This window comes from Suncus etruscus, chromosome 17 (genome assembly GCF_024139225.1).
Source record: "Suncus etruscus isolate mSunEtr1 chromosome 17, mSunEtr1.pri.cur, whole genome shotgun sequence".
In the NCBI taxonomy this organism is placed as follows: domain Eukaryota; kingdom Metazoa; phylum Chordata; class Mammalia; order Eulipotyphla; family Soricidae; genus Suncus; species Suncus etruscus.
The window spans coordinates 477501-717500 of NC_064864.1; the positions used below are offsets into that span (position 1 = coordinate 477501).

The following is a 240000-nucleotide window of genomic DNA, read 5'->3' on the forward strand; positions in this document are numbered from 1 at the left end:
CCAGTGTACTATCATTCAGGACCCCTTCATTTAATATTAAACATTTAACTCATTAACCCTCCCTCCCAAAAAAGTGAACGCAGATAATACCATCTAGTTCGAATAGTCAACATGATTCTAAATTCATTAAGTAATTTGAGTTCTGTGATGGTCCCAACTCCATGAGCCTTGTCCACAGTAAAGAAGAAATAATGGTAATAAGAAAAAAAAAAGTAATCCTTTCTTTTGCTTGCTGTGTGCACTATACCTGTGTCCAAATGCCGTTAATTCTCACCATTCTATGGGATGGGCACCATTTTCTCATTTTCACAGATAAAAAAGTAGATGAGAAACTGGCCTCCAGTTATGGAGTTAGGGGGTAGCGGGTCCATTCACTTTCTCATGGCTGGCTGTGGGATGTATATTTGCTTATGGTGTTCACATGGTTGGATATCTTTTGGATCCTTCCTAGCACCTTCCTCCAGGAATCCCTGCAAAGCCTAATTGCAAAGGGTTGGTTGATTACCATTGCCCTGAATATATTTTCTTTTCTTTTATTGGTGTGGGGGGGCATACCTGGCAATGCTCAGGGTTTACTCCTGACTCTGTGCTCAGAAATGACTCCTGGTGGGCTGGAGGGGACTATTATGGGATACCAGGGATTGAACCTGGGTCAGCTGCATGCAATGTGAATGCCCTCCGTTGTGCTATCACAGCCCCACTGAACATATTCTCTTAACCTTTCACCTATCTGTGCAATGTGACATTATGAATAAATGTATTGATTGTGGATCGACTCTATTTGCGACAAAGATGTCTAGCAAATATTTTATCGAGAGCTAAGACGGTGTGCTTTTTCATCTAAAGGCAGGTATAGTAAGTAGGGTTTAAGGATGAAAGAAAAAATCAGGGGCCGGGTAGGTGGCGCTGGAGGTAAGGTGCCTGCCTTGCGAGCGCTAGCCAAGGAAGGACCGCGGTTCGATCCCCCGGCGTCCCATAGGGTCCCCCCAAGCCAGGGGCGATTTCTGAGCACATAGCCAGGAGTAACCCCTGAGCGTCAAGCGGGTGTGGCCCAAAAACCAAAAAAAAATAAAAAAAAAAAAAAATCATTCACGCTATCCTACCAAATGAGCCTTTTAGTCGTTCATTCACAAATCACCTACTTAAAAAATAACCTCATTGATTTTACCCCGAAAACCTTCCACAGATTTACGGTGTTGTGGTAATAGAGTGGATTTTTATTTTCCATGATCAGTTCTAATTTAGATTATGACCATCGCGCCCCTCTGAGATCCTGTTGCCCAATTATATTATCAATTTCCTGGCTTGCTTTGTCCAGAAGGACTGCAGTAGCTATTTATGTCTGACATATTTATGTCTGACATATTTATGTCTGACATATGGGCGTATATGTGCGCAGGCTTATGTGCCCAGATTAGTTTTATTTGAGAATTTCTGATGTCCTTTGAAGTAACCTGAGATTTTCTGGGAGTGTCATAGAGACAGATGGAAATAATTGGTTCAAGCTCCCCATTGAATGTAAGTTGGGCAATTCTAGACGTATTAATTCTATCAAGGCACCAACTGGCAGAACTCTAAATAGCAACCTGGGGACTTGAGGTTCTGAAGGCCAACAAATCACCAAGCTAGTGGTCACCCCACTGTGTCAAGAAATAGGCACAGCTTCTAAACAGACATCAGAGTCTGGAAAACACAAGACAACAGGACCTAAAAGTTTTCCTCCCTAGCAAGTATGCAAAGTGTCTCATTTCTTTAGAATAGTGGGCATAATTAAAATTTTTCTTAATCAGACCTGGTGATTTTTGTACCTTAGTCACATGGAAAACACCATAGCCAGTCAATCCTCTATAAGACAGGGTTAATTGTGAGTATCTCTGGTTAAAATTATTATCTTTGACTTCTTATTCAAGAAATATGAACTACTTCTGTTTTTTGTTTGGCTTTGGTACTTTCGGAGCTGGGGGTTGAATTTAGGGAGGGATGTACTTGAAGCTTGCACTAAGCTACATCCCACCTGACTGCTAGTCCTGATTCTTTTTTTTTTAATGATTTTTATTGAGACCAATGTGAATTACAAGTCTTTAATAGTTATATTTAAGGTACATAGTGACAGTGAATTAGGACCACTCCCACTGCCAGTGTTGACCTCCCTCCACCACTGTTCCCAGCATGCATCCCATACTTCCACCCTTAGCCTCCTGGACTGCTAGTGTAACAAGCCCTTTTATGTGTAGCTTGTGGTAGTTTGGGTCTCTTGATTCTATTGTCGTTGCTAGTCCTGATTCTAAAAAACAATATAATATGCCATTTAAATTATTTAAATTGAAGTAGCAGAGTTCATGACTTCGAGCCTTTGGCATTATCAATCAATATCTGTATATAGTATATTATATTCCCATTGAAGATAGTATATTATATTTCCATTGAAGTTCAGTTTTTATTGCTCACCATCAATGACTCCGTCTATCTGTCTGTCTGTCTGTCTCTCTCACTCACACACACACACACACACACTACCAAGAACAATCACTCCTTCCCTTCTGGAAACTGACAACTTGTCCTCTTAAATGTTAAGTCCTGTCTCTAGTTCAGGGTATCTATCTCTGGGTGAATAAATCTTAGAAGTGTGCCTCCCATGTGTACCGTCCCAGAAGGGATTGCAGTCGACTCAGCGTTAGTACTGACTTGGTTGGAAAGGCATCTAGCAAATGTTCAGTATTTAGCCAATGAACTATATAGTAAAGGAAATGTTAGGGGTTTCTTAAGGGAAATGCATTGTCAGCTCCAATTACGCAAAGCTGTGGTTGGGCTAATAAGGCCCCTGGTGTCCTCCATTGATGGGGAAAACAGCCAAAGGGAGCTTGACTGGTGGTACCTTGCTCTGTTCGGTGCCAGGTGCTGGCGCTGATACCTTCTGGGGAAAGATCCATAAGTCCTGGGCAGAGAGCACTTGGTGACCATAGTGATGGGAAGCAGCAAATGTCTCTGAAGAGCTGGGACCTGTGTTGGGGAAACTGCAGCGTGGCCTCCTCCCGCCACACAACTGCTCTTTCCAGTGGAGCTCGTTCTCAAGAATGGGGGCATTGATTCCCCCAATCCACAGAAACGCAATACCATAGTAAGACTCTAATTTATTTATACAAATGGTGTGTTTTCACAAAGGCCATCTGTCAGTTGACTCTCTGATCTAAAACAAATCTGTTTGTTCCCCCAGAAGAAATAACATGTCTGTTGAAAGGGATTTATGGACTCCGGGCTGCCCAATCCACCAGCCATTGGGATAACAGTAACTATTTATGATCTATTTACTTCTCAGTGAGTGCCGGGAGTGCAAACTATTACTTGTAAAGTATGATAATTAATTTTTAATTACCTCTAAGCCAAGAATCACAAACCAGTCATATTTATGAAGATGGATCCATGAGAATCATGTGTCTTTCTGGAACAAATATCTAAACAGAGGCTGAGGAGTTACAGTGCTTGCATGCTCCCGGTCAGATTCAATCCCGATTGTCACATGGTCCCACACTTTGGTGGAGGCAGCCTGGAAAGCATCACTGCCCATTGCCCTAGGGCCTCAAAACACAGATGGGGGTCACAAAAAACTTGAGGCCTTTATGGCACTGCATCTTTTGGGCCGTCAGTCATGCTGGACCAGCATGACTGAGTACCACCAGAAGTGGCCCTTCAGTTTTCTGAGCAGTGGTTGGGAACCACCCCTTGATTCTCTAGAAAAGGGGAGACAAAGCCTTGAATATGATACATAAATCAAAAGGTACAGGGGCTGGAGCAGTGGTGCAGCAGTAGGGCGTTTGCCTTGCACAAAGCCAACCCAGGAAGGACCCTGGTTTGATTCTTGGCATCCCATATGGTCCTCTGAGCTTGCCAGGGTGATTCTTTTCTTTTCTTTCCATTTTTCTTTTGGGTCATGCCTGGCAGTGCTCAGGGGTTACTCCTGGCTCTATGCTCAGAAATCACTCCTGGGATATGGGATATGGGATATGGGATATCCCATCACATATGGGATGCCGGGATTTGAACCACCATCTTTTTGCATGCAAGACAAACACCTTACCTTCATACTATCTCTTCAGCCCCCGATTTCTGAGCACAGAGCCAGGAGTAACCCCTGAGTGCAGCCAGGTGTGACCCAATCCCCTCCCCAAAAGAGATGACCTCCTTGGGGCAAGAGAGATAGGACAGTGAGTAAGGTGCTTGCTTTGCATTTGTCTGACCTTGGTTTGACCCGTGGCATCCCATATGGTTTCCTAAGCACTGCCGAGAGTGATTCCTAAGTGTAAAGCCATGAGTAACCAATGAGCATCCCTCAGTGTGGTCCCAACCTCCACTCCCTCCCAAAAAGGGGTGACCTCCTTGCCAAATTTAGATAGACAGCCAGGATAGAGGTCACACTCCCCATCTTCTCTGTAGCTAGATACAGTGGTCATTACATTCCGGCAAATTCCACACACATTATATGTTCCAGGTCAGGCTTTTGGAGGTGAGATACAGGTCCTTCTCCATCTCCATCTCCATCCTGTTTCCTGGACCACGGTCACAGTGCTAAGCTATCCTGCACTTTGGAGAAGAGGGTAATTCTCTGGGGAGGCTGAGCTAAGAGAAAGAATATGAACCTCCCATATGCTGGGATTCTTAGCAGCATTGGCCTTCAAATGGGCCCTGTTACACGGGAGAGAATTACACCTCTCTCTTGTGCAAGTTATTCTTAGTAGAGTTTGCCATCCTGACTAAGCCACATCATGTGCGCAATCTGCCATGTTTAACTGGAGTTCCTTAAATAGAGATCAAGCGTTTCTCCTTTTTCACCTCAGGAAGAGAAAAGATTCAGAAATGGAAAGTGGTGGAGAAATTAACCTCTCAATTGGGCAAGTAGATAAAGGACCTGTTGGCTTACTACCATACTTCCAATTTATTTTATTTGACTCCAATGATTCATGAAAGAAGGCATGACCTTAGATATTGAACAGTCTATTCTAGTCCAAATTTCTCCACTCTGTGATCTGAGGCATGCCATAGACTCTCTGTGAGTCTTCGTTTCCTCATTTGGTAAAGGGTTAATAATGGGGAGAAGTGGGCCCGGAGAGATAGCACAGCGGCTTTTGCCTTGCAAGCAGCTGATCCAGGACCTACGGTGGTTGGTTCGAATCCTGGTCTCCCATATGGTCCCCCGTGCCTGCCAGGAGCTATTTCTGAGTAGACAGCCAGGAGTCACCCCTGAGCACTGCCGGGTGTGGCCCAAAAACCAAAAAAAAAAAAAAAAAAAAAAAAAAAGAATGGGGAGAAGCCAAGTTGTCAAGTCGTTGTTGTTGTTGTTGTTGTTGTTGTTCTTCTTCTTCTTCTTCTTCTTCTTCTTCCTCTTCTTCTTCTTCTTCTTCTTCTTCTTCTTCTTCTTCTTCCTCCTCTTCTTCTTCTTCTTCTTCTTCTTCTTATTCCTCCTTCCATTTCTTCTTTCTTCTTCTTCTTCCTCCTCCTCCTCCTCCTTCTCCTCCTCCTCCTCCTCCTCCTCCTCCTCCTCCTCCTCCTCCTCTCTCTTCTTCTTCTTCTTCTTCTTCTTCTTCTTCTTCTTCTTCTTCTTCTTCTTCTTCTTCTTCTCCTCCTCCTCCTCCTCCTCCTCCTCCTCCTCCTTCTTCTTGGTTTTTGGGTCACACCCGGCAGCACTCGGGGGTTACTCCTGGCTCTATGCTCAGAAATCGCCCCTGGCAGGCAGAGGGGACCATATGGTATGCTGGGATTCGAACCACCATCCTTCTTGATGAAAGGCAAATGCCTTTCCTCCATGATATCTCTCCGGCCCCAAGTTCTTCTTTTCTAATAACGTCTTTAAACATTTGTTTTAAAATGAATCTGAAATGATCTTGAAAATATATGGTATGGGAGCTGGAAGAGACAGTACAGTGGGTAGGACACTTGCCTTGAACACAGTTGGCTGGGTTAATTCCTGACATCCCCTCTGGTCCCCTGAGCACCACCAGAAATAATTTCTGTGCAGAGCCAGGAGTAACCTCTAAGTTGTGCTGAATTGATAGTACATTGATAAGGTACATACTTTGCATGCAGCCAACTGGGATTCAGTGTTGCATTCTGTGACACTTCAATCCTCAAATGACCCCCGGAGCACCACTAGGGAGGATTCCTGAGAATAGAATCAGGAATAAACCCTGAGAATAGAGAGATGAACCCCAACTCTTCCCAATAAAATAAAATGTCTGTTATTTATGATATATGCATGAAACATTATAACAATAATGTTACACTCCGCTCTAGCAGTTCCCATAAATCTGAGACAACAAAACAATTTAACTAACTAATTAATTAATTAATTTGTTTTTTGGGTCACACCCGGCCACACAGGGGCTACTCCTGGCTCTATGTTCAGAAATCGCTCCTGCCAGGCTCGGGGACCATATGGGATTCCGGGATTCTAACTGCCGCCCTTCTGCATGCAAGCCAAATGCCCTGCCTCCATGCTATCTCTCGGGCCCAAGCAAAGCATTTTAATAAATATGATGATGCTAATATCAATAAGTCAGGGGGGGGAGTGCTCAAAGGGCTAGAGATTATACTTTGTATGCTGGAGGCTTGAACCCCTGAGCTGGCAGTGAAACCTGAGCACTGAATTGGGGCAGCTCCTGAGTACTGCCAGGATTTAGTCTTAAACAAATAAACAACAACAAGCCCAATTGCAAGCTGCATATGGTAGTTGTACGGTCAGCCTGTTTCACAGATGTGGAAAATGAGGCTCACCAACTACTTCCCAAGGCAAAGATTCTTACCCACATCCTAAGTCAATGGCACAGTCTTTGCTTTTGGCTGCTTTGGATTCTTTAGTTTTCTCCACCTTTTCACAAAATAGGTTGCCTGCTTGTTGGGTTGACTTTTGTTTTGGGGGCCACACCTGGCAGTGCTCATGGCTTATTCTTGGATCTGTCCTCAGGGATAACTCCTAGTGGTGCTCAGAGTTCAGGGGACCATATGGGGTGCCAGGAATGGAATCTAAGTTGACCGCGTGCAAGGTAAGCACCTTACTCCCCGTCCTCTCTCTTCAGTTCAAAAATCTGATTTGTCATGAACTTTCTGCTTACAACTTTTTTTTTTAGCCCTGCAAATGCAAGGCCTCAAAAAATTAATAAGAACTCAGAATTGTTCCTCTCCACGGAAATCTTTAGTAAAAGGCGAAAGATTTATATGATCTGAAGAGAAACCAGAATATACAACTTTTTTTTTTTAATCTACAAAAATTGCATTTTATAAAAATCTACCTCAATCCTAGAAGGAATGTAAGATGCTGAACCCATTTTGCCTTTTAATTCAGACTGGGGGGTTTAGTCATCCTCTTGAACCAGACTTGATTAATTGCTTCACCACATCCACCCAGTTCCAGCCTTGGGGAAGTTCTCCTTTATGGGCTATTTTACCCACCATCTTGCATATATGGGCTTTGGAAAGTGGCTCTTTTTATTTCTTTCTTCTTACATGGCGAGGCTGAATTTATAGTTCGCCGAGATGATACTGCTTATGGATGTCATGGCATGGATGGGATAGTGGTTCTCCATGAACTGGTCCTTGTCCTTGGCAAACTCAAAGAGCATGTAGGTCATAGTCAATCCCAGGTTAATGTCCATGGCTTTCTGTAACCTGGCAAATAAGCTCTGCTTCATGGTGGTTCATAGGGTGTTATTGAAAAAGGTGTTCATAGAAATAATGGGTGGCCTATGTGATTAGTAAATCAGTAAATCTCCACCAAGAAGGCTTTGACATTACTATTTAAAAAATAGTAAAGAAGACAATTTCCTATTTATGCAGAGATTAACCATCTCTGTTGTTCTTTATTCCTACCTATATTTTCAGATTTTTTTTATCTTAGAATTTCCCATTTCCTACAGGACTTCCTGTAACACTTCCTGAAGTGCTGGTCTGTGACTAATCAGGATTTCAATTTCTTGGAGTTCTAAATAGTCTTCATTTCACTTTTGGTATAGGAAGATATTTTTTCTAGGTGGAAATAATGGAATCAAAGGCTTTTGGAGCTGTTGAGCACTTGAAACTCGTGCCTTTGGGCTTATCTTATTTCCAGCCAGAAATCAGTTGTATTTGTAATCTTTATTCTTCTGGCTGTTAATCAGATTTCTGACCAGTTTTGGGTAAGTTGGTAGAGTTTAGTTCTTGTGGTTTGGGTTTTGTGAGCTTCTTGGCTATATGGATTTAACTATTCTGAGAAAATTTGGGAAATTTTCTTTTTTTTTTTATTTTTTTAATTTTTGGGCCACACCCGGCAGTGCTCAGGGGTTACTCCTGGCTGGCTGCTCAGAAATAGCTCCTGGCAGGCACGGGGGACCATATGGGACACCGGGATTTGAACCAACCACCTTTGGTCCTGGATCGGTTGCTTGCAAGGCAAATACCACTCTGCTATCTCTCCGGGCCCAGGGAAATTTTCATCTCACTTTTATTTGATGTCAGTTTTGACCCTCCTCCATTCAGATTCCACTGGAGATTCCAATCTACATGTTCAGGTTGCTGAAAATGATTTTATTTCTCTCAAAAGTACTGTTGTTGTTTTTCCTCTCAAAAATTATATTCTAAGTGTTTACAGCAGGTACTTGCATGTGGCCAACTCAGGTTCAATCCCCAGTATTCCAGATGGCCTCTTGAGCACTCCCAAGTACTACACTCTACTTGATCGTAGAACCAGGAGTAAACCCAAAGCACAGCTAGATGTGGTCTCCAAACAAAACGAAACAGAAGTGCTCATACCTGCCTGCTTAGCTATCATGGAGGCTTGGTGGTGACCTTGGTGGTGACTGGGTGTCCAGATGGTGCCAAGGATCTGATTCAAAGCCTCACATATATGAGGTATGTGCTTTGTCATTGGAACTAGCATCTTGTCCAGTCAAGATGTGTTCATTTCAGTCTTTTACAAATGAATTTCATATCTCAACAAAACTAGGATTTCCTCTAGTTATTAATATATAGACTAGACTCATAATAGTTTTATATCCTATTGACTAAATCTGTTTGCATCATGTCTGGACAGTTTTCATGGTGGAAAATATTCTTGAGTTTGCCTCTGGGATTCAGTCAGATTACTTGTAAGCAGCTGGATGACTTTGAAGTTTGCTCTGAAGTTTTGTTAGGTGTGATCAGAGCAGCTTCTGTCCTAGGACTGATTTTTTGCCTCACCTCAATGCCTAGTTTTCCCTTGTGGCCAGTGAGACCACGGTCTTTTCCTGGTTCTATGCAAGCTCCTGATAAGACCCCCTGAATCCTTTTGAACATCCCCCAGATTTTGGGGAGCTGTCTGCATATCTGGAATGCTCTGTGGGCTCCCAACCTTTCCAGTCTTTCATCTTGTGCGATACAGTCACTTTGGCCTCCTAGGACCTTCCCAGCTGTCCTCTTTGCTCACAAAAGTGGGTTTTCTTCTCTCTCTTCTGCACACGAGAGTAGAACCATTTTAGAACTCACTTCAGTTGCTTCCCTTTTCTCTGGGATCAGATTCTGTGCAACCAGAGAAAAGTAGCCAAAGGCAATTTTTTTTCATCTGTCATGTCTAGTATTTGAGTTATTTTCGTTAGATTCCTGAAATGCTGGCCCTGCTACTTGTGCTTGATCAGAAGCAGAAGTCCCTAAGTGGATATTTTTTTTTACAGTGATCCCTTCTTTCGACTACTTTGTGGTTTTATTGCACACATGTCCATTCTAGAAACCATTGTTCAGTCTTGTCCATTAAAAAATCATTACCTATTGCTTAAGTGTCTTTTAATATACAAAATCCATCTTCTTTTCTTTCTTTTGATCGAAGAAGTGGACTGTTTGATGTGAAGTTTCACAAACTCGAGGCTTTGCTGACATGGACTTCTGATGCAGCTGAACACATGTCTCTAGTCTTTCATATTTTCTGCAAATGGGCAGTCAGATCCAGGGCTGATGGATTCAGGCTCACTACCTTTGGCAAGGCTGTGCTGGGGGCTCTTTCACCAGGGTGCCAACACAAGGTCCGGCTCTCTCTCTCTCTCTCTCTCTCTCTCTCTCTCTCTCTCTCTCTCTCTCTCTCTCTCTCTCTCTCTCTCTCCCTCCCTCCCCTCGGTGATGGTGGTATAAATGTTTAATGCCTGGATTTATTAATTTGCCAAGAACTGTAGAATGGTGCTATTCTAGTTCTTTAATTCTCTTTTCATTTATTAAATGGAGTGCCTTTATAAAGAGATGCCTCTCCTCATTATTATTTGATGACCCCTGGTACAGTTTATATGGGAAGACAGACTGCAAGATTCACTTAAGATAATAAATTGATTTCACATCGGTGTCTTAAAAATCATTTGAAAAATAGTTTCTTTTTTATTTTTGGCTTTTGGGTGACAACCAGCAGTGCTGAAGGCCTACTTCTGGCTCTATGCTCTGGGATCACTCTTGGCGGGACTTGAGGAACTATAGAGGATGCCAAGGATTGAACCCAGGTTGGCCACCTGCAAGGCAACTTGTAGGGACCACCAGAGACTAAGAGAGACTGAGAAAGACTGAGAGCTAAAGGTGGGGGAGAGGGAGAGAGAGAGAGAATTGGGAGAAGGAGAGAGGGAGAGAGAGAGGAATAGATACAAAGCAGGCAGCATTCCATCCATGCTTTATCTCTGGCCCCTCTGCAAGGACAGGCAGGCACTGCTCCTGTTACTATCCTGTCCAAGTTTTTTTTTTTTTTTTTTTTTTATAGCCGGTGTGACAGGGGCGTCTCCAGGGTATATGTCGGGGGTGATGTCCAGGTCCAACGGTCATTACAGTGGCTGTATTGGAGGGGCATGTCCTTGTCCAACTGCCACTACATCCACATTTCCACCTTTTATGGTTTTTTTTTTTTTTTTAATGATATGCAGAGCTATTCTCAGGGGTCGTTGGAGTTCAGTCAGATGATGGTTTTCTGTTAAAGTCATGGTGGCTGTCAGCTGCCTTTCTCTTCTTGACAGTTCATTCGAAAGCTCCAAAGGGGACAGTTGTAGGGAAGAAATGGAATAATGTTCAAGGAGTAAACAGGAACTTTGTAACTTTTTATTCAAACCAAAGCCAAGCTCAAGATAGTGGAAAACTCTGGTCTTTTTGGATAATGGGGCAATGAATTGTTTTTAGCTGCTTCCTGCTGATAGGAGACAGTTGTGGGGTTATCAGAGTTTTTCACTTTCTATTTCTATCTATCTAAGGGGTAAATATTCTCTACTTTAAATTTTTCTTTGTCTTTTCTCTATCTAAACCCCCTTTTTATCTTTATAATAAACCTTGTTTGCTTATTTATTTTTTGTTTTGATTTTGGGCCACACTTGACTGCACTCGGGTTACTCCTGGCTCTGTGCTCAGAAAAAGTTCCTTGCAGACTCTGGGGACTATATGGGATGTGGGGAATCGAACCCAGGTCTCTTGGATAGGCCACGTGCAAGACAAAAATCTTACCACTGTGCTATCTCTCTGGCCCTATATAATAAATTTTGTTTGTGCATTTTCTTTGTCTTTTCCTCTGTATAAATCTTTTTTTTTTACATAATAAATTTCTTGTTCATTTTCTGACATTTTTCTCTTTTGCTCATACATTTTATCTCTGAATTTCTTTTTTCTCTATATAATACATTGCTTTTTCTCAATCTCTCTTTTAATCATTTCTCTGTTACATTAATTTCTCTCTATTCATTCAATTTTTTTCTTTTCAACATTCATCTTTTTATTTACATTTTTTTTCCTTTTTTCTTTATTGAGATCCTTGAGAATCCAGGGTTCACTTGACCTAAGAGATTTTTTTTTTGGGGGGCCACATCCGGCAGTGCTCAGGGGTTACTCCTGGCTGTCTGCTCAGAAATAGCTCCTGGCAGGCACGGGGGACCATATGGGACACCGGGATTCGAGCCAACCACCTTAGGTCCTGGATCGGCTGCTTGCAAGGCAAACACCGCTGTGGTATCTCTCTGGGCCCGACCTGAAGATTTTTATTTCTTTATTTTTATTTATTTTTTTGAAGATTTTTATTATTATTCTCCATATTATTCTCCTCACTCTATTCATTTAAAAATAATAACTATCGGGGCCGGAGAGATAGCATGGAGGTAAGGCATTTGCCTTTCATGCAGGAGGTCATCGGTTCGAATCCCGGCATCCCATATGGTCCCCCGTGCCTGCCAGGAGCAATTTCTGAGCCTGGAGCCAGGAATAACCCCTGAGCACTGCCGGGTGTGACCCAAAAACCACAAAAAAAAAAAAAATAACTATCGATTAGAAATTCAGCCAAAGCATAATATATGTAAGTCTCTTCCATTTATCCCTCATTTGGTGATTATTTTGTCACTAAATATTTATTACTTATTTATTACTTTATTACTACAAGTGTCTCTGTTAAATGTTAAATTGCTTAAGATGAATTCACAGAAGCAATTTCCCCCTTAAGTTTTTGTATATTGTTAAGTTTTTGCCCTCTTTGTACTGAATGCCATTTTTACTATCTAAAATATTCCTGGTTCATATTTATTTCTTTGGGTATCTTTTAAAAATGATTCTGGAGGAATGTTAATATAGAAAACTTCCATGATAATTAATTTTCTTCCTCATGACTCATCTTTGAGAGTAGATGAATTAAGACTTGGAGACTTCTATTACCAATACATTGAATCCTTAATATTTGTTATTCTCTCTCTAGTATTTCATCACTTCTGAAATCTTTCTTTAAAATATGATTGTGGGGCCGGAGAGATAGCATCTAGGTAAGGCGTTTGCCTTGCATGCAGAAGGACAGCAGTTCGAATCCCAGCATTCCATATGATCCCCTGAGCCTGCCAGGAGTGATTTCTGAGCATAGAGCCAGGAGTGACCCCTGAGCGCCGCCGGGTGTGACCCAAAAACCAATATATTTATATATGATTGTTGGGAAAGAGAGAGAGTGCAGAGGCACAATGGCACATACCGCTGACCCAGATTTAATCTCTGACACAGATGTGGTTTCCCAAACCCCACCAGAAGTGACCCACTGAGCACAGAACCAGAAGTAAGCCATAAGAACACCAAGTGTGGCCCATTCCCCTCCAAAGGTAATTTTTAGGATACTTGAAGGTTCATCTCAAAATTATCTGGGTTCACTAACTTAACTTTAAAGGTCCATGCTAAATCTTACTTAAGACATTCAAGTAAAGGCACCTTAAGTATTTTTTTTTTTTGCACCTTAAGTTTTTAAAGATAATTTTTTGGTATATAATTCTTTTTCTTCAAATTTATTTATTTATTTTGTTTTTGGGTCACACCTGGCAGCGCTCAGGAGTTATTCTTGGCTCTGTGCTCAGAAATTGTTTCTGGCAGGCACGGGGGACCATCTGGGATGTTGGAATTTGACACTGTCGAATCCTGGGTCAGCTGGGTGCAAGGCAAGTGCCCTACAGCTGTGCTATCTCTCTGGCCCCTGGTATATAATTCTTTTTTTTTGTTTGTTTTTTTGTTTGTTGTTGTTTTTGGGTCACACCCGGCGGTGCTCAGGGGTTACTCCTGGCTGTCTGCTCAGAAATAGCTCCTGGCAGGCACGGGGGACCATATGGGACACTGGGATTCGAACCAACCACCTTTGGTCCTGGATCAGCTGCTTGCAAGGCAAATGCTGCGGTGCTGTCTCTCCGGGCCCATGTGCACTCCTTTCTACTTTTGTTTTTTGTTTGTTTGTTTGTCCTCTCCCCCTTGGGGGGGGCCACACCTGGTGACACTTGGGATTACTCCTGGCTATGTGCTCAGAAATCTCTCCTGGCTTGGGGGACCATATAGGATTCCGGGGATCTAACTGAGGTCTGTCTTGGTCAGCCGCTTGGAAGGCAAATGCCCTATAACTGCGCTATTGCTCCAGCCCCTTTCTCTCCCATTTTTTGATGGCGTTTTTAAGATATGTGGAGTTAACCTTTGCTAGTACTTTGTGTATCGTAGATATCAAACCTTTATCTGAGTGCAAAAATTTTTTCCCATTCAGTTCTTTTCTAATGTTAGCCCATGTTATTTTGCCATACAGAAATTAGGTTTGATGTAGTCCCTTTTATTCAGGTTTGATGCTCTAGCTCTTCCTTAAGGTCTCAGTCTGGGAGTGTTGTTTCTATGTTTTCCTCAGTGAACTTTATGGATTCAGGACAAATCTGAAATCTCATTTTTAGACTACTTTGAATTGACATTTGTTTAAGGTGTGAGAGATGGATCAATCTGATTTTTTTTTGGGGGGGCCATACCCGGTGGTGCTCAGGAGTTACTCCTGGCTGTCTGCTCAGAAACAGCTCCTGGCAGGCACAGGGGACCATATGGGACACCGGGATTCGAACCAACTACCTTTGGTCCTGGATCGGCTGCTTGCAAGGCAAACGCCACTGTGCTATATCTCCGGGCCCTGGTATATAATTCTTGATTGGCAGATTTTTCATTCATTACCAGACAATTTGCCAACCAATATTAGAAATTTGTTTTTGAGGAGTCAGCTTTTAATCTCCTGAGTGTTCCCTTAAATGCAGTGAGTAACAGACAACAGATAATTAGTTACATTACTACAGTTCTTCAGGCTATAAGACACAATCATGTCAAGGATCTCATATAGCTTCCTTCTTGCTCTGTCCTAGCTACATTCTATATTGTGAGAGGGAGGAAAAAATAGATAGATGGAGACCACATTGAAGTGTTCAGTGAGTCTGAGGGAGATAAAACTCAAAGCATTGAGATTATTGGATATTATTATTAATAGTTATTTAAAACCTGAAAATATTTGTCAATGTAAAAACACATTTTTTCTGTACCATGTTCCTTTCTTTTCTTTCTTGAACTTACACAACTCATATATTGATATAAATGATGTCTTTTCCTGAGATTTTGTTCATTTTTATCTGTTCTTTATCAGATGCTTCTATTCATTTTATCACTCTACTTTAATAGTCTCTTATTCTTTTATTTTCCTGGGTTGCTACACCCAGTGATGCTCAGGCATTGCTCCTGGCTCTGCGCTTGGGAATCACTCCTAGCAGTGCTCAGGTGACCATATGGTATGCTGGGGGATGAAACCCGAGTCTGCCACGAGCAAAGCAAGCTCTTTACCAGCTGTACTATCTCACTGGCTCATATTCTTTTTGTTTCTTTTTCTTTTTTCTTAGGGGTTCAGGGGGGCATACGTGGTGCCAGGAATTGAATCCATCCAGGTAAGTTGCAAGCAAGGCAAATACCCTACTTAAAGCCAAGGGGGTGGGGAGAAAGGGGCCATAGACTGGCAGATAAGAGAGAGAGGAGAGGAGAGGAGAGGAGAGGGAAGGGAGAGGGAGAGGGAGAAGGAGAGGGAGAGGGCTCATATTCTTTTTAAAATTAGCTTATGGTGATGCTCAGGGGTTCCTCCTGGCTATGCACTCAGAAATTGCTCCTGGCTTGGGAGACCATATGGGATGCAGGGGATTGAACTGTGGTCCGTCCTAGGTTAGCGCATGCAAGGCAAATGCTGTACTGCTTGTGCCACTGCTCTGGCCCTTCTGTTTTCTTTTTTTCTTTTGTCTTATAAGTTTTAATACCAAAATATTCCTTCAAGAATAATACTATGGTGTATATTTGCCTGTTCTTCTTGATGGGATGATAATATTTTCATGCCTTCCTTTACTTTTCTAAGCCTGGCTTCCTTTAGCCTTTGGGCAAATGAATGATGTCTGCACATTGAATGAAGTCTTTGTTGATGTGACATTTGAGCCCTCTCACAGGCAGTCTGTGTCCTGATTTTTCCTATGTATATCCAGTCTCTCTGAATTTTCACAAATGACAGTGTTTCACTCAAGAGTAGGCCTGTGGAGTCGTTCCTCATGTGGCTCATCGGTTTTTTTTAAAAGATGTCAATCTGGAGTTTCAGTTGTCTAAAAATTTGAGTCCAATCATTCAACTACCTAATTTCCTGTTGATTAGTTCTATTTTTGTCTTGGTTTTCAGGTAATGTCTTTTTCTCTGCCGGGTTAATTTGGACTGAAAGTCACATGTTCCACATAACAAATTCAGAGGCAATTTGTATTGTGATGTGATTTTACTTTCTGCTAGAGATGATTCATTTTTGTGCCTGCAAGACAGCCTAGAAGTCTTGGTCCTGTTGGAAGGAACTATGGATGATCAACTGCTCTCTCTAAAGGCCAGTCTTGTTTCCTCTTCTTTTTTTCATTGTGCTCAGGGATCTCTCCTTGCTGGGTTTGAGGGACCCTAGGTGGTGCCGGAGTTCAAACCTAGGTGGGCTGCATGCAAGGCAAGCATCTTACCCGTTGTGCTATCTCTCTGGCCCCCACTTCAATTAAACCTGTCAAGATCTCCTTGGAGGAGCTGGATATATAACACAATGAGTAGGGTGCTTGCCTTGCATGTGGCCAGCTTGATTTAAGTCCCCAGCCTTAGTCCCCTGAGCACCACCAGGAGTGATTTCTGAGTATAGAGCCAGGAGTACCCCTAAACATCACCAGGTGTGGCAAAAAAACAAAAACAAAAACAAAACAAAACAAAAAATCCGAAAGTAAGTAAATAAAATAAAATAAATCCCCTTAGATATGTCTTTCTGTTCAGTAAGTTTAGACTTTTGTCTCTGCTTAGCTTTAGAATCAGTGAGTATACTGAAAATTTTGCTTCACTCCTCAACTATTGTGTTCAAATTGGCAGAAATTGGTCCTGGCAATGCTCAGGGGACCATATGAGGTGTTGGGGATTGAACCCAGGCTAGCTGCATGCAAGGAAAGCTCCCTACCTGCTATACTGTTTGTTGCTCCTTATCATGACCTCTTATCACAGAGTTCTTATGCTCTCCACTACTTTAAAATAGAAAGAATATTGAGATTTTTTTTTTTATAGCTGCTCTCATTAGAATAAAACAAGGTAGGGTATTGTTTTCAGGACAAAAACCCGCTGTGCTGACTTTGAACATTAATACAATTTAACTTATTTTCAAGGATTTTGATGTTCATTTCTCTTTTGCTCTCAACTGTTACAGAATATTTTTGGTCATCCAGTGTAGTTTCTGTTCTTAAAAATACTCTAAACCTTTTAAGTAGCATGTATATGTGTGAGGTGTTTTTTTTTTTAATGTTTTTAGAGTGTTCTTTTATTATTTGGATATTACTTTTTTTGGGGGGGGCTTTGTAACTCCTGAATTCTGTAACTTACTTTTAATTATTTTTTACTGTAGCCTACTTTTATAGAAGTCATTTCTGCTAGAATTTGGATATCACTTAGAGACATTTTCTAGCAGAAGTTTGATTTGTTTGTGTTAATGTGGCTGAGGCCTCATTAGCTCCAGTCAGTTTTTGGTATTTTGTGGTGACAATAAAAAGGTTCTGGAATTAAATATGATGGTGCTCACATAACTCCGTGAATAAACTGGAGCCACTGACTTATCTTTTTTTAAGTTCTTCATTTTTATTGTATATAATAAAGTAAAAAAATTATTATTTTTGTTTTAGGACCATACCCAGCGGCACTCAGGGGTTACTCCTGGTTCTCCACTCAGAAATTACTCCTGGCAGGCGAGGGGGGCCATATGGAATGCTGGGGATCAAACCTGGGTTGATGGTGTGCCAGGCCAGCAGCTTACCTAATGTGTTATCATTACTCTGGGCCTGAAAAAAATATTTAAGCCTCTATTATATCAGACTGCACATCTCCATAGAGGCCCAGAACAGAATTTTTTTTTAGGTTATACCTGGTTGTACTCCTGGCTCTGAGCACAGGGATTATTCTTGATGGGTTCAGGGAACATGTGGGGTGCCAGGGATCAAACAAGAGTTGGCCTCATCATGATAAGCACCTTGCTCACTCTGTTCTATTATGTGCTCCCCTCACCCCCTTAATATAATTTGAACAGCATTATTTTTTTGCTGTATCTTTGGGCAGTGTTGGGGATTAAATTTGTAGGCTCAAGTCTGTGAGGCAGGTGCAATGGAGCTATTCCAGCTTTCCTTAGAACCTAGAGGAAGTTCCAGAGAGTTTCCGAAAATGGCTCGTCACATCGACTTCACACCAGCAGTGCACGAGTTCCTTTCTCTCCACACTTTCTCCAAGACATGTTGTTGCTACTTTTGGCATAAACCATTCTCACCAATGTGAGGGGTTCTCTTTCTGTGGTCTTAATTTTCATTTCCCTGATATGCACTAATGAACATTTTTTCATATGGTTATTGGCCATCACTGTGTCTTCTCTAGAGGCGTGCCTATTGTAATCTGCCCTTTAAAACTCTAAAACTACCATTATTGGGTTACTGTTGGCTTTTTTTGGGCTGACAATGGATTGAAGTCAATGATTCAGACATGTGAAGTATATGCTCTACTACTGAACCATATCCCAAACAATGTGTGTTTATTTTGGATTGTATTTTTGCTCATATCTAATGGTACCCAGGGCTTACTCTTGGCTCTGTCCTCAGGGATAACTCCTAGAAGTGCTCGGTGTACCAAATGGGTGCCAGGGCTATAATCTGGGTAGGCTGCATGCAAGGCTAGTGTGTTTTAACACCTGTTTATGTTTTTAGCTTTTATGAAGTTGTATGTTTTTTCTATATATCATGCATTAAGCCCTTGTAGATAGATATTTTGCAAATGACTTCTCTCATTCAGTATACTATCTTTTCATTCTGTGTGTATATAGATATTTGTGTGATTAAACTTCAATTTACTATAGTCCTCGTTGTTTACCTTTAATTTATTTCCTTTGTTGTTGAAATCCCTAAAACATCTCTAATATTAATACCATAAAACATTTTACCTGTTACCTTCCATGTTTTTTACATTGAATTATTTAATCCAAATTTGAATTATTTTTGTGTATAAAGTTAGAGATCACCCAGCTCATTTCCTTTGCATATGGCTGTTCAGCACTATATGTTTGAGACTTGTCTTTCTCCATTGTTTAAATGGAGAAATATGCATTAAATATTGATAAATGTGTGGTTTTACTTCTGGGCTTTCAATTCTGTTCCATTCATCTTTGTGTCTAGTATTTGCACAAATAACATACAGCTTTTAATTACTGTCACATTATAGTATGAAGTCAGGTAACATATAATTTGCACATAATGATAGTTTTATTTATTTTCTAGCCTGGATTCCTGTTATTTCTAGATCTTGTATAATTGCTCCAGCTAAGACCTCTAATGCTAAATAGAAATCAGGTTAGTAAAACGCCTTTTTTTACTCCTGAATATAGAAAAGAATTTTTAGGGTTTTTTTTGTTTGTTTTCGTTTTTGTTTTTGGGCCACATCCAGCGGTGCTCAGGGGTTCCTCCTGGCTGTCTGCTCAGAAATAGCTCCTGGCAGGCACGGGGGACCATATGGGACACCGGGATTCGAACCAACCACCTTTGGTCCTGGATCGGCTGCTTGCGAGGCAAACGCCGCTGTGCTATCTCTCCAGGCCCTAGTATTTTTTTTTATTATTGAGTATATTGACTGTAGATATATATTCCTTATTATGTTAAGTTCTTTTTCTTTTTTTTTGGTTTTTGAGCTACACCTGGCAGTACTCAGGGATTTCTTCTGGCTCTGTGCTCAGAAATCACTCCTGGCAGGCTCTGGGGATCATACAGGATGCTGGAGATTGAACCAGGTTGGCCACATGCTATCATTCTGGCCCCCAGTTATGTTCCTTATGTCCCCCCATTTAATAGCATAATTTTATTGTAAATGACTTGAATTTTTTCAGATGCTTTTTTCATAACTATTGATCTATGCTTTTGCCTTTCATTGAGACAGCATCTGATATAATTCTCATTTATAGAACTATATATCTCAGGATATATAGTTCTTTTCATGTATTGCTGCATTTGATTTGCTGTTATTTTATTCATAATGTTTGTATCATGTACAGTAGCAATATTGATCCATAATTTTACTTTTTGGTTTTGGTGTTTGGTCACACCTGGCAGCGTTCAAGGGTTACTCCTGGCTCTATGCTCAGAAATCGTCCCTGGCAGGCACAGGGGATCATTTTGGATGCTGGGATTCGAACCACCGTCCTTCTGCATGAAAGGCAAATGCCTTACCTCCATGCTATCTCTCCGGCCCCCATAATTTTTTTTGTTTGTTTTTGGGTCACACCCGGCGATGCTCAGGGGTTACTCCTGGCTGTCTACTCAGAAATAGCTCCTGGCAGGCACGGGGGACCATATGGGACACCGGGATTCGAACCAACCACCTTTGGTCCTGGATTGGCTGCTTGCAAGGCAAACGCCACTGTGCTATCTCTCCGGGCCCCATAATTTTTTTTTTAATTTGTGATATTCTCATTTGATTTTGGTTCAAGTAATAATTGGCTTCATAAAGCCTTTTTGGAGATTTTCCTTTTCCATTTATTTTAGAGTCTGTTGGAAGCATACCTGGTGATGTTCAGGGTTACTCCCAGCCTGATTTGTGGGGTGCTGGGAAGGCACGAGGCACTGGGATAAAACCTGAGGCTCCTGCATGCAAAACGTGTGCTCCAGCCCTCTGAACCATCTCCCTGATCCTTGCCTTAACGCTTGGTTAAATTTACTGACAAAGCCATCTGGTCATGGAATTTTGTTTTTGGGAATTGTTTATTTTATTTTAAGCACTCTTTCAGTTTTCATACTTGTGACTACTAAAATCAAATTTGTTTTTGCTTTTGCTTTTTATGTTTATCCTTAGTATGGGTTGGTTAAATTTAAATAAAAACAATCAATTTCTTCTAGAATTTCCAACTTGTTTTCATGTTAACCTCTTACAATCCTCCTATTTCTGTGAAATCTGTTGGCAGTTTGCCCCTTTCATTTCTAATTCTGTTCAATAACATTTTCTCTTTTTTCTTTAGAAGCCAAGCTAGGCCAGAGATGTGTCTCAGTGGTAGAGTGTAAGCTTTGCATGTGTGAGGCCTTGGTTTAATCTCAGCCTTGCTAATATTGGTTACATAAATGTCCCTACATTTATTTATAAAAGTTATTAAGGTTCAGGGCCAGAGAGATAGCATAAAGGTAGGGCATTTGCCTTGCATATAGAAGGATGGTGGTTCAAATTCCAGCATCCCATATGGTCCCCCGAGCCTGCCAGGAACAATTTCTGAGTGTAGAGTCAGGGGTAACCCCTGAGTGCTGCTGGGTGTGACCCAAAAACCAAAAAAAAAAAAAAAAAGTTACCAAATTTATCATTTATTACTTTTATTTAATTTTTAAACACTAGTTTTTGGTTTAATTCTTTTGTATTATATACATATAGTTATAAAATGGTTTCTATTTTATTTCTGCTCAGATTTTGATTACTTACTTTTTACTACCATTGGATTTATTTGTGGTTCTTTAACCATTTTTATTATCTATAAGATTAAAATGCTTTTGATTTCTTTATAAAGGCCTATATACTGCTTAACTTAAGTTTTTTAATTTTGGTTTGGTTTTGAGGCCACACACGGCAAGTGCTCAAGGGTTACCTCTAGCTCTGTTTTCAGAAATTACTCCTGTCAGGCAGGGGATCGAAAATGGGTAAGCCACATGCAAAGCAACTCCCTCCTACTGTATTATTGCTTCAACCCTGAGATTTCCTTAACTCTTAACATTGCTTTGCTCTATCCCATAAATTATAGTAACTTCTGTTTTTAATTTTCATTTGTCTTTAGGTTTTGTTGTTGTATTTATTTACTTGTTTTATGGCCATACCTGGTGGTGCTCAGGGCTTATTCCTCACTCTACACTCGGGGATCTCTCCCACTAGTGTTCAGGGGACCTTATATGGCACTAAGGATGGAATCTGAAGTGACTGCAAGCAATTGAAGGCAAGCACTCCAACCTCTTAACTGTTCTTTTAAGTTCTTCTCTAGGCAGATGACTCAATTCTGCTACATTTGAACATTTCTCTGTTGTTGTTTTTTTTTTTTTTTTTTGGTTTTCGGGTCACACCCGGCAGCGCTCAGGGGTCAGTCCTGGCTCTACATTCAGGAATCACCCCTGGCAGGCTCAGGGGACCATATGAGAGGCCGGGAATCAAACCACCATCCTTCTGGACGCAAGGCAAATGCCTTACCTCCATGCTATCTCTCCGGCCCATTCCTCTGGATTTTTTATTTACTTCTCTGTTGTGGAAAATTTCTCTGTACCTTTATTTTAATTTACTATTGTATACTAATTGCTTCATATTATATCAAGCAAATATCTTTTGATTTTCTAGCATGTTGTTTTAGAACTTTTGTTCTATGTTCTTCAGAAATATCTTGGTCTATAGGGGTGTGTGTGTGTGTGTGTGTGTGTGTGTGTGTGTGTGATTCTTTCTAGATTTATAGATTGTATTGTTTTATCTGCCCTGATTATCTTCATACTTATGTCTGTACATGCTTTGTACCTAGATTGATTTAAGCATACATCCCTCTAGGTGACATTGGATGGCTCACTTTGGGATGTTTCTCAAATAAAATACAGGCAGGGAAGATGATGTCTGTGTCTGTATCTATGTCTGTATCTACATCTATGTCAATATCTGTGTCTGTGTCTATGTCTATATCTATGTATGTGTCAGTGTGCAAGTCTGTGTCTATACCTGTTTCTATGTCTGTGTCTGTGTCTATGCCTACATTTGTGTCTGTGTCTTTCTGTGTCTGTGTCTCTATCTCTGTCCATTTGTGTTTGTGTCTGTGTCTGTGTCTATTTATTGGTTTGGTGTTTTCATACCATTCTCTTTCCAAATCCCAACTTCCCCATCTAGTCTCTGAGTAGTTGTCCGTTGTCCATCTTCTACCTCCTGTACAGCTGCAATAGCAACTAGAATCCCACCCACCATATTACAAACCCCTGGCCACAAGCTAGTTCCAGTTAGCGTGATGGAATCTAAAGAGACGTCAGTCTTTTTTTTTTTTTTTTTTTTTTGGTTTTTTTGGGTCACACCCGGCAGTGCTCAGGGGTTATTCCTGGCTCCAGACTCAGAAATTGCTCCTGGCAGGCACGGGGGACCATATGGGACGCCGGGATTCAAACCGATGACCTCCTGCATGAAAGGCAAACACCTTACCTCCATGCTATCTCTCCGGCCCCGAGACGTCAGTCTTAATAACTTGACTTATGAAGAAGTCGAGGCTTTGTGAAATGAGACACTGATGAAGCCACCTAACTCGTGCTGCGGCTACATCTGAAGTAATATTCTGATTTATTCTTGAAACTTGAAATGATCCAGAGAGGAAAATACAGTTGAGCAAGAAAGAAGGCAATGACCACATTAATGAGATGAATCCCTGGGAAGAAAGGGAATGCAGAGATGACACAGTTCATTCTGCAGAAATGGATGCTCTGAATTCACCAGCCTCATCATCAAGGCCAGATGGGGGGTGAGGTAAAGCCTCATAGGATGCAGGTTTAGGAGGTTGAAGTAAAACACTCTGATTCATTATTCTAAAAGCATTGAAACTGTCAGAAAATTGGGCGAAGGGACCAGTAGCAAAGAGTTACCCACAAATGTGAAGGGTCAGGGTCTTTCATTCAGAGGAAAGATTTAGCCATAGGAACATAAAGATTTACTGTTCTCCTGTGACGAGTGCTCTGAGATCCGAGGCCAACACCCTTCACTACATATGTTTTTGATAAGCTCTGCTACATTTGTTATTTATGTCTAGATTTCTTAGCCCTAAGCAAAATTGGGATGAGGACGGGGGTGGAGATAAAGTGGACAAGGAGAGGGATGGGGACGGGTTGGGAGATCAATACTCAAATATGACTTCAGTATTTGCTCAAGGGTTTCTGGGTCACTTATAGGTTAGTATCTGTGTGAGTTGAAAGTAAGGCAGGTTTGATGTCTGGAAAATAGCCTGGGAATAAGTTAATAAAGAGAATCCTGGGTTTAGAGCGGGAGAAACTCATGTTTCTGGAGGAAACTAGGCTTCGTCTATATTCTTCTGGGTTATATAGAAGACACTAGATCTTGTTCATCGTTTTGTCTCCCTATCTAACCTGTACATAAAGTCTAAATTCTGTCTGATCTGATAGTGATGGTGTATTTGGTTTCCATTAGCAGCTCACCTCAGAGCTCCTTCACTCCACACAAACTCTGCTCTTAATATTTCTTCTCAAATTTTTCGAAGAATAATTTTTTAATTGAATCATCATGAGCTACACAATTACAAAGTTGTTCATGATTGAGTTTCAGCAATACGAAATCTAACACCCTTCACCAGGGAACATTTCTCGACACCAGTGTCCTCAGTTTCCCTCCTGCCCTCCCCCTGCCTACCTCTATGTCTATTTCTTTTTAATGTTTCCACTCTCCTAATCATGAATTAAAACATCTTTAATATGTTTGTGTTTATGTTGATGAAAGAGTCCTGATTTTTGTCTTAAACTGACCTTCTGCATGCAAGGCAACCGCCTTACCTCCATGCTATCTCTCTGGCCCCAAAACATTATCTTTTAACACAAAATCCTGCATGGCCATGTTTCTCTTCGTTGTTTTTCTGAGAACATTAGCTCCCTGGGAGCTTTTCCTTGGCAACCTTTTTTTATTTTGTTTTGTTTTTGGGCCACACCGGTGATGCTCAGGGATACTCCTGGCTAGGCACTCAGAAATTGCTCCTGGTTTAGGGAATCATATGGGAAACTGGGGGATCAAACCACAGTCTGTGCTAGATCAGCGCGTGCAAGGCAAATGCCCTACCGCTTGCACCACCACTCCGGCCCCTCTTGGCAACTTTTAAATCTTTCATTGTGTGTGTGTGTGTGTGTGTGTGTGTGTGTGTGTGTGTGTGTTGGGGGGGTAGCACACATGGCAATGCTTATGGCTTACTTCTGATTCTGCACTCAGAAATCACTCCTGGTGGTGTTTGGGGGACCATAGAGGCTGCCGGGAATCAAACCTTAATCAACCATGTGCATGACAAGCACTGTACTCCTCCGAACTTTTTCTTTTTTTGGTTTTTGGATCCCACTCGGTGGTACTCAGGGATTCCTCCTGGCTCAGAAATCACTCCTGGCAGGCTCGGGGACCATATGGGATGCCGGGATTCGAACCACCGTCCTTCTGCATGCAAGGCAAATGCCCTACCTCCATGCTATCTTTCCGGCCCCCCTCTGAACTTTTACTCTGGCCTTTAGACATCTTTCATTTAAAACAAAAGTTTTTTTTTTTTTTTAATTTTTCTTTCTGTGTCCCCCATTTTGTTGGCAGGGAGGGAGGTCAAAAGTTGAACTTACTAACTGGATATTACAGGACAGCATAGTGAAGGCATTTACCTATTTTAGCGATTTTGCTGCCAGAAGCTAATGAAAGCTGCTGCTGCAGTGGTGGTAGTGCTATACTGGCTAATGGGACATGGAGGAGGCTCTGTCACTTGTATCACTCCATGCCAACATGTCAGAGCAGGAAATGTTTACGGGGTACAGTCTTCCACAGACTCAGCCCAGGGCCCACAGCCTTGAGGTCGGGCTCTGTTCTGCTTTTATGGAAAGGAGGAGAGGTAGAAGCCTCTACTCTTAGATACCTCCCACCTCGACCTCTGGACTGTACAAGGCACTCACTGCTTTTCTGATACCCTAAGCCAAAAGAGAGGGCTGGGGATGACTGCACAGCCAACACCAGTCTGCTCCCTGTGTCCCCTAAAACGGCTCAAGAGAAGCTGTTGCTTCCAGCTAGGGGGAAGAAGACGTTGGAGGACCTGGGTAAGTTGCAATGACCAGTTGTTTGCGAGACATCACAGGTGGACTCGAAGACTTGCTTGTGCTCTGGCATCGTTGGAGTCCAGAGTCAAGCCTGTGAGTCAACTGAGGTGGCGGTGACCTGCTGACATCCTGGATTTCTGATGGCTTCACTGATGCTTCCACCTTTAAGAATGAGAAGCAACTTACCTTGGTGAGAGATTTCTGGGGGTCCTCGGTCAAGTTAGAATGAGCTTGTCCTTGGAATTCCTGATCTTTTGGAATGGCTTGTCCATTCCAAGTCTTTTAATTCTGCCACTCTTTCAGGAAAAGTCTAATGAAATTTTAGTCAATTCCCCGGGCATATTCAAATCTTTTTGTTTTATTTTGTTTTGTTTTGGTTTTTGGGTCACACTCGGCAGCGCTCAGGGGTTCCTCCTGGCTCTATGCTCAGAAATCACTTCTGGCAGGCTCGGAGGACCAAATGGGGTGCCGGGATTCGAACCACCGTTCTTCTGCATGCAAGGCAAACGCCCTATCTCCATGCTATCTCTCTGGCCCCAGCATATTCAAATCTTAAGTGTTTTGTTGACAATTGTTGAATTTATCACTTCCCCATATACATTTTACATTAATTTTTTATTTCACTTTAAACTTTAAACCATTGTGATTTACAAGGTTAATCATAGTTGGATTTTAGACACTCAATATTTCAGGACCAATCCCGACACTCATGTTCCCAGAGTCCATCCCATGCCACCTCCCACCCGGCTTTTGTTTTGGGCCACACATGGCAGCGTACAGGGGTTACTCCTGTCTCTGTGCTCAGAAATTGGGGGACCATATGGAATGCTGGGGATCAAACTCAGGTAGTCCAAGTGCAAGGCAAGTGCCTTACCCACTGTGTTATCACTCTGACCCCCAGCTTCACTCAATTTCTTTCCATCTTATTATATTCTGAGACCAAAAATGTTCTCAACAACCCCCGTTTAAACCATTACATTTTTCATGCAGTTATTCTAAATACCACATATAAATGCTGGATATGTCTTAAAAGTAATGAAGCAGTTATGGCCTTAATCATGGATCTTCAGATGTACCCACAGAAAAAGTCACTTGACACTCAATGTCTTTTGGATTTTCTCTCCAATTAGAATTCAAGTGAAATGAAATCTTAAACAGAAGTCTTCCTAAATCTTGCCCATACTCTGATGGGTTGATCGGAGTAATGAGTACATAATGAAAAATGAGTACATAATGACCTAATAAAAACATAGTCCTAACAATTCCATGAGCTTTTGAATTTTAAAGAAATGGTGGCAGCTGTTTTCATTTTGAAATGAAGCTCTAAGACATTAAGTGACTTGGCTGTCCACATGTGATCATAAAAGAGTCAGAGCTCAAACCCACCTTTCTGACCCCTAATCTTTCCTTTTCATCAGGCACCATTACTTAGAGAGGATCCCTTTCATCATGAAGCTCCCTTTAACCTTCTGAAAGATATTAAGGAACAGACATATAATCTCTAAAGAAAAAAGATACAAGACATACACGATTTGCAATTTTATTAACTTATGTCAACTTCCATTTTAGAAAAATCAGAGACAAAATATAGACCTTATATTTACATTTTTACAATGGAAATATTTACATCAGAGATATAAAGTGCAAAATAGTGTATAAAAACTCGAGACAACACAGACGGGAAGGACCATGCTTCCAGCAGGAAATTTTATGGCTGTTTTTTCCCTTTTATGAGTTGAACTGTAGAAGAACTTCACTGCTGCCTTATAATTTCACTGGTTCAGCTAGGGTCTCTCTCATCTTTTTAACTTGATTGCCTCTCAAAAAAATCAATCTTGTTTTGTATGGCTAATACAAAACAATCTTGGGTTCGCCACACGATCTTTTGGATTCACCTTTGATTCTATTCCAGCCATGTGGCTCAGGTCTTTTGAGTCTTACGGCTTGCAAACAGGCAGGGCCTTTGACTTAAGAGCAATTATTTTGGGGGCTGAAGCAATAGCACAGTGGATAAGGCATTTGCCTTGCATGCGGCCAACCCCGGTTCAATCCCTGGCAGTCCATAAGATTTCCTAAGCACCACCAGGAGTAATTCCTGAGTAACCAGGAGTAATCCTTAAGCATCACCAGTAAGGTTCCCCCCAAAGAAGCAGTTATTCTCCTTTACTAGATGTCTCTATCTCTAGACAGTAGTAGCAAAGTTTATTTGGTGGGGACTGATTTGCATTATCTAAGTCTTGCCTTAAATCCAGACCATGCAATTGTTAAAGTCTAACCCTGCACTTTACAGGGATGTAACCCAGAAAAGACTGTGAGTGAGTGGTCAGGGTCTCAGACGTTTTGCCCCTCATGGCACTCTTTTCTAAGTCCCTTTGGTTGGGATGAAGTTGTTCAGAATTCCAGGTTGTGGCTGACTAAGCAGCAGTGGCATAGGAGGACTTTCAAATGCTGTTAATGCAGGGATCTGGCCTCTACCTCAAAAATAACCAAAGAAGTCACCGAGCTACAGGTCCTTAAGCAAATGTGGTTCATTATTAGACTAGAAGTCACTGAAATGGAGGAAAGACAATTACCAAGGACAAAAACTTCCTTCCACCTGGCTATGTCCTGTTTACTCACTGGCTATTAAAAATTAAAGTAGAAGTTAAAAGTACTGAATAATCACACTACCACCCCTGCCCCGCAGGGAAACAAATTCTATTGAAATAGCACCAGATTGTGGAAAACAAACCTAAATAGGTAATATTTAAAAGGCCGATCTTTTAATATCAATATCTCTTCACCAGAGAGCTTTAGCTACATGTTCTCCTGTGCCTACTTACAAAAGTGTCTAGCATATGTCCATTATCAAGGTGATCCAAAAAGTAAATTGAGTCTATTAGAATAAGAGATCCAAAATTAAGAACTAAACTAAAATAATAGTGACAGTGATCACAAAAAAAAGAGATAGTACTTGAAACATTAAGATAGGCCAAAAGGTATTTATATATAGAAAGTTAGCAATAGCACATCAGATAGAAAACGATATGGAAGGTTGAAAACATTTTTTGCTTTGCTTTGCTTTGCTTTGCGCGCGCGCGCGCGCGCGTGTGTGTGTGTGTGTGTGTGTGTGTGTGTGTGTGTGTGTGTGTGTGACACATCCAGTGGTGCACAGAGCTTATTCCTGAATCTACATGCAAGAATTACTCCTGTCAGGCTGAGGGGACTGTATGGAGCGCCAGGTACCAAACTTAGGTTGGCTGAGTGCTGCGTTATCTCTATAGCTGGACTTTAAAACACTTCTGAAATTTTCTGAAGGCATTGGGAAACAAGAGCAACTGTTTCATTATCAAGCTCATTCATCAGTGAAATAAAGTTGTGTACATTTAAATATTGTACATCAAAATATACCAAAGAAAAAAGGGAAGGAAAAAAAGGAAGAAAAAGTGGCTTAGAAGAAAGTGTGACACAACAAATGTGACAATTTCTATAAAAAGCTTCCAATAAAAAGCCATAAAAATCAGCCAGGGGTTGCTAAGAAAGCTTGCAGTGTCCAGTAGGGCATGATGGATGTGCTGGGTTTGGGCGTTTTTGCTCCATTACTAAAATGTAATCAAACTTTTCTTATTAAAGAAGCACTCAAATACATGATACAATTCAAATCCTTTGGAGGTAATTTTCCTGCTCGTTCATGGAAGAGGCCATGATGGCGTCTCAGATGTTACTTGGTTGTTGTGTTTTCTTCCACAAGTTGGTTCTTACGTTATGAGACTCAGAAATGTAAGAGATGCTTATGTTTCTTAGACTAGAGACCCAGATTAGAGCTGTGTTTTCCCTCCTATGAAAAGCAGAGATCATTGAGTGCTTCTAAAAGAGAGGCTGTTCAAGTCTGCTGAAGGGGCTAGGTGGAAGGTCAGGATGCAGAGGGCCTCAGGACCATCCTCTTAGCTCAGGGGAGGACCTGAGAAAAACCTCAGAGAAAGTGAGCAGGAGATGTGCAAGAGATGAAGCAAGGCAGAGTGGGGAGCTGAAGGTGAATGGGGGGAGAGCTGGAGAACACAAGAAAAGGAGGGGCTTGCAAGACAAATGCCCTACCCCTGTGCTGCCGCTTTGGACCCAGGGGAGGCATTTGGTAAAGTGCCTAGAGTGTTTTAGACTCTTCCCATTGGCCAATTTCGAGAAAGAGGCTGTGGGGTACCTATGGCTGTGAAAATGGACCCCCAAAGTCCCCTCAGACTGATTTTGACCCGGCAAAGATGCTGCTTTTTGAACATCTTATCCTATTTTTAGTTTTGGTTGTTTGTTTGTTTTGTCTGCACCCAGTGGTGCTCAGGGCTTACTCCTGGCTTTGTGCTCGGATCACCTACTGCACCTGGCAGAGCATGGCCTAGCAGACCTTAGGTGGTGCTGGGGATAGAGCCTGGCTCAGCTGCATGCAAGACCAACGCCTTCCCCACTGGACTATCTCTCCAGCTCCACCCTCTTTTTGGTAAACAAAGGAGTGAAGTGAGAGGCAGGTTCCAGCAGGGGGTGGGATGGGAAGCCTTGGGGGACTCTGGGTCAGTGGGTGGTTGCCTCAGACCAAGGGGGCTTAGCACCAAGTTGCCTTCACAGGAGGCACTTTTGACCCAAAGGAAAATTGAGTGGGGGAGAAGTGACTTTTTAAAAGTCATAAGAAAAACACAATAGCTTGTGAAAACAAGACACCTTGCCTGACATCACAACAGGAGTGATAGGAAAACTTAAACCAAGAGCAAACTATATACAGGGAGATGTTTTCTCCTATCATAAAATAAGACCCACAGAAAAGTCCACAAAAAAGTGTGGACAGGCCTTTTGCAAATAATGGCCACAAGAAAACCAAGGTCAGCCTTCGTGCTTTGTTCATCTTGAAGTTATTCTGGAAACCCACGTTGCCCACTTCCTAATCCACAGTCACTCATTCAGGCTGCTGCTGGCTCTCCTGACACCATCATAAAAATTAGGTTCTAACTTCCTTAAAAGCATGGAACACACCCATTCCATGCATTAAAGTTTCCTGAGCAACACAAATAAGATAAAATAAAATAAAATAAAGCTTAAAAAAGTAAAACCTGAAATACTGAGGTAATGGTGATGAAATGTAAGACGTCTTACGCCCCCGTGTGTTTGAGGGCATCAGTGGGGATGGGTGCTGTAGGGGAGGAAAGAAGGTGCTGCTGGGGATGGAAAAGGGGCCAGTATGGTTGAATCAAATCCTCCTAGACTGAGGCCCCGCAGGGGAGATCCCCAATCAGCCAGGAAATAAATTTTAAAGTAAAAAAGCTTAAAAAATAAATGCCCTTTTGCTTTTAGGAAAAAGCAAAAGCAAACCCTGCCAAGCGGTGAAACGGATTTCCAAGCAATGTCCTAGGGGTGGGCCCACACCTGTTGGCAAATCCCCCCAGTGGCCACTGCTTCTTCATCTCTTCCCAGCATCCTCCTGACTTGCAGCCCAGGCCCTCTGTGAAGACAGGCAGGCCTTTCTGGAAACAAGTTGCACCAGAAATTTGAATAATGCGTATTTCCAGTCACTCCAATTAATTGCAGTTTGACCACAAAATCCACTTTGTTGGTTCCTTCTGGACGGTGATCATTTTTCCACTGACCACAGCGCCCCATAATCTGAATCTTCCCTGCTTACCACCATGGCCTGTCCTTCCTTCCCTGCAGTAACTGCCCAGGCCAAAGGGAGCGGAGTGGAGCACAGGGTGGCCTATGGGCCGAGCTTGCTTCTTTCTCCCAGGCCCGTGTATTTCAGTAGAGGTTAGTGATAAAAAAAAAAAAAAAAAACAAAACAAAAACAAAAAAACACTAGTTTTGGAATGGGCGAGTGCAAGGAAAGAGTGTTAGTCATCGAGGCCAGGGACCAAGCCAGCAGTTCCTTCTCAGTCTGTGTGAGATATATCTGTCTTCCTTGGTTGCTGCTGGCTCTGAGAGAAGGATTTGGCGGCTGTTGGGAAGGCCACTCGGCTGTCCCTGAGGCCCAGGATCCTGGCTCCATCAGCCATGAATTCACATATCTTTGACCCCCAAACAGACATGGAAGGGCCCTTGGCATGTGTCTGGCCCAGCCCAGCTCTCCCTTTTCAGGTCCAGAGAATTGACGACTGTTCCTAACATGCCCAAAAACATCCAAAGTGGAAATGAAGCAGAGTTGCCACTGTGGTCAGGGCTGGTCTGCAACACTGTGAGTAGGAGAAGCAATAAGCTGGGTCAAGTGCTTTTAACACTTCACTGAGAGAGACGTGATGCATTTAAAGCCAGGATGTGTGTTCTGGTGATTTATCTGCTCTGTCCTGGAACATTCTGGAAAGGGAGGCAGATGTTCCTTCAGGATGGGCTCATTGACGAGACCCTTTCTTTGCTGTGACTACCCGTGTGCTCCGTGCCGGGTCCATCTCAGCCTACCTTCCCCTTGGATGCAGCCAATGACGATCTGACATGATCTTCCACCCTGAGGCAAGTAGAGTTGAGAACAAGAGGCGTTTCAGTGCCAACCTTCCTGGCAGGCACAGAGAGCGCCCACGTAGTGTGGCAGAAAGAGGTCACAGGCCTTTCCACCACCGTCTCTCCTATATTCAGAAAGGCTTGGTCCAGAAGTCCTAGAACAGTGGCCTGCAGCTTCTCTCTGCCATTAGCTTAGTGCCAGCTGGGCACAGGCTCTGAGGCCTTTGGCAGCCTCCCTCCTTCCTCCTGCATCTACACGCCTTCTGTTCTAGCTTGCTACACTTAGGACCTTCGAAAGAACTCTAGGGAGGAATGGGAATCCTCCAGGCTGCACCACAAGAGATGAAAGGAAATCGATGGCTGGAGAAGGTGCTGGAAAGGTGCTGACGATGCCTCTAGGAGAGGCAGGGCTGGGTCAGAGAGACGCAGAGTGGAGCCCTTCAGTGGAGAACCACTGCCCAAGCAGCAGCATCAAGTCCCGCAGAGAATGCAAGGCCCGGACCAGTTCTGCTCCTCCAGCTGGGTTCCAGCCCTGAGAGAAGGCAGATGCCTCACTATTGCTCACCCCCCAAGCAGGTTCCCCTGGAGACATTGGGCTCGAGACCCTCCGTCCAGGGCAGCCGAGTGTCTCCCATCTCATGCCCAGTCTCTGGGCCGCTGGTTTCACTTCTTGGCAGCTAGCCAATCACTCTGGCCCTTGGGGAAGCGTAGAGAAGGGGTGTTGAGAAGGAGCACAGGGGGTTCTCCGTGGGTGGGGTCAGGGGTCCCCAGTTTGGATCTTCCCCCCTCCTCCATTTCCCTTTGATAACCCCTGGATTTGAGAAATGAGTGTGGCTGAGGCTCGTAGGAAGGTCCTATTGAGGGAGGGAGAAGGAAGGGTGCTCTGTGACCCCAGCCAGCTGCTGTAGCCCTGCTGCCCTGCCTGCCCCCACATCACACCCAACCCAGGCTGGCACTATTGGGCATCTCCGCTGCACCCTTCACAGTCAGGGCTCAGCTTAGTCCTTAGGGCCCCAGACAGGCACCTAACTGGTGCTTGATCCATTGCCTCTCTCACTTGCTCAGTGGGGCCGAGATATTTAGGGGTCCCCACCATGGGAGAGAATCAAGTTAAGTCCTGTGGGGACTCCCCTCTAAGAGTCACCTTTGAACGATAAAGTGAGCTGGAAGAGCAATGTTCTGGATTATTCCACGATAGTTGTTTCCACCCAGGAAAGCTTTGGCAGGCTCATGAGTCTGAGCCAGGCACCTGGGAGGGGGGCATGACTCCCCCACGTGGAGGGAGCCCATGTGCAGGGTCACTTCTCAGGTGCTTGTCTCCTCCAGTGCCCCAGAAGGTTTCTTCTAGAAGGAGCTGTTCCCTGGGTCTGCCCTGCCTTTCTACCCTGCTTTTCTCTTTAAGGGTGTGGCGTCTTAGGGGCTGGGGACCTAGAGTTATCTGAAAGGGTGTGAACGCCCAGAGCTAGGCCAGAGACCAGGCCTGAATGTGGTGGAGAGGAGAACACTCAGAGCCAGAGAATGGGCTGGTGACAGGTCCCTGAACCCCCGTCCCTGTGCTGTGTGGCCTTGGATGTGAGAAACTAATCTATGGGAGTCCTGAGCTGAGACTGTTCCCAGAACACTCCTCTGCTCGTCTGTGTTCATGGTTCGGAAGCAAAAAACATGCCACACACCTGTTTACACAGCACAATCCCATGCATGGCACAGTCCCAGAGCCTCAGGGGTGAGGCGGCCAGGAGGAGCAGTGACATTTGGGGAAACTGAGGCTGAAGTAGGTGGCTCCACTCCAGACGACTAAGGCTAGGGCAAGAAGCCGACTTGCTGTTGGCCAGGGCTCTCCCCTTTCGTGGGTACCACGTTCTGCCAGGTGAAAGGAGACGGGTGGACATCCCCCGGCCCGGTGGGGTACAGTGCGGGGTGAGGCTGAAATGGGCACGTGGGGCCACCCCTTCCTTAGAGACACCCAGCTCCACAGAGACACTGGCCACCCATCCTACAGTGAATGAGGATTTGAGTCTCCCAGTTCCTTGTCCCAGCTACTCCTGTTCGTTCATCCTCCTTCTTGTCCCTCTGGGCCCTGCACTGGGCTGAGTCAAGGCCTACAGGGAGGCTGGTGGGCCCAGGGTTCACAGCCCTCCATGAAAGAGGTACCAGCTGGTGGTGGAGACATAAGGTGCCAAACTGGAATTGTGTCAGGGAGGAGTGGACATGGGATCCAAACCTGTGGAGCTTCTGCTCAGGCATGAGGGAGAGCAGACTTTGGCTGCCAGACAGCTTGATGGGGCACAGGACCTTTCCTCCCTCTGGGGCTCTCCTGACACCTCCTCTGGTCCTGTTTCCTGCAACCGGTGTTTCTCTGGGTGGTGCTTGGGAAACTATAGGGTGTGTCGGGGATCAAGCTTGGGTCACTGCATGTACCCTGCTGTATTATCAATCCAGCCCCACCTTGACTTTTAAACTTAAAAACATCAAAAAATTCAAACCTTTTGGGGGTGCTACATCTGGAGGTGTTCAGGCTTGCTACTGGCTCTGTGCTCAGGGATCTCACCTGATGTTACTCAGGGGTCCATATATGGTACCAGGGATTGAACATGGATCAGTTGTGTGCAGGGCAACTATCATTCCAGAACTTGGCATTTAAAAAATTTTGGTTTCGCTTTGGGGGCACACCTGACAGTGCTCAGGAATCACTCCTGGTGGAGCCCAGTCGATCATGAAGTGCTAGGGATCAGAGGTGGGTCAGCAGTGTGCAAAGCAAGGACCTTATCTCACGCTGTATATTTCTCTGGCCCCAGAACTTGGCTTTGTTGCTGTTATTATTATTATTATTTATTATTATTTATTATTAATTATTATTATTATTTTTGAGCCACATCTCTCCAGGTACTCGGCTCTATGTTCAGGGCTGACTCCTGGCGGTGCTCATGGGACTTTTTTTGTGGTGCCAGGGCTTGGACTGAGCTGGCTGCATGCAAGGCAAATGTCCTGCCCTTTGAGCTCCTTCTTGGGTCCCAGCATTTGGCCTTTGAATAAGGCAGGAGCTCAGAGGAGGAACTGTCTGATTTTCAAAATGGGCGAACTGGGAAGGAGAATGTGACGGGGGACCTTCTGTGTGGATAACAGGGGTCCCACTTACACAAGTGTTTGGAAGGAACCCACAGTCCATAGTGGGGTTTCATAAATGGAAAGTCTCTGCTCTTCAGAGTGTGAGGAGCAAGGGTTCAAGTTTCTTTTGTACTTATTACTCCCAGAAAGGCCATTTAGAGGTCACTGAAAAGGTCTTCGGAAAGAGGGGGGTTTGCGGGCCCGGAGATAGCACAGCGGCGTTTGCCTTGCAAGCAGCCGATCCAGGACCAAAGGTGGTTGGTTCGAATCCCGGTGTCCCCTATGGTCCCCCGTGCCTGCCAGGAGCTATTTCTGAGCAGACAGCCAGGAGTAACCCCTGAGCACCGCCGGGTGTGGCCCAAAAACCAAAAACCAAAAAAAAAAAAAAAAAAGAGGGGGGTTTGCCCGCCCCACGCAGCCACCGTTTTAAGTCCTCAGAAGTAGCTTACAACAATGTGTGTGCAGCACTGACCTTGTGAAATGGGGTTTCCAGGGGCTAGAGAGATGTACTCCAGGAGTGACCCCTGAGCACAGAGTCAGGAGTAAGCCCTGAATAGAGCTGAGTGTGGCCCAAAAACTGAAAAAGGAGTTCCCCAAGAACTTTTCTAAGCAGAGAATGGAGGTCCCTGAACAATACTGTCTGATTATAACATTGATAGAGAAAAAGAAATTCCAGCAGACCCATGCCAGCTAGTGTTTTCTGAGGACCCGTTTTTCTTACACTTCATCTCACTTAGTCATAGTTTCCAAAAATGCATTTACATTGTTAAGTGGGGATGTTCTGTATAATGACCAGGAAGCAGCAAAACTCTTCTTTTTCTTGAAAAAAGGTTTGTGACATTAAATTTAAAATAATGTTATTTCATTTTTATTTATTTTGTCTTTAAAAAACGGACTTCTTGGAGCCAGAGTAGGTGGGGCCCATGCCGTGCATGTTGCAGACCCAAGTTCAATCCCTGGCACCCCATATGGTTCATCAGGAGTGATTCCTGAGTGCAGAGATAGGAGTAAGATCTAAGCACTGCCCGGTGTCCCCCTAAAAATCTCTGACTTCTCACTAGTTTATACCATTAGATAATTCAGCCCCGAGCCTCAGAGGTCCCAGGGCCTCCCCTATCGAGTGCTCCATCTCTTAAACAGCTGCAGATCTGAGCTGTCTCTGTCAGAGCAAACGACCAAGTGGTGAACTGTGATTGGCAGTTCTGGGTGGACAATGCACCAGTCGATGGCACCAGCAGCCCCCAGAGACAGGGCTGGTGACTCCAGTCGCACAGAAAAAAAGCCCTAGCTCAGAGCTGTAGGAACAAGCCCCCTGGTGCCCCAGGAAAGGGGGATTTCCTGCACACCTGAACTCTAAAAGGGTCCCACAACATTCTGAACCGCAGACATGGGTCTGAGAGACAGAACTGCTCCTAGCTGCCAGACTTAATGTGTCCAAATTGCCCCCCTCGGCCTCCTGGGACTTGCTACCTCACGAGAAAGCATGCAACTGTGTAGGGATGCAGCGGGAGTGTGCGTTGCTGGGTTTCATTTTCCCTTTAATAACCAAAACCCATCCATTTCAGTGTTCCTAGTCACACCTCGCTCGGCCAATCGCTGTGCCTCCTCCACATTTCTGTGAACTCACACACGGGGGAAGGCAGCCTGCACCCCAGCGTCTGTGGGGTCCCCCTTTTGGCACCAGAACTCAATTTATTCAGCACCCATCCTTAATTAGTGCACACAAACACCATGCAAACATACGGCATGCTCACAAAGAGTGTATTAGCGCCGGGGACTTATACGTCTTGCAAACAAACAAAAGGTTAAGAGGTTGGCATTTTCTGTACAAAATATGTAGGGCTTTCTTTTTCTTTCTTTCTTTTTTTTTTAATAATCTGTAAGATGCATCATCCGTCTGGCATTTTCAAAGAGTGAAAACTGTATAAAAATAAATACTCTATGTACAAACACACACTCAGGCCAATCCCAGGTTAGAGGCGTCACTGCAAAACAAACACAAAACAACATTGTTAGTGTCTGTAGTGCTTGTTTCTGGCGGGGCTGGGGGGAAGAAAGGAAGGAAGTCCTTGATCCTGGCTTCGAACTGGCGGGACATGAACTTCTGCAGGTATGGACCCCAACTGTCCCACACTCCAGGGCAGACCATCAGAAACTCTCTATTCGGCCACCAGAGGGCACCTGCTCTCCATGCTACCTGCGCTGGTTTCACAGCACAGGGGCCATTGTGGGGTGAACCAACCTGAGGACCTTGGCTTCTCAGAGACATTGAGGTAGGTGGCAGTGATGGGGCTGTTCTTCCTGACCAGCTCCATAGTACCCACCTCCTAACCAGCATCTGCCACCCTAGAAGCTGCTTCTGGGAATAAGGTAGGGACTAGCCCCACATGCCTCTCATATCTTTTTGAGGAACTAGTCAATGAACAAGGTTCTGGGCCTTCTGCAGAGGGGGTTGATTCACCTCCTTCGAAGCTCAGTCTGGCTACCTGACTTCTCACTAGTTTATACTATTAGATAATTCATAATGAGGTTTGCTATAAGCACAGTTGGGGACCCCTGCCCTGGGGTGGGATGATCCGGCTCCCTGGAGCACTGTGTTGAGCGGCTGGGGAAGTCCTTGCAGGGAGGCAGGTCAGGCCTGGGCCAGTTTACAGTTGCCGCCTTCCCTTGGATCAGCAGAGAGCTGGTCCCACTCTGGGCTCTGGGATCCTGGCGGAGGGAGATGCGAACAGGCTTGGGGGTACCAGGGCAAGTGTGGTTGACAGAAACTACAGGCTCAGAAGCAGAGTCCTGGAAGAGGAAGGGTGCCGGGCTCACTCCTGAAAACTGGAAACTCTAACTTTGGGGTAGGGAAAAACAGGGCCCTAGAGCCCCCAGAGGAAGGATCTGAGGTCATGAGTGAGTGTACGGGCCTCTTGCAGCTGGAGAAACGTCACCAAAGGCCCAAGTGACCTGATAAGCCCAAAGCTGAGGCCCTGTTGCCTTTGGCATGTGTAAGGCCTTGAACTGAATCCCTCAGTGTGGAAATAAAGCTAACACCCAAGGTCTGATACTGGCTGGGTGCTACCATCAAACCCAGGACCACAAAGAGCACAAGGGGGCCTCTGTGTGGCCACATGGAAACTGCCTGGGGTGGGCTGAAGCCTCAGGAAGGAGCCTTGAACATTCTCCCAGTGCGTGTGGGCCTGGGTGGCCCCTTCCCCAGGGGCTCCCTTCCACTTGGTGCCAGAGACAGGCCAGCAGGGTGCTTACCTTGTTCCAGCAGCCCTGGATGGGTAAGCCATCTTCGCCCTGCGGGAGGAAGGCAGGCCAGGAGTCAGAGTCTCTGTGAAGACTCCCAGCAGACAGCCAGGGACAGGGGATGAAGGAACAAACTTGCTGTAGTGTCTGTCCCCTGCCTTTCTTTCTTTCTTATTTTTCCTTTTCGATTTTCGGACCATACCCGGAAGTGCTGAGGTTACTCCTGGCTCTGTGCTCAGGAATCATTACTGGCAGACTCAGGAATCATATGAAGTGCCAGGGATCGAACCTGGGTCAGTTGCATGCAAAGCAAATGCTCTCCTCATTATGCTATCATGCAGGCCCCTCTTCCTTTCATTTTTCGGATTTGGTCCACAGCCAGTTGTGCTCTGGACTGCCTTCTGTCTCTGCACTCAAGGATCCCTTCACATGGGGCTTTGGGGGAGAACCTTAGGTGTTGCCTAGGACTGAACCCAGGTCAGGTGCATGCACAGTAAGTGCCCTCCCTGCTGTGCTATCTTTCCAGTCCCTGTTGGCTCTTTCTTCTCTCTCCACAGAAGCCTTGAAGAATGCTGGGTGATGACGGGCACTCAGGTGCCTCAGTTTCCCCTCTGTCAAACCCAGGGAAGACAAAATCAAAAGGCCAGGAGGGTGACCCCAGCCAGGCCCTCCCATTCTCTGATTTTTCTCAGAATCTCCCCAGTTCCCATGTGCTGGCCATTCAACGAGGACAGGAGACTTTCTGGGTATTGCAACCTGGCCCTGGTGCCTGCACAAAGTAACAAGGATTTTGGGCATAGCTTGGGCCCCACCAGACATGCAGGGAGAAATGGATAAGCAGGGTGGGGTCAGCTGTGCACCCCAGGTCCTCCATGCTGGAGACACCCCCAGAGCACCTGGTGCCTGGAGACCTGCCAAGTTTCCTCAGCCCCTGACCCCCGAGCCTGGGAATTTTGGAGAAGCAGGTGGGGACCGGGTGAAGGACCTGGCCCCAGCTCTTTAGATGGCAGCTCAGATACTGTTAGTCCCAGCTCCCATTCAAAGAAAAAGGGAAGAGAGTTTTCAGGGGCCAAGAACCTCTTTCGGGGCCCTTCACAGGCAGCTGGTCCCAGAGCCAATTTAGGTTACTGAAATTCAGCAGTATACCCGGAGTGCCCCCGCAGTCCCTATGCATAATGCCGAAGTTGAGGAAGTGGGGAACTGTAGCGGAAACCAGACAAGAGCCCAGTGGGCACGAGGGTTAGGATGAGCTTCTCCCTCTCCCTTTTTCCATCCACCACACAGTGACACATCCGATTCCAGGAGCGAGAGGTGTGTCTCGGGCCATGCCTACATGCCCATTGGCACAGGGCGATGGCCAGGCATGGGGGAAGCAATTGGGCAAAAGAGCATGGCGGGGGCAGGAAGGACAGCAGATGAGAGCAGAGCAGGATGTGGCTGATGCTGAGTCCCTGCGTGAGTTAGGAGTGCACAGGTGGCATGCTGGGGTGTGGGGTGGAGTGCTGGGCAGGTACATACTCCCCAACTGGCTGGGTCTGGGTTCATTGCAGATTCCGAAATCAAGGTGCCATATAGTCACCCTATCTTTGCTCAAAACCCTCCTACTTCTGGTCAAAACTTACGTCTGCATGTTCATGTGACCTGAGGGCCACATAGGGGCTGGACAATCCTGCTACTGCAGAAATGTGGATCCATGAGCCCCAAGCTCCCTGAAGCATTGAGTGTAGTGGAGACCTTGCAAATCAAATGCCTTGAAAGGGGTCCTCACCAGCCCCCCTCTTCATGGGGGTTGGTGGGGAGAGAGCCAGAGGACTGGTGCATCAGGGACACTTGGGACCATGTCCCCTTGAACCTGTCCCTCCCTTCTCGTCCCGAGCTCCAATCCCTACTTCCCCAACCTCTTCACAAAGAGGGGAACTCTGAACTCTTCAAAGGGGGAACTGGCTCAAGTCAGGTCTCTTGGGGAGTGTTTTGTGATGGATTCTGGGAATAAAGCATCTAGAGTTGAGTTTTTAGGGTCTCAGATACAGGTCTGAGCAGCCTCCAAACTTGGGCATGTCAAGGGCTATTTACTATCTCAGGTCTGGCTTGAAAGATGTACCAAGGATGTACAAGACGTACCAAGGCCCCTGTATCAAGCTGTCTAGGGCTCCTGTCATATCCCACATTTACAGGGTGCCAAATAGTAACAATGGGTTGACTGACCGTGTCCCCTCACCAAAACACTTTGTCAAGTGCCCAGTGTTTATGCCTCCAAGCGCCGTGGGAAGAGGAGAAAGAGCCATAGTTCTAAAACCTGTTGGGGGAACCCTGCTTTCCTGGGCCCTTCAGCTGCCAGATTTGTTCAGAGGGTTTGTTCAGATTTGTTCTATTGTTAGAGGAGCCGAAGCAGCCAGAGCTAGCCTGGAAGGGTGGTTGGGGGATGGGGTGCAGCGGATGAATTTTGGAAGGAGGAAGCTGAGAGAATATCCAGAGATGCACACAATATACAGGCAAGGAGCATGGCAGTAGACCCCAAGGACTAGCCAGAGCTGGGCCAGAGCTGGGGACCCCTGGTGGTCTGCAGCGAAGCCATGGGTGGCAGAAACGGGTGGGCAGGAACAGGCAAGGCAGGGAGGGCAGGAAGCACCGCAGGCTCAAACCACACATAGGGCGGCCGAGCAGGTCATGCGGGCGAGGAGGGCACACGCCATACCAATGGGCACGGGGCGTCCAGTCCGTCCAGCCCCGGCAGACCCGGCTCCCCTTTCTCTCCTTTAAAACCTCGGTGTCCCTGTTCACAAAACCAGCCACGATGGTTATTGACGTCGAGGCAGGCCACTCCTGCAGTGGAGAGGCGCACCCCACCCCGGCCAGGATGCAGGACTTCAGGGTGCTTGGGAGGGGACCCCCCTCCCCAGCTGACTCTAAGCCTGGTATCCCAGCGGATGCTCTTTGGCTCTGGGGAAGGTGCACAGAATCGCTCTTGAAGGAGACATGAGTTAGCTGGCTGCACTCTAACTACAAGCCTTCCCAGCCTGACACGTGCCTTGAGCACTGGCGATAGGGAAGGCTCCCGGGTACCTGGGTGGCAGCTGCGTAGATCTGACTGGGTGGTGGACAGCCGGCAGACATCACCCATGAACAGGGCCCTTTTCTGTGCTGTTGAATGAATCTGAGTGTGTGTGTGTGGGGGGGGGGGGAGCCCCCAGGACGCGCTAACCCCAATGTCCTGCATCTTGACCGAGGGAGGATTGAGCGGCTGCCACAGCCGCCCAAAGATGGGCCACAAACCAAGAAGGTGGAGGAGAGACGCAGGGGGCTGTGCTGGCTCCAGCAAGGGCAGCAGAGAAGGAACCTTCTTTTAAATCCCTTCCCCACTGATCCTTCCGAGCAAAGGATCCTCTTCAAAGGAAAGAGATTGGGGAAAATTGCTTGCAGCTGTGCCCTAGGGCAGTGCCCACAGCAGGCAGTGCCTACCCCTCACCGGGCTGGCAGAAACTTAGGGTCTGGGCAGCAGCTTTATCTTTGCTTCTAGTCTCCCTCTATTTCCCTTCTTGATTTCTGACGCACAAACCCCATGAAAATAAAACCCAAACGAAGCAAACGATAACGGCAAACATACCAACGGGCAGGGGGCGTCCAATCCAGGTGCTCCTTGGTCTCCCTTATCCCCTTTAGGCCCCCGGGAGCCTTTCTTCCCCCTCTCCCCCTGTAAATGATGGGTTAGTCCAAGAAAAACACAACAACAACAACAACAACAACAACAACAACAGCAGCAGCAGCAACAGCAATACTTTAGTATTAGTTTCATGTTAAAGTTAGAGACAGAAAGAGAAGTGAAATAAAAGAGGGAGTAGCGTCTCTCCCTGAGAGATTCTCCCTCAGGGGAGATGGTTAGGGGTCAATGACGACCCTCTCCCCACTAGGAGCCTCGCAAATTGGCCAGGGCAGTGGGCAGGGGGTGGAAGCGAGGCCAGGACAGAGAAGAGAATGGAGGTCTTGGCATTGCAGGGGGAGGCAGGGATGGTGGGAGATAATGGGGGGCTGGTTTTGCTCACACTGAGCCCTGACACACCTGTGGGATCTGGATATCCCCATCTGTCTCTCACGCTGGAAAGGCCCCCGCTGGCGACCTTTGGCTCTGCTGCTTTTTACCCCCTTGCTATTCTACTGGGAGGTCGGGGGAATGATTTTTGAGTTCATGCATGCGTGTGTGTGTGTGTGTGTGTGTGTGTGTGTGTGTGTGTGTGGATGATTTTTGAATTCATGCATGCATGCACGTGTGTGTGTGTGTGTGTGTGTCTGTGTCTGTGTCTGTGTACATACCAGTAGTGCATGCCGAGTGCCTGTGTCTGTATGTGTGGGCATGTGGGCATACGCCTGCCCAGGGCTCCTGGTGTTCTGTGCCCCTCCTGAGAACTGCTGCTCAGTCCTGGCCCATCGTGGGGAAGGAGGGAATGGGCTGCAGTCAGGCCTTTCCTTCCTGGTGGTCCTGGGGCTCTTTTGGGAAAGTTTTCTAGAGCCCATAGCAGAGTGACTCTTGGTGTCTGCCACGGGGCCTGGAATGAGGACAGCAGGCGGGTGGGAGAGGCTTTAGGCAGAGCCGGTCTTGCCACTCCTCGTGGCCTGCTGAGGTGACGGAACTTCTCTTCTCGGAGCCCGATCCTTCACTGGTGACCCACGGAGGGAGATGGGGTCGGAAACAGGCCCTTGTGAGGTCTGTGTGCAAGGGATGGCCTGGGCCTCTGTAACTGAGCTACTTTCTGACCAGAATGGGAAATGGGAGCATTTACATGGTACGAGAGCCAGCAGAGCTGCTGCTGGAGGCACGATCTCACGCCTACCATTTTCCCTTGGGAGGGAGGAAGAACACCAGGATGTTTGGGGGGCACTGGACAACCGCTCCTGGTGGTATTTGGCTCACTTTGCAGGCAGGTAGCTTAATGCCCGGTCAGTGGGTCTAGGGCCACCTAATGGTGCTCTGGGGACTTTGTGGCGCTGAGCATCGAACATGCCAGACACGTGCTCCAGCCCTTTGAACACCCCCCCCCCCAAGCACTAAGAATCAGTCCTGACCTTGTCCTGAATCTTTAGGACCCTACGTGACCTGTGTCTCCTCATGATTCCAGGGTGGCTGCCACTGCTCGTTGCATTGCTCTTGCTCCCTGTGAGTTTTCGAAGTGCAAATGCTACTTTGGAGATCAACATGCACATGGGCACCTGTCTCACTTACGAGCACAGTGCCAGGAATGATCCCCAAGAGTGTGGCCACCAGCAGCCTGTGTGGAGAGGCCCAGAATAGAACTCCCCAGATCCCCTTGGGTCAGGCCACTGTAAGAGTGGGCACGCCCTATGAGGCCAGATGGGGACGACCACAATTTGCCTCTGGGGAAGAGCCTTGGGAGCCACTGCCCTGACCTTCAGGAGGGGGAGATGACACAAGGGGACAGCATAGGGGATGGCCTCCACCTGGGGTTCTTGGCGACCATTGTTGGCACCATTTTAGCCACAGCCCTGTGTCCCCGACCCAAAAAAACACAGGGAGAGCCTCTGGCCTGCCAGAGGGGCTGCAAAGGCCAGGGACATGGGGACAGAGCGTTCTCCAAGCAGGGAGTGGAAGGTGATCTGGGGAGAGAGAGGTCTAACAGGGAGTTGCAAATGTGGGCGATCACATCTGGAGGAGGGAAGCTGCTGAGAGTAAAGAAAGGAAGAGGCAGACCAGAGCTTAGAGAGAGTAAGAGGAAGAGAGGAAAGGCAGTCTGGGGCAGCAACACCTACAGATAGTACAGCTAGGCTTACCCCCCTAACCCCCTGCCCCCACACAATGTGAAGGTTTGGAGTCTCCCCCATGCTATCTTAGCCCACAGTTGGCTTGTATGACTGCACCATGGCACCCATTTTCCTGAGCCCCAAACAACTAAAACCACCCCCTATTATCTTTTGAAGGAGTCTCATTCTATAAGTTTCTATAAGCTGCTCAGAGGGAAGGCGGTGGCCCAAGTAACAGGCACGGAACCTTCTTCCCTCTCACATGTGTGTCCCTTCAGTGTCCCCCACCCCACCATCTAGGACTCTGGGTTATTGCTGAGGGGAACTTCCTCTTCATGCCAGGAAAGTGGGGGACCAACCCCTTCCCAGTGGGACCTAGAAAGGCATATGGGTCAGAGGAACAGACCGCAGGTTTTGGTGCAGGCTCCAGACCTGACATGGGGCCAAGTCTGTGAGCAGCCTGCAGGGAATCCATGACCCATATGTAGTGAGGTGGGGTGGTGAGTAGATTTTGTACACTTCCAGCCTCACCTTCATGCCTGGTCCTTTCCCTTGACTAAAATGTCAATATTTTGGGTTTCCAGGCATCATCCCCCAACCCCCCTCCCCCCGTTAAGATAACTAGGTCTCAGGGGAGCTGAGGTGGAGAGCATGTTCTTCTGGGATATCCTGGCATCCTTAAGAAGAAACGGTCTTTTTTTTTTTTTTTTTTTTTGGTTTTTGGGCCACACCCGGTGACGCTCAGGGGTTACTCCTGGCTATGCGCTCAGAAGTCGCTCCTGGCTTGGGGGACCATATGGGACGCCGGGGGATCGAACCGCGGTCCGTCTCCTAGGCTAGCGCAGGTAAGGCAGGCACCTTACCTCCAGCGCCACCGCCCGGCCCCAGAAGAAACGGTCTTGAATGAGAAAAGTAGAAGTAGCTGGTTCTTGCTGGGTATATACCTGGCACTACTTGGGGCTAACTCCTGGTTCTGTGCTCAGGAACCACTCCTGGCGGGGCTGGGGGACCATCAAGGATCAAACCTAGGTTGGCAGCATGTAAGACAAGTGCCTATCCTGCTGGACTATAGCTCCGGCCCAAGAGCGGATTGCTTCTTAACCCAGAAGCCTGCTCTTAGCAGTCAACCAAATGGGCTCCATGGTGGTCTCCAAAGAAGGGTCATGCTACTGGACTGTTCCAGGCTGGGCACTGCTACCTTCTGATGGCCAGATGGTGAGTAAACCTTATCTAGAGGGAGCAGAGAAGGGATATTTTCCAACCAATCCTAGATGCCACTCGCTAACTCAGTGCCCTGTGAGCTTTCAGCAGAAGAACCTGCTCTCATGCCTATCTGTCTCTGATCAGGTCAAGGGCATTCACCTGCCCTGCCTGTACCTGTGAAGCAGCCCAATCCTGCAGCTGCAGGAACACAGCTGGTGCCTGGTTTGGTGCCACAAGCCAACTGAAAAGGCCTTAAGAAACAGGGGTTAGTGCTGAACACTTCAGAAAGTCAGAGTGCTTTAGAAATAACCAGGAAGGATGTTAGTAGGCCACTACAGAGGTGGAATGATCGCATTCTCAAGTGGCTTCAATTCTTGGATGCCACATAAGGGACAGTTCCAGTCTTTCCTGACAGGCTGCTGAGTTTCTGCCAGTCATTTTTTTTTTTTATATACCAGTGGTTTCTAGATGGGGTTTTCCCATGAACAGTCTGGTAGGGCTAGTATTTCCAGACCAGGTAGGACAGAAGCAATTGCTCTGAACCAAAGCCAATAAATTTAGGGGACACGGAATAGCCAATGAGTACATCTTACAGAATGGCATTATTCGATGCTAGTGCCCATTTCTACGCATGGACCAGGTCAAGCAAGGTTCAAAGATGAGCAGAGACAGGTTCTAGAAGCTCTGCCTGTACTCTAAGAACCCAGAACCTTTTATGAGCATTCGGGTCTGCCTTTTCCCTCTGTTTTCCTAGACTTCCTAGCCTCTCCTCAGACCTCTAGTTCTTGTGACTCAGAAGATGCTCTGGACATGCATCATCCTCTGAGGACCATTTTAGGAGTTCCAGAAAGGAACCTGAGCCCACCCCCTTAGAGATAATTCAGTTATTCCTGTACGACCCACGACTCTGACCACTGCTGTCTACTTGAATTCATTTTCTTGATCACTGGAGGCCTGAGATGCCCCATGAAGCTAAGTTTCCAGAGGTCAGGCCCAGGGTCCACCGGGCGGAAAAACATCCGCCAGGGGTGATCAGGACTTCCCAAGGGTGAGCGGGCCAGATGACCCATGTCTGGAGCCAATGCTAATTCCGCAGGCGCCCTGGTTTGGGCGCATTGCAGACAAAGCCAAGCTTCAATTTCAGGATTAGGCCCCAGGCTCCCTGTCGGCCACGATTAAGCTCCAGACTATTAGGGCTTTTAATTGAGGCTGGTTTATCGGTAAAAACAAAACAAAAAACAAGACCAAAAAGACCCACCCAAACCGGCAGTTACCAGTGGGGTCAGGGATCATTCCACCACATCAGGAAGACATTAGTGACAAGAGCGCCCAAGTGCACGGCTCAGACTCACCCGGTTTCCTTTGACCCCGGGTAGTCCGTGTAAACCCTGTAAGAGATCAGAGGAGTAAAGATGGGCTCAGGACCAGACCCAGGCCAATACTTCCTTCCAGGTGCCGAGGCTCTGTGCTGAGACCCAAGTGGGCCCAAGACAAAACTGCTCAAGGAACCTGTCCTAGAAGCCAGCGGGTGAGGGACTTTGGGACCAGCCCACCACAGGTCCAGGTTCCTCGCTGGCCTGGGGCTCATTTTCATGATCAGTAGGAGGAGGAATCCGAGAGCACAGTGGAGGCCCAGGACACTCCTGTGGGGTGAGGGTGTTCATCCGCCCTCCTGCCTGGCCTGGGGCAGTCTCAGACCCTCTTTCTAATTTGTTGGGAGACCATGATCTTGATTCTTTTATTTAGACTATCAAATAAGTAGTTTTTGTTTTTACAGCACACCCAGAGGTGCTCAGCATTTATTCCTGGGTCTATGCTCAGGGATCACTCCTGGTGGGGCTCAGGGCACCCAAAGTTATGGAACTGGTCCCATGCAAGGCAAACACCTTACACCCTGTACTAACTAACACTCCAGCCCCAAGCATTCTACAATCGCTGTAGAATCTACTCCCAACTGTGCTAAGGGCTCCTCTGGGTGCTGGGGATGGAAGCAAGGTGTCTCGGACTTCTGGCCCCAAGAGGTGAAAGGGCCACCTTGGCCAAGAGGGTCTCTAGGGAAGCTGCATCCCTCATCTCATCTCTCTTGGACATTTGAGGAGGCCTGGATTTGAGGTGGCCCCGCTCCAAGGATAGAGCTAGGGTGCTTACTTCTGCCCATGGGGCCATGCATGTGGGAATTTGTCTTGAGTTCTGCCTAGTAGGAGACTATGAGCCTGGGGGTTGCTTGGCCACCAGATGAGAATCTCCATTGGGTCCCTCAGTTATGTGTAGGCTCTGTGCTTCTGGGGTACTGTGCTTCTGGGGGTGGGCAGGGTGGAGGAGAGAACCAGGTGCCCAGGGAACTTACTGGAAGTCCAGTTGCTCCCTTTGGTCCTGTCAGCCCGGAGTCACCTTTATTGCCCTAAAACGGGAGAAGGAAGTCGTGAGGTCTCCCTGATCCATGATAGCCTCTGGCCTGTGTGTCGCTGGCAAGGGAACCAGAGAGACCTCTCCAGTCTCCCCGAGGAGCTGCATGGAGCTTAAGAGGGATTGGCTGGGCTTGAAGCCCACCCCTCTCCCCAGGGTTGGGTTCCCCCTCTGGAAGGAATGGGCCTTGGACCCTGGCCAGCCCAAGGCTGAGGCTGGGAAGGGGAAGGAGGAACAGGAAATGGGCCTGGGGTGGGAAGACTGCAGGGAGTCCCTGCGCTACAGTTCTGGGATTTCTTCTCCGAGAGCTCAGATTGGCCGTCCTGACTGACCCCCAGGGGCTGGGGTCTCAGGGCAGCCTCAGCTGCTTGTGTCCTCCCTACTCAGATGTGTCCTGGAGCTAGGCAGAAAGGACTCAGCCAAATGGCTCTTGGGGTGCCTGCGCCCGCATTTGGGCCATAATGGGGTATGAAATGGGCAATGGGGCTACTGGGAGGACCCTGTGTCTAGGACAGGCCTCCTGCATCCACTCTCACCTGGTCCACCCTCCCACTGTGGGATGGAGCCCCACGGACTCCTTTTCTAACATCTCTTTAAGTGGCTTCAGGCTCCCCCGCAAAGTGAGTGGATTTTCAGGGTGCCAGAGCCAGCAGTTCCAGGTGACTTGCCTGACAGCTTGGCTCTGGGGCCAGAGAACCAGAAGCAGAGCAGGGGGCGCTTTGGGGGTCTTGGTCCCCTCCTAACTACACCACCACACTTGTCTGGTAGGATCCCAGAGAAGATGAAGGATTGGGGTGCCGCTGACAGCTATGAAGGAGGGACGAGGACGACTGGAGGTAATGGGGTGATTCTGTAATGGGGTAATGGGGGGCAGTGCCAGGCCCGTCCTCCTGCGGGGAGCTTGCTGGGCACCCACTGGGCACTCACCCTCTCACCCTTTGGTCCTGCTGGGCCTGGAATGCCAATTGGTCCCGGAATACCCTGGGTGGGGTGAAAGGAAGCAGAGGTGATGGTGCTGGCATGGGGGCCCGGGGAGCCCTCCCCACAGTGAGCAAGCCCAGGGTTGGCAGCCAAACTCTCAGAGGGCCTCATCTGGAAGGCGCCTTCGGAGCTCGGGGGCTGGACTCAGGAGAAAACCTTTTTGCTCCCCAGCCAAGCTTGCCAAGGCTGAAGACAAGATGCTGCCATCCCTGGGGTGGGGGGGTCAGGGGCTCCACATGCAGCGGCAGGTCTTCATGCCACAGACCTAGGCGGGCGCAGCACACAGGCAGGCATGGGGGTCAGCCAGCCGCCCCCTCCCCACCACGCCCCTTCATTCCCCAGTCCCAGCTGCACCGAGAGTGTGAGTGAGAAGATCTGGGGTGCCTGAAACACTGGCCTGGCAGGGAGGGTGAGGGGTGCTGGGGCCCGAGTGGGGCTCATGAAGGCACATGAAACACACCCATGCACCCTCCTGTTGAGCTTCCCTGGGTCTGTACACGCAACTGTGCTCTGCACCAATGGGGGTGGGGGTAAGAAGGTGACTGAAAAGTGGGGGCCATCTACTTCATACAGAGAGAGAAGGGGGGGAGAGAGAGAAGGAGAGAGGGAGAGGGAGAGAGAGGAGAGAGAGGAGAGAGAGAGGGAGAGAGGGAGAGAGGGAGAGAGAGAAAGAGAAGGAGGGAAGCCGCAGAAGATGGAGTGGAAGGACCCTGGATGAGGGAGGGATGTGGTGTCTCTGAACAGGGCAGGTCCCTCACAGTATGGTGGGCTCTGTGTCCCTCCTCAAAGCCTTCCTCAAAGACGGGGGCTTCTGCCCTACTTGGGGATACCTGGGCCTCTCTGTTGGATTAAGTGATGGACTATGTCCCCATTCATACCCTGATCGATCGGATACGTCAGAAGCTGTGTTTGATTAAAGTGCTCCTGGGCCCAGGCAGCTTATTCCCACCTTTAAATCTGTGATAGTTTGGATTTTTTTTTTTTTTTTTTTTTTGGCTACACCTGGCAGTGTGCAGGGGATACTTCTCAGGAATCACTCCTGGCAGGCTTGGGAGACCATATGGGTTGCTGGGGACTGAACCTGGGTGGGCGGCGTGCAAAGCTAAAAGCCCTCCCTGCTGTGGTATAGCTCTGGCCCCCTTGTGATAGTTTTTATAAGAAAAAGAAATCCAAAGCACTGAATCTTTGGGTCCCGCACTATTCCCTGCTGTCAACCCAAATGGACTGAGTGTTTGAGAGGGAGGATGTGGGGTTGCCCCTTTGCGGGGGTGTGGGGCATGCGAGGGCAGCAGGGGACTCAGTTGCTGGAAGAGAAAAAACCGCAACTTCATGTGCTGAGGTCAAATCCTTCAGTGAACGGCCAGGAGGGGTTCTGGGACCAGACAGGACTCAGCCTTGTCGCCGCACGCAAGCAGCCTGCAGTGGAGTGAGATGCTGCAAAGATTCTCTTAGGCCCCCCAGCTAAGCTCTACGTTCCGGTGGGCATCTGTCTGAGCCCTTGGCTTCCACTCAGGTCTGAGGGAAGGTTTGCTGAGGTGGCCTCACCCCACAAATCCCCCTCAGGTTCCTTCTCCCACCACCCAGAGTCATTCCTGCCAGCCCATGGGGGCCTTATCAGCCGATGGCAGACCTAGGATCTGACAGCTGACAGGGCCTGTCAGTGCACTCTGGGAATACTCCCAGCCTCTGACCTGCAAAGCCCTGGGATTTGAGCCCTGAGGGGAGGTGCAGTGGGCAGAGAGGGGAGAGGCGGTTTATGAGATGCCACTGTGCTGGACACAGAAGAGCTTTCTAGAAAGACAGGAGCGACCTATTTCCTGCGTCAGGGAGCTCTGCGTCAAGCAGCCAGGTGAATCTTGTTTTCGCTGCAGGAAGGCCCTAGCTGGGTTGCGCGGCCTGACTGGAAGTTAACGGTCCACCATCACTGAGCTGAGGGAGAGGGGTAGCCTGTGTGCCACTCGGTACCACACCGGCCTTGACCCGTCAACTCTGCTCCCCTCCACGTCCTCACACTCAGGGCTGGAGGCTCCTGGGAGAAGACAGGCCCTGAAGCAGACAGCGGAGACACACAGCTCACAGCACAGAGACAACACAGCAGGAGGAGCAGACATGGGGGGCTGGTGAGAAGGACCAAGGCCCGGCTCCCAGGCTCAGGAATTCTGGGGTAGCTGCCTTGGGTCCAGAGGCCTGAGCAGGCACAAAAGGTACCATCTGGGTGTTGGTGGAGGGAGAAGGCCTGACTTCCGGGGAAAACAAGGCCACAGGGCACAGACAGGAAGGATGACGGGCTGGGGAAGGGGTCATGGCGTGACACTCACCGGCGGCCCAGGCTTGCCGTCCAAACCTGAAGCTCCCTGGACGAAGGGACAATTTGACCAAAAGAAGGGGAAGGGAGAAACGGGAGGGAGAGAAAGGGGCCGGGAGGGAAGAGGTGAGTGAAGCAGTGACTCCGGACAGACACAAACGCTGGTCGTCAAACAACACGGGACGCGTAAGCTCGGGAGGACAGGGGGTGGTGTTGGCGTGGAGAGAGATGCTGACTGTAATGTGGACGGCTGTGCTTGCACCCGCTTCCCGGAGAGTGGGGACCCCAAGGGGCTGGCACCCGACAGCTTGCGAAGCTAAGCACGAGTCTCGGGGGTCCAGGCAGGGTCTTTCCTGGATGGAGGCGAGGGGAAGTGGGCAGGGCCAGAGGCAGGAGACTACATGTTTCATGGAGCAAAGTTGTCGGCAGGAGAGATGGGACATGCTTGGAGCACAGCAGCACCACCTCATAGTGGTGGGACATGGGATATGGGAAGTGGAAAGGCGGATGTGGGGCATGGGGCGTGAGATGTGGGACATAGGATGGAGGCGTGTTCTCATACAGATGGTGGGAATGGGGAGCCCTGGCTCTACCACTGGGCTGTGGGGCACCCCGACTACCCCTTCAAACTACAGGAAGAGACCTCCTTCCTCCTGGTGGCAGGTCATAGAGAAGACGGGGAGCTGCCTTTCCTATCTGCCCTGACCCATACAGACCAGGTTGAGGAAACAGCCCAAATCCCAGAAAGGGGTCTCAGGATTCTCCAGTCGGAGAAAGCACCCAGGAAAGGGAGGAGGGCTGCTTCCTCTCAGGGAAGGGCTGGGTGGGAGGACCAGCCATCACACTAGAGTTTGGGGAACCTAGAGCTGTGCCTTGTGGCACTGGCTGAAGCCTCAGAAGTGGGGGTTTCATGCTCCTGGTCTGGGGACTCAAGTCCCACCCCAGCCCCACCCTGACTCTCCAAAAACGTGTGCAGTTTTAAAGCTCCAGGTGAGGCCCGTGGGTGGTCAGTATCGGGAGCCATTTTGGGATGGGGGCCAGGGAAGCGGGAGATCCTGTGGAATGTAGGTGCAGCCGTGCAAATGACACGCGGAGGGGGAGCCTGGAAACGGGGTCTGTGCTGCCTGGCCAGGCCACTGTCTACATGGAGTGAACCCTGAGGGGTGAACATGCCAACAGAGGCCCCTGACGCTCAGGAGCCACGGACAGAGTCTGGGTGGATCTGCAAGGTTTGGGTTTGTGGCTTTCCCAGCAGTGCTCTGGCTTACTCGGGGCTCTGTGCTCTGGGGTCAATCTGATGGGACTTTAGTCGAACTATTTGGGGTGCAAGAGATCGGACCCATGTGACTACATGCAGGGCAAGAAAGCACCTTCCTGGGCCCCCCATCTCCTGATCTGCAGTTGGAAGAATAATTTCTTTTTTTTTTGATTTTTGGTTTTTGGGTCACAGCCGGCAGCGCTCAGGGTTTCCTCCTGGCTCTACGCTCAGAAATTGCCCCTGGCAGGCTCAGGGGACCATATGGGATGCCGGGATTCGAACCACCGTCCTTCTGCATGCAAGGCAAACACCTTAGCGCTGTGCTAAATCTCCGCTCCGGAAGAATAATTTCTATCTCATGGTAGAAAGTGGGAGGCGGCAAAAAAAAAAAAAAAAAAAAAAAGAGGAGGCTGCCTTAAGGACCCTTGGCTGTCTTGCCTGTTACTTAGGTTGGAAAAAGCATTCGCTGCATATTCCTTACTCCGACAGCCGAGTTGGAGCATGAAGGGGGACCAGAGCCTTTACTTTTTCATGGGCATCTTGGGTCTGTGTTGCCTGTTTGCATGTCAGCCCCATTTGGATTTTTCAGGGTTCTCTAGGGGTGCTGGGCTATGAAGGTAGAAACAGGGCCACAAGTGGCTAAGCAGGGGGACAGGTGGTATCTGCACGAGGAGGGATACAGAGTCATTCCTGATGCAGTAAAAGGCATAGGAAAGAGGTGACATAGGTCTAGTCCACAGGTCAAGGGGCTCAGTGCTAAACTCGGCCTGACTTTGAGGATCCCAGGGGAGGAGCTGACCCTTGCCTCTGCCATTGTTTAGTCTTCAAGCTATGCCCAGTGCAGAGGACTCAGCTTCCCATGATCTCCCTAGCTAGTGGCCACTCTGGGGGCTGGGACTGGCCCTGTACATGCCTTGGATGGATAGGCAGGAGTCTTTCTGTATGGGTTAGTGGCCCCTGGTCCTGCCCTGCCACCAACTTCTATGTGACTTCTATGTCAACTTCTTTTTTTTTTTTTTTTTTTTTTTTTGGTTTTTGGGTCTCACCCGGCAGTGCTCAGGAGTTACTCCTGGCTCCATGCTCAGAAGTCGCTCCTGGCGAGCACGGGGGACCATATGGGACGCCGGGATTCGAACCGATGACCTTTTTGCATGAGAGGCAAACGCCTTACCTCCATGCTATCTCTCCGGCCCCCTATGTCAACTTCTATGTCGCTTCAAGTGACTCATTTTCCTCTCTGGGCCCATCAAGTAACGTGACTCAATAGCCAGATGAGCCCATGGAGACTGATGGGGAATGAATCCCAGCACCCCAAGACAGGTGCAGGGTGTGTTCATCTGGACTCGGGAAGCCCTCCAGCCTCTGGAGTTTGAGGCACAGGGTCCATCCAGTCCAGGGCTCCTGTCTCAGTGATTTCTCACTCTTGCTTAGGAGTGTCTGGCCCTGGGAAACTGAGAGCAGATATTTGGGGGTTAAACTGTAATGATTCTCACTTTTATGACCTTTCATGGGATGGGGTGCTGGAGAGCAGAGAGAAGGGCTGTTTTAGGGTGCCCCTAGGATCGGGATATGCTCTTGTCCCTGATCCCTCATCTGGTGTTCATATTGCTGCTCTCTTGGTTGGCCCATCTGAGGGCTACCTGGGGGCAGGAGGGGTCCCTGCTTAACATCCCCTATTCCAGGCCCTTCGAGGAGCACCAGAGCCCAGAGTCAAGTCATGGGACGCAGAAATAACACACGGCACTATTTTGTTTCATTTTTTGAGGGTCATATCCAGTGGTATTCAAGGCTGACTCCTGGCAGGCTCAGGAGGGGTCATATGGCATGCCGGAAATCGAACATGGCCGAACAAGGCTAGCAAGTGCCCTGCCTGCTGTGCTACATAGATCTGCCCCTTTGTTTCTGGGTCACATCTGGTGATGCTCAAGTCTAACTCCCGGCTCTTTGCTCAGGGATCACTACTAGCAGGGGGACCAGATGGGATGCCAGGGATCCAACCAAAGTTGGCTGCAAACAAGGCAAATGCTCTCCCAGCTGTGTTATTGCTCTGTTCTAAAGTCTATTTTTTATTTGTGTGTGTTTGGGGGGGGGGCACACCAGACTGTGCTGGGGATTATCCCTGACTTTGTACTCAGGGATGAATCCTGGAGGTGCCCAGAAGACCTGCTGGGGTGCTGGGGATTGCACCTGGGTGAGCCATATGCAAGGCCAGTGCCTTAACCCTTGTAGTAGCAGTATCTCTCCGGCCCCCTTGTACATGCAGCTCGGAGTGGAGGGGGGGCTCTGGTTTCTTGTGGCCTCCCCGAATTCTTCCCATCACCCCCATCCCAGTCATCACATCAGCTGGGACATCCACCATCGTGGGGCAGGGCCCTGGATACTCACTGGGAGCCCCAGAGGTCCTCGGTCTCCCTTTTCTCCCTGAATGCCTTGCTCTCCTTTGGCTCCATCCAGTCCCGCTTCCCCCTGCAGGAAAGAGAGATGGGGCGGTGGTCACAGCAGGCCGGGCCAGAAACCCACCCATATGTTTTGGGGTCCTGGAGAGCAGGGAAGGGGAACGGAGGTCCAAGGGCTGCCGTAAAAGACCCCTAGATCTCAAGTCTTGGTCCAACTCTATTAATGTCCCAAATTCCCTGATTTTGTTCCCCAGAAACTTCAGGCCCCAAAAATCCCTGGGAGAGGAAGGTGGGCAGTGGTCCTGCCTGCCCACAGAACCCCAGGGTGGGGGACTGCATTTCACATTGGCTTCAGTCCCGGGGCTCAGGAGAGTCCTGGTCAATTTTAGTTACTTGAATGCAGGAAAAGCGGTGGTCTGCCCTTTGCCGTGTGCCCTCCCCCATACTTAGATCCAGGGCAGTGTCCTCGAGGAGACCTGATCCCACCTCTCCAGGAGGGAATGCCAGGTTCTGGAAGATTCTACCTTCAAAATCTGTCTGTGTGCTGGGGTTTATTCCTTCTATCCCACTGGCCCCCAGAACCACAAGACATACTTAAGGGAGGGGTCTCGTGGGCCACCCCCTTAGATTCACTCTAAGGCCCAATCCCAGTACCACCAATTGTCTCACCTTTGGTCCAGGAATACCCTGGAGCCCCTGTATGTAGAATCAAAACAAGACATTTTAGAAGTAGGTTTGGGTGAATCTTGGGGGAAGGGGATCCTGAGTTAACTCTCCCCAGCCAGGCACAGGGTAATTTTCCACAGACCCCCAGTGTTCCGGACCAGTGTCTCAGAGGAGACAGTAGCACACATAAGAGATGAATAGGCACAAAGTTCCATGGAATCACACTCTCATGGAGCTTGCTGCTACAACTGAAACCCACACTACCTCAGGGACCTGCAAGAACCAGGTTCTGTTAGTTCAGAGAACCTGAGGGTCCTTAGGTGACAAAAAGGGTCCCCACTTTCTCATCTGTAACCCTGGGCTTACAGCCAGGACTCATATGGCTGCATTAAATGGATCTTGATGGACCAGAGCAATAGCACAGCAGGTAGGGCATTTGCCTTGCATGCAGCTGATCCTGGTTCAATCCCCAGGAGGTCCCATAAGGTCCCCTGAACCTGCCAGAAGTAATTTCTGCATGCAGAGCCAGGGATACCCTTGAGCAACACTGGGTGTGGCCAAAACTTTAAAGAACAGAAACAAACAAACAAAAATGCCAAAAAAAGGGTCACAAGCTACAAGACCCCTGCCTAGGGGTAGGAGGGAGTAGGAGTGAACAGAGGCTGTACTTAAACCCGGGATAGCAGGAACTCTGTAACTGGACAGAAAGATTGAGGGGTCCTCATCCCCCCATACACACACTCACCGGAGGTCCGGGGGGACCTTCTGGCCCAGGTGGCCCAGGAAGCTGGAAGAAAAGGGAGTCAATGAGCTGACAGGGTGACCTGGGGCATGGCCTTCCCTTCCCACATGCCCCGAGCGTGGCTGAGCCAATGAGACCAGAGGCCAGAGCAATGCCCTAGAGTCCCCAGAGGAAGGAATGGAACAGGCCAGAGACTGTCAGCTTGCACAATGTTGGGAAAACCATGACATGGCCAGAAATGTCCCCACTCGTCTGCTCTTTGGTTTCCTTGGAAAACAGGAAACGTGGTTCTTGTTCACTGGCACCCGAAGCTAAGGAAAAGTTTGGCTTGAGCTGAGAAAGAGGTGGGCTTGGTATATTCCGTTACCCCACTTTTACGCCCACAGTATCCCACTGTATTTAATTGGAACCCCTGTTCAGTTGTCCACCTGGCCCTCCGGGATACCTCAAGTTTGTTTCTAAAAGCCAACAATGGTTATCTGGAATAAGGAGAGTTTCTGAGGAGCGTTTATTTCCTCAGTGTGCCCACATTTGTAAGGGGCTGCTGGTCTGATTGTCTGAGGGTAGCCCTGAACCTCAACTTTCTTAAGAAAATACTTCCTGGGGGCTGGAGAGATAGCATGGATGTAAGGCGTTTGCCTTGCATGCAGAAGGACGGTGGTTTGAATCCTGGCATCCCATGTGGTCCCCTGAGCCTGCCAGGAGCTATTTCTGAGCGTAGAGCCAGGAGGAACCCCTGAGTGCTGCTAGCTGTGACCCAAAAACTAAAAAAAAAAAAAAACTTCCTGTGGGCCAGAGCAATAGCACAATGGTAGGGTGTTTGCTTGCATGCGGCTAAGCCAGGACGAACCTGGGTTCAATCCCCTGCATCTCATATAGTCCCACTAGCCAGGAACGATTTCTGAGCACATATAACCCCTGAGCATCACCGGGTATGGCCCCCCAAAAACCCAAACACAAAAAAAGAAAACACTTCCTGTTTTCTTATTCTAAATAATTCAAGTTCATTCCTGGGATACTGGTTTAATAGACCTGAGCATGTCTTAGCATTCAAATAATTGTGTACCCCCACCGAAGTCTATTTTACAGTATTATAATTTCACAAAGCAAAGTAAAATTTATTTAATTAAAGTCAGTATTTTTTTTAAAAAGAGAGAGAATTGAGGGGCCAGAGCAGGTAAAGAAGGCATTTGCCTTGCGTGTAGCCAAGACAGGTTCCACCCCTGGCAGCCCAAATGATTGCTGAGCCTGCCAAGAGAGATCCTGGAGTGCAGAGCACGAGTAAGCCCTGAGCACTGCTGGGTATGGCCCAAACCAAACCCTCCTCGACAAAACATTGAAAGGAGGAAGAATAAGCAAGTCCCATTTATTTATGTAGCAGAGAATTCTGTTACTACTTGGTTTATTTGACTCGTTTTTGATTCATAAAATGTGTGTGAATGGATGTCTATACTTAGGATATCATTAGATCTCTAATTTGGTTCTCTACTCTTTCTCACTTAACAAGAAGCCCATTTTTCCACTTTGGGGGAATGTTCCACACAAGGCTCCTTTGAGTGTGGAATGAAACGAGTTTGTGCCCAGCCAGGCCTGGAGCGGTGCTTGGCATCAGGACAGCCCCAAGCCTGGAGACCATTATGCCATCACTGTTATGACCATAAGCTGTTTGATCATTTCCTTCTTGTTAGAAACGTATAGCCTGCTTCTGATTCTCTGGGAGAAACACTTCTTTGCACCTAAGATCTTCAACGTTTCAGAGCATTTCTTTAGGAGAGGCTGAGTCTCTCAAGGAGTAACATGCACGCTCCATAATCAGGTCTGTCTCGCTACATACCATCAGAAGTGGTGCCAATGAAGAGGTGACAGAGACTTGGGGACCCCTCCAGGGACTATGACTTGGTGGTCTCTGTCTTAGCTTTGTGGGTAGTCTGGGTGGCTCAGCACATCCATAAAACATTTCTTCCATAAAACATGTGCTTTCTTTCATTAAATAAAGATTTTTTTTTAATGTACAGTTCTGGGCCCACACCGAGTGGTGCTCTGGGCTCACTCTTGGCTCTGTGCTCAGGCAGGAATCATTCCTGGTGGGCTTGGAGGACCTTATGGGATGCTGAGATCCAACCTGGGTTGGCCACATGCAAGGCAAGTGCCTTACCAGCTGTGCTATCTCTCCAGTCCTGCTTTCTTTGAATAAACAAATGAGTTTAGAACCCACAACTGTGGGGAGGGCATCGAGGCTCATGCAAATCACGGCTCTGTGGCCTTCCTGACTTTCTCCCATAAAGCCAACAAATACATCTCGCTCTTGCTATCCTGAAGAGTCTGTTCAAGGGACGCCACCTTGCCTGTCCCTCCCTTAGCACAGGAAGGCCCACTTCTGGAAGCTTCTATGCAAACTTGGATGAAATCTCCCAGACCCACTCAAATGTCCCTTCTTTGGGGTGACCCTCCCTGCTCTGCCCTACCCTTCAAGTAACTCCCTTCCTGCCTCATTCCAGGGCTGCATTTTCCTCTCTGCAGATGCTCATACCCAGAATACTGTTGGGGGCCCCATATAGGGGTGGTCCCGAGCACCCCATGTGAGCTCAGGGAAATGTCAGCTTCTCGCCCACCCAGGCAGATGCTGTTCTGTTCGCTGTCAGAACAGGGGAGTGCCTTGCCGGAGAGGCACATCTGTGGGCCACAGCCAAAGCCACAGGGAAGTGTCCCCGTGCCCAAAGGAGAAACACTGGCACCACGTACCTCCAATCCTGGCTCCCCCTTCTCTCCAGGGTCTCCTTTCTCTCCCTGTGGGCACAAACACCAGGTGTCGAGTTCCACACTCGGGCTGACAATGCCTTCACATCTGTGGCCACACCAGCCTTGAGTCATCCAAAAATGAGTGGGGGCTGAGCATGGTCACCTGCTGACTGGGCAGGCTCACCCCATTGTCCTTAAGGTTCTGAGATTCTTGCAGGTGTGGGAGCCACCAGGGTTGGTGTGGAACCGGAGGCAGGGACCCCTCTGTCTCCCTAGGGACCCCCTAGCTAGTTTTAACTAATTTAATGTGATGTTACAAAGGGATGGACTGTGACACTCGTGATTATGCTTAAACTTGTTTTCTTTTTTTTTTTTTGTTTTGGTTTTTGGGCCACACCCAGCGGTGCTCAGGGGTTACTCCTGGCTGTCTGCTCAGAAATAGCTCCTGGCAGGCACAAGGGACCATATGGGACACTGGGATTCGAACCAACCACCTTTGGTCCTGGATCGGCTGCTTGCAAGGCAAACGCCGCTGTGTTATCTCTCCGAGCCCTTTAACTTGTATTATAGATTATAAGAGCAGATTTATCCATGTTGAGATCATGTTAAAATCATACCTCACACGTACTCCTATTCACACATATTCAATCCAGACATACACATAAACACTCACACATACAATATACACACATGTATGTAAATAGACACATGCATTCACACACATATAGACACATGCTCAGATCCAGAACCACAGATAAAGAAGCACGAACACACAAACACAACTTACACTCATGCAAACATAGAAGCATTTGCAGACACATTCACACAGTATAAATGTGTGAATTTATACTGTCACACTCATTTATACTCATACGCACACACACGTGCTTATACTTACACACAACCACTCACATACACACAAACCCACACATTCACTTAGACACACACAGACTCACATGCATACAGCTCTGTCCTGCTAGCCCACACAGCTCCCTCCTACCTTGGCCTGAAGACCAGGTTGCTGACCCAGTGTCTGTTGGGATGGGGTCCATCACCATGTGTGAATGTGGGGGTCAATGAGGCATAGGGCACGGGTGGCTTCACATGGGCAGAAGGAGCAGTCCAAGGACCCCCTGCGAGAATCACGTGGGTCCTGGCAACGAGCTTCGGCCTGGGGTAGGTGCATAGCTGGAGCTCCAGGCCTGAGCATTGTCTGTGGACCTGACCCTACCTCAGGGGAGGATCTGTGCAGATGTGATAGCATCCTGGGAGCCCCTGGGAGCCCCTGGCAGAGACCCCGTGGGGCATGTTGGCACCCCTGGCCCCAGAGACTACTGGAGAGAGAGTGTGGAGGGGCAAGGGGCTGCTCTGTGGCGGAACCCAACAGGGCAGGGTGACCTGGAGCTGCTGCATGCCACAGGCGGCCACAGGCAGGGTGCGAGCCGTCCCTGTCCCCTGGAGCCTGGTCCAAGGGATCCATGATAAGGGGAGAGTCTGTGCTCTGCACCTGAGATCAGGCCTGGTCCACACCCAGAGGTCCCTAATGAGCAGCACTGAGGGGCCCCGTGAACGTCCCACTGCTAGGATGAGGCCAGCCCCAGCCCCTGGCCTTACCGTGAACCCTGGCAGCCCGATGGGGCCGGGCTGTCCTGCGGCCCCAGGTCTCCCAGGACTGCCCGGCTCTCCTTTCTCCCCCGTGGGGCCGTCTAGACCCTGCGGTGGATGAAGACTGAGATCAGCTGGGGTGCGAGCTCACACGGGGTGCGCATGTGTGTGGGGCTCAGGAGCAATGCATGTGCAAGACTCAGGGACTCATGCGTGTGCAGAGCCCAGGAGTGCCCGTGTGTGTGGAAACCCAAGGGCTCATGCATGTGTGGGGCCCCTCCTCTGGGCCCATTTCATACCCAAGAGTATGGAGCCTTGAGGCAGGGACATTAGGTGCTCGGGGCCGGGGGTAGACCAGGTTACGACCCTTGTTTTGTGCATACGATGAAGCCCCATGCCCTGACTTCATGCCAACAGCCCAGTGAGGACCTCGGAGCTGCCACCGAGCCCATCTCAGAAGACAGTCAAGAGATGACAGGGCAGACCCAGGGCCCTCTGGGTGCGTCTGTTTCCTGGGTGACCTGTGGGTGTCCCCCCGGGGTGGGGGCGATCCAGCCCAGAGTGGTGTGCAGCAGCTTCTCACACTGGCACTCACCGGCCAGCCTGCCTGGCCTGGCTCCCCCTTGGGCCCCTTTTCTCCTGGGCTCCCCACTTGTCCATCTTCTCCCTTGGTTCCTGCAGGCCCAATCTTTCCAGGGGGGCCTTGGGGACCGGGAGGGCCTGGGTCTCCTGGTCGGCCTCGAGGCCCCTTTGGAAACAACAATAACACCCGTCAGAAGTGCCGGCAAGAAAGAAGAGAAAACAGCAAGGAGCCGGGCCCAGAGATTTGTTCTTGGGGAGCTGACTGGATGAGCAGGGTTCTGTATGGGTCAGCCAGGACTGTCCCGGGCAACGGGGAGCCCCCTGTCCCCTCCTTCCAGGGCTCAGACCACACCCGGCCCCTTGGTGCTTGTATCCGTTCTTACCTTTTCCCCGTCAAGTCCTGGGGGGCCTGGCAGCCCGATCTCCCCCTGCAGCCAACAAAGCGGGACACACTTGGTCAGGGGCACGAGCCCAGACGCTCCAGTGCTGGGGCCTCAGCACGGTCCAGTGAGGACCTTGCTGTGGCCCGATTTATGGGGCCCAGTACTCAGAGCCAAGGGCCCGGCAGCCACAGGGGTGGTGGGCACCACTATCCTTGTTTGGGCCCCGTCCATGGCTTCTGGGAGCACTGGGTCCTCCTTTTAGGTGAGGTGCTCATCTCCCTGGGATCCCCAAACCCGCCTTCCAGGGAGCCCCTTCACTTTCACATCTCAGGTAAGGGAGGGGGATGTCAGCATGTCTGTGAGGTCAGCCAACCACCTCAGGAGGCAACATGGCGTGAATGTGTCCAACAGCAGGGGGAGAAGGGATGGAGGCAATATCTGCAGACTGTGTGTGTGTGTGTGTGTGTGTGTGTGTGTTAAGAGAAAGAGATAGAACGTGTGTAAAGGTGTCCAAATGTGTGACAATGCTTGTGGGTGAGTGTCTGGGTGTAAGTTTTGTGAGTGCATATATGTGTGTCTTAGAATGTTACTGTGTCTGTGTGACACAGACATGTGTCCCTGTTACTGTGTCTGTGAGTTTGAGTATGACAGTATGACTGTGAGTGGGTGTGTGAGGGTGTGTGAACAAGCATGTGTGTCTAAGCATGTATGTGTGGGTATGTGTGAGTGTGAGTGAACACTGAGGCAGGGGGAGGGACAAGACGAGGACATCCGGTGAGCCGGGCCCTTCCAAGGGCTGCAGGGGCCCAGCACGGGGGACTGGGGCAGCCCTGGGCCGACTCAGGCACGGAAGCCAGCGGTACCTTGACTTCTGCCAGACTACAGTTACCTTCTGGCCTGGGATCCCTGGAGCACCCGGTGGGCCTGTTTGCCCGGGAAGACCAGGAGGCCCCTAGGAGAGAGAAGGAATGGAGGTGGAGATGCAGTTTATCGGGGATGACGCAGGGCTTGTTTAGGAGCTGCCTTTCAAATTTCTCTATGAGGGGGGACACTGCAGAGGACACCCCAGGAACCCCACTGAGCTGAGCACAGACATCCGAGTGAGTTTGGGTTTAAGTGGGGTGTCTGGAGCCCTATCACATGGCTGATTCCCCTACCCTCTATGCCAGTTTTTCTGACCTGAGGGCCTATGACTCCCCAAGATATTTCCAGGAACCACACATAAAAGCTGTGTGACTGGGAGACTGGGGGCCAGCTGACAGGAAAGGGACCACAGGAGGGAACAAGGCTAGAGGGGCGGGTAGGTAAAGCCTGAGAAACTCTGGGCTCCAGGCCCCAGGTGACCCAAGAAGGCACAAAGACCTTTCCATAGAGAGTGATAAAGGTCCCAGGAAAGAGCCCGAAGGGGCCTCAGCAGCGAACAGCTGGTCCCTCCTGAGGCTGCAGGTCAGCTGGGACCTGCCCCATAGAAGAGCTGGAGCCTGAAGTGGCAAAAACAGGAACAGGCAGGAGGGGAGCAGAGCAAAGTCTGTGGGCACAGCTGGGCCTTGCAGGTCCCCTCAAGACGCTCTTCACTTTGTAGGGTCCTGTCACTGTGCCTCAGTCCTGCACTGCTGAACCCTTAGTGCCACAGTTCACCACAGTGATGCTGAGGGGCACCCAAAGAAAATCAGGGGTGGCCTGGGTGGGAGAAAGATAAGGATGTCCCCCCAGAGTGCTCCATGCCACCATGACACTGAGGTGGTTTAAAGAAATAAAGTTCCCTTTATTTGCATACACGGTCACCTCCTCACTCTTGTCCACCTGGCAGTCAGTCCTGAGGGGCTGTCGGCATTGGGCACAAACCTGGACCGAGACCTCACCTCACAGGCTCTCTAAGCTCAGAGAACAAAGTGGGTTTGCAGAAACCAGGGAAATGAAGGTTGTTTTTGATTTAGTGAGACCTATGCACTTCATTAGTGAAAAACGGGGACGGGGAGAAGCCAAGATCCTCAAGTGGTAAAGCACATGCCTTTTACATGCAGGAGGCCCCGAGTCATCCCTGGCACCACGTGCAGGAACCCTACCAAGATATCAAAATCATGCGCCCCTATATCTGTACTTCCTGACTTCGCTGTGCATAGAGCCTATCTCTGACTGGGGATCTTGGGAGCCCCCCTCCAGGAGACAGGCAACCCGCCCAAGGTGCAGGTGGCTCCCAGAGGCCTTGCATGGGCAGGTCTCTCTCCGTGGCAGCTTCCACCCAGCATCTGCCTGGCACATGTGCGCCCTGGCCCTCGCTCCACGCATGCCCACCCCAGCCCCCTGCCCAGCGCAAGCAAGGGTGGGGGGAGGCTTACCATGAGGGCCAGGGTGCGGATTTCCTGAAACCAATAGCAGCGGCAGTTAGAGTAGACAGAGCCGCAAGAGCCCAGGGAGGGGCCCCATCCAGGCTTGGGTCACAGTCTACATGGATCTTCCTGGAGGTTCGTGACCACAGGACAGAGGACTCCAACATAACTTAAATTTTTTTTGGGGGGGAGGGGTCACACCTGACAGTCAGTGCTCAGAGGTTACTCCTGGCTCTGTGCTCAGAAATCGCTCCTGGCAGGCTTAAGAGACCATATGGGATGTTGGGATTCGAACCACTGTCCTTCTGAATGCAAGGCATTCATGCTATCTCTCTGGCCCCTCCCTTAAATGAGCTCTGGGCTTCGGTCTCCCATAACTACCTTGTCCCCCCACACCCACTTCCCCAGCCAGGGAGGTGAGTGACCTCTCATCCTTTTTTTTTTTTTTTTTTTTTTTTTGGTTTTTGGGTCACACCCGGCAGTGCTCAGGGGTTACTCCTGGCTCCATGCTCAGAAATTGCTCCTGGCAGGCACGGGGGACCATATGGGACGCCGGGATTTGAACCGATGACCTTCTGCATGAAAGGCAAACGCCTTACCTTCATGCTATCTCTCCGGCCCCACCTCTCATCCTTTTTAATTGGCCCATGGGGACCAATTTTGGGGAGATGGGGTAGGGTTTGAGCCACACCTGGAGGTGCTTATTGCTCACTCCTGACTCTGCCAAGGGCTGGGGTGGGGGAACCCTATGGGATGCCAGGGATTCGAACTGGAGTTAGTCATACGCAAGGTCATCGCCCTCCCTGCTGGCTTTCTAGAGACCATCTTCTGTTCTTTTCTCTTTCCCAGAAACCAGACTTCAAGACTCTGGTGTTTTCCAGACAAACCCAATAGCAAAGTAGGAAATCACTTAAAAATTAAACTGGGGCACCATAGCTGACATCTGACAAGATTCAGTGCTTTGGAAATGGGCTCACACATGGAGGCAATGTCTTGAAACACATTCTAATGGTTCTAGTGGGGGCAGAGACTGGTGGTCTCTGGGGGCTAAAGAGCTGCTCAGACCGTGGCTCGAAGGACAGCCCCCCACAACTGCAGCAAAGACCGCCCAGTCCCAAAGGGGAGTCACACACAGTATGAGACACCCCACAGTAAAGAGTGGGGACCCCATGGATGTGGGGTGTAGGAGACAGGATAAAAAGGAGCTGGGTCTCCCGAGGACAGAGGGACCATGCAGAGAGCCTTTAAGATGCTTCAGGATGGAAAGCTGTCTGCAGGGCCCCGGGCAGGCGGCCTGGTCTAGACACAGAGTCGGGCATCTGGGTGCCCAAGGTGGGCATTTGCCAGCGAACAGAACCTGAGAACTTATCCAATAGCCGGGATTCGATGTGTCCCCAGGGTGCTGATGCCCTCCCTTCTCCAGGTCTGGTGCTATCTGCACCCCTGAATCCTCGCACCCCACTCTGGGCTCCCCACGCACCTGGAGCGCCTCGCTGATGTTGCCGTTGTAGCCCACCATCTCGCTTCTGCCTGGCTCCCCCTTGGGGCCCTGCAAGACAGAGACGCTCAGGCTAGGCTGTCCGGAGGGCTCATGCTCCCATCACACCAGGTTGTGCCAACGCAGGGGTGCACAAAACACAGAGTGGCAGGGACTTCTTGGTCTCAGGGTGCTGCTTGCCCTGGAGTCCTGGAACCCTCAGTTTTATCCCACTGGCACTGCGAACCCTGCTGGCCTGCCCCGGCCTGTTCATCGTAAACCCTGCCAGCTTGTTCCCAGGATCGGGGAACTGCAGACTCTGCATGGGCAGCTAGACTTAGGTGGACAGCGAAAACCCTGCGCTGCCCTGGCCAGTGGGATCCCCTTGATCCCCTGAAACCCAGACCCAGCCACTCCTTTCCTGTACCCCTGAATGGGATGCTACGTACCGGGGGGCCGGCAGGTCCCAGCAAGCCAGCTGCTCCGGGCTCCCCCTGGGGGGGACACACGTATGAGACTGGGCAGGATAGACAGACGAACAGGACACACACACTGACCTCAACCATACATATGCTGACCCCAACCACACACTCTGACCCAACCACTGTCAGTGGAACTTGGGGAACACGGGGAGGATGAGGTTCCTGGCTCCCAGCAGACCCCACGGCTGGAGTGGGCGTCAGGGAAAGGAGACGGAGTTACAGAGCGTGCATGGCTGACGTCAAATGCCTAGGCCAGGCCCTTAACACTGACCCAGGGAGACTCACCTTTGGCCCTGGGGGGCCGGGCTCCCCTCTGCCTCCTCCAATGGCGTTGCCCGTGTCACCTTTCTCTCCCTGAGGGTTGAAGGAGAGTCACAATGGGAGCCATACAGCTTCGCACTGAGGGGCCCATCTTCCTAGATCCGTAATACAGGGGTACAATGCAGACCCTCCACCCGGACAGACTGCAGCAGGGACGTGAGGGCCTGTGGGCCCAGAGGAGAGTCTGTGGTAGGAACTGAGGGGTCCTGAGGTTTTTCAATTTCGTTTTGTTTTCATAGAGGAAGCAGGGGCGGGTCGTCAGGTTCAGAGCTGGAGCAAGACACTCAAGAGGCTGGGCAAGGTCCTCTGTGTTGATGGGACAACCCCCGGTCTGCAGGGCTGCAGGGCTGGTGAGTTGCCGGCACAGGGACCCTGTGACTCTCCAACTCGGCCCTTTTGTTTGTTTACATGTGGTGGTGCTCAGGGATTACTCCTGGCTCTGTGCTCAAAGATCATGCTGGTGGTGCTGGGGACCAAACCTGGGTTGTCTGCATGCAAAGCAAACACACTCCCCTCTGTATTTCTCTCACCGTGTTATTTCATTCAGAAACTGAGTTCTTGAAGTAAACGCAGTAACTAATTTTGCTTCTCTTTTTAAGGGAATGGACACCAAGCAGTGCTCAGGGCTCACTACTGGTTCTGTGCTCAGGGATTACTCTTGGTGGTACTTGGGGAAACCTATGGGGTGCTTGATTGTGGGTGTACCTATTTAAGACCCTAGACCCACCCATTTCGGGGAGGGGTCTTGGAAACCGGATAGTAGGTGTAACCTTACCTGCTAGACCCTCCCATTCCTGGGAGGGGTCGGGGAAAAGGTAGATAAGGCTTGGACCAAGGGAATTCGGCCTTTTTTGGCTTTTGGCTTGTTGCCCTTTTGGCTCTTTGCCCGTTCTGCGCTGCTGGGCGCTCTGGCTTTTGGGTTTCTGTGTTCTGGTCTTTGACCAGCATGGAGCCCAAAGGGAAGATGGCTGAAAGGAGTTTAGATGCAGGGCCAAGAATAACTAGTGCTTAAAAGGTTATGAGATAGGCCACACACATGTGGTGATTAGGGCCTGAATAAAGATGGTTCTTCCTGAAGCCTGCCTGTGAGTGAGTCTTGATTACGCCGACTACCTGGGCCTGGAATCCGCCAGCTGAATGGGGATGAAGCCACGTGGTTGGGGCCTAAGCACAAAGGCCTCCATCCATCGCCATCCAGCACCATCGTTAATTATTTGATGCAACACTTGATCTCATTCAAGGCGAATATCTTCATCCCTGTGCTATCTATATCTGAACCTTACAAGTCTGTTTTTGCAAAAAAAAAAAAAAAATCTGTTTTGTCATCAAACTTATTTAACATCAAGCTCTATAAAAAGAAAACTAAATAAAAACCCCAGAATAGCCTGGAACTCGCATGTAGGGACCCACAGACCAGGAGCTAAAACCTGTACAGGATTGGAGAATTAGCACAGTAGTTAAGGGACTTGCTTTGTATACACCTAAGGTTCCATCCTCAACACCCCACAAGGTCTCCGGAGTTCTGCCAGGAATGATCATCGAGCACAGAGCTAGAAGTGAGCCCGAGCACAGCTGAGTGTGGTTCAAACACCAAACCAAATAAAAAACAAACCAGCTTAAGACCACTAGACTGGGACTGTCACTTCAGTGACCCACGCCCATGGCTCATGGAGACTGGTCAGATCTGGGGGTACAGACCACAGGCCCTTCCTCGCTCAGGTAGGTCCCCACCCCAAGTCAGCTTCAGGAGACTCAGAGCAAAACCCCATCTACTCAGCCCTGGTCCTCTGGCAGTCCAGAATAGTTTGTACCTTGGCTCCTGGGGTCCCAGGCTCGCCCTGAGAAAGAGGAAAAAGAAAAGTTGGTAAGAAAACGGGAGAGCAAGGCGTGAGGCTGATTGGCGGGAGCATTCCAGGGCACTGCCTGGTTTTAGCCCATAGGCCCTGCCCAGAAGGTGCCCATATTCTTCTTTGGCTCAGGGGCCCCAGATCCCAGGAATAGGTGGGGACATTAGCTGTCAGGGGGCTTGCCCCAGGCTCACGCATGGCCTCAGGAGAGTGGAGGAGAGGACCAGAGAAGGCCTCTACTCAGGTCTCACTGGGCAGTCTGCTCTGATGCGCTCTCCATAGATATCTTAAGCCACGTCTGAGTGTGAGCCACCGGTGGCGCGCACCAGTGTCAATGTGCTCAAAGAAAGATAGTTGCTGACCCCCCACCCCAAGAAGCCCAAAAATTCCAAATTTCCCTCTTCTGTGTCTACCCCCTTCTTCCCCCATAGACCACCCAAGGCGCCACTGACCTTCATCCCGACCACGGTGATCCCCGGCGCTCCCTGATGGAGAGAAGAAAGTCAGGCTTGAGGTGAGGGTGGAGCTGGAGAATGTAGAGGCAGAGGGAGGCACTGCACGCACAGGGAAGGGGACCCCTGGGGCCCCCCAGCTCCTGTGCTCACTGGGGGACATGATGGGCGCTGTGGGCTAGTGGGGTATAGTGGCATGGCTTCGTGGGGGCAGGAAGGTGAGCAGGTTGGAGTGTGGGGCCCAGGGGAGGGTGGGTGTAGTTTATGGAACTGGCCGCTCCAGGCTCTTGCTCAGGGCCCTCGAGGACTGAACTGGGCCAGCAGTGAACCCCGATTCTATCGCACCTCCACATCTCCTGCTTTGAGGGGTCCAGGCTACCAGGCACCACTCAGTAAGCCCAGTGGAGGTGATTTTACCAGGATCTCAGCACGGCACAGAGCTGGGGTGACCCGGGATGGTTCAGATGGGGTTGAGATGGGTCACATAGGAGCACCCCACCACCACCAGGATGGCTGGGAGTGGCAGGAGAACAGCTGGGCTCACACGGGTGTGTGAGAGGGAAGGAGAGGCCTCTGAGGTATCTCCAAGCTGGGGTCAGGATTCCAGGGTCTGTACCTTGGTGCCGTGCTTGCCCGGCATTCCTGGCATGCCCCTTTCTCCCTGGAGGAAGAAACAAGAGTGGTGAGAAGGGATGGGAGTATAGCCTGCAGGTGGCATTTGGGAGACAGCTGGAGGCTTGGGGACAGCTGTCCCACCCAAAAGAGCTGCAGGGACCACACGGCAACCAGAAGCTGCCTGGAGTCACCCTGCTCAGCTCTTTAAGCCCCCAAGTCTGGGCCAAGTACAATGGCCCATCTCCTCCATCTTTTCCGTTGCCCCTGACAGGAGCTCCTGGATCAACCTTTGATGGCTGAGGCTACAAACTACTTCCTAGCTCTGCACCCCACAATCAGACGCCCTCCCTCCTGCATTCCACAATATTCCTTGGGGATGACATCTGATAGCACATAAAGACAGAGGGTCCCCAACAGGGCCTGGAGACTCCTCTCTCCTCTGACAGTCCCCGATGTGAGTGTCCAGAAGACCCTCCCTTCTCATGGTGTCATGTCTCCTGCCATGCACTGAACCGGAATCCTATGGTGGGGCCCTGGTCAAATTCCATCTCCTCTGAAGATACTGGTGGTGCCCCAAACCTGGGCTGGGCCCCCAGCGTTCCCTCCTCCTCCTCTTTCTCTTCTTCTTCTTTCTCTTCCTTCTCTTTCACTTCCTCCTCCTCCTCCTCTTAGTTCCGTTTCCTCCTCTTTCTCTAACTTTTGCCCAAGACCCAGAACCTTTCACTACAAACCCAGGAGTAATCCTTCACCCCAGGCCCCAGGAAAAGGAGGTAGAGCTGGATTCTGACTAGCTGGCACCCAGATCCCGCTCTAGCGACAAAATTCTAGAGATGTGTCTTGCAGGATAGAGCACAATTGAGGTCCCAACATGGTTGTTTTTGTTTTGTTTTTTGGCTTTTGGGTCATACCTGGAGGCATTCAGGGGTTACTCCTGGCTCTGTGCTCAGAAATTGCTCCTTGCAGACTCAGGGGACCACCGTTTGGAATGCTGGGAATTGAACCCGGTCCATCTGATGTTTGCAGTGTGCAAGCAATCGCCCTACCGTTGTGTTATCACTCCGGCCCCCCACCACATTTCTGCCCTGAGATGAGTGTTCCATCCTTCCTCCCTTTGGTTTCCAAGAATTCTCTCCAAAGTGGGGTTCCACAGGGCTGCCAATTGGTTCAGATGCCAGTGTTCACAGAAACCCAGGATCCTGGGCCCCAAAGTCTGGGTCAATTTCTCTAAAATGGGCAGTGTTCTAGCTAAGAAACACCCCCTGCAGGCTAAATATTGGGCAAAGCCTCTCTCTGTCCCACGGAGGACTAGGCAGGGGGAGACCAGCTCCTTTTCTGTGGGGTGTAACCCCTGAAAGCAGAGATGAGAGCTCAGGGCTACGCTGGCCAGCAGAGGGAGCCAAGGCCACTGACTCCTCACAAACAACATTGATCCAGGGGGATCCCGTCACTCTTTCCTGGAAGGCCTGGGGTCCTCTGCTAATGTTCCAAACGGCATAACCATGTTGACTCGGAAGGAGACATCCCTGGGTGGAGGGCACAGTGAGAGGTCAGCTTGGGACACCCCTGGTCCCTGGCTTTGGCAGGGCCCCTCCCCTTCCTCCCAGCTTCCTCCAACACCCCTGCCCTCCTCTGCCTGTCTATTTGGAAAGCTGTGCAGACAATCGGGAAAGGCTGTGTGTGATCCCAGATAAGCCACTTTCACTCTTGGGTCTAGAGTCCTGGTCCACTGAAAGAGATTAGGATGGACATTTCCTGTGCCTCTGTCTCTCTCCAGACTCCTGCAGCCTCCTTGGGAGTCCTCGTAGAGGCCAAGGCCCCTAGAGAGGGTTCTTGGCTAGGCTCAAAGGCAGCTCTCTGGCCGGATGCCCGGGCAGGGGTGAGGCAGCTGCAGTACTTACTCAGCCCCTACTGTTTGGATGCAAAGACACAAGGACACATTCCTGGGAAGGTCTCGGGTTCCTCAGAACACCAAGGAACAGCCCCTCTGCGAAGGTGGAGACCTCCACTCTGTCCTGCCCATTGAGCCTAGGTTCCCTGGTCCCCTCCAGGGGGTAGCTTGCCAGCATGCACACTTGTAGACACATGCATGCAGACACATGCGCTCATGCATACCCGCACATGGACATAGGAATATGTACATAGCCCTCACACATGCAAACACACTCCTGCTCTTCGCAGGCAGGCACAGGGGTGTCCAGTGGCTGTCAGCCTGCAGGTTCAGACACGCTCATTGTCTCTTTCCCCAGGGGGTGTCCAGACTGCCTCCACCTGACCTCTGAACACAGGGCCAGGCTTATTCTGGATTGAGGCGCACCCATTTCTGACAGGTGAGTGGAGCAGGGCAGAGGCACTTTGAGGGGCTCCAGGCTGGGGGAGGGGTGCTTCGGGGGACTCTGCTAAGGGACCCATCATACTGCAGAGCGTCATAGGGCTTGTCTTTGTCAAAGTACCTTCCTATTCCCCTTCTTGAAAGTGGTTCTGTGAGGAATGAATCTGTAAGAAGATAGAGGGAGTGGATCTATGAGGAGAGAGAGAAAGATCTATTTATTAGGAGACAGAGAAAGCGGAGCTGTGAGGAGACAGAGGAAGAGTGTCTGTGAGGATATAGAAAAAGTGGGTCTAAGAGGAGACAAAGAAGTGGATCTGTGAGAAGATAAGAGGAAGTGGATCTGTGAGGAAACAGAGGAAGTAGATCACTCACTCACCAACTCTCACTCATGCCATTATCCTGGAGGAGGATCTGAGTCTGTCCTCGTGGGCTAATTTGCTAAATTGGGGCTCCTAGAGGCTCCCCTAGTAGGCTCTGCCAGCGGGTCTGGCTTGACCTGTCGTGGACAAGTGATCCAGAGCGAGGTCTGTGGAATGCAGAAAAGCCAAGCCAGACCCCCCTCTGAGAGACCACGTCTCCCCTCCCTGCCCAACAGTCCCACTGTGGGGGTACCCCACCCCCACGCCTCCAGAAACCCAGTGGGAGAGCACAGCGGCCCGGATCACCCACACACCCGCCTGTGCTCCTGGCCCCCACTCCATCCCAGCATCAATAGGTTCTCTATTCTGCCCCCTGCTTCCAGGTGGGGATCCATGGTCGCAGGATGGAGCCGGAGCAGCACCAGCCCGTGCTTGCCTGCGGCCGGCCTCCTAATTGGTGATTTACAGTTTGCTGAACAAGTGGGGCCGGACTTGGCAAGAAGCTGGATGTCTGGAGGGCGGTGGGGGCTTCAAGGTCAGCTCCCAGCTAGCAAAGGTCAGGTCAGAGCAGCCAGGGGAGATGAATGGCCCCCCTACAGGTCGGGCTCTGGTGGGGGGCCCAAAGCAGACACAGACCCTTTGTTCTCAGCAGGGAGGCAGGAAGCTTGGCTGAGCTGGGGGGAGGCCCCGGGCCTGGCCTGGACCCTTTCCTGGACCGGGAGAGCCCAGCCTTCTCTCCCTAAGAGGTCCCTTCCTTCAGGGAAGAAGGTGACTCAGTTTCTCTTCCCTGGGCTGTGCCGGCACGGACACCGAGAGGCTGGGGCGGCGGAAATGCCAGCTCCTCCAGCCAGGACCTCAGCCAGGGAATTCGGGGACAGGTGGCCCGTGGCAGGCCAGGGCGGCTGGCTCATAATCTTGATTTGAGATGGGTTGATTCGGTCGTGAGTTCCCAAAAGAAAAGTCGGCTTATAAATCTTTGGGCTTTGGAGGGCTGAGAGAGCGCAAGTGGGGGCCTGGAGGCTGGTCCGAGTCACCAGCAGCCCCATAAAACTTCAGGTCTGGGCCTGCGTGGCATCTTAGCACCCCTCCTGCCCCCCACCCCACCCCCACCGCTCTGATGGAAATGGCCTAGATGTGCCTGTGGGTGCTTGTGGGATGGGTCTTTCTCTCACAGCCTTGAGAGTGTCTCGGCCTGATGGGCCCTGTTCCTCAGCGCCTGTCTGTCCTTTCCGCCCAGCGGTCTGAGTGCCCATGAAGTCTGGGGGTGCTGGGGTCTCAGGGGCTGCAGGAAGGTACTTGGGAGAGTTAAACAAGTGGCTTTCCTGGAAGGTCTGCCTCTCCCTCTGGGGGAGAGGACAGAGCCCCCAGCCCAAGAGCAGTGCACCCAGGAACCCTCCTTTTGCCCACGGCAGGTCAAGCCAGACCCACTGGCTGAGAGCCTGCTAGGGGAGCCTCTAGGAGGCCCAATTTAACAAATTATCTGTAGCCCACGTGGAGTAAGAAACTAGGACGGACTCGGATCCTCCTCCAGGATGATGATTTGAGTAGTGATCTACTTCCTCTGTCTCCTGCATGGCGCAGGAGCTGCATAGTTTCTGTCAGGGTGGCTGGGAGGCTCAGAGATAGGCCTGTTTCTTACCAGCAGACACCCGGGTCCTGCTCCCCCCTTTCCTTCTCGTGTGAGAGGATTCCAGGGGCTCCTCAGGTTCCCCAAGTCTGGTACTAAGATAGCTTTGGGCCAGATTTGGGTGCTGAGATGGACCTAGCTTCACTGCTTCCAGCCTGTGGCCCTTCATTCTGTTCGCCTCAGTTTACCTTCTGTAAGTAAACTGGGACTGAGACCAAATCCACCATCCAGTGAAATTCCGAGGCCCCAAAGCAGCTGATGCAGGTGGCCTGGCACGATGAAGAGGTCTAGGGAAGCGGGCACACAGAGCCTTGCTTTTACACTACACCACGAGTCTGCCCAGAACCGCCTTCTCAGTTCAGCAGGTCATGGTCCCCTTTTTGTTTTGTTTTGGCTTTGGGGCCACACCTGGCAAAGCTCAGGGGTTACTCCTGACTCTGCACTCAGAGATCACTGCTGGCAGGCTTGGGGGACCATACAGGACGGTGGGGATTGAACCCGAGTTGGCCACGTGCAAGGCAAATGCCCATCTCGCTGCGCTATGACATGGCCCTGGCCATGTCCTTTTATAGTGGGGCAGAGGAGAGACATTGGTGTGGCCTGAACTGGAGGGAACAGTTACTGCTCTCTGTACCCTCGTTCTAGAGCAGCGACGGCAAACTTATGGCACGCGTGCCAGCTGTGGCACACGAAGGCCTTGCAGCTGGCATGCAGGAAAGTCTACAATTAAGATATGCGGTGCACAATTAAGATATGCAGTGCAGTGGGAGGTGAGTGTGCCGGTGTCTGCTTTGCAGCTCACTTGGCAACAGGGCCGGACTGGCCATTGGGAGGAGCAGGCATTGTGCAGCAGTTTGGGCACTCGGGCTCAAAAAAGTTAGCTATCACTGTTCTAGGGGCTCCCATAAGCCCTTGCAGCACAGCCCCCTCCAGGGAGTCCCCATTTCTGGAAGACTAATGGCGGAAGCCTGAAGATGGGCAAGTTTGACCCAATTGGTCTGAGAAGCTGCAGCCCCTATACTGCAGGAGAGAAATGGGGGTCTCAGCCTTGGCTTTCCATAGGCACCTCCAGACATGCATGTGAGTCGAATGCTATGTGGAAGCGAGGCAGAGACTGCCCGGCTCTCAGTGCAGTTGCAGACATGCTCACCCTAGCTTTGGCGACCGGCAGGCCAGCCAGTCTCCGTCCCCTCCGAAGGGATCAGAGCTGCCTTGCAACATGAAACAGATCATCGTCACCCCCAAGGACCCCACGGCAGCCACAGAGGGGGCAGGGAGCAGTGCAAGGCCCACTGGCCACGCTGGGCTTTGATCTCGGGGAATGGGCGGGAAAGCTGCCCTGCTGGCCTTGGAGGGGACGCCAGGAGGGTCCAGCTGCTGGCGGTGGCGGGCGGAACTAATCATCAGCAAATTGCACTGGCAGAGAGCGGTCTCAGCTGAGACACACACCCACCCGGGCAGAAGACACAGCTTCCCCCTGCGCCTGTGTCATGCGGCAAAGCACGCAGACACGGAGGTTTACTCTGTGCCCTCACACCCTGAACACGGGAGAAGCTCCATGACCGCTCTGTGCTTCATTTTTGGCTGCTGCCGTCTGTCCATTCTGGGGTGCAGAACTAGCTTCCCCTCCCCAGGCCTTGCCCAGAGCAGATAGGGAAAGAGGAAACTGGTGGGTGCAGAAGGGAGTTCGAAGGGTCACCCACCACCTCCGAGAGATGCCAGGGCACTTGCTCACTGGTGGCTCAGCCTGCCCTGGGACCCTCTGAGCAGGTATTTGGCACCGTGGGACAAGAGAGGCTGGTCACTGGGCTGAAACTCTAGAGCTTGAATTTCAAACGCCAGCATTAGTGTCTTGCCAGCTGTGCAGCCTGGGGCCAAGTCTGTGCCTCTCTGAGCTTCTCAACTGATAGCCGGGATTGGGCTCCAGCCCCACTGGGCCCTGTGAGGGTTAGGGTGAGATTTGGCTAAGAAGGACTGTCACTTTCCAGAGGGAAGCCTAGTTCCACTGCTGGTTAAGACACCTGCCCAGCCACTCGGACTGACTATGGCGTGGGCTCCAGATTCCTGGGCCAGGAGGGGTGACCTCAAGTCCTTAAGGCTGGGTCTGATCTGCAGGCCCTCCCTGGTGCATGCCCCCGGCCTCTGTTGTGCTGGCCACCAAAACCGCCTGTGGGGCTTTGCAGGCGGAGGCCCTGTGAGGACCTCTGAATAGAAGTGGAGAATCAATAATAACAGGCGGGAGCCGTGGCGGCAGGGGAACCTTCCAGAAACCAGAGGGAGGCAGTGAGGGCAAGGCTCCAGATTCCATGAGAAGCAGCAGGGGGAGAGAGAGAGGGCGGGAGGGAGGGAGGGAGGGAGAGAGGGAGTGAGGGAGCGGGAGAGCGCGGAGGGAGGGAGGGAGAGAGGGAGAGAGGGAGGGAGGGGGAGAGAGAGGGAGGGAGGGAGAGAGAGAGGGAGGGAGAGGGAGAAGGAGGGAGGGAGGGAGAGAGAGAGAGGGAGAGGGAGAAGGAGGGAGGGAGGGAGAGAGGGAGAGAGGGAGGGAGGGGGAGAGAGAGGGAGGGAGGGAGAGAGAGGGAGGGAGGGAAGGAGAGAGGGAGAGAGAGGCGAGTGTGGAGCTGGATGTGACAAGGACCTCTCAGCCTCCAAGATCTGGAAGCATTTCTACTTCTGACCCATCCTGGGGTTAATGTGATCAAAGGCCTGAAAAGCCCAAGATCCCCGCAAATCCTCGACTCCCCTAAACTGGAAGAAATTTTTCCTTTCTTTTTCCTACTCTTTGCTTTATTTTTATTGTTTGTTACACTTTGGGCCACATCCAGCTGTGCTTTGCACTCGGGCATCACGCCTGATGGTGCTCAGGGACCTCCCTTATGGATACCAGGTCGAACCCAGGCTGTGTGCAAGGCAAGTGCCCTCCCCGCTGCTCCATCTCACTAGCATCAAGTTTCTTCATTTAGGAAGACCAGTGCCAGCCTGGGTGGTGGCGGTAGGTGAGGCTGGCCTGGGTGGCGTGGAAGCACAGCTGGGCACATACTTGGCCTTCAGTAAGTGGTAGCCATGATTAAAATTATTTGAATGGGGGCCAGAAACAAAGTATAATGGGTAGTGAGCTTACCTTACCTGGTAGGTGGCTGACCCAGGACGAATTCCTGGCACCACCTACGGTTCTCTGGGTCCTGCTAGGAGTGATCCCTGAGCACAGAGGCAGGAGTAAGCCCTGAATATGACCCCCCCCCCCCCGCAAACCAGAATAAACTAAAATAAACTTGAATGGTATCACTATGAAATAGTGACCTCTGGGCCTTTGCTCCAAGTTTTTCTGATGCCTTGGACTGGCTGACAGGCTGTAGTGGCGGATTAGAAAGGGCCTTGCAAGGCTGAGATAGGTCTCGTGCCTTGTACAGATGAGCTCCTGGCTTGGATGCCCAGCCTAGGAAGACAAGAGTGTGGAGGCCTCACATATTTTGCTATTCTAGAAGATACAAATGGGGAGACTTCAGGAGGAGGGGATGAGGGGCTTCAGGATGCCTCTCTCGGGGGCCCAGTGGGTGTAGACAAGTGTCCTGCTTTGAGCAAGGATGGGGAGAGGGAAGCCCCCGACATGACTCATAAACAGCTGACCCCTACCACAAGCTATGAGGCTGCTTTCAGTCCACCCCCAACATGGCCACCAGCATGAGCAAAGGGGGGCCCCCACACCCCCAGGTGTTTTGTTCACTCTTGTGCTTTGAAGTCAGCAAGTTTGGGTGTTCTCAGCAGAAGGTCCCGAGACACCAGCCATTGCCCAGGGCCTCTCCCTGACGCCTCCCAAATTGCCCCCCAATTTCCCACAGGCACCATGAGTGGAGCCATGGGTCCTGTCTGTCTCTGAGGGGTTCCTCACTCACACAGGAGTCTTGGGAAGGCACCTCCCTACATCCTTGCCCCTGGCTGCCTGGTGTCAAGGGTAGCCGTGAGAATCTGGCCTGCTCTAGACGTAGACCCCAGGCCTGAGGCCTGCTGCCCCCTCTAGCCGCCTATCTGGACAGATGCATGTGTCCGTCCTGCAGCTTCTGCAGGGTGTGGACCATGTGGCATGTGCACAGCCATGTCCTGCCCCTGCATGCATGACGTGGGGTCTTCTGGGGTCACAGGGACCCCAGAAACCTTTTCTTTGTTGGGGGGATTAGATCACACCTAGAGGTGCTCAGGAGTTGCTCCTGGCTTTGCACTTGGGAACACTCCTGGTACTGCTCAGGGTACTGTAAGGGATGCTGGAAATCGAGCCCGGACTGGCCGTATCCAAGGCAAGTTCCTTAACTGCTATAGTATCACTCCAGCCCCAGAAACCCCTTCTTACCTTCCGGCCATGGTACCCCTGGATCCCTGGGTCTCCCTGGAGGAGAAGGCAAAAAGAGAGAGAGAGAGAGAGAGAGAGAGAGAGAGAGAGAGAGAATAGTTAAGGGTTTGAGCTATGCATCCCCCTCAATGACCAACCCTCTTCTCTAAAGACCCCCCACCCATCCCTGCCACACCTCAGACAGCACCAGAGCCCACCTGGCAGATACAGATGGTAGCAAGGGGGTTTGGGGTGGGGGGTGCAGGCGAACAGAGTTAGGATTTAGGTTCTGGTCCTTCTCCAAGGACTCAGGAGAATGTCTCTCTTGGGGGTTCCCTGTATACTAACGTCTGGGCAAGGCCCCCAAGGATCCCTATGACCCCCTGTGCTTCCCCAGAGACCAGTGGGGCCACCAGGATCCCTCACTGTCCAAGCCTCATGATCCGCTCTTGATGATGAGGCTGTGATGAGACCTGGTGCCTGCTGGAATCTCGTAGTGGGCAGCGACGCACCCTTGGTCCTGCACTAGCCCAGAAAATGACAGTCTTTGGAAGTGGCTGTTTGTTTGGTCAGTTTTGGAGCCACACCCAGTAGTGCCCAGGGCTGACTCCTGGTTCTACATACAAGGCTTACTGACAGGAATAAGGGGACTATATGGGCTGCAGGGAACAGAACCTGGGTTGGCTGCATGCAAGACAAATGCCCTCCCTGCTGTATTATCACTCCATCACCTGGAACAGACAGTCCTTAGGGATCCCTGAGCATTTTTTTTTTTTTTGAACCACACCTGGTGATGCTCAGGGGATATTCCTGGTTATGCACTCCTGGCTTGGGGGAACATATGGGACAATTGGAGGTTGAACCAGGTCTGTCCTGGATTGGCTGGGTGCAAGGCAACGCCCTACTGCTGTGTCATAGCTCTGGCCCCAGCCTCGAGCATTTTAAAGAAGATAAAGCACCAGGAAGGGAGCTTACAGGAAGCATTTCACACTTGTCCTTTGTCAGTGAATGGGGGCAGCCTCCCCACCCACCATACTCCCCAAGTAACCCAGAAGGGCCCTCACCTTTGGTCCAGGAGGTCCAGGCAGGCCCTGTAGAAACATAAAGAAAATGCACATGACCACTGATTCCCAGGTGAATGGCTGATAGGGGATCTTACAGGGCGGTGGGCCAGTCCCTGAGTGGTTAGAAAGGGCACTGCCCGTGATGGGGGAGCACTAGCAGGTCCTGCACGGGACTTTGAAGCCTGCGAAGGGCAATTGAGGACAACGGACTTTTTTCGATGTTGTTGGCCTGTGGGCACCGTGGGCGAGCCTCCCCTGAGCCTTCCTACTGGGAAATAAGTCAGTGGCAGCTTGTGGATTTGATGGTGGCCCAGTGCCCTCCCCACCTGCTAATTGGACCCTCCCTGGGAGAAAGCCAGCCTTGCCCAGCAGGGCTCTGATCTCACTGGACAGCCGCAAAGGCTGTGGGGGGCACTGTGGTTGCCCTAGGGCGGCTGGGGAGGTACCATTCCAATTCTGGCCAATTCTGGAGGGGTCAGGATGAGGGGGAGGGGGAGATGGGGGGATGGAGCTGGAGAAACCAGGACAGGGATCTGGTCTGTTTCCATTCAAACACGGGCTTCCATAAGGTTTTGTCTCTTTATAAACAAAACCTCACAAAAATACAACATGGGGAAGGGGGGTGCCAGGCACTTGTGGGGATGGGGCTCAGCAAAGTGAATGGAGAGTACTTTTTCGGAGGGGGTTTCTCCCTTTTACTTGGTTCCATTTCCTACATCTCTCTTCCCTTCGGGGTTTCCATCTTCTCTCTAGGAATCCCTCCTGGATTTCTCAAATTTCCCTCCTGGACGGCAGAGTAGGTCATAGAAGTGTAAGTGTGGGGGTTTAGAAACACATTTGAGGCCCCTCTGTGATCCAAACACACCAGGTTTCCACACAGCTGCATCTTCCTAAGGCTAAGGGACCCTCAGTCAACCAGTAATACAGCCAATGCCACAACCCTCAGGCTTAGAGTCTGGGCAGCCTAGAAGCCCAGGCACAGAGCTTTGTGTTGGGGAGCGGGGACTGTCCATCGAGGGCAGGGAGTTGTGGCTGCATGGGAGAGAAGAGCCTTAACCCCGTCTTAGTTCTCTGACCCCCCAAACCAGAATTAAGCAGGCTTTGTCCTTTCCTACTTCCAATGTCCAAAGTGAGTCTTAGCTTTGTCTGCACACGCAAGTTCTGACCCCACTGAGAGCCTTTCCGCCCCTTTTCACACCAAGTTGGATGTAGGAGTCAAGTTTGGGCTTGGAACACATGACTCAGTGACTGGGGTTCATCTCTGTGTGCTCCTACCTGGAGGGGTGCTGGAGGGGAGACTGATTCCCTCCAGTCTGCAAGAGGGGACACCCTGGCCTGGAAAATCATACTAGCAAGACACATTTTGGGGTGTCAAGTGGTCAGACACCCCCCTGCTTCCTTCTATGGCTGTCCCCTAAGTCATGTTCCCCTAAACCCAGAGGAATGAACACAGGCTCAGAGAAAGTGGGGACTCTGCTTCTGGCCTGGCTGGTCACACTGAAGTCGGGGTCCTGCCCCGGGCCATGTTTTTATTTACAGAGCCTGAGAGTAATAATTGAGCGACTCCTTGTGGGCCCCACATCCAACAGTCTCACCTGGGGGGGTGGTTTCTGCTATTTGGGGAGACCCAGGGGTTTCTAGGGACTTAAGAGAAGCTTCCAGAGAACTCCCGAGTTAAGTATGGAAGGAGAGGAGAAGGAGGGAGAAGTGGGAACTTACAGGTGGTCCCATGAGGCCTGGCAGCCCTGGGGGTCCTAGAAGGCCACTTGGTCCAGGGGGCCCCGGTGGGCCTGGAGGTCCTTGGAGGCCCGTCTGGCCTTGTTCTCCCTGAGGTTTGAGTAAACAAGTGTTAAGTGGCGCCTAATGTTAACAGGGTCCCCCCAGTGCCATGCACCCCGTGGGCTCTGGTGGGCAGGCGGTGCTGGGGTGTGGCTCCATGCAGGGTGGGTGGGGGCGAGGTGGTGCCCTGGGGCTGTGGTGGCAGAGGCAGGGGTGAGGGAGTTGGGCCAGGCCTGCTCCCTGCTGCTGCCTCAGAGGCCACCGCTGCCTCCACCTCTCTCTGCGGCCAGTCCCACAGCCGCTCCCCTCTTTCCTTGCCCCACCCAGTCCTCCACACAGAAGCTCCTGGGTCCAGGACAGCTCCTGAAGCCTCTGGGGGAATGGAGCCTCTGACACAGGATATGTGGCCAAGTGACCCTGTGTAGTTTGGTAGTTTCTGAGGAAAAAGCAACACAGACCAGGGAGCCATGGCTAGACTAGGCTCACATCTGGGGCTGTTGCTGCCCGGAGGCCCTGCCTTTGGGGGAGTCTCTAACACCTGCTCCTGTCAGTAGGTTACGCTGGGCCTGGCCACAGAGCACAGGTGAGGCAGCGAGTCTGGATGCTGCAAAGTGCTCTGTACCCGGACTGAGGAATGGCTGCCCCCATATGAATCAGCTGCTGAGGGCCTCGCCTTCATCTCGCCCCTGGCCTGTGCTCAGATGGACGGAGGGGCAGAGGGAGGGGTGGCCTGGAATTCACTCAGGAAGAAGATGGAGGATGGAGGATGGCCCATGGGGCCCTTCTGTGTTATTCTCCTGAGGAGAGCCCCAGACCGAGGAACAGAGAACACATAGCGGGATCTGTAAGCTGGTCCTCCCTCCCAGAATGCTCCAGACTGATCCTCCCTCCTTCTCAGAGTGCTCCAGGCCAGCTCTTCTCTTCAGAATGCACTTAGGAGTAGCCATGACATTTGCTCCCTGCGCGGAAAGGGAGCGGGCAGTCCCTGCAAACAACTGATCAAGGGAGGGGCCGGTGCCAGACAGGCGCGTGCCACCTCAGAAGCCAACCAGATTTCAGCAGCACCTGCTGGCACTCTCTCCGAGGCAGATGGCACCCAGGCCAGGGCTTGGTCCTGTCACTCTGAGAGGCAGCCTGCGGGCTCAGAGGGCAGAGGCAGAGGACGCCTGATGCAGAACTGGGCCTCTACCCCGTTGTGAGAGACAGAGAGAGCTGAGGCTCGAAGTGGGCTTCCATGAGCAGAGCCCCAGAGGGTGGGTGGGGATAAGAGGCCAAGTCAGGACTTGGGGCTCATCCTGTTTGGCCCCATCAAGCCCCCAGCACAAGCCTATCCTTGGGAAAGACCCTCCCTGAAAAGCCGCCAGCCCCGGCTCAGCACAGGGTCCTTTCAGGCCAGCACCTCCCTCACTCGTACCGTCTCTCTGGCCCCAATGCTGCCTCTTGCTGTTATGGGCCCTTGTGCATATAGTCACAAGCCCCAGCCTCCATTCGAAAAGTATTGAAAGTAAATAGAGCCCGAAGACCCCTCCCAGCAAGACCACTTCCTCTTTTTTCCCACCTCACAGATGAGCCTCAGGCCTCACAGTCAGCGAGCGCTCGTGGGGAGCCCTGGTGCTGCGCAGTTGAACCCCTCACCGTGTCTGGCAGTCTCATCTGAGACAGGGAACCACAAGCCTAACGCTTGGGCCTGCTGGGAGAACGGAGTGATGCTCATAACGGAGTATGCTCATGCAGGAACTGTAGTGAGGTACGGTAGGGGTGTGGGGCCAATCTTGGGGTACCCAGGCACTATGCTTTGCCTCTCAGAGTCCTGGCCTGGCCTAGCAGGGCCCAGACACGCTCTCTCCCCATAGGCCCCTGGGGTCTGTGTGAGGGGCAGAGTCTACCTGGAAGGTCCGCCTCTTAATGACCGGCGGCGGAGCCAGGCGCACTGAGTTGAGGAGAGGCAGCAGCTGAGGAGGAAGATTGAGGTGGAAGGCCAAAGGGCAGAGGTCAAAGATCACAGGTGTGCAGCAGGATGCCGGCAGTCAAAGAAGGGGAGGAGAGGAGGAGAGAAGAGAGAGATTAGTGAGTGTGAGGCAGAGGGAGGGCAGGAGAGAGTAGGGTGCTCTCAACTGAGGGGTGCGGTGCTGAGATTGCCTCTGGGGGACTGGTCCTGCTTGAGGAGAACTGGATTTGGGGTGTTGCTCTGCAGCACCCTCACGCTGATGGAGAGTGTGGCCCTCTCTGGCCGGGGTTCTCCTTGTGGTCGCTCCGGTGACCACAAGGTCTCCCCCCATACGTGGCCTCAACATTGTTCACCCCCTCACACCCCATCTCCTCCTCCCCGGTCGCTCCAGGCCAGGAGAGGCTGGGCGGAGGCCCCAGACTCTGAGGCTCTGGCCAGGAGCCGCAGGGGCAGCTAAATTGGTACTTGAAGCCAGGCTGGTGTGAGGCAACCTCTGGGTTCTTTTTTGGGGGTTGAGGGAGAAAGACGGTGTCAGCAGATCTGGGGAGGCTGGTCAAGGGCAGCGCCAAGCTGGGCTTCTGGCCCTGAGCCAGCCGAGGGTGTGGTCAGTGTGGGCACCAGCTAAATGCTACTCGGGTCTCGCGTGCCCTGGGGCCCGAGGGCCTGGAAAACAAGAATCTCCAGCAGGGTTAGCTAGCCACTTGGGGGGGGGGGGGCAGGAAGGGGAGCAATTTGCCATCAAATTATCGAACGTCATTTTCTTTTTTGGAAATTCCTGTTGTTGCCCATTGGGTCCCAGATCCCCGTGGCACTAGATGCTGCCAGAACCTCTGTGAAGACAAAACTAGCACTGGCTCAACTTCTGAAAAGAAACAAAAAACCCCAAAAACTTTGCAACGTGCTTTGCAATCTTGAGGATTGAGAGGTGCAGGCATCCTGCATGGCATGGAGGACCCAGAAGCTCGGCAGTAACTCTGTGCGCGTGCATGTGGGGTTCAAGCAATGTTGGACAGCTGTGCCCAGGGTGCCTGGGCCCTTCAGAACCTACAAACCTTCATGGTTATTATCTGGTTGGCACGCAGAGCTGCCAGCAAACTGGTCGGGGGTTCCTGGTGCAGTGGGGGATGGAGATGTTACAGACCAGGAGCTGTGATGGGGTGGCTCCTCCTCAGTTTGGTCACCCACACCCCTGTCACGCCTTTTCTAGGGACACTGCAAGCTGGCCTCATTTCCTGAGCCTCTCCTCCCAGTGCCCACAGGAAGCCAGACCCATTGCCCCCCCCCCCCCCCCCCCGTTCCCTGGTCCCAAAAGGAGCAATGGAGTCTCCGAATCTGCCCTCTCCCCGACCTGGTCACAGCCACCGAGCTGTGCTCTGGCACCCGTTACCCCAGGGTGCTTCTGGAACCTTCTGTCCCTTCCCTCTTCCTCTTCTTGCATGAGGCGGGGAGCCGTGAGCCACCCTGACAGTTTCCCAGGATGGATGACCCAGTTGTGTTGTCTTTCATGCGGTGACATAACAGTCCTGTGAGCCCACGGTTGAGAATAAACACAGCTGCCCTTCTATTACTGGGTCAGGGTCAAGCTGGCCAGAACTCCCACCCCTGCATCCCAGGAGCATGTGTCACCAAGGGCCTGGCTCGGTCTGTGTCCCCGCTCTCCGGCCCCCTTCAGCCTCTCTGGCCCCCGACCTTCACTTTATCGGGGAGGATGGGCTTGTGGGTCAGATCCGGCTGTGCTCAGGCTTACTCCTGGCATTTCCAGGGGGATCCAATGAAATGTCAGGGGTCCAATCTGGGTCAGGCAAGGTATGCAAGGCCGGTACCTTACCCCGTTCTATCTCTCCTATTTTGAGTTTTCTATTTCTTCCCTCCCTCCCTCCCTCCCTCCCTCCCTCCCTCCCTCCCTCCTTCCTTCCTTCCTTCCTTCCTTCCTTCCTTCCTTCCTTCCTTCCTTCCTTCCTTCCTTCCTTCCTTCCTTCCTTCCTTCCTTCCTTCCTTCCTTCCTTCCTTCCCTCCTTCCCTCCCTCCCTCCCTCCCTCCCTCCTTCCTTCCACTCCACTGTCCTCCTGGAAAGGCTCTAAGCGGGTCTAAGGTGCTTCCGTGCTCAGCTTCCTGGGGTCAGAGCAAGGCCCAGGGAGTGGCTTCGCTGTGGGCCAAGGTCCAGCCCCAACATCCCCAGCCTGTGTGTGTGTGTGGGGGGGCTTCCTACCTCCTCCTCCTCCTCCTCTGAAAGGCCAACGGAAGCCACTGGGTGCTTCAGCGATGTCAGCAACCTGCACCCCACACCCAGGCTGAGCCTCCTGAATGGGCCCTGAGTCCCTCCTACCATGTGGAAATTATCTCATGGTGGAAAATGAGACGCCCTCACAGTCCCCCCGCACCAGCCATGGCTCAGGCACATGCATGGAAGATTCTAGAAACACGCTGGGACATATCAGGGGCCTGGCATGAGCATACACAGAGAGACCAGGAGTGTCCCCTTACACTATCCCTCACAACCGAGCACAGAGGGGTTCTGGATCCTTGTCCCCTGAGCTCATAGATGCTGGGGTCCTGAGTTGGGGGTTGTGTGTGCCCAGGAATACTTAGCTCTCGGGGCTCACTTACCCGATGCGGGTGCTCGCCACACTGGCCCTGGGAACGGAGAGCGGGGAGCAGGCAGTCAGGCTTTGAGGGAAGCCATCCTCAGATGTGCCTTGGTACAGATTCTGAGAAAGTCTCCTCCCCTGTTCCCCCACAGTCCCCCAGGACTCCCCACTCCCAGGCCCCCATTTGGGCATAGGGGACAGCTCTGCCCTGCTGGGGAGACCCCAGTGGGTGCCCAAGCAGGGGAGCAGACAAGGAGGCAGTGGGCTGTGGGGTGAGAGAGCTTCCATAAAATACAGGCTGAGGGGCTGGAGACCAGGTCTTTGGGGCTCAAGGAGGGGGCATGTAACACTGTGGGGGTATAGGAGGAAGGCCAAAGAGGCAGGGAGGGGCCAGCCCCCAACCCCAGGACAGACCTTCCCTGGCAGCCCTGGGGGTCAGCTCAGTTTCTGAAGCACCCAGATACCCCAAGACCCGTCCTTTCCACTGCTGTCCCTGGGGTACCACAGGTCCCTTGCAGATTTACCTTTTCTCCTTTCTGTCCCTGAGGCCCCTATGAAGAGATGGAAAAGAGAGAGCAAGCGAGTTAGAAAGCAAGTCAGGCCCAAAGTCCCAGCCAGCAACCGCAGGGCGCTCTACTCACGGGTAGTCCTCGAGGACCCGCCAGGCCCTATGGGGCATAAACACTCAGTCAGTGGCGTCGAGGAGGAGGAGGGTCGGTATGGGGGGACCTCCAGGCCCTGTGACTTCTTCCCACCCCTCCGCCACGCCAGGCTCTGACCCACAACCCCTCTCATGGGTACTGCAGAGCAGGAGAACGCACTTTGGGTGTACTTCTGTATGGAGCATAGTCACAGGAGGGAGGGAACCTTCTAGAATATACCGGTCTGTTCTCAATCTCCTACCCTCTCAGCCCAAGACCCAGTCCGGGAGCCCACAGGCATCCGAGGGGGTCAGATGGGGCTGGGACCAAGGCTGCAGATTCTGGGGGGTCCTTAGGGAGAGGAGTAGGCGCTCCGCAGCTGAAACCGCTTTCTAGGCTCCCCAGGAACCTCCTTCCTGTCTTGTCCTGTTCCCGGGCAGGGGTGGGAGAAGGACCTTCGACCCAGGCATCTGGTTCTCTCAGAAGCCAGAGCTGAGGAGGTGCGAAGGACGCCTCATGTCTGGAGTAGCGGGGAGAGGGGAAGGGACTTTTGGGGTGCTGAGTACAGAGGAGAGAACATGCACATCACACTCAGCTCCCCAAGGAGGTGCCGGAGACGAGAGCTCAATGCAGAGGCGCTGGGCAGCTGGTGAGATGTGCTGTGCCAGCTGCTTTGCCTCAGCCACACTGAGGGAGGCCGCTTGGGGCTCCCAGACTGGGCCAGAACCTCAGCCCTGAGGACTTGGGCTTGGCCGTCTGGGTGGGTTGGGGGCACTAGTGTGGGCCCTCATGTGACATCAGAACCAGGCTCCAGTCTGGGAAATCCTGGGGCGTGTGTGGGTGGGTGGAACGACAGAGTGCAGGACTGCCCTGCACTCCCTCCCCGTCCTCCCCCATGTGGCCGTCCAGGTGGGTCATCTCAAGGGCCTCTGGGGAAACAAAGCCTCTGTCTCAGCACAGACACTGGGTGGAAGAGGAGGCCGGGCCAGGCCTGCATGATTTGGGGGTGAAGGTCAGACTTCCCAGTCTGAGGTCTTGAATTGGTCTCAAACACTCTCTTTTTTTTTTTTTTTTTTTTTTTTTTTGGTTTTTTGTTTTTTGGGCCACAGCTGGTGAGCTCAGAGGTTACTCCTGGCTCTGTACTCAGAAATTGCTCCTAGCTTGGGGGACCATATGGGACGCTGGGTATCAAACTGTGGTTTGTCCTGGGTCAGCCACATGCAAGGCTTTTCATTTTAACTCACAGCTAATATTAAGGAGGACGGAGAGTGCCAGGAACTTTTGAACTCCAAGGTTCTCTGAACTGGTTTGAGGTGCACTAGGCATGCCCCTGGGGTGACATGAGTGGCTGCTGCCCCTTTAAGACAGCCTGGAGTAGGTGTAAATAGGTTGGGTGCTGTATGCTTGGTGCTACCCATGGACCCCAAGGCTCAAGGAAACTACATTGCTCCCCTGGGACAGCCCCGTGATCATAAGATGGAAGCTCAGTTGGGCTCTCTTTCCTGGCACAGAGGGCTCCTTATCTGTCCACTTTTCCCATCAGGCTATCAGGTCTACAGAGGTGCGAGGCCAAAGGGACCCCTTTATAATACACGGGGGCAAAAGCCGATCGATCCCATGTCTGCACATGTCCCTTTTGTCCTTTCTCAAGTCCTCAGGGTGGGTTCTTTTTTTTGGGGGAGGAGTGTTGGGTCATGCCTGGCTTTGCTCAGGGCTTACTCCTGGATCTGCACTCAGAACTCTCTCCTGGCAGGCAGACACGGGGGTGGGGGGGCATATGGGATGCCAGGATGGGAACCACTGTCTGTCTTGGATCAGCTGCATGCAAGGCAAGACGCCCTATCACTGTGCTATCTCTCTAGCCCTCTCAGGGTGGATTCTGAACCCTTAGCTCCAGCCCAGCTCCCGGGAGAGGCAGCCCACAGCCTTTGGGTGTGCAGGGCAGATGGATCTAGGGGAATAGAGTGGGGAATTCTCAGTACCCACAAAGGCTGGCCAGAAGGACAGGGTGTGTCTGCCCAGGGTGGGTGTGGCATAGGGGTAAAACAATCTCAGTTGGCCCTGGAAGGGGACCCCAGGGAAAGAGGATGAAGGATCAGAGCCATCAAAGTCTCTGCAGAGAGACGAGGGGCAGGAGAAGGAGGACGTAAGTGCTTCCCCAGTGCCCACGGGTAGGGCAGATGTCCACGGCTGACCAACTCCTCGAGGGTGCTGCTGGCTTCTGGGTCCATGGGTGTGGGCAGAGGTTGACTGTCCCAAGTGGCACTACCCAAGCACAGATTCTGCACTCTGGCCCCTCTCCACTTCCCACCTGTCCCCATGCCTCCTGCGTGTGGGTGAAAACTTAGCTGGGTTTGTCTGTGACTGGGCTGGCCTTGGGGATAGCCACCCCCTCTGCCCCTGAGCCCCTTTGTTGGGCATTGCTTGGTCCCCCTGGGGAGGGCCCATCCTCTGGGAACAGAGGAGTTGGGTCTTACCATTTCTCCTTTAGGTCCGGAGTAGCCCTGCAAAAGAGCATGAAGCTAGGAACGCAGCTGGGGCAGGCCCTTCCCAAGGCTTCCTTTGCACAGTTCTTTCATGGGGGTGAGGTGTCACACCCAGCAGTGCTCAGGGCTAATTCCTGGCTCTGCACTCAGGGACCTCTCTTGCTAGGGCTCAAAGGAGCATCAGAGTGCTGGTGATTCAAACCCAGGTCAGCTGCATGCAAGGTAAGCGCCCTTCCCACTGTGCTATTGCTCTGACCTCACCAAGGCTGGCTTTGCTTTTGGGGGCAGGATCACACTTAGCAGCGCTCAGGGATCCCTACCTTGAGATGCTCAAAGCACCTTATGGGATGCCTGGGATGCAACTGGGGTGAGCGCTGTGCAAAGCATTTGCCCTGCCCACTTGCTGTCGCTCCAGCCCCTCCTTTGGTGGACCCCCCACCTCAGGGTGGACTGACACGGAGTAGGTGGTGTGGGCCCTCACTGTGTGGGCAGTTTTAAGGGGCCTGGAGGGGTCCTGCCAGCTCCAGGTCAGTCCTTCTAGGAGAATGGGTGGGTGTGTCTCCTCTCCCCAAAAACTGAGGGATTGTGTGTGTGTGTGTGTGTGTGTGTGTGTGTGTGTGTGTGTGTGTGTGTGTGTGCATTTAATGTCCCAGCAGACTCAGTGGGTATGAAGTGTGTCCTGGAAGAGAGACTCTGGGAACGGGAATGGAAATAGGAGAATAAGGGTGGAGTTGGGAGCCATGGTCAGCGTGGGCTCCTCCCAGGGCTGTGCTCCTCTGCCCTCTTCTTGCCTTGCTGCTCCCCCACTGTTCTCCCTGCCCTAGCCTCCTCCCAGGCACCCCCAATCAGTGGGTGCTAGGGGCCCTCTTGTTTGGATGCCAGAGCCCCTTTCTGTGTCTGTGTCCCCACGGGGCCAGGGACCCAAAGTCAAAGGCCGAGGGACTTTGACAAAGAGGAGTGTGGTTCTCCCATCACACGGGGTGTACTCACCGGCCTGCCATCCAGTCCAATGGGGCCCTGAAAATGGAAAGAGATAGTGAGCACCCCTAGGCCCCTGCCTGACCCGAGAGGTTCCCATCCAACAGACTCAGGCATGGGCCTGCTGGTGTGACCCTGGCTTAACCCAGGCCTATCTCCCCCCCTAAAAGAACATGAAAACACCAGACCTTCCTACCCCTGGGGATCCTTGTGAGGAAACGAGATAGACATGCAGGTTTGAGGGAGATCCCAATGGATCTCCCCAGAGACCCCCTCTCTGTTGAGAGGCTGCTAGCATCAGGGGGTCCCTGAGGGGAGGGGTGAGTTGGCCTCCGGGCAGCCAGGGGAACAGCGTTAAGGGCTGCAGAGATGGGGCTGACATTCCACCTCCTCTTACAGCTTCTCTTGTGCCTTTTAGCAGGGGTCAAGGATGCTCAGGTGCCTGCTCACTGCGACCACACTGCAGGCCACCATCTCTTGCATCCCGACTGCCCCTGACTTCTCTTTCTGGGCCTGTGTCCCCCCGGTGTCCTCCAGGTGACAGGCCACAGGAGGTGGTCCTCACACACTCAGGACTAGGAAGGGAGAGCTGGGACTGAAGGATGGGCAGATGGACCCAGCGCCCCCACTCACCGGAAATCCAGGGAAACCTCGGGTGCCCGGCTGGCCCTGAGAAGAAGAAAAGGAGGATGATGGGAGGAACAAGAGTGAATCCTGAGCACCCTGCCTGACTCCCAGAAGCACACTCACTCACCAAGTTGAGTGGGCTGGGAGGAGGGAAGAGAGGGGTGTGGAATGTCCTAGGTCTCTGGGCACTGGGAATGGGGCAGAGCAGGCGTCTTCCTGGGAAGCAGCCCCTGGGGACTCCCCAGAAACTCAGCACTTAAGCATGGAAAATGGCTGAAAATGGGGACAGTGGGGCCACAGAGATAGGGGGGACCGCGGGGACAGTGGGGACCATGTGGAAAGGACTCAGCCCCACCACACTGTCCTTTCGAGTTACACAATCACTGCTGGGCCACTTATCTGAAGATGGTTTGGAGCGCAGTGACCTGCAGAACTCTGACCTTCCCAAAGTGTTTTTGGCCACTTTGTTCACTTTCTCCTGGTCTTGGCTAGCAGGCTGTTTCCTCCTCACTCCCCCAGTTCTTTGCTGGTTGCAGGGGAATTCCCGCACCTGCATGTCCCTCCACCCTAGAGGTTCGGGAGGTTTGGTTGTGCAGAAGGCTCTCCAAATGGGAGACCCGACGAGGGTCACTGAGGTACTTGGTTTTATGGCCACGTTTCAGGGCAAGTGGCTTGGAGTCCATCAGGGCTGTGCCACTGAGCTGGGCAGGGACCAGCCATGGAGAGCAAAGAAATGTCACTCCTGGGGCTGGAGTGATAGGTCAGTTGGGAGGGCATTTGCTTTGCACATACATAATCTGAGTTCTATCCCTAGCAGTCCATATGGTCCCTTGAACACTGCTAGAAGTGGTTCCTGAGAACAGAGCCAAGAGTAACCCCTGATGCCAGGAGCAGCTCAGCGTGGTTCCTCCCAAAGTCACCTCCTTCTCAGGAACCAGCCATCAAGAACCCCCTATTCCTTGTTCTAGGTTTAGGGAAAAGCCATCGTGGCTGCTGTGTGCACCCTCATCCTTCCCCTACTCACTCCCTGGGCACAGGGGCTCAGCCGTGGGCTCTCTCACATCAGACACACGCCTGGCAGGGAGTCTCCTCCGAACCCTGAAAGGCTCCATCTTTCTCCAAGCTTGGGCTTTTGAGCCCAGTTGGAATCACGTGGTTATAAGGTACCTCTGTGTCCATCTGTCGAGTGGGGACCAAGGACAGCCACCAAATCACAACCAGGCTGTACAATCTATTCACACTATGGCTGCCAGTGATGATACGTGTTGACTCACATCAAGCTAGGCACACCAAAGCAGAACAGGGAGACAGAGAACCCTCACTGCTCAGAGGCCAGCCCGGGTTGCAGATCTGAGCCAGAGGAACATGTCTCTGCAGCCGCTGGCTAGGAACCTGCCACATCTTTGCAAAGTGAGGGTTCTCCCCGAAGCCATGGATGAGAGACTCCAGAGGCCTCCCTCAGGGGACACACTCAAGAGAGCTGATTAAGAGGACAGGAGGGTGCACCGGTGGGGCAGGTAGTCCGCTGGAGTGAGCTGCAGGCCCAGGACGGGCCCCTGGCCAGCCCCCAAATGCAGAGGGGGAAGATGCCACGCTCCCCTCCAGGGTAAGTGATGCTATGAATAGCGCTAAGGAGAAAACCCGGAAAGCGTGTAGTGTGACCCCTGAGACCTCTGAGTGTAAACGTTCAACTCAGCCGAACACGAGAGGCCAGAGGGAAAGGTCAGCGGCAGGAGAGGTTTCCAAGAAATGGCTCCCGAGCCCCACTCCCGGTTGTTTACATGGCAGGGATAATCACACGGTTTGCTAACTACAGAGCCAGCCTTCGAGGGGACGCAGCTCTCCTGACCAGAACCAAAGGCAGGGCTAACCAAGACTTTTTGGGGGGGATGTGGGGAAGAATGCTGTCACAGACCAAATGGAAACTGGTCTTTGCTCCCTGCAGAGGAGGGACCCGAAAGGCTCTTGGATGGGTTTCATCTGGGTTCTAACTCACATCTTCACTGCAGGACGCTGCGGTCAGGCATCCCTTCCCGTGTTTACTAGCCTGTTTGTGTTCTTTACTGATCTCTTCAACTGAGTTGTTTGTCTTTTTCCAACTGATCTGAGGAAAGCTATTAGTCAAGTTAGGAGCTCCTGGGAATTCCTTCTGTTGCAAATATTCTGCCCACCGAGGATGTAGCTTTGCTTTTGTTTATGGTCCACTTTTTGCCATATGGAAATCCTACATGTACATCCACAGTTTATCGAGTGTTTCCTCTGGCTGGGTTGTAGGTCATTTTGCAAAGGGCCTTTCGGAATTATAAAACATGCATGCATGTATGGGCTTATTCTGGTATTTTTCAGCTTCCTAGTTTACATTGAAATATTTTATTTCTTTGGAGTTGAGACTGAGAGAGCAAATCAAGTAGAGATTCAGGTCAGGGTTTTTTTTTCTCTCTCTTTTTTTTAATGTTTCCTTCAGTTTTACTTATTTTTTTAATTAATAAAAAGGCCAGTTGTCCAGGTTTGATTTCCTAAACAACTTATTTTTCTCCTCCTATTGTGAAATCAAGCCTTTGTCGTGGACCCAATTCCCAGATGTCAAATTCCCCAGGTGCCTTGGCTTAATTTCTGGCTTCTCCATTTCTGCTCTATTTGTTGTTTTAGTTGCTTTGTTTGCACAGTACATTTCGGTATCTAGTAAAGGCTCCTCTTCCTCATTATTCCCCTCTTCCTTATTTTTCAGACTTCCCCTGACTTCCATGCAAACTCTTTTTTCTTCTTTTTTTCCAATAAAAAAGAAATTGTTATTTTTATAGGACTCCTAAGTCCACAAATCACTGGAATAGGATCATTTTCCATTTATAGAGTGACTGGTAGATGGTTCACTGACTGATATCATGCTCTGGTATCTAAAAACCGGGGAAATAAGCTTCACCTTCTGCCCTGAAATTGCCTCCCATAATTCCATGGCAAGGTGGAGAAAAGTCATGTGATTTTAGAAGTAGATCCTGCTCTCTGGTCCTTCCTCACAAGTGCCACTTGTTTAGGGAAAAGCAACCCTGCCAGACAGAAGGCTTTTTTGGAAAGGTCGACCAGATGTCCCTCTTCCCTCCTTTCTGACTGTGCAGGAGGCCCCATCTTACAACTGCCCTGACCTGGCCATCTCTTGCTTCTTACTTCCAATCAGTCCTGACCTCTCCAAGAAAATGCCTCTGGGAAATGCAACTCTCTGGTTGAGGCAAGGAATAGTAGCAGAAGCAGAGTTTTGCCTTGTACAACGGTTGCCAATTTCTGTGGTGTAAATACTGCCACCAAGTTGATTTCTGGATTCCAGCACAAGGGCACTGCACACAGGGATGGGTGTGGTAGGAACTGCCTGTTCTGGAGTGTCAGATACCTCCCTGGACATTCTGAGGACACCCAACATGCCACACTGCCCACTTCTTTCCACTTCCACCCCATCTACTCAACCCTCTGCCAGGAGGGTTGCCACTCTTCTTTCCTCTCTCCAAATGTTATATATGCAGTGCTGAATGCCTCCCCTTAACAATTCCCAAATAGCTCAGTGGAGCCAGAGAGATAGCACAGCGGAGTGAGCATTTGCTTTGCCTAAGGCCAATCCAGCCTCCATCCCGAGTCCCCTACAGTCCCCTGAGTCTGCCGGGAGTGCTTTCTAAGTGCAGCACCAGGAATAAGCTGTGAACATTGCCAGTTGTGGCTGAAAATTAAAAGCCAAAATGTTTCACCAGTCTTGCCTGCAAGCAGTTAGGCTAACTGTATTTCTGTACAGGGCCAGTGCCTGCCCTCCAGAGTCCATGAACATGTCCACTCACTCGTCCAAGCATGCATCCACATACATGTCCACTCACTCGTCCAAGCATTCATCCTCATACATGTCCACACACTCGTCCACTCACGCGTCCATGCACGCTCTGCATTTGAAAAATAGTGCTAGCTGCTCTTTCTAGCCTTGTGACAGCCCAGGCAAGCTGCACTCACCTGTCCTTACTGTCCCGCAAGTCGCATGCAGGAGCACCTAGCAAAGTGCTAGGGCCAGCTCCTTGAGAAGTCAACACCCACAGTAAGTGTATGAACCTAACACAAGTCCTACTGCAGTAGTGCTCGAAGGCTCCCTGAAGTAACTAGAGGGGTACTCAAGGGCTGAGCACCCTCCCTTTGAGAGGGGGCCCCGCCCAAGGCCTACTTGTGTCTGCTGAGCAGAATCGGCAGCCCAGGCTCCCCACCCCGCTGCAAGTGGGGACTGAGAGGAACTTAGCTCTGGCTCCGCATAGACACGACAACCTTGGGCTAGCTTAAAGGGTCTGCAAGGGTGGGGAAGAGAGCATCCTGTGCCAGGATGCTGGGCTCCATCTCCATCTCAGATGCTAAGTAGGATCCCAACCACAATCCTGTTTCCTCAGTTTCCTTGTCTGAGGGGGGCTGTGCTACGGCATATCTGGGGTCCTCCCACTCTGACATAAGCAGATGTGGTGGGAGCGGGTGGTGCCATGTCTGAGAAAAGTGGCTCGTGGTTTTCTTTGCCGCAAAAGCATCACCACGTGGTCCCCTCTGTGCCCTGGCAGCAGCGTCAGTGGGGAAAGAGTCCGGCTTCCCAAGTCTGAAATCACAGGGGCAGGGACCTGAGGTGAAGGGCCCAATGCTCCCCAAAGAGGGGGGATAAGGCTGGACTTCTGCCAAGACCAAGATGGGGCGCCTGGCCCGGTAACTCTGGGCTCTGGGTACCTGTTCCCGAGCTCCCGGAAACAAGGCTGGTTCCTAGGACAGCTGGAGCACCCCTTAGCACCCCTCCACGAGTAAACAGCAGGGCCGCCTCACAGCTGCTGCTGTTTCGGTGGAAGGCCCACAGAGAGGCGGTGATTTAGGTACGTCTTAGTAGGTCACTTGCTGTAACATCAACAGCAGCCCCAGCCCCAGAGCCCGGTGTGGGGGCCGTGTCCCCCCCTACCCCGTGGCCACTGCCTCTCCCCCTAGACCCTTCCCCTTAACTCACTACCTTCGAGAAAAGCAAAAACACTTACAGGGGGGCCTCGGGGGCCGATGATGGACATCCCGGAGTCTCCTGGGGCCCCCTGTGGGACAGAGGGGGACAGAGAGGGATGGCGTGGGGGTGTGGCAGAACAGTACAAAAAGGAGGCGACAGAGCAGCTGGCAGGGGGGAAAGTGGGGCATGATGGGCACAGAGCCAGAGGACAAGAGGGCGCGGTGGGAGGAAGAGCATTGGCAAGAACGACAAGGGGCCCAGGAGGAGCCTTTGGGGTACAGGGCAATGGTGAGGGCGGGGGGAACTTGAGGCAAGAGGGGAGCGAGAATTCAGGGCGGATTGGCAGGCAGGTGGCAAGGGGAGACGGGGCCCACTCAGCTCAGCATTAGTCTCCGCATGGCCCTGCACCCATGACCCCAAAGACCCCAACGTTCATCCCTGAACGCTCCTCTGGCTGCATGGTGACAGCACAGGCCCCTGCGGAGAGCAGGCACCAGGGCACCAGGCCCAGAGGCCAAGGAGGAGAATCTCTGGCCTCAGTGCTGGGGATTCTGGGAGCACCAAGTGCTGGTTCAAGTCGTGGGGATGGAGCTAACTGTATATATACGGTGGGGGTGGCACAGGCTGGCAGAAGGGACGGAGCAGAGGGGCTGGGTTGATGAACTGGCAGCATCTGTCCCAGATGTGCCCAGCTGGGAGGAGGTCAGGCCACTGGGTACCCCAAGCCCCACCAGGGCACACTCAGCTGTCCTCGCCAAAGATTCAGGCCCAGTCCCCTGAGTTCTGCTGTCCTAGGCAGGGCCCATCTCCCTGAGGGCCATAGAAAGAGCTCAGGGAGATGGGCCCTGCCTAGGACAGCAGAACCTACAATTATCTTTCTCATTTCCTACAAGGTGGCAGGGTGTGGAGCGCAGAGCCTCCTGTTAGGAGAGTCCAGCTGCACTCACTCGTTTTCTCTCTCTCTTTCTCATCCTTGCTGGAAGCTTTACTCAAGAGTGCTTGGAAGTGTCTGCAAGGACCCCGGGTGCAAGCAGCCTGAACTCTGGTCCTTACACAGATGCAGAGGACCCTGGCAGGCAGCTGTCAGTCCTTTCAGTCCCCTCTTAGCTAGAGAGATTGTGGTCTTCACAGGCACCCACCCCAGGGCTTGTCTCCAGCTCTGCTGTTCTCTGTTGTGTGCTCGGGCTTTGTGAACTTGCCTCTCTGTGCCTCAGTTTCCCCAGGAAACAGAACAGTCTGGCCAGGGAAGAGGCAAATCCTGGGTAGACTTGGGGTGGCATTCTGGGGACCAGGTGGCAGCTGAGGGGACTGCTGGGCTGTCAGGATTCGGCTTGGGGGTGTCTCTGGCAGGTCCCTACTGCAGGGGGCACAGGAGGCCTCTGGCCCTCTCACCTTCACTCCAATGGTCCCAGGGCGGACCCCACCCCTTCCCTAGGTCTTAGCTTCTCCTCTACAAAGGCGCTGCTCTGTGAGGCCTGGAGAACCCTCCACAACGGACATTTCAGTCTTGGGGTTCTGGAGTTTGGCCCCTGGGCAGCCCAGAGGTGTCCAGGCTACACACGGCACCTCTGGGTCTGCCTTGGTAAAGGGAGGGGTGACTGCGAGAAACAGGGTCTGTTGGCTAGAGAGGGGCTGGAGACCCGCTGAGCCAGGGAAGCTGGGACCACCGCCCAGGATCCCCATGACTGCTGCTGACGTGTGGGAGCTGTTAGCAAAGTGGGTCACGAGAGGCTATGGGTGCTGCACAGGTCCACGGGGCTGGGATAGGGCCCCAGCACCCTCCCCCTCAAGAGTCCATGGGTGCAAGGGGAGGCCAGAGGAGAGCGCAGGCAGGACCCGGGAGGACTCACCTTCTCGCCTGGTTGACCCTTTAGGCCCTGGGGCAGCCACACACAAGATGGGGTTGCAGGGAACAGAGCCGGGGAGAAAAAAGAGAGGGTGAGAGAAAAGAACGCCCCCCCGGAATTCGAGCTCACAGCACAGGGACACAGCAAAATAAGTCGCCGTGAAATAGGAGGCGAAACCCCACACGGAGGCGGATGCGGGGGATGACTAGTGGCCAACGGGCAGCTAGTGCCTCACCCTGGCCAGCCCTGTGGCCGCTCCAAGGAGAGCTAGAACAGCGTGTGTGTGTGTGTGTGTGTGTGTGTGTGTGTGTGTGTGTGTGTGTGTGTGTGTGTAAGAGAGAGACAGAGAGAGAGACTTGTATGTACAAAGGAGAGAGTGTGTGAGAGCGCAAGGGAGACAATGAGAGACAGAATGTGAGAGGAGGAGAAGAGAGAAAAAAAGGGAGTGACAGCAAGAGGGAAATAAAGGGATAAAAAGAGAGAGTGGGAGAGAACAACAGATAGAGTGTGTGAGAGACACACACAGAGTAGAAAATCTGCTGAGGCCTCGCTGCTGGGCCCCGTGAGGTGAGGTGGGCATTGCTGGCTGTCAGGTCAGCTGGACATGGGCAGGAGGGCCCTCACTCCCCGGAGCTGTTAAGGTGCCATCTGAGGCCGTGGTGGGGCCACAGCCGCACACCCATTGGGGGACGGAGCATGGAGCAGAGGTACAGAGGTGTGGACACGTCACTGCCCATTGACCACCCCAAGCTCTCCATAGGCCGCCATGACTCCTTGTCACATTCTCGAGGGCACAAGCCTCAGGAAAGCACGAAGAGGCCTGAAAATAATAAGGAAGCAGGACCTGCAACCACCATGAGGACTAAGGACTGTGGCAGAGAACTTGGGGATAAAGCCAACAGCACCCAATCCTAGGCAAGCCGGTGCCAATCTGGGCCGGGGAGAGCATATGCCCAGACAGGCTGGCTGAGGTGTCGCTGGTCTGCACAGGGCAGCATCCAGGTAGCAGGGGAGCGTCGAGAGGCTTCCGGCCTCAGAGTCTGGCCCACAGCTGCTGAGAGGAGCTCGGAGTTCTGGGACATGAGTCACTTCTCAGGTTCTAAAACTCTCACTCCACTAAGACCCACCCCCTCCTGAGGACTGTGATCCGTTGAAGAACGGGCCACAGTCAGGGTCAAGAGCACAGTTTTGGGGGCAGAGAGAGAGTCCAGTGGGTAGTGTGCTTGCCTTGTATGCACACTTGGATTCCACCCGACATCCCGTATGTTCCCCCGAGTACCGCCAGGAGTGAGCCCTGAGTGCAGAGTCAGGAGTGAGCCCTGAACACCACCAGATGTGGATCGACCCTCCCCCCCAATACAAAAGATCATAGATCTGGGGCCCTGCTGCTTGGGTTCAAATCCCAGAGCAGCTTCTCTCTGGCTGAACGACCTGGTGGCAGATCCGACACCAGTTTCCCCATCTGAAAAATGAGCACAAACACAGCGCCTGCCTCCTGCCATCCCTGAGGGAACCCAGGGAACCCAGACTGACCAGCCAGGTTGTCTGTGCTGTGCCCGGAATGCAGTGAGCATGCTTAGGTGTTCTGAGATTTGCATGTCTTTACTTTTTGCACCAAACAAGGAAACTCAGGGCTCCCTGAACACCAGACAGGGGGTCAGGGCTGAGCCATCCAGGACAGGAATGAGGCTCATTATGACGCAAAGCTAATAAGGTGGGGCCAAGGGTGAAGGCTGGGAGCCTGTGAGGCCAGAGTGTGGCCCCAGGGACCTGCACTGACTGCTTTTTCTAGCCCACCAAAGACCATCACCATCACCCTGGAGAGCACCCCCACTCTAAGGTGCACTTCACACTTCTGAGGCGTCTCCCAGATTTCTGGCTTCTCTGGGGCCATCTTTGATTTTCCCCTAGAAATAACGTGTTGGAACTGTTCAGCTCTTTGAGCTGGATCTAGGGCAGCAGCTCTGTGGCAGTTTCTGCCAGGCAATTAGGGGACATTTGCTGAGAGATGGCAGCAGAGAAACTCTCAGTCATAGATTGGACTGTAGTTTGGGGGTAGGGACAGGGCAATAGGGCCTCCTCACGTCACCAGTCACCCAGTATGTGGTGGGCAGAGCTCTCCTCACGCTTTGCCCTGGAAGTGATCTGAACAGTCATAGCGTAAAATCTGAAACGTCCCCTCCTGGCCTGGTTCTCTCTGAAGCTACTCAAGTAGAGGAGGCTGAGGGTCTCCTCAGAGCTGGCCGGGGGGCACCCTTGTCATGGTGTGGGACAGACCAGCATGGAAAGGAAGCAGTGAGTGCCAAACAGGAACATGCACCAACTCACCACACGTCCAGGCATCCCAATGGCGCCTTTGTCCCCCTGGTGAAGGAGGCAGAGACAATTAGACAATAGAGGCAGGGCCATGTGTGAAGACCCCAAGCAATAGCTGTGGGTCCACACTCTTTCTTGCGTGTCGTGTGGGCAAACTTGCTCAGGCTTCAACTATCTTGCTCACTTCCTGTACCTCACTTGCTCACTTTATGCACCCTGCTTGATCAGTTTCTGAACTCTGTGCAAAGAAAGTTCTTGCATAGGATACCATGGAAAGAGCTTCCAGCAGTCTGGACCTCAGTTTCCTGTGCATTTCATCAGGGGTCCCAGGCCCTTCTTCCTTCCCTCCCTCCCTCCTTCTCTCCCTCCTTCTGTCCCTCTCTCCCTCCCTTCCCTCCCTCCCATCCCTCCTTCCCTCCCTCCTTCCCTCCCTCCTTCCTTCCTTCCTTCCTTCCTTCCTTCCTTCCTTCCTTCCTCCCTCCCTTCCTTCCTCCCTTCCCTCCTCTCCTCTCCTTCCTTTCCTTTCCTTTCCTTCCTCTCCTTCCTTCCTCCCTCCCTTCCCTCCTTCCTTCCTTCCCTCCTCTCCTCTCCTTCCTTCCTTCCTTCCTTCCTTCCTTCCTCCCTCCCTTCCTTCCCTTCTTCCTCCCTCCCTCTCTTCCTCTCCTTTCTTCCCTCCTTCCTTCCCTCCTCTCCTTCCTTTCCTTCCTTCCTCCTTCCTTCCCTTCCTTTCTTCTTCCCTCCTTCCCTCCTCTCCTTCCTTCCCTTCCTCTCCTTCCTTCCCTTCCTCTCCTTTCTTCCCTTCCTTCCTTTCTTCCTTCCTCCCTCCCTCCTTCCCTCCTTCTTTTCCTCCTCTCCTTCCCTTCCTTCCTTCCTCCCTCCTTCCCTCCTCTCTTTCCTTCCTTCCCTCCTTCCTCTCTCCCTTCCTTCCTCTCTTCCTCTCCTTCCTTTCTTCCTTCCTCCCTCCCTTCCTTCCTCTCCTTCCTTCCCTCCTCTCCTTCCCTTCCGTCCTTCCTTCCTCCCTTCCTTCCTCCCCCCTCCCTTCCTTCCCTCTTTCCTTCCCTCCTCTCCTTCCTTCCTCCCTCCCTCCCTCCCTCCCTTCCTTCCTTTCTTCCTTCCTCCCTTCCTTCCTCTCCTTCCTTTCTTCCTCCCTTCCCTCCTCTCCTTCCTCCCTCCCTTCCCTTTTTCCTTCCCTCCTCTCCTTCCTTCCTCCCTCCCTCCCTTCCTTTCTTCCTTCCTTCCTCTCCTTCCTTTCTTCCTTCCTTCCTCCCTTCCCTCCTCTCCTTCCTTCCCTCCTTCCTCCATCCCTTCCCTTTTTCCTTCCCTCCTCTCCTTCCTTCCTCTCCCTCCTTTCTTCCCTTCCTTTCTTCCTCCCTCTCCTTCCTTCCCTCCTCTCCTTCCCTCCCTCCTCTCCTTCCTTCCTTCCTTCCTTCCTTCCTTCCTTCCTTCCTTCCTTCCTTCCTTCCTTCCTTCCTTCCTTCCTTCCTTCCTTCCTTCCTTCCTTCCTTCCTTCCCTCCCTCCCTCCCTCCCTCCCTCCCTCCCTCCCTCCCTTCCTTCCATCCCATCTCTGGCCTGGATACTGGACTTGCAGGTACAGAGCCAGGGTGAGCAGCACTGCCATAAGACATATGAGCATGGAACAGATGAGCACAAGATAGATGGGCACGTGAGGGATGGGCAAATCACTCCTCTAGAGCTGTCCCTGCCAGAGCCGAGGAGCTGCGCCCACATTTCTTAAACTCCTTCCTGGGTCCTGTCTGAGAACACAGCAGGCAGCATCCAGTTCCACAGTCCCCCCACAACCCTCACAGACACCCAGGGCACAAGAAGGCCTGAGAACCAGGACCTGCCAGCGACTCAGAGGAAACGCCTCGGTCGCCAGGAGTTACTTTTTCTCACTCTGGAAATCTGCTTCTTACGTTTTGTCCCCTCGCCCCCACTCCCGAGTGAAAATCTTTTTTTGCAATCATGTGTGTGGAGACGTCATCGGGTCTGGGCAAGGGGGACGGGTCTGGGCTTTGCTAAGCGCCTGGAAGGACAGACGCTGAAGACAGCCAAGACCTCAGAAAATGTGTCCCATGTGTGTCGGAGGGGATGGGGGTGTGATGCGGGAGAAATCAGGGCTCACATGTCCCGTAAGGACACGGACACTTCTGGGTGATTCTGCTTGTGCTCGTGGCCACTGAGGTCAAAGAAAACCTTGCCAGGGACAATTAGCATCCGGGGTCTCAGTGACACGCCAGAGTCAGCAATAGTTCTGAAAAGAGAAGCAACTGAAATTGTTCCGAAACGAACATGAAGTGGCCAGACTTGGCCACAGCAGGTCAGAATCAATATGGCTGTCCACACTGACCATTGCCCTACACCTCCCTAGAAACTGAGCCCCTCTCCGAGGCTCCCGGTCTTCTGTCCGTTCGTGGGCCACAGCTTCTGGCCACTCAGCCAACCCCAGAGCCTGGCACCTACTCGACTGAACTTCACAGCAATTCTGGGTTTGACGCGCCTTGTACCTCACAGGGGCCACAGCCAGTGACTCTTCTCTGGGTCCCTTTCTTGCCCTTTCCTGAAGGAAAAGCCGCCTCATGGCCAAGGATGCCTGGCCCACAGGCCCTGGGCAGTGCACTGCATTCCACAGCCTGCTCACGCACGCCAGAACTTCTGAACACTCTTTCAGAATATGTGTTTTGGTGTCTTTGAAACACTAATGTTCTTTGCAGTCTGGGGCTGTAAAACGCCGCCCGGGTGAGGGGCAGGCGCGGAATGGGTCGGCAGCTGCAAACGGTGTGCAAAGCCTCTCATCTGGGAATTTCCCCAAATGCTTTTTCAAGGTGGCGGTTGTCAGAAACAGCCCAATCTGCCCACGTGCCCCCCATCACCTGATTTCCTCTCCTTGGCTTTTATGAGACCAATTTCCCCATCCTCTTTTGCTCCGGGGCTCTGCTCAGAGGGAGTTTGTGTGTGTGTGTGTGTGTGTGTGTGTGTGTGTGTGTGTGTGTGTGTGTGCGTGCGTGCGTTTTAGTCTCAGCCAAATGTCCACCCACATGCACTTTATAAAGAAAGTCATTGCTGAGCATGCATTTGAGACTATTCAAGGGCTTCCAGTATAATCTCAAGGTCTAGAGGATGAACTGGGGTGAAGGGGGTGCAGAGAAGGAAGGAACCTTAGGTAGAGAGAAACAATTTCGCTCCCTCACTTTCTACCAGTCCACCTCACCCTGCGTGCTCCACATCAGTCTGACTAGCCTGGGATCTTTCCCAAAGTCACTCACATCCCATGAACGGGCCTTTGGAATACAGAAACCAAGGCTCCTATGCTTGGGACTGCTTCAGGGGTCTCAGAAGACCTTAGAGGTTGTTCTCGAACACAGCACAGGAAATAGCCCTCTGGCCTCTGTGTGGTAGAAAAGGCTCCTATAGCTTATAGCTGCAGCCTGAACTATCAAACAAGGGTTATCTTTACCCATGAGACTTTCCCTATCCATCAAGTGGAAACAACAAAGTCCATTTCACAGAGTGCCTGAACAGCCCAGTGGCTGGCGCATAGGAAGATGGCAGTGAGAGAGAGAAATAGACAGATAGATATATGGATGGATAAACATTATAGATAGAGAGTGAGAGAGAGAGAGAGAGAGAGAGAGAGAGAGAGAGAGAGAGAGAGAGAGAGAGAGAGAGAGAGAGAGAGAGGAGTATGCTTTTGAACCAAAGTCTCCACAATTCCTTGGCACAGCTCAGAAATGATGGCAGGGGAAAGAGAATTCTCAAATTTTCCTTTTTCAGGGAGGACAGGCCAGCTGTGAGATAATGGTGAGGTCTTATGGGTTTGCAAGAGGCCCAGCCAGTAACCCAGTGGGATACCCTCGCCCACCCCAGGGTTGGCAGCCTGGCAGTGGAGACCCCTGAGGAATACCCAGGAGTTGAAGTGGCCAGTGCAGGCTCATGAGCAACTTGCAAGGCTCTCCTGGTTCTTGAGGAAGTGTCACCCTCAGCCTCAGCGACTCTGGAGGGTGACCTCTCACCTCTGCTCCCTCTAACCCCCAACACAGCCACCACCCATGAGAAAAAGACTAAAGAGAGTAGAAAGGAAGGGAGTAGTGAACAGTGCTTACCGGGAGGCCGGGCTTTCCAGGAGGGCCCTGAAAGAGAAGAGAAAGAGAGAGAAGTTGATAAGGGGAGTGATTAGAGTCTCCATGGGGCCATGCAGCCCACCCTGTCATGAGTCTCAGTGACTGGCAAACCGTGGGAAGGGAGGTCTTGATTACTAAACTTCCCTTCTGACGTTTATTTATTCACTCACTAGTTCATTCCCTCATTCACCTACTAGCTCTTTCATTCACTCATTGATTGATTCACTCACACATTCACTTGCCACATCTGAGCTGAGAGAATAGGAGGTGGGAGTGTGGATGGGGATCCTTAGAGAGCCGCTCCCTCTTTGTGGGGGAAAGTGAGGAACACTGGGGCTTCCTTGTTTCAGGCTTCCACCGGCTTCAGACCCCTCTCAGTAGGATGGGGTAGGCACTGCTGTTGGAAGGCATGGGCTGGATCCATAGGATGATGTAAAACATCCCCACAAAGAAGAAAAGAGCAGAACTTTGGAAAAGAATTCTTTTTTTGTTTTTTGTTTTTTTGGGCCACACCCGGCGGTGCTCAGGGGTTACTCCTGGCTGTCTAACCCAGAAATAGCTCCCGGCAGGCACGGGGGACCATATGGGACACCGGGATTCGAACCAACCACCTTTGGTCCTGGATCTGCTGCTTGCAAGGCAAACACCACTGTGCTATCTCTCTGGGCCCGGAACAGAATTCTTGTCACCATAGGAATATGCAAAGGAGTCAGCTTGAAGGCCAGCAGATCTGGGAAAGCTGTGTGCTCTGAGCTTCTAGATCAGTGGCCCTCAAACAGTGGCCCACGGGCCACATATTGTATTTGTATCTGTTTTGTTTCTTCATTGCAAAATAAGATCTATGCAGTGTGCATAAGAATTCGTTCCTAAGTTTTGTTTTTAGTATAATCAGACCCTCCAATAGTCTGAGGGACAGTGAACTGGACCCCTGTTTAAAAAGTTTGAGGACCCCTAGATGGTTCTAGATGGTTCCAGAGAATGGCTGAGAAACTGCTCCCGGAGCTGGAAGAGTTTCTGAAGCTGGGCTAGCCTGACGGGGGCAGGGTTAGGAGAGACAGGAGTCTGGCTTTGGTGCACAGCAGGGCTGAGTTATGAGCCCGAGTCAGCTGCCTGGGTACAAATCCTGGCTCTACCACTTCAATGACCTTTTGGACCAGTTGCCTGGCCAGTTTCCTCATCTTGTAAAGTTTCCTCAGTTTCCTCATCTTGTAAAGGGGAGAGAAATCACATTTGTGTCCAGATCAGAGGTTAGCAAAGTGCATGGGGGTAAGGAGTGAGGAAGGCAAGGGGCTGAAAAGATTTGGGGTAAACGAGCTTTAGGGGACTGGAGGGGCCCAGGGAACATCTCTCCCTACACAGCACCCAGCTTCTCCCACAGACAGGGGAATGTGTCAAGGTGCTCAATGGTTGGTTACAGGCCTCTCCACAGCAGGGAGAGTCAGTCAGACATGCTCACTCTTGTTCCCTAGTGAACCCCTTGCCAAAAGCCCAGCTTAGGGGTCCTTAGGGAGGCTGGGCAGTGTCTCCTGGACATGTTTCAATTTTTGTTTGTTTGTTTTGTTTTTGGGCCACACCCAGTGGCACTCAGGGGTTACTCCTGGCTTTGCACTCAGAAATTGCTCCTGGCAGGCTAGGGGAACCATATAGGATGCCAGGAATCGAACCCAGGTCAGTCCTGGGTCATCCACTTGCAAGGCCAACACCCTACCGTTGTGCTATCTCTCCAGCCCCATGTCTCATTTCTGTCTCCTTCCCTCTGCTGAATTTTGCTGAGGATTTGGCTAGAACACTGGCTCCCAAGCAAGAGGCATTGTGTTTTCACAGATGCATTGCTCTCAGACATGTCGCTACTCTGAGTGGCCTCCAGGAAGACTCAGAAGTGGAGGAACCGGCTTCTTGCTCTTCCTAGCCTCCCCCCAGCCCAAGCCAGCCCAGGAACCGGCATGTTCTTTCATCAGAGTCTGGGTGCAGACCCAAACCCGCTCCCTCTGCCTTCTAGCCATCCCCTGGTGTCCACCAGCACGGAGCAGCTGGCCTGGGGCCAGGGCCCCTTGGGGTACAGAAATTTCTTCTGTTCAAGGCCTGCAGTGCTTCACCCAGACGGCAGGGGCGCTCTGAGCTCACGCAGGCCAGCTCTGTCTCCTCTATTTCCTCAAAGAAACGCCAAGGCCCTCTCAGAGCATAGAACCCCATGGGGCCCTCAGCACAGGGCCCTGGCTCCCACCACCCAACCGATTCCTTTTCTAATTCATGACTCACCCCCTAAAATGTTTCTTGAAATAAGTTGGGGCAGATATAAGCAAAGAGGCTGGAATGATAGCACAGCAGGGAGGACTTTGCCTTGCACGTGCTGGCCCGGATTCGATGACCAACATCCCATATGATCCCCCGAGCCTACCAGGGGTCATTTCTGAGCACAGAGCCAGGAGTAACCACTGAGCACCACTGGGTGTGTCCCCCAAACAAACAAACAAACAAAAGTGAAATAATTATAAATAAAGACAAGTAGAATAGTCACTTCTCCCTTAAAACAAAAGACAACCAGCAGGTTATCATTTAGAAAAGTCCCCCATTCTTAGGAATAATTAAAAAAAATTTTTGGGGGGGCCGGAGAGATAGCATGGAGGTAAGGCGTTTACCTTTCATGCAGAAGGATGGTGGTTCTAATCCCAGCATCCCATATGGTCCCCTGTGCCTACCAGGGGCGATTTCTTTTTTTTTTTTTTTTTTTTGGTTTTTGGGCCATACCCAGTAGTGCTCAGGAGTTATATTCCTGGTTGCTGTGCTCAGGGATCCTGGCATGGGCTCAGGGGACTGACTGTATGGGGTTCTAAAAATTAGCCATATACAAGGCAAGCACCCTACTATCGCTCTGGCCTCTGGAATATTTTATTTTAAGTAAAAGAAAATAGCTTCTGAGGCAGAAGCTATCGCTATCCCCATTTCTCAGACGAGGATACTGAGGAACAGAGGTTGAGAAAGGTCGCACAGCTAGAACTACAGTGTTTGGTGGGTATACTACTGCTGGGAAGCACAGAAGTGCCCAACAGAGCCAAGTGGCCCCAGATTTCATCATGAATCCCATTCATGATTCAGGCAGCAGGAGGCCCAAGCTCCCGTGTTTCTCCAGAGGAAGAAAAAGCCAGCTGCCTCACTCACCTCTCTCCACCTCACAGATCCCATTGCTAAAGTCCTCTCTGCAATGGCGCCATCAGCCTGAGTACAGGCTCCCACAGGGGACAAAGCAACACGTGAAGCGCAAGGAGGCGGTAGGTGGCATTAGGATGCCAGAGTCCTTCTTGACGGGCACACACACCTGTTCCCCAGTCAGGGCCCCTGAGAAGAACCCCAGAGGGGAGTGGCCAGGCAAGGCCCCAGCTGCCATCTTCAGACCTGGCCCCCCGCTGGCTGCAGATAGTTAGTCTGCCTGTAGACTAGAGGGACCAGGCCGGCCTGGCTGGCTTCCGATCACCCCCCTGCCCTCCTCGCTGCTTCAAGCCAGGGGAGGCCAAGTTGGAAGTCTCGTGTGGCAGGCTGAAAGGGTGGATGTGGGCTCCTCCCTGCCCACAGGGTTCGGATGGTGGCCAGGGAGGAGTGTTAAACTCTCCGTTTTGCTCACTCCCTGGATAGGCAGCTCTGTCAGGGGTGGGGAGTCCTAGGGAGGTAAGCTATACCCTCAGAAGACATGAGGCTCCTGGAAGGAAGGCCTATGACCCGAAGGGCAGACATGCAGCACTGAGGTCCCAGGGGTGCAGGAGGTGAGGGCTCTTTTGCCCCCAAGAGGGATTGTTTAGCTCATTGGCAGCAGGTGGGCTGTGGAGTGACCCACTGCAGAGAAAATTCCAGATGGTTGACGAGGCCCTGAGATGGGCCACTAGACCCGCTTTCAGGCACCGAGGTGAGCACGGCTCTCTGGGCCCAGACAGGACGGCAGACATGAGCTCCTTGGTTCCTTGCAGGCCACAGACGGGCATTAAATCCTGCTCTTATCTCAGGAACAATATGGAAATGGCCGCTTTCAGGCACCGGAGAAAGATCTGATGCTGCGCTCTGCGCCTCGGCTCCAGGCCCGGCTCTCCACAGTAGCCTCTGCTGGGGCCTCTGCTGGGATATCAAATGCTGCCCTCAAGGACGCAGCTCCATTCTCCGCACTGTCCCATTCTTCTGGGCTCTCTTCTCTAGCCTTGGGCCCGTCTCAGGTTCTGTGGGAGGGGCTCCCCCACCTGCCCCACCCTGGGCCTCACGATGCCCCCAGCTCCCCTATAATCTCTGTGCTTCTCTCGCCAACACCAGCCCACGGCCCTCTCACATAAAATCCCCAGTGCCACTGCCTCCTGCCAGGGCCATGTGGACAGGAGGTCACTACCCCCACAGTGGGGAAGAAGCCCCCCAACCCCAAACCACCACCGCCACCCCCACAGTCCCAGGTCCAGCTGCCCTGTTCCCTTTTCAGACACCCAGGGCAGGCAGTGAGCAGAAATGACACTTTCTTCTGTGCTTCCAAAGTGGGGGCGGGGGGGGGGGGTAGACCCAGGAGCTGGGCTTACTGAGGGACAAGCCTGTCTTTCACTGAATCTAGGACCTGACCTGCCCAGGGTAGAAGGCCTAGACCTCTTCTGACCCTGTGTGTTTGTGTGGGGGTGGGCATTCTTTGAAACACCATCAGAGGGTCGGGGAGGGCATTCCTGGAGGGCAGGGCATGCCAGTCTCAGTGTCCCCAACCCGGACCAGTTACCACAGGGCACAGGATCTCTGCAGTGGAGACAGATGCAGGAGGTACTTACAGGCAGTCCTGAAAGAGAGAGAGAGAGAGAGAAGGGCAGTGAGTTCCGGTGTCAGGAGCGGGGTCTGTTGGTGCATTCCCTGTCGAGAGAGGAGTCTGTCAATGAGTTTAACCGTCACAAGGGGGACTGCCTAGTGAGTTTTCCTGTCAGGAGTTGGGGGGTTTCCCGCTGGACGAGAAGCAGGCATTAGCCTGGCCCTCCTCCTTCCTTGTCATGACTGGGTCGCACACACAGAGGCCTGGCCCAGGGGACCAGAAGCCCTGCGTCCCTAACAACCCCTTCTGCAGCTCAGGCTTTGTGGGGCACTGCAGAGAGAGGAGGGGAGCCCCTCTCAGAAGCTGCACTCCCTGAGGCTCTCGGCTCTTGTTATCGGCAGTCCTGCCTTTCAAGAGGCGGTGAGTCAGCGTTTCTGTCCTCCTGGGTCAGCTGCCCACGGTGCTTTTCTCACCGCCCACCTTTACAGCTGAGCCCCCCGCCCGCCCCGCCCTGCTGAGCCTCTTTCTTTTCTCCCTCTTCCCCGCAGGGTCCCCCACAATAGAGCTATCTCCTTACTGATCAAATTCAAAGGTTCCCCACATGGCACTGAGGAGACTGAGTCAGGGGTCAGAAGAGAGATGAGAACTTGAAGAGGAGAGGAGTCTTGACTAAGACCCTCAGGGCATCTGCCCTGTCCCGAGATGACCTGGACCCTGGACCGCCACTCCCCATATCTGCCCCCTTTGCTCTTTTGTGTGTGTGTGTGTGTGTGTGTGTGTGTGTGTAGGGGAGTCACACCTAGCAGAGCTCAGGGGTTACTCCTGGCTCTGCGGTCAGAAATCGCTCCTGGCAGGCTTGAGGGACCCCGTGGGATGCCAGGAATCCAACCACCGTCTGTCTTGGGTTGGCCGCATGCAAGGCAAAGGCCCTACTGCTGTGCTATCTCTCCGTCCCCTTTTGCCCCCCACCAGAAAACATCTCCCGTGCTCCTCCAGTTCCCCAAGTTGGCCTCCTTCTCCCCTCCATCCCCTGCCAGCTTCCACATCCTGGTCCCCAATTAGGAGGAAACAGCCTCTTTCATGCTAGTCCCTGTGAGGCCACTGAGTTACGAGGGCAAATAGTAATTCCAACAGAGAAGTGACTGGGAAAGGCTAAGGAGCCTGTATGCCAGTGGCAGGGCAGGCAGAGGGAGCGAAACGGCATCTGGGAGTCATCAGGCTGAGGGCCCAGGGAATGTCACCCAGAATCTTAAAATATGGCTCCCTGGTGCTAGAGAGGCAGCCCACATGGAAAGCCTGTGGCCCAAGGCTGGCGGGCGTGTCCTTGTGGGCACCGGCATTGCAATAGGATGGGTCAGTCACAGGCAGGCAGGCATTTGTGCCCCCGCCCTGTGAGGGCCCTGGAACCCAGTGTGGCAGATGCTGGGGACACACTGGCTCCATGGCACGTGTCTCGCCAGCTGGCCCTTTTGCGAAGGCCCACGAGGGGGCTGTTCTAGTTTCCCTGAGGTGGAATGAATTCAACTGAAGAAATCAGAGTTTAGATCATGGACCACAAACTTCGCTGTGTTCTGATGTGACCAGCTCTCTTGCGGATGGGTTTTTATGTGGGGGAGGGGAGGAGTTGAACCACGAGGCTCTCTGCACCCAAGGATCGTTCCTGGAGGTGCTCAGGGAACCACAGAGGATGTGGCGGATCATACCCAGGTATCATCTTTCCAGTCCATTTTGTTGACTTCTTTTTTTTTTTTTTTTGGACTAACTAAATTATGGACAGATTTATGAACAAGTCAAAGTTTCATGTAAACTATGGTGATTCTGGATGTTTTCGTTTGTTTGTTTGTTTTTGTTTTGGGGCCACACTCGGCGGTGCTCAGGGGTTACTCCTGGCTCTGTGTTCAGAAATTGCTCCTGGCAGGCACAAGGGACCATATGGAAAGCCGGGATTTGAACCACCAACTGTCCTGGATTAGCTGCATGCAAGGTAAAAGCCCTACCACTGTGCTATCTCTCCGGCCCCAATTCTGGATGTTTTTAATGCCACCCAGATTCTGTTCTGGTCTCCCCACTCTCAGACAGGGAGACTCAGGCACACAAGGACCAAGCCCCTTAAAGAACTCTCTACATCACTCACTCAGAAAGTGGCCCCACTCCAAACTACCTGAAGAACTAGATCTTTTTCACCCTCTCACTCGGCTATCTGCCTTGTTCTGCTTCTGATTCCTTCCATGCCCCATGTATCATGTTCCCTTTTCTTGGTGGGGAAGGGAGGTTGGTCATATCTGCTTAAATGGCAATGGTAGGGATGAAACTGGGGTGGGCTGCATGCGAGTAAGTACCTGAATCTCTGGCCTTAGACAGGACAGGACAGGATAGGTCTTTAAATTCTGCACTATTATTTAGGCCTCCAATCTCACTTTGATGAGTCTCCTTGATTTTACAGGGGAGTTTGACTCTGCCAAACTTCTCCTTTCCTACTTCATTTGCCCCTTAGGCTTTGGGACCAAGAAAATCCCTATTTGTTAGCTGATTTGGAAACAGGCAAGGGAAGAGAAATGGGACGGTCATTTTAAAAGAAGACTTCCAGTAACAAACTTTTCTTTTTTTGGGGGGGGCCACACCCGGCGGTGCTCAGGGGTTACTCCTGGCTGTCTGCTCAGAAATAGCTCCTGGCAGGCACAGGGACCATATGGGACACCGGGATTCGAACCAACCACCTTTGGTCCTGGATCGGCTGCTTGCAAGGCAAACGCCACTGTGCTATCTCTCCGGGCCCAAACTTTTCTCCTTCATATGAGTTGTTGACATCAGCGAAGCCATTTTCAAACGGGAGCCAGGGACCATTATGGAGAAATGGCTCTGTCTCCTTGAACTGTTCCAAAGACCTTTGCACAGAACCAAGGACCTTTCCACTGTGCTAAAGACAATTGTTTTCAGAAACCAGCATGCAGGTGATTGTTTGCAAAGCCCTCCTTGTCAAGAGAGCTGATAATTAGAGGATTTTCAGCTGAAGTGTAGAATCAGCCAAGTTCCGCTTAAATCCCCGGCTCTAAGAAATTAGTCACCAATTAGGTCTGGGTAAGAATAGTTTAAGCTAGTTAACTGGAATCAGCCCTTTTATCAAGACTCTTTAACCTCACTTTCTTTCTCTCTTCCCACAAATCATCCTGACTTTGTTTCTGGAGGTGGGGGTCGGTGGGCATGATTTTCTGTCATCTGTCTGAATCTGGGGCCCCCAAATTATACATCTTAGACGCTAAATAACTATGATTTTTTTTGTTTTTGATATTTGGGCCACACCCAGTGATGCTCAGGGGTTACTCCTGGCTGTGTGCTCAGAAATCGCTCCTGGCTTGGATGTGGGGGATGGAACCACGGTCCGTCCTGGGTCAGTTGCGTGCAAGGCAAATGCGTTACCGCTGCACCATCACTCTGGCCCCATCCTTTTTATTAAATAGCTTCCTGAAATTTTCAGGTCTATACCTGGCTATGATGATTCCCTGGTTCCCCTAGAAAATTTAACTGCCCACGTGCCAACTTCCACTGGCCAGAAGCTCTGTGACATTCAGCCTAGCCTGTCCCTGCTGAGGAATGTCCTCCCTATGGCCACTTGGCCATGCTCGACTAACCTATCATCAATGGATAGAATCATCCAGAAGCATCTCCAAGTCCCTGGTACCAAATGGGAAAGCTAAAGTCCAGGGAGCCTAGTGACCACGTCAGGGCCACTGTGTAGTGGGTGATAGGAGGGTGTGCTCTAGAAGCAGACATCCTGTGCGCTGAGGGTCTCCCCCCTCCCACATGGATCTGGGTTTGATCGACTCCATCTATCCCTCTTGAAGAGACATGGAGGAAATGACACCCAGAGAAGATCCTGGGAGGTGTCCAGGTCATGCCTGCTGGTTCATTCATTCATTCAACAAAAAGGAACAAAGGTGGCCTGTGTCATGGTGGGCCACAAAGCAGGCCTCAAGCAAGTGATTTCTTTGAGGAAGGAAGACTTCATTTAGCAAACACCCGAAATCAATAAGGCCCCAAGCTATCTGAGAGCTAGTGATATCGAGATGAATAACTCATTTCCTCTCCCCGAGAAGTCAACAGTTTCCTGTATAGAAAGCTGGAGCAATTCCCAAGAATAAGAGAGAATCAAAAAATCTGAGGGAGCAAGATTGACGAGCGGAGAGTTGGTTGTGGGCTGACACACAGAGAGCCTCACACCCTCGAAGAACCCTTCTTTCATTCAACATTTCTTTGGTTGGTTTTTGTTTGCTTGTTTTCTACGGTTTGGGGACCACACCCAATGGTACTCAGGGGTTATTCCTGATTCTGTACTCAAATATTACTCCTGGTGACACCAAGAGACCATTCAGAATGCCGGCAGTGGAACCTGGGTTGACTGCGTGCAAGACCAGCCTCCTATACATTAATTATTGCTTGGATCCCTCAGCACAGTTTTCTTAAAACAATCCTGGCCAACTCAAGTAGACTGACCTTATTCCAGAATGTTCTCGTTATTCTCAATTTGCTTTGAGCCACTGCAGCCTGTTGATGGTGATAAGCGAGGACCTAATGCATTTTGTGGCCTGAGTGAAGCTAAGTTTGGTCATTCTCATAGAACCTTGAAGCTTTACCATAACCAGGCCAAGATGCCTCATTCTTAGCCTTACTCCACAGAGGAGGGATCAAGCCATCTCCCAGACTTTTCTTTTCTTTTCTTTTTTTTATTTTTCGGGCCACACCCATTTGATGCTCAGGGGTTACTCCTGGCTAAGCACTCAGAAATTGCCCCTGGCTTGGGGGACCATATGGGACGCCGGGGGATCGAACCACATTCACGATCTTTCCTTAGCTAGCGCTTGCAAGGCAGACACCTTATCTCTAGCGCCACCTCGCCGGCCCCTCTTTTCTTTTTCTTTTTTTTTTTTCCCAGACTTTTCTGTATTGGCTTCCTTGTTCCTTAGAGTCTAGATGTGTGTCCCAGCTCTGACTGTGACTCTAGATGGGAGTGCTGAGAGTGCAAGGGGGTGACAAGGAGACAGCCTAGTTTTAGGGGCCACCCCCTTGATGGTGAGCTCCTGCACACACCTGCATCCTAGGCTGGTCTGTAGAATGGTCACAGCTATGTGGAGTGCCTGGCTTCAGTGTCACAGTGCCCCAGTCTTCCCTGCTGGATCACTGAGCACCCAGCAGCCCACAGCTCTCTGTCTACTACTGCTGGGCTACCTAATCCCATCCAGCTCTGCCATGGGTCTCCCTGTCCAACACTGATTCATTGTACCAGGCTCTTCTCAGACAGGGGTGATGTGGTTGCTCAGGAGAATTGGTAGTAGCTGGAGAGATTTTTGTTGGAGTCCACTGGAAGGCGACTTCTGGTCCCCAGTGGGTACCAATGGAGCTATTGAGGAATATCCCACAATGCGTAGCTTCAGGAGAAGACTTGGGTTTGGGCCATTAAGGAGAAAGTCCATCCTGGCCTAGGAGACAAGCCTATCTCTGGGGTCCCCAAGAGCCACGACACAGCCCTGGCCAAGTACCTCCATCCACCTCACGCCACCCCAAGCTGGGTCAAGTTGGGGTTCATATTCATCTGAAGTTTAGCCTGATCTGCTCCACACAAGACCACACAAGACAAATAATGGTTCATCGACAGATCATTTAGTGCGCCTGTCACACTACTAAAATGTTATGGCCCTGGTCAGCCTGGCAAAGTGGCCATCACTATTAATATTCACCCCCATTCTGCAGAGAAAACACAGAGACTGGGGGAGCTGAAGGCCTGCATTCCTCCTGCTGAGCTAATATGCTTCTGAGCAGCTACACTGAGCCCAGACTGCCTGATGCTATCCCAGCAGTGACAACAACCTCTGGAGAACCCTAGGGTCCCTGCCGGGGCGGGTGAGAAGAAACACAAGAACAATAATAAGCCGTCTGCAGATGAGCCACACACAGGATGAAATCAGGCCGAAAATGCAGCACAGCACAGAGGACAGGCAGCTGTCAGGAGAGATGAAGTCATAAAATTTTCCTATACATGAATGTACATGGAATCTATTATGCTGAGTGAAATAAGTGAGAGAGAGAGAGAGAGAGAGAGAGAGAGAGAGAGAGAGAGAAATGCAGAATGGTCTCACTCATCTATGGGTTTTAAGAAAAATGAAAGACATTATTGCAATAATAATTTTCAGACACAAAAGAGAGAAGGGCTGGAAGTTACAGCTCACCTTATGAAGCTCACCACAAACAGGGATGAGTTTTGTTAGAGAAATAACTACATTTTGAACTATCCTAATAATGAGAATGTATGAAGGAATAGAAAGCCTGTCTAGAATACAGGCGGGGGTTGGGTGGGGAGCAGGGAGACTTGGGACATTGGTGATGGGAATGTTGCACTGGTGATGGGGGGTGTTCTTTACATGACTGAAACCCAAACAACACAATCATGTATGTAATCAAGGTGTTTAAATAAAAATATATTAAATAAAACAATAATAAGGCAAGAACCTCTTCCTGAAGGAGCAGGGCAGAGGGAAACAGTGGCAGGACAGCTCAAAACCATCGAAACAAATTGGTCAGTGACAAGCCTATGTGCTGTGCAGGAAACTCGGGGCTCAGAGACAGACTTTGTGCTTTGAGGTTGACATCAAAGAGAAGGAACCCTGCTCCCTTCCAGCCCGGGGCAGGGATTCGGCCTTCCTGGAGGACCAGGCCTCATTGCTGGGGCAGACTGTCTGCATTCAGTGCCCCCTGTAGCTGGTCTAACAAATGCAGCCCTGTGAATGACAGGGCCCTTTGCTCTCCTGGAGCTTCACCACAACCAGCCTCCACTGCCCCACCAGGAAGCGAGACTTGGAAAGGGACAAGCTCGCCTGTCACTCATGGTTGCTCCGGGCTGGCTCCCGAATCTAGTTCGACACTCCCCCCACCCCCAACCTCGTGTGGTTGCCTGACCCTGGGAGAGAGAGCTTCAGGGCTGGCTTTATGTTTCTTAGAAAACATCTCCAACTCCACAGCCCGAGCTGTGCTGGAGCCAGCTGGTCTCTGAGCCTCACGTGAGCTGAGAGTTCACCCATATCCCCCACTCAGCGTTCGGTGGCTCCTGGAGGTGGGCCACGGGGTGTCTTCGCACCACAGAAACTGGCAAAAGCTACAAAGCAGGGCCGCTCCTCCCCCCATGCCAAGAGACAATTGTTAACTATTTCTCAACACATGGCGGCTCGGATCTGTCCCCTGACGCTGTCTCTCAGCCACAAGACATCTCCTCTCTTTCTGCCAGGTCCCCAGGGGAATGGACGGTTGTTAAGAATCACACAGGCCATTCTCTCTCTCCTCCTGTAGGCTTGGCAGACATTGCTAATCAATCACAGATTCGTCTTGAGGCTCCCCAACACGGCTTCCCTCAGTCCACATGTATGACTGATGGGGACCTAGCAGTCAGCCTTTGGAACCAGATTGTTTGGGATCCAGGCCCAGGGAACCCAGCAGGCAAAGCACCAGGGGCTAAATCTGACTTATTAGATGGCTTTTGGGGGAAAAGGATGCTGGCAGAGATGGAGGGACAGTGGCTGGCATCTGGCTTCACAGGCACAGCCCTGCCAGGATGGGCATCCACTGCAGCCCTGTCCTGCTCCCTCTCAGAGACCCAGGTTGGCACATAGGTCGTGGCGCACGCACCGAGGAATAGGGACCAGTGAGGAATGGGGAGCCCTTGTCCCTCAGCTCATGCCCAGAAGCCCCCAATGTTCAGGACAATGTTTCTCAACCTTTTCCTTAATGTGATCCCCAATCTGGTTTCCTGCATGTGCCCACCCTGTCCCACCAACTGGTCCTCAGTCTCCTCCCGTGGCCCCTCATCTCCTCAATTTTCACCCTCAGACACAGATGAAGGAAGTGGCTTTGTAGGTCTAGCCTCACAGGTTCCGACCATTCTGCCCTTGCCAAGACCACTGTCACCCTGGAGTTTGTCCCTTTTCATGTCCTCGCTCCCCACCTGAGTGCCTGGAATGGAGACTGTCTTGCTGAGAGTAGGAGTTGGAAGGGTGAGGGTGTTCCCTGGGCAGGGACTGGGGTGCCGAGCATGGAAGGGGAGTTGTTGGCTGCAGCTGGGATGGTTCTCGTTCTGCAGAGGCAGAGTGGAGTACAGTGTGTGGAGAAGAGAGTTGTGCGTGCTATGTGTATGCAATTGGACACATGGTCCATGTCCATGTTACATGTATACATGTATTATTGTATGCACACTTGTGGGGCATGCATGTATGTGGCCCATGTCTCTTCACACCACACTGGCCTCTTTGCTTCCTCCCAGGGTTGGCTTCTCAACTCTCCAAGTCTGCTGTGCCCTCACTATCGTGCCTCGGCACAGCACGTTTCTGGGGATCCCCCTTAACTCAGAGCTCCATGACACTCCCCTGACATGCCACCGCGGGGCCCGAGCACCTTCTCCAGCTGGCAGAACTCTTCTGGCTGTTGCCTCTTACTCTATCACAACCTCCCATATGGAGGGGGAACCCCCAGAGTCAGTCAGCCTTGGAGTAGAGCCCCCAATCTTTAATTTTTTTAAAACTTTATTGATTGACTGGTTGGTTTCTGGGCCACACCCAGTGGCGCTCAGGGGTCACGCCTGGTTTCTGCACTCAGAAATCCTCCCTGGCAGGCTGGGATTGGGATGCCAGGGGGATCAAATCTGGGTCTGTCCCTGGTTGGCCTCATGCAAGGCAAACTCCCTACCGCGGTGCTATCTCTCCAACCCCTGAGATCCCAGTCCTAAGAGCCGCTCTCCTGTCTTCATCAGGGGTCCCTACCAGCAAGCTTCTATCTGGGCATTCTGGGCAGGGCTGGGCCACTCCCCTGCACAGGCTTTCCAGTGACTCCTCAGGCTCCTGGGTCCTTTGGCACACAGAACAGCCCGGAAAGCAGAAGCAACAGCGGAAGCTCCCACTTTATGTGGGTAAGGCCTGAGGCTTCAGGGAACTCAGAGACCCTCCTGCCAGTCCCATGCTCAGGTTTGCACAGACACCCTGCAGACCTCTAGACTCGTCCCCGCTGACTCCAGACCTCGCTCTCGACTCAGGATCTTGCACCACCAAGAGGTTCCCAAGGAAAGTCACTGGGGCCAGCACCATTGTCACAGCCCTGGGGCTGCTGCCAAGTCTTGGCCTTCACAGCCATGTAGGTCTTCATTCTAGAGGCCAAGAGGGTTGCAGGCTTCTGAAGGTGGGTCTTACAGGGCCTGAACCTGCCCAGTCCCTTCCATGAGTTCTGAAGAGCAGAAGCCCCACTGGGCTACTCTAATCCTTCTGCTTATGCAACTGGTCTCCGGTCCAGAGCTGATTGTGGCGACCAGAGAGATAGCAAAGCAGGGAAGATGCTTGACTTGCACAAGTCAACCCGTGTTCAATCCCCAGCACCTCACATGGTCCCCTGGGAACCAGCAGGAGTGATCCCTGACGACAGCCAAGTATGTGGCCCTAAGATAAAATTCAGGAAAAAAAATAAAAAGAGTTTGTGCATATTGAAGAAAATGTTTCACGTAATATTTGACAAAGTGTTTCTCCTCTTACTAGAATGCTTTATTTTATATGACACAAAATGACAAGCATAAATCAAAAGCATTATTCAGTTGGGGTAAGGAAGGAAATAAACTTGAATGAATTTAAATTGTAAGTCAAAATGGTATAGATACTTCTGGTGAATGACAGCAATTTACTCTCCATGGTTTCATTATGCAGATTGTTATTTGTTTTCCAGCTTTACTCAAAACAAATTGTGATGCCAGAATATAAGCAAATTGTATCCCTATCAAGTGTCTCATCAATGTGACTTGAAATATTACAAAATGGGCCCGGAGAGATAGCACAGCGGCGTTTGCCTTGCAAGCAGCCGATCCAGGACCAAAGGTGGTTGGTTCGAATCCCGGTGTCCCATAGGGTCCCCCGTGCCTGCCAGGAGCTATTTCTGAGCAGACAGCCAGGAGTAACCCCTGAGCACCGCTGGGTGTGGCCCCCCCAAAAAAAAAAACCCAAAAAATTACAAAATTTACCAAAAAAGAAAAAAAAGAGTTTGTGGGCTATGGAGAGAGTATAGCAGGTAGAGTGCTTGCCTTGCACATGGCTGACTAGGGTTTGATCCCTGGCATCCAGGTCCCTTGAGCACTGCCAGGAGTGAGTTCTGAGCACCGCTGAGTGCCCAGAAACAAAACAAAATAAAACAGACAAAAAAAGAATTTGAATTATGGAGTCACTCCTGGGTTCAAATCCCCGGCTATTCCTCTGTCCTTCTCTCTTTTCTCCTCTCTCATCTTTCCTTTGCTTTATCAAATTTGGGGCCATTCCCAATGGTGCTCAGGGCTAACTCCTCGCTCTGTGCTCAGGAGCCCATAGGCACTAGTGTAAGGTCTGTTCTATTATCTCTCTGGTCCCCAAATCTCTACTGTTATTTACTCTTGGTTTGAACCTCAGGCAAGTAGCTTACTCTGAGTACCTCTGTCCTTTTCCGGAAAAAGGGACAGAAAATGATACATTTGGAGCTGGCTGAATTTTGAGAAATGCTGGGAGTCTATAGGCCCTGTCTTTCAGATCATCCCGGGTTAGGGTAAGCAGTGGAGAGGGAGGAGTGTAACAGTTCTAAGGGCTGACTTGGAACACAATGACACCTTGGCCCAGGGGACTAGAAACCCAGAGGCCTAGAGGACCCTCCTGCGATTTTGCCCCAGACATAGCTCGTTCTTGAGGAGTCTCCCAAGGCAAACACAGGCTCCCTTCTGAATATTTCACAGCCGTGGTCATGCCGAACCCTAAGTGGCTGATCTCATAAGATGCTCCCCTTGATGAGGAAACAGATCCAGAGATAGGCTGAACCAAAGGGGATAGAGGGCCAGGGCATGTGGAGATAAGGCAGCCGGATGGCCAGGGCTGGAGACTCTCTATGTCTAGGGCTGGAGTCATTGGCTTTGAATGGGGGACAAATGACGCATTTTCTTGCTTCCTCGGGCCCCAGCCACTTCCAGGTTGGGGTCAGAACAAGGAATCTGAGTGAGCAGATCTCAGGAAGAGGCCCTGCCGGGGAGACTCGGGTCCAGTCTTGCAGATCCAGGCCAAGGGCAAGCATTGTTCTCAGCTGCATTTCCTGCATGGGCCTCCCCTGGCAAGGGAATGGGGTTGGGGGGGCCAGGCTTTAGGAACAGAGGGGGGCAGTGAGCTTAGGGGATGTGAAGAGGCTCTCTCTATGTGAGCGTTATGTGTCAGGGTAGAAATAAGTCAGAGCGGAGGTGAACCCACACTTGGCCGGCCATGACTTGTTAACTCTATTTTCATCCACATCTGGAGTCCCCCCTGACCTGGTTGGTCCCTTGTGATGGAATTTTCTAGAAGAGGTGAGATCCTGCCACAGGAGATTCACTTCCTGCCCTGTGCCAGCCACACCCAGGACCATCCCAAGAAATCAGCAGTTGAACAAGTGCGGCTTCCCACTTCCCTCTTCCATTCCCCAGTATGCTGCCATTTCCTCCAGGCAGTTGTCTTTGATTTCACCCACTCTACCCGGAGCAGGCTCTTTTCTCTCCCAAGCCCTCAAAACAATCCCATTTCCGTGTGTGGATGCCAAGTCCCTGTGGTGTGGGTGGGCACAAGTCTCTTCCTCCAGAGGAACTGAAGGAGACAAGAAGCACGAATGTCAGAGCCGCTGACACCGAGGGAAGGAACAGAAGTGAGAAAAGCAGGCCAGGGGCTCGAGGAAGGAGGGCAGTGAAAAGTCTTGGGGTTCGCTTGTGGCTGCTCAATATCCCCAACCAGGCCTGCCTGCTAGAGATGCGGATTAAGAGCAGATCTGGAAAATATTCAAGATAAGCCCCACATTTTTTTTTTTTTTGCTTTATGGGTCACACCCTATGACGTTCAGGGGTTACTCCTGGCTATGCACTCAGAAATCGCTCCTGGCTTGGGGGACCATAGGGGACACTGGGATTGAACCAAGGTCCGACCTGGATCGGCTGCGTGCAAGGCAAACGCCCTCCTGCTGTGCTATCTCTCTGGCCCCAAACCCCACATTTTGATCACTCGTGCAAAGCCTTCTGATTTCCCTATGAATCTGATAAAGCATGGAGATGACTCTGCCCAGCCCCCATCCATCTACAGTGCACAGCACCCATGCCCGGAGCCGGTCCTCGTGCGCCTCAGTGAAAGCCCGTGAGTGCATGGTCTCACAGCTGCATGGCAGGGCACGCCCCCGCACGAAGGAAGAAGTTATATCAGTGCAGGGGACTGGTACCCACTGCACTGGCATTTGGGGGTCAGCATTAGCCAGCTAACAGGCACTTGGTTCTGCGGTTTGGGGGTGCACTGAGGTCCCATCCCTCCCCCTCTCTGCACAGCTGGGAAGCACAGACAATGCTTGGCGACAAGCACCGCACAAGGGCCCAGCCTCAAGATAGCAGGAAAATGAGAATGCTCAGGCCTGGAAGTGAAGGTGTGAAAAACAGGGTGGGGGGGCGTGTTGGGATTAGCTAATAATTGCTGAGGAGCTTAACTGTCTTTTAAAATAAAATCATTGACTTATGGGCCCGGAGAGATAGCACAGCGGCGTTTGCCTTGCAAGCAGCCGATCCAGGACCAAAGGTGGTCGGTTCGAATCCCGGTGTCCCATAGGGTCCCCCCCCCCTTCCCGTGCCTGCTAGGAGCTATTTCTGAGCAGACAGCCAAGAGTAACCCCTGAGCACTACCGGGTGTGGCCCAAAAACCAAAAACCAAAAACCAAAAAAAAAAAAAAATCATTGACTTATTCACCTATTATTTCCATTTTTATTTTTATTTTTTGGTTTTTGGGTCACACCTGGCAGCACTCGGTGGTTACTACTCTCAGAAATCATCCTAGCAGGCTTGGGGTACCATATGGGATGCCGGGGTTTGAACCATCGTCCTTCTGCATGCAAGGCAAACGCCTTACCTCCATGCTATCTCTCCTACCCCACTTATTATTTCTTATTTGAAGCCACTAACTTATTTGTTATTTAATATTTATTTGCTATTTAGAATCCCTGACTTATTTATCAAGAGGCCTCTCTAGTTCTGATTCAGGCTCAACGATTAGGCTAGTGGTGTCAGGAGTAGTGGCCGGGCCATACTGGACATCAAAACTGGGGCCTCGAGCATGCAAAGTACATGCTCCATTCCTTCAGGCTATCTCCCTGACCTTCAAATCTTTCTCTTAATTGCACATAGTTAAAAATATATACTTGATTTGGAATCACTACATGTTATACTTGGACTTAATGTAGAGTGTTCTCACCTAGAATGGCGTAATCCGGTGAAACAATGTGATTATGTTCTTATGCTTGGACATAAATGTTGACTGTCTTAACTTAGATGGTGTAATCAAGTGGAATTTGTGCTTCTCTCTTCACCCTCCCTGCCCCCCACCCCTCGTATGCCTCTAGGAACTGGGTTATTGCCTGCAGAAGCCTGACTAAGATGGAGGTGTGGGCCAGGGAGCCGAGGAGTAAAGAATGTGATCCCACCTACCTCTTCTCCACCTACCTGAATGGCACCCCCAAACCCTCAAAACCTCATAACGACCAGAAAAGTTTACCAAGGGCCTGGCATAGATACTATGCTATCTTGACACATTTCCAATCTTCCCGATGCATCTTATGTATGGCCACATAGACAGCCAAAGGCTGAAGAACTAATCGACAAAGGCACAAGGATTATGTTCTGGGTCCACCCGACTTCAAATCCCTTCTCTTTCTCCACCAGCTCACTGCCGGGAGAGCTGGCTGCGTCTCTGCCCTCCGGCTTGGAGTAGCCCCGTTCCCAAGATTCCCCAGGGAAGCACCAGCTGGCTTGAGTTGAGAGCTCAGATGTCAGCATCCAACGTTAGTACCAGATGATTCTGGAAGAGCAAGTCCTCGGGGCGCATGGCCCTACTTTCCCATTTAGGGCCCAGGGCAGACAGGACGGGTCTATTTTGGTGCTGCCTTTGTACTTTTGGCAGCCTCGGTCAGTCAGCCAGAGCTGGCCCCTGTCAGGAAACAGATTTGGCACCTGACGAAGTCTCAGCCTCGCTACAAACGAAAGCATTTTCATAAGTGAGGATATCGAAACACTGCCCAGAGTCTGGGGGCAAGAAGAAAGATCTGGAAGGCACTATCTTGGAAGGGAGAAAGGCCTCGAACGTGTCCAAGAGAAAGCCAGATGGAAACTGCAGGGATGCGATTAGTAGGCAGGACAGGACGGCTGGTTGGAGCTGGCAGTTTCACCTCAAGCTTACGTGCGTGTTGGGGCGATGGAGGGCTGGAGTGAAAGAACTGGAGACATCTGAGCCCAGAACAGTGAAACACTTTGGATCTTACACTTGGCTTTGCTTTAAAAAAAAAAAAAAGAAGTGTTTTTCTGACATTTATTTATTGTTCAAATAGCTCTTTAAGAACATTAAAGAACATTCTGTGAAAGAAAAGCACCTCCTCTAATTCCCTAGCCCTGTCTCACACACGCCCGAGACTGTTTTCTCTCCTCCCCTCTGAGGATCTCCCACATGTCAGGGGAGTGGAAATCAGGCCCTACCGTGGCAGAGCTGAAAAAGGCCAGCATGGAACAGGCCAGTGGCACCTTCGCAGAGCGTGTCCACATGTCCACAGCTGCCCACATATAGTTAACGTGGCGGCATCATATATGGGGACCTCTGTAATCTGGGCATGTGACTACCTGGATATTTCAATTGTGTTTCCCGGTTCTGTAATGCTGCCTGTCTCTCTTCTTTTGGTTTTTAGGCCACACCCGGTGGTGCTCCGAAGTAACTCCTGGCTTCTGTGCTCAGAAATTGCCCCTGGCAGCCTGGGGGGGGGTGGGGGACGGACACCATATAGGATGTCCGGAATTGAATCGGGGTCTGTCCTGTGTTGGCTATGTGCAAGGCAAATGTCCTACCACTGTGTTATCTCTCCAGCCCCAACACTGCTGCCTGTCTCTGTGTGCTTTTGCTAAATGATTTTCTGAGGCTTGGAACATGGGACCATCAGGCCAACCTGACATTCTGGGCTAAATGTCTTTCGTAGTCAGGACTCTGGCACTTTTTTTTTTTTTTTTTGATTTTTGGGCCACACCCAGTAATGCTCAGGGGTTACTCCTGGCTATGTGCTCAGAAGTCGCTCCTGGCTTGGGGGACCATATGGGACACCGGGGGATCGAACCGCGGTCCGTCCAAGGCTAGCGCAGGCAAGGCAGGCACCTTACCTTTAGTGTCACCACCCGGCCCCGACTCTGGCGCTTTTTCACTCTCCTGTGTAAATGCTTGAGTGTGTTTGGAATACTGTGTTTGGGGACTTGGAGATTAAGAGCTTATTCTGGGTCACCCAGGAAGAAAGCGAGGCCTCCTTAGCTTGAGCCTTGACTTTCTGGCTCCTGGTCCAACACTCCTTCAAGCCCATAAGCCTGGTCAGCAGGGGAGGCGGGTGGGAAGGCTCCAGAAAAAGGGACCGAGGGAGGCCTGAGGAGGAGAGCAAAGAGTCCTGGGCCGCTGCCCTCCTCACGGAATGTCCCTTCCCGACAGGAGGCCTGGCCTGGCTCTAATTAAGAGAAGATGCTGCCTGATGGAGGGGGTGGAGTAACCCTGGGGGTGGTGGTGGTCAGGCTATGCTATCAGGTGCTGATTCCCAAGCAGGGAAGCCCCTCCCCACTGTTGTAGATCCACAGGACCCCCTTGACACCCCCTTCTCCACAGCTGGGCAGCCCCAGGCCAGAGCTTTGGGGGCAGGGCGAAAGGGAAAGGCTGGGTGGTCTGCAGAGCTCTGGTCCCTTTGCCGCAGGCACCAGGAAAGCACAATAAACAGCCCAGCAGCCCTGGTCCTGGCCGGGGCCCCAGCCTCCGAGGCTACCTTGGAGGAGAGCATCGCCCCCCTCCCCTCTGCTCCCCACCCAGCACCCCAGGCCACCTTCCAGCCCCTGGGAGGGATCCACAGAGCTGCAGGCTCAGTGCCCACGTCCAGAGCTAGAGACATATTCCTGGGCCAGCCTAGCCTAGCTCAGCCACCCACTCGCTGCAACAGAGCCCTTGGCTTTACGAGTCGAGGATCCAGGATATATTAAGACTCTAGGTTTAGGGCCCGGAGAGAGAGCACAGCGGTGTTTGCCTTGCAAGCAGCCGATCCAGGACCAAAAGTGGTTGGTTCGAATCCCGGTGTCCCATAGGGTCCCCGTGCCTGCCAGGAGCTATTTCTGAGCAGACAGCCAGGAGTAACCCCTGAGCACTGCCGGGTGTGGCCCAAAAACCAAAAAAAAAAAAAAAAAAAAAAAGACTCTAGGTTTAGTCTCTGAGAGGTGCCATGTGCCCTTAGATGAGTCAACCACTGACTTGTCTTGAATGCGCTCATGCAGAATGTGGGGGAAACGCCCCTCGTGGGGTCTTCTGGGAGCATCAGGCAGGTGATGAGGCTAACGAGGGGCCCTGGCAGTCGCAGGGTGAGTCATGCAAATGATAGCTCGCTCACAGATGTTACTCTTGACAAGTTTCAGAAATCAGAGGGAGTGTGGCAGGCTGGCATTGAGGGCCATGGCAAAGGTTCCAGCTTAGGGAGTGTAGAAAGGCCTTTCCGAGGGTGTGAGGTTGGAGCAGGCACTAAAGTACAGAGGAGCTGGAGAGAGAGAATCCAGAGGCCCATCGCCGCATCCAGACTGCAACCTCTGGACTGCTGGTGAGGAGAAGCAGAGGATGGCGAAGAAATGGACAGGCTGGTGCTGTGACTGTCCTGGGCAGCTGCTCATTGCCTCTTAGTTCATGTCAGTGAACTAAAATGAAATAATGTGAGTCACTGGTCACATTTCCATGTTCAGGAGTCACTCGTGGCCAGAGGCAGTGGCCTCGGATGGCCTGTGAATGAGTGCTGAGTAGAGAGGCTTTGCCCCAGAGCACTGAGTAGAGAGAGAGGCTTTCCTTTCCAGAGAGGAAAGGAAGCAGCGATTGGCTTGAGAGGAGGGGGGACGAAAGGAGAGAGGGCACAGGAGGGGCGAGAGCATCAAGACCAGTGAATGGAGCTTGGCTTTGGTCTTCCTCAGTGCACTGGAAGCTCCAAGAGCCCAGATTTGGGGAGTAATTTGACTGAGAGGTAGAAGTGGAGCCCCCTGTTGATATTCAGCCTGCTCCCCCTCCCAAAAAATGTCCTCAAAAGTCAGGCTGACTGGGAAGAGGGGAGTTTCCTGTGACCTGACAAAGCCACGTGCTCTGAATTATTTCTAGACACTTCTGGGGACCCGCATCTCCCCAGTTCCTAGGCTTCGGGTCACTGGCTCAGCCCTGGTACATGCAGAGAGAATCCAGGGTGGCTGCTGAACCCTGGTCGCCTCCAAGTTTCTCTTCTACGGAGGAGGACCAAGAACTAATCCTGCAGGCTCAGGACAGGGCAGGGCAGGGCAGGGGCTCGGAGGGTGTTGGCGGTAGATTTGCCTGGTCTGGTCTCTGCCCCAACCAACGACCTGGCCGCCTGCCGGGCTGGGCCAGCTCTGTGGGACCATGCCAGCTCCAGGGTTCCAGGAGGACAGTAAGTGTCTGGCCTAGCGGCTCCCTTGCCCACCCCCACTTCCTTCCCTTCCCACCTCTCAGCTTCCCAGGGCCCCTAATTGGCCCGGGCCCTGCTTGTTTCAGAGCAGCGTCCCTGTGGCCCTGGGCACGGCGGGACCCCAAGGAACACCCAGCTCAGGAGACAGCTCCAAGTGGGGCGGACACAGGAAGGGCCTCATTGGCTGGAGCCTGGAATCGGAGCCCTGTGTGCTGCCCTGGGTCTCTGGGGGACCCTCGCCTTTCGGGGTGAGCTTGTCATCTTCTTCCTCTAGGAGGAAAACCCGGTTCAGAGAGCACAGCAGAGGCCCCTTCGAGAGCTCTGAACCTGACCCTCTGTCCCGAGCCATGTGGCACCGTGTGGCTGATACACAGACATTCAGCCAAGGTCCTGGTCAGTCGGCCATGTGGACTCGCTTCCAAACTGTGCTCACAGCCTGGCTACTCGCAAACTAGGGGCCACTCATCTGCCTCCTCCTCATTCTCAGTCTCAGTCCCTTAATCCCGCCCAGATGTGCCAACAGCCCCTAATAAGATGAGCACATGATCAGGCGGCCTCGCATGGTCCTCCCAGCTCCGCTCTTGACTCCAGACCTCACTCAGGCTTCCATGTCCCTGGCATAGGGATGGCTCAGGGCAGCTGATGCCCACATTCCCGGAGGTCAGCTCAGTTGCCTGGCAGGGACCAAACCTCCATCCAAGAGTGCTCCAGAATTGCAGGTGGCTGCCTGGGACAGGTGAGGTCCCAGGAGAGAGGAGGTGCCACTAGCCCTGAATACGATGTAGACAATACATGACCACAATAGTAGGAACAGCTACTGCCGGCAAAGCACTGGGGCTGGGTAGGGCTGGAGCCATAGCACAGCAGAGAGAGTACCCGCCTTGCACGTGGCCGACTAGGGTTCGACCCCCAGTACCCCATATGGCCCTCCAATCCTGCCAGGAGTAAGTTCTGAGCACTGAGCCAGGAGTAATCCCTGAGCATGGTCGGTTGTGGCATCAAATAAAATGAATAAATATAACAGAAAGACAAGAAAAAGACTCTGGGGCAGAGCAATAGCACAGCATTTGCCTGCATGCAGCCAACCTGGGATGGACCTGGGTTTGATCCCCAGCATCCCATTTGGTCCCTGGAGATTCCAGCTCTTCCTAAGCACCCAGGCAAGTTATTAACAATGAAATGAGTGAATAAATGAGGCCAGAAACCCACTGGTCAGAGAAAGGGCAGGAGATGTGATGGGGGATTTTGGGACTATCTTGAAGGGCAGAGGGATGAGGAAAATTGGCCTTGCTACCCTATGCCTCCAGACAGCATCCTGAAGAGAACCCCCTCCACGTGGGAGGAGAGAATGTACCTCCAGAAGTGCCCCTAGGGAGGGTCAGAGCCTTCATTCTGACATTTGATAAAATGGCTTCAATATGGCTTCACTCTGGGCAGGGCCTTAAGGCTGTCAGTCCAGATAGGCTGGGGGAGATGTGGTATGGATGGAGAAGGGGGTGATGGGAGCCACAAGAGGAGCCAGGGAGCAAACATAGGCAATGTCCACTGTGGGGTGTCCACTGCAGGGGTGTCTGTTATGGGGGTGCCTGTTGTGGGGGGTATTCACTGTGAGGTGTCCACTATTAGGAGTGTCCACTATTGGAGGTGTCCTCTGTGGACAGACATCACACAGTCTGTGGCACGTAAGAGGAAGCCCGAGAAGCAACACTGGAGCATATGGGGCCTGCGTGTCCCCCCACACCTTTCATTTTCCTCCATTTCTCTAAGCGAAGGGAGCCCCTCTGGGGTCGAAGACACTTCCTGTTTGTCCTTCTCTGTCCTGAAAGAGGCAGTGATGGCCAAGATTCCTCCAAGGGCCGGAGTGCAGCTTCCTGTGCATTCTATGGCCCTGATTGGATCCCCACGGCTGCATGGCCTCAAGCACTGTGGGCATAACCCATCACTGGCTGTGGGCACTGCTGGATGTATGCAAAACAAAAGAGAGAGACTATACCTACCCTATAGAGCTAGATTGGGTGTGGTAGGGCAGTTCCTTCTAAAGATGCTTCTCTTGCACCCTCAACCCTCCCTCCGGACACAACTTGCGACCTCTCCAGGGCCCTGAGGTAAAGGAGCTTTAGGTCAGGCAGCCCAGGTTCTTATCCCAGCAATGCCCAGTGGCTACAGAGCACAGGGCACATCCGTATCTTTGAAGGGCTCTGAACCCCCAGTCATTTCATCCAAAGAACCTGCTAAAACCAGGCAGGACAGGCAGCCACCAGGTGACCAGGGTGACAGGGGGTGGACTTGCAGTGGCAAGAAGGAACACACAATTCATAGACACCCCATGAGGTGGCCCTCTTGATCTGTCTTCCCCAGTCACTACACGCTGATCTCAATTCACCAGGGGCCTTGGAACTCACACTAAGCCAGCAAGCTCAGCTGTGCGGCCGGTGCCACTCACCAGCCTTCCGAATTCTTGGCACCTCTGGCCAGGGCCCCTCTGCCTTCTAGACACAGTGGCACCCCCATCTCCATAGCCTGAAAGACTGGTGCAAATGGTCCTATGACCGAGCCACTGTTTGAGGACCCCAAGACCCACACACAAGCTGCACTTCCTGCTCCATGCCAAGCCCACTACCATCTCTCGGAAGGTGCCATTCTTTGGGGGCGAGACCTGGTGCCGTGGGGGCTCCTTCTCTCATGACACCCCACAAGGCATGGATGGGAAGGACCCAGCCGCTTTCTCTGACTTTTCAGCTGATTCAGTAGAGCCTGCTTGATTGCATCCAGGGTCACTGATGGGGCGGGTGAAGGGGTGATTAAAAGACAACCCCTCCCTTGGCAGGAGGCCCCGGCCCTCCCTCCCTGGGACGCTAATCCCGGTGCCTTCGAGGCCTGGCCAGTCCTCACGGCTGAGATGCTGCAGAGCCGGACGTTTAGACAGACCCGTTATTTATTGGGAGGCTCTGGGCCAGGACGAGGTCTGGGCGGCACAGGCACATTCTCTCCTGACCTGGCTCTTCTCACCTGGCCTGGACACAGGGAGGGAGGGACAAGTGGAAAGGGCTGAGGGCACAAGGGTCTGCACATGGGGAGGGGGACACTGACGGGTCACTTGTGAGCAGTGTAGCCCTGTGCAAGTGTGTGTAGCAGGCACATGTGAGCATGTGCAAAATGTTTGTGTGCGTGTGTGTACGTGTGCATGCATGCTTGTGTCTCTGTGTAATTTGGGGGCAGTCGGCAAGTAGACAACATCAAGGCTTTTAAATCGGACTTAGTTCCAAACTCCAGAGAGATAGCACAGCGCTAGGGAATTTGCCTTGCACGCAGCCAACCTTGGACAGACCTGTTAGACTCCCGGCATCCCATATGGTCCCGAGCTTGCCAGGAGCGATTTTTGAGTGCAGAGCCAGGAGTAACCTCTGAGCTCCACCAGGTGTGGCCCACCCCACCCCCCAAAAAAAAAGAATTTCTATTCTGGGGGCCTTAGCAATAAATAGCACAGTGAGGAGGGCGTTTGCCTTGCATGTAGCCAGCCTGGCTTCAATCCCCAACATTCAATATGGTCCCCAAAGCACCACCAGGGATGACACTGAATGCAAAGCTAGGAGGAACCCTGGGTATGACCCAGAAAAAAAAAATTATACTCTGAGGCCTGAAGAGACAGTACAGCAGACACAGCACTCGCCTTGCACTCATCTAACCCTGCACGGCGTAGGCACCTCTGAGAGACATCAGCAGTGATCCTCAGCACAGAACCAGGAGTTAGCACTGGGCACTGTTGGATGAGGACCAGAGCTTCTCACTTCCTCCCCAGAGAATTTCTATTCCTGGGCCAGGAAGAGGGCTCAAAGGGTTGGAGCTCCTACTCTGCTTGCAGGACTGGCTCCCGGGGGCTCGCTCCCCCAAGCACCTCAAGGAGTGACCCCTCCTTGAAGGTTTCCTGAGCACCACTGGGTGTAGCCACCAACGAATTCATTACAAAGGCTTCTGTGCTGGGCCACAGAGGCAGCTCAAGTGGTAGAGCATATGCCCAGCACGCAGGAGGCCCCGACTTGGATTCCTAGCACTAGAAACTTATTTGCTCACCACTCCCCACATCCCCCCCCCCCATTGCCCAGTGGATCCCCCAGCACGGTTACCCCAGCAGCACTGAGCTGGCCAAGCCTCCACTCCAGCTCCCCTTCCACCATCTCTGATGCTGTGACCCTTCTACCACAAAAGCACTTCTAGTCCTGCAGGGATCTAGAACAACTGGAGACAGTCCCCAGGATTAGTGCCAGGCTCCCTGGAGTTGGCCTGGGTGGTGAGGAAGAAGCAGGGAAGGACGGGCCTTGCAGGGAAGGCGGCAGGGTGATGGGAGGAAGTGGAGTGCCTGGACAGAGGAAGACACCGCTCTCTTCCCTCTCTTCCGTCTGCCAGCAGCACCCTGGGCATGGGCGCTAGAATGAGGGGTGGGGTTCAGGACAGGATTACAGTTCCTGCCCAGCGCCAAAGGATGCACCCCAACTTCCGCCCGAGAAGGGAATCTGGTCCTTCCCCAACGGTGGGTGCCCTGTGTCTTTAAGGAGGCGCGGAGGGAGGAAGGTTAAGATGATTAGCTGGTGCTAACAAATTTAGGATGTGGAAGGAGCCTTTTCTTGGCCTTCCATCAAAGGGAGGATCGAATGTCCCAGCGCTGCAGGGAGCTGAGGGAAAGGGGGAGCCTGGGGGAGGGGAAGGGACAGGCTCCCCAGCTAAGTCTCTTCCCAACTGCAGGACAGGCCTTCCCGGCCGGCCGGGGAAGGGGTGCGGGAGAGGGGCAGGCCTGCAGGGCGGGCAGGCGGCAGCTGTCTGTCCAGACACCCGCAGCCCTTCTGTCTGTCATCGAAGGCCTGTCCTGCAAGGGGTGCGGGAGAGGGGCAGGCCTGCAGGGCGGGCAGGCGGCAGCTGTCTGTCCAGACACCCGCAGCCCTTCTGTCTGTCATCGCCCCTCCTCCAGCGCTCCAGGCCAGCTCAGGTTCTGCCCCGGCAGCTGGGCTGAAAAGTGATCCTGGAGGAAGAAGGGCCCTTCCTGTCGACTCGGAACCAGGACACTCTCTCGGCCCCAGACCCCCTCCCCAGCCCAGCCCCCTGTCCCGGAGGCACCGGGGCCCAGGAGCCAGAGGTCCGGGTAACCCAAGGAAGGGGCCGGCTCGGCCGGCTGACCACAGCCAGAGCAGATCACGCAAGGCCTGCAGAAAAGGCTATTTTGGGCCCGCAGGAAGCCGAGGGCCGGGGAAACTGGCCGCTGCCAGGAACGGTTCATTCAGAACCAGCTGGGCACCGGCCCACTGCCAGGACCTCTGGAAATTCTGTCCCTGCCCCATCACTTGCCCTTCCTCTTCGCCCCACACACTCATGGTCCAAGAGCAGGGAGAGAAATTAGCACCCAAAGGTGCTCACGACGATGTGGGCTGGAAAGGTAACACAGTGGAGAGGGCACTGGCCTCGCAGTGGGCCAACCTGAATTCAATCCCCGGAACTATGCGTGGTTGGCTCCCTGGGCACCACCAGGAGTGATTCCTGAGCACAGAGCCGGGAGTAACCCTGAGCTGGGTGTGGCCCCAATAGAAGAACAAACCAAAAAGGCTTAAGTGTGGCTATGGGGTCCCCCAGTCTGACACAGCTTCTTGCAGCAACCAATGGTAGAGGGTCATCTCTACCTGGGAGACATGGGTTCTGGGAGACAGAGACAAAACTGTTCAGGAAGAGGAGAAAGAGGGAGAGGAAGAAGATGAGGAAGAGGGAGGGAGGGGGAAGAGAAAAGGAGGGAGAGGAAGAAGATGAGGAAGAGGGAGGGAGGGGGAGAGAAAAGGAGGGAGAGGAAGAGGTCATGGAGTCTGAGATTTGTCTCCTACTCATGTATTTAAGGGGATTACTGTCAATGTATCTTTAAGGGGTGATGACCCACCCCCCAAAGACAATTGGACTGGGACATGCTCCCTTGTAACTGTAACTAGTAGAAAGGTAAAGTCTGGCAGTTAGGCGAGGGGGCCCAGATAAATATTGGGACAGGGCCTGCTGGGGGTGTGGGGGTGGGAAGCGTCCCTCATGCCTCACTATGGCCTCAGATGGCACTTTAACAGCTCTGGGGGTGTGATCAAGGGCCCTCCTGCCCATGTCCAGCAGACCTGGGAATCATAGGAATCTCTCTCTGTCTCTCTCCCTCCCTCCTTCCTCTCTCTCTCTGCCTCCCTTCTCCCCCCAGACTCACTGTTCTCTCTCCTGCTTCCAGTCCATCCTCTGGGACCATCTCTATGATGCTGACGCCACCCACCGGGACTCAACAGAGATGTGGGCTCCTCCTCTCATCTCTGTCTGCGCTCATGTCCCGGGTGTGTGTCTGGGTTCGAGATTTCCCCACTCTTCCCTCTTGCTGACAATCAGCATGCTGACCACTTGCCAGCAGCCTGGCACTATGTTACACTCAGACCTGAGAGGTCCTGACCCACCTTCCCCAGAGGAGGAGTCACTGAGAGCTGAGGGTGAGCGGACAAGGGGTCAGTGGGATGGGGAGCCCTGAGCAGCCACACGGGGCTCTGTTCCATCCCAAATGCTGAGAAGGAACGAGGAAGCCAAGTGTCGAGGGGGTCCAAGGCCCTAAGCAGTGGCCACAGCTGCATGGACCAGGCCCAGACTGCACCTTTGGGGGCTGCTCCATTGTTACAGGAGGCCTGACCGGCCCTGGAGTCCAGCAGAGCCTACGCCCGGGCTACCCCAGGCTGGCTGGCACTTTCCAAAGGGGTTCAAGAACATTCCAGACACGCCGCGGCTCAGAGCATTCCGTGGGTGCCACTCTCTCGGATCAGGGGAAGGAGTAAGGGAAATCTTGCAGTTCGGAGCCTGGACTGCACCCCAGCACACCGGTAGGCTCCCCGCTTTCCAGCTGGGGCAGTTCAAATCTATCTGGTCTGGGTTTGGAGCTATCAAGTCCTAGTCCATTGAGCAGATGGGTTGCCAAACACAGAAGCTTCCCTGTGGACCCATCTGCCCTGGCTGAGAGCGGTGGCCCTTTTTAGAATGTTCTCCTTGCAGGCTCCTGCTGTCCCAAGTATGCCACCGGAGTGAGTCCATGGAATGCCCCTGCCAATGCAGTGAAGGGGCCACTACCTCTACCCCTGAGGGGTGTGATGGAAACCACACTCCCTTCCCTTTTCCCCTGTGACCAGGCCCACACACATATGTGTAGGTGACGGGACTCAGCATCCGGCCATTGATGCACGTTTGCTGTGATGGACTCAGGTTTCTGTGGCAGAGCTAGCCACAGTGGTGCAGACGGCTACCCACTCATTTGCAGTGCCGGGGAGTCCCCCAAACCACACAAAGCATGCATAGGTGACACCAGGGATTGATCTCCAGGCGTTCAAGTTACAAGGATGCACTTTTTCCAATGGGCCATCCTTAAACTCTGTGATGGGGCCGATTTTAAGGAAAAGTGATTTCCCACTTACTTCAGTGCATCTGCGTGCAGGGGGTGTGAGGTAGAAGAGGGAGCGTAATCTTTATGAGGAGATAGAACACAGTTCACCAAAGCCCTGATTCCACAATGACGGAGCAATAGGCCTATGCTGAGTACAAACTCCAGCAGCGGCCCAACTCAAGATTATGCCTGGAGGGGGCAGAGGGATAGCACAGCAGTAGCACGTTTGCTTTGCATGTGGCCAACCCCTGACAGACTCTGGTTTGATTCCCAGCATCCCACAGGGTCTCCTGAGCCTTCCAGGAGCAACTTCTGAGGGCAGAGCCAGGAGGAACCCGTGAGCACCGGTGGGTGTGACCCAATCAAAAAAAAATGCACGGAGGGTCCAAGATTTCATTCAACACAGGAAATCTGGTTCAGATCCCTGCCATTGCGATATCTCCTGAACACCTCCAGAAATGATCTCTCCCCACTCTCTCCCACCAAGCACCGAGTGGGAAGTTGCCTCTGAGCATTGGCAGGGATGGATGGCCCAAAGCAAAACACGAACTCTGTTGGATGCCAGCATGGCGGGACGCCTGAGCAAGTGAACGGACGAGAGGATGTTATTGTGACCTGACTCTGCACAAGGCAATTAATTCTGTTTTCTGGGACTGATTCCTAAACAGAGGCTGGGAGAATGCCTGCCTCTTGCCAGCTAATGGGCAGGGCACAGAACTGCGGGTCCAGAAGGGCACCTAGGGCGATGTAAAGTGGCCATGGGGTGCAGGAGGAGGTCCTGCCTCGAAGATGTTCAGGCGAGACTGGATCTCCCAGAGATGGTGACCAAGGCCCAGTGTGTGTGTGTGTGTGTGTGTGTGAGAGAGAGAGAGAGAGAGAGAGAGAGAGAGAGAGAGAGAGAGAGAGAGAGAGAGAGAGAGAGAGAGAGAGAGAGAGAGACTGGGGCAATCCAGACAGACTGGGGATGCTGGGGACACTGGGGAGAGATCGAGTTGGACTAGCCTGGGTGGGGCTTAATGAGGAAGCAGGTCCTGGCGGCGTTCTGGGCTGTGGGGGAACCAGCCAGTCCTCTTGGGTCATAGACAAGGATGGCCTGGGGCAGAGTGTCTCCGCCCTGCTGCTGGCACCCAGACGAGAAGATGCTGTGCAGGCTCAGAAGGTGCCAGAATCTGTCGCCAGCAGAAGCCTCTAGGGGCCATTGTCCCCCCCTGAGGTCAACTTAAAGGTCACTCAGATCCCTTGTTTCCTTGGGGGCCACGTCGGCCCGGAATATTGTTGTCTTGCTCCTCAGATCCCCGGGGGAACCCAGGACATCCTCCACCTAACCCACCGCCCTATGGACTAAGGGGCTCCACTGCTGTATTTGTCCTGAGCTCACCTCACTCATGTTTCAAAGGGGGCTGTTAGGAGGGGAACTCAGGCCACCCCCACCACCAGCCTGAAGACGCCAGGCCAGGCCAAGGGAAGAGCAGTGAGTTCCGGGACTCCTGCAGGGAGGTGAGCAAGGAAGCCCACAAGGCACGGGCCTTGGGCAAACCAGGCTCCTTCATGGTCCCTGGGTCATACCCAGTCAGCAGCTCTGAGTCTTGAAGCATTTCTCCTGGGCTCTCGGTCCCACACAGCCCACGGGCCAAGTCTGCCAATGACAGGTCCTCTGCACCACATGCCCCATGCCTCCCATGGCCCTCAGCAACTCTGGCACCACCGTATCTCCCCCAGACATCCACACAGACTCTCTCTTTCCCCACATTCCCACAAGGACAAATCAAGCTTGTTCCCAGTCCAGGGGATGTGACTCTTACTAGAAATACTCCCTCCCCAATCTCCAATTATTGCTGTCCCAAAGGCCTTTTGAATTTTATTTAAGGGATAGGGAGGGTTTGAACCACACATATCTATGCTTAGGGATCGCTGCTGGAGTTACTCTAGGAATGATATAAGGTGCTAGATATTGTGCCCATATCAACTGTGTGCAAGACACATACCCTCCCCTCTGCTCTTTCTGGCCCCTTTGGATGCTTTTAACAGACACTTATTTTGTGAGGCTTCACTCCAGGCAATTTTTGGCCAACCTGGCCAGTCAATTCAATTCTAGGGCCCAAAGACTACCCAGGCCACCCTGCAGTGCTCGGGCCTACAGGGCTACTACCAGCAATGCTTGGGTGGCTGTGGAATGCCGAGGAAAAATTGGGATATGCTGCATGCAATATATGCACCTTAACCCTGTCCTCTCTTCACCATGTGCTCACCACTGGGCCATCTCGCTGGCCTCTGATTTAGTCTATGCTCACAAGGGTCAATATACTTTTTAGGGGCCGGCGAGGTGGCGCTTGAGGTAAGGTATCTGCCTTGCAAGCGCTAGCCCAGGAAAGATCGCGACCGTGGTTCGATCCCCCGGCGTCCCATATGGTCCCCCCAAGCCAGGGGCAATTTCTGAACCCTTAGCCAGGAGTAACCCCTGAGCATCAGATGGGTGTGGCCCGAAAAACCAAAAAAAAAAAAAAAATATATATATATATACTTTTTAAGTTCTCATCCATTTGTTTACTCTTTCTATGACTATCTGTCTGGTTCATATCAGTGTTCCTTTGTCCAGAGACTCCATGACCACTGTCCAGTCCGGACCTTAACTTACTACATGTCTACACCCTCAGTTCTACTTGAAACCCAGAGACAGTTTATTTCTTTTTGTTGTTATTGTTGTTGTTGTTTGGGTCACACCCAGCAGTGCTCAGGGGTTACTCCTGGCTCTGTGTTCAGAAATCGCTCCTGGCAGGCTCAGGGGACCATCTGGGACACCGGAATTTAAACCACCGTCCGTCCTGGATGCGCTGCGTGCAAGGCAAATGCCCTACAACTGTGCTATCACTCCTGCCCCTCTTATTTCTTTCTTTATGTGCCTTTGACTCTGGATCTTCTGCAGGGTGCAAGCCTGACCTGCTGTTACCTGTCACCTTGGTTCTTTTCTCTGAGACCTTCACCCACCAGCTGCCCACATGCATCAATCAGCAGGCCAAGGGGTCACTTTCCTGAAGAAGCTTCCCAAATCGCCTGGCTTGCTAAGCAAAACATGTAGAATCTACCTGCATGGCCAAGGTTTTCCCATGCACACTCCAGAGGCCTCTTGGGATCCGAACTCCCAGAGGGCAGAACTGAGGGCTTGCTCAGCCCTCTGCAAGTAAGAAATCAATAACCACCATAGTCAGAGCAAAAGTCAGTCCACCCGGGGGCTTTCAAAACAAGATGTGTGCAGAAACTCTTTGACCTTGCTGGTAATCCAGCGGAACAATGGAAGCCCATTTTAGAGATGTGGCAGCAGAGACCAAGACGGACCCATCTCCCAGGGTAAACCAGAATTCTCTACTGAGACCAGTCTGTGCCGAGTGTCCAAGGCTCCCTGCCACTGGCACTCTGTGGTGCTAACTGCAGTCTCAGTAGCTGACCGGCTGTTTCAAGGGGCCCTGTCTGCTTTCCCGGCGTGGCTGGTTTCCAGGGCTCTGTTTTTCGGAGGCTTCGGGAGAAAAGGATGTGGGTGGACAGATGGGCTGGACCCAGGGACGGTGCCCCCACCCCCCGGCTGGGCTCTGCCTCCATGTGTCTGCTTCTTCTATGTCCCACAAGGGGACACCGGGTATGTGTTAACATTATCCCCCCCGCATGATGGAGTAAGGATCAGACACTCTCCTCCTGGGCACACAGGCAGGTCCAGGACTTAGTTCCCGACAGCTCTGCACACCCCGCTTGGTACATCCAGAAGAGTGTCTTGGTTTCTCTGAGTCCATGCCTCAGGGTCACGTGGGCCTTTCTGGGCCCTGTGTCCCTCACAGGAGCACGGGAGGGGTGAGAATAGGGAAAGTGGCCACTGCTACTCCCTATGGCTCTATGGGGCTGGGAAAAGGCTTTCCGGGCACCCTGGCAGTAGAGGAGAGCCCGTTCTTTCCATATTCATTGCATGAAGTGACCACAGGTTTCAACCCACAGGGTCTGCCCTGCGCAGGCAAGTCCAGAATGCACTGGGGCTGGAGAGGGATGAAAGAAGGAAATGTGGAGCTTTTAGGCCCAAGAAAGGGCCTGTTGAGCTCCAGGGGGGCTTTCAAGGTTGGCACCTGCTCTGGGGGACATCTGGCCCCAGGGCTGGGCCAAGAAATAAACCAGAGAAATGGCCTCTGACTGGAACTTCCCGAGGCAGACATAGTCCGGTTCCGCCTGTTTCTTTTCTCTTTCTTCTCTCACAGCAGAACCTTCATATCAGCTGCTCCCCAGAAACATCCTCCTCATTCTGGTGCCCACCCCATGATACAGATGGGCATGGGCAGCCTAGAACCCAAGCCAGTTTCAAGCTCTCTGGGCTGAGCAGTCCTCTGTGGGGCCAGGAGATGGAGAGGTTAGAGCTGGTGAGGACAGAGTAGGCCCCCTGTCCCTTTCTGCCTGTCTTTATGGTCTCATGGGGTGGTACATATGACAGCCCCCCCCCCCCGAGAAAGTACCTGCACCCCCTTCCTGTCCTCCAGTCCCCTGGAGTGGGAAGCTGCCCCGTGGATGTGGAGTTGGGAAGCAGAAATTCTCTCCACCGTGCTGGGCCAAGACGCCCATCCAGCCAAGACGCACCATCCCTCTGCCCTCAGATGCTTGCCTGCTCAGCTGGGAGGCACCGCTGCCAAGGGGTGGACAGGGGGTGAGAGCTGGAGTCTTTTAGAATTGAAGACACATTCCGGCATTGCTCTTTCACTCATTCAGGACCAAAGCAGAGATTGCAAGGGATCCACTGCCAGGAGGGAAGCTCAGCTCCCCAGAGTATTAGGCTTGAGGAAAAGCGGGTAGGAAACTTAATCCTTATCTGTGATAAGGACATGTGATAAAAGGTCATCACAGATAATCCCCGCGATAATAACACAGGACCCAGGATCAGTCCTCGGCAAAGCATCTACCTGGCAAGAATGAGGCTGCGTGTTCTGTTCTTGATGCCACCCCACAGGATGAATGCCTACACCCCAACAGAGAGCACCATCTCCTACGTGGCAGCCGTGTATGGGCACCCCCTGGATGTGAGGGACTGATCCATCTGTAATCGCCCTCCTCTGTGTGTCCCCCACAGGCCGAGCCCACATCCCTCTGCCCTGTAGACCTCACTCTTCCCTAAGGAGACCCACATCCCAGCAGCTCTTGAGCCAAAACCTCAGGACATAGTCGGCTGGGCAGGCCACAGGCAACGGTGCGGCTCACACTTATGATCCCGCCATGGTCCCCGCCTTGCAGAGTCCCAGGGCCCAGGGAAGTGAGTCCTGGCATTGTGCCCACTGTATTAGGCAGGACCCTGGACTGCCTGAGCTTGTCCAGCTGCAGTCACAACAGGTCCTGACTTGGGCAGCACGTCCTTGAGTTCCCAAGGACAGGGGACTGTATTGGAGGATGCTAAGCACGGGACAGAGGTCAAGAAACAGAGAGAGCGTAGCCATATCCCAGAAATACAGCTGAGATCACATCACTGCAGGCTTAGGTTGGGAGAGAGATCGGGAAAGTATGGAAAGTGCTAGCCCAGGAAAGTGGGCAACAGGGGACTCCAGGAAGAAGTGGGTGGGGCAGTGGGGCATTCTGGCAGGCCCCCACACCTCCTCAGAGCCCTTCAAAAGCACGTGCTTACTCTTTGACCTCCTCCAGAGAAGCACCCCCAGGCCTTCTCCCCACTGTGCCAAAGCCTCACTGGTCAGCCTGGGGCCGGGCCCTATCTGGAGGCTTACCGGGGAACTGGAGACACATCCTTGCACTAAGGCTCCAGCCTGGCTGCCTGTCGTGGGTCCTCAGCGACCTGTGTCCTGTTGTGTGTCCTGTTCTGCTGCAGCGGTGACCTCAGTCACAGGCACACTACAAAGCTTCTGCCCTCTGGTTGGTTCTGAGTCCCTGTCACCACTCCTGGGGCCTCCCTCCAGGAGGCGCAGGGACATACTGCCCCCAGCTCGGCTCTTCCAGCGACTCTTCTCCCACCCCAAGGCCACGACACTGCCCCTGGGCTCAGGTCCCGCCCAGTGACAGCCAGCACTGACAGCCGAGAGCCTCGGTCTGCAGTCGGAGGGACAGGATCCGTGTGCCTGTATGCATGTATCCGTCCTTTTCTATGATGTGCCCCAGTGACGGCAGCTGTGCTGGTGACCATTTCATACACCCCCAGACACTGTTCCCCAAACATCACCTTTCTTTTCAAGTGGGGAAACTAAGGCCCAGAGAGGGTGGCGACCTGCCCGGAGCCCTTTGGGACTGAGTCCGGCCCCTCCCCAGGCTGCAGTGTCCCCTCTCTGGAGCTCCGTCTCCATCTTTCTTTTATTTCCCCCACAGATCCCCGCGACCACCCAGGCGTTATCGGGTCTGATCTCAAAGAAACACATTAGCAGCCTGTCCCTGAGAGCTGAGGGTCTGGATGTGCTTTGGGGAGGAAATGGGGGAGAGATAAACTTTGGAGAATTCCCTCGACATCCCTGACAAATGTCCTGAGAACAGGGATTTTGGGGGGTGAGGGCACTTACTGGGAACTTCTCTCTTTTTTTTTTTCCTTTTTTTGATTTTTGGGTCACACCCGGCAGTGCTCAGGGGTAACTCCTGGCTCCACGCTCAGAAATTGCCCCCAGCAGGCTTGGGGGACCATATGGGATGGCAGGACTCAAACCACCATCTTTCTGTATGCAAGGCAAACGCCTTACCTCTATGCTATCTCTCCGGCCCCTTGCTGGGAACTTCTCGAATTGGCTCCTCCCCTCCTCCACAAGGGCTGGGGGCTTGCACAGGCCTGTACCAGGGACAGCAAACACCCCCCCCCCACTGCCAACAACAGGGTGTGAAGCCCCAGGGCCTAGATTACTCGACTGCTCTGCTTTCTAAAGCCCTGCATCCCCCCCTCTCCCCAGCTTCCTGCTCAATGCCCCCACATCCACACAGGCAGGCCAGTAGCCCTGGTGACCTTCAGGGGCCTCTGGGAGAGGGGAGTAAGGCAGTGTGGAGCTGTGGGCAGGGGAAATGAATCACATCCAAGATTCAGGGGTCTAAAGCCAGTAAGATCTTGAAAGGCGGGCCCGGAGAGATAGCACAGTGGCGTTTACCTTGCAAGCAGCCAATCCAGGACCAAAGGTGGTTGGTTCGAATCCCGGTGTCCCATAGGGTCCCCCCCGTGCCTGCCAGGAGCTATTTCTGAGCAGACAGCCAGGAGGAACCCCTGAGCACCGCCGGGTGTGGTCCAAACACCAAAAAAAAAAAAAAAAAAAAAAAAAGATCTGGAAAGGCTGCCCTGCATGCTGGAATCCTGAGTTGGATCCCCAACACCCCATGGTTTGCCCCAGCACCTCTCTGAGAAATACCTGAGCACTACATTGGCCTATTCCCCGGAGTACTGCTGGGTGAGGTAAGAAACAACAACAACAAAAACAAACAGACAGAAAGACAAAGAGGAGAAAAAAAGATTTGGGTCTGTGAAACCTGAGTGATAGTACAGCAGGTAGAGCACGGCATGCAGTCAACCGGGGTTCGCTCCCTGGCCTCCCATATGGTTCCCCTAGCCCTGTTAAGACTGATCCCTGAGTGCAGAGTGAGGAGCAACCCTTGAGCAACACAGCGCGTGGCCCCCAAACCAAAGATTCAGGTTTATCCTAAGTTTGCTGAAAAGCCCTGACATGTTTCTACTGTGTAAAGCATTCATTTTAAAGAGCCACCTTCTGGGTGAAGAAGGTGACATGCCAGGCCACTTAGAGGCCACCACAGCAAGCTCGATGAGAGAGCACAGGTAGAAGCAAGGGGGCCTGGAGATAACTGGGGGCGAAAGATGAAGAGGGACAAAATGGGGGCCAGTGAGGTGGCGCTAGAGGTAAGGTGTCTGCCTTGCAAGCGCTAGCCAAGGAAGGACTACAGTTCGATCCCCCCCCCATATGGTCCCCCCAAGCCAGGGGCAATTTCTGAGCACTTAGCCAGGAGTAACCCCTGAGCGTCAAATGGGTGTGGCCAAAAAAAAAAAAAAAAGAACAAGAAGAGGGACAAAAGGGCGAGATGCTGGGTGTGGAGCTCAGCCTGGTACCCTAGGGAGTGCTGGTTATAAGTCTAGAAAGTTTTCTCAAGTCAGACACCCACAAAGCACCATTCCTGGGTCCAAATCTCAGACTAAAATTTGTTGTCAAGCTTTGTAGTACCCACATAAAATGACTCGTGATGGCGACCGGGGTAAAAGCTGCCGTCCAGGTGGATGCACATGGGTCTGTTTCCACTTCTCATCTGAGGGCAAAAAAGTGGTTTGGTCCAGATTGCGCAGTGAGCCCACAGCGGGCATGAGGCTGACAGTAATCAAGTAGCAAAATGGAGGGACAGGCTGTGGCAGAGAGCGAGAGGGAGGAGTCAGGAGAGGCTCAGAGTTCATCAGCAGAAATGCAACAAGACAGCAGAACAGTGGGAACTGTTTGCACAGGAAAAATGGGGACATGGCAGGGGTCCTTCCGGGCCTATTGTCAGAAAAGGCCTGAAGCACTGTGTGGGACAGATTAGTGGGAGGGGAGGGGAGAGAGAAGATGGGGGAAGGAGAGGGGCCTTGTGTGGGGCAAGACAGGGTGTGAGGGGACCCAGCTGGGTTTCAGTGAAGGAGAGGGAGGCAGCCCAGTGTGCAAGGGAGAGGAGGCAGCAGGCAGCCCCTCACGCTTTGGGTCTAGGTGTCTGGGCGTCAGACGGGCCGAGGTCTAGGACAGTATGGCAGAGGTAATAGGGAAATAGGTAATAGGGAAGGAAATGGGCAGCCTTGGAAGTCCTTCCTTCCTTCCTTCCTTCCTTCCTTCCTTCCTTCCTTCCTTCCTTCCTTCCTTCCTTCCTTCCTTCCTTCCTTCCTTCCTTCCTTCCTTCCTCCTTCCTCCTCCTTCCTCCTCCCTCCCTCCCTCCCTCCCTCCCTCCCTCCCTCCCTCCCTCCCTCCCTCCCCCCCTCCCTCCCTTCCTGGTCCACCATCGAAGGACCAGACGACGCAACAGAAATAAATCAAAGCAAAGCTTTATTCCATCTACCAACAAGCTACAAACTGACCGATAAGCGCCACCTCCTGCGGAAGCCCCCACCCCGTGGACTATAGGCAAGTTTCTATAGGGTTTTGCGAAACCAGCTACACTATCCTGTTATCCTTTAGCTGATTGGTTAATGTCTAGGGGACTTTCCACAGTTCCTGCTATCTTAGCTCTAACAAGCTATCTGCTATGCCCAGGTGGTATTTATGGTTTCTAAAGGCCTTGCAAGCCTGAGAGAGCTGTGAAAGAATTGTGACAGAGCTGTAAGATTTCTGCGAATGAAAACTTAGCCTTGGTTGCCTTAAGTCAACAAAATGGAGTCCCTTCTGCTCTAGGCTCCATCCTCCCTTTCCATCTACCTCCCTCCCTCCCTCTCTCCCTCCCTCCCTCCTTCCTCCCTCCCTGCTCTGGGGCTTCAGGCTATACCAGGATGTGCTCAAGGCTTTCTCTTAGCTCTGTACTCAGAGATCATTCCTGCCAGACTCCAGGAAAGCAAACATGATGCTAGAAATTGAACCCAGGCTACCCCTGTCCTACCTCCCCAGTCTGGCAGGGTATTTCTTCCCTTCATGTCTTTTCCCAGATGACTGTGAGTTCTTCAGTCCTTTGATTCATTCATGTACCAAGGGGTTCTTTGTCCTGAATTCCCCTCTTAGAGAATTAACAGAATCTAAAATGAGAACCACAAGGCGGGGCCCCTCCTCCTGAAGCCCCAGGGAGGTGAGAGGTGATAGAGAGGATGGGCCGCAGGACCTGCCTATGTGAATGCCAGCGAGGTCATTGCGGGCAAAACCTGGTGCCTGAGCAAACACAGAAAAAGCTTTGACCCTCATCACCTATGAAAATAATGCAGTGTGAGCAGCAGTGCCAACCCGATATAATGGAACAGAACAGGGAAAAGTGAGTCTTGCTTGAGGAATCACTTTCCTTTCAGGCCAGACTTCTTCCTCTTCACCAAACTGCCACCCACATCATTGCTAGTCATCACAGTAAAACACAAATGAAATCGGCAGCCACTTCTCTGTCCTGCCACCTTCCATTGTGCCACATCATCTCCTGTCAGATAACCAAGCCAACATGGCCTCTTAGCTTACCTGCAGCCTTGCCAGACATCACGAAGTGATGGCCACGTCTGCCAGACCCGATGTAGTCTGGGAACGGACTCAGCATCACCTCCCCTTTCCTGGACAGCCATGACTAATCAACCCTCCACTGTAGCAGGACAGCCCCTGAAGAGGTTGACTGATGGAGGGATGGAGAATGAGGCCCTTTTCTTCCAGCTCGGAGCACGCGTCTGCCACCCTGTCTAGCCCACGGTTCTGAGGTGAAACGGCGGGTAAACAGCTCGCAGACAGTCAGGCTCGTGGAAATATTCGCTTTATTCGGATGGACAAAACTGAAGTCCAAAGACTCAGCTTCAGTTCCAACACTCCACTATCCAGGGCCACCTCTTCCAGCACTTCTGGAACCCCATACTTGGGGGCAGGGGACTTAGCTACCCCTGAACCAGCGGACAGTCAGGGCCTCTCCAACTCAGGATTCCTCATTGTTTTCCACTCTTGCCCCTGAGAAATGTCGCATGGGTACTTGCTGCCAGAAACTTCTGGAATTCTCTACACGGCCGATTCGGGATAATTTTGGTCATTGTGTAGAATCCGTTTGCCATTACTGAGGTCTAAGTCTGTTTCCCCCTTCAGTTTAAGAAACTAGGCTCAGTATCAAATGACGCTGGCCTCCATGCCTGACCACTCTCTGAGGGGCTTGTCCTAAAACCAAATCCTCCTAACCCCCTCGCCAAGGACCCCAGGCCACCTCCCGCTACGGTCCAGGCCTCAGAGGGCCGCCCTGCTGGGGCCCTCCCTGCCTCAGTGCCTGGGTCTAAATTGCCGCTTCCTGCCAAGACTGGGCCTGAATTGTCCGGCTCCTCCTTTGTGACTAAAAACAGGGATGGAGAATGGGAGGGTTTCTCTCTCTTTGTGTTCTCAAGTGGCCCGGGAAGTCTCACAGTCGACAAGAGTTCCCAAGGCCTTGCTCCTGTCCTCCAGGGCCCGATGCTGTGCGAACAGCCCACACCTCGTCCCTGAACTTCTGACCAGCGCGACCCTCCCAACCAGGCCTGGCCTTTGGCCGCTCAGCAGAGCCAGCGGCCCTGAAGCAGGAAATGGCCAGAGTGCAGCCAGGAGCGGCTATTTCGGGGCAGGGTGCCTCCTGGGAGGATGCTGGCGAGGTCAGATGAGGAAGAGACGGAGGCAGATTCTCTACCCAGGGTGATGTGGCCTAAGATGGCTGGAGAGCCCAGGGGCCCACAGAAGCCACGAGGGGGAACACGCCCACCACAGGACTCCAGCCTCTGCCCAGCCAGCTGCACACGGGGGTAGGGGGGCAGGCCCGGGTGCAAGGCAGGAGGGCTCCTGCCAGAGGCCACGTGGGAAGAGTGAGTGAGTGAGTGAGTGAGTGAGTGAGTGAGTGAGTGAGTGAGTGAGTGTGTGGTGCGTGTCACACACTCACAACGAACAAGACTCATGGCAAGAGTGAGAAACCAGCTGAACTCAGAGGGAGCCGGTCAGCTATTCCCTCAGGGCCACTGACTGCCCAGCCACTGGTGCCCAGACACAGGCTGTGCCCACACACCCCAGACACAGTGCTGGGCCTGCTATGAGACAAAGACCAACAGTCGTTGACTTCCTGTCTCCTTTCTACCCAGAGGGTTGCTGGAGTGTCGGGAGAGCCAGCGACCTCTCACCTAATCCCGACTCGAGGCAAAAAGAAGGTGCAGGACACAAGGGCCATCTCGCACACGACTCTCCAGGTTGGCGAATGAGTTGGGTCATCAGAGTCCAGGGCTCTCCCGGGGTGGTGTTGGGGTTGTGAGGTGTTCTGGGTTATGCCAGCACCCACGGGCAGGTGCCAATGAGGAGGGGAGGTGGGTCTGGTCTCAGTCACTGCTGCTACTTAGAACAACCAGCCACAGGCAAAGGAGAGGGAAATCTGAGGGGGCAGAGGGCCAGACACCAGGATCCGAAGGGCCAGCACTTTCCTCCACCATCTAATCGCCTGAGACCTTGAGGGACCCCATTCTGATCTGCTTCCTTCTGGGCCCCTTCCTACAGTCTCCTGAGGACAGTCTCTGGAGGGCGTGGGGCAGAAGCAACTGCCTTGTAAGGACTGGCTCTTCTCTGCACCCCCGAGGTGACCTTGGTTTTGCTGTTTGGGCCCCCGTGCCACACCCAGGCCATGCCCCCACCAAGGCAACTCTGGCTGAACAGCACTGTGAAAGGGTGTGGGTCCCTCCAGGAGGTGGCTCAGGGGCAAAAGTGCAACCACAAGGCCCCAGGGTTGACTCCTGGAGCTGCTGTATGAGCCCCCGGACAGCTCCGCTGTCAGTGCTCCAGGTCTCAGGCAGGTGAGAGCAAGTGCTAAAACTCACCCACCGCAACGAGTCCACAACTAAAGATGTGTGAGCACTTCAGAGAGGAGGGGACCCCTCGAGCATGTGTGGGAGCATCACACTAACAGAACGTGCGTGACAGCCAGGAGCACCACGGGTGAGTATGGGAGCACCACAGACACAGGCATGCCTGTGAGTGTCCGTGAGTGTGCGTGCGAGCATGCACTGCACCCAACCACTGCATGGGAGACCCAGTTATCTCAACAATAGCATCAGGAAATGGACGGAAGGGAATGGGAAAGGTGTGATTTTCTTTCGCTTTTGGTTTTTGGGCAATACCAACAGTGCTCAGGGCTTAGTTCTGACTCTGTGCTCAGGTGTTGTGTATGTAAATATTTTGGGGGATTGCTATGTTACTCACCCTAAACTGATTGGTGATTGTGCCCTACCCTAGGGTGTGACCTGGCATTCTGCCCCCACCCTAGGGTAGGACCTGATTCTGCTTCCACCATTGGTTGGTATCTGATCCCACCATTGGGTGGGACCTGACTCTGGGGGATAAAAACAAGGGTCTGTGGAAGGCCGAGGCTTTTTGGCTGGAATGGAAGCTGAGTCTTTGGACTTCAGTTTTGTCCTCCGAATAAAGCGAATATTTCCACGAGCCTGACTGTCTGCGAGCTGTTTACCCGCCGTTTCACCTCAGAACCGTCGGCTAGACAGGGTGGCAGACGCGTGCTCCGAGCTGGAAGAGGAAGGCCTCATCTTCCATCCCTCCATCAGCCAACCTCTTCAGGGGCTGAATTGCAACACTCAGAGATCACTTTTGGTGGGAGTCTGGGGACCATATGGGGTGCCAGGAATGGAACCCAGGCAGGGCATGCGCTATACTATCACTCTGGCTCTGGGCTTCTTTTTCTTTTCCTTTTGGGGGATCGAACTGGGGTTCATCCTGGGTCGGCCGCATGCTAGGCAAAGGCCCCACCGTTGTGCTATCACTCCAGACCCCGATACATTTATTTCCTTTGGTTTTGATTTGGGGCCATACCTGGTGGTGCCCAGGGGTTACTCCTTGCTCTATGCTCAGGAATCACTCCTGGTGGGCCCAAAGAACCATATGCAATGCCGGGGATCGAACCCAGACCAGACACATACAAGGCAAGTGCCCTCCCTCCTGTACTATTGTGAATCAAAGCAAATTTTAAAATCAACAATCATTTTGTTTTGCTTAAAGATTATACCTGGCAGTGCTCAGCAGACCACGTAGTTCCAGAGATCGAACCCCGGGTTCGTTCTCACATGCAAAACCTGAACTCCACACACAGTCTTTGGAGCTCTTCTCTCTGGACCCCCCAATCACGATCATCAGAAACGGTGCTCAGGGCTTTGCACAATTTGTTCCCACACCTCCATGTTACCCCACTGGGTGGGTGCTCTCCCCATTTTCCAGACAAGATGCCTGAGGCAGAGCCAAGAACCGACCAACAATGGGCCTACAGCTACTCTTGGTAGAGATGGACCGAACCTCTCTCTTTCCACCCCCACCAGCCTGTCGTGCTTGAGCGAGACGGACCCAGCTCCCCTGCACGGGGCCAACAGATGTGACTCTGGGAAACTCTGGGGCCAGGTCCATGCCCACCACCCCCCCCCACCCCCCACGCCCGATCACTAATCCTGGCATTTTCCCAAAAGCTCATTCAGACTCTGTCCCCTCTACGCCCAAGGGAGGAGGCTTCTCAGGGCTCTCAGACACCCTTTTCATTAACCCCACGACCCCTTTCTAATTGGGGCCAGCTGAGTCCTGTCCGGCTCTGCTTGGGGGCGTCTGTGGCTACTCCCTCCTCAGCCTCCTCCTTCTGCAGAGCAGGTTTCTCCCCACCAGGTGCTCCCCATCTGTCGACCTCTCCTCCCTGGCCTTCCCAGAGCCCTGCGGGAAAGCTCTGAGGGTCCCTGGGTCGCTGTGCCCAGCGAGAATCCTGCAGACGCCTCCTGCCCAAGAAACCAGGGGGCCACGTCGAGTGCCTCAGATGCACGTAACAAAATGGTTGTGCTCACAGAACGCGCTTTCATGTCATCATTAATAACCACAGGCAGTGGGCAAGTCCCCGTGAGGACTGGCCATGGGCAAAGCCGCTGAGGCCTGTCGGGCCAGACACTCAGTCTGGGGCTACGCACAGAAGAAAGGAGCAGGAAGAGCATCCTGAGTCGTGAGCTGAACCCAGAGTTTCTGTCCCACCACATCCTCCTCACGCCCCGTTTTCCTAAGCACAGGCCTGACTTTGAAAGAAAGGCACGTCACAGCCACCGCCCACTTTGGGCTGGAAAATCTGGCGAAAGTCTGCAGCGATCAGGCAGTGAAACACAACAGCCTGGCTCATGAGAACACGTTGCATTTCTTCCCCCTTTGGCTCTGAGGGATTCGAGGGTGTATGAGAGGACTGGGGCCCCAATAGGCCTCTACAGGACACCCTCCCTTCCCAGTCTTGAGGGTCATTTGCTCATTCAGGACAGAAACTTTTGCTGAAGGCACCGCAGTGGAAAAGCCAGCCAGGCCCCATCCTCAAGAAACCCCTTCCCTTCTCTTCCACTCAGCATCATTTTTTTTGTTTTGGGGTTGCACCTGGTCGCCCTCAGGGGTTACTCCTGGCTCTGTGCTCAGGAATCACTTCTGATGGTGCTCAGGGGGACCATATGGGATGTCAGGGGTCGAACCCGAGCAGGCTGTCTTCTCGTTGTGCTATCACTCCAGTCCCGACTTGGCATAATTTGGGCCACACTCACCATCTCAGCGGAGCTCCAAGTGTGGGGTACAGTGTTAGAGCCACTTGATGGATGAGGGGGACAGGTGGGCAGGCTAATGAATGAGCAGACTGAAGTTCCCGTCACAGACCTCGTTCCCGACTTTCTAACCGAGCAGACGGACCAGCTCAATGGGGTACCTGGGTATGCGGCCCCTCCCGGGCTCCTTACCTGGCGGGCACTGACATGACACCAACGATGGCTTCGGGGCCTCCCGGCGCTTCCGTGAGTGGAGCTTCCATTTCTGCACAAGGAGACAGAGGACAGGAGTCATGGGGCACAGTTGAGCAAAGGAGGTCACAGTAGTCTGTGAGTCACAGGGTAGCTGTGGTGCTAGGGGATGGGGAGCAGGTGTGGAGCAGTCCTGGTCCCGGGGAAATGAACCCCACACACGGCCCTGCCACCCCATCTCCACCTGCACACACCCTTCACTCCTGGGCACAGTAACTGACTTTTCCCAGCTCTCAATGAACTGCTTCCTGTGTTAGGCCTGGGATCCTGCCTCGGAGGATCACTGCAGATCCTCCGGGGTCCTCTAGGAGCCAGGGACGGGCAGGAGACGGAGGGGAGAAGGGCAGGAAGTGGGCTAGGCAGGCCCTCAGTTCCCCACCAAGCTCTTCCTTAGGGTGTTTGCCTTGCACATGGCTGATCCAGGACAGACTGTGGTTCGATCCCCGGCGTCCCAGATGGTCCCTTGAGCCAGGAATGATTTCTAAGTGCACAGCCTGGAGTAACCCCTAAGCATCACCAGATGTTGCCCCCCCCCAAAAAAAACCCAGTTGGTAAAACCATTCTGGAGGCCCCACTCACAGCAGGGGAACTGGTGGACAGAGACTCCTCCCTGCCTCGGGGCTGCTATTTCTGTGGCAGTGACCAGAAGTTCATGTCTAGAGCACAGAGGGTTGGGAGAGGGGGCTGCTTCAGTCCAGTGACCGAGTCTCAAGAACACATGGACATGGTGGAGGGAAGCAGAAATGCCTGTGCCTGGGTTCACTGGCATTTCTTTATTTTGGGGAGAGGGAGAGGCTGGGTTTTGGGTTGGGGGGCCATACCCAGCAATGCTCAGAGCTTACTCCTGTCTTTGTGCTCAGAAATCACTCCTGGCAGTGCTCAGGGGGTACTCATGGCTCTGTACTTAAGAATTACTTCTGGGGGGCCCGGAGAGATAGCACAGCGGTGTTTGCCTTGCAAGCAGCCAATTCAGGACCAAAGGTGGTTGATTCGAATCCCGGTGTCCCATAGGGTCCCCCGTGCCTGCCAGGAGCTATTTCTGAGCAGACAGACAGCCAGGAGTAACCCCTGAGCAACACCAGGTGTGGCCCAAAAACCAAAAAAAAAAAAAAAAAAAAAAAAAGGAAAATATTCAGCAAGAGTTATAGCCGTCAAAGAAAACACACATAAAATGTTGAAAAGAGGGCCCAGAGAGATAGCACAGCGGCATTTGCCTTGCAAGCAGCCGATCCAGGACCTAAGGTGGTTGGTTCGAATCCCAGTGTTCCATATGGTCCCCCGTGCCTGCCAGGAGCTATTTCTGAGCAGACAGCCAGGAGTAACCCCTGAGCACCACCGGGTGTGGCCCCCCCAAAAAAAGAATTACTTCTGGGGCCAGAGAAATAGCACAGCGCTGGGACATTTGCCTTGCATGCGGCTGACAGGGGAGGGACCCTGTTCAATTCCCGGCATCCCATATGGTCCCTCAGCCTGCCAGGGGCGATTTCTTTTTTATTTATTTATTTTTTTTCAGGTGCGATTTCTGAATGCAGAGCCAGGAGTGATCCCTGAGTGCCGCTGGGTATAGCCCAAAACCCAATAAATAAATAAATAAATAAATAAATAAATAAATAAATAAATAAATAAATAAATAAAGTTAAAAAAAATTACTCAGGGCTTACTCCTGGCTCTGTGCTCAGAAATTATTCTGGGCTCTGGGCTCTGTGCTCAGGAATTAATTCTGGTGATGTCCAGGGTTTACACCTGGTTCTACATGCAGGAACCTTGTTCTACATTTAGGAATTATTCCTAAGTAATGCTCAGCACTCCATGCTCTGCACTCAAGAATTAATCCTGGTGATGCTCAGGGCTTACTCATGGTTTTACACACAGGAACCTGGTTCTACACTCAGAAATTACTTCCAAGTGATGCTCAGGGTTTACTCCTGGCTCTGTGCTCAGGAATGAATCCTGGCGGTGTTCAAGGCTTACTCCGTGTTCTACACTCAGGAATTCCTGTTAAGTGATGCTCAAGTGTTACTCCTGGCTCTGCACTCAGGAACTACCCCCTGGTGATGCTCAGGGGTGACTCTGAGTATGGAATTAACTCCTGGGGTTTCCCAGAGAACCACAAAGTGCCAGGGATCAAACCCAAGGCAAGCACTCTGTCTCTTCACCCCTGTAGGCATTTCCTGAACCCGAGCTGGTGACAGCCCCTCCCTGGGCCACTCAGAGGATCCGAAGGTGACACGGAAAGGAAAGACACAATTCCTGGCTTCAGAGAGAAGCAGGAGGAGATATGGCAGAAACAGGTTGAGATGTCAGGGCAGCTGAGAGCCTGCTTAAAAGGTTAGCGCACGTGGCTAGGATGTATTATCAATAAAGCTTCATGCCTCCTGACTGTCTGTGGATCATTTCCTCATGGCTATCCTGAACCCTCAGACCTGCCGGCTGGAGGGTATGGCAGGCGTGTGATTCTGGGCCGGCAGAGAAAGGCCCCTTCCCTCCATCTCACCGTCATCCACCTGCATCCAGGACTCAATAATGAATATGTATTTCAACACCCAGCAGGTACATGGTTAGCGTGGCTGGCCTTCCAGTTGATGACCAGGGAGCTTCTGAGCTGGGCCCCAAAGAGGGAACGGACCTCCCAAAGCGAATGCAGGGCTGCACCCACACTCCCTACAACTTCTGCTTAGAAGCCAGTGGCTAGGGCCAAGCTTGCCCTCTAGAAGGTTCTATTGGCTCCCCTCAGTGTCCTTCCTTCACAAAATGTGCTGCCCAGATTTCAAAGTGATTGATTGTTTCCCCTGCAAAGCTGCAATTCTAATCTCTCTGGGAAAACAGGCCCAGACCTTAGAAATTCTCAGGCCTCGTAAGCCTACCCTGAAGCAGAAAGGGGCCGGTCCAGTCCAGGGTCCCCCATCCTTGACCTCCACTTCTCTCATCACCTGCCTCCTCACTATGGCCAACTGTGTCTCAGAAGGAGCCGGGCCGGAAATGTGGGCAGCAGAGGGGTCACAGGTTTCGGGTGCAGAGGGGAAGGCTTCATGAGGAATCCCACCCAGTTACAAACCCGCTGAACCCTACCCTGCAATGGCAGGTTTGTTTTCTTTTTATTTTCCAAACTCTAAGGTAGGGTTAGTAGGTCTCACGCCCTGCTTGTGGAAACAAAGACTCATTTTCTTTTTTGGGGGGAGGGGAAGGTTTGGGCCACACCGGTGATGCTCAGGGGTTACTCCTGGCTATGCACTTAGAAATCGGCCCTGGCTTGAGGGACCATATGGGACTCCTGGTCAGTCAGCGCGTGCAAGGCAAACGCCCCACCGCTTGCGCCACTGCTTCGGCCCCATATTTTTATTTTCTAAACTCTAAGGTAGGGTTAGGAGGCCTCACACTCTGCTGTGGAAAGAGACTCAGAGCGGCAGAGGGGCTGGCCCAAGGTCAGACAGCCTGACATCGTGGCTAAGACCAGGGGAAAGAAACCCAGGTGTCCCATGCAAAGACAAGTCTAGCCTGCTTGACACTGAAGGAAGCACGTGTGCTGGGAGAGACACAGAGATGGAACTGGGGTGTGGGGTGCTCTGAAGAGAAGACTGGAGGTCAAAGACAGGAGGGAAGGGAAAGAGACTGTGTCCCCTGGGTCCATCCTTGGGGACAGAATGTTGGCCTAGGAACACTAGGTGATGAGCGTTGGGAACAGGCTACAAGTGATACAGAGGGCATGAGTGGACTGGGCAAGACAGCAACTCCCAGAGTCAAGGGTGGGGACACACAGCCTGAGTCCAGGTCAACGGTGCCGCCATCCACAAGGAGCCTACCCGGGTCTACGGCCTTGTCCCTAGCCACCACCCCTGCCACAGAAACTTTAAGGGGACCTCTTGGTGCCTGTATCTGACACACGGGAGTCTGCTGAAGGACAGGATGAGCATGTCTGAGCAGTAAATGGATGGCATTAGGGCCTTCCCTCTAGGAGTCCTCCAGGGAGGAAACACACAGGAACAGACCAAAAAGGGGACAGGTTACCTGGGTAAGGGGCCAGGATGGAGCTTTCTGGGGTTGCAGGAGGGGGAGGGGTGTTTGAACTGGGACCCAGCAGAGACAAAACCAAGTTGGTCATGCAGAGGTTTGGGGAAGGCAAGGCCCAGGCCACAGGCAGTGGAGGACCGAGCGAGGTGGTGTGAGCAGCGCTATGTGGTCCCTAAACCTTCTCTGGGGATCTGGTCTCTCCTCTCCACTGGGGTGGGGGAGGGTATTACTGAGCTGCAGGGAGCTGCCCCCACCCACAGGGGAGTGTGTCTCAGAGACACTCTTTCACCTCCATGGGACAGGGGGTTCAGAGCAGCGGTGGGTCCAGCTGTACCTTCTTGTAGCATCATGGCTCAGCTCCTGCCATGTGAACTGTTTCTCTCAGCCTTCGCCTTGAACCCAGAAAACCACTTAGATACCTCTGGCCTGGGCTAGTGGGTCCTGGGAAAGGAGATGGGGTTCTGCACACTCCCCTCAGCTGTGCTTGGCTGAGGTCCATCCAAGAAGCACAGAGCCAAGGCCAGGTGAGGCAGTGCCCATCGGCAGGGATCGGAGCCTTGTGTGAAACACCTGCTGGGGCGTGTCTGGGGGGGGGGGGGCCACAGATGTGATGACCAGGAACGGGGCTATGAAGGCTGTAGAAGACACAGGCGCCCCTGACATCTGGCTGGTCTGGGCACTGCAGCTGCCCGTGGAGAATGGCTGGAGGCTGAGGGTCCCTCCCAAAAGCCACCGCACAGTTTTCCATCCATGGAGGGACATGTGGGGGTCTGGGTGACAGCCTGGCCCATGCTGGAGAGACACATTCAAAGGGAACCCAGAGGAAGAACAGACAGGACAAAGGAGGAGTTTGGCAGAGGGGATAACCAAATCCTGCCCAGGCACACCAAGGAGACAGGAGCAGAGCTTGTGAGCTTATGGGGGAGAAGATGAGTTTGGTTGGGAGGTATCTGGAGGGGAGGCAGATAGACCTGTGCAGAAATTCAGGGAGGAAGTGAGGGTCTAGGCTCCAGGGGGAGACTCAGGACAAACAGATCCACGAGGGGTTCAGGACAGAGAAGGCAAACCCGGCTCCCAATCCTGGGTATGCTGTGTTGGCCCGGTAGGGATTGTTCTTTTCCATGCATTTTTTGGGTATGCGTCACAAGCAGAAGTGTGAAGGGATTGCTCCTGGCTCTTGTGAGGAATTACTCCTGTGCTCAGGGGCTCCTTGGGGGATCAGGCAGGATTGACCAGGCTATTGACCTGGGCCGCCGGTCAGGACCCACTGACCTGGGAGCTTTCTTCGGCCCGAGGATTATTCCCATAAAGCACTAAAAGCACCACCCAGCACCCAGAGGCTAGACTGGAACCCTGGCACCAGTCACCACCCTCACCACTCCCATCTTGCCTGGTGCTCCCAGCACTGGCTGGTGGGGTTTGCGCCCCTCCTTGCCAAGCTCTCAAGCTGGGCTCGACCTTCACTGTGCTTCTCCCACCAACTGTCACAGGCACACGCTCAACTTCTCCCTTCCCTTTCTGCACCCGAGCCAGGGCGAGCACACAGCGCGGAGCTCTAGCTGGGGCCCCATGCCCATCACCTCAGGGCCCAGCCAAGCCTGCTGAGCCTCATTCTCATACCTTCTCTCTCCAAGAATCCCACACCCCACTTCCAACATCGGTGTCAACCCATGAGAGCACAGGCACGAGCTGACGTCACATCCAGAGGCCCCAGGTCCCGTGCATCTGTCCACCTGTGCCATCAATTCCCAACTCAACATGGTCCTGCTCCTGTCAGGGTCAGACTAGGATTTTCCACCCTGGACCAGCTAGTGACCAGCTACTGACTAAGAGGCAAAAGGTGCAAAAACCGAGCCAGGGAAGTGGTGCTCTAGCCCCAAACACCACCACTACCACACACACACACACACACACACACACACACACACACACACACACACACAGAGGGGAGGAAAGTCACCGCTGGCCCAAATCTTTCTTGGAAACCTTTCTTTTATTATCTTTTTGGTTTTGGGGCCACACTCAGCTGCATTCAGGGATTACTCCTGGCTCTTAGTTCAGAAATCGCTCCTGGGGGGCAGAGAGATAGTAGGGCGTTTGCCTTGCATGCAAGGTGGTTTGAATCCTGGTATCCCCAGCCTGCCAGGGGCAATTTCTGAGTGTAGAGCAGGAGTAGCCCCTGAGCGCTGCTGGATGTGACCCCCCCCCCAAAAAAAAAAAAAGAAAAAGAAAAGAAATCACTCCTGGCAGGCTCGGGGGACCATATGCGATGCAGGGGATTGAACCCAGGTCCATCCCTGGTCGGCCACATACAAGGCAAAAGCTCTACCACAGTTCTATCATTTCGGCCCTTCTTGGAAACATTTCTGGGGGCAGGTCCCCTGTGTGTCTGACAATTCCTGCCTGCTCCTGCTCTCCCTCCACCTCACTCTCCCAAACTCTCCAGGGTATAAATCCAGGGTCTGGGTTGCCTCTCCCAGCGTCAGCAGCTGTGTCTGTGAGCACAGCCTCCTCCTTCTTCACCCGCTGCCTTCACTTAGCTCCAGGTGCCTTTGACCACTTGGTTCCAGCTCAGGCTCTGTCTGAGGTCTTTTCTAAAAGTTCTGTGCCGGGACAGAGGCGACCTCGGGGGCCCTGCCCTGTCCTGGACCAACTCCTTTGGGGGCCCCTTCCAGCCACACTCCACGGGTACGTGATAATGGTAATGGATCACTTCTAAGTAAGACTTCCCAGAAACCATCTGGCCCCAGGATGCCAGCCCTCAACAAGCCCACAGAGAGAGAGCTCAATGGGCTGGGCATGGCTTTGAGGGGGAAACCCCAATCCAGTCCTCTGAACCACATGGTGTCTGGAGCACCACTGGAAGAGGCTCTGAGTACCAAGCCAGGAATAGCTTCAGAGAACTGCCAGGTGGTATGGCCTCCCCTCAAAAATAATCCTTCATTTAAATATTGTTAGCACAGGCCTCTTAGACTTTCTTTCTCCACCCATGGAGGGCTGCGTGAGTCCCGTTTGGAGCCAGCACAGATGGCTCCCAGACTCCAGAGCAGCACCCAGCCGTTGGGCAGATCAGCTCGTGGCAGTGCCAGGCCTTCGACTTCCTGGCCCGTCTCCCATGAACCAGGGATGAGGCGTGGACTGAACCCCACCAGGCCTTAATTTCCTCATCCACACGTGAGCACAATCGCAGCTGAACTCAAGGAGGCCCAAGGTGGTGCCCGGTGAAGGAGAAAAACCAGGATAGACACGAAGGGGCGCAATGTGCCCGTCCAGATGTGCTTCTTTCGTGCCAGGAGCCAGTGCCAGGAGCGCCCTCCCACCTGCCACACACCCCACATCCCCTCGAGGTGCCATCTGTGTAGTGAGGCTTCATTTCCAGCCAGGCTTTAGGAGACCCAGAGCTATCTTTTGTCCTTTACAAGAGGGCTTGGGAGCTGGAGAGGTAGTACAGCCGAAGGGTGTTTGCCTTGCACACGGCCGATCCAGGATGGACGATGGTTTGAATCCCGGCATCCCATAGGGTCCCCTGAGCCTGCCAAGAGTGACTTCTGAGAGCAGAGCCAGGAGGAACCCCTGTGTGGCCCAACCCCAGGGTGTGGCCCAACAACAAAACAAAACAAAAACAGCAACAACAACAAAACAAGAGGGCTTTGGAGTAAAGGTCTAGTCTGCAGCCCCATCTCTCACCCGAGGCCCAGCAAGAGAAAGAAGGAATTTGCTGGGCTCTCCACACTAACGCCTGACTTCAGTGCCCGGCCCAGCATGGGCACCCAGCCTACCCGCCAGCCCTCTGCACCATCCGCAGCACAGCCCTGACTGGCCAGTGCCCTTGGAGAAGAACCTGGTCCACTGGACAGGCCAGCCTGGTGTGGCTGATCCATGCTGCTTATTGGTTTTGGGGACATTTGATAGTGCTCAGGGGCCCGTGTCAGGGATCAAACACTTCAACCTGATGCTAGTGATCCCTCCAGTGAGACAACCCTCCAGTCTCGATGCTGGAGCAGAAGTGACACGTTCAGGATGCTCCCTGGAGGACGGGTCCCATCTGTCTGGGCTATTGGAAGGCCCTCCTGCCAGAGAGGAGTGCTAGCCTTTCGGTAAGGAGCACTGACTTTACGGTGAGAGCACTGGGCTGCAGGCCCTTGGGCTTGTCCACACCAGGCCGGAATGAGTGTTCCGACGGGAATAGGTCAAGGGACAGGGGGTGGGTGAAAGCGGAGAAGAAGGTCTGGGAGGACCTGCCACCCTACCCACCCAGACTGCTGAGGCCTGCGAGCAGGCATCCAAGTGGCAGGGCTCGCCCTCCCTCCACCTCTTTGTGCCACCACTTGGCGCCTGATCACAGGGCATGAGACAGCCCCAGGGCCCTCCGGCTGCTACGGGCGGCCTCGGCCTCCTTGTTCCACAGAACCACAGACAGATGTGGGCACAGGCTGGGAGGGAGGGGGTGCTGGCTCCACTGGAGCTTCCCCGCCCCTCGGAAGAAGCTCACTGAGGGGGCAGGGTCAGCGGGTAAGCAGGCCTGTGTGCAGGAGAGGGAGCTGGGTGGGCACAGGGTCTGGGACTTCAAGGGTCGTCTCTGGGGGTCCTTACTTTGGAGCAGGGTGGGAAGAGGGCCGGACTCTCCTTCCTTTCCTGCATCAACAGCCATGCACAACATTCTATATGTCAGAACCTTGCCTGGCACCAGACTTGAACAGAAGGTGCCCCTTATTCACCAGGCAGAGGCATACAGAACCCCTCAATACCCACACCCCACACCAGCATGAGGCCCCTGGTTGGGGTTGGAGGGCTGTGAGTCAAATCCCTGGTGAGTGACAGGGCCTGGGGTTGGGGGACTAAACCCAGGGTGGGACGTAGGGCTCAGGGTTCCCCCTTTAAAGTGCCTGTAGCCAACAGGCAGCTGTAGACACCACCACCATCCAAGCCACCATTCCTGGAAAGGCAGAAGTGGTCTCGTCGATAGCAACTAGTGTTCTGTGATGTTGATTTATCTATGTGTCTGTTGGTCCCGGGCCACACTGAGTAACATTCAAGGGCCACTCCTGGCTCATGCCTTGAGGCTGGAGAATCTTGAGGTAACAAGAGTAAATGCCAGGCCTCACCCATGGCAATGGACCTCTGGCCTAAGAGTGCTGCTCCCAGTTTAAAATGTTCTTTGTCAGGGCCACAGTGATAGCACAGCTGCAGGGTGTTTGCCTTGCACTATCCAACCCCGGGCAGACTTTGGTTTAATTCCCAGCATCTCATATAGTCCCCCAAGCCTGCCAGGAGCACAGAGCCGACAGGTGTGACCCCACCACCACCACCACCAAAAAAATGCTCTTTGTCGAACACACACTGCCAACTATCCTGGCTCTCTCTATGGAGGCTGGAGCAACCTTCCGGCGAAAGAGCTCTGCAATGTTTGTGGGCCAGGCATGGGATATAGGACCTGCAGCCTGTTCAGGTTAGCCCTTGTCTGAAGGAAGGAAAGCTTTCCTTCTTTCCCCGTGAGGCGTGCCACACACAGGGCATTGGACTCTGCTCTGCTGAGCTGGCAGGCTCCAGACCTGACTCGTCAGCTGCGGAGTGAGGGGCTGGGTGGGAGTATAGGGATGTCAAAGGGTCAGCCTTCAATGAACTCCCCATAGACTAATCACTGGCCCCCAAACTGGAGCCATGTGGTACCCACAGTGTGGGAGGCTGGCTGTGGTGAGGACACCGGGGCCTATGTCTGTCCATTGTCTGAAGTCCTGACCTCATCACTGCTCCAATCCTAATAGCCTTGGGGACCCCACCAGAGCCTGAGGGTCCAGCTACCTGCTCATCTCTGCCCTGAATGCTTCAGGGAAAGACTCACTATCTTAGTAAACCAAGACCCGAGCTTCCATAGAATCCAGCAAATCCATTTAGGCCATCAACCCCAGGGTGCCCCAAAATCTATTCCGAAAAGACATTTACACTCCTCTGCTCACTGCAGACTGCTCACAAGAGCCAAGGATTGGAAATAACCCTAATGCCTGAGCATAAATGACTAGATAATGAAACTGTGGTCCAAACACACCGTGGAATATTATACAGCTAAAAAAAATAATGAAATCGTGTCATTTGCTGCAAGATGAAGGGACCTGGAAAGTCTCCTTCTGAGTGAAGTTAGTAAGAAGAGAACAGACACAGAATGATTCCCTCATCTATGGAATATAAAGACTTTTATATTTGTTGTAAGGGAACACAAATGGCCACAGGAAATAGAACCTGAGAACTTTTCACAGAGCTAAGCTTAGGAGTGAATAGAGGGGTACCCTGAGATGCTATGGGGTGTGGGGGTTGGAAATCTGTATGCACGAAGCCCTGTCATAAACAGAATTGTGAATTATGGTGTTTTAAATAAAAAATTGTAAAGGCCCGTATATACCCTATAAATGATAGGTATTCTTTTTTATGATGGATGGTTTTTTTTGTTTGTTTGTTTGTTTGTTTGTTTTGGGCCACACCTGGCAGTGCTCAGGGGTTACTCCTGGCTGTCTGCTCAGAAATAGCTCCTGGCAGGCACGGGGGACCATATGGGACACCGGGATTTGAACCAACCACCTTTGGTCCTGGATCGGCTGCTTGCAAGGCAAACGCCGCTATGCTATCTCTCCGCATTCTTTTTTTTTTTTTTTTTTTTTTTTTGGTTTTTGGTTTTTGGGCCACACCCGGCGGTGCTCAGGGGTTACTCCTGGCTATCTGCTCAGAAATAGCTCCTGGCAGGCACAGGGGACCATATGGGACACCGGGATTCGAACCAACCACCTTAGGTCCTGGATCTGCTGCTTGCAAGGCAAACACCGCTGTGCTATCTCTCCGGGCCCATGGATGGTTATTTTTTTTTAAAAATTACAGAAGGATAGAGTGATAGCACAGCAGGTAGGGCTTTTGCCTTGCACGCAGCCAACGCTGGTTCAATTCCTAGAATCCCCTATGGTTCCACAAGCCTGCTTGGAGTGATTTCTAAGCACAGAGCCAGGAGTAACTCCTGAGAGCAGCTAGATGTGGCCCAAAAACAAATAAACAAAAAATATTGGGGAGGATGAGGGTGTCTTCCTGGGGCCCTTTGATCTTTCAGCTCAGGGAACTTCTGGGGTTTGGAAAGTACTTTCCTGGGACAATGAAAAGGGGTGTGGGAGAGACCTATGGAAAAGGGGGTGATGTCCCTAAGACTCCCTACACAGGGCCAGAAAGATAAGACAGCAGGGAGGGTATTTGCCTTGCACACAGACCTCTTGAGTTCAATTCTGCCATCCCATATGGTTCCCTGACCCCCCAGGAGTGATTCCTAAGAGCAGAGTCAGGAATAATTTCTAAGCACCGCTTGGGCATCGCACCCCCCAAAATTCCTTTCCTGTAGAGCTATAGCAGTAAGTATCCCATAAACAGATGCATGCTCAGCAGAGTCACATCGCCTGGAGGGGGCGTTCTTTCGGCAACACCCATAGGCCTGGCATGCTTCAGGCCCTGACTCCCATCCCCGACACTGCCAGCAGTGTCTCAACCCCGAACCTCAAGCCTGCATATTATTAGGAGAGACCCACCTGGCCCCCCAAGCCCTGCTGGGGTAGCCCCGATGAAATTCACCTGGATGGGGGCTGTGGATTCTCACGGGGTCCCTCCTACATCCCTCTCCCTTCGCTCTGCCCTATGTGGGTTTCTGCCCCATATAACCTGGACCCTACCTACTCTGCCTAGGCAGAAGCAGCGCTAAAAAAATGGCAGCTGGAGGCCTCGTTGAAGTTCCAGCACAGGAATGGGTGCTGAGGGGGAACAGGGCCACCAAGTCTGCTGCCCTTACCCAGCTGGCCAGGAGTCCTGTGTCCATTTCCTGGGACTGGGGGCACAGTCTCTGACCATAGCTCTAGGGTGCATCTCTTTCCACCTGCCCCTCTAAGAGCACCCCAGCAACTCTAAGTGGGATAGAAGCGGGACCTGGGTTTTTTCGAGAAGGATCTGAGGGCCAGGTGTGGTGTGGATGACCTCACAGCATCTGGCTAGAATCCGGATACCGGGAATTCTCTGCCTGTCAGACTCTCCGGTGGTTCCTGAACTCATGCCTACTGCATCTGTCTGGATTCCCTGGGCACCTCTGCTGCTCCCATACCTCCCTCTTCTGCTCCCCACTTCTTCGCCGGGACTGGGAGAGGACAGGAGGGTCTCTTAGTGGCTTGGCCCAGCTGTGAATCCAGATATTTGTTTAGTTTTATGAATTGCGTAAGACAGTGGGTGTCTGTCTCATCGCCTCAGGAGTGTCTGGACACAGGCCCTTCTATGTCCCTTCTAGAGACCCCTCTCAGAGCCACACACTCCTTTTCCCACAGGAAGCCCCTTCCTTCTGGTGCCAATCTATCCCCATGCCCCTCAAGCTCTTGCAAGCAGACATTGTTCCCATGCACCCCACTGTACCACTCTGCTGTGTCTCTGTACTCTGGATGGAGCCTCAAATTTGCCCCCTACAAGACCTCTAACTGTCACCCAATTCTTCTTCCTTATTTAACCCCCTCTGACCTACTGTCTCCTGCCACCAAGCCATCTCCCGGCTGTCAGGGTGCTGGACTGCCTTCCATTCCCAAGGCCACCCAGGTATCCGGGTCGCCACCGCCAGAAGCTGCTCCCGTCCCTCACAGTGCGAGGCTCCAGCCTTTTGCTGGCAAGACTTCTTTCCCCTGCTCATCTTCCTCCACCTGAGCCTAAGCCTGAGCTCGGCTTTCCCCGGGAGCTGCTCCCGCCAGGCGCTGCTGCTGCTGCTAATGCATTCCCCAGGCCACAGCTGCCACTTTCTGCTTTGTGTTCCCTTTGCCTCTACGTGGAAGAGGTTGGAATTGGGTCCCTGAGAAGTGATGCCAAGGCTGCAGGAGGAGAGGGTGCAGGGGAAAGTGGCGGGGCAGAGCAGAAATAGCACAGAGGCGGCAGTTTGGGGGTTGGTTCTCCTGCAGATGTAACATTTTGAGGCGAACGTTCCCCTAGGAGGTTGAGCTCAGTTGCTCTGGCCCTAAGAGATCCAGCCGGGTACCAGGAAACAGGCTGAGACCAGAAGCAAAGGGTTTTCTTTTTGTTTGTTTTATTTTTTTAACTTGATTGATTGATTGGTTTTGGGGCCACGCCTGGCAGCGCTCAGAGGTTAATCCTGGCTCTGCGCTCAGAAATCACTCCTGGCAGGCTTGGGGGACCATATGGGATGCCAGGAATTGAACCTGGCCCCTCCCGGTTCAGCCACATGCAAGGCAAACGACCCACCGCTGTGCTATCTCTCGGGCCCCAGAAGCAAAGGGTTTGAGAGGAGAATGAGCAAGTCAGAGAACAGGGGAAGCACCGAGGGCACAATGCAAAGGCTCCAGCCCAGGAAGGAGGCTCTGGGAAGGGGAGTGGATGGAGCTGGGAACTGATCATCTCAAAGTCAGGTAGCCCAAAGTCTCCAGTGCCTTAGACCTGCTGGCGTCCTCAACACCCCACAGCCTCGCTGCCACCCAGCCAGTGCCAGGCACCCTGAAGCCAAGCTGTAGATCGGCTGATACCTTAGTCTTGGTCCCAACCATTTCTGTTCCCAAAAGACACAGGAACACCCGCCAGATAGAGCCTCTGACTCTCAGGAGCCGAGAGAGCGCAGGAATGAACTGCAGGCAGTTCTGGGCACCAATGCAGGCCAATGTGCACCCTCCGAGCTGCCTCTCCGGCTTCAACACCTCTGAGCTGCCTCACCTGGCCCACACTGGGATTTCTGTGTCTGGGATCTGGCTCTGCCTCAGAGCTGCGAGCAGAGGGGAGTCGGGATACAGAAAATGGAGGTCTGGCCCCAGTGTGCGCACCACACCCACCCTAGCTGGAGTCTGGCCAGCTTGTGGCCTGACATCACTTCTCCTAAATGCAGGCGCAGGCTCAAGGCTTCAGTCCCAGGGGGTGACGGGGACACAGCTTCGAGGCTGCCGAGCTGGGCTTCAAGCCAGGTCCGCTGGACTCACTTGGTGGCTACAGCGGCCACACTGCTTCCTCCCAGGCAGGGGGCTTCGCCCAGGCTGGTCCAGAGCATCTTTACGGATGGCCAGCCCGAAGGCCTGTCTGGTCTCTGTACCCGGGTCCCCAGTGTCCTGCAAACCCCAAAGTCACCTCACTTGGTTCTTACCACCTCTGGTGTCACCAAAGAGACGGTTCACTGCGCAACACTAGCGCCTTTCAACCCAGTTGCAAAAATGAGAGAAAACGCCGCATCTTTGACTCAGAAAACAAACACACACGGAGAAACCAACCGGGAGCCACTGTTAAGATCAGCTTAGGAACCAGAGAGTTGCGAGTGACTCATTCCTCGCTCCTTCCCGCCACTGGGTCCACGGTAAGCGGACCCAGGGCGACCCACCCACCCACACACACACACACACACACACACACACACACACACACACACACACACACCTGGTTCTAGTCTGGGCCCGGGGCCAGGAGCCCTGCGAGGCCAGCCCCTCTTTGGTTCCTAGAATGACTCACTGCGTGGCTTTCTTCCCTGGGGAATCGTAGTAAAGGCGCCTGGCACGACCCTCCAGGGGCAGCTGCGGAGCGCAGGAGACCTGGTCGGTGTGCGCGCGTGTGCGTGCGGCGCGCAAGTCCTACCCAAGTGGAAACCTGGGGAGCTGGAGGCGCGCGCCTAGACGCAGCCTTCCTCCACCTGTCCTGCGCGCCCAGGGCGCAGGGGAGCACCAGCCGGGTGCCAAGAGGTCGCGCGCAAACCTGTCCCCTCCGGCCCCCGCTTCCCTCCCGTGGGTCCCATCCCGGCTCGCACCCGCCCGGCTCCATCAGGCGTCTTTGGAGAGTCCCAGAGCCAGCGCCGGGCACGGACTTGTCGCCAGCGCCCTCGGGGGCCGGGCACCGGTGGCGAAGACTGGAGGAAGCTGGCAAGAGAGGGAGGGATAGAAGGCAGCAGCAGCAGCAGCAACAAAGAGCACAAACCTCCTCCAGCAGCTGGTCGACTCGTCCCAAAATAGCCGTCTCCACGCGCGGCTCCTCGCGCTCCGCTTCCAGGCGCAGTACCCGGGCCTGCAGCTCGGCCGTCCGGAGGTGAGCGAGGAGGCTGAGCGCCAGGGAACACAGGGCCAGCGCCCACAGCCCGCAGGAGCCAGGGCTCAGCCACCGCGCGCAACGCTGCGCCTTCGCCTTGGCCACCGGCTCCGGCTCCGGCCCGGGCGCGCCCATCTCCCCGGGCACGCGGGCACCACCAGCCGCCGCCGCGGCCACCGCTTGGCCAGTGCGCTCTGCGACCACCATCCTCTCTCTCTCTCTCTCTCTTCGCCGGCTTCTCGAGTCCCGAATAAATAAATAAATAAGAATAAATAAGAGCGCAGGAACCGCTGCGCAAAAACGCACGGTCCGATCCCAGCTGCGGCGCACAAGGGGGACAGATAAAAGGGCTGGAAAAAGTTGTCCAAAAAGTTCTTTTCCTCTGGGGTTCGCTCTAAGGATCTGTTCGCAAGTGGGAAAAGGCAAAACCAAGACGCAGAACAGTACCAAAGCGGTGAGAAGCGGGGTCCACCCAGGTGAGGGGGAACAGAAACGTTGCGGGGAAGCTCTCCAAGTCCCGGAAAGTTCGGGGCGCTGGGCCGCTCGCCTCTGCGCCCCCTCGTCTTCCCCCAAAGCCCTCTGCAGAGTCCCGGCGGGAGTTGGCTTTGGCGCTCGCTGGGTCTGGGTCTGGGTCGTCCCCGGCGATCCGGCCTCAGTCCCGGGGCGCACGGGCGCGCACGGAGGGCTCCATGGCAGAGGCGCGTCGCGGCCGCCCCTGAGCCGAGCGGGGGCCGATTCCGGCCTCTGTAACTCGACCCGCCGCGGGATCGGATGAGCAATCCGCGCTCCTTCCCAAACTAATCTCTCCCGCCCCTCCCGCTCCTCCCCGCCCTCCCAAACCGCCTCCCAAACCGCTCGGATGGATTGACGCAAACTCTCCCGGGCCGGGGGGCGTGGTGCGCGGTGGGCGCTGCATCCCATCCCACCCCACCGCCCCCGGGAGCCCCTCTCCAGCGCGCCCCGTCCCCCTTTGAAGTGACAAGGGGTTATTTATGGGCAGGAAGGGGTGTGGAGTGGAACTGGGGCGTCATTCCTTCCCCTGGCTCCGGACCCCCTTGCCTGCCTTTCTTTCTTTCTCTCCAAAGGCATCTCTCTGCTTTCTGGGAGTCTTTGGGCTTGCTTGCGCGCCTGGCGAGTTCCTGACCGGACCGGATGGGTCTTCTGATACCGGGCAGTGGCCGCTCCCTACTTGCAGCCCGACCCAGCCAGCTGCACCTTGAACTCTTGCGCCCCGAGCCTTGGGGCTCCCTCCGCCTGGGTGTGCATCTCCTTCTCCACTCCAGGATGGAAAGTTCACGTTGCTAGGGTGCATCCGAGCCTCTGCCTCAGCTCAGGACCAAGGCACGAAGCACGCCAAGGAAGGGCTTCCCCAGGCCACACTCCCCCTCCCTCCCTGGCCACCCTGGGCCAGAGACCACCCCAGACCCTCCGCTGTGAGGGCCAGCTTCCCCCATCTCCAAATGGGAGCACTTCTCACCCGCAGGATGATCCGCAGGGGGGACTCGCCTCTTCAGCTTCGATTTCCTGAGCTCCCCAGGGGACAGCTGGTAGGTGGTGGCCTGAAGGGCATTTGCTGCGACTTCACTTCTTTTGTTCCCTCTCACACCTTGTGACACTTGGCAGCCAGGCAGCATATCTCCCCCACACCTCTCAGGATTCCTGCAAATGGCCAGGTGGGCCTGGTTGCGCCTGTGTCCTAGAAGTTCAGGGCTGGAGAAATGGCGGGTCTTCATGGCCAAGTGATGTGGGGCAGTCAGAGTTCTGTCGTGATTCCATTCATTCACAATGAGTAACCACCACGCCCTGTGCAGAAGAACGCAGTGGGGTTTGAGTTCAGAACATGGGACACAATGGCTGCTCTAGGGGATGCTTCTATGGAACGCATCTGGAGTCTTGAGTTTGAGTCAGCCGCTATGGAGCATTACAGACAGAGGAAGTGGCACGAATGTCAGGGCTGGTGACTGGTGGCCAGGAGCTCCGGGTACATCCAGCCCTAGCGTCTCCTGGGTAGAAACTTTGGTAAGTGGTTGGAGACCTTGGGGGAGCAAAGGGATCTCCTGGAAAAAGCAGGAATGAGGATGGCCACCAGAGGGAGTCAGAGAACGTCTACACCCAGGGACTCTAGTCCCAGTCTTGATGACTACCCATCTTGGGGTCTACACCTGCCTCCCTGGCTGGTGGGAAGGGAGACCCAGTCCGGGTGTGGGGTGGACTTTTTCAGGGTGGACTGTGGATTTGTGGATTCAGGGACACACGTCTTTAAGTCACAGTTCTTTCTGGAGTGGAGTGAACATTTTTTGTTTGTTTGTTTTTGGGCCACACCCAGCAGCACTCCGGAGTTCCTCCTTGCTCTGCACTCAGAAATCGTCCCTGGCAGGCTCTGGGGACCGTATGGGATGCCAGGATTCGAACCTGGGTCCATCCTGGGTTGGGCAAGTGCAAGGAAAACGCCCTACACTCTGTGCTATCTCTCTGGTCCCATGGAGTTAACACTTCTTTTTTTCATTTTTATATATAGTTTTATTAATATTTTTATTTAAACACCTTGATTACAAATATGATTGTAGTTGTGTTTCAGTCATGTAAAGAACACCCACCTTCACCAGTACAAAATGTCCCAAATCTCCCTCCTCCCCACCCCCACCTGTATTTGACATAGACTTTCTACTTCCCTCATTCATTCACTGTGTTATGATAGTTCTCAATGTAGTTATTTCTCTAACTGCACTCACCACTCTTTGAGTTGAGCTTCATGTCGTGAGCTGGACCTTCCAGTCCTCCTCTCTTTTGTTTCTGAGAATTATTGCAAAATGTCTTTTATTTTCTTAAAACCCATAGATGAGTGAGACTATTCTGTGTCTCTCCGTCTGCTTATTTCACTCAGCATAATAGATTCCATGTACATCCATGTATAGGAAAATTTCATGACTTCATCTCTCCTGACGGCCGCATAATATTCCATTATGTATATGTACCACAAGTTTCTTTAGCCTTCCATCTGTTGAAGGGCATCTTGGTTGTTTCCGGAGTGGAGTTAACACTTCTGAGCCTGTTTTCTCATCTGTAAAACAAATGAGATTTAGGGAGCCCACAAGTGCTTGATAGTGCATGATACTTGTAGACCCTCATCGGTGGCACCGGGTTCCCTTCTTCACAATCAGCTGTGCTCAGGGCTTCCTGGCTCTGTGGTCAGGGACCCCTCTTATGAGACTCTTATGGAACCATATGGGATGCCAAGTGTTGCATTAAATAATTAAAGATGGGGCTGGATGGAAGGATGGAGGTGGATTTCTCTCTGCCACCCCAGGCCACGTGGCTCCGCAATCCCCATCCAGCCAGTGGGTTCCAGGCCCAGGTGAACGGCGGAATCACTCATCCAGAGACAGGCATCAGGAAGCATCAACTTTATTCATACCTATCCACCACATGTGTGGTTTCTATCATAACCTTTCAAGCACAGCCATACTTCGCTAGCCCTGCGTCTTAACTCCTTTCAGCCATCTTCCTTTGACCTCCATCCTGGTCAAAGACCAAAAGAGGCAGAGACCCAAAAGCCAGAGGGCGCAGCAGGGCAAACAGCCCCTAATCCCCTCGCTCAAAGGTTTATCTACCTATTCCAAGACCCCTCCCAGGAATTGGCGGGGTCTAGCAGGTAAGGTCACACCTAATATTCAGTTCCCAAGACCCCTCCCAGAAATGGGTGGGTTTTAGGTAGCTACACCTAAATCCAGGATCTCAGATAGGTACACCTACACCAAGGATTGAATTTTGGTCGGCCGTGTGTAAGACAAATACTCTGTCTGCTGTGCTCTGGCTCCAGAAATGTCATTTTTTTTTTTTTGAGAAATTGAATGTGAAAGAAAGAAAATGACTCAGAGCAAATGATTGTCACTGTTAGGGGGACCAGAGGACTCAGTTGTGGGAGGCAGGTCTCAGCATCCATCTCCTCTCTCTGTTCTCTGTAGAGATTCTTATTTGGCAGATTTCCCCTTCCAGGAAAGCACTGGCCACCCCCACAAATGTCACTCACTGTGTGCCTGGGCCTGTCCCGAACCTCATTGGGAAGTGGCCTGGGGGAGAGGGAGCAGGTTCTGCTTTCCAGGAGCTCAGGATCCAGCAGGAAAGAGAAGATCTACTTGAAGGCAGAGTCACAAGAGTTAGAACAGTGCAAACACCCCGCACAGCAGAAAGGGTGTAAGTAGGAGATTTGACACTTCCTGGGGGAGACACATGGGAATCCCATGGGAGGGACCCACATGCTTTGGAAGAAGAAAGACAGACTTGAGCGTGAAGATGGAGACTTTGCCCTTTACCAGCAATATGGCAGCTCTCTTGGGTGAAAGCTATGTTCTAAGAGCCAGGATGGAGGTCAAGACCTTCCCCACAGATAGCCTTCCACTAAGGACCTTCCTGCTCTGCATCCATCCTCCTTCTCCTACTTCCTGTGCCCCGAGTCTTGTCGAGCTCAAAAACTCACAGCTTGAGCGAATGAATGAATGAGCAGAGTGAAAGGTGGGTGGACAGATTTTGGTCCTGGACCATTCCCAGAGCAATGACTTAACTTGGTTTAAATTACTTACACCAGATGCAGAGATTGACAGGCAGGGAAGAAGGGCAAGGAGAGGATCCTTTGGAGGGCCTTCCTGGCTCAAAAATGGATTTGTTCAGCAAATATTTATTTACGGAGCACTTTCTGGTGCTTGGGGATGTGACTCAGACAAGACTGACTCAAAGAGAAAACTGACAGGTAGAATGCAGGAACTAGGGGGAGCCAGGGAGCCCTGAAGAGAAGCCCCATCTGGTCTTGGGGGTGAGGGCAGAAGGAAGGATGAGCAGGCCAGTGAGATAAAGGAAGAGCAAGTGGAATCAGGGACCAGGCTGTGCCTAGGCCAGGCCAGGGAAGAGAACTCAAAAGAGGCTGAGGGAATGGGAGCAGGTCTCCGGGGCTCCTCACACTGCGGTTGCAAAGAAAAGGGGTGAAGAAGGAGCAGGGGCCAGCCCCAATCAAGGGCTTAGAGTTGTTCTGGGTGAAGGGGACCCGGGGAAGGGGCGATGTTCTCTGCACAGAGCACACAGATGCGGGAGCGCCAGGACTGGACCAGCTGCGGATCCTGGAGCAGCTGGACTGTGGCCAGCTGGGAGCAGAGAGACCAGTAAGGCACACCTCGCCTTTTAGGGGCTCTTAAAAGAAATTAGTTTGTCCCAGGTCAGAGGACAGAGCCTGCAGGCCCCGGGTAGAGCAATTTTGGGGCAGGGGGAGGGGAGCAGCTCCAGCTGGGAACAGCAGAGCAGGCAGCTTGGAAATGCCTTTTCCTGCGGGCTCTTCCTTCCCACACAGCCGGGCCAATCAGCTCCCTGGCTGCATCTCTGCAGCAGCAGGGCTGGGGTCGGGGTGGGGTGAGGGTCGGGGCTGCAGATGTGGGGGGAGGCCCCCGGGAGCTTTGTTAACTGGGGCCAAAATAAACTATTTCACTCAGCAGAGAGCAGAGCCAAGCTGGAGGAGAGAAATGCAGAGCAACCTCTACTGCGGGCCTGAGGGCTGGGCAGAGTCTGGATGCAGCAGTTTCAGGGTCCCCTGCGGGGCTATGTGCACGTGTGTGTGTGTGTGTGTGTGTGTGTGTGTGTGTGTGTGTGTGTGTGTGTGTGTGTGTGTGTGTGTGTGTGTGTGCGCGTGCGCGTGCGCGTGTGTGTAGGTATGAACTCTGACCCTCCAGCTCTTGGCATCTGGCTGTGTGTCCTGGTCTGTATTTGTACTTTGGAGCACGTGCAGAATACACCTATGTTGCCCGTTCAGGGAAGCAGCCATGTAGAGTAGGACCAGGTTTGTCTACCGGGGCACACAGGCTGCCTTCAAGCCAAGCCCTATGCTACGTGTGAACTCGCCCCTGCATCACATATGAGTGCCCACATCCATGGACATCACCCACGTGGTTCCTTAGAACCTGGGCTAAGGCCAGAGCAGAAGTACAGTGGAAGTACAACTGTGTTTGCCTAAAACACAGCTGACTGGGGTTCGATCCCCAGCACCCGAGACTTCCAGGAATGATTCCTGAGTGCAGAGCCAGGAATAAGCCCTGGGCAACACTGGGTGTGGCCTAAAACCTCAAAACAAAGCAAACAGAACAAAATAAAGCCCACGATTGCCTTTGACAGTCAGAACCAAACCGTATCTAGGAGGGATGGTGGCAGGGACCTGAGCCAGCTGCCAACAAACTGTTCCTGAGCACAGAGGTTTGAGCAGAAGGATCCAGAGTCTCGTAGGTTGAGTGTTCCACAATCCCCCAGTGAGGGAGAGGGATTCCCATGCCCCCAATCCGGGTAGGACAAGAGATGTGAGTCCGGTAGCAATTCCAACACAGGAAATAATCCACACACGGTTGGGAAGGAATAGCAGACCAGAAACTCACACCACAAGCTGTTCATCCACAAACCAGTCGCTCCACCAAGTGGAGCCAAGATGGCAGCCTCCCCTCCAGGCCTCTCGAGCAGCCTTTATTGGGAAAACAAAGCCCACCCCAAGAGCGGGGACAGGGCTAAGTAAAAACCAGCTAGTATCAACATCTCATGATTCCCTAGTGGGACTCTGGGGTGGTTCTTCTGTCCTGTTGTTCTGCCCATGATGAGGACCCACATGGCACTCAGTCAGTCCAGGAACCCACTTGGGACTGGAACAGATCTACAGACCTCTCTTGAGCTGTTTTACTTGACTGGCTTTTAGTGCCGGACTTCCAACAGGATTCCAACTCCAGTGCACAAAAACTCATGCACTAAAGCTCATGTGCCGTTGGTCAAATCAAAGTCCCACGGTCAGCCTAGAGGCACAGTGTGGGGGGGGGTGAGGGGGGATTTGAGACCCACAGAACCAAATCTCAGTTCTAAGAAGCGTTTTGGTCTGTAGGCAGAGCTGTCATCAGCTGGGAGAAAATATGTGTCGGAGGTTAGTACCAGAGGATTCGGAGGTGCAGTGATTGGCTCAGCTCCTTCTGGCCCACTCCTGGAGACCCTCTCCAGCAGCAGCTGGAAGTCCCAAAGTGGCCCACCTCATTCCTGTCCCTGGAACTTTAGGAGAAAATCTATGGAATCTCCCATTTGGTTCCTTCTAGATACAACATGGACCCTGCCAGGCTCGTTTTCCAGTGACTCAGAAGCTGTTCTGAGAGGGTTCTGTTTACTGGCTATGTGATCTTGGGCCAAGGTTACCGTTAGGGTCCGAGTTGACCACTTGAGTAGTGCTGAGAGTCAGAGACCACCTCCGATAATGCAAGGTGCAAAAGGGAGTTTATTTGGCTAGCCGAGGTCCACGTCTCATCCAACCAAGGGACGCCGAGTTAAATCTGCCAGCAGTATATATAGAGCTTTACAGGCTTCAACGACTCAAGCATTTCAATGGTTGATATGATAATGCAAGTATTTCATCCACTAGGACAGAAATCACATCAAGAATTACATCATGCTGAGGGTGAATGTCCCAACTTATTGCTGACTTAAGTTCGTGTCAGGGGGTCCTTATCTGGTGGAACATTTGGATCCACCTAGTTCCTCTATTTCAGCTGAACAGGGAGGATTCTGCCTTTGCAGGATACATTTTGGAGGGTTTTTTTATTTGTTTTGTTTTGGGGTCACACCCGGCAGCACTCAGGGGTTCCTCCTGGCTCTATGCTCAGAAATCGCTCCTGGCAGGCACAGGGGACCATATGGGACGCCAGGATTTGAACCACCGTCCTTCTGCAGGAAAGGCAAACGCCCCATCTCCATGCTATCTCTCTGGCCCTACATTTTGAAGTTTTATCTTTGAGCTAACACCCTTTGCCTATGGTAAAGTTATAGAATGGAAAAATATTTTACAGTGGCTTTACTGGGAACTTGGGATCATCTTGGTCTTAGGCCCAGGGCCTTTGGTTCTCACAATATAGACTCTCTGCACCTTTTGGGAAAAACCTAAACTATAGGAGAGCGAGTCCCATCCCCTGGGCCCTGGTGAGGGCTGGGCACCAGGGTGCAAGCTAAGCTTGCTACAGGGTCATTGTATACCTGCAGAGACTGGGAACATACCACTGGGAACAAACATGTCCATCTCTCTTTTTTTTTTTTTTTTTTGGTTTTTGCGTAACACCCGGCAGTGCTCAGGGGTTACCCCTGGCTCTATGCTCAGAAATCGCTCCTGGCAGGCACGGAGGACCATATGGGACGCCGGGATTTGAACCACAGACCTTCTGCATGAAAGGCAAACACCTTACCTCCATGCTATCTCTCCAGCCCCACATGTCCATCTCTTAATCCAGCCCTCACTGAGATCCTGGTATGCCACAGTCCTCCAAGATGAACCTGGGACTTCATAATTCTGTGGGTCTCTGTAGGAGCAGCAGTGGCAGGTGGCAGGGACTATACCAATGACCCCTGACAACAAAATCAGGTCTGGAGAAGGGAAGAACCAGAGAGATGGAGAGAATAGAGAGTAAGTTTTAAACCTTTGTGGTTTACCCTTGCTGTAAAGGTGTTATTGGGCCTTATTACTATACCCTACTCCAAACAATCCCAACCATCCATCTGATCCTATTTGATCCTAGCCAAACCTCACCAGTCAAATACAGAAACATACACATAAACACACAGGACTGAGGTTTATCTCAAATGCAGGAAGTTATTATCAGTCCTGGGAAGCCACCATGGGGTGAGACTTCTTTTTTAATTTTATTTTTTGCTGACACCATCTTTGAAACCCAGAAGCCAAGCCCAGGGCCTCTGTGTCTTCTGTCTCCTGTGACCCTCTCCTTGACATTTGAACCTCTTAGGCTCTCTGCCTCCTGCTGGGAGCCGGAGGATGCCAGTTCCTGCTCAGAGGAACACAGAGAGACTCCTAGGAGCTCATGTGTCTGTGAGGCTGTACCAAGTGCGAAAGGCAGAGGCAGTGATGGGGATGGCCTCACCATGGTCAGCAGTCAGGAAGCCCAAGCAAAGGCAACCATTAGGCTCCACGTGCAGCTTGTTGGAGAAGGAAGTCGGTGCAGGAGGCAGAGGGAGAAGCAGCCCAGCCAGGCTGTCAGCGCAGAAAGACCCTGGGAGCATGCTCTGGGGTCGCAGCAGGATGTGAGCTATCCCTGATTACGGGAAGAGCCACTGGGAGGGCAGACAAGTGAGGGTTAAGAGACAGATGCTTCTGGCTGATGACAGGTGGGGAGCGACCAGCACAGTCCACCAGGAACCACAGCACATTACGTAATGTGTCCCTGCAAGTTCTGAGGCTCCTGCCCTCTTTTCATCCCCATTATCTTGACCCCAGTGGAAATTGCTCTTTGAGACTCCATCTAGTTGTTTCAGGGCTTAAAATGAAAGGATCCTGGGCTGCAGTGGTAGCACAGTGGTACTGCATTTGACTTGCATGCGACTGACCCAGGAAGGACGCAGGTTCGACCCCCAGCATCCCATATATTCCCCTGAGCCAGGAGTAACCCGAGAGCCACCGGGTGTGGCCCCCCCAAAAAACAAAAAACAAACTAAAAATGGGAGGATCCTTACTTCTTCAGAACCTCTCTAAGTCCCCCACTGCTTACTGTTCTAAGACCCATCACAAACCAAGCACAGAAAGGTCTGCATGGGAACCAAAGCCGCACAGCACATCTGTGACTGAGCAGAGCTGGGCCAGGTCTTTTCCCAGCAGGCATCTCCAGCCCCCCAAGGTCAAGCTCAGCTGGGTCTGGACTACAGCACATTCAAAGGAGGCTTCCACCACCCAGCGAGCGAACTTTGCTCCTGCTAGTTCTGTCCGCAGCAGTAGCTGTGAACATCCACCTGCCTGGAACACTTGTCCCGTAAACCTCCTTACAACGCCCCCTCCCTTTTTAATTTAATTTAATTTTTATTGCTTTTTTCCCCCTAATGGCTCTTGCTTTGTTAAGAGGGGTTCTGATGTTGAAGGTGGGGAGAACATCCTGTTATGCTTTTCTAGACCACCCCGCTGTTTGGAAATGAGGGGTCTCTCTCCTCTAAGGACATCTTCTTTAGATGAATTTTCTACCAACATTCAGGAACTGTGTTAACCTCTAGTGTTTCCTCGACTTTAGGAAGCTTGGGGACAACATCTGGAAGCCCAGACCCCCTTGTTTGGGGCAGACATGCTGTGGGCTTGGGCAGGCTATGAGGGCTGGGTTGGGGACCGGATGCGGGGGGTTGGGGGGAGAATTGCAGATTTGAGGGAATCCCTTTGGGCTGGACCTAGGTAGCCCAAGAATGGGAAATCAGTGTTGCAAACGGAGTACACACATACGCACACTCACACACAGACTCACACATAGGCACAGACACACACACACACACCCTCCTTGCTTTCCTCCTTGCTCAAGGCCAAGGCTCAGAGTTCTGCTTGCTGAACATTTCAACTTTCCTGTTGCCCAGAGCCAGAAAATTCGGGAAGGGCTGGAGACTTCATCAGACTCACGTACAGTTCTCGGGTGAGGACGACTGGGACTGGAATAATGTGGTGAAGGAGGTGATGATGGCAGAGATGCTGGTGAGACTGGAGGTGAGAGAATGTGCGTCCATACTTCCTCCCACTGGGATGTCTCTGTCAGCCAATCACAAGTCTGTAGGTCTAGTCATTATGCGTGGCTCAGAGGGTGATCAAAAGGAGATAATTAGGGAAGTTCTCTTTCTGTTGTTTGTTTTTGTTTTGGGGACACTCTCAAAATAGGGTGTATTCAGGGGTCACTCCTCACTCTGTTCTCAGAACTCACTTCTGGCAGGCTTAGGGGACATATGGGATGTTGGGAATTCAACCAGGTGGGCTATATGCAAGGCAAAAGCCCTCTCCACTGTGCCGTCACTCTAGCATTATGGATTTGGAATCCCTATGCATCCAGGTCATAAATCCTAAGGTCTGTATGTCCAGACCACTCTACAGAAGGAGAGAAGAAATTAGGAGCAGCGAGGGGCAGAGATAAGATTTCTTTCTGGAACCTGAGTCCCTTTGAGACAATCATTCCTGAGAAGATCTTGCCATTTGTAGTTTGTGTGTGAGTCATACAGCGCCTCCCCCCCACTGTGTCCTGGGGGTTCTGTCATCTGCTACCAGAGGGCTCTGATGGATCCAGAGCAGGAGGTAAGTTTGGGGTTGTAAAGATGATCATGTGAGAGACAGGCCAGCAGTGACGTTGGCTGCAAAGAAAACTTTAAAATTAAGAACATTGGGGGCCGGAGAGAGAGCATGGAGGTAAGGCGTTTGCCTTTCATGCAGGAGGTCATCGGTTCAAATCTCGGCATCCCATAGGGTCCCCTGTGCCTGCCAGGAGCAATTTCTGAGCCTGGAGCCAGGAATAACCCCTGAGCACTGCCGGGTGTGACCCAAAAACCACACACACACACACACACACACACACACACACACACACACACACACTCACACACACACAAAATTAAGAACATTGGTAATGGAAGTGACTATGGTGCGGGGGGGGGGGGGCAGATTCGACGGTCACATGAAAATAATTATGCAGGGATGACAGGGATCACATGGATGATGGGAATGAGGGTAAGATAAGATGGTTTTGACAGCCTAGTTTGGGTTTATATCTTACAAACACAGGCCTAAAAGAACCAAGAAAGAACAACCCCACAAGATAGGTAGAGGAGGTGAGGGAGAAACAAATTCTTCCAGAAGGTCAGGGAGACTTTTTCTATTTGTTCTTTTTCTTAAGTGAGTAAATCTGAACTGAAATGGAGGGGAATGTTCCCAATGGTCCTGCAGGAATTTCATGACTGTTTTGGAGCCTTCCAGAACAGAGACCACAGTCTCCAATCCAATTTAAGAGCTTCCAGGAGTTCCCCCATCAAGCAAGATGGACTAGGAGTTGGTAGAAAACACTGAAGAGTGACATATCTAATGTCACCTTTTACTTTTTTTTTTTTTTTTTTTGCCTTTGGGGGTGTGGTGCTCAGGGTCCACTCCTGGCCATGTGCTCAGGACTCACTCCAGACTCTGTACTCAGTGCTCACTCCTAACATTGTGCTCAGGGCTTACTCCTGGAAATGCTTCTGGAGGCATATGCAGAGCCAGGGATTTGAACTAGGGTCAGCTATATGCAAGGCAAGCTCCTTAATCAGTGTAACATCTCTCTGGCCCATATGGGATGCCAGGGGATCGAACTGCGGTCTGTCCTAGGTCAGCTGCGTGCAAGGCAAACACCCTATGGCTGCGCCACCACTCCGGCCCCAATCCTAGTTAATTTTCAGAAGCATTTACCTTGTACCAGAGACAATGCTAACTGTGCTGTGTATAAGGGCTCTCACGATAAATCTTCGCAGCTTTCAGTCTACCTACACCCCAGACAGCATTGTGAGGTAGGGAAAGTGAAGCAGACAGGTAGATAGGAAAGGCCTCCCATGGAGGTAATGAGCTCTTGGGACAAAGTAAAACCAAGGCTGGAATTTGAAGAAGTGACTCATATCACCAGCCCTAAGGACACACCTAGTAGATGGACTCAGACCTGATAAAAGAAGCTGCAGCAGGAACAAAAGGAGCCAGGAAAGGAAGGTCAAAGAAAGTCAAAACTGATTCCAACCCATCCCCTTGGCAATCACCCTAGCAACCGACTCTTACCTAGGTAGATAAACCCTGCTTGGAACCAGTTGAGAGAAACCTTGTATAAACCAACCTGGAACAAAGGAGACACACCCATGGGTTCCCTGGGCCCATGGACCATGATCATGGTCTCCAAATGCACACGTGGCCAGCATCTCCCCTCCTGAGATGTGAACTGTCTTGCTTTCATGCTGGCTTGTGTACCAGGGCTCTCTCAACCGCTGAAGAAGCCCGTGCTCTTTCTTGAGCGTGTTACTCTCTCTCTCTCCCTTTCCTATCTTCTCTCTTCCCTTTCTCATTCCATTGAATAAAACCTGTGTTTTACTTCATTGCCTTCTCATGGAATTTTTTTCTAGGAGGGAAAGTGAGGGACCTGAAAGGCCTGAGTAAGGCCTAGGAATGACTTTGCTTTCCTTGTCAGAGCAAGGTTCATAGTCCTAGAACTCCCCAACTGTTTCTGGGGTGATCAGGGGTGGAGGAAGAGAAAATGGCAGATTCCCTCTCAGCTCCCACTTCACATAAGTCGCCAGGAACCTCCACCAGCATCCTCTGGGAAGCTCAAGTCCTAGTTCTCTGAGGAATGTCCATATTGTTTTCCAAAGTGGATGGGCTAGTCGATATCCCACCAGCAGTGAATGAGAGCCCCTCTCCCCTCACATCTACCCCAACAGTTGTGACATTGTTCTTTGTGATGTGTGTCTGTCTCTGTGGTGTGAGATGATCACTCGTTGTTTGGATTTGCATTTCCCCTATGATTAATGATATAGGACTTTTTGTTTGTTTTGGGTCACACTTCTTTGAGGAGTTTTCTGTTCTTCTCCATATTTTTTGGATGAGATTGGGTATCTTTTTCCTTTGTTTTTGTTTTTGGGCCACACCAGCTGCGCTCAGAAATCACTCCTGGCAGGCTCCGGGGACCATATGGGATGCCGGGATTTGAACCACTGTCCTTCTACATGCAAGGCTAATGCCTTACCTCCACACTATCTCTCTGGCCCCTGGGTATCTTTTTCTTGTAAAGTTCCATCAGTGCTTTGATACCTTGGCTATTAACCCTTTATCAGATGAATAGTGGGAAAATAATTCCTCCCAGCCTATAAGTTGTCTTTGTATGTTAGTCTTCATTTCCTTTGAGGTGTAGAAGCTTCTTGATTTCAGTGCAGTCCTTTTTGTTTATTGTTCCTTTCACTGTTTGGTGGCATTTCATTTTTGAAGATGCCTCTAGCTTCAATGTCATAGGGAAGTCTATGTTTTCCTCTAATCTACCTTATGAATTCAGGTCTGATACTGAGGTCTTAGATTTATTTTGACTAAATTGTTGTTCGTGATGTTAGGAAGAGGTCTGAATTCTTTGGGGGGGGGGGGGAGGAGAATATGTGCAGAACCAGTTTTCCCAACACCACTTGTTTAAAGAGGTTTTTCCTTGCTAAACATTTTTTTTTTTGCTTCTTTATCAAAGATTAACTGACCATATAACTGAGGGTCTATCTCTGAATTTTCAATTCTATTTCATTGATCTATGGGTCTGTCTTGGTCTTAGTACCACACTGTTTTAATATCTACTATGGGATGCTGGGAATTGAACCTGGATCTGTCCTGGGTCAGTGGAATGCAAGGTAAATGCCCTATTACTGAGCTGTTGTTATCCAGGCCTCCCCCCCCTTTTTGGGGGTTCAATGCCTCACCTCTTAGACTGGCCTCGGTTCCCCCAAGCCGACTTTCTGCTTCAGGAAGGACAGATGATTTTTATTTCCAAACTGATCGAGGACATCACGGTACATTCTGCATACTCCATCAATCTCCATCAAAATTTTTAAAGTTTCCACTCCCTAGGAGTTGGAACCCCGCTTTGATTCTGTTCCCAAACTACCTGGAGATAAATCCCCATAGAGCAGCTGTTCTGGTGCTTCTCCTTGAGACAAGAAAGCTTCAGAGACACCACTCCAGAGATGGGGAAGAGAGGCACAGTCTCCCCTTGAGGTGTAGTTACTCTCAGACTGACCCAGGGCGGTCCCTCCTCCCTCACAGAGAGCTGGGGCTAATGAGATGCCCAATGGCCTTGTGGCCATTATCACTCATTGTGATGTTCCCTAGACATCCCTACCCCCCATTGTTTATGTTAAACTTCTCCTTGGAACCTTCCTCTCTGCTGACCTTCTTTTATATCTTTTCTGTCTCTGGCCCTGTCAATCTGCACGTATCTTAGTTTCTCTTGCCCTATAGAAGCATTGTAAGACTGGAATAAAATGTTTCTGGCCATAAGCCATTCTTTCCTGGTTTTCAGCTGGATGGGGGTGGGGGGGAAACGTCGTCTGTCCCAAAAGCTCTGGGAGGATGAAAATGAAACCTCACTGGTCAATGGACCCTCGCTGGTCAACTGGATGGACACACCCAGTCCTTATTCTCCTTTTCATCCCCAAGCAAGACTGAGGCTTAGCTCCTGGAGATGCCTTGAAGCCAGGGATCCAGTGACCAGAGAGCCAGAGCTGACTCCATACTGGGCTGGGAGTGCTTCCTCCCTCTCTCCGTCCCTCCCTCCCCAGAAGTTACATATCCCTGTGGCTGGATCCTTAAAAATAAACACATGCCATTTCCACAATGGAAACTTCTCTTTTCAAAAGAATAAAAAAGGAAAGGAAAGAGTTCTCCTGTCGTCTCCCTTGGCCAGAGAGAGTGAAGAGAGATAAATGAAGTCTTTTACACAGATGTGTAAGGTTCCAGTTCCTGGCTCCACCCTGACTACGTCCTGGCTTGGTTGGAGGCTCCCACAGCCTCAGGAGCCCCAGCCCTAGTGCTCCGGGAGGCCCAAAGGGAGGGGAGCCCACAGCAAAGATATTGCCTTTGGGAGGGGGTTACCTCATTTTCTTTCCCTTTGAAATGTTTTTTCTCAGTAACTCCTCCTGTAGGCAGGCAGTGATACTGTTCTTGCCAAGGGTATCAGTTACCTAGTTTGCAAGGGGACATCAAAATACTTGTCCCAAGCCACCTAACAAGGCAATGGCAGAGCTTGAACTAGAGGAGAAGGGAACTTGCCACTTCACCTGACTGATGCACACATTCAGAAATCATCTGCTGGTCTGGGACACAGTGAGGCGCCGTCTAAATGTGGAATCAGTGATCACTGGGCTCTGTGGCCCGGACCTTTGCCCTCTACAGAGCTTGAAGAGTCACCCAAAGCTCTGTTTTTTCCGTAGAAAGGTGTTGGCAGCCCAACTAGCCTCATACTTAAAAATGGTCTCAAAGCAGATGTCTATTTTAAGTCGCAAGGAACCATCATGGCTTCCCACAGAATGACTGGCAGGTATTCATGAACTCATTTGGTTGTTTTGATTTTTTCCAGGTTTTCCACAAGGGGAAAAAAATCTAGTGTTGAAATAAATTGTGCTTTTCCACCGCATCGTCTTTTCCTGATGCTGTTTGCCTTCATCCAGGAAAAGAAATCGTTGGTTTCAGGCTTCTAGTTTCATGCCTCACTGACAATCATCAACCTCATTGGGTGTTCCTTGAAATCTGGGTCCAAGAAGACCCAGTCGACAACAGGAATTTACAAAGCAGGGTGCTAGGGAGTGAGGGAAGCTGGGAAGGACAGGAAGGGGTGATTTCTTTTTTGTTTTGTTTTTGGGCCACACTCATTTGACGCTCAGGGGTTACTCCTGGCTATGTGCTCAGAAATCGCCCCTGGCTTGGGGGGACCATATGGGACGCCGGGGGATCAAACCGCTGTCGGTCCTATGCTAGCGTTTGCAAGGCAGACACCTTACCTCTAGCGCCACCTTCCCGGCCAAAGGGGAGATTTCTTAGGAGATATCTTAGCATCTTATTTTAGCATCACCTTTCGAGAAAGTCCCAAGATCCAGCCTAATTAGATCCAGTCACATAGTCCTCCCTGCACCAATCCGAGTGGGCAGGAGGAGAAAAATCACATTGACTGGCTTCATTCCAGGTGTGGAAGGTGGATAAAGTCTGCCCCCCGAATTGCTGATCCCAAATAAGAGTAACCAGGGATGCTGGGAGGAGGAACTAGGCCCTAAAAGTCAAGCAATAAATCCCCACGTGGGTCATGGTGCTATGGATCCCCCACTCTGTATCAGTAAAAACGAACTTGAGTTCTTGAACACGCAGAGTCTTGTGAGTCCTTCCAACAGACCTAGGCAAGCCCATGTCAACAGGAGTTTGACTGTTGCCAGGGTAGCATGGATTGTGGCTGATGGGAATGAATGACCCGCTGTAGTTGTTTTTCAGATGTTTGGTTTTTTTTTGTCACTGCATGGAACTCCAGTGTGTCTTTGGGAACAATTTGTCCTTTACACTCTGTTTATGTGATCTGAGTGGGGAGCCACACAGCCTAGGTCGGCCAGGTGGGAAGGCACCATGGGACCTACCGTTAGCCAATCAATGCAATTATCCCCCCCCCCCCATGACCCTGTATCTCTTGTGATTGGGTCAGTCTGAGCCAATGAGAACCAGGAGTTTGTTTCCCGTAAGTAGGGGGAAAACAAAAAAATCTCTGGCTGACTTAGAATCCGGGAGGGTTTAGTTTGGAGGGGCTCATGGTAATGCCATAACTTGGAGCCTGAAAACGAAGACAACAGTAAAGAGTCATGTTTAGAAATAGACAAAAATTCTTTAAAATAAAATTAAAAATATTCTTAGGCTATACCTGAAACCAAACTTTTTTCCTCCCTTAGGAATATATTCTAATAATTCTTTTGCTTGTTTTATTTGGGGGCCACACCCCTTGGTGCTTAGAGTTTACTCCTTCCTGGCTCTGCACCAGGAATCACTTTCTGGCTCTGCACTCAGGAATCATTCCTGGTGGCTCCGGGGTGGGGAGCACCATATGCAAATCTAGGGATCAAATTCCAGTCTGCTGCATGCAAGTCAAATGCCTTATCCACTGTACTATCTCTCAGGTCCCCTAATAATTATTTATTTTCTTAGGCTGGATTTTCTGCCAAAGTGTCTTCATTGGTACAATTGGTGTGTTTGACGTACTCTCTCCCATACTAGATAAAAGTTTCTGACTCATACCGTGAAGAACTCGGGCTTTCGGCAAGAAAGCGCCTTCCCTGCCAAATGTTTCTGCTTCCAACTGTCAAACCGTGGCCCTGTTAAGAAAAGCCAAATGTCTATATTAAGTCAAAAGTCTCAGTGTCGCGCCTTTATTCCTGTTCGACTGTGGAGAAAGAGGTGTTCAGAGGCTGTGGAAAGCAAAAGCCAGTGAGGTTCACCCATGCAAAGGCATTGCCAGAGAGAGAGCAGAGGTTCACCCCCTGGGAAATGAAGCCTGGCCGTGGGGAATATTTCCCCAGAGAACCCAAATTCCCATTCCAGCCCTTCCTCAAATGGCCAAGTCATCTGAAGAGCTTTGCTCTGTATTTTTCATTCCACACACAATTTGCTCTGCCCGCTGTCCTTGCAGCTAAGTTTAACCCGGCAGAGACATTCTTCCTTCGGAATTCCAGTGAAAGGAATCTCCTAATCGTGGGACTGTGTATCCCGACTCCACTTTCACATGGTGTCTAATTCAGCCAATGGCACCGACATTGTCTCCTGTGAGGACTCAGTTTACCCGTGAATTAGATCCAACCCTCCTCCTCCAAGAAGTGGGGGCACTGGAATGTGAGAAAAACAAGATCTGAAGGAAGAGCCAATGAGCATGACGGCAAGCAGCCTGAGCTATTGTCGTATTAATTATTCATCATAAAGTCCTAGTCATGCAAGGTAGATGGTCAGGGCCTTCCTCAGCCCGGCTTGGCGCCTGCAGCCCCTATGGCCTGGTGGGCCTCTAGGTATCAGGGTAACAGCAAGGAAATGACCCACAGCAGTCAGATTCGGGAGACATCCAACTTTATTAAGGCCCTATCCACCATGTGCCTATCTCACATGGCTTCTAAGCTAATCAGCCTCTCTGCACCCAACCTGTGCCTCTTCTCCACCTATTGTGTCTTCCTTCTGAGGCTCTCTTTCACCCTTCCTCCAGGCCACTTAAATTACCAACCACAGACCCCTACCAGCAGTAGGAGGGTCTCACTATCCAGGTAAGATAGGCAGGAAGTTGGGGGAAGGGTAAGAAACCATGATGAGGGGGATGGGAAGGAAAAATGTGGGGGACAGGGTGAGAGGCAAACATGGCTGGATTTGGGATTGGCAGGACCAGCCTTGGTACTTACTCCTCGGCCTGAGGGACCTTCCCTTACGGGAGAGGGGAAGTAGTTTTCTGGGTGCAGGGAACACAGAGTAGAGAGGGGACGATGCCAGGCCATGCAGCCTCTTCCCTCTATGCCCAGAGGCATCTTAAGTGCAAAAGGGCATCAAAAGGCATCAAAGCCAAGGAACTCGCCATCAGGATGAAAAGTCATGATCACATTATAGTCCTTCTCTGTAGTTTTTCTCTTTGGGGGGTGGTGGATACTGGACTTTCCTTTCTTTGAGTCAATTTGACATGTTCATAGCAAAGCCAATGAAGTCTTGTCCTGTTCTGATAGTACCTAGGACTAGAAAAGCCTATTTTCAAGGCCAAGAAAAGCCATAGAAAAGCCCTCTTCTGTTTTCTAAACCTGCCCATCACAGAGAACTCCAAAGCAATGGCTTATTTTGGGGAGTGGGCACACCATGCAGTGCTCCGGATTACTTCTGATTCTGTGCTCAGAAATTGCTCCTGGCAGGCTCGGGGGACCATATAGATGCTAGGGATCATCCATCCATCTTGGGTCAGCCCTACTGCTGTGCTACCACTCCAGCCCCTCCAATCAGTGATTTGACTACAATTGTATTAGTGGCATAATGGCCACTTGAGACCCTAATGAGGCGGCGGCGATGGTGGTGGTGGTGGTGAGGGTTCCCATTTTCACACTGGGAAGCACAACTAGACATAAAGGGAGTGATGGTGGAGGGTGGACTAAGTGAATCTCCAGCCCTGAATGGAGCAAGGAAGAAGAGGGAGGAGTTGGTTCCTCAGACATGGAATCTTTTTTTCTTTCTTTCTTTTTTATTTATTTATTTATTTATTTATTTTTTATTTTTGGCTACACCTGGCTCTCCTGGCTATGCATTCAGAAATCGCTCCTGGCTTGGGGGACCATATGAGATGCTAGAGGATTGAAGGTGGTCCATCCTGGGCCAGCCGCATGCAAGGCAAAACACCATACCGCTGCACCACCCCTCAGGCCCCAGACATGGAATCTTTACTGAGTGTTATCCAGGCTCTATGCTTCATGTTGGGGAGTCAGAAAAGACAGGAGCTGATGGTGTAGGGGTGTACACAGGTGATCAGTCACTGATGACAGGTCATACTCTCAGTGGACTCTCAGTGGCTTCCCAATCATCTTGCTCTTCCTGTGACTTAGGAGTTCAGGGGTCAGTTGGATGCAGAGAGATCTAATTTGGGGATCTCATGCTGTTGTGGCCAATTGTCTTTGGACTCCACCTCAGAGGCTTGACTGGGGTTTGAAGACTTGCTTCCAGTGGCTCACTGGGTTTTGGCAACAAGATTCAAATCCTTCCCATGTGGGCAGCTGGACAGGCTGTTTGAGGACCCCGCTGGCACGGGTTAGTTTCTCTCTGTGCCAGAAATCTAAACCCCAAAGCAGACGCAGCCTCCCAGAAGCCACCTGCTCTCAGTTCTGCTGTCCATCTGCCACAAAGGTCAACCTTGGGCCACTATGCAGCTACGAGGAAATCAGGGGCCAACTGTCACCAGGCTCCTTCCAGTCCTGAGAGGCAAGACCACCCTCCTGCTGAGATACACTGACCCCTTCTCAAACCACCCACCTTGACACCACTGTTAAATCTGATCCCCCTACAAGGCCAGCTCAGAGAGTAGAATTTTAGCATCTAAAGCAAGTCCAGATGTGCGAAAGGTGTGAGTGCTCACATGCGGGGAGTGGGGGGCAGAGAAGAGGAGCTGGGATCAGTAGAATGGCGGAAGGAGGTGAAGGGAGAATGGAGGGACTGTGCTCATGAAGAGCAGGACATGAGGTATTGCTGCTCCAACTCTATGTGTGAGGGGAGAGGCAGCTCCGGTCCCCAGAGGAGAAGCCTGAGGAACTGAGAGATGGGGTTCCTCAGGCCCCTGAATCCTCTCAATGTAATCACGTGTAATGACCTCACACTATGCATGGCAATGCATCTTTCCTGTTTAGTTCAAGCAAATACTTCTCCTGTTTACTCTGAGTTTGTTTTTTGTTTTGTTTTGTTTTAGATGAGAGAGAAAAGCAAAGGTTGCCAAAGGTTGCACTGTAAGTCTTTGGTAAAATCATCCCTAGACATTCCTCATACATGCCCCAGGATTTCTGGGGTCAGGCGTGTGCAGGGGGAGGGATAACCACAGGGCTCGTGAGGGCCTAGAATGATCCTTCATGATCTCAAAGTATCGGTGACTTGTAGCTTATTAAGGCAGAAAACTAAATTCAGAAATGTGAAAATAATTGCTTTTCAAAATACTGATGGTTGTCGACATATATGTCGACAAAATACATACAGGTGAACACAGTTTCTCTGACTTTATATATGCAAGGGCTTGGTTAGGAGACAAAAAGCAAGAGATCCATCCATGTTTCCTCTGTGTAAAATAAATCCCCAAGTTGTGAAACCATATACAACCATATCTCCAACCCCAGGCAGAGGGGTCTGAAGCAGGTAGGGTAGTGTGAAGTATTAATAAATCAAGTCAGTCAGGAAAGAATCATGAAGTCAGTCTGCCCCTCCTCGACAAGCCAAACTGCTCTTTCTGCTCTTTCTTTATTAACCCATTCCCAATTCACCAGGAGGGGAAGAAGGTTGAGGGGATGGAGGAAGTGGGGAGGGAAGGAGGGGAGAAAGAAGAGAGAGAGAGAGAGAGAGAGAGAGAGAGAGAGAGAGAGAGAGAGAGAGAGAGAGAGAGAGAGAGAGAGAAGTACCTATCCTCGTGGGCCTTTACATATCAAAGGGGGAGATTTAAAGGAAAGAGGAAGATGGGTAATGAGTTTGTTGCTTCGGATTAATAGCTGGGTGTCAACTTCCACCTCTGGACAGAGATGGTGAGGAATCCAAAGGACATGGATTTCACTTGACTTCCTCTTACTGGCTATGTGCTCTTGCCTCAGTCTCCTCCTCCTTAGAAAAGAGTCTCATCTGTCCTCACTGCCTCAGAGGGGCTGCCTGGGAGACTCAGATCTGACATTTCTGTGCATGTATGGCTGGGCAGGTTGAACATTGAACGTGTGTACTTGGCCTCAGGGGTGAACAGAGGCTGAATGTCAACACATATTTAACTCATCAAGATATGAGGTTGTTTTCTGTCGAGAGTGGATCCCCATCCTGACGACATACTTACTTGTGACTTCTGGGAAGAGTATGATAGAGTTTTCCCAATTGTGGGGGTCTTCCTACTACTACCAGAGCTCTTGGTAAAGGGACTCAGGACCTTAGCTCTTTAGGTATTCCAAAACTCCCTAGACCTTTCTCTTGAGACCACCCCTTAGTGCTCTTGTGACTTCTGATGGTCTCCCCAGCTCCCTCTCCACCATCCTTGTTATCAAATATTAGGAGTGGAATCACTACTCTTACTCATGCGTCTTCAGCTCACAAATGCCCCACTCGAAGCCAGGAGGCTCCTTCCCCTGTTTTTTGGGGGTTGGATACCCGTTCCCTGAGATAGTGGCACAGGATGGCATTTGGTTGGACAAGAAGGTCAGGAAAGCAAACTATGGAAGGGTTAGCACAGAGGGAGAAGTCATGAAAATCTGAAATTAACATTTCAAAACAGTGACCTGTGGTGCTGCCAAGGATTTCCTGAAGTTCAGAGTTTAAGCAACCAGAAAAGATAATGCTACTAGTCACAGTCCAATCCAAAAAAAAGACTCAAGGACTCCTTCCTTGATGCAAATTATAGAATTTGAGTGAGTCATTTTGTGATAAGGAGAAAAATCTTTAAAAAAATTTTTTTTGTTCCACACCCGGTGACACTCGGGTTACTCCTGGCCTTGCACTCAGAAAAGGTTCCTGGCTTGGGGGACCAAATGGGACACTGGGGGATCGAACTGCAGTCTGTCCTAGGTCAGCCGCACGCAAGACAAATGCCCTACCATTGCATCACAGCTACGGCCAGAGGAGGAACGTCCTAAGAAGGCCTGTCCAATAGGAAAATTCCAAGAAAACATAATATAAAGCAAGTTCCTTCTATCACCCCAATGAGGGATGGAAGGGTCAAGTTGATGGAAATCCTTCTAGTTTCATGTTGGGACACTGAGAAGAAAGACACTGAGTCAGGGTACAAGTCATCTTGAGGACCCTGGTTTTCTTGGAGGAAGTCAAGAGGAAAAGGTGGCTTTGGTAAGGGATCAGAAAACCCTGTCCTTTGAGGGAGATTTCTCCTCAAGGAGAAGTCTTTGAAGGTCTGTCAGGTAAAAGAAGACCTTGTTCTGGGTTTCTGGACACCTGTCATTTGAGGGACCAGATAAATAATTACCAAATAATGTAACTTGTGGGACCAGATATCAGCCCTGTTAGGGGAGAGATTCAAGGACTTGTCTGAGGTGGGACGCTCTCCTTGGAGATGGGAAAAAGGTCACAAAGGAGGGAGCGATCCTCAGTGATGAGACACATGGGCATCTGGAGCGTCTGAGGAGATGACACAGTCCTGTAAACTCCCACCCACACACATTTCACTCCATTGACCCAGACCTTATGTAAGTCGGACAGGTGCTATCTGAGGCATCATCAACGATGAAAAATGAGCCCGTGAGGAGACAGAGAGAAAACTCAAAGCACCGGGGAAGGACTAACCTGCCTCTGCCAACAGGCTGCTTCCCAGTCTCCCTTCACATGGGAGCAATCTTGGCTGGGCTTGACATCATTGCTCCGTCTGCTGCCGCCTCCCGGCCTGCGTTTCGGATGCAGGAAGAGGCCACAGGCCTCTGTGCTCCAGTCCCAGGTGGCCTCACCCTCAGGCTCAGAGCCAGCCAGACTCCTTCTGTCTCCCTCACCAAAATCTCAGAGGATGAAGTCTCTCTGTTCAAAGCCAACTGCTCCACCTGCGTCCTTGACCTCCTGTGCTCCCGCCTGCTCCATGAAGCTGCCCCATCAGTCATTCTCCTGAGTCTTCCCCTCTCACACTCCACTCACACACTACTTCTCCTCAGGCTTCATACTTCAAAAACGCCCCTTAATGACCATGTGCTCCATCTTCTGTCCAAATCTCCCACTTCCCTTTCTTCATCTATCTATGTTCTCCAGTTGCCCAGAAACCATTCAGGCCCCCGTCCACTGCTAACTGGTCTGCACTCTTCCTCCAGAATGTTCCTAGGATTGACAGGTCTAACTTCTAACATAAGTTCTTGATTCTTTTGGTTTTACTAAAGACTACTGAACGCTTTTCTTCTGGAACTCTCTCCCTAGGCCTCAGTGATGTCATAGGCCGCAGGATGCTTGGAGCTACCAGTCAGCTATTCTGGAAAGTGTGACCTGTGATTTCTTCTCTTCTTTACTCACATTGGCAGTTACTCTTCCAAGAAACTAAGAGTTGGGGAAATTGATTGCACGAGAAATGCGTCTCCCAGACCCCAACAGTAGAGTTTGTCTTCAAGCCTTTTCTCTGAGTAATTTTGTTCAACTGAAAAGATTGACCTAAGATTTCATTTGAGTTTTCAGCAACAGAGGGACTGGGCATCCATCAGCTTGAGTTTTGCCTCAGGCTAAGATTTTTCTCTGGTTGCATTCAAGAAGAGAGAGAGAGTGAGAGAGAGAGAGAGAGAGAGAGAGAGAGAGAGAGAGAGAGAGATACCTTTTTCTCCTATTTGGACTGTCAGTGGATTAAATGACGCCCGCTGACATTGAGAAGGATAATGGCTTTATCAAATTTACCCATTAAAGTATAAATCTTTTCAGAAGTAAAGTTTAATAAGATTCTTGGGTTCCTCAAAACTAGTCAGGTTTAGACAAAATAAAACATCACATTCATTGCATTTAGTCCTAACGTTCCAACTGGTGCTTTAAAAAATAAAGACAAGGGGCCGGGTAGGTGGCGCTGGAGGTAAGGTGTCTGCCTTGCAAGCGCTAGCCAAGGAAGGACCACGGTTCGATCCCCCGGCGTCCCATATGGTCCCCCCAAGCCAGGGGCGATTTCTGAGCGCATAGCCAGGAGTAACCCCTGAGCATCAAACGGGTGTGGCCCAAAAACCAAAAAAAAAAAAAAAAAAAAAAAAAAAAATAAAGACAAGAACATGTTCCCTTTCATTCATCATTGTATTTGTTTTCCTTGAAATATTTAAATTTGATAAAACCTGTGTAAATTCTTGTCTGCTAATTCCATATGTCTATCAAGTCTGAGTCATCTTTTGTTGCTTGATTCCCCCCACGCCCCTGGATTTTGATTTTGGGGACTTTACAAGAATTGAACCCAAGACCTCATACATGCCAAACATACCTTATACTTGGAGCAACAAACCAAGCCCTGTGATTAGAAGGGAGGCATTCTGACTCTGACACGAGTGAACGCTGAATTTCTATTATCATTGTTCAAGGAATGTTGAATTTTGTGCTGCAGTTTACAGTCATCAGCTTGATTCTCACAAGCCTGTCTTTAAGCTTTGTTAGGGTGTGTCTATATAATAAATAACCTTCAGCCCAGAACTCTTTAGTATTCTGAATTTTGTCTTTCTGAAGGAAGTTTCCACTAAGAATTTTAGGTGCTGGGACTGCAGGAAGGGCATTTAACTTGCATGTGGCCAGCCTCAGGTCAGACCCTGGCATCCCATATGGTCCCCCGAACTTGCCAACAGTAATTTCTAAGTATTGCCAGGTGTACCCCCACCCCAAATAATTTTAGGTGCCCAATGAGTTTTATCCACTGACAGTATGAATTTGAATCTCTCAGACTCTGTCTCAAAGGGTTGTTCAGCATAAGAGTCCCAATACTTCTTTATTTCTCTAATATTTGTTTGTTTTTAAGCTGTACATGTTACACTAGCAGGCCAGGGGGCAAAGAGAGGAGGTATCGGATGCATGCTGGGAATAGGGGCAGAAGGAGGGAAACACTGGTGGTGGGAATGGCCCTAATTCACTGTCATTATGTACCTTAAATATGTGAAAAACTCATTGGAATGTGAATTCCAACGTGAATTGGAAATTCACATTGGTCACAATAAAAATTAAAAAAGAAGCAAAAACATATTTGTTTGTTACTGAACATGATTCATTGTATTGATTTAGTATTTAGCCAAAGCTTCAAAAGTTCTCCCTTGCAATTAACTTCCTGGAGTTCTTTTTTTTTTTTTTTTTTTTCTTTGCCTTTCTCCCTTCACCCCAGTGTTCTTTTTTTTTGCAAATCTGAGTTCACATGCTCTATGAACTCTGGCCTCCATCTCCCCGTCTCCTCGAAGCAGCCAACATCTTGTCCTCTCTTGGGGTTCTTTTCCCAGGGCTGGGGTGTGGCAACTGCCTGTCGGCAGAAAGACTGATCACAGAGTTCATCTTCTCTGATTCCTTCCTGCAGGGAATAAGTCTCTTATCTCCTGGTTATCCCATCTCTGAAAAACAGATGTTTCCTCTATTTTATCCAGTTTTTGAATTGTGGTGTGTGTGTGTGTGTGTGTGTGTGTGTGTGTGTGTGTGTGTGTGTGTGTGTGTGTGTATGTGTTTAGTGAATGTATACCTCATCCAGTGTCTGTTACTCCATCAGAACCCGCAGCAGTCCATCCACCCAGGTAAGTTTTCACCAGCCTTTTTCTACCCAAAGCCTTTCTCGGTTTCCCTCTGAACTCCGTGGCTTTGCAAGAGTTGCTTCTGCTAATCTTTTCAGTTGCTGATTAGTGGACATTGAAGTCGCCTGTTCCTGCTGGCCAGTCAGTTAGTTCTTTCCTGCGCACATGACTTTTAATTTTTGCTGAACTCACGTACTAGGGGTAACGGAGGGGCCAGGGTGAAAACATTTAACATTTAAGGCTCTGGGTTCTTGATGAAAGATTTAATGTATTGATGAAACAACTGAGAAACTACCTCTAAATATAAATGCCCTGATTAATCTGGAGAGAGGGAGAGAGAGAGAGAGAGAGAGAGAGAGAGAGAGAGAGAGAGAGAGAGAGAGAGAGGAGAGAGAGAGAGAGAGAGAGAGAGAGAGAGAGAGAGAGAGAGAGAGGAGAGAGAGAGAGAGAGAGAGAGAGAGAGAGAGAGAGAGAGAGAGAGAGAGAGAGAGAGAGAGCGCATGTGCGGTTCATGGTAGCCTGAAACTTTCTATTGAACAGACCAGTGCTCCCATCCTGTTCCAGGACTTCTAACTCTCATGCCGCTCAGATCTTCGCCTCTGAACCTGAACTTTCTCCCTTGGGGAAGCTCAAGCACTCCCTTGCCCCAAGAATTCGAAGCCTCAGTGCAAGGGCTCACAGTCTGCTTTGTAATACAAGCTCTAAGCCTGGGTGCTTTTCTGGAATTCTCTCGCTCCTCCTTTGATATCCGTGAAGCATGGTGTCCTGCTAAGGGCCCCCTTGTCTTTCTCAAAAGACATTCCCTCTTCCGTATTCCTCCTGGGGCCTGCTTCACCCTGTTACTGCTGGGGGGGGTCCTCAGGAGTAATCCACACCTAACACCTATACCTTGTAGTACTCAGGGGTTACTCTTGACTCTGCGCTCAAGAATTACGCCTGGCAGGCTTGGGGGATCATATGGGGATGGAACTCAGGTCAACCACATGCAAGGCAAGTGCCCTCCCAGCTGTGCTCCAGCCCTCTCCCCCCATGCTTCGAGACCCACTCACTCACCCTCTGTCTGGCTTAGGATCTTTCAATGCTCCTGCCTTGGGCAGTGGTTTCCGGACCTTTGACTCCTGTGCCCTGAATGTTAAAAGCCATGGGTCTATATGATGGTCAAATGGCTCCCAAGTCTGACAGGCCTTCAGAATTGGCCTCAGCTCAGTGCTCTCCAATTCTTATTCCTCTTCATCTTCATATGATATCTGAACACCATGATGTAGCATTGATGCAATATCTCATCCTCCATCCTTTCTCATGCAAACCCAAAGCATCCTACCTGAGGTAGGGCCCTCCTTTTCCTATCTAGTCAGCTCACCTGTGGACCCCACTCTCACCCAGTCTTTTTGCCCTTGTCTGAGCTCCACACCACAAGCGACCTTTAGACCTGAGACTCCCACTTGCATCAACCGTGTGTGCTTGCAGACAGCTTTGTTCCAGAGCCAATGCTGGAAGCTACTTGGCCTGAGTCCCCTGACCTCTGGCTGGCTGGGCAGTGAATGTCTAGTGACAGAAGGACTCTCCCTGTGCGTCTGTTACAGCAGGTCCCTCTCTGTGGAGCGCTGCGTGGTTAGCTAGCTCAAGTAAGTGAATTAACTTAAGAATAATAAAACCGTGTTTTCTACTTCTACCAGCACTTCCCTTCATTTGCACACTCGGGAATGAGAGTGCATTTGTGGCGAGGTTTCCACAGCACTTTCCTCGGAAGGGGTGTTGTGTTTCCAGAAGCTGAGAGCAGGGGCTTGAGCAAAGAAAACACATGAAGAGCTTCATGGCACGACTCTCAGAAACTGCTGGCACAGTTTCCAATGCTGGGCCTGATGCGTCAAGGGAGAAGGTGGCTATGGGTGTGGGTGACTTGGAGGGCACCAGGCAGTGCCTCCTCCTGCAGTGCTCCAAGCCTGCTGTTTCCATTCTCAATAACTGTTCAGTGCCACCTGACACAGTACCCATGTAAGCCGAACTTCCTGTGGAAGGGACCTTCAAGGGCTTGCTTCTTTGGACAGTCTACTTCCTCCTGCCTCTGACTATGCCAGTCCTTTCTGTGCTTGAGAATGTTTATGACATCCTCTCTCTTCCACAAAGTCTCCTGGGGTACATCACACGTACCCTGACAGCAGACACCACACACCACTTGATACTGATTTGGGGCCGATTTTAGGGCCTGACTGGTGGTGGTGCTGAGTGAATGGAGGGTGATGTGCCCTCAGCTCCCTCCATGCCTGGCCACTTCTTCATCTTCATACATTCTGGATGTTTCTATTTATGCTGATTGTCTAAACTCTTGCATGTCACTTTCGTCTTTTGGAAGGTCTTTCTTTGCTTTATAAGATTTTTTTTGGCCATACCCAGCAGGACTGACTTTTGCTTCTGTGCTCAGGGATCACTCTTGACAGGATTTGGGGAACCACATAGAGTGCCGGGATCAAACCCAATGGACGGCAAATATAGCAAGCACCTTACCCACTTGGTACAGTGGACCAACATTGTTGGGGGGTCACACTTGGCAGTGCTCAGGGGTTATTCCTGACTCAGAGGACCATAAGGGATGCCGAAGATTGAATCAGTCTCGGCTGCATGCAAGGCAAATGCTCTATCCACTGTGCTATGGCTCTAGCCCTGCAAGATGATCTTTTTTTAAATTTTTTCAGTCACACCCAGCAGCGTTCAGGGGTTTCTCCTGGCTCTGTGGTCAGAAATTGCTCCTGGCAGGGGACCATATAGTATAATGGCATTTGAACCATCATTGTACTAAATTGACTGCATGCAAGGCAAACGCCTAACTGCCGTGCTATCCTTCCAGTCCCAAGATGATCTTTTTAATATAGATTAAAAACAAAACACTTTTGGGGCTGGAGAGATAGCATGAAGGTAAGGCGTTTGCCTTTCATGCAGAAGGTTATTGGTTCGAATCCCAACATCCCATATGGTCCCCGGAGCCTGCCAGGAGCGATTTCTGAGTGTGGAGCCCTGAGTAACTCCTGAGTGCTGCTGGGTGTGACCCAAAAACAAAAACAAACACAAAACAACAGAAAACAAACCACTTTAATTTTTTTTACTGGAACCACAGAGAAAGACTTTGGGGTTGGACAACTCAGCATGACTGGAGTCTGGAGTTGGTCTTATGCCAGGATGCTTTATGGATAAGGTCTCCTATTTTTAGGCCAAAGGTTGTTCCTTTCTATTTCCCATATTTTGCTGTGCCTATGCAAACAACATCAACACACACACACACACACACACACACACACCCCTTGCATATTGTATTTTTATCTCTTATCTTTAAAAAAGAGCTTGCTAAAACTTCTGCTACTATATTAATGATTTTATTGGAGATACAATAATTCTCACAAATATACTTGCTACTGAACTTTTTCTTTTTTCTTTTTCTCCATTTTAGTTTTTAGTTTTTATTTCTATTTTCTTTCTTTTTTTTTTTTTTTTTTTTGGTTTTTGGGCCACACCCGGTGACGCTCAGGGGTTACTCCTGGCTATGCGCTCAGAAGTCGCTCCTGGCTTGGGGGACCATATGGGACGCCGGGGGATCGAACCGCGGTCCGTCTCCTAGGCTAGCGCAGGTAAGGCAGGCACCTTACCTCGAGCGCCACCGCCCGGCCCCTTCTTTCATTTTTTAAATAACTTTTTTTTTCATCTTGAAACAAATGTATTAGGATCCATTGTGTCAACTATGTGATGCATTTTCTTTAAATAAAAAAAAAATTAGTTAAAAGTGCTAAGAGGAAAAAAAAAAGTGCTAAGAGGAGCCAGAGAGATAGCACCATGGTAGTACTTTTGCCTTGCATGTGGCTGAACTGGATGAACCCAAGTTTGATTCTCCATATGTCTCCCTGAGCCTGCCAGGAGCAATTTCTAAGTGCAGAGCCAGGAGTTATCCCTGAGCGCCGCCAGGTGTGGCCCAAAAACAAAAAGTGCTTGTAGCTTGGTCTTTCATAGCAGAATATCATAAACTGAGTGATTTAAAACACAATGATTTATTTATTTTCTCACAGTTCTGGATGCCGTAAGTCCTGGAGGAAGATGTAGCAGTGTTCCAGACAGTTCCTTCGCTGTCCTGCAAATAACTGCCTTCTCGCTCTATCATCACTGGGGATGAGAGGTCTCTGGTCTCTACTCTGAGATCAGGTTCTGCATTAGTAACTTATTTAACTTTAAAGACTTCTAGAAGTCTTTACCTTGTAAAGTCATAAGAGGGTCAGGTCAGGATTTCTTCATACTGAATTGGGAGGAACATACATCATAACAATGTTCTTTTATTTTACTAGAATAGTTTGGATAGAATTCTTCTTGGTGATAAAGAAAGAAAGAAGGAAGAATAACATGATTGTCTGGTACATTCCAAATTGTAGTTGTTCTCTTTCCTTTTGCATGGACTCTCCTATTTTTCTTTCTGTAGCTATCAGCATTAGGTTTGCTAATTTTCTTTTTTTTTAAACTTTATTGATTGTTATTTGGACCACACCCAGCAGCACTCAGGGGTTATTCTTAATTTTGCACTCAGGCTGGGGGACCTTATGGGGATGCCAGGAATCAAATCGGGTCTCCTGGTTCAGCCGCATGCAAGGCAAATGCCCTACTGCTGTGCTAGCTCTCTGGTCCCGGTTTGCTAATTTTCAATACTAGCACAATCTAAAACAACAAATATGTCACAAGCCATGCCCCACACTATTTTCTAGTTCCCTCCATCTTTGTATAGTTCTTTCAATGTGGATCCATTTATACCTTCCATGTTTGGAGCCTTCTCCAAAGTGGACATCCTCAAGTCACATATGGAGCTCTACAAGTGAGCTCAGATTTGGAACTCCTCAAGTGAGCTTAGATTCCTGGGGTTTCCTACTCTACAAAGTCTTATACGCTCTCCCATTGCACACAAGCAGGCATGTAAGAAGGTGTGAAGAAGGTCCTACAAGAAGTAGGTTCTCAGTGAATGTTATAGAAAAATGTATTTTTCTGTCAGTCTGACAGTTGTTTTCAGAGAAGATGATAAAATAAAATGTGTTGATTTATTTTTGGTCATGTTTTTTTTTAAATGTTATTGATTAACTGATTGATTGGTTGGTTCGTTTTTGGGCCACACCCAGCGACACTCAGAGGTCACTCCTGGCTTCTACACTCAAGAAGCTGAAATCATCCCTGGCAGGCTGGGGACCATATGGGATGCCGGGAATCAAACCGGGTCCCTCCTGCGTCAGCCGCATGCAAGGCAAATGCCCCATTGCTATGCTATCTCTCTGGCCTCTGGTAAGATTCTTTTTAATCTTCAAAGTATTGATAATGTGAAAAAAAAAAGAAGTATTGAGAAGGTGAATATCTGGGACCAGAGTGAGAGCGCAGCGGTAAGGCATTTGCCTTGCATGCGGCTTAACCAGGATGGACCTTGGTTCGATCTCTGGTGTCCCATATGGTCTCTCAAGCCAGGAGTGATTTCTGAGTGCAGAGCCAAAAGTAACCCCTGAGCTTGGCTGGGTGTGTCCCAAAAACAAAACAAAACAAGAATGTGAACATCTCGGTATTGATTCAAAGCTAGGATCTGTCCTAGGAAGAAGTAGCAAAGACATATATTCCATAGGATCTTTTAGGGGTAAAGGGACTAATAAAAATACTCCCAGCTGTGCTTGGGAAACCATGCAGTGCAAATGATTGAACCAGGATTCCCACAGCAAAGCAGACCCGTCCTTTGAACTATCTTTTTTGCCCTAGTTTCCAGAACCTTCAATGGAATAGTAATGCCTATCTAAAACCAATGTTAAGAGGGCTATTTAAAGGGTTCATGTATCTGACCTCATCTGTGCTTACTTGGATATGATAAAACTCTCAATAAATGTACTGAGAAACAAAAATAAAAATAAACAACTTTTGGGCCGGAGAGATAGCACAGTGGTGTTTGCCTTGCAAGCAGCCGATCCAGGGCCAAAGGTGGTTGGTTCGAATCCCGGTGTCCCATATGGTCCCCCTGTGCCTGCCAGGAGCTATTTCTGAGCAGACAGCCAGGAGTAACCCCTGAGCACCGCAGGGTGTGGCCCAAAAACCAAAAAAAAAAAAAAAAAAAAAAAAAAAACCCACCACTTTTTTTTTTTGGTTTTTGGGCCACACCGGGTGGCGCTCAGGGGTTATTCCTGGCTCTGCACTCAGAAATTGCTCCTGCCAGGCTCCGGGGACCATATAGGTGCCAGGAATCAAACCCAGGTCTGTCCCAGGTCTGCAGCGTGCAAGACAAACACCCCACCACCACCGTGCTATCGTTTTGGCCCAATAAACCTCTTTTTTTTTTTTTGGGTTTTGGGTCACACCCAGCAGCGCTCAGGGGTTACTCCTGGCTCCATGCTCAGAAATCGCACCTGGCAGGCTCGGGGGACCATATGGGACGCCGGGATTCGAACCGATGACCTTCTGCATGAAAGGCAAACGCCTTACCTCCATGCTATCTCTCCGGCCCCCCAATAAACCTCTTTTAACTACAAAACAGTTTTCTTACCTGGCATCAGCCCTGCGTTGGCCTTCCTAGACTTCTCTGTGATGCTCAGAAGTGAGTCCAACAGCTTTATTATTTTCTGGCCTGGCTCAGAGGGTGAGGAGGAAAGTTCTAGTATATGATGTGAGTGAAGGCTACTGTTGTAATCCAGCCCTTGATGGGGTTAACTGATGGAGGGATGGAGGATGAGGTCTTTCTCCTCTAGCTCGGACCACGTGTCTGCTACCCTGTTCAGCCGGCGGTTCTGAGGTGAATGCGGCAGGTATAAAGCTAGCAGGCAGCCAGGCTTCTGAAGGTAACAGCTTTATTCCGTGGATAAGGCTGGAGCCAGAAGCCCCAGAATCAACCCCAGAAAAAAGCCTTTGCCTCCCACAGACCCTTGCTTGTATACCTCAGAATCAGGAACCACCCTAGGGTGGGAGCAGAATCAGGTACCACCTTATGGTGGGAGCAGAATGCCGGGTCACACCCTAGGATAGGGCACAATCACAGATCAGAGTAGGATCAGTAACATAATAATCCCATGGAAATGTTTACATACTCAACAATGCAACCAGCACCTGGGGACCTTGGGACCTGACTGCTACCTTGAGGTCATCTCCCACAGTGCAATGCGGTTTGTGTGGCTGCTCTCGCTGGCCACTTGGGTCATAAGGTGAAGTCAGGTCAGAGGTCAAGCAGGCCTGAGCACTCTCGATGGAATTGTTCTGCCCTGGGCTTGGTCAGGGGGTGCTTAGAGTTGGTTTCTAAGCATCCAGGGAGTGAATGACGCATTGGTGGCTGTCTGTTATGCCACATGGGTTTCTTTTTTAAAACCTTATTAATTCATTGATTGATTGATTGGTTTCTGGGCCACACCCAGCGGCGCTCAGGAGCCACTCCTGGTTCTGCACTCAGAAATCGCCCCTGGCAGGCTGGGGGACCCTATGGCATGCCGGGAATCGAACCAGGTCCCTCCCGGGTCAGCCACATGCACGGCAAATGCCCTACTACTGTGCTATCTCTCCCACTCCAGTTACACAGCATTGCTAATGCAATAGCTAGTTGATTAGTTTGTAGAAGGCACAGGGTTGAGCTTCTGTCTGCTGGGAAAAACTTCCATGGAAGGAGAAAGGGTCCAGAGCAAGCCTGTGATTTGCACAAGATGACAAAGTAGATAGAGGGAGGCTGAGGGCACAACCAGGGGTGCTTAGAGCTTCCTTAGCTCTGTGCTCCAGGGTCACTTTTGGCAGTTCTTGGGGACCCATAGGAAGTTTCTGGGATGAAATCTGGGTCAGCAGTGTGAAAGGTTGACCTAGGTCTTATCTCTCTCTCTCTCTCTCTCTCTCTCTCTCTCTCTCTCTCTCTCTCTCTCTCTCTCTCTCTCTCTCTCTCTCTCTCTCTCTCTCTCTCTTTTGTTTTTGGGCCACACCCAGTGGTGCTCAGGGGTTACTTCTGGCTATCTGCTCAGAAATAGCTACTGGCAGGCACGGGGGACCCTATGGGACGCCAGGATCCGAACCAACCACTGTTGGTCCTGGATCGGCTGCTTGCAAGGCAAACACCGCTGTGCTATCTCTCCGGCCCCATGGTCTTATCTCTTTAGCTGGATGTGAGGACTTGGATGGTGGAGTTGGAGCCTCTCTGAGCTGATGGCTCCCCATGCAGTAAACTGAGCCCTCCAGCATCCCAGGGGCCCCCTGATGAGAGCCATGGCTCTCTTCCACCCTCCCTCTCTCTCCAACCTACTCCTTTCAGCTTCCTCCAGGCCCCTTCCTGAGTTTTGTGTCACTGGGCTGGAATTGTAACAAATGTGAAGTGATGGAGAAGCAGGAAATCAAGATAGCAGGAGGGTTCAACTACAGTTGGGTCCCCAGATGCAGGTGGGGATGTTTCATCAAATTCCCCGACACCCCGCTTCTGCTGGTGCCAGAGGCCCTGTGATGGGCCCAGTCCAGACCTGCTGGCCACCCTGTTTCCACCCAGCCTGCCCTCTGCAGATATAGTCAGGTGAAGGGCAACGGGACTATCTCTCACCATACCTGTCACCTGCAGCCCCTGGCTCCCTGGAGTCGGGGCTCAGCTTTGTGGGGGTGGGATCGGGGCAGGGGGTGTGTCTTTATGCTCCCATGGCTCCCACCTCCAAGGCTCAAGATTTCCCCCTGCCAACTCTGAGTCCTTGGCTCAGGGTGGGTGCATTTCTCAGTGTAGCTGAGGGACTCCAGCCCTGAGATTCTGGAAACCCCATGACCAGAGTGGTTCCTCTACTTCTGAGGAACAGGGGCAGGACCCCCTTTTCACGTAGCCCTTTGCTTGAGCCAGACTCTCAGCCCAGTGCTCATCTCTGATAGGCTATCTGGGTGCACAGTGATCCTAAGAGGTAGGTAGTTGGGATTACTGGAAAGATGAGACAGCAGGGATGGCTCTTGCTTTGCACATCGCTGTCCTGGGTTCAATCCCTGGTACCCCATATGGTTCCCCTGAGCCCCAAGAGGAGGAATCCCTGAGCACAGAGGCAAGAGTACGTCTTGAGCTCAGCCAAGTGCAGGTGCCTTAGCCTTTCCACTGACGGGAAGACGGAGGCCCAGCCAGGCTCAGTTCCTTACTATGGCCACACGACTCATCCACCTGGGACTGTGGTTTGAGCCCAAAGCCCCTCTCCGCCTGTGTCTCCTGTGCTAGGCCTACCCCGCCCCCCTGGAAGCTTCCCCCTGTTCCTGCTCCCCACTTTCTTGCAGTCACAGACCTTCACATACATGTGCGCACCCCCATGGAGAGAAGCCTCTGGGCTCACCTCCAGGCCAGGGCCCCCCACTGTGAGGCTTTGCCAAGAGCACAGGAAGGTTCCTGCCGCCTGGGGGTCTGTACTCCAGGACCGGTGTTGGCTCAGTTTGGGGGTCTCCCAAGTTCCAACTGAGGGACTGTTGTATTTCCCAGGTCAGGCCCCACATACAGGGGCCAGCAGGGCAGGCAGGGCCAGGAGTCTGGGGGCTTCGTGCTACTCTTGCGGGGGGCAATATCATTTGGAAGTGCATCTCTGCCAATCTTGGCTGGCACTGTGCGCTCCCAGCCAGCTCCTTCCTTCTTGTGCCCGTGGCCTCCCTCCCCAGGCCCAGCCCACCACACCCCTTGCCCTGCACCCCCTAGATATCTTGTTCCCAGGTCACTACATTTTCCCAGCCTCCCAGTGAGGAAGGGGCAGCCCTTTACAGCCCAGGGACAGGCTGCCTACAGGCAGTGAAATTTGGCCAGGTAGTGAGTGGGGGTGGGTACCCCTGTTGCGCCTCCTGCCCCTCTTGTGGGAAGGCCTGATCTTGTGTTGGGACTTACCAGGCACCCCAGGCTTGGCCACGCCACTTCCCACTCTGCTGGGCATGTGTCCTCAGTACTCCTGAGACAAGTGCCCCCTTTTAGGCCCTGTCCCAGCCAGAGATGTTCATACCCTTCAGGTTTAGCAGCTGTCTCTGACCTGGTCTCTCAGCTGCCCTGACACCCAATTCTTTTTCTTTTTCTTTTCTTTTCTTTTCTTTTCTTTCTATTCTTTCTTTCTTTCTTTCTTTCTTTCTTTCTTTCTTTCTTTCTTTCTTTCTTTCTTTCTTTCTTTCTTTCTTTCTTTCTTTCTTTCTTTCTTTCCTTTCTCTTTCTTTCTCACTCTTTCTTTTCTTTTTTTCCCTTCCTTCCTTCCTCCCTCCCTCCCCCTCTCTCTTTCTTTTCTTTTTTTCCCTTCCTTCCTTCCTCCCTCCCTCCCCTTCTCTCTTTCTTTCTTTCTCTCTCTTTCTTTCTTTCTTTCTTTCTTTCTTTCTTTCTTTCTTTCTTTCTTTCTTTCTTTCTTTCTTTCTTTCTTTCTTTCTTTCTTTCTCTCTCTCTCTTTCCCTTCCTTCCTTCCTTCCTCCCTCCCTCCCCCACCCTCCCTCCCCCTCCTCTCTTTCTCTCTTTCTCTCTTTATTTCTCTTTCTTTCTTTCTTTCTTTCTTTCTTTCTTTCTTTCTTTCTTTCTTTCTTTCTTTCTTTCTTTCTTTCTTTCTTTCTCTCTCTCTCTTTCCCTTCCTTCCTTCCTCCCTCCCCCACCCTCCCTCCCCCTCCTCTCTTTCTCTCTTTCTCTCTTTATTTCTTTCTCTCTCTTTCTTTCTTTCTTTCTTTCTCTCTCTCCTCTTTCTTTTTCTTTCTTTCTTTCTCTTTCTTTCTTCTTTCTTTCTCTCTTTCTTTCCCTTCCTCCCTTCCTTTCTTCCTCCCTAACCCTCCCCCTCCTCTCTTTCTCTCTCTCTCTCTTTCTTTCTTTCTTTCTTTCTTTCTTTCTTTCTTTCTTTCTTTCTCTCTCTCTTTCTTTCTTTCTCTCTCTCTTTCTTTCCTTTCCTTCCTTCCTTCCTCCCCGTCCCTCTCTCCCCCTCCCTCCCCTTCTCTCTTTCTTTCTTTCTTTCTCTCTCTCTTTCTTTCTTTCCCTCCCTCCCCCTCCTCTCTCTTTCTTTCTTTCTTTCTTTCATTCATTCTTTCTCTCTCTTTTCCTTCCTTTCTTCCTCCCTCCCTCCCCCTCTCTCCCTCCTCCTCTCTTTCTTTCCCTTCCTTCCTTCCTCCCTCCCTCCTCTTTCTTTTTCTTTCTTTCCCCTCCTTCCTTCCTTCCTCCCTCTCCTCCCCCTCTTTCTTTCTCTCTTTCTCTTCCTTCCTTCCTTCCTTCCTTCCTCCCTTCCTTCCTTCCTTTCTTTCTTTCTTCCTTCCTTTCTTTCTTTCTTTCTTTCTTTCTTTCTTTCTTTCTTTCTTTCTTTCTTTCTTTCTTTCTTTCTTTCCCTTCCTTCCTTCCTCCCTCCCCCTCCCCCTCTCTTTCTCTCTCTCTTTCTTTCTCTCTTTCTTTCTTTCTTTCTTTCTTTCTTTCTTTCTTTCTTTCTTTCTTTCTTTCTTTCTTTCTTTCTTTCTTTCTCTCTCTCTCTTTCTTTCATTCTTTCTTTCTTTCTCTCTCTCTTTCTTTCTTTCTCTCTTTCTTTCTTTCTCTCTTTCTTTCTTTCTCTCTCTCTTTCTTTCCCTTCCTTCCTTCCTCCCCCTCCTTCTCTCCCCCTCCCTCCCCTCCTCTCTTTCTTTCTCTCTCTCTCTCTTTCTTTCCCTACCTCCCTCCCTTCCTTCCTTTCTCCCTCCCTCCCCCCTCCTCTCTTCCTTCCTTCCTTCCTTCCTTCCTTTCTCTCTTTCTCTCGCTCTTTCTTTTCTTTCCCTTCCTTCCTTCCTCCCTCCCTCCCCCTCCTCTCTTTCTTTCTTTCTTTCTCTTTCTTTTCCTTCCTTCCTTCCTTCCTCCCTCCCTCCCCCTCTCTCCCTCCTCCTCTCTTTCTTTCCCTTCCTTCCTTCCTTCCTCCCTCCCTCCTCTTTGTTTTTCTTTCTTTCCCCTCCTTCCTTCCTTCCTTCCTTCCTCCCTCTCCTCCCCTTTCTTTCTCTCTCTTTCTCTTCCTTCCTTTCTTTCTTCCTTCCTTTCTTTCTTTTTCTTTCTTTCTTTCTTTCTTTCTTTTTTTCTTCCTTCCTTCCTTCCTTCCTTCCTTCCTTTCTTTCTTTCTTTCTTTCTTTCTTTCTTTCTTTCTTTCTTTCTTTCTTTCTTTCTTTCTTTCTTTCTTTCTTTCTTTCTTTCTTTCTTTCTCTTCCTTCCTTCCTCCCCCTCCCCTCTCCTTCTTTCTTTCTCTTTCTTTCTTTCTTTCTTTCTCTCTCTCTTTCTTTCTCTCTCTTTCTTTCTCTCTCTCTCTCTTTCTCTCTCTCTCTTTCTTTCTCTCTCTCTTTCTCTCTCTCTTTCTCTCTCTCTCTTTCTTTCTTTCTTTCTTTCTCTTTCTTTCTTTCTTTCTCTCTCTCTCTTTCTTTCTCTCTCTCTCTTTCTCTCTCTCTTTCTTTCTTTCTTTCTTTCTTTCTTTCTTTCTTTCTTTCTTTCTTTCTTTCTTTCTTTCTCTCTCTCTCTCTCTCTCTCTCTCTCTTTCTTTCTTTCTTTCTTTCTTTCTTTCTTTCTTTCTTTCTTTCTTTCTTTCTTTCTTTCTGTGTTTTTGGGTCACACCTGGTGACGCTCAGGGGATCCTCCTGGCTCTGCGCTCAGAAATAGCTCCTGATTTGGGGGGACCGTAAGGGACCCAGGTCCATCCTGGGTCAGCCATGTGCAAGGCGAACGAACGCCTTATCGTTGTGCTATTGCTCTGGCCCCAACACCCCAGTTCTCAAGGATCGTCTCTTCCTTCCAGGTCGGCCAAACATACTTCTTTTTTCCTCATTTGGGTCCCCCCAAACGCTACTTAGCTCAAGATTCTGGCATACCCAGTCTCTGTCCTGGGGTCTCTGCTGCAGGAGACTAAGACCCACCCCTCAGGGCTCTCTCAGTCCAGCACACAAATGCTCTGTAAGTCAATGCTCCCTTAGTAGCAAGAGTAGGGCGTGGCCGACCTGGGATGGATCTGGGTTTGATTCCCGGCATCCCATATAGTCCCCCAAGCCTGCTGGAGTGATATCTGAGCGCAAAGCCAGTAGTAAACCCTGAGCGCTGGGCGTGGCCCAAAATTTAAAAAAACGAGAGGGAATAGAAAAAAGGGAGAAAAGAAACAGAAGAGGAAAGAGGCAGCTCTTGGACCCCGTTTTCTTTGATGTTTATTGGGCCTCAGTTTCCTCACTCTTAAACCAAGCAGCCTTGCTGGATGCCATCATTATCCTCTCTGTTCTCCACCTTCTTGCCCCCTGAGCTGCCTCTGGAGAAAATGTGGTCCAACCCCTGCGATCATCGCTTCCCTGCATCCGTGTTTCTCAGGCTTCTTTACCTCATTCCAGAGTCAGACTGGCAGGGACCAGCCTTCCTGGCCACGAGCAAAGTGAAGAGTGGCCCAGAGAGTTCGTATGGCTGGGTGAAGCCACATAGCTGGCTCTGTAGCCCTGGGCAGCCGCCAAGGCCAGCGGTGGTCACTCCAGGAGGGGCAAAAGGGTTGAGTGGGAGGAAGGGCCAGGTTAGCCTGGAGCAGGGTCCCCAGTGCTCTCCCCACAACCCCCCCTTGCTTGGCCCTTCCCCACCAGGCTGCTGGGGACTGAGTGGCGGGCAGCAGGAAAGCCCAGACCAAAACGGGGTCTCACCACCCGTGAGGAGCAGAGAGCGTGTAATGACTCCCAGCTGTTCTGGAACATTCTCTCCACCCAGGGGAGCTGCCTGGGAGTCCGGCTGCTGTGCACGGCAGTCTGAGAACCACTTGCCGGCAGCAGGCCTGGGCCCCAGGGACCACCAGCAGCCATAGCCACGGGCCCCTGGCAGGTACAAGTCAGGGGAGGGGCTCCTTCTTCTTCCTCCTAGGGACCCCCAGAGATTGCCCAGAAAACCTGTGAGCTGGAGAAGGGCCAGGCTTGGAGTTGGGACGCCCTCCTTGCTGGGCAGCGCCCTGAACCAGCACAGCCACGTCTGAGATGGGGAACCCTTCCCCACTTCCTCCCAGCAGCCACTAAGTCCTGTGCCTGGGGGAAGACCCCAACTCTGCCACATATGTGTCTGTCGCGTGACTTTAGGCAAGTTCCTTGACTTCTCTGTGCAAGTTCCTTGACTTCTGAGGTGAACACCTGTCTTCTAAGTGCAAGGCTGAACCCAGGCCAGAGGACAGGGTGCAGGAATAGGAGCTTCTGTGGGCTTATCTCTCAGTGGCCACTCACCTTCCTGCTTAAGACACCCCATCAACCTGGGATCCAGCTTGGTTCAGGGTTCAAGGTCTGACTGAGCCCACCTGTTAGAAGTACAGCAATTCTGGACTCCAGTTTTCACCCCACACCCATCTTCCTCTATAACCTTACCTGCTAGTAAGACCTGCCCATTTCTGGGAGGGGTCTTTGGGAGGTATAGAGGGTTAGATACCTCAGGGACAGAAAGGAGATTTTGGAGACTAGATTGAGGAAGATTGAGCAAGGAAGATGGAGGAAGGAGGAGCAGAAGGAGACATGGCGGAGAGAAGTTAAGATGCAGGGCAAGCTGAAGAGAGCTTGCTTACATAGATTATGATAGAAGCCACACCTGTTGGCTAGGGGCCTGAATAAAGCTGATGTCTCCCAAAAACCTGACTGCTGTGGATGATTTCCTTGCCGCTACCCTGAACCCTCAGAACCACTGGCTGGAGAGTTGCAGGGCCGTGGCCCGAGCTGGAGGAGAAAGGCCCCTTCATCCATCCCATCATCATCCAGCCCCATCCAGGGCTTGGTTACATCCAGCAACTGCTTTGTTTGTTTGTTTTTGGGCCACATCCAGCAGTGCTCAGGGGTTCCAGTGTTCAGAAATCGCTCCTGGCAGGCTCTGGGGACCATATAGGATGCTGGGAATCGAACCCAGGTTCGTTTTGGGTTGGCCGCTTGCAAGGCAAACATCCTGCTGCTGTGCTATTGCTTCAACCCCCCTTTTAATAAAAATTTTAATTGAATTACCATGAGATATACAGTTACAGTCACTCATGATTGAGTTTCAGTCATACTACATCCCAGACCCTTCACCAGTGTACATTTTCCAACACCAAGACCCCCTGTTTACCTGCTGCTCCTGATTGCTTCTGTGGCAGACATTCTCTCTCTCTCCCCTGCTTTTCTCTTTCTCCTGTTCTCACTCTCATTCTCTTTCTCATTCTCTCTCATTTTCTCTTTCTCCCATTTCTCTCTCTTCTCTCTCTCTCTCCCTCTTTCTCTTTTTTCCTGTGTTTTCCTTTAAGACACTGTGGTTTGTGATACTGTCACCGAAGGGGTATCGTGCCTTAGCTTATTTAGTATTTAGTGCCTTAGCTTCAGGGAAAGGAAGAATGCAGGCGACCAGCAGCCGCAGCCTTTGTCCCACACCAACAAAGGACAGTGACCAAAAGGCCAGTGCTGGGCAGGCACCAGTGGGCAGTGTCTACAAACTGGGGCAGAGATCCTCACCACCCCCAACCTCAGCCTGGTCTCTGGGCCATCAGAGGACAGGAGTGGATCATGACGTGGTGTTCAAGATCCAAGCCCTGGTCTTCACTCTGGGGTGCTGGGAGAATCTGAGGCTGACCTTTCACTAGGATTGGGTAAAAGAATTCAGTATTGGGGGCCCGGAGAGATAGCACAGTGGTGTTTGCCTTGCAAGCAGCCGATCAGGACCAAAGGTGGTTGGTTCGAATCCCGGTGTCCCATATGGTCCCTCATGCCTGCCAGGAGCTATTTCTGAGCAGACAGCCAGGAGTAACCCCTGAGAAACGCCGGGTGTGGCCCAAAAACCTAAAAAAAAAAAAAAAAAAAAAAAGAATTTAGTATTGGGCGGGGGTGATAGCACAGTGAGTAGGGCATTTGCCTTGCACACAGCAGACCTGGGTTTGATCCCTGGCATCCCATATGGTTGGTGAGCATGGCCAGAAATGACCCCTGAGCACAGAGCCAGTAGTAAGCCCTGAGCGTGCCAGGGTGTGGCAAAACAATCAAATCAACCAAAAATAAAAGCAATTCCATTTTTTCCAAATGGCCTGTGTGGATGAGTGTGACTCCCCAAAAGGTATGTCCACAGAGCTGTGGCCTGCCCCATCCTCAGCAGTGTCCTGGCCAGCCCAGCTCTGTGTAAATTCTCTGCTGGGTTCTTCCTGGGCATTTATTTAAAGGGCCATAGCCCAGCTCCAGGAGATTCTGCTTTCAAGATTCCCATTTTAGAGATGAGAATGCCAAGTCCCAGGAAAATGAAACAAATTACTCAAAACTTGTGACAGCGGGGATAGATAATGCAGACAGAGGTGCTGGCCTGGCATGTGGATGACCTCTTGAGTTCAACCCTCAAGCCCTGCCAAGAACGGTACCTGAGCATAAAGCCAGGAGTAAGCCCTGAGCACAGCCAGGAGTGGCCCCACTTTCCCCCAAAAAAGCCTAAATTCAGCAGTAGAGATCAGATTGCTAGCACATGGTTTAAGGCTCTTGACTTGCATGCAGCTGATCCAATTTGATCCCCAGCATCACTTCCCCAGGTTTCCCTAAGCACCCTGAGGAGTAATCCCTGGGCACAGAGAGTAGCCCCAAATCAAACAAACAAAACTAGCAGATTTCCATGTGCCCGAACTTAGATCCAGGATCCCCCCTGCTATGAGTCAGTTTGTGGGATAAAAACCTGTGTAATGAGACGTTCTTTGGGTATTGAGTTGAGATTTGGTCATCCCATAGTTTCCAAAAGGGAGAGAAGGGAAAAGGACATCCCATCCCCCCCCCCCTCGCCCCCCATCCAAGGAGGACAGGAGAAGCTGGTTCGGAGGCAATTCCCTAAAATAAGTAATTCACACAGATATGGAGGATATGGCAGGCAAGAAGACTCACTCTGCAAGCTGTTTACCCACAAGCCAGTTGCTCCATCACAGGGAACCCCAGACCTAGATGACAGCCTCAGCTCGGCTCCCTGACTTCCCTTTACTGAAATCCAATCCAAGTCCCTCCCCTTGGGAGAGGGGGAAAGGCCAAATGAAAGGCAATGGGAAAACAAGACCAACAGAAAATAATTACGAGACAAGAAGTCTCTTGATGAGCAGGAGTGTTTGAGGGGGGCTGGGAGAGCAGTTTGTTGTTTTAATAAATATGTTTTAATATATTGCTATTCACGTGTGTTGGGAGGAGCTTGGTGAAGATGCTCAGGCCCCCCATGAGATCCCTAGCTCCAGCACCTGCTTTTCAGTCCCCCCAAACCCACTCTGCTCTCCCAGCAGGTTGGGCCTAGAATCAGGAGTGGGGTGGGTTGGTATCAGGGCCCCATCCACTTCAGGAGTCTTGTTAGGTTACACCTTATTTTACCCAGAACAAAGATCATCCCTGGTTTCTTTGATTCTGTTTGTTTACAACTTGGTTTCACCCCACAACAAAGATGGGGATGTGAGGTAGAAGACTACCAGACTTTTCATGTTTCACTTTCAGCCTGTTTTGAATTATTTATTTATTTTTACTTTGTTTTTTTTAGAGGAAGAGAGAAAGGAGAGGGGGAGAGAGGAAAAGAGAAGAAGAGGGGGAGAGAAGGGGCTAGAGAGAAGGAGAGAGGCAGGGAGGGAAGAGAATGGAGGACAGGGAGGAATGAGGGAGAGTGGAGAGAGGGAGAGAGGAAAGAAGGATGGAGAGAAAGGGTGATGAAGAGTGGAAGAGGGTGGGAAAGGCAGGGAGAGGGAGGGAGGAGAGAGGGATACAAAGAGAGGAAGAAAGAAAGAAGGCAGAGGGAGTGAGAAAAAGGGTGAGAGGAGACAGGGAGGAGTAGAGAGGGAAAGAAAGGGAGAAATATGGGGCTGGAACAGTGGCGCAGGCAGTAGGGCACGCAGCCTTGCATGCAGCTGACCCAGGACAGACCATGGTTCGATCTCCTGGCATCCCATATGGTCCTCTAACCAGCAGTGATTTCTGAGCACATAGCCAGGAGTATCTCCTGTGTGTCACCAGGTATGGCCCAAAAACCAAAAAAAAAAGGGAGAAATAAAGGGAGAGCTGATAGAGAGGGAAGAGTGGTTTGAATTTTTTCATGCACGACCCCAACTCAGACTCGTTCACCTGGGCTTTGAGCTCTGGCGTGTGGGGCGATTTTACAGGGTCTTTCTGCATCCAGGCTCTGGCACATGCTCGCTGAGTTCCTGGTGGGAAGCAAGAACCCATTTGGGTCCCTGCTGGAATGTTTTTTCCCAGCCTCCCCCCACTGCCAATGTTCTTCTCCACCCAAGACCCATAAATGGCTCTCAACAAACCTCACTCATAAGGAGCTTCTACTCAGAGGCCAAGTCTGAGTTGGGGACTGTAAAATAAAAATAAAAAGATATCCATGTGTTGGGTGAGATCACCCCAGGCTCGGTGTTTCTAACACCTCAGGCAGACAGGTCTGGTGAAGTAGGGTAATGGCGGAGAAATAATCCACCAAGCAGTGAGGAAAGGATTAACCGGAGTCAGTCTTTTGCCTTTTTCTTGATAAACTTTCTCTGCCATGTGTCCATCTCTCTACCATGTGCTTTCTCTCTCTTGTGCCCAAAACCAGAATTCCTCTCTTTAGTCTCCAGAACCCCACGCACCAGAGTGGGGAAGGTCCTGTAATTCAGATGGGCTTTTGCATAACAAAAGGAGAAGTTAGGGGGAAAAGTAAGTTGGGGGGAAGGGTTCACCTTCAGAGGGCCCAAACCAAGATGAACCTTACAGACAGTTCTCCAAAGTTTCATAGCTCTCCTCAACTGTTTTTTTTTTCCTGCCGTGATATTAAAATATCTGTTTTCAAATGGCAGCAAACCTGACTGTTGAAAGACAAACCCCTAGCGATGGGGGAGAAACCTTTTCCACTCTTGTGGGACACGGTGAAGATCTCTCGGAAGACCCTGAGAGGAACCCAGGAGTGTGTGTAGAGGAAAGAGGAAGAGGTGGGGATGGTGGTGGGGGCTTCCTGATGGAGTTAGTGAAGGAGCTGGTTTTGGAAGTGAAATAGTGTTAGAAAAGGCTGTGCTCCCTCTTTGAGAACAGGGATCGTGGTGGGGACGAGGGCTGTCTGTGGGGTCTTCAGAAGTCCAGTTGGTGAAGCTGGGGACTCCCCGCTTCTCTGAGTGTCTCCTCAGACCAGGTGAGACCAGGTGACGTGGCCCAGAGCCTACACCACGGTTGCCTGGCCCTCACACAAATCCCAGTAATCCAGTCCCACTCCCTGCCTGCCGCTTGAACAGCTCAGGTGGTGGGGCGGCTCATGGCGACTTGTGGGGGGCGTGGGGGGGTACATGGTGCTGAGCTGCTCAGCTCCGGCCTCCTGTGTCATTTCAACCGGTGCACCCTGCCTCCTCCACGTGACTGTGTGTAAAGTGAGAGGGCTCCAGCTAATCTCGGAGCTGCAGGGCAGTGGGCGGAGCAACACCAGGGGCCTCTGTTTATAGACTGTGCTGGCAATACTTGGGAGTGAGAAGAGTGACAGCCACCCTGTGCAGAGACTATAGAACAAGACTAACAGAGACTTTATAATGAGGCAAGAGAGCCTGGAAGTTGCCAGATGGAAATTATACTAAATAGCACAATCTAATCTGGCACTGCCTCCTCCCACCTTCCCCATTTATGGTGTTTGGACTGGTGCCATGAGTTAGTGAGACCAGAGACGTGCCCAGTGGCGGAACAGGGCACTAAGGCTGTGACCACAAGTCTCGGGTCCTTCTTTTTATACAAACGTAGAAGCTATTCTCCTCTCCTGTGCTCCACTTCCCACGTGGTGCCATCTCTCTTCTGCCACGTCTGCCCTCTCCTGGGCAGTTGGCTCCAGTATGCCAGCTCTGAGCTCTGAGTGGCTGGGCTGGCATGCGGGTCAGTGCACGCATGTCTCCGGCCTGTGTTTACTGCTGTGTATCCGGCTGCGTCTTGCCTACCCCCTCGCCTGAGTGCCAGCAGCCCAGGTCCTGCCTCCAGGTGCCATCCTCTTTCCCCTGGTTCTGACCTAGTGCCAACCACTGCTGACCTTGTGCCCAGCAGGGCTTGGCAATTGATTCCGGGCAAGTAAGGCACTTTCCAAGGAGAGGGAGTTGTGTTTGCAGAAACAGAGGCCCATGATTCAAATTCAACACTGAGATACAAACATACAAACCCTAGGTTCCTCATCTTTCCATGTTCTCTCTAGAGATTGTGCTAAGTGCTTTTCATGTAGAGCTTGTTTGCATCATTTCACTGCATGATAGTTTATTTTTCTTTGGGGTGGGAGGATAGGGGCAAACCCAGGGGTGCTCAGGGCTTGCTCCTGGCTCTGTACTCAGGGGTTACTCTAGTAGTGGGGTGCTGGGAATTAGTTGGACCCAGGTCTATCACATGCAAAGCAAGAGTCCTCCATGCTGTACTCTCTCTCCAACCCTAGCCTAATAGAGTTTTATTGTTGTTGCTATTGTTCATTTGATTGGTTGTTGGTTTGGGGGATCACACCGGCTATGCTCAGGGGTTATTCCTGATTCTGTATTCAGGAATCACTCCTGACAGGTTTGGAGGACCAATTGGGATGCCAGGGATTGAACCCGGGTTGGCCATGTGCAAGGCAAATGCCCTCCCTGCTGAGCTATCATTCTCGCCCCACCTAATAGAGTTTCGTCACTCTGTTTTTCAGATGTCAAGGTTCAAGAGGCTATTATGTTTTCCCTAGGTGGGTGGTTTTCAATCCCTGGCTCATCAGCAAGGGTGTAAAGGTTGAAACCCATAGCTGATCAAACAGCTTATAGAGGGTGATTGTAGGGTTCAAGGAAACCCAACTCTTTCTGACCTTCTTGCTCAAATAACTATCAGAAGGACAGTCTAATCTGTAGCCCACTTCCTCCACTGGTTAGGGGTTCAATGGAGCAGCTTCTGTCTTCAGGGTGGGTCCTGCTCTCTCTGAGCCACCTGCAAGGAAGGTAAACCTTGGAACAGCCTGGAGAAGTGTTAGTTCAGATGCGGAGGAGTGGAGGGGAAGAGAGTTGCCTCCATTGAGTTGGTCCCTAGCAGGGCAGTTTGGCAGACATCCGCTGGAAGGGGAAATGCCACGCTCCACACTTCCTCTGAGAATCACCCATTAGGCTCAGCACTGACAGAGACACCAACATTCACGGTGGTGACTCATGGGCAGAAATAAACTCAAGCAGATGTTTGGTTCCCACGGGCCTGGAGAAGTCATGGCCCCCATCTGGCCTTGGCTACCGAGGACCCGAGTCCCTGAGTAGAAGGACCGGCTGTGTGAGGTTTCTGCACCTTTTTTTTCCCAAAACTTTTTATTTATGTATTTATTTATTGGTTGGTTGGTTGGTTGTTGGGTCACACCCAGTGGCACTCAGGGGCTACTCCTGACTCTGTGCTCAGAAATCACCCCTAGCAGGCTGGGGGACCATATGGGATGCCAGAAATTGAACTGGATCCCTCCCAGGTCAGCTGCATGCAAGACAAATGCCCTACCGCTGTGCTATCTCTCTGGCCCCAGGCCTCAGCATCTTGCAGGGATTCCGTGACTTTGTGAGTGAGGTCACTTCTATGGCCTGGGCTGAGTGGAATGAGCGCCAACACATGTGGTGAGCAGTGCAAAGGAAGCCAGGCTGTGAGGTGCGTATGTAAAAAAGCCAAATGACACGGATTCGTCAATGAACCCAAGAAATGCACAAAGTGGAACATACTGGACTGTGCACAGAAAGTCTATACAAGAGGGAGAGGGGCTGTAAGTGGTAGTTGAGGCTGTGTGTTTGTGTTTTTCTTATGCTAATACTCCGAGGTCTACTAGTTGGTTTTGTACTTTGCTTATCATTTTTGATTCTGAGCCAAGCCAGCTGTGCTCAGGGCTTTACTCAATTTTCTGTATTCCTTTCTGGCAGGGCTCGGGGGACCATCTGAGATATTGGGATTGAACCAGGAACACACAAGCAAGCCAAGTGCCCTTCCATCTGTACCATCATCTCTCCAGCCTCACGAGCTATTTGTATTATGAAAATACGAGGCAAGGGGCCGGGAAGGTGGCGCTAGAGATAAGGTGTCTGCCTTGTAAGCGAACGGACCTCGGTTCGATCCCCCGGCGTCCCATATGGTCCCCCCAAGCCAGGGGCAATTTCTGAGCGCTTAGCCAGGAGTAACCCCTGAGCATCAAACGGGTGTGGCTCAAAAACCAAAAAAAAAAAAAAAAAAAAAAAAGAAAATACGAGGCAAACCCCAATGTAGGCTGCAAGGAGGGTGGATACTTTTAGACTGCTGGAGGGAGGCTTTGCGGTGACTGAGGATATAGGTTACAGGTCAGCCAGAGCAGTGACAGGGCATTGAACTCAAGATTATGGTGGTCATGAGCGAACTCAGAAGGATACTGCCAAGTTCCTCTGGGGGACATTGGCCCTTCACCCCTCGGTCCTTTCCACAATGTGCCCATCCTCAGTGGCCCTGCTACTGAATGAGTCAGTAGGAATCTTGAGGACTGTTTAGTTAATGAAGTGATTGGTGGGGGGGACCCAGGGGACACCCAAGCCCATAGTGAAAAAGAGAAAGGAGGAGTCGGGAACATTTTGGGCTGATAGCACCTGCTGAAGAGGAGGAGAGAAGTATCTAGAAAGGGTTGAAGAGAGATAGGAAGGGACCCCTCTGCTCGAACCTTCTCTCATAGCACAACCCCTCCAGCTCCCCAGAGAAACCTTCTGCTCTTGAATTTTAGGGTGCCCTGGAATTCACCCGACCAAGTTTGACTCATTCTCTTATCAGCTTTGCCAGAATGAGATTGCTCTGTCCTGAGGTTCCTATCTTCTCATCTGGAACAGAGAGGACAGAGTGATGTCCATTCAGTGTGCTAGAAGATTCTACCAGCAAATACCAGGAAGCCTGGCATTGGGGTGGAGTTAGTGCCTGATAGTGGTATGAGCAATTATTTCCTGGTCCCAGGTAAATCAAGGCTATACTAGTCACCTTAAACCCCTCAAGTTTAAAAAAAAAAATAAAGTCAAGTTTAAGGTGTCTGACAGATTTCTCAAACAAACTCCTTAAATCCAGGACAGCTCCGGCTATTCCACCATTAAATGAAGTAAATTCCCCCATTTTTTCCCCATACATGCTCACAAGTATGTCCCCTCCATACACACAGACACACAGACACCCCTGAATCATTCGTGGCTGGTTGTATTTAAGAACTCCCAACTGGGGATTTGACATGTTTCTAGAAATACACAAATGTTTCTAGCAATACTCTGCCCCACTCCCAGGATGGGAGGCCACAGCTGTGATCAAACACAGTCACTTAAAACAGAATCGAAGAGTCACACAAGAGGGATCGATTCAATTAGTAGCGTTCAGCTCAGGTTTTGTTGTCAGCTGAGTCACCCCATCTTTGGCTCTCAGCTGCTCAGGGCTAGGAACTGTGGTGAGGCACGAAGGGCTGCTCCATCTAACAGCACGTCGGTCTTGCCTTTTTCCAAATGCTGTTTTCTGCTGCAAGAACTCCGGGGAGGCATTTTATCGGCCCTATCTGGGGGAGAAGCGGAGGCTCAGAGCGAGGTGATTCTGCCAACACCACAGCCAGCAAGGGGCAATGTCTGGAGTGAAATCTGGTATCTTCTCTGGAGACCGGAGTGGGCAGAGAGCAAGAGACCCAGTGGGGTGCCGTCCTTCTGCTCTTTCCCTGCTTCATTCAGGAGCCCCCGGGCAGCCTGCTGAGTTACTTCCCACTGGATGATAGTGTGAGTATAAATTTAAGTGTGTCTGAGTGGACATGAGTGTGAGTGTCTGGTGTGCAAGCACAGGCTCACACTCATGGCCGGTCCCTGTCCTGCCCCCGGCAGTCTCCGCTCCGTCTAAGTTTCCGGGGATGATGCTAATGAAACCAGCACAGCCGCGTCTTCCCCCTGCCCATGTGTTTCCACTTCAGCTGTACAAGCGAGATATTTCCTGGCATCTGGGTTCAATTGCAGGCAGACGGGGGAGCTGGAGTGGGGGTGGAGGAGGAAGAGGAGACAAGCGATGAGCAAGGCTCCCCAGGATGTGCCCAGAGCTAGGGCTGCCCGCTCAGTCTGGTCCCTGGCCAGATAGCCTGGCTAACGGGGTAGGGGGCGTCCTTTAACCACTGCAGACACAGACACAGTGTCCAGCACTGCCCTGGGCCATGGAAGTAGGGGTGGGGGCTCTTTCAGCAGGGCTAGTTTTCAGTGGAGGCAGACAATTCTGAGCTGAATTTTCTGGGGTCATGGATGGGCTGGGAGTGCTCGTGGCGCCCTTCAGAGCCAGGGAGTGGGAGTTACTTGAGCTTCTTTACATTCAGTTCTCGGAACTCGAAACAATAAGCAGAGTAGTCAAAGCGGAGAGAGTTTCTGAAAATGAACTAGATGTTCCCCTTGTCCTGGAAACGTGTGTCTGTGGGACCCAGACGGGGGAAAGCCACCTCGTTCAAGAGAGTGGGTCAGGTCCAGGCTCCCCTCAGGGCTCCCAGGAAGCAGAGTTGACTCTCAGGGCTGCAGCTCAAACAGCAAGGTCCGTTGTGAAATAGGCGCGACCTTTGCAGGGCCATAGCAAATGCTGAGATATTCTCCATGTCTGCACATGCTAAAGGGAAAGTCTGGAGGAAATAAAGCCAGGGAATGAGGGAAGGAGGATTTCCCTGCCTATCACAGCTTTGTGGCATGAGTAGACGGTTCCATGGTTCAGTGGATGGATGGATGGATGGATGGATGGATGGATGGATGGATGGATGGATGGATGGATGGATGGATGGATGGATGGATGGATGGATGGATGGATGGATGGATGGATGGATGGATGGATGGATGGATGGATGGTTGGATTGGTGGATGGGTGGATTTATGGATGGGTGGATGGATGGGTGGTTGGGTGAATGGATAGGTGGATGGGTGAATGGATGGATCTAGAAAGAAGGAATAAAGGAAGGAAAGAAGAAAGTAAGAAGGGAAAGAAGAAAGAAGGGAGGAAGGAAAGAAGAAAGTAAGAAGGGAAAGAAGAAAGAAGGGAGGAAGGAAAGAAGAAAGTAAGAAGGGAAAGAAGAAAGAAGGGAGGAAGGAAAGAAGAAAGTAAGAAGGGAAAGAAGGAAGAAGGGAGGAAGGAAGGATGAAGGAAAGAAAGGAACAAAGGAGGGAAGGAATGAAGAAAAGGAAAGGAGGAAAGGAAGAAACAAAGGAGAAAAGGAAGGAAGGAAGGATAGAAGGAGGAAAGGAGGGAAGGAAGAAGGGAGGAAGGAAGGAAAGGAGGGAAGGAAGGAGAGAGTAAAGAGAGAGGAAGGGAGCCCTTGGCAATCACGATCAGTGACCCCTTTCTCTCTCTTTTTGCCTATTTGGGCGCTACTGGGTTAAGCGCCCACCTAACATTCTGCTGAGTGGGCCTCACCAGACCTGAGCCTAAGGAAGGCTTTGCCACTTCCTCTACCACATTATGCCTGCACCACCCGCTGGTGGCTGCCACTTGACTATGGCCTGATGGCAATGGCAGTCATGGCGCTGAGCCCAGATCATGGCCAGGAGGCCTCACTGCCTCTCAGGAGTGGCCTTTGTCTTAGAACCTCCATGTCCCACCTCTCCCACGCTCAGAAATATTCTCTCCCTCCTCCTTCTCGTCCAGAACCTTAGATTCCTTTCTCCAGAAGCTTCCAGCAATTCCAGCGCTGCCAGACCTTCCTCCCCATCTCTCCTGGAGTTCTTCCCAGTGGGCATTTGCTCTTTTCCTCTACTCGGTGCAGACTTGGCTCCATTTCCCCTCACGAAGGGTATCCTTGGTTCCACAGTCTCCTCTTCCCAGGGCAAAGAAAGCCTTCAGCCTTCCTCCAAATGCCACCCCTGCTCCCCACCCCCAAAGTCAGCTCCTGCCATCAGAGACCCCAAGCTTTTCACCTTACACCACGTCTGTGTCTGGAAAAATCTTAGCAGCCTCCAGCATTCCAAACTGGGAAAAAACAGTTTCCCTCCCTAAGAACCATAAACCACCCCTTGCACTGACCTCCTGCAAGTGTCAAGGGCCTGGCCCCACCGGACTCCACGCCCACCTCCGCCTGGTAGATGGAAACAGATGAGGGCCAGTCAGAGGAGAAGTGGGGCTAAAGGGTGTCAAGGGCAGGTAGGGTGGGCCTGAGGAGAACAGAGAGATGTCTGTGTGAGCCAAATTCACAAATATCAGGACACACTGCCAAAGGGGCCTGTCTTCACTCCTCTGCTTCCTTCATCTCTCCTGCCCAGGAATGAGCCATCTAAGGCTAAATTCCCCAATCACCCCAAGTTCTAGGGGAGTCTCCTCTGCCCCCCAGGAGCTGGTCCATGGCATGGCTGTGAGGTCCTGCAAAGTTCTTTTTTAGGGCGTCTCTGATGGGCCATGGTTTCTTGCTTTGCGCTTCCTGTTTTAAACTGTAACCCCAAAAGAAGAAACAGTAATGGACAGAAACGTTCCTTGGTTACATGGCAGTTCTAGAGCTCAGATCAAAAAATTAAACCTAGAGCTTGACCTTCGAGAATATTCCATGGAGCCCTTCTCCCAGCTCCCTCCCTCCTGGCAGCCTTTGTTGACCTACATTTCCATGTCTGGGATTGGACCCTCACCTACCTCCCACCCAGACTTAGAGGTTCCCAATCTTATCTGGCCTAGTGTTTCCCCCCAACCTTATATGTCCCTTTGCAGAATAAAAAATGGGGGAATGGAGACCAGAGCTATAGTATAGTGGGAGACAGTACAGTACAGAGGGTGTTTGTCTTGCATGCTGTAGATCCGTGTTCGATCCCATATGGTACCCTGAGCACAGCCAGGAATGATTCCTGCACACAGAGCCAGGAGTAACCCCTGAGTACCACCAGGTGTGACCCCAAACACCTCCCTCCCCCCTAAAAGGAGGAAAAAACCCCCTCAATGCCTTCTCCCCCATCTACCCATCCCCCATTGCAGTCTAATAAGTGGGCCAAGAGCCGACCTCTCCCCACAAAAGTACCCAAGGTCACTCTGCTTCCCAGATGGTCCCCACGGTATTGCCCACTTTGGGAAGCCTTGGCCCGAAGCATCCTGGGTCATGTTTATTAAATCAGCAACTAGCAGCAGGCCCTGAGATGAAGTGATGTCAGCCGCTGCAGAAAATTGAGGAAAGGCGCTTACGAGCTTGGTGTTCTGCTCAATTAAGCTGTCTCTGGGCATTTTGAAACTATGGGCCAAACACAAGAATACACTTGTAATCACTTTGTGTTTATGCTTGGCAGCTGACTGAAAATATTACCATTATTACACTGGAAAAGATTTTCCTTTGAGTAGACAATTTAGCTTCTTTTTTTTCCCCTAAAGAAATGTCATTTTATTACATCTTGGAGTAAAAATTTTTTCCTTCAGGGGAATCCATATCCAATTTAACAATTAAAAGCACCAAAGAATGAGGAGTCGGCATGCAGAAATGAATTGTAAAGTTGATTTCCCTCTCTGCTAATGTCAGTTGCAATTTTTCTCCCTCCCCATTTATTCTCCAGGCTCTTGGCACGTAGGGCCACTCGGTTGTTTTCTGTTGCTCTAACAGACAACCATGAAATCCTGAGCTTAACCCTAGGGGGGAAGAGACACGGTCTGGGAGGAGATCAGGGTTCATGGGACTAAACATAACCATATTCTCACTGCACAGACGCGCGAACCTTGCGGTTATCTGGGCCAGAGCCGGGCATTCTGATCCCGTATCTATAGTGCTGTGCTTTCTGTGATGACTGTGCCACCTCCTCAGAGTTTATCTGGAGCTGGAAGCCCCACCAGGCACTGCTGGCTGTCAAATTTTCCCAACAGTCTCACAGGTTAGCCGTAGGCAAGAGGGTCGCCGGAACTAGTCAAAAACAACAGCCAGGAGCCAGCCCTAGAAGTCAGGGAAGAGGAAGAGGAGTGAAGGTACAGGGCCCCGAGTCCTGAGCTAACTCCTTCACCCCCAATGTTGACTTTTACCTAAATATGTGTCTGGCAAAGCTTGGAATTATACTTAAAACAAAACAAAAACGTGGTATGCATTGAAATTCCAATGAAGCTGTGTGTCCTGGTTTTATCTGGCAGCCTCGACCTGACCAGACCTCGAGCTGACATTGTCCATCAGCTATAAGGACTTGTCCTTGCCCTGCCCTGCACCGACTTCCCCTCACCCCTCAATTTGAGTGGTTCCCCACTGCAGGGTCACAGGCTGCGGAATGAGCGTGGCAGGTCATGGGATGGGAGGGAGGGCGAGAGTGTCCCTGCCACCCCACCACCGTGCCGGTTTCCAGTAGCACAGAGGGACAGAAACACGCTTCTCTCCTGCTGGCGAGGAAAAGACCTCACAGAAAGGCTGACAGGCTCTGACAGCAGTGCAGATGCGGCCAGACCAGCAAGCACAGCAGCCTCAGATTCCTGGGGAGGAGAGGAAGGAAGTGGAGGAACAGGGGGAGAAATGTGGGAGAGCTTGGGCCTTGTGAGGCACTTCCCTGGGGTGAGCTGAGATGCTCCTGCCAGTCTGGAGGACCGCCTAGAGGAGACCAGACTGGGAGGAACCCGGTGTAGAAGGATCAATGCCCCAAGCAGATGTGGCCCCTAAAAGTAGTGGGGCAAATGCCATCATTACAGAGGGATCTGGACAGCCCTGAGCATGGGAGACAGGGGAGGGACAGATGGGGAAGGCCCGTGAGTGTCAGAAACAGAAACAGAAGCAGGTCTGGGAGCCACAAAGAGGAAAATAAGCCCCAGCCGGCCAACACTCCCCTTGTGTTTTGGTCACTGAATTAATTAGTCAGCAAGCTGCCAATGAGAAAAGCACCAGCCAAGAAGTCCAGATCCTATGGAGAAGCCCTGGTTCAATGCAGCTAGAGAGTCAAAACCGGGAGTGGGGGGACGGGACGCAGTCTCGAGTTTGGGGTCCCGCACGCGGCTCTTCCAAGGTGCTCTTGAGTGCATCGACTCAGGCCCAAGCAATGCAGCTGACAATGTTCCCCTTGGAGCTGGCCCATGGGCTCATTCCTGAACTGGGGCCAGGCTGGAAGGTGGGAACATGCATTCTCCATGCCTGGGTCCAAGGAGGAGAGTGGGGATGGTGGTGGTGGTGACAGGGACCAGATTTCCGACCCTGGCAGTGAGAACTCCTCGAGGAAAAGTTGGCAAAAAAAAAAAAAAGCCCTCATCTCCCAGGTACCCCACCCACCCCACCCCACACCCAGAATAGGAGAAGCCTCCAGTTTCCACCCAAAGCAGGAGGGTTCCTAGAGCAAGCCCAGCGTGGGTCTGGGCAAGATGGGCTGTGAGCCACAGAGAGAAATGGGGAGAGGCCGAAGGGAAGTGTGTAGAGGCAGCTTAGTTGGCTCATCTGTGGGAACTTAAGGGCAAGAAGAACTTTCTGCAACCTGAGTTACCCCAGAAGGCCCCCAGGACCCAGTAGTCAGCTCCAAGTCACAGCAGGGTTCTGCGTGAGATCCACCATGAGATCCATCGCCCACACACCTGAGCCCAGGATAGAGGAGTCACCTTCGCGTGGACTCAGGGTCACATTCACGAATTTCACACACACACACACACACACACACACACACACACACACACACACACGCACACACTGTCCCGAGCAAATCCTGGGCTTGTCTGTCTTGTTTACTTCAGGGTTTCCACGCTGGTTCTTGTCTCTCGATGAGGAGGAAAGTTCACAAGAGGAATCGCTTCCCCACAGGCCTTCGGGATTTGACTCTGTTAGGTGCCGGTGGGCACAGGGAGGAAAAAGATGTGGGCGCCAGAGAAGGAGCCAGCAAACAGCTCCCCTCACTCCTGCTTTCCTGGCTGAGTCTTGCTGGCGGCTGGAGAGGAGAGAGGGGCCTTTGCTGCAGAGCCTCGGCCTGTCTCAGGGGACCCGGTAGGGTGCACAGACATCTCAGCCCTGCGGGGCGCCAGAGTTTCCATGGGCCCAGACATCCCACCTGGCCCAGCTCCAGAGCCTGCACTCGCCATCCTGTGTCCAAGGCATCAGGGTCCCCAGATTCCTGCATCGCGTCGGTGCTGACAGGTGGTGAATGAAAGGCCACAGGTGCCGTTTGAAGAACAAGAGGGGATTCTAGAAGGGGCCTGCGAATGGCAGGAAATCCCCACAGGTTAACTTTCCATCTGTCAAAGGCTGCAGGGCCAGGAGGTACAAGGCTTTAACCAGCAGCTCCTGCTTCTTCCTGGGCCTTTCCCAGACGATGCCCCATGCTTACAGATGGGATCTTTGGGCTTATTTTTTTCCAGACACTCTTTGGGAAATGAAAGGCTGGGAGGAATGGAGGGAGTGCAGACCGAGTCCTGCGTACCCTGGAGCAGCAGGCAGCCTGTGCTGGACACAAAGAGGATTCTGCGGAGTGCTGGTATTTGTTCTGAAGTCGCCAATGCACCTTCCTGCTTCACAACAGCTGAGCTAGTACAAAGTAGCACACAGCTCAGAGTGGTACCAGGGAGTCGAGGCTCCCTGCCAACCACCCACCACAGATGGTCATGAGGGCTGGAGAGAGAGCAGTTACTCGGGTTCGATCCTGACATCACCGCCGGAGTGATTTCTGAGCACAGAGCCAGGAATATGATCCGAGCACAGCTGGGTGTGGCCTGAAAGACAAAACAAAAGCACCTCATAATTGAACCAACCCAGGTTCACTAGGGAGACCTGAGTGAACCCTGTAACATGTGTACCCCCGAGGGCAGTGTTCCTCAAACTTTTTAAACAGGGGACCAGTTCAGTGTCTCCCTCAGATCGTTGGAGGCCAGACTATAGTAAAAACAAAAACTATGAACAAATTTCTATGCACTCTGCATAGATCTTATTTTGAAGTGAAGAAACAAAATGAGAACTAATATAATATGTGGCCCACGGTCATCGTTTGAGGACCACTGCCTGAGGGTCTCCAGTGGACCCTGGAACCCCAGAGCACTGCCAGGGAGATCCTCGTGGTCCCGAGGCCTCGACATCTGAGAAACTCCACTTCCTCAAACCCTAGTGTGGAACTGTTGAATCCAGATGCAAGTATCACTGGGCACACAGATTGAGCATGATTGGGAATGTCACCTGAGCACTACTTCGGAGGCCCCAAAAATGAATCATGAGTGATCTCTATACTTTTAGACATCTTCATCCTTTTAGGCAGAGATAGGCTTCCTCGTCCTCTCTCATAGAAGGAAATCAATTCTATCGGTGTCTTCCTTGCCAAAGAAAAAGCACAGTTTATGTGAAGAAGAATTGCTTTCTTCACTCCCTACTTTCTCAAATACTGATGATGGGTTGGCTGGAACTCCAGGAACTCTTCCATGACCAGGAATCATGGAGCATAAGGAAAAGCCAAGGAGACCCCTCGTGGAGCAATCAGTTAATTAAATGTTGATCAATGAATCCAACTTTTATCATAGCTACTCTGGGCTTTGGGTTATCTGAGAAAAAAACTCTTCCCTTTCCCTGTGGGAGGTAGGAGACGTGATTTCTTTTTTAAACTTTATTTATTGATTGATTATTTGATCGATTGTTTGTTGGGCCACATCCAGCTATGTTTAGGGGTTACTCTTGCCTCTGCACTCAGACATCTCACCTGGAAGGCTGGGGGACCATATGGGTGCCCGGAATCAAACCTGTCCCTCTTTGGTTGGTTGCAGGCAAGGCAAATGTCCTACTGTTGTGCTATCTCTCCGGCACAGGAGACTTGATTTCGTCAGGCATCAGGGAAGCCCGACTCAGGATTACACTTTTTCAATTGCTCTCCTACCCTCCACGAAGACTCTGAACTCTTTCTTTGTAAGGACACAGAAACCCTCCTTAAATGAGAAAATTATGTCCCATAGTGGAATAGACCATATTTCAGCTATTCATCACTGAATTTTTGTTGTTGTTGCTATTGTTGTTTTGGGGGCACACCCGATGGTGGTGGCACTCAGGGGTTACTCCTGGCTCTGTGCTCAGAAATCACGCCTGGCTTGGGAGATCATATGGGACATCAGAGATCAAACTGAGGCCTGTCCTGGGTCAGCCACATGCAAGGTAACGCCACTGCTCCGGCCCCCATCACTGGAATTTTTTAAGATTCACCTTGCTTTTAGTTCACCGTTAATACTGCAGTGAAAATTTCTTCTCCTGTGCCAGCCCAACCCAGCTAGGCTCCTGGAAGTGTAATGCTGGGGCAGAGCTGAGGGTCATTTTCAGATTTCTCATATCACAGTGAAATCACCATAGAAGGACGTCTCCAGCTCACAGCCCCGCTGGCGTGGCTATCTCAGCCCTGAACCTGTTCTCCTTCCCTTGTCTATGATAAGGCCAGAGGCTTTTCCAATGTGCTGGGGAAGTCGAGTTCCGCTCTCTGTGGCCTGTGAACTCGTTTGCATGTGTTCCTTGGCTTTTGTTTCCTTTTGTGGGTTCAGCGTATGTGTTCCCTTTTCCATGGTGTCATTTGTAAACAGTCTGGAGCATGTTGTAACTAATCTCTGTTTATAAAGGAGACAGGACTGACCTGTGAGGGGTCCCCAGCTTTTCTGCTCTGAGATTGTTTCAAGCCTTTAACGAACCCTGAACCCCAGCTGAGCTGTGTCTCTGTGGCCTGAGATGGAAGCGAGGGCTGGAGCCCAGAGCCCAGAGAGCATCTCTCTCTTTCTGTCTCTGTCTCCCTCTGTCTCTTTCTGTCTCTATCTGTGTCTGTTTCTCTCTCTCTGCCCTCTCCTTTTTGCTGCCCTCTACTCGGTTTAGTGGCAACAAGCTGCTCCCACACCCTCCAGGGTCCCCCCTCCTGTTATCCACAGCTTCCTCCTTCAGGGTCACAGCTTAGGCAGCATTTCCAGGGAAACCGTTGGGGTGCCAAAGAGGAGGTAAAAACACAAACTATCAGTGGGGGGCTGTTCTTGTGTGATTACAATGGCTAAGAGATAGTATTACTGTCCAGCTCTGGCTGCTCAATGGCTGTGCTCTTGTTGACCCCGAAGACAGCGCCCAGGACCCCAATTCCTGATGCTCCCTCCCAGGGCCCTGCAGCAAAGCCTCTGGGTTTCAGGCCAGAGATGGTGGGCATGGCCTGCAATGGGGGTGACAATGGCATGGCCTCAGCTCTGCAAATGTCTCTCCCGGGCCTGATGGCCTCACTGAACTTTCTCAGCTCCCCATTGTCTCTGAATGGTCTTCCCTGATTTCCCCCTTTCTCTGAGTTGTCTCCCCCTTACACACAGGACAAGTGGCAACAGAACCCCTGGAAGGGCCCCCCTGACTACAACCTGGGGGTCTGCAGTAACCCTTGGGCTGGCCTCAGTCCTGGAAGTAGAAGTCCTAAGACTCCAGGAATCTAGGAAATGCTCAAGGACAGCTCATCTGTCCATAGCTCCCCGCTTGGGTGCCTGCAGAGCTGAACGCTCTGGCCCAGCCAGGCCTGCCAGCCTCACTCGGCAGTGGTAAAAAATGAGACCTCCAGAGATGAGCCATGTCCAACTGTGTGTCCTTGAGGGAGCCCCTTGACCTCTGTGGTCTAGCTACCCCATTGGCACAGCTACCTCTCCCTTGGGCCTTATTTGATTCCTCACAGTATAGCCTAGAGAAGGCTGCAAGGCCTGACTAGAGACATTCAGGGTCTGGAGCAGAGCCTGTAACCAGACTCTCCTTACTCTAAGGGCCCCCATTCCCTGCCTCCTGCCCCCAACCCCCAAAGCTGCAACACTGGGCCCTACTCCCACTCCCCTTTCCCCCAGCCTCCTCTCCCTACCAACACACGAGTCTTGTCAAAATCCAGGAGCAGCTTCAGGCTTCAGACACCCCAGAGGTTCCCTCTATCCACCTGCACACCAGCTTACCCGGCTGGAGAGTGAAAGGGAGACGGTGTCAGAGACACATCTTGAGTTCAGGCCAACAGGACTCCAGGGGCCTCAGGGACAAGACAGTCTTGGGCGCGTCTGGTAGTTTCTCCAGCTCATCCCTGGGTGCCTTCCCAGGCATGGTCTGTCTCCTCAGTGCTCCCAGGAGCCCCAAATCAGAAAGTGGAATATAGTTCTTTCCGCTCAGGTGCCCGGCATATTTGAAGAGGTGATGCAGTTGTGAATGCAACAAGCATTCATGGGAGCAACAGGACTTAGACCCAGGCTTGGTCTTAAGTCCTAGCTGACAGATATATATATATATATATATATATATATATATATATATAATTTAATTTATATAATTTATATATAAATATACATATAATTTGTGTAAACTTAATTTATGTAAATTTTTATAAATATATATATTTTTTTTCCTGCACACAAACTGCTCCTGAAGGTTAGGTTTAATGCTCAAGATAGCTTAGGAAAAGGAGCCAGCAATAGTTCCTGGCCTATCAACAGCCCCGTGTAGCTTAGAAATCGACCATCTTGTGGAATTGTGTTTTTGGGGGGGAGGGTGTTGTTTTTTGGGCCATCCCCCAACAGCATTCAGGAGTTACTACTGGCTCTGTGCTCAGAAGTTGCTCCTGGTGGGCTCGAGGAATCACATGAGATTCCAGGATTGAACCCAGGTCCTTCACGGTCTTCTGTGTGCAAGACAAGCACCCTACTGCTGTGCTATCGCTCCAGCTCCCATATTCGGGACTTGAGATAATCAGAGCCTATCCTCTCACCAGCTACAATCTTGTTCTATGATCTAGGTGGCCCTTGAGAGGAAGGCAGGGCAGGTTGATCTTGTCCTGGTCCTTGTGCATTGGAAACACTGCAGTGATGTGTCTGTCCAAAGAGATCCTGAGGCCACATCTGGAGGCATTTTGTGAAAGATCGATTAGTGATGCCTGCAGGGGGTGTAGAATAGGGAGTTGGAAAGCGCCAGTGCATGAACAGAGAGGTCAACCCGCCCCTAAGTGTGAGCCAGAGACTGTAGGTCAAGTTTGATTCACTAATATCCCCCCCTTTTTTAAGGGGTTACTCAGGGTTCTGCATGTAGGAATCACTCCTGGCAGGCTCAGTGGATCATATGCGATGCAGGGGATTGAACCTATAGTCAGCCATGTGTCTGGTAAATGTCTTCCCCACTGAACTTTCTCTCCACCCTCTCTCTAATATATCTGTTGTGCCTAGTACAATGCCTGGCACAGGGCAGATGCACTGTCTATGGAAGAGCAAGAATGGAAAGGCAGAGCCCCAGGGGAGATGTGGGAAGAGGCCAAGGTCACAGCTGAGTCAGGGTCTCATGACCACATACCCAGGCCTGACTTGCTTTCCCTTGATGCTCTCTGCAGCCCGAATGTGCGTTTCCTCATCTGCAGCTCAGGATTCCATGAGGCCTCAGTGCTCCTTCAAACAATCCTCCTGAAGCTTCTGCGCAGGACTAGGCTAAGGGCACTTGGCAAGGACAGGGGGTCTTTATTTCCATCACTTTCTGGAGGGGTTTGAGATTGCACCTCGGGCCTATCCTGGAGCAGAGGGAGGCCAGAAACCACAGAATGGTCTTCCCAAGTGTGGTCTCTGCACCCTGGGAACCTGGAAAAGTGGGTCATCCTTCTGCAGGTGTGCTGAAGGTTCATGCCTGGAACACTCCATCCACCTGGGCTGGAAGGGGCAGTGCAGCTGTGCAACTCTAGGCCCAGGCCCAGCCAGAACCCAGCTAGAAGTGCTGAAGGACTGTCCAAAGAACGTTTCCTTGCAGCCAGAGGTCCCATCTATGAACTATTAGGGTTTGAGATGACACCTGGCGCTGTGAGTATAAGACCACCTCCGATAATGCAAGGTACAAAAGAGAGCTTATTTGGTTAACCAAGGTCCAAGCCCGTGGCAAGGATCCCGACTCCAATCTTCAAGCAACTTATATAGAAATCATAAGCATTAGCAGAATATTAATAGAACAATCATTTCACTGTATAGTCATCTTAATTAACCACTAATTTTTCTGGCTCATCCTGGATTGTCTAGGAATATTATAATTTGAACCCTGGTTATCAGGGGGATCTCTGGTACAGAACCTGGTTGGGTGTGTGTGGGGGGGATACTCTCATTTAGACTTTTGGTTGTTAAGGAGGCTTTTTCCAAACTCACTCAATCCCTACTTCCTTATTCCTGGAGAGCACAGACTTCGGCTTTTGTTTTTTGTTTTTGGGCCACACCCGGTAACGCTCAGAAATCGCCCCTGGCTTGGGGAACCATATGAGACACTAGGGTTTGGGCCGCCTTAGTCTATAGTTCCTCAGGGGGAGAATCTTGGTCTTTTACAGAATATTTCTGGGTGGGGTTCTGATTCCTTTTTTCTCCCCATCTCTAAAGACCGGCAGAAGACGCTGGCAGGTAAGCCCAAAATGAAAGCTCTGAGAGAAGCCTTGGAGTGTGTCGGAACCTAGAGAGGGAAAGTGAATTTCCCCAGGCCACACAGGGAGTTAAAATGAGAGCACTAACCCCAGGGGCTCTGGGGGGGTCTCTGCCTCCCCTGGAGATGAGGTGACAGGCTCCAGAACTTGGCCTTGCCGAAGTAGAAGATGAGAAGCGTAAAGGGCTGGGCAGGGTGGGGGACTTCAGGCAGGGTCAGGCCCAGCCTTGCTCACTTCCTGTTCCCAGGCCAGTGCCAGAGGCCAGTCAAGTGCCCTGGGCACTGTTTGTGCCATCCACAGTGATAGCTCATCTGTTTCTTTCTTTTTCAACATCTGAGGCTTTATTTTCCATCCTTTGTGTTTACAAGGAACACTGTATAAACAGTCCCGGAAAGAGGCCACCAGCTCCGACCAGCTGCTGGGGTTCAGGGTCGGAATCAGTGTTTTTTGGGAAACGGGGCTTTCCTCCCCCCCTCCTGCTCCCCACTCTGGAATGGCGCCTGATGGTCAGCATCAGCTGGAGGGCATCGTGTGTCAGCTCTGCACACACACACACACACACACACACACACACACACACACTCTCGCATACACTCACACATGCTCACACACATACATATGCTCATACAAGCTCAAACACTAACACACACAATCACACACTGGCCCACTCACATTCGCATGGATTCATGCAGACCTCACACGAAAACATGTAGGTACATGCACACAGTCTCACTCACACAAACACACATACTCACATCACTGATCTCACACCCATACTCACATACTGTTGCTGTCACCAGGGTCTGGCTCCACAGCTACTCTAGGCCCAGTAATCAGGAGACCTGGGGTGGGTGGAGAAGGTGGAGGAAGAGCCGTACTGCAACAGGCCAGAACGTTGCTCATGGCAAACACACATCTCCAGAGCCACCTTCTGCACAGGCCAAAAGGGTCTTCATGGGGACATCGGCCCCCGCTGGCAGCTGCCATATTCTGTGCCTTGGCTTCCCTTCTCACTGATAGACTGGCTAGAAAGCATCACTCCTGTCTTCACGCTTACAGATTCTCCCTCTTCCTTCTCATGGTAGGTGAGAAAACTAAGGCCAGACCTAGACGGAACTCCCCTGAGGCCTCACAGGGAGGCCCGTGCCCGGCCAGACAATTCCTTTCACTGCGTGTCACAGTGGACCTGGGTGATGGGTGTGTGGAGGGAGATTAGCTGGATTTCTGGGGATCGTGTGAGGTAGAGCCTCTGTGAAGGCTAGCTGAGGGAGGGAAGGAAGGAAAGAAGGGTGGAGTGAAGGAAAGATGGATGGATGGACAAATGAACAGATGAATGGATGGATGGATGGATGGATGGATGGATGGATGGATGGATGGATGGATGGATGGACAAACTGAGCAAATGAAGGCAGCGAGGAGTGCTAGAAAGGTATGTGATGTGTAGAGATTCTTGAGCTTGCAATCAGTTCTGATTGTACAGACATAAAACAATCTGAACTGATTGCTAGCTCAAAACTCTGATTTCATAGGCCCTACATTTTATAGGCAAGTGTGATAACTCTGTCCAAATGTGAAAGAAAGAAAAAAAAGGAGGGAAGATAGGTGGAAAGAAAGAACAAGAAAGAAAGAAAGAAAGAAAGAAAGAAAGAAAGAAAGAAAGAAAGAAAGAAAGAAAGAAAGAAAGAAAGAAAGAAAGAAAGAAAGAAAGAAAGAAAGAAAGAAAGAAAGAAAGAGAGAGAGAGAGAGAGAGAGAGAAAGAGAGAGAGAGAGAAAGAAAGAAAGAAAGAAAGAAAGAAAGAAAGAAAGAAAGAGAAGGAAATAGAGAAAGAAAGAGAAAGAAAGAAGAAAGAAAGGAAGGAAAGGAAGAAAAAGAAAGGAAGGAAAGGACAGAAGGAAGGAAGAAGGAAGAAAGAAAAAGGAAGGAAGGAGAAACAAAAAGAAGAAAAAAGAAAGAGGAAGAGAAAAATGAAGAAAGGAAGGAAAGGAAAAAAGAAGAAAGAAGGGGGGAGGAAGGAAGGAGGGAGAGGAGGAAGGAAGGGAGGAGGAAGAGGGAGAGAAAGAGTCGACCTGTAGGCACACTCTGTGGTACTGTTACTAGAGTTCCACTTTGGGGACATTCCACCCAGACACCATCATATCAACCTTGGGGACTCCGGCTCCCATTCACCCTCAGACCCAGGAGCCTTTGAGTTTTCTGGACCATCGGGGCCATTCACCTCAGAGCACAGTCCTGGCCATCCGCAGAAAAACAATCCCAGAGGCTGCAGGGTCTCTCCTTGGCTCAAGTTCTTGCTCTCTTCCTGGGGTCTGAAGAGTTCCTTGCCTGGAGCTTCCTCTGAGCATGCTGTGGGCTCCTCTTTCTGGGCAGTATCAGTTCATGATCATGGCCTCATTCCCTCCCAGAACGGGGGTGCTGACTGCTGGGTGCTGCCCATCGGCCTCTGTGCCTGCGTCCTGCACTGACTGAGTGGCCAGTGGCTGGAGCAGAGCCTTGATTAGGATCACAGGCCCATGTGGGTTCTCTACCCCATTTGGGCTTCTACACACAACCTGGGGTGGGGTATACTGGGTCTAGGATCCCCACATGGTTGTGTTCGGCTGGTGGCTTTTTGGGGGGGTCACACTTAGCGGTGCTTAGCGCTGCACTCAGAAATGACTCCTGGCGGGTTCGGAGGACCCTTTGGAATGCCAGGGATCCAACCCAAGATCCACCCTCCCAGCTCTGCTATGGCTCCAGCCCCAACCAGCAGCTGGAGACTTTAACTCGAGGCTAATGCAATTTTCTCAGAGGCAGTATCTGAATTCACCCGTTTGGAGATGCTCAGGGCTCACTCCTGGCTCTGCACCTGGGGCTTATTCCTGGAGGAACTCTGGGGACCAGATGGATTGAACCTGGGTCAACCACGTGCAAGGCAAATGCCCTCCCTGTGCTATGGTTCAGAGACCAGAACCACAAGTTGAGGGCTCCGTGTGACAATCCTGTTGCCTTATTTCAGAGGCCAAGGGGTGGGGAATTATAAATTGTGCTTCTGAGCCACAAACCGAAGCTCCCAATCCCTCTTCCTGTGTGTTTAACTCACATGCCACCCACCAGACACAGAGAAAGACATTTATGCTAGAAGGAGCCAACTGGGAATGTTCGTGTTGGCAGAAATGCAAAGACAAAGTCTAGGAGACAGCCTGGGGCTGCCAGGCTCCCACCTTCCTTTTGGGAGGGAGGGAGGGAGGGAGGGAGGGAGGGAGGGAGAGAGAGAGAGAGAGAGAGAGAGAGAGAGAGAGAGAGAGAGAGAGAGAGAGAGAGAGAGAGAGAGAGAGAGAAATGTGTGTATGTAAAACTGGGAGTTCCCACCATCTATTCAAGCTTTGTTCCTGTGGCAACCAGTCCCCCATCCTTAGGGGCTTCCAAAATTGTGTCATCAGCCTCAGGCCAGCGGAGGTGGAGGAAAAAGCATTATTACGGACAAGACCCTCGACTCACATTTAGGGCTTTGCACAGAGTCTCGGGAACTGAGGTCAAGAGTCCAAATATTAGGACAAAAGACGCCCCCGTGTTCCACTCGATCAGGAAATTCCAAGGGCTTCGGGAAGCTGTGAGCCAGGAACCACGGAGCAGGATCAAACATATATGCGAACTAGACTTGCGCCATCTGAATACATACATACATACATACATATATATAAACATATACTATTGCAGGGGGCAGGCACACGGCCAGTTTCTGGCTGAAGGGCCAGTGTGAGGTCCGGGCTGGGGGCTCATCCCTCACAGCTCTTCCCTTTTATAAAGAAGGTCTCAGAAGGTTGCATACTGGCCCAGGGTCCCCTGATCTAAGCCAGAGGTGGCCTCCTCAGTCTTTAATTCAGGGTGCCCCTTTGGTGGTGGCCCGGGAGGGGGACGCAGGGCTCTGTCCCACCAGGAACCTCATCTCTCTCCAGGCTGGAATTTGGGAGATCAAAAGGCTCTGTCATCTCTCTGGGGCCCCTGAATATCAGTGGTGGGACTCCTCTCCTGCTCTCTGAAATTTATTCTGAAGATCTCACTGCAGAAGGGGCTGGAGTGGGGAGAACGACTTTCTGTCCTCTGGGGAGGCAGGGACAGGACTTGAACCAGGAGGGGAAAGAGACCAGTGTCCTGCAAGAATTTTACCAACCCTGCCCTGCTCCCACAAAACCTGAGTGGAAAACCTGACTGAGGCCTCAGAATGGTTGGGGGGGGGTGTGCAGTGAGGGGAGAGCAGGGAGGGCACTTGCCTTGCACCCAGCCAACCTGGGTTTGAACTCCGGCATCCCACATGGTGCCTCGAATTTGCCCTGAGTGATTCCTGAGCAAAGAACGAGGATTAATTCCTAAGCCAGAATTGGTCCAAAAACCAAAACTAAAAACAACAACAAAAAGATTCCTAGGGTCTGGAGCGGAGGCACAGAGGTAGGGTGTCCTGACCTAGGACAGACCATGATTCGACACCCCTCCACCCCCGTGTCCCATATTGTTCCCCAAGTCAGGAGCCATTTCTGAGTGCATAGCCAGAAGTAACCCCTGAGCATCACTGGGTGTGGCCCAAACTCCCCTGAACCACACCAAAAAAAAAAAAAAAAAAAAGGTCAGAGAGATAGCATGGAGGTAAGGTTTTTGCCTTGCATGAAGAAGGTCAGTGGTTCAAATTCCGGCGTCCCATATGGTCCCCTGAGCCTGCCAGGAGCGATTTCTGAGCATAGAACCAGGAGGAACCCCCGAGCATTGCCAGGTGTGACCCAAAAACCAAAAAAAGAAAGAAAGAAAAAAAAAACCAAGATTCCTAGACAATCTAAGGATCAGGGCCAAAGTAATAGCACAGCAAGTAGGGTGCTTGCCTTGCTGACTCGGGTTCAATCCCTGGCATCCCATAGGGTCCCCCAAGCCTGCCAGAAGTCATTTCTGAGCTCAGAGCCAGTAGTGACCCCTGAGCACCTCTGAGTGTGGCCCAAAACCAAAAGAGAGAGAGAGAGAGAGAGAGAGAGAGAGAGGGAGAGAGAGAGAAGAGAAAGAAGAGAGGGGGGAGAGAGAGGAGAGAGGAGAGCGAGAAGAGAGAGGAGAGAGAGAGAGAGAGAGAGAGAGAGAGAGAGAGAGAGAGAGAGAGCCCTCACCACTACTACCACCACCACCACCACCAAACCAATCCTGAGGATCACATGGACCACGTAGCTCCAGATCACGAAAGGAAGTAGGGTGAGGAGTTGGGGGCAGGTAGAGCTGAGGTGGTTGATACTGTGAGCTACTGGGGGCGTGGAAGTGAACAGGGTGTTAGAGGAGGCAGGTGAGAGGCGTAGGTAGGGAGGTGGAGACAGGACAGGGGATTGGTCCAGGGCAGCGGGGACATTCCGGATCCCTGGTTGAAGGACAAGGACTATCCTGGGGTGTCTGGACCCAGGTTGCCAGAGCTTGCCTTGCTGACTGGTGGGAAGAAGGGGTGAGTGGGTGGATGGGTGAGTGGGAGCCTCGGCCTGACATGGGCCCTGGAAGCAGCTTCTGGCAGGGTCTCTGCCAGTCTTTGCTGGCATCCACACTGGCAGCTGCCCATCAAATACCTGTATCATACCCCATATCTCCCTCAACTCCCAGCCCCACCACTCTGCCAATCAGTGTTCCGAGGTGTTCAGAGCCAGGAAGGCTGGGCCCCACTCTTAAGCCAGCCCACGACCACCCCTGGGTACAAAAGGAACCTTTGCTCTCCTCCCCACCCCATTAACAGGCTCAGCTATTGGGGAGAGGAGTTCCTCTTTCTACAGAGGAGCTATAGGAAGGGGTAAGGGGAAAGGGGTCCCAGGAGGGGTGAGGGAAGAGGGGTCCCAGGAAAGGTGAGGGAAGAGATGTTCCAGGAGGAGTGAGGAGAGAGGGGTCCCAGGAGGGGGTGAGTGGGGTGGGGTTCCAGGAGGGGTGAGAGGTAAGGAGTCTCAGGAGGGGTGAGGGGAGAGGGGTTCCCAGAAGGTGAGGAGCATGGGCAGACCCCAGAGAGATTAATGAAGTCCCAACACAACATCTGGATTTCAGAAAGCTGCTCCAGAAGTTTCCAGGGATCCAGGTCAGCCCAATTGTTCTGTGCCTCTCGGGAAGTCCAGAGACAAAGGGTCTGACCACTCCACAGCAAGTTCTCTTCGACTGTTTTCTTGGCTGTGTGGCCTTCAATGACCTACTAGCCTTCTCTGTTCCTGTTCTCCTTGCCCATCGAATCCCCCTCACTGGACTATGAGGACCAAAAGAACCAGACCCATGATGCGGCTTGCGGGAGCTACTGGCAAATGGCCTAGTGGGTCGGAGCTTCCCCTCTGCAGACACTGGTCAAGCCCTCTCCTTCCGGGCTGGTCTCCAAAATCTCATATTCTCCCACAAGGGAGGCTCAGGGACAGCCATAAGCCAAGGTACAGCCCCTAGAGGCCGGGGCTGGGGCTTTGGCCAGCCCAGGCGGTGCCTTCACTGGCCACGGCTCCAGCGTCCAGCCCAGACCAGGGCCCAGTGGAGGAGCAGATGGCACCACAATGGCTCCTGTGGATCCTGCCAGCCCCACCACCGTTGTGCCGAGAGCAGAGCAAACACCGCTGATCAGCGTGGGTTTGCCACAGTGGGGTGAGGAAAGTGTCTTGTCTTGCAAGGCCTGGGCCAACTGATCCTCCTGAAAAGTCTTCTGTGGAGGGGGCTGGTCCCCCAGAGGAGATGGCCAGCCCATGGTCAGTCTTGGTCATTCCTCGTTTCCCCCCTGAGTTCCACCAGGCCAGTCCCAAGTCCTCGTACCCTCAGGCCTTCCAAGTCTGGGGCCTGACATGGTGAATGCAAAGAGAAAACCTGGAGGTGCCTCCATGATTCCTGGCCCTCGCTCCTGGGGTTGTGGGTGAGCTCCTTGCACTGGGAGGGGGCATCATCATGTCAATAGCCAGAAACAATCCAGATGCTGACAACAGATGAGGGGCTAAAGAAACTGTGGTACATATACACAATGGAATATTATGCAGCCATCAGGAGAGATGAAGTCATGAAATTCTCCTATACATGGATGGACATGGAAACTATTATGCTGAATGAAATCAGTCAGAGGGAGAGAGATAGGCACAGAAAAGTGTCAGAAGACAGGACTAAGATGGATATCAGCATAAGTTCTGCCTTGTGGTTATGAGTATGTGACCTGAAACATGTGGCCCTTTGAAGGCCCTGAGGCTTGAGAAATGGCCATGATAGTGTTTTTAAGTTAAGGGTCCAGGAAGTTTAAACAAAACAGCTTTTAACTTGTACCAGAAAATGTTTTGACATATTGTTTTTAAGTAAAGCCTTGTAGAATTGTAGCTCTTACACAAATATGTACCAGCAGGTGTTCTGTATAGATAGCCACAAGAAACTTGTTTGATTCCTGCTCCTCCCACTACCCCCACCTTGCTGCAACTGCTTAAAACCCTTGCCGAAAAATAAAGTTCGAGACTTTGATCAGAAATCCTTGATTTAGTCTCCTCTTTTCCCTCACCCGTTCTTTTTCAGACAGAATCCACTCTTCACCCGCAAATTACATATCCGGTGAACCGGGATAGAAAAGTCTCACTCACTTATGGGTTTTAAGAAATTAAGAGACAGTATTGCAGTAATACCCAGAGACAATAGAGATGAGGGCTAAAGGGACCAGCTCATGATAAGAAGTTTACCACAAAGGGTGGTGAGTGCAGTTAGAGAAATAACTACACTAGCAACTATCATAACAATGGTAATTAGTGAGAGAAGTACAATACCTGTCTCGAATATAGATGAGGCTTGGGGGGAGAAGGGAAATGGGGGGGGCATTGGTGGTGGGAATGTTGCACAGGTGAAGGGGCTATTTTTTTTATGATTGAGGCCCAACTGCAAGCATGTTTGTAATTTTGAAGAATAAATTATTAAAAAAATTATGTCTGAAAACCCACTGAAATTAGGACTTTAGAATGGGATGGTGGGGCTAAAGAGATAGTACAGTGGGGAGGCTCTTGACTTGCACGCGACCGACCTGGGTTTGATCCCAGACATCCCTTATGGTTCCCAGAAGCACTGCGAGGTGTGATTCCTGAGCACAGAGCCAGGAGTAAGCCCTGATCATTGCCAGGGGTGACCCTAACCCCCACTGGCCCCCCAAGAGATGACTGATCAGGAATCAGAAACATCAGAACCACAGATTCTGTCCCGCCATTACAGTCCCAAACTCGCTCCTCCATAGCCTATCGCCAGCAGTGCCATGTCTTGGCCTTTCCAAAGCCTCTTCTGGGGGTCTTGCATATCCCAAAGTCGGATACACGGGGCTGAACTGCTAGGGGCACGAAGGGGAAGGCGGCCATGCTGTGAGTGGGGACTGTGCCCTTGGGGGTCTGTACATGTCGCTGGCCTTGTGCTTCATGCCAGTGCCATGTGGGTGCCCCACTCTCATGCCTGTGTGCTCCCCACGCCCTCTGCACCTCACCTTGTGCGTGCCCGAGGACCCCTGTGCCTGTCCTGAATCTCAAACACGCAACAGAGGACTTGGAGGGATCCGCCTCGCACCATTCACCACACTCAACATTTACTTACTAGAATTTCCAGGAATGCCTGTCATCTTCTTCTGAGGATGAAGGACAGAAAAAACAAGGATTGTTGTAATGACTTCACTCAGGCTGTCCAGTGATTTAGGACCAAACCCAACCCAGGTCTCGAAACCAGTGTCTGGAACCCTTTGCTGGCCTGTTCCCCCCTCCTTGGAGTTCCCGCTCCCGCTTGGGAGACCCTGGGAGGAAGATTGTCAGCTTCTGCAATGAGCACCCCCAGCCTGCATGTCTGAGGAGTGGAAATCGTGCAAGGGTCCTCCAAGGCCCCCTCCCTCCCATTTCCAAACTCCCAGGAGCTTGCTCTACTGGGCCCTGTGTACAGGGAGTTTTGAATCAGTTCTTTTTTTTGTTTTGTTTTTTTTTTTTTGTTTTTGTTTTTGTTTTTTTTCTGGGCCACACCCGGCAGTGCTCAGGGGTCACTCCTGGCTGTCTGCTCAGAAATAGCTCCTGGCAGGCACGGGGGACCCTATGGGACACCGGGATTTGAACCAACCACCTTTGGTCCTGGATCGCCTGCTTGCAAGGCAAACGCCGCTGTGCTATCTCTCTGGGCCCTGGATCAGTTCTTGATACTTCTTGCCATGATGTTCCAGAACTGAGACCCATAGCAGAGGCAAGGTGGGGGCAGAGAGCCCAGAGCAGAGCATACAGAGAGAGCAGGGATGTCCCTGGGCCTGGGTGCTCTGGATACATGGACAAGCAACGTCCAAAGACAGCAGCAGGGCCGGGTTCCCTGGACTGAACTCCTCCCTCCCGCAACCCCTGGGTGTCTGTCACAGGCTGCTGCAAAAGCCCCTTTGTAGGCTGGAAGTCACTGTCAAGGATTCACATCTGCAGAACACAGAATACCTGAGATGGTCTCCTGCAAACGGATCACCGTGATACAGAGACGCAGACCTTCCCAGCATGTGTGTGAGGAGTTTGTAGGGAACATGGGACAGACCCTGTCCCTGTCCCCCCCCTCAGGAGTTCCTGCCTGGATATTGTGGAGGCAGAATCTGGCTGTTCCCGGGCCCAGGACAGCCACTGAGGCCATCTTAGCAGGGGCCGAAAATGAAGGCCAAGTCACACCAAGGAGACACAGCTTCCTCCCTAACCACCGGGCACAGGCACCCAAATCCCATCTCATTCTGCTGCTTGGGCCTAGCCAGCCAGGGTCCAGGAGGGCAGGAGACCCTACAGGTCCTCAGGCCCATGAGGAGAAGTGTCTGGAGCCTGGGTCGACCTTCTTTCAACCCCATTCGTGAATTTATCTTTCTCTTCAGAAAGAGCCACTTGTCTTGACATTCTCCTGGCTGAGAAAGTGCATGAATGTTCTAGAAGTGAGTCACCATGGCTCCCTGGAGATCCCCTGGACACCCACCTCCACCCCTTCCTGCTAACCCTAACCCAAGGTCTGCCCACCTCGGGGCCATTATCCAGCTGTGCCCTGTGACCCTGGAGGGCTGTGGGTGAGAAGGGCCACTGGAGGCGGGGGTTCCCGGCATCTTGCAAGATGCCTTCTGGGCAGTGGTGAGCCCTGTCAGACTTCCCTGGGACCCCTGGCAGGGGTGCCCTACAGCTGCACTGTCCAGATGTGTCCATAGGGCTGATGCCTACTTTTCTTTGACCAGGCAAACTCAGAGAGCACAGAGGATGCAGTCCCTGCTTGGTGAAGGCAAAGGAGAGACACAGAAGGACGCCCCTTCCCAGCTCACCCCCCCACCCCCATCCCAAACAAAGGCCTGAGAACCACAGATGGAAGCTTTGCCAGCCTCCCTACAAGCCAGCATTCAGCAGGGCAAACATCTGATGGCGTCTCCTGGCAGTCTCGGAGGAGGAGCCAGATGCTGGGGGAACACATGAACACCCCCTTTCTGGCCTCCTCCCGAGGACTTCGAAGAGCCCAGCCCTCCCTAAAGGGGGGGGGCCTTCAGGCAGAGGCTGAGCCCTGCATGGATGGGGGAAGGGTAGGCACCCCACTGGGCACTGCCTGCCTGGTTGGCCATAGAGTGGATAAGGGCTGCGCTAGGTGGCAGCTGAGAACTGAGGGGTACTCCCAGGAGACTGGGGGTAGAGGATAGCTAGGGGGCTGGGGGAGGTGACTCCTGTCTATGCAGGAATCTCTTGGTTTTGGTTCCTGCATCTAAACAGGGAGGGTGCTGGGCTAGAACATGGATTCGGAGTCTGTCCAGCCTCTCTCCCCCACTTCACTCCCACCTTCATGTGGACTGAAGCACAGGGTGGGGCAGCCCAGGGTCTGAGGTTTCTAGCAAACCCTTTACAGTGGCCTACAGGGACGGAAGTCACTGGTCCACAGGGTAAAAAACCAGCAGACCCTCTGGGTGACCCTCTGGGTGACCCTCTGTGTGACCTGGTACCCACAGACACCCCAAAAGTCTGCTCTGGCTTAGACAAGTACAGGAGTAGAACTACTTGGGAAAACATGGGCTTGAACTAAGAAGCTTGTTATTGTCTGTGATGGAAAAGTCTAGAAGCAGGTCCAATAGCTTCAGGGACCGTTAGATTCAGGTGGCCCATAGCATTGTCTGGGGGGTGCTTGGATTTTTTTTGTAATTGTTTTTAGTTTGTTTCAATTTGGGCCTCACCTGGTGGCACTCAAAGGTTACTCCTGGCTCCGTGCTCAGAAATCGCTCCTGGCAGGCTCCAGGGACCATATGGGATACCGGGAATAGAACCCATGACCACCCTGGATTGGCGGCATGCAAGAAAAATGCCCTACCGCTGTGCTATCTCTCTGGCCCCGGATCTTATTATTCTTTATTCCTAGGTCAGCTTCAAACTCCACTGAAGTCACGGGGGCGGGGTGGGGGGCGGGGGTGGAGACAGAAACAGCCACTGGTGCCTTGTCCACCCAGGAAGCCCAGGTGAGTGTAGACGCCCCTGCCCCAAATGTTTTGCAGATTCCAGAGGCGCTGAGGCTCTGCTGGACCAGTTCTGGGTGATAGGACTTGGCTGTTGTGATCCCAGGGACTACGGATGGTCTCATGGGCTAATTCCTGCCATCTGGGGCAGTGTAGGCCCCCCATTGAGTGCAGAAGGAGTGGCACTGCCCTGTGGGAACTCTAGAACAAAGGCGCTCACACACACCAATGACCCTACCTTACCACACGGCCAGTGTACAAGTCTCAAGACGACCCAGCGCCCACAGAAAGGGAGAAGGGGCAGGTGGGTCTCTCACTGGGGACCCTCTGACAAACATCCACAAACCCCTAATCAAAGAGGGAACCGCAGTGACTGGACAGAGTTGGGCCTCGTCCTTGGGACCCTTCAAGCTCTGGCTTCCCCGGAAGTCATGCCGAGGGGCTGAGAGGCCCAGACCAGGACTCCAGCATCACCATGGCAGTCACATGCATTCTCTCAGTAGGTGGGGAGGGATCCCGGGTCAGAGAACAAAACATTTTGTTCCTTCTCCCGTGATCGCTTGGTCTGAGGCCAATTACAGAAGGAGCAAAGCCTGCGGGCACAGGGACACCAGGTGCAGTGGCGTCACAAGTCTCCTGTTCCCGCTGGTGGGGCACAGCCCTTCCCTGGTTGTCGCTGAGGGGACCTCACGAGCCTCTGGAGAGGACACAGGTTTGGCCTCATGTCTCAACTCCTGGAATCTTCTTCAAAAACAAATTCTATGAGCTTTCCTGTTTTAGAATTGGGGAAATTGAGGCATATAAGCAGAACCTCAGGCTCCAAAAGGAGGATCTGGTGAGGCACGGAAGCAAATGTTGACACAGGAAATAATCCACACAGTGTAAAGGTACAAGAAAGGGTTCAGGAAATCCAGCGCTCAAGTCAGGAATCCCACCACACAAGCCTTCTGCTCCCAAGAAGGAAAAGCAGCTCAGTGAAGGAAGACCCAAGAATGAGCACCTGACTTCCTCAGACCCCCTCTTTTATTGAAAAGAACCAGGCCATACCCTAGGATGCAAGTGAAATACCAAGTAGGGAATAATTCAATGATCCTACCGCTAAATTGCACCTAGGCTGGGGTATGAATATTGATTAGGGTGGGACCAGTAATCCAACAGAGGCATGCACAGAGCATCCTAGAAACTCGCACGAACAGGTGGGACCCAGGCCGGGACAGAGATGAAACAGAAGAGCAATGCAGAAACAGATCTTGCAAGCCTGTCATGAGTGAGAGAAGTGTGAATGAAGGGGCTATACCATCACGGATGCCTCCTAAAATCATTTCCCAGGACCTCAGGGGGCACAGAGTTTGATCATGGTGTGGCTGACGAGCTGCTCGATTCTGGGAGGTCTGCACCCCTCAATTCCCCATCAAATGAAGCAGGGGTTCCCCTCTGAATCTGAATAGCATGTGAAATCAGATGGGGAGACCCCAAGACAGGGTCTCAAAATGAGATGAGATTAGGACTGGCGGCCAGCAGGACCAAGAGTGGAGGAAGCAGGTTGTGTTTGCTATTCTGGAGGTGCTAAGTGGGAAGGTGGCAGGGCTACATACACACACACACACACACACACACACACACACACACACACAGTGTCACAGCTGACAGGAAGAGGAAATGCTTGGCATTTTCTAGCCCTCTTGTCCCCAGGCCAGGCCTAAATGCCAGCCCTAAAAATACAGCCTGGACGCAGAGCTATGCTAACAGCTCCCTCCCTGCTCTGTGTACTGCATCTCTCATGCCCTCAGATTTATTTTTGAATGAGGACACTGCATGGAAGTAACCTGATGCTGGACAGCCCTTGGCTTTCATGTCTCCTTCCATTCAAGTTTTGGAGGAGGAGAAATGCAAGGAGGAAAATAGGACCTTGAAGTTCAGAGAAAACGATGGGGTGGGGTGGGAAGGGGCACACACGGGCTCTTTCTGCAAGAGCCAAGTTGCAGAGAGACTCTGCCAGGTGGTTAACCATGCCGGGCACCATCTGGGGAAACCAGAGCCCAATATCCCGCTCTTCTGGATATTGAGGAAGGGACCTATACTTCTACCTGTGAGGAAGGGACCAAAACATGAGGGACAAGACACTCAGACCAGTCCTAGAAGGCTGCCCCCTTGATTCATCAAGAATTTGCTGAAAAGGCATGAAAGTCAAAGGTGAGTGAATAGTTGAGTAGCTTCTCGTCCTTTGCCTGGAAACAAGACAAGGATGTTTTGCTGTTACACTGCACACCCGTCAACAGTCCCAGGGCTGTAGCTAGTGCAATAAGACAAGGAAAAACACACACACACACACACACACACACACACACACACACACTTCAAAGATCTGGGCTACAGAGAAAGAAACAACACTCTCCATTGCTTGTTTGTATCATGAATATACACATAGAAAATCCTATAGAATCGATTACGGGAACTTCTGGAATTAATGAGTTAGGAGGTCGTCGAATAGAAATTTAAACATTTAATACCCAGGACCTGAGCAGAGAGTAGGAAGCTGGTGTGCATGCTTGGAACGCAGGAAGTTCAGCCTGGGTTCAATACCCCACCCTGCATAGTCGTCCAACACAGTCAGGAGTCAACACTGTGCACTGAATTAGGAGTAACTCCTAAACACCATTGACGGTGGCCAAGATACAAAAGTCAAAAAAATATTTTAAGATATATAGATGAGGGCTGGAGACATAACATGGAGGCAAGGCATTTGCCTTGCATGCAGAAGGATGGTGGTTCGAATCCCGACATCCCATATGGTCCCAGAGCCTGCCAGGAGCGATTTCTGGGCATAGAGCCAGGAGGAACCCCTGAGTGCAGCCAGGAGTGACCCCCCCCAAAAAAAAGATATATAAATGAGTCATGGTTGTATCTTTTAATATTTTCATATAGTCATTAATTGAAGTTTGAAACACTGCCAGTAAAAACAACATTAAAAAAAT

At 51.6% G+C, this 240000-nt stretch overlaps 1 protein-coding gene and 1 non-coding gene across 2 annotated transcripts; both read right to left on the reverse strand.

Moving 5' to 3' along the window:
- Positions 1-7116: 7116 nt before the first annotated feature.
- On the reverse strand, positions 7117-7231 carry LOC125995222 (U5 spliceosomal RNA). The gene has a single exon (XR_007490777.1). It is a non-coding gene; the product is annotated as a U5 spliceosomal RNA (small nuclear RNA).
- Positions 7232-36936: 29705 nt separating this feature from the next.
- On the reverse strand, positions 36937-163623 carry COL13A1 (collagen type XIII alpha 1 chain). Its single transcript, XM_049790509.1, has 39 exons — positions 163099-163623; positions 148078-148150; positions 113506-113513; positions 102969-102995; positions 98877-98912; positions 96552-96578; positions 94739-94789; positions 89721-89756; positions 89100-89126; positions 88101-88127; positions 85624-85650; positions 85507-85533; positions 85002-85028; positions 83447-83503; positions 82333-82398; positions 80387-80494; positions 78668-78694; positions 77625-77660; positions 68972-69016; positions 68356-68388; positions 67868-67894; positions 66021-66089; positions 65703-65747; positions 65257-65325; positions 63786-63809; positions 62336-62398; positions 61447-61491; positions 61077-61229; positions 60491-60589; positions 58880-58924; positions 56141-56182; positions 55399-55425; positions 54719-54799; positions 48717-48770; positions 47731-47784; positions 46736-46771; positions 42034-42120; positions 38442-38480; positions 36937-37174 (listed from the first exon to the last, which is right to left on the reverse strand). The coding sequence occupies exons 1-39, from the start codon at positions 163411-163413 to the stop codon at positions 37172-37174; spliced, it is 2142 nt and encodes a 713-aa protein (XP_049646466.1). The 5' UTR covers positions 163414-163623; the 3' UTR covers positions 36937-37171.
- Positions 163624-240000: the final 76377 nt, after the last annotated feature.

Coding starts and splice junctions, on each gene's coding strand:
- COL13A1 (XM_049790509.1), bottom strand. CDS start 163,413: ATGGTGGTCGCAGAGCGCACTGGCCAAGCGGTGGCCGCGGCGGCGGCT. Junction 77,661..78,667: donor CTGGACCTCCTGGACCAAAG/GTGAGGGCCCTT, acceptor CTTCTCCTCCAG/GGAGACCCAGGGATCCAGGG. Junction 56,183..58,879: donor AGGGGGAGCCAGGATTGGAG/GTACGTGGTGCC, acceptor CTTTTCTTCCAG/CTTCCTGGGCCACCTGGGCC.